Raw genomic sequence first — 242587 nt, 5'->3', positions numbered from 1 at the left:
ACACACACACACACACACACACACACACACACACACACACACACACAAATGGAATACTACTCAGCCATAAAAAAGAACAAAATTTTGCCATTTGCAGCAACACGAATGGATGTGGAGGGCATTATGCTAAGTGAAATAACCTAGACAGAGAAAGACAAATACTGTATGATATCACTTATATGTGGAATCTAAAAAATATAACAAACTAATGAATATAACAAAAAAGAAGCAGACTCACAGATATAGAGAACGAACTAGTGGTTACCAGTGCAGGGGGCGGGGAAGGGGCAATATAGGGGTGGGGTAGTGAGAGGTACAAACTCCTGGATGTAAGATAGTCTCAAGGATGTATTGTACAACACAGGGAATATAGCCAATATTTTGTAATAACTGTAAATGGAAAGTAACCTTTAAAAATTGTGTAAAAAAATAATAAAATATATATATATATCAAAAAATTTTTTAAAAGGACACCAAAGAGATCAGACAATTAAATGAATATGGTTGAATATCAGACAATATATTTGTATTGATATCAAATTTCTTGAGTGTGATAATGTTACTGCGATTATTGGGAGAACATCCTTATATTTAAGAGATCCACGCTGAAGTATTTAGGAGTGAAGTATCATGATATCTGCAACCTACTTTCAAATGATCAATGGTTCAGGAAAAAAAAAACACACATATGTGTACATATGTATATATGGAAAGAGAGACAAAAGTGGCAAAATATTAACAATTAATAAATCTAGATGAGAGGTATACAGGAATTCATTATACCATTATTTAAACTTTTCTGTGTTGGAATTTTTTTCAAAATAAAAAGTTGCATGAGGGGAGGATGAGTGAAACTTAGGCAGAAAAGAACAAGGTCAATCTTGAAAGAGGCAGTATAAGAGATACAAAAGTAGTAATTTAAAGACCAAAAAGAATTAAGAAATAGAGGTGTTAAATATATAGGATATAATTATAAGTGGTGTAAGAATTAGAAATCAGCAGAGATTTCAAGAAAAAAATGGCATTCTAACAAGGTATTAAAGGCACAGCAGAGTCTTCGGTGGGCAGAACTAAGTGTCTTTTAGGAAAAGGAACATGAACAGAAGTGTGCCAGCCACGGTATGTTTATACAGAAACACTTATACACATGTAAATATAGACATATAGACATACAGACATACACATATTTCATATATGAAGTTATGAGACTGCCCTTTTGGACAAAAGGTACAAATATGGGTTAGAGCCAGAATATGAAGAGCTCTGCAGACTCTGGAAGGGTCTGGATTCCATACAGGAGATAAAGGGAACTCTTGGAAGTTTTTTTGTATTTTCCCCCTAAATAATAAAGGGCTTCCCTGGTGGCACACTGGTTAAGAATCTACCTGCCAATGCAGGGGACACGAGTTCGAGCCCTGGTCTGGGAAGATCCCACATTCTGTGGAGCAACTAAGACCATGCACTGCAACTACTGAGCCTGTGCTCGAGAGTCCCCGAGCCACAACTACTGAGCCCGCGTGCCACAGCTACTGAAGCCCTTGCTCCTACAGCTCATGCTCTGCAACAAGAGAAGCCACCGCAATGAGAAGCCTGAGCACCGCAACAAAGAGTAGCCCCCGCTCTCTGCAACTAGAGAAAAGCCCACATGCAGCAACAAAGACCCAAAGTAGCCAAAAATAAATTAAATTAAATTAAATTAAATTTTTTTAATTAAAAAAGAATAATAAAGTAATGCCTGCTTGCTTTGGGGGAAGACTATTGCCCTGTGTTTGTGGTGCTTGCATTCACTTGGGATTCCAAATGACCCGGGGAGAGAAAAGGAGCATCGCCTAACTTCTCTGCAGTTCACACTTAAGGCTTTGGGGTCCTTTATTTGGCAGGGAGAATTGGTAAAGTGAGTAATACACTATTTTTGGAAGATAAGGCTGGACAGTTTGAAAATGTTAAGTTTGGACACAATGTTTAACCCTGGAACTGCACCTTAAAAACCAGTACAGTAATAGAATGTTCTTTTGGCCAGGTGCCCACTGAAATTTATAAGGGATTCCAAAAGATACTTGTGTGTGGGCAGGTCTGTGAAGACAGTATAGTCTTTTGACCTGCGAGGCCCAGAGGCCCTTTCAGTGTGCCTATGAGGTGAAAACCCATCATAATGACACTAACATATTACTTGGCCTTTTTTACCACTCTCAAGTGGATTTTCTAACTACATAACAATGAATTGAAAGCAGATGCCCATGAGAACATAGGTGTCTTATTAAAGAGATCCATGTCAGTTTCTAATGTATTCATAAATGATAATAAAGATGACTATATATAAAAAAGTAATGCCTGCTTAATTTAGAAAATATAGAAAAGTAATAAGATAAATATAAAAATCATCCTATCTTTATTAGTAATATTTTAGTGTATTTCCTACCAACTTTTTTTTTTTTTGGCTGCATTGGGTCTTCGTTGTTGCACGCAGGCTTTCTCTAGTTGCAGTAAGCGGTGGCTTCTCTTGTTGCGGAGCACGGGCTCCAGGTGCACGGGCTTCAGTAGTTGTGGCACGTGGCTCAGTAGTTGTAGCTCACGGGCTCTAGGGCGCAGGCTCAGTAGTTGTGGTGCACGGGCTTAGTTGCTCCGCGGCATGTGGGATCTTCCCAGACCAGGGATGCAACCCGTGTCCCCTGCATTGACAGGCGGATTCCCAACCACTGCACCACTAGGGAAGTCCCTCTACTATCTTTTTATGTAGTTTTAGAATCACAGCTGAGCCCATGTTGCTTTTTTTTACTTAAAATAATCATTTCCCTATGTTATTAAAAACCTTACATTACTCTAAATGGTTGCATCAAATGTACATATCCAGATTTGCTTCACCATTCCTAAATACTAGATTTTTAGATTGTTTATAAATTTTTTATATTTAAAAAAAATATTTAGGGCTTCCCTGGTGGCGCAGTGGTTGAGAGTCCGCCTGCTGATGCAGGGGACACGGGTTCGTGCCCCGGTCCGGGAAGATCCCACATGCCGCGGAGCAGCTGGGCCTGTGAGCCATGGCCGCTGAGCCTGCGCGTCCGGAGCCTGTGCTCCGCAACAGGAGAGGCCACAACAGTGAGAGGCCCGCGTACCTCAAAAAAAAAAAAAAATTTAGCTCCTCAAAGAATTGAAAATAGAATAACCATATGATCCAGCAATTCTACTTCTGGGTATATACTCAAAAGAACTGAAAGCAGGGACTTGAACAGATATTCATTATGGTAAGAATGCTTAATATGAGATCTACCCTCTTAAAATTTTAAGTGTACAATACAGTATTGTTAACTATGGATACAATGTTGTATAGCAGACATCTGGAACTCATTCATCTTACTTTTATCATTTTTTTCTATCCCGGCTATTTTGATAGGTAAAAAGACAACGTATTAGTCTGCTTGAGCTACTATAACAAAATACCATAGAGAATTGCAAAAACCGACATTTATTTCTCACAGTTCCGGAGGCTGGGATGTCCACGATCAAGGTGCTGGCAGAGAGCCAGCAGTTCCTGGTGAGAGCCCTCTTCCTGTGTCTTCACATGGCAGAGAGAGGGTAATCTCTGTCTCCTTCTTCCTCTAACCCCGTCATGAGGGCCCTACCCTCATGACCTCATCTAACCCTAATTACCTCCCAAAGGCTCCATCTCCAAATACCATCATACTGGGGACTTCAACATATGATTGGGGGTGCAGGGGTGACAGTTCAGTCCACGGAAGATGATATCGTACTATTTTGATTACAGGAGGTTTCTAATAAACTAGTAAGATGAAAATTATGTTTAAGGAAGATCAACTTAGTAGAAGCATACTTGATGAAATAGACAAAATAAGGGAAGCAATCTTGGAAGTTTTACAATAATCAAGATGAAGAGATTGATTCATTCATTCAGTGAAAATGCATTTATGGAGCACCTAAGACACAGAAGGCACTGAATGAGGCACAAATAAAAGCAACTAAGGGCTGCAGTAGTAGAAGCTGGAATGGAAAGAAAACAAAAAGTGTAAGAGGTATTTTCAAAAAATGTCAATTAAATTTGGTAACAAGATACAGGGGGCAAAGAGAGTATAAAGTTCCTATGTATTACAAGTTACTTGAGAACAGGAAAAATATCTAAGTCATCTTTGCGTCCCACACAGTTCTTTTAAATTATGATACTGAATAAATGCTTAAGGATTAAAAGTGAGTCAAAGAAAACATTCTAAAGATGGAAAAAGACAAAATCTTGGGGAATGCTCAATTAGAAATGGAAGGAAGAAATCAGGAATCTAAAAGGAAAAGGAAGGAGTCAGAGAAACAGGAAGCGAAACAAGACTGTGCTGAAGAGCTAACCTGAATGTGAAAAGCAGCAAAGGAGTCAAGGAAGTGAGGAAGGATGACAACCAAGATGTGGATTTGACAATAAAAGGAGTCACTGGTCATGACAGTTTGAAGCCAGACTGCAGAGGATTAAAGATGAAGCCAGGGGCAAGGAAAAGGAAGTAACTACCTGTTCCTTAGGAAATCTTGTAGTAAAAGGATAAAGGAAAACTAGACAGGTAAACGATTCCTGAACACGCATAACTCTGCCAGAAATGCCTACATTGGCCTCTGCACATGCAGTGAGGCTAAGGAAGCTTTAAGGAAGTATTTACAACATTCGCCCTAGCTGGGAGCCTCAAACAACCAGGCGGGTTGAATAATACAGGAAAGATTCTATCTGTACCACGTATGAAGAGGCAGCAAGTCTTCACAGTTGCTACTAACAGCTGGTTTGGTAAGTGGCCTTAAGAGGTCAGAGAAAGTAATACCTGGAGTGAGAACTTGGTTTGTTGGATTTTAGCTAACGTGTGCTCAACCAGCTTACGTCAATTAACATTCTTTTTTCTGTTTGTTTAGTCTCACTATGAGACTGTTAGAGGCTCTCCTCAAACACCCGTAGATGTTTGGCTGTCCATTCATATTTGAGAGGGTTATGCTTAAATGCTGGCAAAGGTTCTGTGTCAATTGATGAGCTTCACTGCAGAGTAACCATGCCAAAACTTCTGTATATTTTTAAATATCAAGGAACTGAGTAATAATAAATTTATTTGACTGCCTAATATGCATGGGACTATTTAAGAACACTACTGTTTGTAAGAAAGCAAACATCAATTTCACTTCCTAAAATGCTTAGTTTTCTTGGGAAGTTAGTTACAAGGAATAGAGGTAAAATCCACTGTCATTATTTTATCTCATTTGAAAACACACTTTAGGAAAGATGCCTAAATGACAGCTAACTTATAAATAAATATAAAGTTTCTGTATACGTTCAGAAAAAGAAAGAAAATCACATATTTTTATCTATCTGAGATAAATGATGTATAACAGGTATATAATTTCATAGGAATATAATCAAAGAAATACCTGATCTCATCAAAGTTAAAAAGTCTTTTTATTGTAGCAAATGTATAAGGTAGTCTGGAAACTACTGAGCTTCAAGCATGTGTGGTTCCAGTACATTCCTTTTACTCTTTTGTCCCCTTTTAATAATTATTACTGGTTTTACAGTGATTATTTCTTTTTTTTTTTTTAACTGGGGTATAGTTGGTTTACAATGTTGTGTTAGTTTCTGCTGTACAGCAAAGTGAATCAGCTATATGTATACATATATCCCCTCCTTTTTGGATTTCCTTCCCACTTAGGTCACCACAGAGCACTGAGCAGGATTCCCTGTCCTTTATAGGATGATTTCTATAGATAAAAGGAAGCATCAGTTTCCAGAAACTCAATGTCCCCAAGTGAGAGGTATCTCGGGATTACTTTATGCTAAAAGTACAAATGTAGGTGAAACTCAACTACTTCACCAATCTTTTATTTAATAAGGGCAATCAAGTAAGTATCAAACAGCTTCATTCCAGGCAGTCCAGATACAAATCTAAACTGGATTTTGTCAAATGCTAACATGTTTTGAACACAAATGCAACACAAAAACCTAAATTCCTTTTTTTCAAATACAATATTAATTTTGCTAAGCTGTTGTACATGCACACGTGCACTCACACACATGTACGCATAAACACACACACCTTATGGATTTTAAAATGCTATTCGTTTTTCATTCCAAACATGAAGGATTCCAGTGAGGAGGATAAAATGGCACAAATGACAGCATGGTTGCACTATGACAAAATATTCCATATTTCCTAGGGAAAAAAAGGATAAGTTTCACCTAACTACACTGAATTTCACTTAAATACCTAAATCAGTAGTTCAAGTTACAAAATTTACACTTTTTTTTTTTTTGCGGTACGCAGGCCTCTCACTGTTGTGCCCTCCCCAGTTGCGGAGCACAGGCTGAGCACGCGCAGGCTCAGCGGCCATGGCTCACGGGCCCAGCCGCTCCGCGGCATGTGGGATCTTCCTGGACCGGGCCACGAACCCGCGTCCCCTGCATAGGCAGGCGGACTCTCAACCACTGTGCCACCAGGGAAGCCCCAAAATTTACACTTTTAATAAAATTTTAATGGATTTCATTTTTCCCCAAACATTACAAAACACGTGCTTAAAAAAACAACCTGATGGGATTAACATATGTATAAAATAGATAATCAGGACTTCCCTGCTGGCACAGTGGTTAAGAATCTGCCTGCCAATGCAGGGGACACAGGTTCAATCCCTGGTCCGGGAGGATCCCACATGCCGTGGAGCAACTGAGCCCATGTGCCACAACTACTGAGCCCGCGCTCTAGAACCCATGTACCGCAACTACTGAGCCTGTGTGCTGCAACTACTGAGCCCACACGCCTAGAGCCCATGCTCCACAACAAAAGAGGTCATCAATGAGAAGCCCGCACACCGCAATGAAGAGTAGCTCCCGCTCACCACAACTAGAGAAAGCCCACGCGCAGCAACTAAGACCCAACGCAGCCAAAATTAAATAAAATTAAAAAAAAAAAAGAATTAACAAGGACCTACTATATAGCACAGGGAACTAATAACCTATAAGGGAAAAGAATCTGAAAAAGAATATAACTGAATCACTGTGCTGTACACCCGAAACTTACACAATATTGTAAATCAACTACACTTCAATAAAAAATTTTTTTAAAAAAACTTGAAGCAACAGAAAAACATACTTCCTCCCCTAAAACCCACCATCAAGGGGTAGTCATTTTCAATTAATATTTTAGTAAATGTTCTTCTAGCCTTTGCAGGTAAATGTATGTACACAGGAACAAGGAAGTAAAAATTTTAAAGAAAAAAGTTAGCAGATGGCCCACACGATATGATGGTAATAGTAATTTACCCAATTGATTTGCTTGCAGAAGAATCTCACCCCCACCCCAAACAATCTCATGCCCCTAAAGTATAACCACTGGAGCAAGAAAAATCTCTCTGCTCGGTAATCAACTCCATAGAAACCAAATTATTCCTGCCATGCCTTAAATCAAGGTGGTACACTAGTGACTAAAGGAAACAAATCTTGAAGGAGATGAGAGAGCATGTTGTCTCATTCTAGCTGTTTTTAATGTTACCTCTAAAAACCTGCTCAAATATTTCCATCTCTTGCATGTTTCTCAGTACTGCCTAAGCCCCAAATGCCATTCTGCAGAGGCTCCAAGTTGAGTCAGCACATTGTTTTTATGATTGCAGATGGGCAAATGGAAAAACTGAGGCTTTGCACACTCCCATAAAGATCAGATGATGCCCTCAGTCTGTCTTTGCTAGCATGGGAAAACATTCTCTCTCTCAGATTACCAGCCCCCCCCCCACCCCCCCACGCCCCCAAAAAAAAAAAAAAAAAAAAAAAAAAGAGCATAGAGTTTCATTTTGTCTCTTCTGGTTACCTGGTACCCCAAAACCTCAAGAATCATACTGACAATGACAGTATGAAATGCAGAGTGACTAAAAGTCAGGGTTTTTCCTAGCCTCTGTAAAAACGACCCAAAGAAAAACCCTTGGTAAAATGGGGCCTGGAGAAGAAAGGCACTACAGAACCACTTAGATACTAAGCAAATGCAGCCTTTTCTGTGCTCATCTTCTAGCCCAAATCCCAAGTCTGATACAAAACCACTCTAAACATTAGACAGAAACAAATTAACTTTTAAACTCCCAAGCTCCAGCCAGCTATATTTTTGGTCTCTTTGACACATTTCATACAGCCTATTTCTTTTTTTGTATATCTAATCTGAATCTGAAATAGAAATGTTACTCTTTCCTAACAAATTTCCCAAAGAATGACAATGTCAGTTGTCAATAGAGCTTCACTCTATACATATGTAAGTGTTAAGTAAAAATGCCTAACTTTTTTTAAGGAAAAAATAAAGTCCACTACAATCAAATGAAACATAAGGTAACCCCCCCAAAATTCACATATTTTTGAAAAGCACTTTCCTATTTTAAGAACCATGTGTTACCTAATAAATGAGTTCAGCAAGGTTGCAGGCTACAAGATCAATATACAAAGATAGATTATATTTCTATATACTACCTATGAACAATCTACAAATAAAAGTAATAAAACAATTCCATTTACAATAGCATCAAAAAAATTTTTATTCCAAGTATTTTATTTAACAAAAAGATTGCAAATACACTGAAAAATACAAAACATTGTTGAAGGAAATTAAAGAAGACCTAAATAAATGGAAAGATATCCCATATTCATGGATGAAAGATTTAATATTGTTAACACTGCAATACTCCTCAAATTGATCTACAGATTCAATGCAATCTCTATCAAAATTCCAACTGCCTTTGCAGAAATGGACAAGAAGATCCATGAAAAATTCATACAGAAATGCAAGCAATCCTGACAATCAAAATCATCATGAAAAAGAAGAACAAAGTTGGAGAATTTATACTTCCCAATTTCAAAACTTAGTTTAAGTTTTGGTATAAGGGACTTCCCTGGTGGCGCAGTGGTTGAGAATCTGCCTGCCAATGCCGGGAACATGGGTTCGATCCTTGGTCCAAGAGGATCCCACATGCCACGGAGCAACTGAGCCCATGCGCCACAACTACTGAGCCCGCATGCTGCAACTGCTGAGGCCCGCACACCTGGAGCCCATGCTCCACAACAGGAGAGGCCACTGCAATGAGAGGCCAGTGCACTGCAGGAAGAGCGGCCCCTGCTCGCAACAACTAGAGAAAGCCCGTGCGCAGCAACGAAGACCCAACGCAGCCAAAAATAAATAAGTAAATACATTTAAAAAATTATTTAAAAAATAAAATTAAAAAATAAATGAATTTATTTATTAAAAAAAAACTTAGTACAAAGCTACAAGAACCAAAAGAGTGTGGCAATGACATATGAAGACATAGATCAGTGGAAAAGAATTTAGAGTCCAGAAATAAACCCTCACATTTACGGTCAATTGACTTGTGACAAGGATGCCAAGATAATTCAATGGGGAAAGAGTAGTTTTTTCAACAGATGGTGCTGGAACAACATGATATTCACATGCAAAAGGATGAAGTTAGACCCTTATTTCACAGCACATACAAAACTTAACTCAAAATGGATTAAAGGCCTAAATGTAAAAGATAACCTATGAAAGTCTTAGACGATAACACAGGCATAAAACTTTGTGACCTGAGACTGGACAATGGTTTCTTAGATATGACAATAAAAACAAAGCAACAGAAGAAAAAAAAAAGAAAGAAATTGGACTTCATCAAAATTAAAACTTTTCTGCTTCAAAGGTTACTACCAAGAAAGTGAAAAGACAACCCACAGAATATGAGAAAATATTTGCAAATTATATACCTGGTAAGAAACTAGTATGTAGAATACATAAAGAACTATTACAATTCAATAATAAAAAGATACAATTAAAAATGGGCAAAATATCTGAAGAGACTTTTCTCCAAAGAAGATAAACAAATGGCCAATAAGCACATGAAGTGATGCTCAACATCATTAGCCATTAGGAAAATACAAATCAAAACCACAATGAGATGGGACTTCCCTGGTGGTCAAGTGGCTAAAGACTCTGCGCTCCCAATGCAGGGGGCCTGGGTTCAATCCCTGGTCAGGGAACTAGATCCCACATGCATGCCGTAACTAAAGATCCCATGTGCCGCAACTAAGACCCAGCCCAGCCAAAAAAAAAAAAAAAAAAAACACAATGAGATACCACTTCACACTTACTAGGATGGCTATAATTAAACAAACAAACAAACAAATCACAATAACAAGAGTTGGCAAGGATATGGAGAAATTGGAACTCTCATACCTTATTGGTGGGAATGTAAAATGGTGCAGCCACTTTGGAAAACAGTTTGGCAGCTTCTCAAAGAGTTAAAAATAGAGTTACCATATGACCCAGCCATCCTACCTCTAGTTATCCACCCAAGAGAACTGAAAACTTATGTCCACACAAAAACACGTATACCAGCAGTCACAGCAGCATTATTTATAATGACCAAAAACTAGGCTGAAACAGCCTAAATGTCCATCTACTGATAGGTGGATAAACAAAAAGTGGTATATCCATAAAATAGAATATTATTTGACCATAAAAAATGAATGAATGAAATACTGATACATGCTACATGTATGTACTTGGATGTACTGATACATGCCATATGGATGTACATGGATGAACCCTGAAAACGCTACACGAAGTAAAAGAAGCCAGACAGAAAAGGCCACATTGTGTATGCTTTCATTTATATGAAATGTCCAGAACAGGCAAATCCACAGAGACAGAAAGCGGATTAACAGGGACTGTGGGGAGAGGAGAATGGAGAGTGACTACTGATGGGTTTCTTTCTGGAGTAGAAAATGTTCTGGAAGTAGACAGTAGTGATGGCTGTACACCTTGTGAATACACTAAAAGCCACCAAGTTGTACACTTTAAAAGGGTGAATTTTGTGGTATGTGAATTATATTTCAATTTTTTTAAATTTTAAAGTAACCATTTGTTTCAGCAGTAAAATGTTCCTAAGGAGAAATGGAATGAGTTCTCTGTTAGTAAAGGTTAGTTTTCCCTAAGACCAGGACTCATAATGTTCTCAGCAGATTTGAATATTTTCCAGGTATGTTATTCTACAAAGTTAACAAAGGGATTTTTGCAAAGACTGGCTATGATTACCCTATCCTAACACATCAACTATTAACACTTCTTCCATGTTTCCTTTCAGTCTGTATACATGTATATTTTTACATATCGATAATCTATGCAAAATAATCAGCAAAAATTTTCCCGTACTGCTACATGGCTTTCAAAATGATCATTAAATGGTTGTGATTAGTTGACACCTACAATTTTCTTAACTCCTTCCCCTCCATGTCCATCTTGAAGTGTTAGATATATTTATCTCAAATTTTTCACTATTTCTAGATATTTTTTGCAATATATATACAACATGAAAAGCCAACGTAACTCTTTTCTTCTCCTGAATTATATCACTGAATTAACATTTCCAGGGGAAATTACTAAACCCTTTGTAGGACATTTTTATGACTCCTGGTTGCCTTCTAAAAGTATTAAAAAGTTACATTGCTATAAGCAACAAAAACTTGCTATATTAGACATTGCCATTTTTTATGCTTTTGATGTAATCAATGTTAAAAGATTTTATCTGAGTAATCTGAGATCTTCCTTTAGTCTTCAAACTCTAGTTCTTCAAAGGTTTACAAAATCCATGAGCACTTGTTCTATTTCTTTTAAACTTTGTGGTTTTTTTCAGTCACTTACAGTTAAGGAGAACGAAGAATTTTTTTAAATTCAGCATTCTTACTCTAAGGAGGGTAGAACACGTAATCAATTGCCTTGTTTTCCTTAAAAATATATACACATGTGGCCATCTCATAAGTAACAGCAACCGCTAAAAAAAGCCTAGAATTCAATCACAATAAAAAGAAAAACCTAACAATTAGCCACTTTCAAGATTTCAACATCCAGGGTAACTCCCTGGCGGTCCAGCGGTTAGGACTCGGCGCTTTCACTGCCGTGGCCCGTGTTCAATCCCTGGTTGGGGAACTAGTATCCCGCCAACCGCAGCGGCCAAAAAAAAAAGATTTCAACATTCATAACAACTGTCAGCACACATGGCCCAAGGCGTCTCTCTTGACTTGCAATCTTTAGTCTAGAGAAAGACCAAGAACAACGTGGAAGAGTCTACAGAGCCATTACATAAAGATAACGGTGGACTGAGCACTAAGCGCCAAGTACTACTAGAAGCATTTTCATGTTCATTATCACATGAGTCCTTACTGAGCACCTTATGAGTTACAAAATATCCCATTTTACTATGGAAAAAACTGAGGCTTAAAGAGGTTAAGTTACTTGTCCAAAGTAGATCCAGGAAGAGCACATTTTTCTTAACCTTTATGCTAGCAGGTGAATTTTAAAATTCACGGGATGTGAATTTAAAAAAAAAAAAAATCCCACCTAGGTCTGACAGCAAGGGGGGGTTGAGTATGAAGAAATGAGGATCTCACCATCATTACAGCAATATTTATGATCAACGGTTGCACAGATGTAAAAGTGGGGGAGGGTCAGCACCCCCATTATCTTCATCAAGCCCTAAGCCAGTCTAATAAACATCATCTACAGAAGACGCTTGTTCTTAGTCCCCTTTCTTCCCCTTCCACAGCCTGCCACCCCTAACATCTCTCTATGTAGACATTCTGGAGGTGCCAGTGATGTGATTTGAAAGAAAGAATGCTTCTTATTGTCTCTCCTTTGCAGTGTTGGTAGGATTTGGGGTTTCGCATTTGTGTTCTGAGAAAAAGATGATGAAAAGACAATACTAAAATTGTATTCAATCCCAGTCATCCATTTCCATGTATTTAGTTTAATAAATGTTCTTTATACGCCAAGCAAATCTTACTGGAATTGATGCTGACTACCAATTAAAATACATGCATTTAGAGAAAAGGGCCCTTTAGAAAGAAACATACTACTTTATATGTAACTAAAGTTTTGTAAACATCTAATTCGAGTCCAGAGGTTTGTTCTTAAAAGTTTAAGTAGTTCAAAAGCAAATAAAACCATAAAATATTATGTTGGCTCAGTCTATTTTGTGCATTTTCCTGGTTAAAAATATTTTAAACTTGTTTAGGTTTGCTAATAATTAAAATTCACGGGTACGTTACAGTAGTTTGGAATGTTTCAGAATTTAAATAATTCTGAGGCCCTTTTGAGGGGAAGGGGCAGGCGCTACGTAATCCCCATAAAAACCACGAGAAAAAGCAAAACAAGATCCTTTCCTGTTTTGTCCAGATCATACTAAGTCAGAGCTGATATTCAACTATGGTGTCTACTGACCTAAAAGGCTTCGGTGATTCTAACACAAATAACCCCCAAGTCAGACTGCATCATCTGAAAGAATTTAGCTCACATTATAAAAAACCTGAAAAAAGGGGCCCATAGATGTATGAATGGAACACATGCTTCAAATGCTTTGATGACTATTTCAATGGAAACTTCACAGACCTGTACCTTGAACAAAAATTAAAAGCGCCAAAGAAGTTTCACCCCATAGTCCCAAATCCAATCTTCATTACTCTCACAGAAGAAATAACAACAACAACAACAAAATCATTCGAGGATATCTAAAACAAGTTAACTCAAAGTAAAAAGAAATAGCTTACACTGAACTACCTGAGGCTTCAATCTAGATATCAAGACCCATTTCTTAAAACACACTCGTAGTCTAACCTTAGGAGAGTAAAAAAACTCAAAGTAAACTAAAATAAAATGAGGTCACACATTCAGACTTATTTTCCATGTAACAAAATGCCTGTCAAAGATGGTTTGAATGCTGCATATCAAAAATATTGACATCAAAATCACAAGGCAAATAAAACCAATGGCAAACCTATACATTTGCTTTTTCAGTGATGCGGCTGCCTTTAACTCTAACAAGAGTTTAAAGGTATCTTGAACTTGGAACCAGAAGTCCTGCTTGTTGGAATGGAGAGAACTCCATGCTAGAACTCCATGCTAGAGTCAGGGACATAGGTTCTAGTCCTGTTGATGCTACTAGCTAGGTGGGTAGCCCTAAGCAAGTCACTTAGCTTTCTCTCCTCAGGGTTTACTTTCCTTAGTTAAGAGGTTGACTAGACCAATGTTTCCTAAACTCACCTAATCACAAGAATTACCTCAGGGTAACTATTAACAGTATGGATTCCAAACCCCCTTCCCTAAGAGATTCTGGTTGAGGACGTCTCTGAGTGAGGCTTAGGAACTAGTTCTTAATAAGTGATCCAAGTAAGTTTTATCATCTGGTAACCTTCACAAACACTGGACTGGATGAGCCATGAGCTGCCTGCCTTCCAGCTCTGATTCTATACTATCCGGATGTTTCAAAATGATGTTCTAAAAATATGCAAAATTATAACAGTATCACATGTGTTATTGCAAAAAGTTAATAAACATACAAGATCAAAGAAACAAATACATCCATCCCTTCACCATCAACACCATTCGTACTTTTAAACATCAGTGAAGACATCCTCCTAGATTCTAGGCAAGTGGAACACTTTATTTGGTGAGGAAAGAAGTTTTAAATATTAAACTTTCAGCACATTAATATGGAAAGACTTGTGTTATAGGAAGAGAGAATTGTACCCCAAATGTTTTAAGTGAAAACTACACATTGCGTTCTTCCCTTAAAGAACATTATCTGATGAGCTTACCTGTTCCTAGTTTTAAAAAAGCTAAAAAACAACCTGTCTCTAGCAGCTATGAAACAGCGAGCTCTGCAATACTGGAATGCAATTGTTACAAAGCTAAAAGAAACAAAACAAAGCAAAACAAACAACCAACTGGGTGGCTCAGAGACCACTACCTTTTGTTAGGAAGGTTTTGTCAGGTATAGGGAGAGCGTCCAGGGCACTTTCTGCACACAAAGGTAGCAACCTTATTTAACTCTTCCTTCCTCTACACTACGTTGCTTTAGACAGTTTTTCCAAAATTCTCATAATCCACTAGTGGGATTTACTTTTACTCTCTGTTTTAGATTTATAAATAACTATAAAACTCACAAAAGAAAAAGACTGATGGCGTGGACCACAGCGGGGCAGGGCTGTGCAGGATGCTCACTGGCAACCATTTGTCACATAAGTGGCTACAGAAGATGTAAATAAAATCAAGACTGAAACACAAAACTGTGTTTGGGTCAGCCTTGCAACACAAACAGATATGAGACTAAGAGTGAAACATGACTACATACTTTAGCTATTAGTCAAACACCAGTGTTAGCATAAAACACTGTCAAAGTGAATCTTGACGCTTGACCTGCAAATAGTGGAAATGGAATTGTTTAGATTTAGGGTCATACAGGCCAAAAATTGATTTAACAGTGAAAGTGGGGACACCAACCGTTAGGTACAACATCACAGAAGCACTGGGTTTAAGGCCATATATATGTCTAAATACCTTTCTGTGTTTGTTGCTCTCAACAAGCCCTGAGGCAATGCGTTGACCAAACCTCACATTCAATTAAAACAGAAATGTAAAATCAGGATCAAGGGGATCAGCATAATAGAATGGTTAGGAGGGCAGGTTTGGCTGTGACACAGACCAAGTTAAAACCCCAAATCAACAAACTACTGAATGACCTTGAACACATCATTTCACGTATGCCTCAATTTCCTCATTTGTAAGATGGAGATGATGCTTTGCTCAGCTATCAGATTTAAACAAGGTGATTCATGTAAAGCACTAAGCCCTGTACCTGGTAGAGAGTAAATAAACAGGCAATAATAATAGTAAGCTAACTGTAAAAATTAGCATAATTACTGTCTTCCAACCTCAAGTAAAGGTGTAAGTTTCCTGGCAGCCAGGCAAAAACTTCTAATCATTAGAAAGAAGACATTTACATACACTACATAAAGGTAGCTTTTCATTTCTTTCCACACTACAGAAAATTTCCCCCTCCTTAGTAAAGAATAATTCAGACTAATGATGTAGAGCTCTATCCAGGAAAGGCTTCAGTGCAGACATGTTTAATTAGAAAGGATAATTTTCAATGAGATCTGGATTAAGGATCTAACCAGTTTGGTAGAGTTACAGTTGGTGTTGTTAGAAGAAAGAGGAAAAAGAAGAAAAAGCCTTCAAACCATCCCACACACCATTACTCAACAGAGAAAAACAACAGCAGGTTGACTGTTCACATAACTTCATAATTGAATTAGAAAATGAAAAAGAAAAAATAATCAGGTGAAATATTTTAACTAACACAAAAGAAAGAAATAACAGTTATTAGTAAGGTGAAAGTGACCAAACTCATCAAAAAAAGATCAATGAAGGGAAGGTGAAAAATTAGTTATTCCTACAGTTTCAGTAACAAGCACCCACTCTATCCTTTTAAGATCATGGCTTAAATTTCCCATTTGCAACCAACTTTCTTTGCCCACTCTCCCTAATATGCTACTAGCTTGAATGTACCTTTAATCTGTACTATCTTCTTAACTGAATACATCATTCTGGTTACAGACAAAAATAACATCTTGTGCATTTTTTTTTAATATAATTCAGGGGAGGGCTTCCCTGGTGGTGCAGTGGTTAAGAATCCACCTCCCAATGCAGGGGACACAGGTTTGAGCCCTGGTCTGGGGAGATCCCACATGCCACGGAGCAACTGAGCCCGTGTGCCTCAACTACTGAGCCTGTGCTCTAGAGCCCGCGAGCCACAACTACTGAGCCCGTGCGCCACAACTACTGAAGCCTGTGCACCTAGAGCCCATGCTCCACAACAGAGAGAAGCCACTGCAATGAGAAGCCTTGCGCACCACAACGAAGAGTAGCCCCCACTCGCTGCAACTAGAGAAAGCCCGCATGCAGCAACGAAGATGCAACGCAGCCAAGAATAAAATCATTTTTTTTAATTCATGGGAAAATATTAGCAATTCAATCTTTAAAGGATCCATTTCAAAGAAAATACTGTGAGAAGTAATTTGGGGAGAGGAAAAAGTTCCTAGTAAAAATAAATCAGTCATAGGAAAACTGTTCAAGGACAATCAAAAACAAATTTCAAAATAATGCAAATTTTGAAATTTTGAGTTAGGGGAAGGATTAATGAGTTGCAAGGTGCAGAACTAAATTCTCAAAGTGAAAAAAGATACAGAAGTGAAGAAAAGACTTCAGCAGGGAGTACACACCAGTGCTACCAATCCATCAGTAGATATGCAAAAATTCTGAATAATAATAAAAAAACATAGACTATATTATCTGTATCAATATTGGGAAATTTAGCAACAGAAAGAAAATAAAGTATTTCAAAGCCATTTTCAAGCATTTCAAGATATTTTTCTATATTACAGATACTGCAGCAAAATGAAAGAAGAGACTGGTTAGATGCTCTAATTAACAATTTAGTAGTGAAAGAATAATGACGTCCCAAAAGAAGCTTTGTCACCTAGAGATAATGGACATTTTCTTTTTACTGTTTAAGAATCCAGAAGAATCTCCTTATGCTTTTAAATGCAAATTACCAATCTCTGAAGCACATTCTGCTCTATTCCTTTATCTGAAAATTACCGCAATGTGATTCTGTTCCAGAGAGGACACCATTCAGGCAAGAAAATGGAATTAGGACAACTACACACTCTATGTTCAAATCATCACATCCAGTGAGCTGTCACCACTTACACATGACCTTTTTCAGTGGACAGACCACTATCAGTGATCAAAATCCTATTTGAAAAAGGAAGAGTTAGCTTTGAGGACTATCAGTTCATTAAAGGTCACACACACATTCTAACATAATATATGAACATGCACCAGCATCATAACAATTTAAAAACTCAGTATCCCTTGGCTTTCAAATAACAAAACTAGCTATTTACTGGAAACGTTTTTAAAGCTAGAATTTCAGTGATAATAGTATGAGTTGCTATTTACCTGTTCATTACATGGTAAAACAAACCAAAAATACCACGATGCAAGAAAGGTGAGCACACCACACTCTGCACTTCTCTTCCCTGGCAAAACTCCCTGCAACAGTGAACAGTGACTTGGAGACATGCTTCAATTTAATGCACCAGGTGATCAAGGTTAAAAAGAACGCTTTTAAACCAGAAAGTCTCAAGAAATAAATAAACCATAATAGAGGAATTCATCCCATTGTTAAAGGTCCAAGCTTTCTGCCAAAACCACACTTGGTTTGGGAAATTTTATTTGTTGTCAGATAAACATAAACAAATAGTGAAGAAAGCTAGGTAAGATAGAACCTCATAAAAGGTTAACTTACCTCTAGTCTTTCCAAGTTATATATTAACGAATAGCTTTAGTTTTTAAAAAACCCTCTTTTCTAGCTAAGGCAAGTCATCCAAATGAGTGAATTTTTTTGGTGATACCTGGCTTATCCCACACCATATTCTCCAAAGCGGACCCTAATCTCTCCCACAGGTCACCAGACAACCAGGAACAGAAACTACTGAAAATGCACTTCCAATCTCTGAAACGTCAGTGATTGTATAGGGTTTAGAAAAGCTGTTTAAACGTTTTCCAAATGCCTGCAATTAGTACAGGTCAACCAAATGGCATAGCACGGCATGAGCGGGTCCCTACTTTCATCTACCCACTCAGAATCCGGGCAATGAATGCAGCAGACCTCTCAAGACCAGACTGCAGGGGGGAAGAGTACCATGCACAGAAAATAGGAACCCTGCTTTTTGATATGGGAAAAAGCAAGTGATGGCAGTCTTGTGCTTTTAAAGAACCTAGAAGCGCTTACTAGTTCAATCCATCCCCAAATCCATGCCATCCTTTCAACTTTGCAATTAAAAGAGAAGAGAAATTCCGGTCAATTCGCCTTGGGGGGTTGTTCTGAGGGTAGAGGACTCAAGTAGGGAGGAGGATGGAGAGAGAAAGAGCAAGCCAATGAAAGACAGCAAAATTTCCCACCTTTCTTAAATTCTTCCAGCATAGCGTCCAACTTGGTGTCATTGAAAACAAAGTGCAAGGGGTGGTTATAAAATTTAGTGATGGTTTTCAGGGGAGTACAGTCATCTGGATCCACGAAGGCCAAGTCTTTGACAAAGAGGAGGTCCACGATGTTGGAGCGCTCCCCCTCAAATACTGGAATCCGAGTGTAGCCGCTCTCCATGATCTCCGACATGGTGTTGAAGTCCAGAATGGCTTCGCCGGTGATCATGAAACAGTCCCGGAGGGGAGTCATCACGTCCTCCACGGTCTTCGTGCGGAGCTCCAGCGCCCCTTGGATGATGTTCAGCTCCTCCTTTACGAGGTCGTTGTAGGGGTCTGTGACCCGGAGCATCTCCAGCAGTTTTTCCCGGTTATAGACGGTGCCTATCTCCTGGCCCAGGACGCAGTCCAGCAGCTTGCTTACGGGGTAAGAGGCGGGGAAGGTCATCATCATGAAAAACTTGGTGAGGAAGATGGTGTTGGCCCCCACAGCCAGGCCGTGCCGGGAGCAGATGGCCTGGGGCACGATCTCCCCGAAGATGACGATGCCGATGGTGGAGACCACCACCGCCACGAGGCCTGAGCCAGCTATGTCGTCGAGCAGGATGGTGAGCGTGGTGTTGACCAGCACGTTGCCCAGCAGCAGCGAGCACAGCAGGTAGTTGCCCTGCCTGCGCACGGGCTCGATGCGCTTGGCGTAATTCTTCTCCTTCTCCGTGCCGCAGTTCTGCACGATGCGCAGCTCCATCGGGTCCAGGGCCATGAGTCCCAGGTTGAGGCCGCTGAACATGCCCGATAGGCACAGAAGCAGCGAAATGAAGATCACCTGCAGCCAGAAAGGCAGCAGGAACTTCTTCTCCTCCCCCACGATCATCTTGGTGTCCTCGCCGTCGTGATAAATCCAGGTGGTCTCGGCCCACGGGGGCGGCGGGAGCCCGGCCACCCCGGAGCCGCCCTTGCCCCCGACGGCGCCACCCGCAGACCCCGGGCCGCCGGCGCCCAGGGCTGGCGTGGAGAGCGACGTGCACAGGTAATAGGACTTGCTCTTCTCCATCTTGCGCAGCGGTTTGATCTCGATCTCAATGATGCCTGATGTACGGCGATTGAGAATGATATGGGGCAAGATGATGATATCTGATGTGCGGATGCCGCAGCGCTGGGGGCCGCTGTCCGGCTCCGGCGGCGCAGGGCCCCCCAGCCCGCGCTCACCCGGGCTGTGGCGCCGCCGCTCATGCTCTGTGAAAGCAATGCGGGACCATGTCTCGTTGTTGATGTTCTGCCCGTACACCCGCAGCTTGACCCGGGTCCGCTCGCTCACCCGCAGCGCCCCCCCTTCCATGAACGACACGTCGTTCGTGTCCTCCAGCCGCAACCCGATGATCACAGTCTCCTCGTTCTCGCCCGCCGCTGCGCAGCCGCCCGCGCCGCAGCAGCAGCTCAGCAGAAGCAGCGGCAACAGCCGTCCAGCCGCCGCCTGCAGGACCCCCCGGCCGCGAGAGCTGAGGCTGCGGCGTGCCGCCATCTTCCAAGTGGGCAGTGCGGCAGCTGCCTGCCCGCCCGCCATCTTTACTTCGGGTTCACAAGTGCCCCAGCCAATCATAGGGTGGCTGCTCCAGCTGCGGCTTCATCCTTCCCACCCGGCGGCGCGAGCGCAGGCACCGGCCCCTGGGCGAGACTGCAACGCAGTGTTCGCACCCACTGCTCAGCAGTCCGCCTCCCTGACTGACACTGACTCGGCCTGGGCCAGCTCAGGAACCTCGAGGCTGGCGGGAGGCGGGAGAGGGGGGAGAAGTACCAGCCGCTCCTGCGAGAGGCAGGCAGACCAGCTAGCTAATCACGAGCGGGCGTCCGCCCTCCCAGCCAGGGGGCTGGAATGGGGGCGTGGCCGTGAGCGGCGCCGCGAACCAATGGCAAGATAAATGGGTGGGGAGACGAGGGCCAGCGTCCTCCTCAGCACGCCAAGTTTCCAGCTGAAAGGCGCGTGACTCTTGTGTATGTGCGAGGGGAGGAGGTGTGGCCAGCCGGTGCCCGAGAGCCAGTCACAGATGAGAGCTGTACGAAAGGGGGCGGGGCCCTACCTCCGGCTGCCAATGAAAAGGGGCCATTCGCGAGTCCGACAGCCCGGAGGGACCTCGGTAGTACATCCCGGCCCTTGGGTTGCCCCGCTGGACTAATGTCCCGAGGCGGCCCGAGGCGGCTGGTTGTCGCTGCGCCACGCTGCCGGCTTCCGCGTGCTCAATGCCCGTGCAGAGAGGCTGCGCCTTCCTGCCCCAGGAGCCCAAGAAGCCGACTAGGGAGGCTTAAGATGCACAGTACCCTAAAATGAAGCCGAGCCACAGGCCGTGCTCCCCTTATTTATTCGTGCGCGCCTCTCCACTCGGGATAAGCGGTGGCCGGTGGGCCCCAGCACCGCACAGACCCGGTCTGCTGGAGCCTCTCGCCCATCCCTAAGAGACAAGCGCCCTCTGCAGTTCACGGTCAGGTGGCGCCACCTGCCGGTATCACGGGCGCCCTGCAACGCTTTCCAGGTCCGTCGCAAACCCCACACGGTGAGCGGGAGGTGCGGAAATTAAAGTAGTTCCCCATCTTCCAAGTCCTAAGAATCCCTTCATTTTCTTACTAAAAGTCCCTGGCCCCATTCCATATTTACTGAATGGGTAGGACCCAGGAATCTGTATTTCCAACTGGGACTCGGGCGAATTTGGGAAATGGGAAGGGGCAGACATACTAAGCAGATCCATAAAGGCTCATTCTTGAACACACTGACCAAACCCAGCTAGGTTCATCGGTCACTCAGGAGAAAAATACCCTGAAGACCTAGGACTCCCAAGCCCATTCTGTATCTGGAGGAGATGCAGTAGCAAAGTTGTTGCCAAAGTGGGTTTTTTTCTTGCAACTTAAACATCTGAAAAAGAATTGTTTCCTTTTTTTTTTTTTTTTGTATTCTGCAAGCACATTTTCTTCCCTTTATGTAAACCAATCAAACATTTTTTATTAATTTCTAGTAGAGATGATTGCAGTGGCCTCCTCACTGGTCTCTGCTCTTCTACACCTGCCCCCTTCCCTTATCAACCCAGCAGCCAGAGTGGTCTTGTTAAATAAGACGCTGTCCCTTCCTTGTTTGAAACCCTACTCTGGCTTCCCAACTCATCACAGTAAAAGCCACTGGTAGCTACAATATCTGACAAGGCTCTAAAAGAGCTACTGCCCACCCACTTTCTTCTATAACCTCATCACCTGCTGCTCCAGCCAGATTTCTTCTGGCTGTTGTTCCTTCTCTCCAGGGATGCTCCTTCAGGGAGCCTGTGCACTTGCAGCTGTTTCCTGTGCCTGTGACTCTCTTCCCCCAGATGTCAGCATAGAACGTTAGTCCACCTCCTTCAAGATTGTTCAAAGGCCACCTTTAATATTTATCTATTTATTCATTCATTTACCTATTTATTTTGGCTGTGCTGGGTCTTAGTTGCAGCATGCAGGATCTTCATTGCGGCATGTTTAGTTGCGGCATGTGGACTCTTATTTGTGGCATGCAGACTCTTAGTTGTAGCACGCAGACTTCTTAGTTGCAACATGCATGTGGGACCTAGCTTCCCTACCAGGGATCGAACCTGGGCCCCCTGCATTGGGAGCACAGACTCTTACCCACAGGACCACCAGGGAAGTCCCAAAGGCCACCTTTATAAACTTGTGAACAAGCACTCCCTATACTCCATCTCTACTGTATTTTCCTTAATTTAGTTTACATCTGTCTCCTTCTACTAGAACTTAAGCTTCCTGAGGGCAAGGATTTTGTCTGTTTTGTTCACTGCTGTATCATCAGGGCCTAGAACAATGGTAGATGCTTGAAGCAGTACTTGTAGAATGTTAAAGAAGTGAAAGAATTTTTATTCTGATTATTTCAAATAATGCCCCCAATCTAGTTTCCAGCCCTTCAGCTTCTCATGCTGCTTCTCCCACCCACAATTCTCATACTGCTATATCTGAGAAACAAGTTTATATTTTAAAAACCCTGATTCACACACTCGGCATGCATTTATAAAAATAACATTATCAAAGTTTGGAAGAAAAGTTGAGCTTTTTAGGGGTATGTGACAAAGGATAGATACAGTCCTTTTCTAAGTCAACTGATTGAAAATAAAACTGTTTTAACTTCATAAAAAGTGTGAGTACAAGTGTGTGTAAGGGAGCTAAGAGGGAAGATGATTAAAGGCTCTTAAATGCTGAATGTACACTTTCGGAATAAGAGTGTGGAGATGGGGGTGGGGAGAAGCTTGCCAAACCTACAGACATTTCCTGTGCATTTCAGAAAAAGCTAAAACAGTCAGGAAAGTGTGGCATTCAGCAATTTAGAAGCAAGTTAGAAGTTCCTAGCAAAATGTCAGAAAGCACCCATCAAGACAATTTACAATATAAAACCAGCCAAGTTCACATTCACACACAAGCTCAGCAGTCCCCTGTGTGAATTTGACGTTCATCCTGAGTGGCAGTGGTGGTAGGAAGGGGGGCATCATAGTCTCCATGTAGGGAATTTCCTGGGCGTCCCGTGATTAGGAGGTTTCACCTCCAGAAAGGGCTACAGAAACCTCAAGACTGCTAACTGGTTGCTGTGGATGTCTAATCCTAGGTAGGTTCTGACTTTGACCTTCAGCACATCATTTAGGTAAAGCAGAACCTCCTAGCAAATACCTTCCCTAACCAACCCTCTCTTGCTAGAATCCTTTACTGGATCCTCAAGGGGAAGGGTACCTGTTCAGTTTTCTCATCTGCATGGAATATGCTCCCATGTCTGCAGGTTCAGAGATTTGGGAAGGCGCTGCATCCAGACCTAAAAGACTTTTAGAGTTTGACTTTAAAGATAGCAAGTAACAACCAGTGGCTCTCTACGCATCTGGTTTCTCAACATAAAGCTCTAATTTTATACAGAAAGCTTTTCCCCCCGGAAAAAAAATGCCTAGTTGTAGAAAAATATTCAAAGTTATTGCTTCAACAGTGACATTTTAATCTCACCAAAGCACCGGATCTTTTGAGGAAAAACAGGAACTGGGTGATGCTCCAGTTGCCCAAACTTTCCCTCCAACCAAACCTGCTCCCCCTGAAACAACACTGTCCACTTGTTTAAAGACATAGAACTCTTTTAGCTCAAATGAGAACTTTTCACAACAGAGGGCAAACAAAACAAAATAAAGTCAGCAATGCAGTTTGCCTTCTCTTTTTCAGGCTTTTTGTTTTGGGTTTTCCTATTTCCCTCCTTTGCTAGATATTTTCTGGACATAGTCACTGTGGAGAAAGAGAAGGGAAAACATGGCTTTTTTACAGAGTTGTGACAAAAGCTTCCTCCTTTGAGAAGGGTGCAAGCTCCTTGACAGCGAATCCCTGCCGATGGTGGGTGGCCCCCTGCCACTTCCCATTCTGCCAGCTCTTCCCTCCCTCTCCGCCCTCCATCCTGGTCCCTCCCCCCTCCCTTCACGGTGCACTGGACAGCACCCCACACCCACTATCCTCCCAGGGAGCCGGCTCCTCCTAAACCTCCATGGGGCAGCCCCAAGAAGTATCCTTCTGCTGCTCCAAGTCCACTGTTTGCCCTGCTCCAGGCCCCCTATCCTCCTGACTGCCAGGCCCTGCGACTGCGGGACTTCCTAGGATCTTTTAGGGTGTTCTTTCTGACTGCTGTGCCACCCCAGTTGCAGTCTCCAGCTCACTCTTGGACAAAGAAATGTTCTGAGCTCCATTATCCTTATCATTGCGACTAAAACACTCAACCCAGGTTGCGATTTTAGGTTTTAAAATGTTGATCCATGTGAATATTGCCCATCCAACAATCTAAATTTAAAAACTACATTTGGGGAGTGAGGAAGAGGTGGGAGATAAGGCAGACTCTGACAGGAGGATGGTAACTAGGGATGAGACTGCAGGGAAAAGAACAGATCCTAAATGTCCAATTCTGAGCCCTGGGTCTGATACCAGAGCTCTAATTTGTGATTATGGCTCTAGTCATAAAATGCCAGTTTTCCCATATCAGCTGAATTCATTCCTATGGTCTTTTTTCCAAATTGTTTGGAGCTGGAGCAAAACTTCTACTATAATAATTAGTCAGATCTCCATGTATAGACAAATAACATGCCAGACCTCAGTGGGAAAGAATTCTTCTCCTATTTTTAGTACCTCTGAGATACCTATTTGTTTTATTTGAAACACCACTACACTGAAGATTTAACTTATTGCTTCCCACTTATTAATACCACATCTCAATTCTCTGCTTCCTCTTTATTTTTTTTTAATCTTTATTTTATTTATTTATTTGGCTGCATCGGGTCTTAGTTGTGGCACGCTGGCTCCAGAGCACGTGGGCTCTGTAGTTTGCTGCATGCGGGCTTTCTAGTTGAGGTGCGTGGGCTCAGGAGTTGCACCGTGTGGGCTCAGTAGTTGCGGCACGCGGGCTTAGTTGCCCTGCGACATGTGGGATCTTAGTTCCCTGATCAGAGATCGAACCCAAGTCCCCTGCAATGGAAGGCAGATTCTTAACCATTGGACCACCAGGGAAGCCCCTCTGCTTCCTCTTTAAACTTTAAGTTTGTGTCTTATTTCTCACCCCATTTCTTTTTTTCTTTTTCATTCATTTGTTCCCTCATTCAACTTATATAGATTGTGTATCTAATAAGCTCCAGGCGCTGTACTAGGCATTGTGGAGCTATAATATTGAATCAGAGGTTACCTCAAAAACTTACTAGTAAGGAGGTCAGCAAACATGTACTAAATAACTACATAGTGCAGGATAGAACATCGAATGTCTTAAAAAGAAATACAAAATAAAATGCAGGAATCGAGGGAAGCTCCATGGTCTTTGAGTTGGTCTTTGAGATATTTAAAATAAACAAATAGGTATCCCAGAGGAACTAAAAATAGGTTAGAATAGAGACATTTGTAGATATGCAGATGAAAAAGCTACTCAAAGAACCAGTGTTTTAGTCTGCTCTATCCTAACAAAATACCATAGACTGGGTGGCTTAAACAACAGAAATTTATTTTCTCACAGTTCTGGAGTCTGAAGTCCCAGATCAAGGTCCTGTGAGGTCGGTTGTTGGTGAGAGCTCTCTTCCTGACTTGCAGATGACCCCTTTGTCCTCAAGCAGCCTTTCCTCTGAGTGCATACATGGAGAGAGAGCAAGAGCTCACTGGTATCTCTTATAAGGACACTAATCCTGTTGGATCAGGGCCCCATCCTTATGGCCTCATGTAACTTAATTACTTCCTTAGAGGCTTCATCTCCAAATACAAGCACTCTGGGGGTTAGGGCTTCGATATATGAATGCAAGGAGGAGGGACAAATATTCAGTCCAAGAAAAAGGGATTGAGAGAGAAGAAAGAGGAAAAAGGCATTCTACTGGAGAGAAAAGTGTGAGATGAGGTTGGAAAGGGAGCAGCATTTTTAGAACACCATATGCTTGAATTTGGTTCTATGGCCCTTGAAGAGGAACAGCAAGAATAATGTTGGAAAGTTGGTTGGGGTGGGTTGAATGCCAAGTTTAGGAGTTTAGATTTCATTCTTCAGGAGCTATAGAATGTTCTAAGTAGAGGAGCTGTATTACAAGAAGATTAACTGACAGGTGCCAGTGCAGCGATGCTGAGGCTCTGCCTGCCAATTGGATTTAGGGAACTCCTACCACTCCATGTAGAAAAAAATCTTCACAGTTTACAAAGCACTTTCTCACATATTATCTTGACTGACTTTCACAACTATGACTAAGGGATACACCACTTCTCCAGCAACATATAGGACAAACAAACAGAGACGACTATCTCATGCCACAGAAGCCCCCAGAAAACCAAGATGGAACACCACAACCCCCAACTCTGGAAGTCCACACCTGAATCGCAGCTGTGGCCACGGTGGTCTGTGCAGTAATCATGATTCTTAGAGCAAACACAAGGTTTCCCAGGTGGGCCTTGGCCCCCTGAACATAGGTCAGATTTCTGGATATATATTTTTTAACTTTAAAAAAGTTTTTGACATATAATAAACATATATAAAGGTTCATAAAGCATAAATGTATAGTAGCTGACCACATAATTTATCATTTAAAACAGAACCTGTTTGAGAGTGGAAAAAAAGGTACTATCAGTAATTAACCTAGTTTGAAGCTAACTAGGACAGTCCCAGGCAAAGATTATGTTCACTTTGTTGTTGTTGTTTTTTAATTTATTTATTTTTGGCTGCATTGGGTCTTCGCTGCTGTGCGCTGGCTTCCTCTAGTTGCAGCGAGCGGGGGCTACTCTTTGTTGCAGTGCATGGGATTCTCACTGCAGTGGCTTCTCTTGTTGCGGAGCACAGGCTCTAGATGCGCAGGCTTCAGTAGTTGTGGCACGTAGGCTCAGTAGTTGTGGCTCGTGGGCTCTAGAGCTCAGGCTCAGTAGTTGTGGTGCATGGGCTTAGTTGCTCCACAGCATGTGGGATCTTCCCGGACCAGGGCTCGAACCTGTGTCCCCTGCATTGGTAGGCGGATTCCCAACCACTGTGCCACCAGGGAAGCCCCTTATGTTCACTTTGTAATTGTTTATAATGGTAACGGGAGCCACCCCCTAGTTGAGAAAACCCCTATATAGCCCTTCCAGATCACACACATGTTCTCTACCCTAGATGTAACCATTATCTTTACTTTTATAGTAATTATTTCCCTTTTTAATTCTATATTTTAAAATTTGGGAATCCCCGAAAGGAGAGCAAGGACAAACCCTCTGATGCAGGGGTACGCCAGGAGTCAGAAGAGCTAGGTGTAGTCTTGGTTCTAACCCGTCTTAGACTGTACTCCCACCGTGCAAGTCATTTAAAATCAGCCTCAGTGTTCTCCTCTGAAAAATCAGCATTATGAGGGAGGCATAGGGGAGCTCTCTTCAGAAAAGAAACAACTGGGGATATTTGGCATGGTTTATAAATAGCACACGAAGCAATGAATTTTCCTCTTTACCATGAGAAATCACCATTTGTAAAGGGTTGCCTCATGGGCTCCTGTTACATGATTGAAAAGCAAAAATAAAAACACCTCCTTCACAACATTTCCCTAGTTAGGTCCCTTGAAAGGAATAAGGTTAATAAGAAAAAGAAAATAAGGACAGTTAATACAAGATTAACTACTAAGCCTAGAAGCCATACCAATCCTTCTGCGCTTGCTGTGCAAACCTTCCTCCCGAGCAACTTGACATTTTGAGGCTCTGCTTTCCTGAGGATGCTCATTTCCTATTCACAAAGAAAGGGAGGTGATGGAAGCTTGTTAACTCAGAACAGAGAATAAACCGTCCAGGACGCCTCACCTAACACAAACAGGCTCTGAGTTATATGTCAAATTACCATAAGCAGCTCCAGTGCTCTTTGGTTCCCTCCTGTGAGCATCCCTGCCAAGCTCCACGTGCCCTTCTTGGCTTCTGCTTGTAATGAATTAAACATGTAAGTCAGAGTCATAGATTAAGCCATAGGCCTGCCATCATTTGAACTATAATGGGGAAAATACCCTCACTTTTAATTTTGATGACACTGTGCTAATTCTAGTCCTAAAATGGGGCCACAAACTCAAAAAGCCTACAGGGGTCGGCAACATTGACTGGGTAGGGACGGTGCCTAAAGGGACACGCCCTGTGTAACAGGGGAGCCAATACTCACTGGGGCCATGGCAGCTGTGCAAAATGCAGGGCTCATGTTGCCAATTTTTCAAGAGAAGCCAGAAATTCATATGTTATGGAAAACCTTCTGGTTTATAAATGTGGGCAACTAGTTCAAACAATTTTTTTAAATTCTGTAACCTCTCCAGAATCTAGACCTGTAAGTCTGTGTCTGAGTTGGAAGGGAACTTAGAGTATGCCAAGTTCAAAACCTCATTTTACAGCTGGAGAAAGCGAACCCCAAAGTGGACAAATGATTTTCCGAGAGGCAAGTAGCTAATTCAGCAGTAGAGTCAGATCTAGAAAGAACACCTGCTTTCTGTCTCCTGCATCACTTTTCCTTCCATGAATGAGAAGAAGGTTAACGGCTTTCAGCCTAGTTTGCAAAGTCAGAGGACACAAGTCTGGCTTACAGAGCACCCAGAACATCATCAATTCACCATTCTACTTTTTTACTCTCTCTGGCTTCTGGACAGTATATAGGAGGCACTCTGCTATTATATGAGACAACGGACAGAACACTTCTGTCCTCAATTGATTTTCCCTTCACCTGGAGCCTGTCACTGCTGTACGGCTCTGCTACATGAAAGGAGGGACTAGTGTGGCCTGTTGGGGAAGGGGATCGGGACGACGGTCAACCATCCAAGACAAGCAAGGCTCACTCGGCAGAAGATGAAGTACAAAACTTACATTCGCAGAACACTCCCATTAACCTCAGTGGGAGCTGTGCTTACGGGAACTGCAGGATCAGCAGTTGAACAGAGACTGGAATGAAGCAGTAAAGCTCAAGTCATGGGTTATTATTAGGATTGTCTACTTCCAGCTTCATATTTACAAAAGAGTTCATTCTGACTATCTAGTGAGACCTCCCTCTGCTGACTCTTAGGGCAGGGTCTACAAAAGAAACCCTGTTTAGATCCAAATTGTGGCATGTGTACAATTGAAGAAACTTGGCAAAGCACAGAAGTGAGGACAGGTACCAACAAAGTTCAGAAAATATGCCTGGCTGTTTTTATCCTGTTGGCCCCCGGGGTGCATAATATTCCATTGTTAGCAATCCAGGCCTAGGATGGTGCCTGGTACACAGTAGGTACATAGTTAATATTTAGTGACTTAATGAAAATGTCGACTGAAAGAGAAATACACAACGTAAGAGTTGTGAGTTGAGTTTTATTCAGGGTCTTACTGAGGACTCTAGCCTGGGAATCAGCCTCTTGGTAGCTCTGGGGGGACTGCTCTAAAGAGCTAGGGGGAGAATCCAGTATAAAGATGATTTTGTCTGGGGAATATGTGTAATCAAGCATACATCTCAGTGAAAGGTTACTGCTAGTCACAAGGAACAGATATCTCAGTTAATCATTTTAGTGCTTTTCTATGTATGTAAAGATGTAAGAATCTGGGTTCATAAAAATTTTTCTTGAGCTATATCTAACTATCTAAGGGACCTGTTTTTCCAAAGCACAGAGTGGTTCATCCTGTTTTTCGTCCTGAATTCCTTTCAGGGTGTACTGTCATCAGTGGCAGCAGTAGCTAACAACTTAATCTTTGCAGAACCTGACAGCAAGCAACATTCTTTGTTTTACAAAGAAATGGATAGATAGGTTCATATTTCTTGCTGAACTCATGTAATAGGTCTCCCAACCTAATAAGGTTGGGAGCCATCAGAAGAAAGGCCAAGAATCAGTTAAGAGGAGAGGGTTCTGCTGCTGTCTTGGCATGACCTTTAAAGCCATGTGTGCCTTAAGGGGTGTGGGGGTAGGGGTCCTGTTTAGGCTACTGCTGTGCCTCCCCCAGCAGGTAAAAGCTGAAAAGCCTCTGCAGGCTTCCATGATTTTTAATAAATCCTCCCCCTGCGATAATGAAGCACTGAAAATACTGTATTTGATACAATAATCAATTAAGAGAAAATCTGCTCCTTAACTCTTTAAGTCCAATATCTTTTGAAAAAGGTTTGTGGCGAGGGAAGAATTAGGCCTCTGTTTCTATGGCACTGCTGTTAGTAAATATGTTAAAACGTATTAAATGATTGCAGAAGGTTGACAAGTATATAATCTAGGTGGTGGGTAAATGGGTCATCACTATAATTCTTTAAACTTTTCTGTATATTTGAAAATGGTTCTAATAAAATGTTGGAGGTAAAGCTGCCCGCTGTCAAAAGACCTACAGGCAGCTTCATAAACCACGTCCTGGCAGCAAAAGAAGCATTGGTCTTTAGTTGGTCCTGACATCACATGCTCGCAGCAACCATGTATCAGTAGATCTAAACTAATAATAATCTAAACCATGTGCCACGCGCTCTTTCAGAGAACTTCATACAGATGAAACGAAGGCACAGAGATGTTAAATTATTTTCTCAAGGCCAAAATGCTAAATGGCAGAGTTAAGAGGGAAAAAACGAAAATGTTTGGCATCAGCTTTTTGCTCTTAATCATCATTCCATACTGCCTCTCACTCTCATAAGGATCAAATATTCCTAGTTGTCTATTTCACCTATTTTTGAATATTTAAGTAACTGTTTATGGCATTTCTCTGGGTAAAACATATCTACTTTAATTTTATATTGTCTAATATATATCTTTTCTAGATTCCAGATCAAATACAATTCTTAAAATGTATATATATATTTTGTTGTTGTTGTTGTTTGTTTTTTGTTTTTTTGCGGTACACGGGCCTCTCACTGTTGTGGCCTCTCCCATTGCGGAGCACAGGCTCCGGACGCGCAGGCTCAGCGGCCATGGCTCACGGGCCCAGCCGCTCCGCGGCATGTGGGATCTTCCCGGACCGGGGCACGAACCTATGTCCCCTGCATTGGCAGGTGGACTCTCAACCACTGCGACACCAGAGAAGCCCAAAATGTATATTTTTAATAAATGAAAATAATGTATAAAGTATGTTATTCTTTTTTTTTAATTTTTATTTATTTTATTTATTTTTGACTGCATTGGGTCTTTGTTGCTGGGCACAGGCTTTCTCTAGCTGCGGCGAGTGGGGGCTACTCTTCATTGTGCTGCACGGGCTTCTCATTGTGCTGGCTTCTCTTGTTGTGCAGCACGGGCTCTAGGTACACCTGCTTCAGTAGTTGTGGCACACGGGCTCAGTAGTTGTGGCTTGTGGGCTGTAGAGCACAGACTCAGTAGTTATGGTGCATGGGCTTAGTTGCTCCGCGGCATGTGGGATCTTCCCGGACCAGGGCTCGAACGCGTGTCCCCTGCATTGGCAGGCGGATTCTTAACCACTGAGCCACCAGGGAAGCCCTAAAGTATGTTATTCTTAGGAAAAGAACAATGTGAATTTCTAGACCAATATCATCACTCAACATCTTTTGGGGGAACTGAGAAGTTCAGAATGACAAGCTAAGGCTAATACCTCTTCCTCATAAATTTTGAAAAGCCTAATAAACCAAATAACCAGAACACTCTTTCTTTTCACCTTTTCCCCTCTCAGGACCATCGAGCATTCATGAATAGTAAAGTATGCCTAATCCCAGCTGTACCATTCTAACTAATGCTGTCACTGAAGTAGGTTATGATTGGGTAGATATTGAACTCTAGAACCAAGAAAGCACTGTTTAGAATCAAGGTCACACAGATGAATCGGGCTTAAAAGATACCATCTGCCCTTTCCTCGCTTTGTAGTAATAAGTTAGGGTCTACAGCTGAACCCACTCAGAAATCTGAGAATTTCTCCATTTTGAACAGCTTTGTTAAAAGAGGGGTCTGTCCTGTAAAATTCATTCCAATGTTTTACAAGACCTCTTGTATTCCCATACCTCTAATGAAAAAATTTCTTGGGTCATGCCAATTTCCCCCTTTTTTTTTTTTTGGCTGTGCCATGTGGCACGTGGGATCTTAGTTCCCCAGCCAGGGGTGGAACCCACGCCCCCTGCATTGGAAGAGCGGAGTCTTAACCACTGGACCGCCAGGGAAGTCCCTCCCCTCTTATTCTTTTTGCACTGAGCTCTGAGCGACTAGTTGAGATTTTCTTATTAAAATTCTTCATTGCTTAAAGGCTGTTATTTAAAAACTGAACTATCAGCTCCCGATGACAAGGACCATGGCTTATATATGACTTACACTTTCTGTGCCCCTGACAAAGTCTTCAGGTACAACTGGTCTTCAATTTATTTACTCACTCTTGAACCTTCCCTTAATGCTCTTAATTTCTAATGATATAACCATCCTTGAAATATTCCTCAATTTTCTTCTTTAACTATGGAAACTAGAACTAAATTTAATACTTTCCTAAAAGTTTAACCAGGGCAGCTTATAAAGGAAAAGAAAACCTACCATTTTTACATCTCCTAGCTTGTCTTTTAAAAATTATCAAACTTGGGCTTCCCTTGGTGGCGCAGTGGTTGAGAGTCCGCCTGCTGATGCAGGGGACGCGGGTTCGTGCCCCGGTCCGGGAAGATCCCACATGCCGCGGAGCGTCTGGGCCCGTGAGCCATGGCCGCTGAGCCTGCGCGTCCGGAGCCTGTGCTCTGAGGCGGGAGAGGCCACAACGGTGAGAGGCCTGCGTACTGCAAAAAAAAAAAATTATCAAACTCTTTTCCTGATCCGGTTAAGATTTACTGCAGATGGTCATTATTTTGTCACACATTAGGGTAAACTGAGGTCAAAAAATGATTACCTGTTTGTTTTCTTCATTCAACTGCACATTAAAAAGAAGAAAAAAAATTGTTTGATTTAAAAGACCAATTACCTCAAGAGCACTCCTACCAAATTTGATTTGGCAATCTTTTGGCATGATTAGCATGAGTTCAGTAGGAGCTCTGTTTAATGAAAAAACATGGTGAAAAGTCCAAAAGGTGCTATGCAGGTCAGAAGGAAGATGTTCTCCCTGAGGCCCCTGGCCAACTGTTATTTCCGAAGCCTTTCTTGCCCATCAGCCAAGCTTTCAGACTGCTTCTCAGTTCCATTTCTTGCCACTAGGTGGCACCAGACTCGGTTAAGAGAAAAACTGCTTAACTAGTCTTTAGATGATTTTGCTGTGAACCTTTAATTAATACTTTGTAAAAATAATTCATTAATTTTAATCTAAAATACGGTGGAGTTTTGCCTTTTCTTGTGGTATGGGCTGTGGGGAAGAGCAGGTTAAGACGTGTAACTCATTCTTTCACCTCCTGCCCAGCTGTCTTCTGGTCAGCTGTTGTTTTAGCAGCACTTCTCTGTGCCTCAGCAGCCGCTGGCAGCTTCAGGGGGACTTCTGGACTTTGCATTGTCAGACCCTTCTGCAAGCTTGAATGGATCTTTTATTATATCCTGTCAAAAGACAAACCAAAGTGAAAGGACAAGTTAAAGGTGTTTCAACAGACCCAAACACAAACATTTCAGTTCGACTTAGGCTGATTTACCTAGAAGGAGGATAAAATTTTACAATTCTGTGAGGTCCTGGGAGTAGCATCAGTCACTAACTTATAAAGATAGCTGTCTTTTCCTGAAGTTTCTAATCAAGTTATCACTACTTTCAAGGTAAACTTCATTTACAGCTTTGGAAAGGTGTTCCCTTTGGGGCCAAGAGAGTTGATTCTGCTTTGTTTCGTTTTGTGGGATTCCCATTTGTTTGTGCCTTTTACCTTTTTGGAACTGAGCTACTGAAATGCTGAAACTTCTTCCCTTCTCTTACTTTAATTTCTAGAAATGTGTGCAAGAGAAGGAGGTAAGACCCAGATACCAGGACCCTCATTAGCAGTTGCTGATGCTCAGATGTTGAGATTGCCAACCACAACCATCAAGATTTCAGGGCAGAGTAAGTGGAATTTTCAAAAGATAAGACGGCACTCTTTATTTTTCCTCCTTTCATCTTCAAATGAGATACCTCCACCAGCAGTGCAAAGGGGGTCAGAGAAAAACCAGGCAAAAAGGTTGGAAGTCAAGAATATGAACAAGCCACCTTAAATAATGAAGGTGAACTCATTAAACATGAATTTACACTCATTATTTATTGGCGGTCACTGCAAATAGAAGGGTGTACAAGTGATATCAATATCACTTCCAAATGCATGCTTTCAGCCCCAGAAGCTCTCAAGACTTGAAAGAAATAAAAGGTGGGACACCTTGACAAGCAGTCCTTTCCAGCACCAACATCTTGTGCTTCTATGAACAGTATAGATACGGAGAGGTAGTGCAGCATACTGGTTAAGAATGTCAGCTCTAGGGGCTTCCCTGATGGCGCAGTGGTTAAGACTCCGCCTGCCAACGCAGGGGACATGGGTTTGAGCCCTGGTCCAGGAAGATCCCACATACTGTGGAGCGACTAAGCCCACATGCCACAACTACTGAGCCAAAAATAAATAAATAAGAAGAATGTCAGCTCTAGAATCAGATGTGGGTTCAGATTCACTGCTTTCTAGCTGCGTGACCTTGGATTAGCAAATTAATCTCTCTGAGCCTGTTTCTTCATCTGTAAAATGAAGATAAGGGGTATTGTGAAGAGTAAATGACGTGGTACCTTCAACATATTAACTGTTCGATAAAGGCTACGTCCTCTATACTATTACTACTGTTGTCATGTGATTACTACCACGACTGTTAACTGGAACAAGACAGTACATAGCACACCTCCTATTTGCATCATTTCAGATGCTGCAGTGTTTTAATAACATAATTCTTTTAAATAGCAAAAATACATTTTCCTTCTCAGGATTAAAAAAGGAGGAGGAGGAGAAGAAGAAAAAAAGGGCTCTCAAAAACAGTCATTATCGAGTCAACCCTCAGTAACAAGCAGTACTTTCATTCCTCTATTGCAGTAACTGATAGTAAAACAGAAATACAAGCAATTCCCTACATGCCGCCTGCTTACGGTACTCAGGAATCTATCATTAAGGTCCTCCATAAAAAAGATAAGAATGTCCTCCCCCGAGAGCACAAGGTTATATTTCTAGGACACACACTTGTTTCATTCTTTAAATCTTCCTTCAGTGTCAATTATTCCCATTTCAGAAACGTGGAGCTGATGGCAAGACAATGGCACAACCACAGGCTGAAAGAAATAAGCTAGGACAGACGGGAGATTGTTCTGATAAACCAGTTCAAACATGTAGAATGTTGCATTCCAGCCTAAGGTCAAGAACCCTCCTGCACATGAGGTGTTGCTAGCTAGGAGAGCTATGCTAGTAGAAAATCATCTCCTGCAGAAGCAAACTCATTTAACTACAGTTTCCCAGCCAGAGTGCAGTGGAAGTGCTTTGGCTGGGGAAAAGACTCCCTTTACTTGTAACTAATTTTCTGACATCTTTTAGAGCCAGGATTCAGGAAACCAGGTACAGGAGAATTAGAATGATGAAAATATTTCAAGATAAACATTGATTCTGACCAGCAAGATTTTGTTATCAGTGAAATACCAAGAATTTCAAAAGACCAATAACACATTCATGAAATGTAATGGACTGAAAAGTCAGAATTCAAGTTTTTTCTACTTTCCCCCCAAAAGTTACCTCCTTAGAAACACAGAAGAGTTGACAATAGCAGAGTGCTCAAGAACTGAATAAAGCAAAGAAAGAAAATCACTCTTTACCTCTAGAGGTGGCTTCTACACTTAGCTTGGACTTGATTCATGCTGGTAATAGTGGCCAAACAAGAACATACCAGGTTTTTTGGGCCCCAGGATTCTTGTCTCCAACTGAACTTCCTCAACCACAAATTTACCATTTTGGAGAGTGATCTGGCTTGCAGGATCTCAGTTCCCCAACCAGGGACTGAACCTGGGCCACGGCAATGAAAGCCTGGAATCCTAACCACTAGGCCACTAGGGAATTCCCAATAAGCTTTACTCTTAAAGTGAGAGAGTGGCATGGACATATATACACTACCAAACGTAAAATAGATAGCTAGTGGGAAGCAGCCGCATAGCATAGGGAGATCAGCTCGGTGCTTTGTGACCACCTAGAGGGGTGGGATGGGGGGGTGGGAGGGAGGGAGACGCAAGAGGGAAGAGATATGGGGATATATGTATATGTATAACTGATTCACTTTGTTATAAAGCAGAAACTAACACACCATTGTAAAGCAATTATACTCCAATAAAGATGTTTAAAAGAAAAAAAAGACTACTTGGGAATTCCCTGGAGGTCCACTGGTTAGGACTCGGCACTTTCACTGCCAGGGCCCCGGCTTCAGTCCCTGGTTGGGGAACTTAGGATCCCACAAGCCGCCCAGTGTGGCCAAAAAAAAAAAAAAAAGACTGCTTGTGAGGTAACAAAAGGGGAGGGAGGAAAAGGCACAAGAGTTACTTGTGTATCAATGTGTGTCCCATGTATCCAAAATTTCTATGAAATATAAACAACAGAAAGTAAAATTCATGGAGAAAAGATTACAGAAATTCTGAGCTCAGGAGAAAGGGTTTATGAGAGAATGATAAAAGAATCCTGCAAAGATGGTCAGAACTCAAATACGTAGAACACGGTTCCAAGGGACCAAGAATATTAACAAATACAAGTCCATAACCATAACCACCTCTATTTCTTAAGTATGTATTATTTGCCAGGCATTGGCCAACATTTACATGTATCATTCCATTTGATTCTCACAACCTGAGGAAAAAAGGGATTATTACCTCCCCATTACACATGAGGAAACTGAGGGTTTAGGGAGGTTAGGTAAGGTATCCGAGATCACACATAATTGGCAGAGCCAAGATCTGAACCTAGTCTATCTGACTCCAAGACCTGTGTACTTAAACCCCATGCTGTGCCACCACCCTGCCCCAGCAAGATCAGTAGCTTATTTCCCTGGGCTTCCAACATCCAGTGCCTTGAGGTGCATCACTGTAATGACTTTCGTGAATGTTAGAAGTTCTATCAGAGGAGCTTTCCTGGTGGTGCAGTGGTTAAGAATCCACTTGCCAATGCAGAGGACACGGATTCAAGCCCTGGTCCAGGAAGATCCCACATGCCACGGAGCAACTAAGCCCGTGTGCCACAACTACTGAGCCTGAGCTCTAGAGCCTGCGAGCCACAACTACTGAAGCCCACGTGCCTAGAGCCCACACTCCGCAACAAGAGAAGCCACCGCAATGAGAAGCCCACGCACCGCAATGAAGAATAGCCCCCACTCACTGCAACTAGAGAAAGCATGGGTGCAGCAACGAAGACCCAACAGAACCAAAAATAAATAAATAAAATAAATTTTTTTTAAAAAGGAAGTTCTATCAGACAAAAGAGACTTGAAATCCATCACTAAGCCTGTTCTAAATAATAAAATACTATAAAATAATGAATGGATTAATAAAATAATTATGATAGCATGAATGGGGAAAAGGTAAAAATAAATAAGAGGAAGAGAGATGCTAATATCTGTTAAAACTACCTATCTGCCCTCCTCACAGGGAAGTTGTGAGAGATGACCTGAGATAAATTGTGATAAAATGCTTTAAAAAATGCTACACCAGGGCTTCCCTGGTGGCGCAGTGGTTGAGAGTCCGCCTGCCAATGCAGGGGACATGGGTTTGTGCCCCGGTCCGGGAAGATCCCACATGCCGCGTAGTGGCTAGGCCCGTGAGCCATGGCCGCTGAGCCTGCGCTCCGCAACAGGAGAGGCCACAATAGTGAGAGGCCCGCGTACCGCAAAAAAAAAAAAAAAAAATTGCTACACCAGTATTTCAGTTACTAGAATAATTCTAAATATGAATCTAAGACATTTTAGAAAATATTCATTTTCGAATATGCTGGAATACTGGCTCAAATATACATTTAAGAAATTAGATATGATAGAAATTAGCATTCCAAAACAGCAGAGCAATGAATTAATAAACAGGAAAATTTGACTAGCTAATATTCAGAAAAATAGCGACACTCTACCTGAATATTTATGTTAAAATAAATTCTAAGGACTTCCCTGGTGGTCCAGTGGTAAAGAATCCACCTTCCAATGCAGGGGATACAGGTTCCATCCCTGGTCAGGGAACTAAGATTCCACATGCCGTGGGGCAACTAAGCCCGCATACCTCAACTAGAGAGCCTGCGTGCTGCAAACTACAGAGCCCACGTGCTCTGGAGCCTGTGCGCCACAACAAGAGAGAGAAAACCCACACGTCACAACTAGAGAGAAAAAACCCAAACGCCACAACTACAGAGGAGCCAGCACGCCATAACGAAGAGCCCAGGTGCCGCAAGGAATATCCCGCATGCAACAACTAAGACCTGAGACAGCCAAAAATAAAAAGTAAATGAATAAATTAATTTAAAAAGAGGAATTTAGCATTAAAAAAATAAATTCCAGATGGAGTAAAAATTTAAATGTGAAAAACAAACCATGGAAGTACTAGAAGAATCTTCATGACCTTGGATTAAGTAATAGATTCTTAGCGATGATACCCAAAGCACGAGCAAAGAAAAACTAACTGGACTTCATCAAAATAAAACCTTTTATGTATCAAAAGACACTATCAAGAGAATAAAAAGATAACACACAGAATGGGAGATGTTTTTGCAAATCATGTACGTGATAAGGGTCTAGTATCCAGAATATATAAAGAACGCTTACAACTCTGCAACAAAAAGACAAACTACCCAATTTAAAAACAGGCAAAGGACAAGACAGTTCTCTAGAGAAAATATACAAATGCTCAAGAAATTATACAGTTAACAAGCACATGAGAAGATGCTTAACATCATTAGTCATTAGGGAAATGCAAATCAAAACCACAGTGAGGTACCACTTCACACTAAGATGGCTACAATCAAAACAGAACAGAAAATAACAAGTGTTGGCAAGGATGTAGAGAAACTGGAACCCTTGTACACTGCTGGTAGGAATGTAAAATGGTGCAGCCACTGTAGAACACAGTTTGGTGGCTTTCCAAAAACTTAAATGGAGAATTGCCATATGACCCAACAATTCCACTCCTAGATATAGACCCAAAAGAATTGAAAATAACTACTCAAACAAGTACATGAAGCACATACACAGGCATGTTCACAGCAACACTACTCACAATAGCCAAAAAGTGGAAACAACCTAAATGTCTATCAACTGATGAATGGATTAAAAAAAAAAAAAAGAGGTCTAGCCTCATTTTTAGTCCCTAATACAAGGGACTACTGTTCAGCCATAAAAAGGAATGAAATACTGCTATATGGATAAACCTTTAAAATATTATATTAAGTAAAAGAAGCCAGACAAAAAAGGCCACGTAGTGTATGATTCCACTTACATGAAATGTCCAGAATAAGCAAATCCAGAGACAGAAAGCAGATTAGTTATTGCCAGGGGTGGGAGAGGGGGAGATTGGGGAATTACGGCTTAATGGGCATGGGATTTCTTTTGCAGGTGATGAAAGTTTTCTGGCACTAGATAGTGGTAATAGTTGCACAACCTTATAAATATACTAAAAGCTGCTAAATTGTACATGTTAAAATGGTTAAAATAATGAATTTTATGTTACATGAATTTTATTTCATTTTTAAAAAGTACTAAAAGAAAACATAAGTAAATTTATAATGTTCACATAGAGCATTGTGAACTTCCTATAATAATTCCTTTAACCATTTTCTATTAGAGTGATATTCATTTTTGATTGCTCTATAGGAGACTATTATATTTTGCAAATATTTTCTCTCATTTATCTTTTTATTTGCTTTTTTTTTCCTGAATAGATGTTTTCAATTTTTATGTAGTCGTTTCCTTTATGGTTTCTTTCTCCTTTCTTTTCTTTTAATTTATTAAAAGAAAAAAAAGTGAGCGGGGGCTACTCTTCGTTGTGGTGCTCGGGCTTCTCATTGCGGTGGCTTCTCTTGCTGTGGAGCATGGGCTCTAGGCGCACGGGCTTCAGTAGTTGTGGCTCGCGGGCTCTAGAGCACAGGCTCAGTAGTTGTGGCACACAGGCTTAGCTGCTCGGCGGCATGTGGGATCTCCCCGGACCAGGGCTCGAACCCGTGTCCCCTGCATTGGCAGGCGGATTCTTAACCACTGTGCCACCAGGGAAGTCCAGGAAAATGAAGTTATGAAGGTAAATCATTTTATAGGTACAAACATGCTAGAAATAAGTTATGATGGCCAACTAAAAGAACAATGCTCTGTTTTTTGCTTTAGCAGTCTGTGGTGACCATAACGATTTTTTAAATGGTTCTCTGTTTGAGGTTAGGGAATTGAAAGCCGAGCAAACCTTTGCTTCAAGAGCAGTATAGCCTCCACATGTCGTCAACTTCTCTCCAATTGGCCTGATCAGAAAATCTTGGGCAAATCGTGAATTCTTCAGGATAGCTGCTGTTTCTTCGTCCACTTCAACAGTTTCATCTTTCTGAAGGGTAGCATGAAAAACACATTCTTAGAGATGCCTCTTTTGTCTCAATAGAAGAAAAACACCCTGAAGTTCTACTAATGAGCAATATCTCAAAATAAGGAGACTACACCTTTTGACATAAGTATTTTCTCATGTTCAGACCCTGCTGCTAGCTTCAGGCTTATTTTCACATGGAACTGACCAGTGTCGTTATCAGTTTTCCTTTGGTGACAGTGCAAAAAAAAGGGCACTCGTGGCTCCAGTGTCTAGTCTCTGCTCAGAGGCAAATGTAGAAAACCACTGCTCTCTGAGTTTCACCTTATTCATTGCTAAAATGAGGGCTTTGGACTAGTGGCTTTTAAAGTGTATTTCCTTGCGTTCCAGGGTGCCTGGGAGGGGTGTAAAGGGTCTACGCCTTGGGAACCAGGAGCGAACACAGGAGATTCTGAGCTGTCCAATCCCTGCTCCTATCAGATAAACTCTGCTTGTATCCCTTCAGATACTGGGGTTATATAAAGCAATGACGGACACATAGTAAGTATTGGTCTTTTAACTAAAATTTTGCTGAAAGAAATAATTCTGGGGGGGTTGGAGAGTGGGCGAAATGGCTAAAGTGGATCAAAAGATACAAACTCTCAGTTATAAAATAAATAACTGATGAGGATATAATGTACAGCATAGTGACTTTAGTTAATAATAGTGTATTATATATTTGAAAGTTGCTGAGAAAGTGAACCTTAAAAGTTCTCATCACAAGAACAAACAATTTGTAAATATGTATGGTAATGGACATTAACTAGACTTACTGTGGTGATCATTTTACAATACATACAAGTATTAAATCATTATGTTGTATACCTGAAACTAATATAATGTTATATGTCAATTATATCTCAATAAAAAATAATTCTGCTATTAGAAATGTTTTGAAAGCCAGTAGACCAGAGTAATGATTTCAAAGGCCCTTCCCACTCTGATCCTGTGAACCTAATGAAGCAGGCAAGTGGCAGTGTATCAGTGAAAAAGCATTAACGGCTCTGCTGCACCAGGGCGTATTTTAGAAATTTGAAAATGCTATCTAGACAAAAAAATCAGATGAAGGAAACAGTAAAGTTCTTCCACCTTTGGAGCAAATAATGACTGTATCTTCTATTTACTGAGTTCCCAGTACCAATGTTTTGCTATATTATTGCTAATCTTTATAGAAATTCTGCCATGTAGGTATTATTATCCCTACTTTTACAGTGGAGCAAATTGTATCTCAAACAATTTTGGTGGCACATTCAAGTTTACCTGAGTAATAAATAAATAACAGAGCCAGAATTTGAAACCAGGTATCTAATTCCAAAGGCTGTACATCTCTGTTTTGAGAAAACAAAACCTACTCTAAAAAGAGTAGTAGAAATGTCAATGTCATCATTAAACACTAACAATCCTTAATTCCACAATACAATTAAACAACTGAAATACTGTTATGCAGTCCTCTCCTATTTTTCCATCCTTTCTCTATAATTCCATTAATCTGATGTCTGAATGACGTTTCTCATAGAAAAGTTTTTTAGATGTCACAATGGTATTTGGTTATGTAGGAGAATATTTTATTCTTAGGAGATGCATGCTGAACCCTTTAAAGGTAAAACGTCATGATATCTGCAACTTACTTTTCAATGGTTCAGCAAATATGTATATACATATATGTATATGTGTGTGTATATATATAGACAAACGCACGTACACCAAGACCAGAAAAGTGAGAAGCAATGGAAGGTTAAGAAAAGGTTCCTGGAGCAAAGGGAAGAATAGGAAGAATGCTGGAAGTCACGGAAATCTTTATTTACCTTAAATGTGAAATTTGCATCAAATATTAGTTCTTTTTCGTGTCCTGTGATTCCTCCATTGTAAACAACCTGGCATCTTTTGGTTGGTCCTGTCTTAGGGAGTTTGAAAAGGCGAAATGTAGCAGAAACAAAACGGCAGTCACCTAAAAACAGAATATACTCATGGTTCATCTCCAGCACTCCAACGGCTATTGGTTTGCTCAGCAGATGAAGGCTTAATATTATAAAGACGATTTCTTCTTTGCATGCCATCAATTATCTTTATGGGCCCATCAGTCTATTTACTGTATAACTTCAAAGTGCTTTATTAAATGCCAAACTTTGGGAGGTTGCCATTAAACAGGAGACAAGATGGAGATTTCCAGACGACAAAAGTCTCCTTCAGTGAGACTCACTCAGGAGACACTTGATAATCACCAAATTTGAACCATTCAGGGTGCAGTTATAACAATCCCTACTGCTGTTTCTTACAGATCATGTTTTCTAGTTCCTTGTTTTGAACTGTAATTAAATTGGCAGTGACCAAACGTGGAGGGCAGAACCCAATTTTTTGGGCAAGGATAGCAAGGTCCTTCCAGTACAAAGCACCACCCAGGCACTCACCTAAAAACAAGAAAAATCACAGATCAACCAATACAACTAGGTATTAAGGGAATTATTCTTCTGTATAATTGATTAGGCTATGGTATTACTTAAAGCATAGGTTCTAGAAAAATAGAAGAAGGACCTGAGGGTCCCCCAAGGTATAGAAAGTCATGGTTGAAACCAGATATGCTAGCTAATGGTCTCTGGGAACCATTGTTCAGGACAGTCACTAATATATTGGTTCTATCAATAATAATATTCATGTATGTATTAGGTCACATTCTGAAAAGCACTCTATGTAAAAAAACATACAAGAAAAATTCCAAAACTGCCTCTTAGTTCCAGATTAATCTCATAATGATCTGCTACTAGAACAGTAATTACTATTAATGTTCATAAGGCATTTTACAGTTTTTAAATTTATTACATCAACAAATTAGAAATAATCTAAATCATCACCAATAGAGAAATGGTCAAATAAGTTATGGTACAGCTGTACAATACAGTTGCATAATACAAACATTTAAATTTTTTTTAAGTTTTAGGTTTAGGAAATATGCTAAATAAAATTAGAATACTAAATTCTATATGCAGCATACTCCCAATATTATTATACACACCCACAGGAAAACAAAACCCTAAAAGTGTGTATACTAAGCTATTAAAAGAGGTTATTACTGGGTTATGTGCTTAGTAGTAACTTTTTTTGTGTATTTTCCAACTTTTTTTTTTTTTTTGGCTGCACCACACGGCTTTCGGGATCTTAGTTCCCCGACCAGAAATTGAACCCGGGCCCCCTGCGGAGTCCTAACCACTGGACCACCAGGGAATTCCCTATTTTCCAGCTTTTTAACAATATCCATTTCTTCTTGTATAATAAGAAAAAAGTTAACATAATTTATTTTAAAAGTTAAGAACTTTTGATTTCATAACCAGACTGACCAAACACATGCATTTATCTCCTCAACGTCCAGAGACTCCATGAAAATGACAGTAAAGGAATCGACAACACAATAATGATGAGAACATGAGAAATTAAGGAGGCAGCATCAACTCTGGAGCAGTTGCCGTCATTTCCACACTAGAGCTTTTAAGAATTTTTCACATTCATTATCACATTTTTTCACATTATTCACATTCATTTAATCTTCATAACAGCCCTCTAAGGCAGACTGAATTATTACCTATAGTTTACAGTACAGAACACACGACTCAAAGAGATTAATTAAATTGTCCAAGGTCATACCAGATTTGAGTGTCAGAGGAGGAACAGAACCTAAGCCTCCTGAACTAATCCCATGTTCCCACATCACAAAGCCTCATCCTGGATATTAGCAGGATGGAACTCTGTACTTGGACAAGTATCTGCCTCAAAACAAAATAAAACACAAAAACCTACCCCTTAAAACTTTGTGTGTCCTGACTTCTTCTGGCAATTCAAGGCTAGCATAGACGTCACTGAAATATAGCTCCCCACCGTGCTGAAACAGCAGAATTAATCCAAACAAGGTTAAAGATTACATTAGTCCCAGATAGCAAAGGAATGAGGGGCTAGAATCAAGTTTTAAAAAAACAACCGAAGTTCTTGAGCTGACCCTTTTTGGACAAATAACTACTAGCTGCCTCCCTAGTTATAATCATAGCCAACTGCCAAGATTTGTTTTCAGTGCCTCACTCAACAGGTAATAAAATAACTTTCCAAGCTTAACCAATCTGAAGCAAAAGCAACCCCAGGTTGTTACAGAACTAACAGAAGTAAACGGTATTCATAAACTCTTCTCCCTTAAAAATTATATAACTTTTGTAATGTTATTTATTTTTATAATAACACATTATCTTTTTAAAACATTGTCCTTAAAATCTGAGGCATATGAGTGATCAGGAATTTTAAGATTTTATTCAACTAATTTCAAGAGCATGGACATCTAGATTCTATAGTAATGTCTCTACCTTCTACACATACACCCTGGTGAAAACAGTGAGCTGGTCTATACAGTGGCCTACTCACTAAGACATTGTTAAATCATTTCTACATTGATATTCTTATTTGATCTCTAAAACAGCCCTATAAAACCAAGAATCTCATAATCTTCTATCTTCTGTCATGAAGAGATACATCTCATGATACATATAGAGGGTGTGGAGCTCCTGCAAGTTTTCCTTTAAGAGACTAGTTAATGGAAAAGATCCATCTTCCTTAACTTCCCAAAGATCTGGAGCCCTGATGGATACAAAATAAGGATCCCTGAGAAACACTGTCCATGCTAGGAACGTATATTCAAAATAACCTTAGTAGTCAGTCCAAAGGTCCCCGCAGCTCTGCAGATGCTATTCTAGGATTATGTACAGCAGCAAGCAGGAGGAAAAACAGCCAAGAAAGCAAATTTTAACATATTCAATCACAATCGTGACTCTCAGATTTATCACCTTTTGCAACCTAGAGGAAAACAAATTCATATCTAGGGTATTCCTGTCACTCCCACATTTTGCCACTCTTTCTAATTTAATGGAGAAATTGAGAGTTTGAGCTCTCAGCTCAAGGGGACAAGAACAGGACATATCCCATGTGCTCTCACTGATGTTCAAAGACCACTGGTCTCCCTCTTCCCCTCACCTTTAACACTCGATATACCTCCTGCAGCACTTGCTGTTTATCAGGTACAAGGTTAATGACACAATTGGATCTAAAAAAGAAGAGACAGAATGTCAAGCACATCTGCAGACTACTTAGACACCTTCAAATCCTTTGGAGATTACCTAAAGGTGGTTCCCACCATTTTCTCAAAGCTACACTATTCTTCCCACCTCCCTCCTCTCTTCCCCACACTCAACTTTGTCCCAAGATAAGGGAGATGGACAGAGTGTTTGAAATCTCAATAAACTGTTAGCAAGTCTGAGTGTGTAGAAAAAATTTTGAGGCATGCTTCTTATTTGTTTCTGCCCTGATGTTGACTGTGCAACACAATGACCTGGGACCAGATGCCTACTGCACAAGGCATTTCTTATGCCACATGTAAATAGGCTAAGTTCCTCAAAGACAGCTTTATTAAGGCATGATTTGACAACTCAGAGGAAAAACAGCAACACAGAATCCTATAATTTGCCATGAAAATAATACTGAAGATAACATATTGTATAAGCAGCCTCATTGGTCTTGCTGGTCTTTTGGGCTCATTCGTAAACCACGGTTAAGTTTAAAATACATTCTCGGGACTTCCCTGGTGGTGCAGTGGTTAAGAATCTGCCTGCCAATGCAGGGGACACAGGTTCGATTCCTGGTCTGGGAAGATCCCACATGCCATGGAGCAACTGTGTGCCACAACTACTGAGCCTGTGCTCTAGAGCCTATATGCCACAACTACTGAAGCCCGAGTCCCTAGAGCCCATGCTCTGCAACAAGCGAAGCCACCGCAGTGAGAAGCCAGCACACCACAATGAAGAGTAGCCTCTGCTCGACACAACTATAGAAAGCCCGTGCACAGCGACAAAGACCCAATGCACCCCCAAAAAAAAAATTAAAATACGTTCTCTCTCAGGCTAGTGTGTTCTGTGGCTGGTGGACCACAAGGGCCCCAGGCCATCTCCATCCCTTTATTAAGTTATGCTAAGTTTAGTTTAACCCCCCAAATAAGAATCCATTCAGCAAAAAGTGGTGACATTCATGTGTTCAATAGGAAATGGGCTATCTTCACAACAGTAAGGACATAGACCTACATAACAATATCATAACTCTCATTCTTGATTCCAGCTTCTCCTAACTTCTCTATGTAGCCATGAATAAAAGTCACATTGGGTGCCTGGAAGCCATATTTTTCCATGTGATATTCAATGTACTTGTTAGCCACTTCTACCTAAAGGAAGAAAAAAAAATAGATTTGATCATCAACATTTTTTAATGCACTAATTTTTTCCTAAAGTTTCCTATTACTAATGGAATGAACTGCCCCCAGAATGTTTTAGGTACGTAAACGAGGTTCATCTGCGCATGCAGGATATACTACAGAGTGGGACAACTCAATGGGGCATAAACCCCGTTTGATACATGGGTTTTATTTGAATAAACTCTTCACGCAATAAGAAAATCTTTCAGGATAGATGGCAGAAAGAAGGAAAAGATCAAACTCCATTCAGTCATCATGATATTCATAAATCAGATCAAACCTTTGACTCTGTTCTCCCAGAGAAGCCCCTAATAGTCAAAGTTCTCGGTTTCCAGGTCAGGAAGCAGTAATGGCACAAGCGAGCACTGCATTTAGCACCCTTCTTAAATTATCCTTGAAGAGTCACAAGGAAACAACTTTATCTCTAAAAGAATGCTTTTCAGAATTTTTTCCTCCTTATCCTTGAAATAATTGCCTCACCTGACCTTCTGTCATGTCTATTCCGGTAACATGTCCCTTCTCACCAACCAGCTGACTAAGTGCATAGCAGTCTCAGCCACTTCCACTCCCCAGGTCCAAAACCCAGCAGTTTTCCAGACACTCAGGGATGACCAGACCACAGCCATAATATCTGGGAAATAGAAAATATATACACATTTGTTCCCTTTAGAGACGAGAAGATGTGGAACCATTAAATCTTATAAATCCTTCCTCCTTCCCTTCCTCCTTTCCTTCCTTCCATCATTCATTCAATTTCTTTTTAGATGTTTAGTCTCCCTCACTACACCGGAAGCTCCATGAAGGCTGGGACTCTATCTGCTTTGTTTACCATTGAATTGATGGGCACTGCACCAGGTACTAAGACAAATAAACCAACTAAAATATTTGTTAGGCATTAACTGAGCATCTTATGCAGGTCCAGGACTTGCTAGTTATTGAAGAAGAAAGGTAAGACAAGAATTCTGTCCCTTAAGTGTATTTAACGAGGGAGATAAAACGCAAACACAGAAAACATTTTCCATGATTTATTTACAAACTGAGTGGCACAGGAAGTAAGTGTTATAGTGGTTTGGGAAAGTGGTGCCCAAGGATTAAAGAAGGCTTCACAAAGTAGGTAGGACATCAGTGAAGCGTTGGATAGGTAGGATTTGGAAGGTAGAAAGCGGGGGGGGGGGGCTTCCCTAGTGGCACAGTGGTTAAGAATCTGCCTGCCAATGCAGGGGACATGGGTTCAAGCCCTGGTCTGGGAAGATCCCACATGCCGCAGAGCAACTGAGCCCGTGTGCCACAGCTACTGAGGCTCGCACACCTAGAGCCCGTGCTCCGCAACAAGAGAAGCCACCGCAGTGAGAAACCCTCGCACTGCAACGAAGAGTAGCCCCCGCTGGCCACAACTAGAGAAAGCCGTCGCGTAGGGATGAAGACCCAATGCAGTCAAAAATAAATAAATAAATTATTTTTTAAAAAAGGAAGAAAGAAAGCAGGGGGAAGGCATTCCAGATTGATAACTTCATGCCGGGCAGGCAGAAATCATCTTGGCAGTGTGATGGCAGGAGGAAGGGAAAGGTCTGGCTACAGTAGTATAGTGCATCAGAGGGAGCCAAGGTTGGTTAGGAAGGGAGGGCCAACGTGGACAGGCTTGAATGTCAGCTCCAAGGAGTGTGAATGTATCCTGTGAGTAAAGGGGCATATGTGTGGGTCACTGGAAGTTCTTCAACAGAGCAGTAAGATGATCGATCAGTGCTGATCGATCAGTTTTATAATAGATAAGGCAAGCCCCATGGATTGGAGGAGACGGGTTAATTCCCTAGCGACCTGGCATCACTATATTTTGAGAAAGATGCTGTCTGGGGTCTTCGTGGAGGCAGCACAGGGCACTTTACCTCAAGGATACTTCCTCATTTACATTCTGCAGGGCTTCCCGGATGTGCTTAGGGACTGGCCTGGCTGCAGTGACACACGCATTGGTCTGGAGGTCTGCTGATTTCTTCAGCACCTGCCCGTAGTGGGTCTGACCCAGGGTCCAAGGGTGGGGTGAGGGGTGAGAAAAGAAGAGTTCGAGTTGGTGTCCTCAGGGTGGAGGCGCCCATACGCCCCACCAACCCCCCTCCAGCGCCCCCAGGCCTGGCCAGCCTTTGCTCGCTACAAAGCTCTAAGCCCGGACTTGGCCCTGCCCCACCCCAGGGATCCTGGCGGGCCAGGCCGGGCTTCCAAAGGCCTAAAGCTCCCACTCAGCTGAGGCTCCACCGCAGCCATAGGCCCTACTGCGAGCACCTACCTGCACGTCCTTCCGGATCTCAGCGTCACGGGTGGTGGCCACTGCCAGGAGGGAGAAAAGGCAGCTTAAAGGCGAGGGCGCTGAGCCCGCATGGGGGAGGGGAGCCCCGGGACTGAGGGGTGGTCTACGGGCGGGCGGCAGGCGGGAGCGCAGCGGGTGGTGATGGTGGGCGGTGGGGGTAGCAGGGTTAGGGGCAGAGAGCCTGCCCTGGGGGCGGGCGGGGAAGCGAGGGACCACACTCACTGTCTCCTCGGCCTCCAGACCTTGGAACTTGGGTCCCCAGCAGCCGGCTCTCGAGGCCCAGCGCTCCGTAGGCCCAGGGCTCCCGAGGCCCCGCGCTCCCGAGGCCCCGCCCCCGGGCAGGAACCCACCTGCGCAGTCGGACCACGAGTCCTCCCTCGCGCTACGGCCCTAGTGTGCCCAAAGTCAGCTTGGCTGTCTTTGGTCTTTCCAACCAGGAAGAGGCTCTTACTATTAAGGATCTGCCTTTATTGCTCCACTGTGCTTTTCATTTTATAATGCTCGTATGAACACCCACGTATATACTGATTTTTGCCCCCTTTGGGAATGAAATCACCTTTTCTCAGTCCACTTTTTAAAGTCAAGTGTATTGAGAGAGAATTTACATTCAGTAAAATTCACCTTTCTTTATAAAGTGTACAGTTCTGTGAATTCTAACAAGGTATATACATCACCGCAATCAAGGCTCTCACCCAAATGTTTCTTCCTGCCCCTTTGCATAGTAAATCTCCCCACGCTAGCTTCTAAACCACCATAGATCTGTTCTCCCTCCTTTCCCAGAATGTCATAGTGATGGAATCATATCAATGATTCCATACCAATCAATCTCAGTCTATTTTGAATTGTATTTAGGAAAGCAACTTTGCTAAGTTCATTTTTAACCTCTAGTATTTTTTTGGTCAATTCACTTGTTTTCTAAGTATTGTCATTTCATCTTGCAGAAAAAAAAAATTAATTTAATTAATTTCTACACTCCTACACTGGTATACTTTATTTCCTTTTGTGGTTATAACAAGAATTTCTATTCATTAGGATAGTAAGGCGATATGGGGTTCCAACTGAAAGGATATCTGAATGGAAGATTTACTAAAGTATACTCATTTTTCAGTCTCATCTGACAATAATAATCTTCCCAGATGTCAATTAGTTGTTGTTAAATGTTAAGAGGAAGGTGTTATATTTTTAACAAATTAAACCCATGGAAATGATCCTTTTTGGAATATTTTATAGGTTAGAATATCTCTATTAAGTGTGTAAAAATACGTTTTTATAGATATCTGGTTTTTGGCAATTGTTTAATGGTGAAAACACTCCAAAATATTAGTTTTCAAAACACTCTCTCCATAAAATTAGTTCCTTTAGAAAAGTTGTCACTTTCTCACTCATTGTTAAAATGGTAACTTTATCTTGAAAGGACAGATTAGTGGGAGGTTAAGGAAAAGGCTCTATCATTTTCCACTTGTTCACTTGTGCTTGTTTTATTGTATTATCTTCAATTTGTGGTTATTCACAAGAATCATTTGATAAGCCTTAAATCCACTTAACCACACACAGATAAACTGCAATAAAACAAACCACCATCAACTTACATTTAGTTATTCCCAGTTTTCCCTCAGGTATCTAGTGTGCAGGGCTGATTTTGGACCAGACTGCTTGTGACCATCATTCATTCTGATTGGTCAGTGCTTCAGCCACAGAATTTTTTGTTTTTAATATCACCCCTGCTAAATGATAGGTATGCTATGTAGGCCAAGTCAGATATCTCATATCAAGCCATATTTTAAATATTAGCAAAAAGCTAATTTTCTCTTTTTAAGATAAAAAATAAATATACACAGATATTTTCTTCCCTTACCTCAAAGGATGGCCTTGTGCATACCTCCACACATCCCACCTTGGAAGCTACTGGTCCGACAATTCCAGGATGGTCCAGAAAGGCAGATTTTTGGTTCAGTACACAAAACCATCTTTCAAGTACAGCTTTCCAAAATGGCCACCACCACTAAGTAAAGGATTCTCCAAACATTAGAAGTATTCAAGCAGAAGCTAGATGACCAACTGGTTACTTACCAGAGATGAAGTAGCAGGGGTAAATGGATTGGATTCAATTACTTCCTTTTCTTTTTTATGATGCTAAATACTAGAAATGACAGGAAGCACCCTTGTTTCTATTTATAAGAAAAGTAACAGATAATAGCAAGCTAGACTAGTAGTCAGAAGACCTACCATCAAGTTCAGTGACCTTGGGTAAGTCATTTAATCTCCCTGGCTATGTTTTTCATCTATAAAACATGAGGCTAGAATTTAATCACTTGTGAGGCCCCATACAGCTCTAATATTCTGGGGTTCTATTATTCTTTCTTCTAAAACATACTTTTAGAGAGTTTTTTTTTAAGTTTAATTAGAAATAGACATTGAACTTTTTCAGATGCCTTTTTGGTGTATATTACAGTGATGTACGATTTTATTGTTTTTTATTAATGTAATGTGTTCTGCAGCTGTTATATGAACTTTGTAACTCTAGAATTATGTTAGCAGTTCTTCCAAATATTTCTCTATTCAATTTTCTGAGATTTTATTAGGATTTTTGCATCTATGTTCATAAATAAGAATCTCCTAAATGTCTTTATATTATATTGCTTTTTACTTTTTTTAATGAAAATTACATTTACTTCAGCAAAGGAACTGGGTATCTTGCTATCATTTTCTATACTTTGGGAGTATATGGAAATGATTTGTTATTTGATACTTTGGAAAAGTCTCAGGACAGCCATCACAAGCAGATGACATTTTAATTGGTTATTTCTGACAATTTATGGATTATTTCTCATAACCAGTCTGGACATATTCTCTTTTAAATGTCAGTTTTATCATATTATATCATTATAAGGAGCCAGATATTTTGATACTAGTAATTAAATTTTTAGCATCAAGCTGACAGATCTCTCTTTTCAAATCTAATTGATTTATTTTATATATCTCCTATTCAATTATAAATGTACTAATTTGTACTTTTACGATTGAGCTGACATTTTACCAATTTAATCTGTAAGAACCAATTAATGGTTTCATATATTTTTCTAATTTTTGTCATTCATGCTTGGTTTTCTTATTCCACTTTGATTTCTTTTGTTCTCTTTCTAAATTCTAACCACAAACTCCTTAAAAAAAAGAAAAAGAAAACATTTACTTACGCCTTATCCCTAATACAGATATTTAAAGCATGATTTTTTTCTTTATAGTACTGCTTGGGTATCATCACATAAATTTGCTTGCATAGATTTGAATTTTCATTATTTTGAAATTATCCTCCAACATATCCTCTACAACACAGATGTTATTTTAGAGAAGTACCTTTTGTCTCCATATTAACCTATTTCTATAAGAAACAAACTATCGAAGTATGTATACATTTCTGCCTGCTCTCACATTTCTGTCTACTTTTCTTTCATGTATTTTGGCATTATGTTCTTTAAAATGACCAAATCAGTACTACTAGGTTTTCATTATTTAATGTAAATTTCATCTTTATTTACCATTCAAATTTTGATTGTGAAATTTATTTTATCAGATATAACATAAGCAGTCACTGCTTCTTTAATATTTGTTCCAGCATGAGGAAGAAAACATAGACTATAGTTTAATTGTTTTTCATCTTAAATATTTCTTTGCTTTGTGTATACTTGGATGGTTAAACTTTGTTTTGTTTTCTAAACTGGTGACTTTTTAAAAAAATCAGTCCTTGGATTTTCTAAGTAGATAATCCTACTGTATGATAACAATTTTGTCTCTTCCTTGCTAATAGTTACATTTAATTTTAATTTCTGCACCAGGTGTGGCTTCCAGCAAAATGTTGAATAGAAACTGTGATAGTAACATCAAATGTTTTACTACTAATATGACAATTGCTGTAAGTTTGCAAGCCTTCTTTTTAAGGTAAGTTGAACCTGTTTATATTTAATAATTGTAATAAACATTTATAGAATGAATGTATAAGTGAATTCCTTCATACTGTTTTTTTACTTTAAGTTAATGTATATATATATAAAATGAGGAATAAATGTAATCTGATATGATTAGTCAACTTGATGATATAGAATATGAATTAAATTGGACTCATATTTGCCTTTTTTCTTTCAGTAAAAACACCATTTTCTTATGTCAGCTTTCTCCCAGTACCTTAGTGAATTAAGAACTGAGCTAAAACAGGTTGGAAGTCCCATTTTAAATTCAAATAAAGCATAGACATTCAGACTTGACAACAGACAACGGTAATGACATTTAATGAGATAAATTCAATGAACATAGGTAAATGTCAATAAACGTAAGGTTTTCTACATGGCACAACCCTATACCGGAATCACAGTAACTCAACTGCATTCTCACTTGACAATAATGTCATACAAGTGAATTTGCTGATGACTAGCAAAATTACAAAATGAACCCAAGGCCACTTAATCAAGAGTCACAACAACAAAGAAACCCTAGGAATGAAGGTCAAGGCAGGAGGTTGCAGCTGGCCAGATATGATACCATTTGCCTAATTTTCATGTAGGAATTTGCTACAACAAATAAAATAACTATCTCCTCTTAGTTACTAGAAAAGAAAAGAAAACAACAGGTATTACTTAATCACCATTCTGTGACCATGAAATTAAAATATTTCCTGAATGTATGATTAAAAGAAAGAAGTCTTTAAAAACAGTATTAATCATTCTTATACATTCACAATAGAAGCTCTTAAGTCTGAATTTAAAACACTACTCAGTATTTGCTTAAGAAACACATTTAGACAATATGGCTTTTGACATATCAAAGTTCTATGAGAAAAACTAAGACATCTTTTAATTTTGCTTTAATATCAAATTAACAGAGCAACTTAAAAATTCAATAAGAGCATGGGTTGGTTTGATTCAATAAGTGCTTTCAAAATTCAATCACTTAGGGGCTTCCCTGGTGGCGCAGTGGTTGAGAGCCTGCCTGCCGATTCAGGGGACACGGGTTCGTGCCCCAGACCGGGAAGATCCCACATGCCGCGGAGCAGCTAGGCCCGTGAGCCATGGCCGCTCAGCCTGCGCGTCTGGAGCCTGTGCTCCACAACGGGAGAGGCCACAACAGTGAGAGGCCCGCGTACCGCCAAAAAAAAGAAAAAAAAAATTCAATCACTTAACTTCCTTTCAGGAGAAACTGTTCATCATCACGGATCTTACTCTAACTTAACTTTTGGAGAAGAAAATGGAAAATCAAACCCATAGCACAGTGGTTATGTAAGATATTTCCTCCTCAGTGTCAGGCAAAGTGCTTTTGCCCTCTCATAACACGTTCTACTTCAACAGATGATTTAACTGGTCCTGTAGATTTGATGACTGCTCAACACTACAAATTAGAATAGAGAAAAAGGTTTATCTAGAATGAGCATCTCGTTGTCATAGCAACCCTCTCTATGCAATAGTACTTTCTTTTGGCTTTAAATGTTGGGGCTATTGATGGGGTCACATCCATGGTTGGATGCAGAGATAGGGGTATTCCTCTACATTCTTTGTATGCAATGGTTTCCTGTCCCTGCAAGTCCAATTTCATATGTTCTCCCTAGAAAAAATGGAGGACTAGATACTGAAAAAAAAAAAAAAATGCGATCAATGTTAAAAAAAAAAGGACATCTCATTGTGCAAATGATTTGCACAAAGTATATTATATGCATAGTTCTGTTGAACTAAATCAAAATTTCTGTTGGTCCACTAGGGTCCCAGACATGTTTAAACTATGAAGAAAAGATCTGTAAAGCCAACTAGTAGTGTAAACAACATTGCAAGGGACAGATTTAATCCACTTAAAACAAAAACAAGGCTGTTCAATGACTTTAGCACATTTACTTTACTTAATGAATATTACCAATGTAAAAGGTTTCCTACCCTCAGAGTTGGTCTCTACACTCTATAACTTTTAGAAAGCCTTTGCTAGCAGTGAATTGACTTACTGCATGCCTTTGAAATATTCTTTATATTCCCAATGAGCTATCCTAGAACACATGGCAACTTAAGGGCCTCTGTGAACCAGAGTTTTGTACTGATCCTAGGCCCAGCAGCATAATTCCCCCCAGCCTGCTACAGTTAGTTGGCCCCCCACTCCTCTACCTTTGGGGTTACTTACTTCTTCTGAATAGCTTCTTGCCTAAATCAGAAAAGGAAAGAGGAAAATAAACATAAGAAAATGCAGCAAACTAGTAAAAGTTATTTTTGGTCAGATATGTATATATAGGCAGAACAAATTTCCAGCTTGTCACATTTTATATTTCTGTCCATCCTATCCTAAGATTGTGCTATTGAACAGAGGTTCAGTATCTGAGTGCAGAGTTGCTGAAAAGATGATTCTAAACCTAAAGATGTAATAATATTCTATCAGAGTGAGGGATGTGGTCTAACAAACTACAAGTATGGCTCAAATTCAGTCTGGGTATGTGGAGCCAAACGGCCACATACCTGACACGTACACACCCCCAAAAATGAGTATTTAGCTATTTAGATATCAAGAGTTAAATTCCCAGTCAGATATTTCTAATAGATACATAAGTATAATGTCAACTACATAAAATAAAAAGCAAAATGAAATAAGATGACAAGTTAATTAAATTATAATTTTGTCCAAAAGGGGTCTCTATATTTCAAAATCTCCTGGATGATTTATATGTAGTTAGGGTTGGGTTATATATGGGAATGTAAGATAAAGAACATAGTTATACTTGATTCTCCAGGGAAGGTGCAGATGCTCCAGGAAAGACCTCAGGCACAGACAGTGGACAGATACTGGTTAAGTGCCTACTGGGTGCCAAGCGCTGTGCATGTGTGTGGTCCTGGATGGGCCCTGCCCTTATGGGGTTTGCAGTCTCTCCTTCTGAGAAGCCCTCAAATTATCAGAGAGGTTCACAAAGGTGGTGCCCACTCTGATCACACTCCATACCCCAAATTCTTATGCAGTCTCAAGCATCTCTTCCAGAGGGAACACATCCTTGACTAACCCCTCCTTTACTCCCAGCTCCTGCCTCCACAGGAAAATGTGCTGAAACACAAAGGCCACAAGAAACAGCCTGCAGAAAACGATTGCTTAATAAGTACAGTAGGCACTGGAGAGGGAATACTCACTGGTATTGAAGATGTGTTGTTATTATTGCCATTTTTCTTAAACTCTGCATTAAAAAAAAAAAAAGAAGAACAGAGAAATAGAACATTCCACTTCCCTGAAGCCAAACAAACTGTGCATATAAAACCCAAATCATAATAGAAATTGTTTCTTACATCTTCTGAGTGTAAGATGGCATCTTCCTGTAGTACCATGTTTCGAGCAGCCTGACCTAGCAGCTGGAAGACAAAAATAAAATGGTAATAATCAAAACTTCCAAACTTCCTGTAATCTCTCTGCAGCTGTTATACCACCACCCTTTCTCCGTGCCCACCCCCCCACCCCATACAAATATAAACCCTCCAAATGTAAAGGAGGATAATTTCCCATTTGGTCATGTTGAAAATCCATTTCATTGTCACTACGGCAGTTCTGGCATGGGCTCGACATCTGTTCTGAAGGCCACAGCCTGAGAAATCAAGTCCTCCGTAACTGCTGAGTTTATTAATCAAGTGCTGAGAGGCAAAGTCTGCGAAAACAAACTCTGGCTCCACAAGCCCGGTGAGAACCTAACTTCTGATTCTTTAAAGGCAAACTTGAGATTTGGGGTGGTTTGAGAGGAGTGAGAGGGCAGGAGTTAGGATAGGGCTTTAAAGGACAGAAGGAAGGTAGCTGTTGAGAAATGGAATGAGAGACACAGAGGGGGTAAAAAGGCCTGGGGAGAAGCTTGGGCTTTCAAGTGGGAAACCACCGTGTAAAGGATGGCCAGATGGAGCTGGGGAAGAGAAAGAAAGAAGTGCGGCAGCAGACTTTGATGAGTTCCCTGATAGCTGGGCCCTGAGGCCAAGAGAGAAAGGCTGAGTGAGCTCTGTTTCAGCTGGGTGGCCTGTGCTCAGCAGATCTGCCTCCTCACAGAGAGGCAAGAAGAGATCAACAGAGGTTTCTGGCCTCCTGTGGCACCCTGTTCCTGGCAGACATGCAGTCCAACCATGTAAAGGGAGCTACTGTTATGTGTGTCCTACCAACCCTCCCTGTTCCCTTGGGTCAAAGAGATTCTGGTGAAAGGGGGACAGATGACTTCAAATTAACCAGGACACCAGCACTGTTCCAGCCTCCAGATTCCTTCCCTCACAGCAACTTTTATTTATTTTTCTTTTTAACTTTAAAAATTAACACAACTTGGGACTTCCCTGGTGGCGCAGTGGTTAAGAATCCACCTGACAGGGCTTCCCTAGTGGCGCAGTGGTTGAGAGTCCGCCTGCCAATGCAGGGGACACGGGTTCGTGCCCCGGTGCGGGAAGATCCCACATGCCGCGGAGCAGCCGGGCCCGTGAGCCATGGCCGCTGAGCCTGTGCTCCGCAATGGGAGAGGCCACAACAGTAAGAGGCCCGCGTACCGCAAAACAAAAAACAAAAAACGAAAATAAGAATCCACCTGACAATGCAGGGGACATGGGTTTGAGCCCTGGTCTGGGAAGATCCCACATGCTGTGGAGCAACTAAGCCCATGCACCACAACTACTGAGCCCTCATGCCACAACTACAGAAGCCCACGTGCCTAGAGCCCGTGCTCTGCAACAAGAGCAGCCACCACAAAGAGAAGCATGCACACCGCAACCAAGAGTAGCCCCCGCTCGCCACAAGTAGAGAAAGCCCGCGCAGGGCAACAAAGACCCAAAGCAGACAAAAATAAATAAATAAAAATAAATAAATGTACAAAATAAAAATAAAACTTTACATGCTTCTAAAGGCAAAACAATAAAATAAGACCTATCCAGCCTCTTCCCCTCCCCGGTATCTCTCCCCTATGCATAAATATTTTTTAAATTAATTTTTGGTTTATCTTTCCATTGTTCCTTTACAAACAATGGACATATGTATATATTCTGCCCCCTTTACATAAAATGTAACCTACCATATGCGCTCTTCTGCACCCTGCTCTTTTCACTTGATAATATCTACTGAGATGGATCTGCAGCAGTATATACTGAATCTCCACCTTGTTCTTCCAGGGCTGCTGAGCACTCCACTGAATAGATGTCTCATAAGGTTATTCAACCAGTCCTCCGCTATAGACTTTGGGGCTGTTTCCAGTCTTTTGCTATTGGAAGTAGTGCTACAAAAAATACCTCATAGTTCTTTGTATCTTTTTGCCATCATGTCTTTGGATAGACTCAGAATCTTGATTGTGACTGCTGGATCAGACAGTTTTAATTTTGCTACATATTGCCACCCACCCCCCATTAAGGTTATACCATTTTGCATTCCCACTCACCAGGTATGAGAGTTCCTGTTCCCTCCTTGTGGCCACTTTTAAGTGACAAACTCCAAACTCCTATGGATGGTGACTGACAAACCGATGGCAGAAAAGAAAGAGTTCTAACAGAATCTTCCTCATTCAGTCAACAAATAGTTACTAAGCGCTTATGAGCCAGTAAGAGACATAGCCCCCATCCTTACAGGGCTCACAGGCTGGGATGACAAAGAAGACAAAGGTACTACAATACCTTGTGGTAAGTGCTGAGGGGGAAGCACTGAATGCCCTGGGAGTTCGGGGGGCAGGAGTGATTAACCCATTACTGGCTAGGTGCTCAGGGAAGGCTTCCTAAAAGAAGTGACTTCTGAGACCTAACGGCTGCTGTTTAGAATTCCGAAGTAATATAATGTTACAAAAAAGTGGCATGATCAGATTTACTGTTTTAGAATGTGGTAAACAGGATGGACTAGACAGGGGACTAAAGGCAGAGAGACAGGTTAGGAGAACACTGCAGTATTCCAGGCGAGCAATGAGAGTGACCTGAACCACAGAAGTGGCAGTTAAAAAAGGGGGCACGGGGGGCTTGAGAGGTATTTAGAAGATAGGCTTGACGGGACCTGTGATGGCCTGGAATGCTGTTGGAATGTAGGGCCAAGGCCTTTTCTGTGATGACAGATGAAGTCATTGACATTGTGCATCATTTTCTTACATAAACCAACCACACACGTAACGTATCACCTAAGATTTCCAGTTTCAGTTTCCTTAAAGTGGAACATCTTAAATACACCTGTAAAACCACCTGAGTACAGAATCTTTTTAGATTTCAGTGAACTTCCTCCCAGGCTTGGACCACTGTCTTGCTCATAGTTAACTCAATACCAGTTTGTCTTGGTACTTCTCTTCAACAAGTATTGCTAATTTTCAACTTAGTTTTCATAGCAACAGCAACCCTCTTTTTTTCTGCACTCATATTTCATCATTTCCCACATCATCCCATGAAACAATGTAGTTGCAATAGCAAGCACAAGTGCCTTACACAGGCTTAGGAAAAAACCACAACGAACCCTTACCAAGCACACAATTCACCTGGAGGAGCAGAAGCGCAGGTGTGCACAAGAGGAGCGTATTAGGCACAAGCATTCTTTGTGCCATGGACATAAGTTGGTATGATTTCCTCACTTTGTGCTCCAGTCACACCAGCCTCCCTGCATTCCTTACGTACATTCCCATCTCAAGGCCTCTGCATTTGCCACGTCCTCGACGTGGAACTGCCTCCAGATGTCCATATGGTTTGCTCCCTCACTTCATTCAAGCATCTGCTCGAATGCTACCTCCTCAGAGAGCCCTTCCCTGACCACCCTATTTAGGTAAAACCCTTTCAGCACTCTCTATTCCCAGCTTTATTTTTCTTCATAGCATTTACTACCACCTTTTTTGTGTTTCATTTTTTTGTCTGTCTCTTCACTAAAATGGAAGTTTTCTAAGTACAGGGACTTACTTAGACGTTGGTTTTGTGTACCAACGTCTCCCTTGTACCTAGAATAGTTCCTGGCACATTTGTGTACCAACGTCTCCCTTGTACCTAGAACAGTTCCTGGCACATAGCAGACACTCTGTAAATATGTGTTAAGTGGATGCTGTGAAATGAGTGTTTTACACATGGAAATTGTCAGTTTCTCAAACAAAATAGCTATCTGGAGACTGCTGAAGAGAGAAGCAATGCTCTGTGGGCTCAGAAGGATTGAAAATCAGTAAGACACTCCCATAACCTCAGAGCCTAGTAAAGGAAATGGCAAAAATACATAACTACAGAAAAATACAATATGGTATGTGGTAAGTGTCATGTAAGAGATCCAGTAAAAAAGAAAAAGTTTAGACTTGAGATATGTGTCAACTCTGTCCCAGAAAGTTGGACTGGCTTCAGCTTAACTCAATCCACACCGCTTACTGAGCACCCTGTCTAAATCGACTACAGAAGAAGCCCTCATGAAAAATACACGAGGAGCAGGAGCGGGAAGCAGCAAGCCATATCAGGGCAGTCAATGGTGGCACTGTGGCTTTTTGGCCACTTCATCCAGCTAGCGGCCGTGAGAAGTGACGTCATAGAGTATGGGCTTAGAACCTGTCTGCCTAGGTTTGAATCCTAGCTCTACCCCTTCCTAGCTACTGTGGGACCCTGGACAAGTGAAATTCCTCTCTGTAAGAAAAGTACCTCCTTTATTAGTGATTGTAAAGACTTAATGAATTAAGCGACATAAAACACACACATTTTTTTTTTGAAAAGCTGAAATAGAATCTAAAAATCATGAAAAGGAGAAGGAAGCAGGTATGTCTACCACTAAAACTGACAAAGCAACTTCTGTGCAACCAAGGCAAAAAGTGAAACACAATAAGTTGCGTAATTCTTATTTGCTAAAAGGCAACACAACAATTCTTCAAAAAAGATAAACTTTCCTCTGATACTGAATCCTAAAATGAGTATACCATGTGGACCTCATACAAAGCATATCTGGGATCATCAGATCAGTGACTTCAACAATAGTATTATGGTAAACGCAAACACTTTTTGTTTTTTTTTAATTAATTAATTTATTTATTTTTGGCTGCGTTGGGTCTTTGTTGCTGCGCACGGGCTTTCTCTCGTTGCAGCGAGCGGGGGCTACTCTTCGTTGTGGTGTGTGGGCTTCTCATTGTGGTGGCTTCTCTTGTTGCGGAGCATGGGCTCTAGGCACACAGGCTTCAGTAGTTGTGGCATGTGGGCCCAGTAATTGTGGCTCGCAGGCTCTAGAGCACAGGCTCAGTAGTTGTGGCACACGGGCTTAGTTGCTCCGTGGCATGTGGGATCTTCCCGGACCAGGGCTCAAACCCGTGTCCCCTGCATTGGCAGGCAGATTCTTACCCACTGCGCCACCAGGGAAGTCCCGCAAACACTTTTTTCATTCAGCTGTTTCTTGCAGCCACTATCAATAGAAGCTAAGGACATAACATGAAAGCTAATTTTGTAAGGATAATTCTACTGGACCTTAAACTAATATAAATAAAGCTGCTTTGAACATTCATATACAAATGTGAAGGCTTGCAAACATATTATGTTTGCTAATGCAACTACATAACAATGAAATAATAAGTGATGAAACATGAGTAAAAAAAGAGTGGGAGAGAAAGAGGTGCTACTGTTATGAAAACTAACTTGAAAATCAAAAATACTTCTTGAAAATAAGTAGCTAAGATACACTGCTACTGAGTTAATTATGAGCAAGACAATGGCCTACAGGAGAAAGTCATAGAAATCTAAAGACTCTGTCCCCAGATTGTTTTACAAGTGTATTCAAGATGTTTTCCACTTTAAAGACTCCAAACCTGGACATCTTAGATGACACATTATGTGCATGGCTGGTTTATGTAACAAAATGATGTATATGTTTTCTTTTCTCCTGGTTAAAACCTAGAAGTTGAAAGCCTGGGTCATTAGACCCATTTTGTTTGTCCAATCACCTGCCTCGTGGGCATTTGGATTGTCTCCAGTTTGGTGCTATTATGGATAAATGTGCTATGAACATGTTCAAATCTTTGTGTGGACATATATTTTCATTTCACTTGGGTGAATACCTCAGGATACAATGGATAGGTCCTTTTTTGGAGAGAGACAGTGTACACATATAAAGCTTGCTGGTGTGACAAGCTATCAAATAATCCCATACACGGAATCAGCCAGAGGATGATGAGGGGAAAATCACGGCAAACGAGAAAGCTAATCTAAGAAACAGAAAACCAAGAATGTGGCCAGAAAGACAAGTCAGAAAAGAATAAATCTGTGGACAGACGATGCATAAAAGTGTGGAATCTGGAATGTTGAGGGCAAAACCACGCGGAATTTAGGGGCCGAAAGAGACAGATCTTCACTAGAGACAACTCTGAGAAACAAATGAGGAACTCGTTAGGACCACTATCTCATCCGTCGTCTGCGGCGATCTCTGCTTTGAAGCACCGATTCCCATCATTTCGTTTCTTCCCCCACCGCCTCCATTGCCCCCCGGCTCACAGGACCGCTAATCCTACCCAGAGACTACACACCCCAGGATGCAACACGCGCCCTCCGGAACGAGGTCTTCTCCCTTCGCCACTAGTTCACGGACTACAATTCCCAGGATGCAACACGACCCTCTTCCCACGGCTATGGAAGTCGAGTCTCCCGGTATTAAGCCCGGAGAGTCCACTCCCAGCTCACCTCGGAGCTCCGGGAGCCCTTCAGCACCTGCTTGGTGAGCGCGATCACGTCAGTACCACAGGTGTTCACCTTCTCCGTGAGAAGCCCCTTCACAGACTGACCGAATCGCGCTTGCGAATCCGGGGCCCCAGTCGCCATCACTTCAACCAGTGAACGCCTCCCCACGGGCGATGGCGAGTCGCAGGGGCCAAAAGATGAGCAAAGCGAAAGGAGGCGGGGTCTTTTTTTTCCTACCATGGGAAAAGGAAGGGACGCATGCGCGTAGCGGAGGGTGAGCTTTGCTAACTTTAAATTCATTTAAAATACTCAGTTGATATCCTGAAGAAGACAGGGCCCAGGCAAACATCAATGGAGGGGATGGAATACAATTTCAATAAACCCATGGTTTAAAATCAGAAGGCCTGGATTACAGTCCCAATTATGCCGTTTAGTTGTGACTGCAAATTATTCAGCCTCTGCAGCATCTTGTGTTCCTCATCTGTAAAACAGAAGTAATAAAGTTAAATTCTCCAAAGTGTATGAGAATGAATTAAGATCAATTCAATTTTAGCAAACATTTCATGAACGAAATACCAAACACTGCTGGGCTGAGGTAAAGAGAAGAGATGCAGTCCTTGTCTCCAGTGAGCTCCCAGGCTGAGGAGGCATGTAAACAAACAGAAGAACCGGGAAGAACAAGCTAATAGAAAAATTGGCAAAGTTCACAAACAGGCAGTTAAAAAAGTAAATAAGATAGTCAACAGGTATGACAAATGTTTTACATCTCTAGTAATTTTTAGTGATAAATGACCCCTTTGTTGTGTTTAAAGCAAACTGATTAACACCTTGAAAAGAATTAGTATCTGAAGTGTTTCATGTAGCTCTATTTTTTTTTTTTAGCTAATGCACGAGAGAGATGACAATGGTAAATTGGCGAATTATGTTTAAAATCACCTATACTCAGTATCAACATTACTTTCTCTTCCAAGTGTCTAGTTTCATGTCTCTGATTCTTTCATTTAATTCTTATTCTTAATCAAATTTATTGAGGTATAATTTATGTTCAATAACTACATTCTTCTAAAGCATACAATTTGATGAGTGTGATGGATGTGTACACCTGTGAATTACCACCACTATTAAGATACAGAACATTTTCATCACCCCCACAAGTTTCCAAGTGCCCCTTTGTAGACCATCTATCCCTCACTCCAGGCAACAACGGATCTGCTTTGTAGCACTATAGATTAATTTGGGTTTCTAGAATTTTATATAAATGGAATCATACAGGAAGTACATTTTTTGGTCTGGCTTCTTTCTCTCAGCATAACATCCTGAGAGTCATTCACTTAGTTGTGTATATCACTAACACGTTCCTTTTTTATTGCTGAGAAATAGTCCATTGTATGGATATACCTCATTTTGTCAATCCACTCACCTTTTGATGAACATTTGGGTTGTTTCCATTTGGGGGTTTTATGAATAAAGCTGCTATGAACATTCATATACAAGTCTTTATGTGAGTTTGTTTACATTTATCTTGAGTAATATCTGGCAGTGGAATGGCTGGGTCATATGGTAAGTCTTTAACTTTTCAAGAAGCTGCCAAACCATTTCTCAAAGTTTACCACTGCATTCCGAACAGCAGTGTAAGAGACTCCAGTTGCTGTACACCCATAAACTTAGGAAAAGGTTGAGCCATGGTAGAGCCATGGTAACAAGTAGCCACCTGTAGTAGACAGACTGGCCACTGACAGCTGGCTTCCATGATTCCTATCTCCTGGTGTTCACGCCCTTGTGTATTCCACCTCTCTTACTTGTAGGTGGGACATGTGACTTGCTTCTAACCAATAGTATATGCGTAGGTGATGGGAGATATGTGATTATATGTAAGTGATTATGTAATTACATTACATAAGACTGTAAGGCTCATCTTGCTGGAGTCTCTCCCTTTCTAGCTGTGAGGGAGCAAGTGGCCATATTGGACGACTCCATGTGGCAAGGAACTACAAGTGTCATCTAGTCACTGAGGGCTGAGCTCCAGCTGACAGCCAGCAAAAAAATGAGGCTCTCAGCCAAACAACCAAAAGGAACTGATTGCTACTAACAACCAGGCAAGTGGAGAAGCAGATCCTTCCCCTATCGAGCCTCCAGATGAGAAGCTGGCCCACACCTTGATTGCAGCCCTCTGAGACTCTAAGTACATGGCTCAGAAAAGCTGTTCTTGGATTCTTGACCACAGAAATAATAAGATAATAAATATGTGTTGTTTTAAACCACTACATTTGTGGTAATATTGTTACACACAATAGAAAACTAATATACCACCAGAACTTGTTTGAAATACGTTCAGTCAATGACAACTCACCTCAGTGAATCCCTTTTGCAAACCAAGCAATCAGGGTCTATCCATTGTCCTATCTTCAAGTTCACTGAGTCTTTTGTCTGCTTAAATCTCCTTTGAATCTCTCTAATAAATTTTTCATTTCAATTATACTTTCCAGCTCCAGAATTTCTTTTTGGTTCTTTATAAGTTTTCTCTTTATTGATATTTCCATTTTGTTTACACATTGTTTTCTTGACTTTCTCCATATCTCCCTTTAGTCTTTTGGGCATCTTTAAGACAGTTACTTTGAAATCTTTGTCTAGTTATCAGACATTAGGTTTTTTTCAGGGACAGTTTCTACTGATTTGTTTTATTCCTTTGAGTGGGCCATACTTTGCTGTTCCTTTGTATGCCTTGTGATTTTTTTTTTAAGAACACTGGACTTTTGAATTTAATAATGTGATAACTCTGGAAACCAGATTTTCCCCTTTCTCAGGGTTTGCTTGTCTTCCTTATTGTTTGTTTTTGTTTTTAACTGTGGTACGCAGTCTCTTTGCTGAGGATCAGCCAAAGTGTAAACTGAAGGTCTTCCCAGTCTTTTCTGAGCCTTTCCCTGAGCACACACAGTCACTTTCTAATTTTCTCCATACATGCAGTTGTTTTTGAATGTCCCAGTCCTTAATGTCTGGCCCCAGAAAGTGGGAAATGTAAAAACTGACCGGGGGTGGGAATTCCCTATCAGTCCAGTGGTTACGACTCCACTCTTTCACTGCTGAGGATGCAGGTTCAATCCCTGGTCAGGGAACTAAAATCCCACAAGCTGCATGGCGTGGCCAAAAAAAAAAAAAAAGAAAAACGACCAGGGGGTGGAAGGGAGGGGAGGAGAAGGGGTCTGGCCTTTTAATCCCCCTGGAAGTCATTTCAGCCAGAGGGAAGGGGCTGCAATAGGGTCAGGGAGGCACAGTGACAGTGGCCGCCCACCTTCTTGTCTGCGCTCCGTGATCAGAAGCAGCACTCAGAGCAGAGATGCCAATATTTGGAGGACAGGGTCCTTTTTGCCCACCCTAGCTCCCACAAGCTGTGGGCAGTGGTTCCAGGAAAACATGCACAGTTGTCTGCCAAGGGGTTGGGGATGGAGGATGGGTAGTTCCTACTGTGCTAAGAGCCCAAATTGACTGACGTTCACCACAATTTACCATCTAAGTCTTCCCGTGGAAGTTGCAAGCCTTCAAAGTTCCAGAATGGTTGGATGAGACAGATTCTACCAATGCAGTTGTTGTCTAGGTGGGAGATAGATTCCTGGTGCTTCATACTGCGGCATCTTCCCAGAATCCCCTCCCCCATTTAGTTTTATGAATATTCCCTCGTCAGATTTTGACTGGATGTTTCCTTTTTGCCTAACCATAATGGACATAATGAAGGCTTAGAAACATGCAGAAGATGCCACCCCTGGCTCTGGTTAAGAGCACTGTCTTGTTAAGGCTAAGCTGTTGCTGCCTAACAACAACTCCCCCTCCCGGCCCTCCAAATTTAGTGGCTTGAAACAACCACCATTTCATTGGCCGTGATGCGGAAGTTCAGGAATTTATCATGGGGGGTGATCTCTGCTCCAGTGATGTTTGCTGGGCTCACTCAGGGGGCTGCGTTCACTTGGTGGCTGGAAGGTCTGAGGTGGCCTCACTCACGTGTCTGCGGCCTCATGCCGGCTGTCACCCGGAGTGCCACGGTTCTCATCCTCGGGGCCTTCTCTCCGCATGGCCTTCTCTCTGGCAGGATAGGCTGAGCTTCTTTACATGGCACCTGGTTTCCCAGGCAGCGGGAGCTGTCAGGCCTCTTAGGGCCCAGGCCCAGAACTGGCACCGCAGTCACTTCTGATGATTCTGCTGATCAAGTCACAGGGCAGCTCAGCTTCAGGTAGAGAGGAAGTAAGAGTCTACCTCCTGACAGGAAGAGTAGTCCTATGTCTGCAGGTTTAGGAGGAGTTGTTGGTACCCATCTTTGCAGAAGATCTCCGACAGGAGTCTAGACAGTCACTTGACTCGATATAGACTCAAAACAACTAAATTGTAATGAAGTTCAAATTGAGTGTGAGATTTCCAGGGCACCCCACTTCTCCCCTATTAGAATGTATGCTCCAGGCGCAGGGAGTTTTATCTGTTTGGTCCATTGCTTCGTTTCCAGCCTGAGAGCAGTGCCTGGCTTGTGATAGAGGCTCAGTGAGTATCTGTTGCCGGAAGGACTGCTTGATGGTGATGGTAGTAGCAGAAGGGTTGGTGTAGAACAGGTCCATCAGAGAAGGCTGCAGAGACAACGTGAATCTGCCGCCAAGTTTGCGAAAAGCGTGATGGACGTGAATCAGTGTCTCAGAGGTGGGGACACAATGCTTATTCACTGTTCCGCAACATTGAGGCCCGCCCGTGCCAGATGTGAGGGGGAAGTAAGAGACCTTCCCTTGAGGAAGGGGATCCCAACATCGCAGTGTATGACATGTGCTAAATCATAGAAAAGAGAGGGGTCTTCTTGGGATGACAGTGGGAGGCTTCAGTGTGGGCGTGTTCGGATGGGACTGAGTAAGGTGAGTGTGACTGAAACTGACCTGAAGACACCATTAAAAATGATGGTTATGGGGTATGCATGTGACTGAAAAATTTCCAGAGGCTTGAAAACAGTCACCTGTAGGATGTATTTATGAGATAAATGATAAGGATCTCCCCCTCTAAGTCCTTAAACATGTGAGTTATGTGATGAAAACTAGATTTGAGACAGCTTCTGATTATTTCAGGCAAAATTTTTGCATCAGTGATAAGGAGAGTGTTGAGGAAGGCCATTCATTTTCAGGATTGGTGACGTAATTCACAGTGATGTTTCACCTTACTGTAGTTTTATGTTTTAGACGTTTACAAAGATCATTGCCATATGTATGTGCCTGGATGAAAAGCAAAAATATATGTAGTAGGATGTAGTAGTATCTTCCTTCTCTCCCGCCTTCTGCCCGGGGAAGTGATCTCAGCCCTTGCTTGCAGTGAGTAAACCAGGAGAGGAGATGGATAAAGGAGTGAGATAAGTGTTTTCCTCTAGGAGAACAAAAGCTGACAGAGAGAGGATAAGGCAGGTTAGTTGGAGTGGAATTGGGGCAAGAAATCCATGGCTCTATCCTTGAGCGGCAGGACCTCAGGTGATGGTGATGTATGAAGGGCATTTCTAGGTACTGGTGCCCTCAGTTGTTATACTTGCATAAGAAACCTCCTAGAAGAAAGTGCTAGGGTTGTTTGTTATTTAACTTTTGTTTGTTTGTTTTGCAGGGACAAGGTGTTGACAGTGTTAATTGGTGTGCTGAAACTGACATCAAGATGGCCCAGTCCAATAGGAACATTAGCTTCTTTGGTTCAACACTGGTTCAACTCCGAACAATTATATGAATGTTTGGTGCCAGTATTATCATTATTTTCCATAAATTAGAAGACACTAAGGCTCCAGAGAGACTAAGACAGGAGCCAAAGATCAGAGTCCATAGGCTTCTCTGTGAGGCCTCAATGTGAAGGCCTGAACTATCGCTGGAGATAATTTTAGAGACCTGTTGTTAGGAACCCACCGTGTGTACTAGATAACTTGATTTTGAAAATTGGAAAGTGTTGTACAAACAGGCCGCCAAACCCTTACTGTAGTCAGTGGGTATTAATACCTTTGGATGGAAACTTGTGGACGTTCACAGGCGCAAATGGAAGTTAATGACACACGTTCATTGAAAGTGTTTTCATTCGACCACAAAGGAGCCTCTAGGTCTGCAGCTCTTTAAAAAGTTTTGTTTACATGTCCTTCTGAGAATTCTATCAAAAGTATGGCCCTTTTCCCCAGAAGAATGCACATATGCATACACACAACCCAGCATACAACTGTAGGGAGGATCTAGGTTCTGCAGCCCACCTACAGCATCCAGTGAATTCAGCTCATTCTTTGCTGACTTCACCAAGGTTGCTTGAATGAACTGAAATTATCTTCCATCATAAAATTCTCCACATCTTTCGGGCAGCTTTAAGCTATACCTAAAAATAGCATGAAGAAAAGTAATAATTCCGTCCATAATTAGAGACAAGATTCTTGAGTCCAGCATGGAAACCACGATGGTACTTTGATCAATGAGATTGTTCTCCAGGGAGGGAGGTTTTAATAACTTTTGTGACTGACTTACTTTTTCTCCTCAGTTGCTCCAGGAGTCATCTGTGAATAAGTCCTTTCGAAGGGGATGATTTTGACTCCTACAAATTTAAGCAGATCAGAGGTCCTGGGTAGACGATTTAGAATAAGAAATAGCATATAGTAACCCTGGTTGTCAAATTACATTGGCTTTACACTAAGATTCTGCTCATTTGGTGTAGTTCAACTCTTTTCTTGTTCCCTTGGTTTTTTCATATACTAGACAGGCCCAATTTTAATTCTGAACATTGAGTTCTATTAGGTAAACAGGAGTAATTTTAAAGTTCCCCTCCCCTGAGTCACTTCTGTCCATGGAGACAAGCAAACCACTGTCACCAAAGCCCTGGCAACATGTCGGGATGAGCAGGGGAAACTTCCATTATCTTTTCAATCAACTTGGACAGCTCCTGAAGAAAATTTCTCTTCCTTCAGTGAGTAACTTTTGTCTTACCTAAAAACTTAGCTGTGGTCTTCTTTCTTCTTCCCTTTTTTCCCTGAGGCTACTTCAGCAAAAAATGTTCTGTTTTGTTTTGTTTTTTTAATTGAGGCTTGCCTGTTAGGCCAGGGAAGAAAAAATAATTTGTTTTATGTGTGTTCTTATTTGAAGTGAGTCGTGACTAACTACACTAAGAAGATGAAACATTAAAAACACTTTGGGGTTTTTTTAGTGTCCTCTTCACTCATTTGTTGAACTCTAGGGTTCCTGGTTCATTGAAGGTAATTAGTGTTGGTAGGAACAGTGTCATTTATAATAACAGTCATCACAGCCCCTTACATTTCATATCCATTGAGCTTTCAAGTAGACGGGGCACAAGGCCAGTGAGGGGCGTGAGCAGAGAACACGCCCAATTCCTAATCTAGAACACTCCTTACTGAAACTTCATACTGGGTTTTATAATGCAGAAGAGCAATCATTAGTGTAATCTTGGACCCCTTCCCCCTTTTTGATTTGTAAGGTATGAGGGGAGTGTCTTAGTCCCCTCCTTAATGGGCAGTGCCTTGAATGGTTACTTGAGGGTGTGGAACTTTAAAGATCACAGAAATGTACCTTCTCATTTCTTTTATCCCGTCCTCCAACCAAATGGAGAATCTGCATTATTGTGGGAGATTAAGACGAGATCTCTCCCTTCAAGACTGAGCCCTTGTCAGGAAGGAGGAAAACTCTCTTCTATCCTTCTAGGTTCTTCTTGCTGCTCTAAGTATTAAGTCGACATGAGACAGATAAACAGGAGAAAATCAAACTTAACTTTGTATGGGAATCCACACACAAAAGAGGGTCAAAGGCCCCACATACACAAGAGGTTCAGAGACAGAAAGGTAAAATGAGGTATATACACCATCATGAGCTAAGGAATGGGGCAGGGGTCTGGGTCTTCCAAGGACAGGAGGGTCATTCACAGGACATTAAGGAGAGCAGATGCTTGATAATTAGATGTTTGTTCTGCCATGTAGATGGGGCCCCTAAGATAAATTTTATCTCTGGTAATTACCTTTTCTAGGCAAAATCCCCAATTTAAATTCTTCTAGGTAGTTAAGAGAGCGGCAGTGAGTTTCTCCTGGACCCGCAGGGTCTTGATTGCATTTAGTTCAAAATAAGCCTCATGCAAAAGTAGCCCATTTGGGGGAGGCTGGTTCTGAACCCCTACAGATCCAATTTTTATATTTTCTACTGTGGTCCTAGGAAATTCATAATTTTTAAAGAGTGTTTCCCTTTTCTTCACTTTGTCTCCCTCATGAAATCCTTCTAGCTAAAACAGGATGGAAATAATTAATGGAAAAAAATAAGACATTGATTAAAATGGATATTTGTTTTTATTATTTATTTTGGATTACTTCCTCACTTCCATTTTAAATTGCAGTATATGATCTTAGAATTTGAGCTGTGACAACTAATTTTCTTCATTACACTGATCTCTCACCTTTTCATAACTGGTTTGCTTAGCTCTTAGAATTTTCATTACTTTATTTCTTCATGTGTAATAAAGCCATACTAGCTTGGAATATTTCAGGAAGTAGAGGGAATTCCAGTTTAAATTAGCTTAAAATCTTAGATACAGTATTTTTGAAGGAATGTTATATTATCATTTGTGTGTGTGTGTGTTTATATTTATTTATTTATTTATTTACATATATATATATAACTTAAATCATGTGTTACCTAGCATGCTCCTTAAGGAATTTGCAATTACCTGAGCCTTGGTTTTGCATGTAAATGGATACTTCTAAGTGCTTAAGCCTACTTTGAAAGATTCCTTAATAGTTTAACCAATAATCCTTAAAGTCTAGGTTGTACTCATATTTAGTAAACATTTTTTTTTCTCATAGCTAGGATGAAAGTACATTTAGCTCAGCTCTATGAGGTATTACATTATTAATAAGTAGAGTGGCACTACTAGGACTTTTTTTCTAGAGAATCTACAGTGCTCTCCATATACACGTGCATTTACATGACTATTACATCTACTACACACAGTGATGTGTATGTGCACATGTATTACAATCCCTGAGCACACCACACATTTGTGGACAAATTGAGGAAATGATCTTTGCGTATAAACTAGACTAAGTTTTCTGAGGGCAGGAATCGTGTCCCTTGGCATTCTTCTTCCAAAGTAAACATATCTGCCAAAGACTTTGTTCTGGTACCCACCTCAGTTGGGGTCATCCATTATGAGGAGCAGCTCCAATTCCTTTCTGCCTTTCTGTTTGGGTGCTAATGAATGGGAGGGGGGAGTATGTGTCAGGGGAAGGCTGGGAGGTTGAGCTGTGCACTGTCTACATACTTGTGAGTGGGAGTGTGATTCCTTGCCCGTTCCTGATTCTCTTGCCTGCCACATCATAATCACAGTAGTTAATAGCACAGGCCCTGAATTTGAACCTTGGCACTCTCATTTTCCAGCTGTGGAATCTACTTTGAACAGTTCTAATTAATCTCTCTAAGCTTCAGTTCCCTGATCTAGAAAATGGGGGTCATAAACATCCTCACCAGGTACGTGCACTCTAGGAGGGATTTTTTTTTTAGATTTTTTTTTTTTTAATGTGGACCATTTTTAAAGTCTTTATTGAATTTGTTACAATATTGCTTCTGCTTTATGGTTTGGTTTTTTGGCCTCGAGGCACGTGGGATCTTAGCTCCCTGACCAGGAATTGAACCTGCACCCCCCGCACTGGAAGGTGAAGTCTTAACCACTGGACCACCAGGGAAGTCCCCAAGAGGGATTTTTTTTTTTTTTTCTAAGAGGGATTTTTGATAGTGGCAAATACTATGCCACTTTATATAAGGGACTTGAGTATCCACAAATTTTGGTATCCATGGGGGTCTTAGAACCAATACCCCGTGGATATGGATAGACTACGGTTTGGGGGGATTTTTGTTTTAATTTTGAAACGGCAGCTTTATTTTTTACAAGTTAATTAAAATGTAAATGTTTCAATAAACTAAGATTTTTCAACAATCAGATGATAGAGGTATCATAGATATCGAAGGATGAAAAGTAAAATGTACAGCCAGACCACATTGTGACTAGGGCTATTAAATCAGCGTCTGAAACCACTGCCCGCATGGTTCATGACGGTGCAGGGTCAAGTTCTCAAAAAGAATGTCATTAGCTTACCTCAGTCTGAGAACTGATTCCCCTTCTGCCGTATGCTGCTATTCCAATCAGAGTCACAAGACACAAAGGCACAAACTGTGGGTGAAGTCACGTGAGTATAGGAGGCAATGATTGACATCTCTAGTACAGGAGCCATCCATTTCTAAACTCTATGAGGGTCAAGAACAGTATCTATTTGTTAAATGTTGAACATTAGTAAAAAAAAATGACCATAAAAAAAGATTGAATCGGTGATAGATTAAACCTTGAGAATGGTGAAATCATCCAGGGAGAATGTAGATGGAGAAGGGCCAAGGACAGGCGACTAGGGAACCTTGACATCCATGAGAGGACAGAGGGAACAAGAAGAGGAACAAAAGAATTACCAAGAATCCAGAGCTATGTGATATTCCATATGAGAGGGTTTAAAGAAATGAAAAAATCCTTTAAAAAGCAGCTACAGGTAAAAGGACGAAAGCAGTTACATGTAAAAGGACGAAATTAGAACATTTTCTAATACCATATAAAAAAAAACTCAAAATGGATTAAATACCTAAATGTAAGACTGGAAACCATAAAATTCCTAGAAGAAAACATAGGCTGAACACTCTTTCAGTAGCAATATATTTTTGGATCTGTCTCCTAAGGCAAAGGAAACAAAAGCAAAAATAAACAAATGGGGCTTAATTAAACTTAAAAGCTTTTGCACAGCCAAGGAAACGATCAACAAAACAGAAAGACAGCCTACTGAATGGGAGAAAATATTTGCAAATGATATGACCAATAAGGCATTAATATCCAAAATATATAAACAGCTCATACAACTCAACATCAAAAAAACAACCCAATTAAAAATTGGGCAGAAGACCTGAATAGACATTTTTTCCAAAGAAGACATAAAGATGGCCAACTGGCACATGAAAAGATGCTCAACACTGTTAACCATCAGGGAACTGAAAATTAAAACCACAATGAGGTATCACCTCACACCTGTCAGAATGGGTATCACCAAAAAGATCACAAATAACAAATGTTGGCAAGGATGTGGATAAAAGGGAACCCTTGTGCACTGTTGGTGGGAATGTAAATTGGTGCAGTCACTGTGAAAAAGAGTATGGAGGTTTCTCTCAAAAAACTAAAAATTGGGACTTCCCTGGTGGCACAGTGGTTAAGAATCTGCCTGCCAATGCAGGGGACACGGGTTCGAGCCCTGGTCTGGGAAGATCCCACATGCCACGGAGCAACTAAGCCCATGTGCCACAACTACTGAGGCCATGTGCTGCAACTACTGAAGCCCATGCGCCTAGAGCCCGTGCTCCACAACAAGAGAAGCCACCGCAATGAGAAGCCCACGTACTGCAAGGAAGACTAGCCCCCACTCACCGCAACTAAAGAAAGCCTGCATGCAGCAATGAAAACCCAAAGCAGCCAAAAAAAAAACCAACTAAAAATAGAACTACCATATGACACAGCAATTCCAATCCTGGGTATATATCTGAAAAAAAAGGAAAACACTAATTCAAAAAGGTACATGCACCCCAATGTTCACAGCAGCATTATTTACAATAGTCAAGATATGGAAGCAACCCATGTGCCCATCAACGGATGAATACACACACACACAATGGAATACTATTAAGTCAAAAAAAAGAACAAAAAAAAGAATGAAAATTTTGCCATTTGCAGCAACATGGATGGACTTGGAGGGTATTATGCTAAGTGAAATAAGTCAGACAGAGAAGAACAAATGCTGTATGATATCACTTATATGTGGAATCTAAAAAATAAAACAAACTAGTGAATATAACAAAAAAGAAACAGATTTGCAGGTATAGAAAACAAACTATTGGGGCTTCCCTTGTGGCGCAGTGGTTGAGAGTCCGCCTGCCAATGCAGGGGACACGGGTTCGTGCCCTGGTCCAGGAAGATCCCACATGTCGCGGAGTGGCTGGGCCCATAAGCCATGGCCGCTGAGCCTGCGTGTCCGGAGCCTGTGCTCCGCAACAGGAGAGGCCACAACAGTGAGAGGCCCGCATAGCACAAAAAAAAAAAAGAAAACAAACTAGTGGTTACCAGTGTGGAGAAGGAAGCAGGGAGGGGCAAGATAGGGGTAAGAGATTAAGAAGTACAAACTACTACGTATAAAAGAAGCTACAAGGATATGTTGTACAGCACAGAGAATATAGCCAATATTCTATAATAACTGTAAACGGAGTATAACCTTTAAAAAATTTGTATCACATTATAAGACTGAAACTAATATAATATCAACTATATCTCAGTAATAAATAAATAAAAGAAGGTCTGAAAGACATCCAATGGATTTCTCAGTGTGGTGGGGTCAGAGGTCAAACTACAATGAGTGTACAAGGAATGTGGAATAAGATAGAGACACAAGTGTTCATCATATTATTCTACCAAGAAGTCTGAACACGGAAGGAGAGAAATTAAAGGAAAATTAGAAGGGAACAGGGAACACAGCATCAGTGGAGGATTTTAAAATTTTGTATGGGATAAAAGTCTTGAGCGTATTTGTCAGCTGAGGAGAAGAAGCCAACAGAGAGGGTGAGTTGAAGATGCAGGAGGAAGATGATGAATGAAACAAGTATCTGTGAGAGGTCTGAGGAAACAGTGTTGAGAGTGTAGGTGGAGGCCTCGATTTTTTTAAAAATAAATTAACAGTCATTAATACAGTTTCTATTTCTAGTCTTCTCTTCCTTTTTTCTTTTTTTTTTTAGAGTTTAACTCAACTTTGAAATGCGTAATGCATTCACATGATTAAATGCTTTAAAAGATCCAAAAACCTCTTCCCACCACCACCACCCTAGCGGCAGCTTCTTAGTTCTTTCCATTAACAACCAAATTCATGACTGTCTTTTTTTTTTTTAATGAATTTATTTATTTATTTATTTATGGCTGCATTGGGGTTTTTTTCCAACATATTTATTGGAGTATAATTGCTTTACAATGTTGTGTTAGTTTCTGCTATATAACAAAGTGAATCAACTATACGTATACCTATACCCCCATATCTCCTCCCTCTTGCGTCTCCCTCCCACCCTCCCTAACCCACCCCTCTAGGTGGTCACAAAGCACCGAGCTGATCTCCCTGTGCTGTGCAGCTGCTTCACACTAGCTATCTATTTTACATTTGGTAGTATATATATGTCCATGCCACTCTCTCACTTCATCCCAGCTTACCCTTCGTTGCTGCACGCAGGCTTTCTCTAGTTGCGGCGACTGGGGGCTACTCTTCACTGCGGTGCGCGGGCTTCTCATTGCGGTGGCTTCTTTTGTTGGAGAGCACGGGCTGTAGGCACACGGGCTTCAGCAGTTGTGGCTCTCGGGCTCTAGAGCGCAGGCTCAGTAGCTGTGGCGCACGGGCTTAGTTGCTCCGTGGCATCTTCCCTGACCAGGGATGGAACCTGTGTCCCCTGTGTTGGCAGGCGGATTCTTAACCACTGTGCCACCTGGGAAGTTCCTCATGAGCTTCTTGTGTGTCCTTCCAGAGATACTTTATGCATATACGAGCAATACGAGCAAAAAAAAAATACATACATTCTCCTTTTTTTACACAAATGGGGGCATTCAATACACATCATTCTTATTTTTGTTTTTTAAACCTAACAATATATTTGGGAAATATTTCTATAATAAGCATATAAAGTGTTTCCTCCTTTTTCGAACTGCATTTTATTCCAGTCTCCTATTGATGGGAGATGTACTGCTAGCAATTGTAAACATTGAAGAAATGATTTGTTTTTGTACACTGAACTGTGAGACATCTGCAGAATAAATTCTTAGAACTGGAATAATTGGTTCAAAAGGTATGTACACAGAAAATTTCAATCTATATCATGAGAAGCAGAATAGCATTGCAGTTAAGGGCTAAGAGCTCTAGATTGCTTTAATTCCAGCTTCATTGCTGACTAGTTTTACAGCCTTGGGCAAGTCCTTGTGTCTGTTTCCTCATCTGTAAAATGGAGATGTTGATAATAATAGCACCTACCTTAATAAGGATTAAATAAAATAGTACATGTTATACATAGCAAATGCTCAATAAAGTTATTATTATTTTGCCAAATTGTTAGATTGATTAGAATGAGGAGTACCAATTCTTTAAGGTGGAGGGAAAGGAAGTGATAAAGTGGAAATTAAGAGAGATACAACTTAATGGTCTCAGAGTCCATTAAGGGTGTAATTCAATTACAGGAGTAATTGAAATGGAAGTAAGGGTGACAATCTTTGGATTTGAGGTGAAGGAACTGCAAGTCTTGGGATGTTGGATGATCATCCCCCAAGGACTATAACGTCATGCACGATGACGGCAAGAAGAGAGGAAAGTTGTAAGCTTCGTGCCCAAAATCTTAAAATGAATCTTCAGTGAAAGTGAGCAACATGAGGTCAGTAAGGAATTGCAATAATAGAGGTTAGAAACTGCAAAAGAGAGATTTTATTTAACTCTCTCTGCTTGCACACCTCATCACCTGTGCACTCGAGAAAGAAGATGTCTTGTGCTGAGTATTCTTTTCATGTGCCAAGTCTAGAGGAGCTTGTTGGAGTTCTGCGGAAGGGGCTAACGGATAACTTTGCTGATGTCCAGGTCTCTGTAGTTGATTGCCCTAATTTGACCAAGGAGCCATTTACCTTTCCTGTAAAAGGTATCTGTGGGAAAACTAGAATTGCAGAAGTAGGAGGTGTGCCTTACTTATTGCCTCTTATAAATAAAAAAAAAAGTTTATGATCTAAATAAAATCACAAAAGAAATCCAGCTTCCTGGAGCTTTTGTTCTTGGAGCAGGAGCAGGCCCATTTCCGACTCTTGGATTCAATTCTGAGTTTATGCCAGTTGTTCAAACAGAAAGTGAACACAAACCTCCTGTGAATGGAAGTTACTTTGCTCACGTTAACTCTGCAGATGGAGGGTGCCTACTGGAGAAATACAGTGAGAAATATCATGATTTGGGGTTTGCATTACTGGCTAATCTTTTTGCCAGTGAAGGCCAACCTTGAAAAGTCATTGAGGTGAAATCCAAAAGAAGACCTGGAAAACTTAACTTTGTGACTTGTATGAGACAGACTCTTGAAAAACATTATGGAGGGGCTTCCCTGGTGGTACAGTGGTTGAGAGTCCACCTGCCGATGCAGGGGACACGGATTCGTGCCCCAGTCCGGGAGGATCCCACATGCCGCGGAGCAGCTGGGCCCGTGAGCCATGGCCTCTGAGCCTGCGCGTCCGGGGCCTGTGCTCCGCAGCGGGAGAGGCCACAACAGTGAGAGGCCCGCGTACCGGAAAAAAAAACAAAAAACAAAAAACATTATGGAGACAAGCCTGTAGGAATGGGAGGTACTTTCGTGATTCAGAAGGGAAAAGTAAAGACTCATATATTATGCTGGCAGAATTTTCTTCCTGCCCATTGAACTCTGATGAAGACGTGAATAAATGGTTACGTTTTTATGAGATGAAGGCTCCTTTGGTTTGCCTGCCAGTTTTTATCTCCAGAGACCCACGGTTTGATTTGCGGTTGGAGCACACTCATTGTTTTAGTCATCATGGAGAAGGGGGACACTACCATTATGACACCACCCCAGATATAGTGGAGTATCTTGGATACTTCTTACCTGCAGAGTTTCTCTATCGCATTGATCAACCAACAGAGACCCATTCATTTGGGCAAGATTAAATCAACTGATACTCGTTTGACTGATTAATTCATTAATTGATACTAATATAAAGCCTAATAGAAATGATCTCACTACTTAATAAGCCCTATTTTTTTTGGCCTTTGAAATGAAAGGTATGTCGACACTGTACTCTGTATTACTTCAGCTCTATCTGAAAGGGATTATTGGGAACAAAGACACGTGATGGAGATGTTCTTCATTCTTTTTATTCTAAAAAATCAGTCTTATGATTATAATGAAATATAAACAGGATTAAGAATCAAGTGATGATTCCTACTAGCTAATGGCAATAATTTACATCTGTATATTCAGTTTTTCAAGCTAGTCTTACAACTGCTAAGTGGCTGTTTCTGGGTATTAGAAAAATCAGTGCTGGAAATGTTGATAGTTGTTAAATCTTTCTACTGAATTTTTGAAATCCACTTTAGAAGTCAAAGTACACTTTTTTCATGGAATAAGGTGGTCAGAGGGAGCAACTTTACTCCTTCTGGTGATGTTGAACCATACTCCGAAGTTTGCAGTTTGCCTTTAACAAATATTAGCAACCAGACGGTTAGCCATGATTCCTCCTTTGTTTGGACTGTCAATTGGAAGCAGTTTTTGCCTTGTTGGTTATTTGCGAGAAGTGAAAAGAAACAGCATCAAAATACAATCTCGAAGTGAGTATACTTCAATTTATAAATGAGGCTATTGCCAAATATGACTACTATCCTTCATGAAATGTAAAATTATACTTTTACCAATTGTAATGATTGAAATTTTCCTCAGTGTTTTTCTATAACAATCATGAGCCAAAAACAACTCTCTAATCTTGTAATGCCAACACTGATTTAGGAGCTTTTTAGTACTAAACATATAATAAATTGTCAATAAATATTTTTTGTCTTTGGATGTTAACTATAACATGTCCTGTGAGTATAAATTCCTAAATATTTTTTTTAATAAACACTAGTTTGTACCAAAAGAAATGAATAAAAATTTTACATTCATAAAAAAAAAAAGAAACTGCAAAGGAGCAAGAATTCAAAGGTGGAGGAGTGGTAGTCTGGAGGCTGTGGGGAATGAAGAGAATGTCGATTCCATTGCCTTACAAGGACATCAGGTGTCTTCATTCAAAAGGACAGCAGAGGTATCAACTCACACCTGTTAGAATGGCTGTTATCAAAAAGACAACAAATAACAAATGTTAGTGGAGAAAAGGAAACCCTCGTGAACTGTTAGTGGGAATGTAAACTGGTGCAGCCACTATGGAAAACAGTATGGAGGTTCCTCAAAAAATTAAATATAGAACTATCATATGCAATTTCACTCCTGGGAATTTATCTGAAGAAAACAAAAGCACTAATTAGAAAAGATATATGCACCCCTATGTTCATTGCAGCATTATTTACAATAGCCAAGATATGGAAGCAACCTAAGTGCCCATCAATAGATGAATGGACAAAGAAGATGTGGTATATATATACAAGGAATACTACTAAGCCATGAAAAAAGAATAAAATCTTGCCATTTGCAACAAAATGGATGGACCAAGTGGGTATTATGCCAAGGGAAGTAATCAGACAGAGAAAGACAAATACGGTACTACACCACTTATACATGTGCCTAAAAAATGAAACAAATGAACAAACATAACAAAACAGAAACAGTCATAGATACAGAGAACAAACAGGTGGTTGCCAGAGGGGAGGGAGATAGGAGGAAGAAAGAAATAGATGGGGGAGATTAAGAGGTATAAACTTCCAGTTGCAAAATACATGAGTCACAGGTATGAAATGTACAGTGGGGGGAATTTAGGCAATAATTATGTAATATCTTTGTATGGTGATAGGCTTACCATAATTAGACTTACCGTGGTGATCATTTTGAAATGTCTAGAAATATCCAATCACTATATTGTGTAACAGGAACTAACATAGTGTTGTAGATCAATTATACTTCAAAACAAACAAACTCATAGAAAAAGAGATCAAATTTGAGGTCACCAGAGGAAAGGGTAGAAGGAGGGGGAATTAGATGAAGGTAGTTAAAAAGTACAAGTTCCAGTTATAAGATAAATAAATATTGGGTCGCGGACTTTCCTGGTGGCACGGTGGTTAAGAATCCACCTGACGCCAAGGAGAAACTAAGCCCGTGCGCCACTACTGAGCCTGTGCTCTAGAGCCCACGAGCCATAACTACTGGGCCCGTGTGCCATAACTACTGAAGCCCGGGTGCCTAGAGCCTGTGCTCCGCAACAAGAGAAGCCACCGCAATGAGAAGCCCGCGCACCTCACCAAAGAGTAGCCCAAGCTCACTGCAATTAGAGAAGGCCCACGCACAGCAATGAAGACCCAACGTAGCCAAAAGTAAAAAATAAATAAATAAATTTATTTTTAAAAAATAGTGCTTGATGAGGACTTATAGACCAAAAAAAATAAAAAAGAATCCGCCTGTCAGTGCAGGGGACATGGGTTCGATCCCTGGTCCGGGAAGATCCCACATGCTGTGGAGCCGCTAAGCCCGAGTGCCACAGCTACTGAGTCTGCGCTCTAGAGCCTGCAAGCCACAACTACTGAGCCCTCGTGTCACAACTACTGAAGCCCGTGCGCTAGAGCCTGTGCTCCACAACAAGAGAAGCCACCGCAATGAGAAGCCTGCACACTGCATCGAAGAGTAGCCCCCACTCGCCACAACTAGAGAAAGCCTGCACACAGCAACGAAGACCCAATGCAGCCAAAAATAAATATAAATAAATAAATACATAAATAAATAAATATTGGGTTGGCCAAAAAATTTCATTCAGGTTTTTCTGTAAGCTGTTACGGAAAAATCCAAACGAACTTTTTGGCCAACCCAATATTAGGATGTAATGTACAACATGACACATATAATTAACACTACTGTAAGTTATATATAAAAGTTGTTTAAAAAAAGAAAGTTGTTAAGAGAGTAAATCCTAAGAGTTCTCATCACAAGGAAAACATATTTTTTCTATTTCTTTAGTTTGTATCTACGTGAGGTGATGGATGTTCACGAAACTTATTGTGATAATAATTTCATGACATATGAAGCCAAACCGGTACACCTTAAACTTATACAGTACTGTATGTCAATTATATCTCAATAAAATTGGAAGAAAACGAAAGGACAAATGGGGGAAATGCTGTCCGAAGAAGAGTCCAGTTTAGGTAAGGCAGGAAGTAGAGAGAACATTCTATAGCCAGATAAGGAAAATAAGGAAGTATGCTTGGACTTCCCTGGTGGTCCAGTGGCTAAGACTCTGCGCTCCCAGTGCAGGGGGCCTGGGTTCGATCCCTGGTCAGAGTACTAGATCCTACATGCTGCAACTAAGAGTGTACGCGCTGCAACTAAAGATCCCGCATGCTGCAATGAAGATCCCTCATGCCACAACTAAGACCCAGCGCAGCCAAATAAATAAATAAATAAATTTAAAAATAGCATCTATTTGTTAAAAAAAGGAAGTATGCTTGTTCTAGAAACAGAGAATACCAGAGGGGTCAGGGGAAAGGTTTTGGAGAGAAGGAGAAAAGCAATTGGATGCGTGGAGCAGAAGAATAACAAAGAAAGATGGGGATGGGAATAAGTGAGGATACAGGGAACCTTGAGTCAACGGTGAAGTCACTGTTGTGAGAAGCTGATGCAAGCTATGGATCCTCTCTCCAGAAAAAAATATATTTATACGTACATGCAAATGTTGCATGCAATCTCAGGTAGGTCACAAACTTCATGGACACCCAACATTTTTAATTTTTAAAAATATTTATTTATTTTGGCTGTGCCGGGTCTTAGTTGCAGCACGTGAGATCTTTGTTACAGCATGTTTTTTAGTGCCGGCATGTGGACTTCTTAGTTGCGGCATGCAGACTCTTAGTTGCGGCATGCATGCGGGATCTAGTTCCGCCACCAGGGTTCGACCAGGGATTGAACTCCGCACTGGGAGTGCAGAGTCTTACCCCCTGGACCACCAGGGGAGTCCCCCCAACTTTTTAAGGTAAATTTTTTTCTTCATGTGTATTTTACATTTTTTAATTTTTATTTTATATTGGGGTATAGTTGATTTACAACGTTGTTTTTTTTTTTTTTTTTTGCGGTACGCGGGCCTCTCACTGCCGTGGCCTCTCCCGCTGCGGAGCACAAGCTCCGGACGCGCAGGCCCAGCGTCCATGGCTCACGGCCGCTCCGCGGCATGCGGGATCCTCCCAAACCGGGCACGAACCCGCGTCCCCCGCATCTGCAGGCGGACCCTCAACCACTGCGCCACCAGGGAAGCCCTACAACGTTGTTTTTAAAGTAAACTTTTTATTGAAGTATAATATACATGCAAATAATTGGTTTCCCACTGAAAGTGAACTTCCCTATGTTACCAAAAACCAGATCAAGAAGCAGAACATCACCTGCTCCTCAGAATCCCCACCCTGAGTCCTCTTTCAGTCACTAACCATCCCGCAAGGGTAACCGATATCCTGACATCTATAACCATAGACTAGTTTGATCTGTTTTTGAATTTTATATAAATAAAATCATAATGATGCATTCTTATAAGTCTGGTTTCTTTACTCAATATTATGTTTGGGTGGTTCATCCATGTTGGTGCATGGAGTTGCAGTTCATTCATTCTCATGTCTGTATCATATCCCACTGTATGATGTATGACAATTTATCCATTCTACAATCCATAAATATCTGGGTTTGGGACTGTTACAAATAGTGCTGTTGTAAGTACTCTTGCACATGCCTTTTGGTGAACATATGTACACATTCTGTTGGTTATACACCTAAGAATAGAGTTCCCAGGTCATAGGTTCAGCTCTAGTAGATAATGGGTCTTATGTTTTGACAAGGAACAAGGAAAACAGGGATGCAGGGGAAGTGGAATTCATACAAGCTTTCAGCCCGAATTCTAGTATAAAGTTATACAAGATGTTTTGCAATGATCATTTATCAATACTGAGAATGAAATAAAACCACAACAATCAAAGACTGGATGAATAAACCCAAGGGGAGATTCGCTGAAAAGATTAATAAAACTTCTGACAAGTCAAGAAAAAAACAGAAAACATAAAATTTTAAGAAATATTAATTGCCAAAACGGACTCAGGAAGACTCAGAAGAGTTGAGGAGACTAATAATTATTGAAGAAACCGGAAAATTACGTTAGAGAATTCTCTCTCCAAAAAAAGCACTAGGACCTGACACTTCTCATGGTCACCTTTCTTTAGTGCTTCAAAGAATAGATAATTCCCATGCTATTTAATCTGGTTTAGGACATAGAAAAAGATGGGAAGTTTCTCCAATAACTTTACATAACTAACAAAATCATAATACCAAAACTTAACAAGGCATAAATAAGAAAACTTCAACCCATTTTTTCATATGATTAAAGATGCAAAAGAAAGAAAATCCTAAGTAAATTGCAAAGAGAATCCAATTCTGTATTAAAAGAAGACACTCTGGATAAGTTAGTATTATTCTAGGAATGGTGGGATACCAAGAAATCTACCAATATAATGCATCTCATAAATAATTCAGTATTTGTCAGAAATCTTTAAAATATGTATACAAAGCCTTTGACCAACAACTCCACTTTTAGGATTCTATCCTAAGAAAATATAACAGTTATGCACAAAGCTTTCACCACAAGGCTATTCCTTAGTGTTGTTTATATCAACAACAAAGACAAAAACAGAAAGAACACAATACAGGGTCAGCTAACCTATCCTCTACATACATATAAAATAACCTATGACAATGAAATAATATGAAGCCATTAAAAATAATGTTGTAGGGCTTCCCTGGTGGCGCAGTGGTTGAGAGTCTGCCTGCCGATGCAGGGGACACAGGTTCGTGCCCCGGTCCGGGAGGATCCCACATGCCGCGGAGCGGCTGGGCCCGTGAGCCATGGCTGCTGAGCCTGCACGTCCGGAGCCTATGCGCCGCAAGAGTGAGAGGCCCACGTACCACAAAAAAAAAATAAATAAATAATAATAATGTTGTAGAAAAGTATTTTAATAACATAGAAAAATATCCATGCCAAAAAACTGCAATATGGCCTCATGTAGGTTAAAAAATACGTTTCAAATTTTTAGTTTTAGCTATCTGCATTCTCCAGATTTTTTGCAATTATCATGTATAACTTCTCCAATATAGTGATAAGAATGTGAAGCGACCACTTTTTTAAATTCCTGTTTCTTGTTTGTGACTGGGGGTGAAATGTCAGAGAATCACCTTGGCATTCACTTTAGGAACAGAAAGTACTCATTCGTATTTCTCTACCAGCTGGTTGACCCCACTTAGGGCCCAGCCTGGATCACAGGCCTCCCCACTTCTCACCCAGCTGTCAAACTTTACACAAGATCTCATCCAGTCTACCCCAGCACTGATGCCAGATTCACCCTCCTCAAATACCACTGTACCTGTCACTTCCCTGCCGCAGAACTTTCAATAGCTCCCCACCCTCCCTAGCTTTCCAATTCAGGGCTCCAGAGCCTGATTCAATGTACCTGTCAGATCTTACTTCTCAGGGACGCCCCACAGTACACCCCCTTCACGTCTGTAGCAGGACCATCACCATCCCACACACATCGTGCCCCTTCGGCCTCCACATACTTGACTCTGCTGCTCTCCCTTCCAGCCGTGCCCCTCCTCCCCCCACCCCATGCCGCTGCCTAATAAATAGTCCCAACTCTCCTTCAAGGCTTAGCTCAAATCCCCTTTCTTTCATGAAGACTACCCCAGCTCATACCTCTGACCGCAAATGGGCCTACAAGTCTGTACAACATTTGAACTGTTGAAGTAGCGGGCGAAGTCTGGTTTACAAGGCCTTGAGGATTCATCTTCATCATGAGGTCCCCGCCCTGCTGCCTTCCTGCCTAATCCCAGCAGCCCTCACGCCAGTCCATTCTCCTCAAAGTACAGACATTGGCAGATCACCCCCCCGAGAGGGGCAGAAATTCCATCTCTCACCTTTGTGAGTCTCACTCAGTGAGTCCTGGTTGCCTGCCTGAGGACCCACCTCCTCTACGATGACTGACACCAGAAGTCACGCTGGTGATGACTGACACTGTCTTGGGACTGTGACCTTACCTGGTATTATCAAATCATTGATTAATACTAACAGCCACTGAAGGTTTGCAGCAGAAAATGAGGATTTTGTCTGTTAGGAAGATCCACTAATAAGAGTTCAGAAAAAGTAGGAAGGCCATTTTGGTATCACAATGTTAAGAGTAAATATTGAATGAGTACTTACTCCGTGCCAGGCAGCACTTTTACATGCATTATCTCACTGAGTCACAACAGCCTTAAGAAGTATATTCCAGGGCTTCTCTGGTGGCTCAGTGGTTGAGAGTCCGCCTGCTGATGCAGGGGACACGGGTTCGTGCCCCAGTCCGGGAAGATCCCACATGCCGCAGAGCGGCTGGGCCCGTGAGCCATGGCCGCTAAGTCTGCGAGTCCGGAGCCTGTGCTCCGCAGCGGGAGAGGCCACGACAGTGAGAGGCCCGTGTACTGCAAAAAAAAAAAAAAAAAAAAAAAAAAAAAGTACATTCCATTCTTATCCCCATTATAGAGGAGGAAACTGAAACTTTGAACAGCTAAGTAACCATAAAATTACTATATGACCCAGCAATTCCACTCCTAGGTATATACCCCCCAAAATTGAAAACAGGGACCCAAACAGATACTTGTACACCAGAGGTCCCCAACCTTTTTGGCAGCAGGAACTGCTTTCGTGGGAGACAATTTTTCCACAGACGGCGGGGTGGTGAGGGGATGGGTCAGGCAGTAATGTGAGCGATGGGGAGCGATGGGGAGCGGCAGATGAAGCTTTGCTCACTTGCCCGCCACTCACCTCCTGCTGTGCGGCCCGGTTCCTAACAGGGGGTTGAGGACCCCTGTTGTACACCCATGTCCATAGCAGCATTATTCACAGTAGCCAAAGGTGGAAACAACCAAAGTGTCCATGACTAATGGACCAACAAAATGTGGTATAGCCATATAATAGAATATTATTCAGTCATAAAAAAGAATGAAGTTCTGATATATGCTACAAAGCACATGAACCTCGAACACATTATGCTAAGTGAAATAAGCCAGTCACAAAAGACCAAATGTTACATGATTCCACTTATGTGCAATAGGCATAATTCATAGAGACAAGTTAGATTAGAGGTTACCAGGGGCTGAGGGGAGGGGGAAAAGGGGAGTTATTGCTTCATTGGTACACCTTCTGTTTGGGGTGATGAAAACAGTTTTAGAAGTAGATAGTGGTGATGGCTGTACAACATTGTGAGTATATTCAATGCTACGAAATTGTACACTTAAAATGGTAAATTTTATGTTATGTACATTTTAACATAATAAAACTTTTTTTTTTTAAGTCGTATAGCTAGAAAGTGGTCAAGCTAGAATTTGAGCCCAAACCTTTCTGACTCTAGGGCCCATGCTCTCAATCCAAGAGTTTTACTCCCCCTAGAAAAAGCAGCCAACCGGGAGCCAGGAGGGCTGGATTCTTGTCATCACCATCTGTGTGACCTTATACAAGCCTGATCTTCCAAGGCCTCACTTTGCCCAGCTGTTAAATGATAAGATTGAATAGCTTTGACAATCCCTGCTGGTCATAACAGTCCTGACAGTGTCAGCTATGCATTGATTGTGATTTTACAGCATGGAAAATCCCAAGCCTTGACTCCTGACCTAGATATCATTTGCTTCTGGCGCACTCTGGAGACACTGATGGACAGGGAGCGAGGGAGAGGGACCGGCTGTCCACCCCTTACCTAGCCCCTCCCCTAGGGGTTTGCCCTGGAGTCGAGCCAGCTCTTGAAGAAGGCCTCCACTCCTCTCCCCATTCTAGGAGAGGGATCGGGCCTGGCTGTGCTCCAGGATAAACTTCCACAAGGCGAGCAATAACATAAAGTCAAGGTGAAGATCAGGGCAGCCCTTAAAAAGGCCTCCTTGCACCCTAAAGTGGCTGACGCCACTCCACAGCTGTTTGTCCTGCCTGCCGCCACCCGGCCACCATGTGGGTGCTCTTGGCTCTCTTGCTGCTCACCCTCGCCTATTTATTTTGGCCCAAGACCACGGGCTCCGGTGCCAAGTACCCCAAGAGCCTCCCATCCCTGCCCCTGGTGGGCAGCCTGCCGTTCCTCCCCAGACGTGGCCACCAGCACGTGAACTTCTTCAAGCTGCAGGAAAAATATGGCCCCATCTATTCCTTTCGTCTGGGTTCCAAGACTACTGTGATGATCGGCCACTACCAGCTGGCCAGGGAGGTGCTTCTCAAGAAGGGCAAGGAATTCTCCGGGCGGTCCAAAGTGGTAAGCAGTACCTATCATCCCTCTTCTCTCACCACTCCCTGGGGATGTTCAGTTCTCCAGGCAAGGCCATGCCTGGAATGACACTTCCAGCTCCAACAACCTGTGATTCTTCCAAAAACAGACTGCCGGGGCTGTGGGTGGGAAGTGACCCCTTGGACCCCATCCAGTCTCTAAACTAGGCAGGAAGAATTAAAGGAAGATTTCATTTTCTGAGCTTCCCAGGAGGTGGGGTGGGGTGGGAGTGGTGGTCTGAGGGCGTCAGGGAGCCCTTAAAACAGTCATCTCGCCCGTGAACTGGATGATGATCTGAGCTTAGACTTCCATAATGAACTGAGAGTGCGCATATAAAGCACTTAGCCCAGTGCCCAGTGCAGGAAGTGCTCAATAAACAGCCTTGATGAATGCTGTTCTTCACACGGAAAAGGGGGGGAGCGATTGCTGTCCTCCGTGCAAAGTTGTGAGGGAGAAAAACCCTGGCTCTTGGAGGGCTGGGATTGCTGTATTCCTGGAGCTTTCTCCAGCTGCTCCAGCCGCAGGGAACTGACCCATGGGAGCACTTTGAGGGAGGATGCTGATGAGCCAGCCTATTGAGCTTTCTGTTTTGCTCCTGGGGGGCAGAGGGGAGTGGGAGTTAACCATCCAGCAACACTGCCAGCCCCCCACTGCAGCACCCGGCTGCTGAGAACTCCCTTGAACATCCCAGGCAAGGCCCCCTGGCTGCTCATCTTTGATCAGACCAAGGGTTGACTCTTTTTACCTTGGACCAGTCAGCCAGGTCTGCGGGCCAACTATCCCCCTTCCAACTCTGCTGAGCTCTTCTCTCCAGAGCAAAGAGGAAGGAGGAGGCTAGTCAGATGGGGTTTGCAGGTCAGGGGATAGAAGAGGGGAGGTTTAGGAGCTTTATGGTTTGGGGGGTGCCTCTGAGAAGAGGCAGCTTGGCCCAAGTCCAGACTGGGTGGACAAGAAATCTGCACTCTCCAGATGCGGCCCTGGGGTGGGCACACAGCCTGGCAATGGAAGGGTAAACTAAGGGCGCTGAGCTGCTGTGCCTTCAGCAGCCTCCGCCCCCAGAGAGCCCAGGGAAAGGCAGGGGTTTGGGCTGTCCTCGGTCTCTGCTCCTGTTCCCGGGACAGGCACAATTTAGAGAGTTCATCCCATCCACAGCTGCCTTCCCCTGGTCAGAAACTGATGAGAAAAAGAGGCTCAGAGGTCACCTGTCACTGACCTGAACCCCAGGACCGCTGCATTCTAATTCAGTGTTCTTTTTCTCCTCGCTCTGTCTCTCTGATGGAGTTGGGAGTGTGAGGTCATAGGTTCTGTCCTACCAAGGCCTTACAGTCATGACGGAGTGGAGCAGGGAGGTCCCACACGGAGGCGGAACGGCAGGTACCTGCCTTCTTCCCCAGGGCTAGGACCGGTGGATGGTGTCTGATTCCTATGTCCTTTCCTGCTTTCCAAAGTTGACTCTAGACATCCTGTCAGACAACCAAAAGGGCATCGCCTTCGCCGACCATGGTGCCGTCTGGCAGCTGCATCGGAAGTTGGCACAGAACGCCTTTGCCCTGTTCAAGGATGGCAACCTGAAGCTAGAGAAGATCAGTGAGTGCCCAGCCAGCCCTGGGCTGCTGGAGGGAGAAGAGGTTTGGGAGGGGAGAGGGTTCTGGATGATTCCATCTAGCATTTTCTTGGCTACCGCTGCCATCTACTGGACATCTGCTCTCTGTCCTTGACTAAGATGGAACTGGTAGAGAGGGGGTGAGGGGCGGCTCAATTCCCCACCCTCATGCCCCTCTCTCCCCTCAGTTAATCGGGAAGTCAGTTTACTCTGCGACTCCCTGGCCACCCGGCATGGAGAGTCCATAAATTTGTCGGAGCATCTCTCTCTGGCGGTGACCAACATAATCAGCTTTATCTGCTTCAACTTCTCCTTCAAGAATGAGGATCCTGCCCTGAAGGCCATATACAAGTTCAATGATGGCATCCTGGAGGCTCAGGGCAAGGAGATTTTGTCAGACATATTCCCTGGGTTTAAGGTGAGGATGGGGCCGGGCCCCACTGTCAGATCTCAGCAGACCCTGACAGCACCCCCAGTTCTTCTTTCCTCTTTCAGTTCAGCTCCAGACCCACCTTTTTTTTCTGACCACCTCAGCCACAGTGACCTCTACCTCCTCTGACTCTTAAAACCTTGCTGCTCCTCTACAGAAATCGGTTTAGCTTTTAAATTATGCATTTGAATACTCATGATAATGGCTCTCGTTTATTCACCAATTGCCATGTGCCAGTACCAGCACTCCATAAGCATTAATCATGCATTTCCCTTGGAAGTGGGTTTTATTATCCCCATACAGTTGAGAATACAGGCTTCAAGAAGTTAAGGAACTTAACCAAGGCTTGAGACTCAAGTCTATCTTACTACTGGGTAAACCCTCAATCAGTGCTGGATGTTTGATTGAATGGGGAAGGGAACGTGGAGGTGACTCCTTTCTCCCTTGTTTGGAATTGTCCTAGTTGTCACTGATGGTCCCATTCTGGGTCCGTATACTGCCTTCCATTCTGGCTGAAGTTTGGGGTTAGAGTGGGAACTCTCCAGAGTCAGAAAGATAGGATTTGACATTTCTACTTTGCAGATTTTCCCCAGCAAAGCCCTGGAAAAGATAAAGAGTTGTGTTCGAATGCGAAACGAATTGCTGAGTGAAATCCTTGAAAAAAGTAAGGTAGGTGATGGAGCAGAAGAGATGATGAGTTAGGTGGAAAGCATCATGAGAGCAGGGTTGGGTCCATTTTGGACACTGTAGGATCTCCTGCACCTAGCAGAGAGCCTGGCATATAGTAAGTGCTCAGTAAAAACTGACTCAACTAATGAATAGGCGTGGAGAAGTGAGGAATTGAAGAGGATCCTAGAAGGGACTTGTCTACCCCCCAAATTTAAAGAGGGCCTAGCGCTTCCTCCTACTTCCACAAGCTCATGGGTCCTGACTAGCCTCACTCCACTCCCTCACTTCCAAGGGGGAGAAGCCTTTGTATCTACAGTCTGGGGTGAGAGTATGGCAGGGGTTGCAGATGGGGTTCCTTCCTCATCACTCTCCCAATCTCACCCAACCAGGAGAACTTCACCAGTGACTCCATCACTAACTTGCTGGACATACTGATCCAAGCCAAGATGAACGCAGACAATAACAATGCTGGACCAGACCAGGATTCAAAGCTGCTTTCAGACAGACACATGCTCACCACCATAGGGGACATCTTCGGGGCCGGCGTGGAAACCACCACCTCTGTGATAAAGTGGATTGTGGCCTTCCTGCTACATTATCCTCCAGTGAGCTTCTCCCTACCCCAGCCTTCCCAACCACTCTTGACCCCAGCCAGACTCACCTCTGCTCCAGAGAGGGAGGAAGAGACTATACCCTCAGGACTTCTTTGCAGGATGAATGGGCTGCCGCACCCCTTACCCAAGCAGTGGTTGGCTCTGGCCCTTGGGTGGAACTGCCCCGTCTTCTGGAAACAAAGCCTGGGCTCGCAGAGCCATCACTGGGAAGGGTCTGGGCCAGTTCTTCTGGATGTGACAGTAGGATTCTTCTAAGCCCTTGCTTCTCCTGGGCTTAAACACCCTGGTAACATCCACCCTGTTCTGGCCCTCAGTTGAAGAAGAGGATCCAGGATGATGTCGACCAGAATATAGGTTTCAATCGCACACCAACTATCAGTGACCGGAACCGCCTTGTCCTGCTGGAGGCCACCATCCGAGAGGTGCTTCGAATCCGGCCTGTGTCCCCCACGCTCATCCCCCACAAGGCTATCGTTGACTCCAGGTGTGCCTTCCCTCCCAGTAACATCCAGCCCACCTGGTCCCTCCTCCATCACCCCACACCCCCAGCTGGGTACAGTCAACCACTGACTACCACTCATCCTACCCATGACCCTATTGACCAATGTGTCTACCACCAACTGACACCCAGTGACTAATCCACAGATCTACCTGACCTCCCTCAGAAGCTGCCTGCTGCCACGTGGAGACATGTGGTGTGGGATGCTCCTACCCAATCCAATAGCCGCAACACACATACATACTCACAGGCACCAGCTCAACATGCATACCCGTGGGCCCTGACAGGCCCACAAGTGTTGATACATAAGTGCTTGTCAGGAGGAGAGGGCTGGATTCATAGTCCACCTGGTAGAAGCTGAGGAAAAGATGAGGGAGTGGACATGAGGGAGTAAAGGGCTCTTTTCCCCAAAGTGGGGGACCACAGAGGCTTGGGGCTGAGCAGGTGGGGAAGGGCAATATTCCAGACCCTCTTTTCCTCTCCCTCCCTGGGGCAGCATTGGTGACCTTACCATTGACAAGGGCACAGATGTTGTGGTCAATTTGTGGGCACTGCATCACAGTGAGAAGGAGTGGCACCGGCCCGACCTGTTCATGCCCGGTGAGTCCCTGTTCTGTCCTGCTCCCTGGCCACACAGCCACCTCTGTGCCCACCTTTCCAGCACCACTTCCCCTCTGTTGAGCTTGCCACTAGCAAACTCCTGACTCCAACTACGTGGACCTGTTGACACCCCCATCCTACGCTAGACTTAGCCAGATTCTTCACAGCTGGGTTCCCACCTTCTCCTTCCACCAACTGCAAATCTCCTCCTCTAAGAAGCCCTCTAGGCATATGTCTCCCATGAAGTCAGCCCCCTCTCCCCTAGGATGGTGGCATTTGCATCTGTTAATACGCCTTCTTTCCATCTGTCCTGAATATTCCATCCCCTCTGTGTGATTAAGGGTTACCAGAGAGCAGGGCTGTATCTCTCCTCAGACTGGGCCCCCCCTCCCCCAAGTAAGGTGGTCCATCTTCTCAGGGTGGGGTCCCCTGGGCAGGACCATGTTGCCCCCCCTCCTCTGCTTACTCCTGCCCTGGGCCCTGACTGACACCTCCCCATGTCCACAGAGCGCTTCTTGGACCCCACGGGGACCAAGCTCATCTCGCCATCGTTAAGCTACTTGCCCTTCGGAGCAGGACCCCGCTCCTGCATAGGTGAGATGCTAGCCCGCCAGGAGCTCTTCCTCTTCATGACCTGGTTGCTGCAGAGGTTCGACCTGGAGATCCCGGATGATGGGAAGCTACCCTCTCTGGAGGGCAACCCCGGTTTAGTCTTACAGATCGATCCTTTCAAAGTGAAGATCAAGGTGCGCCAGGCCTGGAAGGAAGCCCAGGCCGAGGGTAGCACCTCGTGACTCCGCCCTGTGTGACCCCACAGCACGGAATTAGAGGAGCTCCCCCACCTTCCCCAACCATTCCTCCCTCCTCCCCACCCACTCTGCCTTCTTTTCCAGCCTGCAGCCCTGGCAGTGCTGTGCATAAACAGTTGTGGTTTTTTTTCAGAAGGTCCCTGAGCAGCTCGTTCATTTGTTTGTTCACTCATTCTTTCAAAGAGTATTTTATTGAGCACCTACTATGTACCACTCACTCACTGTCCCTGGACCCTCAGGCTCCCTGGTCTTACATGAAGCTTACATTCTAGTGAGGGCTGACAAATGAGCATTTCAGAGACTCATAAGTACTTTGGAGTCAATTATACTAGGTGCTGGTGATATGAGGGGAATGGCAGAGGTGGGGGGCAGCCACTGTGAATGACTGACTGGGGAAGGCGTGAAGATGGCGAGGGGAAGGTGTCCCATGCTGAGGGAGCAGCAGGTGAGCAGTTCTCAAGGTAGGAGAGGTCATTCAGTCTAGAGCAGAGCCAATGAAGGGAAGAGTGCTCCCTGATGAGGTCAGACTGCAGGCAGGGTCAGGTCCCATGGAGTCTTTCTAAGTAGCAGGAAGGAGTTTGGGTTTCTATTCCAAGTATGAGAGGAAGTCACAGGAGGGTTTACACATTCAAGTGGAAAGGTCTGGTTAATATTTTTAAAAGATCATTCGAGTTGCTGAGTAGACACTGGTCTGCAGAGGGATGAAAGTGGGGGCCCTGGGGAGGAGGTTGTGCTGGTCCCGGACAGAAGGATGCTGGTGGCTTAGACCCTGGTGACAGCAGTGGAGATGGCAAGAAGTGTTGGGATTGAGTTTACATTTTGAAAGCAAAGCAGATCATGTTTGCTTTGATCCACTCATCGCTGCATGTATCTCAAAGCTTTGGCTTTGGGGAAGTGTCTATAATCCATAAACTCAACCCACAACTACCCATTCCTCTCATCTTGGTCCCCAAAGACTGGTAGGTCTCCTTTTCCTCATTCTGTACTGGGGTAAACACCGCCAGGAAAGGGCTTTCACAGCAGCCTCCCGCTCAAGTGCTCAGGCTCTGCCCCTGCCCCCCACCTCCAAACCCCAGGAAGTCTGTAAATGCCTCACTAGAAAATGGAGCCCCGACTTCTTCAAACCTTAAAACCGACATCTTTAAACCTTGGCCGCTGGCCAGTCCGCAAATGAAAGGTGTCCTGAGACGCCCTGGGAGAAACTGACCCTTGCCCTTTAGAATAGAGAGAGGCCTCAACCCCAGCTCCCTGGCGCCAGCCAGACCAGGGTCAGATCATCAGCGACCTGGTCCTTCCCTTCTGACTGGAGGAGGGCTCTGGACGGGCCGACAGGGCAAGCCTGAGACTCCGCCTGGCCAAGTTCCAGGGAGAAGAAATCAAGGGAGCCCCCGCAAGGAGGGAGGGCCAGAGCTTTCCACCACGGCAGCCTCTTCTTTCTTCAAAGAGCTTTGCTAATCCAGGGGTAGTCGACCATTCCCCACTGCCCCCCAACTCAGTGCTGGCCTTCACTGGCCCGTGACCCTAAGGCCTTGCTAAAGAGCCCAGTGGAGTCGGTGGGCAGCTGTGGCTGAGCCCAGCCTCCATCATGGGGAGCCTAGAGAGATGCTGCCACCACAGTGAGCTGATGAGAAAGGGGTTAAACTGGAGGTGGCTCCCTCCTTCTCCCGGGTTCCTCTGTCCCCACCAGCTGCTCGCTGGTCTAGAGCCAAGCTACCCTCAGCTCAGAGCAGAGGGGAGCTGACCGGCTGGAGGAGAGTTACTTTCTCCAAATTTGCTCAGAATCTGAAAGGCATTTTGCGGACTAGTGGGGAAGAGATAAACAACATCCCCTGTAGAAGCAGTGCATGAGTGTAACTGGGAAGGAAACATCCACTCTCCTTGATTCAGACCATTGAATGGCAGGGAAATGAGAGGCTAACCCTTCATTTTGAAGATGAGAAACCTGAGGGCCACTGGGGGCAGGTGTGTGTGGGGTGACTTGCCCTAAGTCACCCAGCGGCCTAGCAGCAGGGCTGGGACCAGAACCCGGGATTTCAGGGATGCAGGATGAGGAGCCAGCGTGCTCTCTCACAGGTCTTCCGCGTCTGTGCAGAAGGGCCCGAGTGTCTGGCTGGGGAGAGTACAAAGCTGAGCATCCTTTCAGGAAATGACCTCGTGAACTCTGACGCCTGCCCAAACTGCCCTTCCCCTGCCTGGAAGGCCTTTTCCCACCGACCTAAATCCTTTTAGCCCTCAGCTTCTGTTCATTGGTGTGGAATCGCACATGCGCCTGAGCACCTGCCTGGGCTGCAAATGGGTGTGGTGACCCCCAGGGATGCTGCCACCCCTGCATCTCTGGAATTCAAGACTGAGCCCTCTTGTGTTCTTTTGGCTGCACATCAACCTGACAAGTAGGTTACACACACAAGAGGAGTGAGTCACATGCTCTAAATCACTTGGCTAATTGGTCCAGTGGTAAAAGAACTCTAACTCCTTATGCAGAAGGAATTCCAGATCTTTGGCAAAGCTGAAAGGTCTTCATCAAGACCCCACAGTCACCTTTTGAGCCTCAGACTGCCCTCAACCAGGGCAATGGTGTAATGGTAAATAAATATTGAACCAGTTCTCTGGTGCTGGTGGTAGGGAACAGCCTTGATTTTTAGTGTTTGCTGATCACTGTGGTGTAAACACTCCCACCATGAATGTTCTGGTTGGCCTCTGGTGGCCACAAAGCCTGCAGCAAATGAGGAGCCCTCTCTCCAGTCATGCTCAGAGGGATAAACACCCATCTCAGGACAGGAACCCAATCACAGAGGCTAGAGGCGGGTGGGGAGAGGCCTGCAGGAGGAGGCCCCAGGTTCTGGGCCCCAGGCTCCCCAGTTTCCTAGCTCTGGATCTTAAGCTCACTGCTAGCTTCTCATTTGTAAAGTGGGGTAACTTACCACCTGTGCTGCCATCATCTGAGGTTCTGGTGAGGATGAAAAGTAGAAAGGGCTGTGTGAGCAGGAGAGTTCCACACTGTTGGGAGTTACAGAAGATGAGAGGTCAGGCTGCGGGAGCAAGTTTTCTTTCTTTCTGTCATTTACAGACGGAGTGAGTGTAGGCAACTTACTTAGCCTTCTCAAACCTCGGTTTTCTCATCTGTAATATGGGTGGCTGAGATGTGTGTAGAAACAGCACCACCAACCCAGAGCATCGCTGAGAACAAAATACGGACCTACATCTTGTGTTTAGTGCCTTGATAAATACTGGCTTTATTATCATTGCCTATATCCAGACCCACAAAATAAGTCCCTCTATAAGGGTTTTACACAAACCTCCCAAAGGCCACCAGCTTGGTCAGGAAGGAGAGCAGATATATCCGGATGGGTCCATCTGCAGGACAGTACCACCAGGGATGCCCCTCTTGCAGCTCCAGATGGCCCTGCCGGTTGTCCCCTCTTTCTCTCCGGAGCCAGGGCAGGCTGGCAGCTGGGAAGTGGGTGGAGACCCCAAAGACAAATTTTTCAGGGTTCCAACACCAGGGTGCTTTGTAACATTTTCCAGTGGGATTGGGTTTCTTGAGACTTCTTGGTGAGAAGACATGCAGTGGAAAGTTAAACTGTGGTGAGGAGCAGGCTATACAGTGAGGAGAAACTTCAGATCAAGCAAAAATCCTCTTCTCCCCCTCACAAGCCACAAAAGCTCTTTTTTAAAAAGTCTCCTCTGAGGAAGAGCAAAACACTCTTGCAAGGAAAAGACACAAAGAAGGTCCAAATAACTCATTATTTTACAATGTTTCCAAGGGGTTACACCTCGCTGTGGAGGTTAGCACTGATCTGAAGCAGGTACCACCTCCCATTTCAGCACTGAGGGGCTCTGGTAGGTAACAGCTGGCGGGGTGCAGGGCCTCTGGGGGCTCATGACGAGGCAAGGGGAGAGGGGTGAAGAGGGGATACAGCTCCTGAGAAAACAGTGTCTGCTTTACCTGCCACCACGTTACCCCCCTGGCTCAGCGTACCCTTCTCTGGTTCCCTCTCACCTTTGAAAAGAAATGAAAAGTTCTTCACGGGGCTTGTGAGCACCAACAGTACAACTCTTCACTAGTCTGGCCAGCTAGTTAATTGCATGGGCTTTGGAGTCAACAGATGTGGGTTTTAATCCTTGGCTCTACCACAGCTCCACCAGCTGTGTGACCTTGGACTAGTTAATTAACTCCTCTGAATGCTTCATCCCCATTAATAAAGCGGGAATAATTACAGTCCATACTTCAGAGGGCTGCTTTGAGGCTAAAATGAGAAAACGTAGGTAAGATGCTTATACGAGACCTGGTGTTATATAAACAGTCAATAAATAAAATAAGGACAAATTAAAATCTTTTTATTACCAGCTTACCTCTCCAGCTTCATCTCCTGTCACCTCCCAGAACGCAGTCACCTAGAGGGATTAAACTGCTCACAGACTTAGACATGACACCGCACTCTCCCGTTTTAGGCATCCTACGCTTTTTTGTGCTTCTCACACAGTAGGCACTCAATAATCTGCCAATCAAACGTTTGCCTGGAATTCCCTTTACACCTTTCTCCACCTGGCAAGCTCAGTTTAGCAGTCCCTGCTCCAGGAAGGCTGCCCTGAACCCCCAGGTGGGCTACATTCTCTTCCACAGCATCCTGTACACACATGCTTCATGGTATTTACCATGTGCTACTAAAACTGTTCATTCTTCCTCACTAGAGCATTATTAGCTCTTCTAAAGAGGGGCCAGGTCTAAGGCATATTTGCAACCCCAACACTTGGCACACAGTAGGTGCCCCATAAATGCTCAGCTCTTAAGTAAGGCCAGCCTCCTGTCCCAGATGGAAACTGCATCCCAAACACCTCCCAAGACCCACTACCCTTCCCAGCAACTTCAGGTTTCCAGAAGGTTCAGTCAACAGTCAGCCAAACCCACTTCCTGCTCCTTCTCCTGAGTTAAACCTTGGTTTTTGCCCCCTGGCTGAAAATAGAGGAAACTGGAGGAGGGGGAGTTTCTTGAAATTCCTGTTCATCAAAGCTACTGTTCGTGCTTCAAGGCATTGGTACTGTCTCCACCTCCTGGTCACCTAGGGCAGTAGAGACAGCAAATGCTGTACCTTGTTAGAGAAATCAGGAACTCAGTGACTCAGGAGCTTGAGGTGGGCCCTCAGACCTAGGCAGTAAACGCACACATACAGCCTCTGGTATGCAGCTTGTAAGAGTTGTACCATCTTGTTTTTGTGCCACTCAGACATTAGCTTAAAGAAGGTAAGAATGAGGTACTCTACCAGTTCTTTCCTGTGGCTTTAGAACAGAACTGTCCTTTAGAACTGTCTTTCTAGATGCTAATATGGCTCCCCTGGGGTTGCCTAGAGGAGCCCAACAGTTTAGAAGGAACTAGGCAGAAACCATCCCACTGGAGTCACTGAAGGGCTGCGGCTGTGTCCTCTGGCCCCGGGTCAGATGGGGGTGGGCGCACGCCTGGCTTACACTGGACTCTCAGACACCACAGGGCTGACTGCTGGGCAAAGCCGAGGGCTAGAGAAGACAATGCTTTCTGCCAGCGTCCCCTGGCCCATCAGTGAGCACTCCACCTGGGGAGGCAAGAACTCCTCACGGAAGGGTTCTGAGGATGCTCATCATTCTGCTTTGCCCACCTGCACGTGGCCCAAAGAGAAGTCTTGCTGGGTGGGGGTTCCGCTTCCTGGGTAGAGGCAGAAGGCTGTTCCTTCCCACAGCCTTGGAGCGGGGACCTAACACCTGACTCAAAGTGCTAAGAGAACAGTCTTAAGCAGAGGCTAAAATGACAATGAGTCTTAGGAAAGGCTCACGGGCCCACGATGGCAGATGTTGGCACACCGTTGGCTCCCACATCACCTAAAAATCAGTTTTGAGGCGCCTGCCTAGAATGCAAGCCCTACACTGCCACCCCCGACTCCTCAAGCTTCTCTGAAACAGTACTGCTCACTTCGTCTCAACCTGCCTCACACTGCCGGTTAGCTATTTCACATGAGTTTGTTTTGTCCTCTCCACTATAATTTAACTTCTAGAGGGCAGGGGCCTTGTCTTACACATTTCTTCCACATTCTCCTCAGCATCCAGCACAGTACTGGGCACAAAGAGGGGACTCCAAAACAAGTACTTCGTGTGTTAAGTTCCAAGGCCAAGTGCCCATCCACAATTCTATCTTATCAATAAGAGATCTCCAGGAGGGCTTGCTTCCTTTAAAATGTCATGTCTTAGCTTTGGAGTCTCTGACAAAACTTGTTTCTGTTTTGGGGGCTCTGATTTTAACCTGTCTGTGGGACTTTACAAAGTACTCAGAAATATCCTCTTGGGAGAGAGAGTGTTTGGGTGGAAATGCCTCAGGACAGAGAGTGCCCTCGGCAGCCATTACCCAGCTTGCCCTCAGCCCAGGAGCCTGTCCTCAACTTCTCTCAGCCTCTGTGGGAAGAAGGGAAGAGCACTTGCAGTGAGGAATCTCGAGGTGTGACTCCCTGAAGTCTGAGGAGGAGGAAAAAGGAACAAGCGCTGCAAGGAAAAAGAGCAGTCGAGTTTCGGGGATCGATTTTATTTGGGCTTCTCACAGTGGTTAGAGCCACTCCGTCTTCAGAACAATCACAGCACAGGAAATGCGTCACCGAGACTGCCCAGAAAAGTCTGACCAGCTGAATCTTATTGCTTAAAATACACATATTCACAATAACTGACAAAAGGTGATGTGCCTCACAGGGGAATGTGTTAGCATTTGCAAATCTTCCGACTGTAGCACCAAACCCTCGACCAACCCCTTTCTTCTCGTTCACCTGGAACACCAGACCCCCTCACATCTCCCCGGCCCCCTCCCGAGTCCTTCAGCTCCCTACTTCCGCCTTTCGTCACGCAGGGCAGCCTCGTGTAGCAGGGGCCAGACTGTGACGCTGGACTCAAGCCCAGCTCCACCCGTTGCGTTTTCTTCTTCTCGTGCCTTTTGGGTTGGATGCTGCAGTGAACCCAGCAGTAAACACGTGGACCAGTTCCCCACTCTGACTGGAGAAGGAATCCTGAGAGGGCCAGAATCCATCCCTTCGACCAGTTAACTCAAGCAGGGTTCATTTTGGTAAAACTTGATCTCCTTTGAGACACTTCAGTGAGTTGTTTGAGACAAAAACAAAAAACAAAAACCAAAAGGTGGCAGGAAAGGCATCTGAGGGCTGTGGCACACTTCTGCCCACTCTCGCCACACATCGGCCACGTGCTGGACCTCAGCACAGGGAGGTAAGCCCTACGGCACTGTGGTGGCCGCCAAACCCTCCTGGCAATTCTGGGCAGGGCTGACGTCTGGGCCACAGCCAGTCCGAGCTTGACACTGAAGATCCAGTCCAGCTTCTGTCTGAGGTTCCACCCTGGCCTTCTGTCCCGATTGGTTGTGGACACCCCCGGGGGCTGAGGCCGAGGGCCAGGAGCAGCCGAGGGAGGCAGACAGGCTCAGAGCACGTTTCCGTTTACAGGGAGCAGAACACAGGCCTCTGAGTGTCCACGGAGCAATGTGCAAATTGCAGTGATGGGTAGAGTAAAACCTCTACTTGGAGCACAGTATCTCTGGCAAACGTGGGGACTGCCGCCGACAGCGCTGCTGAGTACACCCAAGTGCACAGTCAGACATTTGCTCAGTAAACAGTAAATGCGTAAAATAAATTACCTTGAGAGGGCTGCGCCTGCTCCAAACGTGTGGGTAACGTGAGCAGAGTGGCTGCCGTTCAAAGTGTATTCACAGGAAAACAGGGCTGGGGGCTCACACACGACGGACAGACACACACAGGTTATCCAAAAAGTCACTGTATACGGACTGCACTTTGTTCAACATGGATTTTGGTTTTGTGGACTCCAAACTCAGACACTCGTTCACCTCACAGCCTTGGGTTTGTCTATTTCGTGTGTGTGTGTGTGTGTATATACACATATATACACACACATACACATATATACGTGTGTATTCATATATATACATATATATACCTTCCTTTCTTACCATAACATCAATGCCTAGTCTGAATGTCATCGTTCAAGAGTGGGGGAAGAACCAAACTCTTCATATGAACAGGGCTGGACAGGGAATGTTAGTTTCAGCAGTTTGCTTTCTCCATTCAGATTATTCCTATCAAAGCTCAACTGGTTTTTGAAGCCAAACTACAATAATAAGGATCCTGTGGTCCTTCAGGATGGCTGCCTTCGCCCTCCACCTGGGCCACTTAGACACTTGACATAGGCTACAAAAATTAGTTACCCCACTCAAGGCGGGGTGGAGCAGGGAAAGGGCACGAAAACCACAGATAACCAAGGCATTTTTTCCAAATGGTCAGTTTGAAAAAACAAACAAATAAACAAAACAACTTACTCAGAATCAAGAGAAAATACTGTGTGAGAGTCAGGCTGCGGGACCGCCCTTTCTCAGGTCCCACAGCCTCCTCATTTGTTCATAGAGAACAGTGAGACGTGAAGGCCAGCAGACGTGTACTTGGGATGGGGGAGGGTACTGATCACCTGTGGGCACAGATCAAAAGGGCAGAGATGCGGAAAGCTGCACCTCTATCCACTGCCACAGCGCAGGGCCTTCTGCTCACCCGCAGAAGTTCCAGAGATAGCCCCCACCCAAGCCTGCACACAAAACATCTCCTTCTGGCTCAACTGCAGCCAGGACTCTTTGAAGGCCAAGTTGGGAAAAAGCCACAAATTTTCCTTTTCCAAAACAGAATTCTTGCCTGCCCACTGGTCAAGTTCTTATTTTCAGCTCACTTCTGTTGTTTTTTTTTTTTTAAAGAAAAAAAACCAAAGAGAAGGCAGGTATAATCTTCCACACTAGAACCAGTCTGCGGCCAGCCAGGACCTGCTGGGAAGGGGCCCCTCCAGGATGCATCGTGCCACCTCGATCTCGTCACCTGGAATTTGAGAGCACAAGCCCTTTACCAACCCGCCACGCAACCGCCGGTCAGCTCTCATCTTCCCACAGGAGGAGCCCAATTCCGGCTCCGGAGACACTGGCAGCGAGGGGCGACAATCCCGACCACTGGGGCTTCATCCAGGGCTGAGACCTGCCACCTCTCTCAGACTGAGACGCAGCAAGGTTCTCATCAACTCACACCAGAACATGAATCCACTCCATCACCAAGAGTCACCTCAGGGCACAGTCTCATCCCCTCCTCGGGGGCTTCTGAAACGCACATCTCTCTGACCCAAGCAGGTAGTGACACGTGACTTGAAAAGAGGTAAAGGGGGACGGGGTGGGGTATGAGGAATGAGTCACAGGACAACTTCTCAGCCCTCCGTGACACTGTATCTATGGGAGGCGAGGCACCCACACCCCAAACTGTACCTGGAGATGCAGGAAAACGCAGGAGCAGAGGGAAAAAAAAAAGGAACACAGTCACTTAATGCTTCTCTCATGGTTCTCCCCTACCCTGGTTGCGTCGCCAAGTTCTCGGGCGCAGGCAGGGCCTGCTCTAGCTTGGGGAGCTGCTGCTCTGGGAGTTTGGGGAGTCCTGCTCGTTGATGGTGTTCAGCAGCAGGCAGGCAGGCAGCCGCGGCAGGTGAGGGTGCCCGGGCTCCCGGGCCTGCTCCTCGGAGGGCTGGCAGAGCCCTTCCTCCTCGTCGCCAGGGGGCCGCACGTGGCAGCTGTCGCAGAAGTCCAGGGGCCCGTCCAGAGCATCGTCGATGAGCGCGTTGAACTCTTTGAGGTCGTCATCATGGTGGCCCCGGTTGCACACACACACCTCGATGCCCGAGTCACCTGTGAAGCGGCGACGTCTGCCGGGCGTCTTGTCTTTGCTGTCAGGGAGGGCGCCGCCCTGCTCGGAGCTGTACTCTTTCAGCAGCTCCTCCTTACATTCGGAATCCTTGTCCAGGAAGGCCCCAGGGTCCACCTCCCCCAGGCCGGCCACAGAGCCGCTGGGCTCCATCCCGGGGGCTTTGGTGGCTGCTGGGTCTGCTGGCACGTCGGAGGGCTCAGGGTCAGCGATGCTCGGGGGTCGCGTGCTGCTTCTGCTGGGCCCGGACAAGGGGCTGCTCTGAGCCCCCTGGGAGCCCCTGGTGGGGTCGGCGCTCGGGGGGCTGCCGCCTGTAGGGCCACACTGTGCAGGCAGCTGCTGCTGGAGCTGGAAGGCACTGTATGGTGGGGGAGGAGTTGGAGGTCGGTTCACCACTTCCTCATAAGGAGGTAGTAAATAGTTTGGCAAAAACCCTAAAATGGGGAGGTAGGGAGGAGAAATTACTGCACTGGCAATTGTTCTAGGACAGACTGCAGGCTCACACTAAGCATATGTCTCGTCCCACCCCCAGCATACCCACCGAGGGACAGCTACAGCTCTCAGGTACAGGTGGGGCACAGGGCTGTGAACAACTGTGCAGAGAAAGGGGGGCAGATTGGGAGTGACAGATTGTAGCTTCTGGAAATCTGAGAGCCCCTAAAGCTGCTTCACAGGCAAGGACTTCTGCTTGTCTGGAGTTAAGGCAGAGGGTTCAGCAAATGTGGTGAATGGCCAAGAGAGTTCTGTCTGGAAGCGACCTGTTTTCCACATGCACCCAAGTCTCATGTTTCTAGCTCAGACTGTGTCCTCCATCTGCATCCCATAGGCCTCAGGGTCAGGGACCCTAAGTTAAGACTTTCCAGATGTATATCATGAAGAGAGCCTTTTTCTGGGAGGCTGGAAAACTGTGTTGCCTCTCACCCTAGTGTGGCAGGAGGTGGTCTGGAAACACACACCAAACCTCATCCTGATTCGCATCGAAAGCGGGTGGCTTACCAGTAAAGGGTGAGGGGCCTCTCATCAAGGCTTGTTAAGAACATGCCAGGGGAGTTATCTTTTGCTTTGAGGCACAGATGACCTAATTATAACAGTAATTGCTAGCATTTATTGAGCACTTACTATATGCCAGGCACTGTGCTAAGCACTTAACTCTTCTAGGTGTGGAAATCAAAATTCATGACTGCTTTAGTCTGTAGAACACACAGCAGAATGGCTTTGGACAGGCTGTACTTCTGGGCCTCCACCGACCACTCGAGAGATCAGTGTAAGGAACCCCAGGGAGGGGCTTCCCTGGCGGTCCAGTGGTTAGGACTTGGCGGTCTCACTGACAAGGGCCCGGGTTCAATCTCTGATCAGGGAACTAAGATCCCACAGCATGGCAAAAAAAAAAAAAAAAAAAGGAACCCCAGGGAAGTCAGGTGAGTGTGCCCTTCAGTGGGTCACTGAGTTTTTTGGTTCTCAGGAAGTCCCAATGCTACCCCCCACCGCTGCCCCTTTTGTAGCAGCCTCTGCTAAGGCATATCACATGACAGGAAGCAAAATGGGGGGGATTTCAGGCCACTGACCTCTAAATCTCAATTCATTCACATCATACACCATACAACCACCTGCCTAAAAAAATCTGCCTAAACTAAAGGAGCAGAGATGTAGTCAGAACCCGGCTGGCGTGGATTGGAACGGCCCAGTGGCTGCCAGGGGCTGCATCCACAGCACTGGCTCCTTGGCGCTAAAGGTGCGCACCCCCTTGTTCCCACACTTGTGAGACCCTGCTCTGTGCGGGACAAGGAGGCCAACCCCCTGTGCCCACAGTCTATGTGTCCTGGGCCCCAAGGGTGGGGTTTGGTGTACGTACTGAAATAAAATGGCAGCGCTGAGTAATTGTGGGCTTCCCGGTAGGCGATCAGGTTGATTTCATGTTGCCGCTGTTGGGCCTGAAGGCGGTGCTTGGCTCGGCGGTGGTGGCACACGCAGCAGCAACTCAGGATAATGATGATGGTCCACACGAGCCAGAACCCTGGGGGCAGGGAGGCGAGACAGAGAGGAGTGGGCACACCATGAATGCCAGCTGGAGGGGCTGCTCTCGGCACAAGGAGGCCCGTGGACATTGAGCACCTGGTCGAAGCTGGCACTGTTGGCCCTTGCCTGGTGAAGTTACATTTAGAACCTGTGATCAATTTTCATGTTTGTACCAGAGTGAAAGACACGTGGGGCGGAAGAGGGCAGAAATGTAAGAATGGTGACCGAAAAAGAGGTCACCCACTCCGGGGCGCCTCCAGGGCTCCTGGGGGAAGGGCAGAATGCCAAGGCATCTGTGCAGCACTGCTGGTCCTCCCATATTTTAGGTTTGGGGGGCATTAAGTATGCTTACCTTTTAGGACAACGTGCCCTTCCTATCTTAAGAGATCTCTGAGAAAATGCTTCAGCCTCTCTTGGTGCCCACCTCCCCACTCCAGCCCTGCTCAGGCCCACAAGGACAGCTCCCAGGCTCCCCACGAAGAGCGAAGAGCCCCTCAGAATCCCCACATCTCAGCAGATGAGTGATTGCCGGGGGCCTTGGAGGGGCTACCTGATAAAATTTTTTTCTCTACCATGTCGCCTCCGTCATACAAGAGTCACTGAAGTTAGAGGTGGAAAAATTCTAATTTCCTCAGGCCCATTTCTTCCCTGGAGAGTGTAAACAACTTCCTCTGCTCTTGCCATAATCCGGTACAATTCCATCTCCCACCATCACAAACAATCCACTCCCACCTTGCTTTGGCCTGCAGCTGCAGTAGACTCGGGACCATCAGCGGCCTCCCCTTCTTCCTCCTGGCTCCAGAGAGGGGTAAAGGAGCAGGGGAGAAGCCTACTGCCCTCTTCCCCAGGCAGATTGTTTCCTCTCATTTCCCACTGTGTTCTCTTGGATCATACTCAGAGAACCCTGGCAAACTGCAGTATAAGACCTCCTCTCCAATCTTCACATGTATACAGAAAAGGCTTCTAATTTTTTTTTTTAATGAATGAGCAATTTTGCTTTAAAAAATATAGAGAGAGATAGAGAGAGAAAAAAAGACTGGAAGGAAAAAATAGTGACATTTTAAGTCGTGGGATTATGAGAAGAAATTTTAATTTTCTTCTCCCAATTATTTTTCTTCTTTCAAATTATAAAACTGGAAACAAAGTAAGTTAAAACTTAAAAATATCTGTGACTAATTTTATGTTTGCTGGCTTTAAAAAAATTAACATATTTCTGAATAGGTTTTTAAATTCCTCTGGGAATGTCTTCATACAATGAAATGATATGAATCATTAAAAAATTATTCACAGAATACTATATTTGACACATAAAGATGTTTCTAATATTAAATGAAAATAAAAGATTACGAAACAGCATAAAATATGACCCCAATTTTTGCTTAAGAAAAAAGTATATATAAATGTCCAGAGGGATGATCAGGAAGTTAGTCATGAGGTTATTCCTGGACAATAGGACAGAAGATTTTCTGGTACCAGCTCTTGTTCTTTGTTTATTGCCGATAAGATGAGCATGTACTTCTTTGAAATAAAAAAGAATATTTTTTCTCAATAAAAAAATAATCTGGGGCTTCCCTGGTGGCACAGTCGTTGAGAGTCCGCCTGCCGATGCAGGGGACACGGGTTCGTGCCCCAGTCCAGGAAGATCCCACATGCCGCGGAGCGGCTAGGCCCGTGAGCCGTGGCCGCTGAGCCTGAGCATCCGGAGCCTGTGCTCCGCAACGGGAGAGGCGGCAACAGTGAGAGGCCCGCGTACCGCAAAAAAAAAAAAAAAAAAATCTGAGGAATAATTTTAAGGTGAGTTTTTATTAAATGAGAATTGATTATATTATTTTTCATTTGTTCGTTGTTCCTGAAGAACTTCAAGTTTTTCCCACTACAAACGTTATGTATATTTTTTATTGTCTGCTTTGTAATTATAAATTTGTGTTTAGAATGTGTTAAGTATTTCTACATCTCTTGTCAGAATGAGTTAATTTCATTAAAAAAAAAAAAAAAAGGCTTCCCTCTCCCAGCAAACAGATTTGTAAATGAATAAACCCCTGATTTTTTTTCCTGTTTGTACCAGAACACAATATTCTGAAAGATCCCACTGACATTTAGGGTGTGGCCTCTAGCAACACCCAGTGTGTTTCCTTTTGTCCTCCAGGGGTGTCCGGGCTGAATCTCCCCACAGAGCCACCCCTATGGGGTAAGGCAGGATAGCAGTACAGCCTTCCAGCCCTGGCAGGTTGGCAACACCACTGTGTAACCCCTTTGCGTTTTCAGCACGTGTCGGTGTTCAACTGAAACTTCTGCTGAGGTCTAGCAACGGGACAGCAGGTGGAGGACAATGGGCAGAGAATCTCTTCCCCATTTCCCATCAGCAGACAGAAAAACCCCATTCCTAACCAGAGTTCATAAATGTAAGTTGAAGTCAGAAGTCTCCCTTGTGGTCCTTCCCAGAGTCGCTGCTGACATTTGCTTAACTTAACTTGCACTTCTCTCCTTCCAATGCTCGCCAACTGGAGACTGGACACTGTAAGAGGAGCCCTCAGGGAACGGTTTTGAGGCCAGAAAGGAGCTCTGGGAGTGAACTGGCTTCCCGCTGCAGTCCTGTAACGTCTCCTCCAGCCCCTACGATCTGTTCAGCTCCCAGCCTCCCGGGGTGGGGTCACACCCGAAGGAAGCGGCACAAATAAGCACAATGCATTCTGCTGAAGAGCCTGGCTCCAAGTGTATTTTAGAGTCAAGTCAAAAGAATCTCGGCTAACCACTTTTTTATACTACCCAGCATCATCTCACAATCCTTTATACTTCGGTGTTACTTTATAATTTTCAAAGTACATTCTCCCATGAGATAATCAGCACCAAACTCTACAATTTTTTACCTCCCAAGTCATTTTTTCAATTGTTTCTTACCTAAAGGTAAATTAACTTTTAACCTTAATGCTGCAATATATATATGATATAAGGCAAAACTTCTCAGCTATATTATGACGGCCTTTTAAAAAAAAATAAAGTTAGTTATTTATTTTTTGCTGCATTGGGTCTTTGTTGCTGCGTGTGGGCTTTCTTTTTAGTTGCAGCAAGCAGGGGCTACTCTTCCCTGCGGTGCGCGGGCTTCTCATTGCGGTGGCTTCTCTTGTTGCGGGGCACAGTCTCTAGGCGTGCAGGCTTCAGTAGCTGTGGCACATGGGCTCAGTAGTTGTGGCTCGTGGGCTCTAGAGCGCAGGCTCAGTAGCTGTGGCGCTCGGGCTTAGCTGCTCTGCAGCATGTGGGATCTTCCCAGACCAGGGCTCGAACCCATGTTCCCTGCATTGGCAGGTGGATTCTCAACCACTGCACCACCAGGGAAGCCCTATAATAGGCTTTTAATAAGAAAAATCTCAGGCACTGGTTTTTATGTTGGCCAAATATTTCTGTTTCTCCCCCATCCTGGCATGTGGGTAAGCTTGAACTTCCTGGTGCCCTTATGATTGTGACACTTTGGGGCAGCTTCTAACTAATAAATTGAGATTGGAAGTGACAGGTGTCACTTGGAGGCCAGAATATTTCTTGCTGATGTGAGACCGAGACCCTCTGTTAGTCTCCCTTCTGCCATGGCAAGCCGTAACATTCCAGATAGTGACTTCAGGGTCAGTCTGGCCCCCGGGGATAAAGAAGTAGGAACAAAGTTCTCATCCAACCTGTGATGGACATATAGTGTGAGTAATAAACCTGTTGTTTTAGGGCCACTAGGAGTTTGGACTTGTTTATTACTGAGCATAACCTCTCGCCTATCCTGACTGATGCAGTATCTTTGTAGGTTTTTCTGGGGGAAAGGATTTAAAATGTTCATCAGATTCTTAAGAGAATCCTTATTCCAGAAAAAGCCTGAGTTCTATTGAACTAGAAATATAATAGAAAAAATAGGTCTTTTTTTTTTTTTAAGGAAAAATGAGGCAGGGTAGAAAGAGGCTGGGGGAAGAAATGAGACAAGAGGAAGGCGTGCCCTTGGCAGAGTTACCCCAGTTATATTGAACAGCACCAGAAAACTCACATGTTTACTGAAATTCCATCAGCTGCTTCTGTTCATGCGGTATCATGGGCAGAAAAACTCTCCCTACCACGTACCACTTATATGACGTGATATAAAATCTCGAACTGAGTTCTGCATTTCTAACATAGTATCACAAAGTGATAGTGTGGATCAAAACTAGGAGAAAACTAACTTGGGAGCAGAAGGGGCCTAGTGGGGTAATGAGGCATTAGCACAGGTCCAGAAAAGGCCCCTAAGGACTGGTCCAACTTGATGGAGTTAATGTGGGAGGACAGAAGGCATTCTTGGTTTGACCCTCACAAAACGGATGCTATTGGCAGCTATTCTAGTCAAAGCCGTGTCCCATCAGCTTTAAAAGGGGGACCGTCCAGACTAGTACCTATGGAGTTGTACAAACTTTTGATCTTTTCACTAGATTTCACAAACAAGGAGGAAAGTTTTAAAAAGGAAAACCTACTGAAAGAGCCAAACAGAGAAAGACAGAAGCATGCCCTCCTCCCCAACACACACCTACCACAGATTATATTCCCCACTGACCTTTGAAAGCTGTGACCTCATGGTGGGACGCGTTTGTCATGCTAAGCAAAGTGGAAAACATGTTTTTAAAAACAATCACTGAGTCACGTGCCCCAGAGCTCACTATAAACTTGGGAAAACACCACTCCCCAACTGGCAGGAAATTCCTCATTAGGAAGCCAAAGTATACTGTCAACTAGCTCTCCTTCTACCCCACAGGATGGTGGGTGACCTCCCTGGCCCCTGATAGCTCTTAGCAGGAGCTCCTGACACTGCCGCCGTGGAAAAAGGACTGAATTTGGGAAATGAAGACTTTAGGGGACTTGCAACTTCATCGGAAAGACTGGACAAGTTTCATTTCCTAGCTTTGTGACCTTGATCATTTTGTCTTTACTTCCCTCATCTGTAAAATGGAGAGAATAATGGTTTCTACCTTGTGAGGATTACCGAGTTAGTATCTGTATGCAGAGTACTCAAGCGTGCACATTCGAGACCTTTCACGACCTGGGCCCACCACCCTTCCAGCCTGGCACTGAAGAGTTCAGGAAGGGGGTAGCTTTGTGTGAGGCACGCTGACCTCACTACTCAGCTGCGACCAACTGACTGGCTACTTAACGCCACTGGTCCTGAGAAACGGGATATGTGTACCTGGCAGGGTTGTATTTGGGGCGGGCTGAGCTGACGTGTGTGAAGACCTTAATGAGTACCAGGCACACAGCAGAGTTCTATGCACGTCAGCACCCTCATCTCCCCTGGTCGAGCCCCACAGCCCAGCCCCATGGCCACAGGGGAAAGGTTAATGAGATGCATGCTCTCTTCTTTCCCATGAGGCCTTGACCTATGGTGTTTGGTATTCTTCGGCCTGGGAAGTCCTTCTGCCCTTCTCCATGTGCTTAAATCCTATCCACCCTTTAAGGCCTACCTCAAATGCCACCTCCTCCATGCAGCCTGCCTGAATCCTGTCCAGCTAAAGCAAACTCTCCTGGCACATACATCGCAGTCCTTGCACGTACACTCCACTCTCTACTTTGCATTACTAGTGAGGCACGCTGTCTTATCTCCTCTCTCTGCTCAGAGACTCCCTTCTTGATGGCAAGGATTCTGTCTCCCCACACGCTCTAACACAGAAGAGGCCACAGCATCCAGTAGGAACTTGTTAGAATTGCAAATTCTCAGGTCCACCTCAGACCTATTGAATCAAAAACTCTGGGACTGGGGCCCAGAAATCCGTGCTTTAATAAGCCCTCCAGGAAATGCAGATGCTTGCCAAAGTCTGAAACCACTGGAATAAGAGTTTGCTGAATAGATGATTGAATGATGACTGAAAGTACAAGTGCCATGAAAATGCATGGGATGATAATAATAATAATGGCCAGGTTCTTATAGCCTCAGCCACGGCAGTGGTAAACAGGACCCTCACTTCCGGACTGATGCAGACCCAGGAATGACCCCTGGCTTAACGTTACAAGAGACTGAAAAGACACGGGAGTAAGGGCGCTGGCTGAAGCTTAAGGTCTGTGTGTGCTTGTGTGTCTGTGTAAAGTGGGCTCTGTGTGTGTATGTGTGTGTGTGAGACAGTCCTCAGCACACAGGAAAATTCAGCTAAGTAGTGGTATGAGGGTTGGCAGAAATGGCATTTGTTTTTCCGTGAGGCCTTCCCCGTAGGCAACTATGGTTAAAGAGGTACTTTGACAAAAACCCTGCCAAGGATTTCCTGGCTGAGATTTTTTTCCTTCCAAAGGAAAGAGACAAAAAGAATAATGCAAAGCCCATTACTTTCACATTTCAGGCAAAGTTCAGAGGCAATTAGAGGGAACAGGGTTCAAAGCGCAAAAAGCACAGTTCTGATGAGAACTGAAAGGGCTCATTCCTACGCTCAACCTCCCTCCTCTACACATCAGGCCGAGGCCAGGCCCCTAAGAAGGAGGAAAACCAAAGAATTCCGAGAGGGGCGGAACACTCACTGGGCATCTTCTGACCAAAAAGCCATTTCTGGGCACAGACAAGAGGAAGTTCGGCTTTTACAGTCTCCGTCCCCCCAGAGCTTGGAAAGCATGGGCCAACTTGTACAGGGGTGAGTCTTTCCTCCCTGTCCAGACTCTGGTCTCCATCTGACCTTCTCCTTTCCCCGGCTGACCACAACTGGAGAGGTGATGAGCCACTGTGTAGCTCTTCCCCTGGCTTTCTTCAGGCCCTCGGGACGAAGTGCCTGGTTCCCAGACTGCCTGCCACCCTGCCACCAGGGCCTCCCTGTCCCAGCCGCCCCACCCCCAGCCCTGGCTTTGGTGACCCAATTCTGGTGGCTACTGAGTCTGCTCTGCCAACAGCCCAGGAGGCTCTGTCAATCTGAGACGGGGGCCATCAGCAACTCCATTCTTTCCGCAACTGATGCCGCCTGGGCCGGGCCCCAGAAAAACAAGCTGCAGCTCTGTGGCTTTTTTGGCAGCCCAGCTTCAACTTTTGTTTTAACAAGGGGTGGGAGGGAGAATTTGAGCCCTGCGGTTATCTGCATTTTGAAACATTTAAACACAGACTGTCCACCTGCCTGGCACTTTGTGTTTCTCTAGTGAGTCCCTCAGCCCCACCCCTTCTAAAATAGCACCAACAACTCCAGGCCTGCCTTTGCTGCTGCTTATATAATGCTTGCAGGACTGGTGGGGACATCTTGAACCCTGTTCTCTCCTTGGGGAGGAGTCTGCCCTTAACCACCCCTGAGCCCGTCCTCAAAAGGAAAGGACAAGAGCGAGGAGAGGTCCTGTTTGTAGGACCCACTCCGACTGGCTACAAGATCCATTTGCATTTAGAGGGAGAGGCTTCCCAGCCAATAGTCTAATTTCCTTTGCATTTCAAACAATAGCCCTTCTAGCTGCTTTCTGACCATATCACTGATGTGGGGGGAATGGGGAGATCAGAAAGGAGAAGGGGAAAAAGGGAAGAGATGGTGGTGATGGTAAGGGCATGGTTGACCAGCAAGCACAAAGTTTGTTTCCAAATGGAGGGAGTGATGGGGGCTTAGAATTCTCTGGGCAAACAGTTAGCGTTTCCTCTAGCAACAGACAGTTATGAGAACCACTGCATGCTGGTCACCTGGCAACTCTCTGCCCTTAGGACCCTCCCATTCTCCCCTTCTTTGTCCAGCATCCTAGTGTCTCGTCTGAGTTCCAAGAAGATTAGAGTACAAAGGGCTTTAGTGACCTCTCCAAGCCTGGGTCACTCCCTGAAGACCACAGCAATGTCACCACCCTTGTGCAACTCTGGAAGGTGCAAGCAGTCCTGACTGCCACCAAGCAGTGGCAAGACGAGGATTGTCTCCACATGGCACTGAGCTGACAGTAACAGGTTAGGTAGACTGGAGAAGCCTCTAGAAACTTCAGTTTGTGATCTGGGGAAGGAAGAAAAGGGGCTGAACCTATAGACTCCCTCTCTCCAGGAGGGCTCTGTCGGCAAGGACCTAGGAAAAGATTATCCCTTTGAGAGGGACCCTCAGAAACAGAGGCAGCTCCTTGATGATCTCTGGGGAATTCTGGAAGCCCTGGTGCTTCTTACAAGAAAATGGCATTACAGCCATCCACAGAGAGCAGCCCAGCATTCACAGCAGCTTGGCTGCTGCAAACCTCTCTTTGCAAAGATGACGAGCCTGGGCACCTGGGCTGGCCCATGAGAGGATGTAAGTTGTCACTGCTCGGCACACCCAGGAGAGGGCATCAAAGAGAACCCCATTCAGGAGATTCTGCAGCAGACCTGCTAACCACGGCTTCTTAAGAAGGCTCAGGACCATGTTATCCGGTCGTTAGCGCATGGTGTCAGAAGAGCACCAGAGCTCTCCTCCTCTGCAGAGAGATCGCTTCTAGAACCTGGAAGCAGATTCTGCTCACCAACACTGCCACCAAGAGAATAAGAAAAGGGCTGACCGGCCTATGGTTTCCCAATGAGCAGAGGCAGTAACCGAGACCCTGGGATGCCAAGACATCCCCAGGCAAGGACTTACACCAGAGTTCATAGTAGTAGTTGCAGCACTGAGACTGTCCACAGCAGTGTCCTGTGTCACAGATGTAGCTTTGATTGTTGGTACCCACGCAGGTTTCCTTATCCTAAAAGAAATAAAAAAACACTGTAGCATATTAAATTATAGCTTTTAAACACTACTTTTCTTCTCATCCTCCTCTTACTGATTGCCTGCCCACCTTCCACCAAAACGGTTTGTACAAGTGTTTATTGAAAGAAAAGAAAGAGAGAGAGAGAGAAAGAAACAGAGAGAGAAAGGAAGGGAGGGAGGGAGAGAGAGAGAAAGAAAGAAAGAACCACACAACAACAGCAGATTTAAGAAAAATAATATGGTTTATTAAAGGGGGAAGAGGATTCAGTACACAAAGCCGACTGGTAAAGAGCAGAGTTCTCCTCCTTGCTTTCTTTATATCTAAGCAGAAACACTCCACGTTCTGGTCCTAAACTCAGCCAGTAAGAAGGTGGTGATTCTCCTGTAATAGGCTGTATATTTTAAATAAATCCGGTTTCTCTGTGAAAGTTCCCAGAATAATGAAGGCAGCACGTATTCTAGGATTGGCATCTGGTCAGTCAGTCCATCTTCCTTTCAAAACACATATCTCCAAGGTTAATTACAGTGTGATTCAAAAGAAGGCTAAAAATCTTGCTACTAAAATTCTTTCAATCTTAAGAAAAGGGGTGACTTGCTCAGGTGACCTAGTCCAATTTTAATTTGCTAGATCTTTTTTTGCTTACCAAATGATCTCTTAATAATCTTGACTGGATCTAGGATTCACACTGTCCCTTGTCAGGGACAGCTACAGAAAGGGCACCGCTGAGTAACCATCTAGCATTTTGCCAAATTCTATTCACAGCACTGGTGGATGGGGATGGAGGTGGAAAGGTTTTTTTATATTTCGTAGTTAAGATATGAAATACCCCACCGGCTGACCTAAACTTCAGCCTCAAATGTCCTCTGGGTCACAATGCATTTGATGAGACCTAGAAGATCTGGCTTTCAACATTTCTTTGTTCTAAAGAAGTAACACATGCAGTGACTGGACACAGTCTTTGTTTGTGCCAAGCACCGGGTTGCGTACGAGGGATACAACGATGAATAAGAAATTGTCCCTAACCTCAAGAGGCACAGAGCTAGGAAGGGAAAAAACCCTGCTCAGCAAAGAAACTAAAACCACAGTATTATATGTGCTGCTACTCAGGCTGACCCTGCCCAGAGTGTACATCCGGGCGGACGTCTGCCAGTGGAAACTCAAGTCACAGGGTCGGTTCCTGTTCTCTGGGTCTTGCTTTATACTACGCTGTCTGTTTGGCCAAGGGTACAAACAAAGCACTCCAGCGACTGTCCACAGGGCTAGAGGCTGGGCACCTGAAGCCACGAGGACAAAAGAAAGGGCATGGCTACAACCCAGATCCCTGGCTCAGTGTGTATTTCCACCACATCCTCAGGTGTTTCCTGGTCTTTAAGAGTCTTACACCCTGGTATAAAGGGGTTTAGGAAGAAGGAAACATGGGAAAGGCATTTGTCGACTCTGACAATGAGGGTTTCACAATAGTATTGCAAACAGAGTTCTTCCTATCTTTGCCTTCCTGTGTCCGCCATAAGTAAAATGGCACACCTAGAAGGTGGCTGTCCAGTGGGATGTCTCCTCTGAGGCCTGACGCACGTGGAGAAACCAGATCTGTGTTCGTTGCTTTTGCTAGAACACACCCTCTCCCTCTTGACTTCAGAGCAAAACACCGCTTTCCTAAGGACATCAAAAAGTTTCTCCCAAGTTTACCAGGCCCTGAAATGCCATTCTTCTGGCCTGGCTCACAAGAGCACAGTTCAAACTGTCCACATAGTTTCTAAAAGAGGCCGCGCTGCCTACACTCTGACACATGAAAGAATCCAGGGACACTTCTGCCTCAAGAAAATTCACCAGATGAGGTCCAGGCTCGGAACACAGGGCAGCCAACTGGTCCTCTGTGAGGCATGAAATGGAACGTGTCTGAAATCTAAACAAGTGGCATCCTCATGACCTACTGGTGTCAGCTTTTCTCTTGGCTCTCCCATCCCCCGAGGCAGGAAGCCCAGTGTAAACAGAACCCGACTCTTTTTCCCTGCTCTGCCTCCACTTTCCCAGGGACAGCAGACTGTGGCAGCATCACTTAACTCAGTTCCTCAAATACTTTTTTTTTTTTTTTTCTGTACGCGGGCCTCTCACTGCTGCGGCCTCTCCCGTTGCGGAGCACAGGCTCCAGACGCACAGGCTCAGTGGCCACGGCTCACGGGCCTAGCCACTCCGCAGCATGTAGGATCTTCCCAGACCAGGGCACGAACCCGTGACCCCTGCATCGGCAGGCGGACTCTAAACCACTGCGCCACCAGGGAATCCCCTCAAATACTTTTTATCCAGTGTATCTCATCCCTTGCTTTCCTCCCCGCAAGTAGAGTCCCCAAGTTGCCTGAGATGATCTTGGTTATGGGAACTGTCATTTTCTGCTGCAGAAGGAAGGAAAGCAGGTAAGCAGGTTAAGAAGACAAGGTGTGGGTTCATGGACCTTTAGCAAGGAAGACATGAAGGATTAAGAAGGTAGCGAGATGTGAGTGTCATGAGCTCCTCCAGAGAAAGAGACCTTCTGGTATGAAAGGAAAATCCAGAAGCCTTGTGTTTGGCCCTAGCTCTGCCATTACAGAGGAATGGCACTCTGGACAAGTTATTCAATGGCCCTAGAGCTGGTTAAGATGCTCACTCATGTCTCCTTAAACCCAAAGGGTTTATTAGCCTACCCACCTCCCATTCCCTTTGACAGCAGCCTCGAGCCAATGCAAGAGCTCCTGTAACCTATGCCTCCTCTCAGTCAAAGCAAAGAACAGAGGTGTGCAAATGTTGCTTGGTGCTCTTCCACACTTCCCTGTATGAGGAAGTCACCCAGAGGACTTTCAAGGATCTCCAGGCAGCTCAAGATACAAACGGTAAAGATTCAGTCAGATCTGGGTTCAAAGCCCAGTTCTCACACTATGCTTATTACAGTGTAACTTGGGTAAATGACTTAACTTCTCTGAGCGCTCAATATCAACGTTATTCTATGAGCCATTATTGTTGGGCATGAAAGACCATTCAATAAACAGCACTCTGCATTCACTTAGAACTATTTCTCAGAAGAGTAAAGTTCACTGGCAATGTGGGCTGCTTCAGACACATGAAGAATAGAAAAAGGTAGAGAGAATGCAATGACAAGTTCAAACATGAAAAATTCTCAGCACTCTTTATGAGTACCCTTTGCTTTTCTTCCAAGCATCTCCAAGCACTACGACATTATGTTGTTCAGGCCAAGTCTTGAAGAGTGGGAAGTTAATATCCCACCCCATCCCCCCCTTCTCAAGAGTGAACAAGAGTTATATCGTGCACTCCCTATGGGCAAGAGCTCTGTCTCCTTAATCCCCCTCCCCAACTCCAAGAATGAGCACAGTGCTTGGCACACAAAGGTTTGCTGAATGAAACAATGGCTATGCAGCCTCTGTGAAGGCAGAATGAGCTGGGGTGAATAATACGGCTAGTGTATACTGAGTACCTGCTATGTGCCAGGCACTGTTCTAAATGCCTTACAAGTCTTCCTTCATCTAAACTTGAAAGCACCACTATGAAGAGGGTAGTATAAGAGAACTGAGGTCAACAGAGGCTAAGTCACTTGCTGGAGGCCACACAGCTAGGAAGCAGTCCAATCTAATTCATCCAACTCCAGAGCCTGAGCTTTTAACTATTAAGCTACAGCCTCCTTGGTTTAAGTTATACTTCTTCACTTGCTTTTTACACTTCAGATGCTTAAATAAATCCACTTAAAAGCCCCAAACCAAACAAAATCAGTATTTCGTCTTTGAGGGAAAAGATAAGGGCCCTGCCCTTGTGGAGCTCTTTGACTTTGGGAACATCTTCTGCTTGGCAGTGAGGAGGGGCAACATGCTTGGGCTTCCTCTCTTCTTTGTTTGAAAGGTCATTATTTTCACATACTGATTTTCTGAAAAGCAGAATGGTGTTTGTCCCATTGGGGAACACAGGGCCTTCACTCCTTCCTTCAACATTTACTCAGTACCTACCCTGCACCAGCACTGAACTAGTGGTGGGGAACACAATGGAAACATAAAAGGCCAAAGCAGTCGTGCTCTTCACCCTCATGGAGCTTAAAGTCCAATGAAAGATGATAAAGTAATCATACAGATAAAACTGTAGGAAGGAAAAGTACGTGATTTGGTGAAAGCTTACAATAATTAAGAACTAGGAACTAGTCAAGGAGGTCCAGAGAGCTGTGAGGAGGGTAAGCTTGAACTGAGATTGCCAGGATGGTTAGAAAGTTAGTAACTAGGGAAGAGGGATGGGAAGAACATTCCAGGAAAAGGAAATGGTACGAGAAAAGCCCTTTAGCTAGGAAACGGCTGAACAAATAGGTAAGGAAGTTAGGTAAGCAGGGACAAGATGAGATCTGCATTTTAAAGATACTTTTTTCCCAGGCAATGTTTTCATTTGCACAAACTCCTGGCCCAAATATGCTAGAAACGTAGACCTGTCATAAAGAAACTTTGGGTGAATAACATATGCTCTTACGCTGAGGTCTTTCACCTCAGAATCACTGTGATGATGACCATCAAGATCCTCATTTGTTAAACGTGTGCCTTCAGCTCTGGTGCCGCGGTGACCAGCTCCAAGAAACGGGGCACGTATGGTCACCAAACAAAAAGCACAGGTGTGAAGAAGCAGGAAGCAAGACCAACACTGCCCTGGAAAGAACATTAGTTACAGTGGAAGAGGATGAATAGTATGCCTTTTGCACATATCCAAAAAGTTACCTCATCTCTTTGGCAGCAGCATAAACTATGGGACTAACATCACTTTCCTTAAGAGTTTCAATGTCTTAGAGTTGCTATTCTTACTGAGCCACTGTAAAGGTCAATTTGATCAGTGTAAGAACTTTCAAAGTGCCAGCATAAAAAGACACTGGGCAGTAATGGTTCCCCGGGCATGCTTTTAATTTGCCAATTTATGGGGCTGGAAAACCCTGCTAGCAACTGGCAACAGCACCTTCATGCCCTTAGGAAAGCGGTGAAGTTTTAAAGTTTAAAAGTGAAAAATAGGAAAATTGAAATCCTTCACAGGATGTTAAAGCACAGATGCTAAATCTCTTGGCTGCTGGATATGAATGAATTTGGAGCACCATCTCTGGCCTTCTCTACAGGGGAAAGGAATGGAAACATCCATTTCTACAAATCAAATAACAAATATGTATTGATACCCTTTCCCCACTTGCCAGGCACTGTGTTGGATGCTACGGCTACCACATTGAGCAAGAGATTCTAGAGGAAAAGATCCTGCTTCTAGCAATGTAGTTGGGTAGGTAACTTTAAAAATATGATAATATTCTTTTGGGACTCCCCTGGCGGTCCAGTGGTTAAGACTTCACCTTCTAATGCAGGGGGTGCGGATTCGATCCCTGGTCGGGGAGCTAAGATCCCACATGCCTCACGGCCAAAAAACCAAAACGTAAAACAGAAGCAATAGTATAACAAATTCAATAAAGAATTTATATATATAAATATATATATTATTTTAATTACACAGCTGAGCTTGCAATAAAGCAAGGAAGAGCCCTCGGACCAAAAATGTTGGGGGTGGGGAACTAGAAACTACAGTGTTAAATGAGATCTGGCCTTCCCAGCTGCCGTGGAAAGAAGGGCTGTTTGTTTTCTTGGGTCCACCTAAAACAGGGAATTGGAACTGAGTCCCAATATCAGGTGAAGACCCTTCAAAGAGACAGAGCAGACTAGAAAAAAATTAGCCCTTTGGCACACAGTGACAATAAGAAAGGTCTGAAGTGAGAGGGAAAAAGTATCTCTTCTAATAATCTGTAACCATCGGCTTTTCCGCAAGCTAATTTGAGATCTGAATTGTGCTACTACATAGTCTGAGAATCCCCAAGCCAAAATTTTAACACAAAAAGTAATCCCAGGACTTGCCTGGTGGTGCAGTGGTTCAGAATCCGCCTGCCAGTGCAGGAGACATGGGTTCAATCCCTGGTCCGGGAAGATTCCCACATGCCACAGAGCACCTAATCTGGTGCGCCGCAACTACTGAGCTTGCACTCTAGAGCCCATGAGCCACAACTACTGAGCCCTCATGCCACAACTACTGAAGGTCGTGTGCCTAGAGCCTGTGTTCCGCAACAACAGAAGCCACTGCAATGAGAAGCAAACTCACCACAACAGAGTAGCTGCGTAGCCCCCACTCGCCACAACTAGAGAAAGGCCATGAGCAGCAATGAAGACCCAATGCAGTCAAAAAAAAAAAAAAAAAAAGTAGTCCCAGAATGGGACATCTGGTAGAAGAAACATAAAACTCTAAAGAGACCTACCCTCAATCAGGGCATGAAAGATGCCCACAGATAAAGCTCTGTTGAAGATGAGCTCACACAAAATATAAAAACTTATGTAAAACTAATCCATCACAAACAAGATGTGGGAAATTCAACAAATAGGTGGATAAGACTCTCCAAAAAAACTTAATAGAATGATCAGATAAACTGTAATATATATACATGTTTCAAATAATTAAAGCCAAAAAGAAAAACATGAGAAAAGAACATACTAAAAAAGAGACAGTGACCAAATGGATTTCAGGAAAAAACAAAACTTGTAGAAAAAATAGTTATTAAACTTAAAAACTCAACAGGTGGGTTACACAGAGATTAGACCATGTTAAAGAGAGAATTAGTGAACTGGAAAGCAGATCTGAGAAAATCACCCAGCAACCAGCTTCTACCAATTAAGAGAAAACATAGAAATGGAAAATGAGAAATAAGAAGCTCAAGAAGGAAAGAGGAAAATGGAGGAGAGTCAATATTTAAAGAGATAACTGAAAAATTTCCAGAACTGATTAAAGATAGGGAATTTTCAGACAATAATAAACTCATACCTGGGCACATTGTTTGAAATTGGAGAACAACAAAGACAAAAAGATCTTAAATACATTCCAGTGGGTGAAGAATGAAAATTAACAAGTGAAATTAGAATTTAACGTAGTAATAAGCTTCACAAGGATAATAAAACAGTATAATAGGACAAAGTGTTTTACATGGGGCAGTCAGGAAAGGCCTCCCTGAGAGGGTGATGTCTGAGTTGTGCCCTGAATGATGAGAAGGAGACAGCAGACCTGTAGGAACAGTGTTCCAGGCAGAGGGAATGTCAAGTGTATGCAAAGACACCAATGCAGGAATGAACCTGGTGTGCTCTAGGAAAAGAAAGAAGGCTAGTGTGGCTGAGTACAGTGAATCTAAGAAAGAATAATGTGAAAGGAAGAACTGAGAATTCAGAAAGAGGCCATACCTCATAGGCCTTGTACAACAGGCAAGCAACTTTAACTCAGAATCAGCTATTTTTGTTCTATCCTAGACAGCATCTTTAAATTCTGAAAATGCAACACTTTCAGGTCCAGATCCTTAGAAAATGATTTGTAGGTGGTCATAAAATACACTCTTAAAAGTTTTGTGGATTTACCTCTATTTTTACAATAAGAAAGTTAAAGTCACTTTTCCCCTACTAACGGTTTTAAGGCTGTTTGAAGAGCTCCAGGAAGTAAGTATAATTGTTCAAGGGTACACATTTTTGGGGGGTGCACTGGGTGGTATGCGAGATCTAAGTTCCCCAACCAGGGATCGAATCCATACCCCCTGCAGTGGAAGCACGGAGTCTTGATCACTGGACTGCCATGGAAGTCCCAAGGGTACACATCTTGAAATGTGGGAGGCCATTACAGAAGAGTTGGGGATGAAGGAAAGTAAACTGAGGCAGAGGGATGATTCCACAGGAGTCCTGACCCATTGTTTCCTAGGTGTTATTCTAATCTCCCTTTCTTTGATGGTAGGGATCGTCACATTCTACTTTTGCATCCCTCCCAGTATATACTACACATGACAAATACTCCTTTAAGCTTTACTAGCTAAAGGAGCCCAGTTTCTTCCTTTCTGATAAAGGGCAAGCCCCTGCTAAGAAGTGAACCAAGATTCTGCTTTGTATGCAACCAGATACTAGGAAAGAATTTTTATGCTGTTTTGTTGCGTTCAATAATTTCCCGAAAGGACAAATAGCCTCGGCATGTTCCCCTAACCAAGCCAATAAATCCAGTCTGGTAAGATTCAGGCTCACCCCTCAGATTTGATAGTGTACTTTACCCCTTAAGGGCTCTAGGCTCCAGCTCCCTGGGCTCAGGAGCACCCAGTCTCCCATCCTCCAGCTGCAAAGTACTTTAAAGGGTAAAGCCAAAACCTGGAACTAGTGACACACTTGAGAAAAGCCTAGAACCAATGGGGGGAGCTGCTGCTTCAAGATTTGGCTGCAGTGTGTGCTGCTGAAGGGGAGTCCCTGGGACCCCTGCTATAGGAGGGACTTGGTCCCTTTACTTCAACCTGTGAGGGTCCCCTGGAATAATTCTCTCTGGGGACTCCAGAAGACTGACACTCTTTAAGAATCCGAGGAAGAGTAACACAGTGAATCAGAACAAATCAGGGCATCTCACAAATGAGTGAATTCGCCCTCAAGTGGCAATGAACACATTTAGACAACAAAGGCAACAAAATAGAGATGCATTTCCCAAAGTATGGTCCATAGGCCCCAAACCACCTGGGGTATTTGTTAAGAGTGTAGATTGAGGGCTTCCCTGGTGGCGCAGTGGTTGAGAGTCCGCCTGCCGATGCAGGTAACACAGGTTAGTGCCCCGGTCTGGGAAGATCCCACGTGCCGCGGAGCGGCTAGGCCCGTGAGCCATGGCCGCTGAGCCTGCGCGTCCGGAGCCTGTGCTCCGCAACAGGAGAGGCCACAACAGTGAGAGGCCCGCGTACCGCAAAAAAAAAAAAAAAAAAAAAAAAAAAAAGAATGTAGATTGAGAACCTCTGGGGGCAGAGACTGAAGAATTGCAATTTAATACATATTCCCCTGGTTATGCTCACATATATTCAAATTTGACAACAACTGCCCTAGATTTATAACAAACATACAATATAGGGAGGCTGGGAGGGAGATGCAAAAGGGAGGAGATATGGGGATACACGTATATGTATAGTTGATTCACTTTGTTATAAAGCAGAAACTAACATACCATTATAAAGCAATTATACTCCAATAAAGATGTTAAAAAAATACAATATACACAGTTCTTGCCCTCCAGAAGTGGAATAGTCTTATATTCTATTTCTATAACCTTGAACACATCCCAATAGTTACCCTCAAGAATTGCCACTTAGAATCAAGGCACATAAAATTATTTATACTCTCTCTGCCTCATTCCATAAAAAAATACAAATAACAGATCATAACTTAAATTTTTAAAAATGTGACACGTTAGTTATGTACGCTCCTATCCATACCAGTACTGCTACAGCCAAAGCTGCACTGCAACTGGATCCTCATTAAATAGCCCCCAAACAGAGCAGCCAGCAAAGAAATTAAAACCCATTTCCTGTGTTGCTATTAGGAACCTGAGTAACAAACTCAGAAAAAGCCACTTGATCGTGGTAGGAAAATCCCAGAGCAAAGATCGGAAGTTGCAACATATCCCATGGTTTTATTAAAGGCTACTTGTCGACGTCCCAGTGCATGCAGGCCTGCGGGACCTGGCCAGCTGCAGCAGCTCAGGACATTGGGTTAAACTGCCACTCTTTCACCCCTGGACACTTACAAGGAAAAACAGTTCTACCTTGAGGTATCGCGGCAATCCCTCATCACTGACGTCTGCCACAGAATAAATGCACTGAGAAGTATGGCATCTTCAGCAAGGGATGGTGCAGGGAGCCAAGGGATAAAATAGCAGTAGCATGCAACAGAGCAGGTGGCACTCGAGCAGAGCAGGTCGGCAATTCTGCTATTTTGTGTCCACAGTTGGTCATGAGGGCAAGTCCCTCCCTTCGCATTAGCTTTATCACTGCTCCTCCTGCTTGAGAGCAGGGATTGCAAACTGCTGGCCCGTGGGCCACAGTGGGCCCACTAATGAGTTCTATGCCCACACGGTACCTTTTTAAAATTTTTTTTACAACTTTTTAAAAAAATGGAATTAACTGTCAACATCGTAAAATGAGAAGGATTCATAGAGAAATTCAGATTTCCAGCTTCTGGAAATCCAGGGCCCACATTCCCTCGGGGCCCTATTAGGCAGGGCCACAGACGTGTATGTGCTCTGGCTCCACCCCAGCCTCCCTGAATTCCCTCCTGGCCAGTAACCCCATCTGCTTGACTCAGGTGTGTCACTGCCTGGCCCCTGTGGACATCTGATTAGCTCCTCCTGCTCTCAAGTTCAGTAATACTCCGTTCATCCCCTCACCCTGAGGTTAAGGCCTACTGCAGAGGGCCAAATATAAATGGCAGACATCTGAACTCTCTACACTGAGGCTCCAGCAACATCTTACACACGCCATATGAAATAGGTACCTAGACAAAAAGGAGGGCCCCTCTTCACTGGATGAGGAGAATACCTCTAGCGAATCAGGAAAACCTACGGCCACAACACTCAGGAGATGCGACAGAGAACCAAGTTCTGCCCAGTACCTGTGTTTATCGAGCATTTAGCTAGGCATTTTTACCCATGTTATGTATTCCTCTCTTTTTACAGGAAACCAGGAAACTGAGGTTCAGAGTGATTACCCAGCTAGAACATCTTTTCTGGATCTAAAGCCGGAATTTTAGTGGAAAGAACAGGATGCTTAGGGGTTATCCTAACTTTCATGATAGATGCTGACAGGCACAAAAATGACAGATAAGATACGGACTTTGCCTTTGAGGAACTCTGTAATTACTAAACTGTTAGGTTAAAAAAAAAAGTTTATGTCTCAGTTCTGGTTGCAGAAAACCTTCCTGAAATATTCAGGTTCCTTCTGTGCCTTAATTAATAAGTATAGTCTAATCAACAGAATTCATTCTTTTTTTTTTTTTTAACAATTTATAATGTGGCAAAGCCTCATGGTCATAATTTGGAGCAATGATGGTATATACACAACACACACATGTATCTAATCAGTTTATATAATACACATTTATATAGGACTCTCAAGCTTTTCAAACTTCAACAGCCAGCCTCACATTTGAGCCTGCCAGCCAGCACCCTACAAGAGATCAGAAGTGCTACCACCCTCATCTTACAGATAAGAAACTGACACTTAGCCTAAGGCTGCTGATTGACAGAATCAGGACTGTCAAAACCCTGGTCTTCTGACTTTTGGTTCAGTATTCTTTCTATGACTGGGTTCCAGCTCATCAAAGTCTTTGTTATATCCTGAAAATGGCTCTTGATCAAATAAAATAATCACTTCTTTGCCTAGAAAGAGGTACAGTTTTCAAAAGGATCTGAAATACTGAAGGTACAGGTTAAGTTGCTGCTGTCTGTTGTGCTTTAAAAGAGATTCACCACAGTTTCACTGGACGGTGAAGAACACGTGGGGTGTCTCAGAGACCTTCCTCACTTTAAGCAAAGTTCTAAATTGAACCTCGTTTTTTTCCTCAGCAGTTCCATCCCACTGCAGCAGGCTTTTGTTGGGAGCAAAAGAAATAATAACAGGTCTTGTCCTGTGTGCTTGCCTGTCTAGAGACTACTACCAGAGATTTATTGCCAGTAAAAAGTTCCACGCTGTTCAAGGAAACCATTTGCTTTTACCTCAACAAAGGGTTACATTAAAAATGGTCTCCCCGAGAAGAGAAACAAGATTTAAAAACATCTTCGGATCCAGACGCTCTCTCCAAAAGACTTGAATAACTTTAAAGAACTTTCTGTATTTTAAGACCTTACACCTTAGAATTAAAAGAGACGCCACATGATTTAGAAGAGGGGGAATTTAGTATCCTCCTTTTCTATATGTTATCGGAAATAGATTACAATAAACACAGGCCACAGCAACAGGGACCGGGCTTGGAATATGGCCTGTTATTAAAATAACTGTAGCCTAATTGTTCTTTAAGTTGTATAAAGTTATTTGAGCACTTCTGAGATCCTACCTTCTGGGGGGTGGTTATCCAGATTTTTAAGAGCAAGAGATAAAATGTCAGTTCCAGAAGGGCTTGATCTTATCTACTGGCCATAAAAAATTATCTTTATACCTGTCCTTGACAAGGCATAGTTCCTGCTGATTAGGGGCAACCAAGATGTCAAGATTCTAAATCTCTGGACAAAAAGTACCTATTGCTTAGAAAGCAGCAGGGAAAAGTACGCCCATTTCCCCTTTATTAAAACATGTCAGTCCACCCTTCCTGAGGCCTGTGGCTTGTGACTGCCTCCTGAGCGGAGTGCCATGCACTAGGCAGCAGTAGTTTTCAGCCCAGAGTGTCTCCACCCAGGCACGACAGTCGGCCCTTGGTATCCACAGAGTCAATCCCAGGCCAGCTGAATCACAGATGCGGAACCCACAGATGCAGGAGGGCCAAGTGGACTTAGTCATTTTACATAAGAGACTTGAACATCCTCGGATTTTGCTATCCGTGGAGCTTGTGGAACCAAACCCCTGTGAATACTGAGGGACAACTGTATTGACATTTGGAGCCAGATAATTCTTTGTCATGGGGACTGTCCTGTGCTTTACAGGATGTTTAGCAGCATCCCTGGCCTCTACTCACTAGATGCCAGTAGCAACACCCACCCAACCCCCTAGATGTGACAACCAACAATGTCCAAACATTGTCAAATGTCCCTTGGGGAGGGAGGCAAAATTGCCTCCAGTTTCAAACCACCATTCCAGCCAAACTGAACCACACAACTTAGCACAGAATTGTGTTCCACCCAGTCTTGTCACCTGATTGTCCCCTGGGCTCCCCAACCACTCTGTAAATTCCCTGAGACAAGGATGAAGTCAATCTCATAAATGAACCTACCCTAGCAAAGGATCAGACATGCAAAAACCTTCAGAAAGTACTAATCCTGGTGACTGACGGTCAGGTAACCCCAAAGGCTAGTCCTCCTGCACGTGACTCTTCAGTACACCCTACAAGCAGCAACATGAAGGGATCCTCCAAGAGTTAGGTCAGGGCTGTGGCGATGTGATTTCACATGATGACTGAGGGACCTACCAAAGGCTCTCTGGCCATGATAGGTTTACAGTAACCCAGCACAATCCGAGCCTGGCCCATCAACCCGAAACTTTACTCCTGAGGCAGGAGAGTGACTGCACATTCTATTTTCGTTGGCAGCCGGTCCCAGCCTATCCTGGGCCTCCGCACCACACTCCAGAGCCACACCCCGAGGAGTGGGAGGTCACAGGTATTCACACCACTGCCTGGGGGTAACCAGGGATTTCTAAATCCTTGAAGAAAACCACAGGATAGGCTGGGCAGTATTTGAAACCAAGAATGAGACCATGAAGAAATGGACAAATTCTTAGAAATGCACAACCTTCCGAGACTGAACCAAGAACAAATAGAAAATATAAACAGACCAATCACAAGCACTGAAATTAAAACTGTGATTAAAAGTCTTCCAGGGGCTTCCCTGGTGGCGCAGTGGTTGAGAGTCTGCCTGCCAATGCAGGGGACACGGGTTCGAGCCCTGGTCTGGGAAGATCCCACATGCCGCAGAGCAACTAGGCCCGTGAGCCACAATTACTGAGCCTGCGCGTCTGGAGCCTGTGCTCCGCAACAAGAGAGGCCACGATAGTGAGAGGCCCGCACACTGCGATGAAGAGTGGCCCCCACTTGATGCAACTAGAGAAAGCCCTCGCACAGAAACGAAGACCCAGCACAGCCATAAATAAATAAATTAATTAATTAAAGAAAAAAAAGTCTTCCAACAAACAAAAGCCCAGGACCAGATGGCTTCACAGGTGAATTCTATCAAACATGTAGAGAAGAGCTAACACCTATCCTTCTCAAACTCCTCCAAAATATAGCAGAGGGAGGAACACTCCCAAACTCATTCTACTAGGCCACCATCACCCTGATACCAAAACGAGACAAGGATATCACAAAGAAAGAAAACTACAGGCCAATATCACTAATGAACATAGATGCAAAAATCCTCAACAAAATACTAGCAAACAGAATCCAACAGCACATTAAAAGGATCATACACCATGATCAAGTGGGGTTTATCCCAGGAATGCAAGGATTCTTCAATATATGCAAATCAATCAATGTGATAACACCATATTAACAAACTGAAGGAGAAAAACCATATGATCATCTCAATAGATGCAGCGACAGCTTTCGACAAAATTCAACACCCATTTATGATAAAAACCCTCCAAAAAGTAGGCATAGAGGGAACTTACCTCAACATAATAAAGGCCATACATGACAAACCCACAGCCAACATCATCCTCAATGGTGAAAAACTGAAACCATTTCCACTAAGATCAGGAACAAGACAAGGCTGCCCACTCTCACCACAATTACTCAACATAGTTTTGGAAGTTTTAGCCACAGCAATCAGAGAAGAAAAAGAAATAAAAGGAATCCAAATCGGAAAAGAAGAAGTAAAGCTGTCACTGTTTGCAGATGACATGATACTATACATAGAGAATCCTAAAGATGTTACCAGAAAACTACTAGAGCTAATCAATGAATTTGGTAAAGTAGCAGGATACAAAATTAATGTGCAGAAACCTCTTGCATTCCTATACACTAATGATGAAAAATCTGAAAATGAAATTAAGAAAACACTCCGATTTACCATTGCAACAAAAAGAATAAAATACCTAGGAATAAACCTACGTAAGGAGACAAACGACCTGTATGCAGAAAATTATAAGACACTGATGAAAGAAATTAAAGATGATACAAACAGATAGAGAGATATACCATGTTCTTGGATTGGAAGAATCAACATTGTGAAAATGACTAAACTACCCAAAGCAACCTACAGATTCAATGCAATCCCTATCAAACTACCACTGGCATATTTCACAGAACTAGAACAAAAAATTTCACAATTTGTATGGAAACACAAAAGACCCCGAACAGCCAAAGCAATCTTGAGAAAGAAAAACGGAGCTGGAAGGAATCAGGCTCCTGGACTTCAGACTATACTACAAAGCTACAGTAATCAAGACAGTATGGTACTGGCACAATAACGGAAATATAGATCAATGGAACAGGATAGAAAGCCCAGAGATAAACACGCATATGGTCACCTTATCTTTGATCAAGGAGGCAAGAATATACAATGGAGAAAAGACTGCCTCTTCAATAAGTGGTGTTGGGAAAACTGGACAGCTACATGTAAAAGAATGAAATTAGAACACTCCCTAACACCATACAACAAAAATAAACTCAAAATGGATTAAAGACCTAAATGTAAGGCCAGACACTATCAAACTTTTAGAGGAAAATATAGGCAGAACACTCTATGACATAAATCACAGCAAGATGCTTTTTGACCCACCTCCTAGAGAAATGGAAATAAAAACAAAAATAAACAAATGGGACCTAATGAAATTTAAAAGCTTTTGCACAGCAAAGGAAACCATAAACAAGACGAAAAAGCAACCCTAAGAATGGGAGAAAATATTTGTAAATGAAGCAAGTGACAAAGGATTAATCTCCAAAATTTGCAAGCAGCTCATGCAGCTCAATAACAAAAAAACAAACAACCCAATCCAAAAATGGGCAGAAGACCTAAATAGACATTTCTCCAAAGAAGATATACAGATTGCCAACAAACACATGAAAGAATGCTCAACATCATTAATCATTAGAGAAATGCAAATCAAAACTACAATGAGATATCATCTCACACTGGTCAGAATAGCCATCATCAAAAAATCTACAAACAATAAATGCTGGAGAGGGTGTGGAGAAAACGGAACCCTCTTGCACTGTTGGTGCGAATGTAAACTGATACAGCCACTATGGAGAACAGTATGGAGGTTCCTTAAAAAACTAAAAACAGAACTACTATACGACCTAGCAATCCCACTACTGGGCATATACCCTGAGAAAACCATAATTCAAAAAGAGTCATGTACCACAATGTTCATGGCAGCTCTATTTACAATAGCCAGGACATGGAAGCAACCTAAGTGTCCATCAACAGATGAATGGATAAAGAAGATGTGGCACATATATACAATGGAATATTACTCAGCCATAAAAAGAAACCAAATTGAGTTATTTGTAGTGAGGTGGATGGACCTAGAGTCTGTCATACAGAGTGAAGTAAGTCAGAAAGAGAAAAACAAATACCATATGCTAACACATATATATGGAATCTAAAAAACAACAGAAAAAAAATGGTCATGAAGAACTTAGGGGCAAGACGGGAATAAAGACGCAGACTTACTAGAGAATGGACTTGAGCTACGGGGAGGGGGAAGGGTAAGCTGGGACAAAGTGAGAGAGTGGCATGGACATATATACACTACCAAACGTAAAACAGATAGCTAGTGGGAAGCAGCCGCATAGCACGGGGAGATCAGCTCGGAGCTTTGTGACCACCTAGAGGGGGGGGATAGGGAGGGGGGGAGGGAGGGAGATGCAAGAGGGAAGAGATATGGGGACATATGTATGTGTATATCTGATTCACTGTTATAAAGCAGAAACTAACACACCATTGTAAAGCAATTATACTCCAATAAAGATATTAAAAAAAAAGAATGAGACCATGTGTCACAGTTCAGTGGAAGCTCCTGAGAGCATGTATGTTAAGCAAGAGAACCAAACAATAAAGAATATTCTGTCCCCCTTCATGCAATGCCCAAGGGAACCAATGTCTTCTGTGAGACACAGTCCCAGCAAAATATACGCCACTTGCAGGAAAATAAGTCACTGTGTCACACTCCGGCCAGCCGTTCTCAAAGCCTGTCTCCCTCTCTACCGAGATGTATACAGCTTTCTGCCACTGCCCCTCCTCTCTCGTTCAGTTAAAAGAACAAGACAGGTCAAGCAAGTCACCTAGGACTGAATCACCATTTTTAGCAACAGATGCCTCTTGTGAGGTCCACGTTCAAGTCCAGTTGAGCCCTGCCCACAGCAGCAATGGCTACAGAGGGGGCACAAAATGGCTAAACCAGGTCAAATGCAGGGCTGTTTCAACTCACTGTTGCTACAAATTAGCAACAAATAGAGTCAAGAAGTGCCAGGGAGGAACTGGTATCCAGCTGCTGGGGAGCCAGGGCAGGGGAAGGAATTTTATAGCACAGTTTTTGGGGTTTTTTTCCTCCAAGTAGTCCCAAATTATTGTTTTCCTGGACTAAAATTTACCTCTTCAAGGAAAAGGGGTGGGAGGGGGTGGATCAAACTCATGGGATATTACTGGAGGAAGTGAATGTTTTCTTTGGCTCCATCCTGGATAAAAGTTTCAAAATCAGCAGATACAGTCTTCTTTTCCACCAAGTTACTGTCCAGTCCACTGGCTTCTCTTTGCTTTGATAACAAGAATGTGATGAAAAACAAGCACATTCCTCTTAAAAAAGCAGCTTCTTGCAACAGAGATGGTTGCGGGGGGGCGGTGTTTAAAAAGTCACCTGAAAGGGCTTGGACGGGAACCATCCTTTCTGTTAGGTGACTATAGGGAACTGAGGTGTTCTACAGAGCTGTCGCTTGTAGTTTTCACTGATTTTTACAAATCAGTTCCAAATCAGTACACCTCTGGTAGTACAAACAAGTGTTACTTGGTGTTTGCTGCATTTATATACAGCCAGTTCCCTTCCAGCAGGGTCTTGCTTACTTTGTCCTGAACCTGGTAGAGAGGCTAATTAAAATCAGCACACATAGGAGGGTAATGGTGACTGGGACACTCAGTCCCATGCAGAGAACAGGGCCACAGGGAGAAGGTCTGGCAGCAGGTTTGGTGCGGGAACCCTACCAGCGATGTGCAACAGCAGGACAGCACTGAGGAGAAGTGGCCTCCAGAGCTACCGCTGCCACACGTTAGCTCTGTGATCTCGAATAGATAATTTCTTGACTTTCCGCTGCCTCACAGGTGAAAGGAGATAAGACCTCCTACCTGATGGGTGGCTGTCGTGACATTAATCAAAGTATCATGTCAACGTTGGCTGATATTCAGCAGTGTAGGGGTTAAATTGGAAGTTGGAAAATTCCATCTGCCCTCTCCCTGGGCACGGCTCCCGCGCTTGCAGCTCCAGGCTGCCTTCCCTGTGTCCAGGGAGTAACTGGGGTTCAACACTCTGGCTGCCCTGTCACATTCAGCACCAGGCCAAGCAGGGGCCTTTTCAAGAATACAAACAGCCCCCTGTGCCTCTACCCGTACATTCCAAGCTGGGCAAGGGCACACTGCCTGAGCGGGCCCCAGACCCACCCCACTTTCACTGGAGGCTACTCATTTCAGTATCAGGGATCATCTCACTTCATCAGTGAGGGCAATTTGGGGGATAATTTTCCCACAGAGAAAGGCAACATTCGAGGTACAGGATATAAATTCCTGTCTTGACGGATCTAGCCTGCATCCCAGCAACTAGAACTTGCCATCAACTGGTCCTTCCACATACCTACAGTGCAACAACTGAGACCACTGGACTGTGGAAGGGACCACCTGCAAAAGCCTCCTTTCCACACCTCTGAACTGTACCACTCCATTCCTAATGTCACTCGCCCACCGCCACCTGCCTAACGTTCCATCACCTGCGTGCTTGTTCTACACCACCTGCCTGACTGTGAGGGCATGGATAGCTTCTATAGATACCTCTTTGTATCCACAACGTGCTTTGAGTAGAACAGGTGCTCAATACTTTTCAGATACAGATGTTAGTCATAAGAATCCTTCAGCATTGTAAAATCAATACCTTCTGAATTAAACATGAAATAGAATTCATTCAAATCAGCAGACCAAGAACATTCTGTTGCAATCTTGTTCTCTGAAAATCAGTGATCCATCTGTTAGGTATACAGGATGGATTCCCTCTTAACCAGAAAACTCATTTCTAATCTTGCCAGATAATGAAGGGATGGCACGCTCAACTGCGTGTTGTATCTAAAATCTGGCACGTGGTGCCGTAGCCCAGAAGTTCAGTAGCTGACTCTCTTCCAAACTTCAGCCCCATTAAGCACAAGACTGTTCTCTAGACAACACTGTAGCTTCCAGGGGGCTGTCTTAACTGTCCCTTGACTGGAAGAACTAATACAGCCTTGAGGCCTATCTGCCCTTCACAGACACTGAATTCATGCCACACTCATTATTAGATTGAAGGTCCCTCATGCCTCCCTCTTTCTCAGTGTCATAAAGGACACCAATACTCGATGAACCGAGGTCTTTGTTTTGTCTCAGGCATACTTAATACCAAGACTCACAGATGAGTTTCCCTTCTCATCTGCAGGAGAAAACAAAAACAACACTCCCAACCTGATCTGTCTGGAATGCTCATTCCCCAGCTCATATGTCTGGTAAACTCCTACTCATCCTTTGAGACTCAGATCAGATATCACCTTCTCAGGAAAGCCTTCCGTGCCCACCCCCCTCCCCAAGCCTGATTTAGATGCTTTCCCACCCTCTGCTGTCCTAGTCCCTGGGGATCCTCTGTTTCGGGCTTTAGCACATTGTCATGTAATTATTTCCCAGCTACTAAAGTGCAGGTGGGGGTGGGGTTTGCTCAGAGTGGGGCCAGACACCGCCTGGGTCCGGGCCACCTGGGGAACACAACAGAAATGCAGATTCCTGGGCCCTGGGCCCACACCTACTGAATCTACATTTTAATAAGCCCCACTCCCAGGTGATTTTTATGCATTTTGAGAACTACTGCATTAGAGTATGAGCTCCTTGGAAGTAAGGATTGTGCTTTATTTGTCCTTTGTGCCGGGTTCACATTCATTAAGTGCAGAGGCATTATTCAGTAGATGCTGCATGCATGAGAATCTTCCACAGGGTAAAATGTAAAAGGGCACTCAGAGACAGATGTCTCATCTGGTACCTGGGCCACCTAGAAACAACCTTCCGAAAACATGCCCCAACTGGAACAAGGCATTAATCCAACTCCACTTTCACAGACACTGATAGGTAGTGAGAAAAACACCAGGCTTTGGAATTAAAAAACCTGGGTTTAAAACAAACAAACAGAACTTCGATGACCATTTCCCTAGCTAGCTGAGCAACTCTGGACAAGTAGCTTACCTACTGTACGCCTCAGGATGCACTTCTGTAGAAACAGAATCACACTACCACGTAAGACAGGGGTGTTATGTGGATTAAGAGGGAAATAATATATGAAAGCACATATATATATTGTGTATGATAAAGACTAACAGCATATATGTTTTGTGCCATTTTCTTAAAAACAGAATTATCACCAAGTAATCTTTAGAAGGCTGGCTTTTACATAGCTCCAATAAAAAACAGTTACACTGTCAGACACAGAAATGCTAGAAATATACAAAATTATGTTACCAAAAATACTCAGGGTTTTTACAGGCAAAGTTTGAATCACAGAAGCCTAAGGCAGAAAGGGCCTCAAGAGGTCCTCTAGTTCGGCCCTCTATCAGGAACCCGTTCAGAAACAAGAACAAAGATTCACCTGCTGTGGATCCTCTGAGATGCTCCCCACAACCAAACCAGTTCTTCACTCCACCTACCTCTGCATCCTTTCACTTAACTGAGCAGAGGTTACTGGACACGAGCAAGACTGATAGCAAATTACACTGGTACAGTAAGTAGCGGCCTCCCAAGTCTCAGTCAACGCACAATGACCAAATCCCAGGGCAAGAGCTCCTGCCTACTATATCCTTCATCTCTGTAAAGGAACCAGTCCTCTAGCTTCTTGTTTCCTTACGTTTTTTGCTAAATGCCTATTCTCAGGCAGCCAAGGTGCTAGTGCTTTAAATATTCTTTTGTGAAATCTTCCCAATGACTCTTCCAGTAGGTTTTATTGTTTCCATTTCAAAGATGAGGTTCAGAGCAGTTAAGCAGTCTCTGAGACCCAGGTGGGGAGCCAGGATATAGACTTGGGTCTTTCTGGTTCCCCAGCCCTGCTCTTTCCACTGTATCAGGCAGTTTCCAGCCGCTATCCCCTGCCTGCTGACATAACATGGGATGCTTCATCCATCCTATTTCCAACGCTGCTCAAAATCCTTGCCAGGGCTTACTCTGCCCATGGGTTAAAAGGACAGTCTTTCTTGAGGGGCAGAGGAGGTGCTCAAAAAGGGCCCCCAACGCTCTGCCTATCAGCTGCATCAAAGGAACTCTGAAGATTAACAAGGGCAGTAATGGAACGTGCGGAGCTTTTCAGAAAAGCTTACTTTTAAAAGAATTTCAGGCAATCCAAGGGAGACTAGCACTTTTCTAAGAGTGAGGTTAAACCAGCAGTCCCTAGCAGTGACTTTCTTTGCTAAGGCTTCTGGTTTGATCACATCTGTGGCTTTTCCTCCCCCAGGAACAGGCAGTAGAGGGTGTGTGTCTGTCCCCACCCCCTCTTACAGCCGCCACTGGTTACAGTTACACATTCCGATACAGACGTGCCTCTCAGACCAAAGAGGGGGCAGGGGTGGCCAGCTCTCAGAAGCCCTGGAACAAATAGTTGGCAACAGCTGTGTTCTCAGAAGACCGCAGTTGGTCGCTCGCTACTGTTTTCTCATTCCACACCAGGTTATCGGCTATAATTCAGTGCCCCTACTTCAAACAGCCGCGCGCAAAGCAATCGAGTTTCTGCCACAGGGGTCTGCTGGCTTTGAAAAATCGGTCAGGAAGGCCAAAATGTGGTCAGTGCCACCCCCACCCCTCTGAGGCATTCAGGCTGTCCCTCAGTCACACAGCCCTGACCACACGCTGAGGAGGAGAAAGCCTCCGGGCGCCCTACCCTGTAAAAGAAGGCCCCGACCCCAACTCAGAATCTCTTCAGAACCAGGGAACTGTGAAGAAATCTCTGCTAACTAGCCAAATCAAAATGGAGACGGAATAAAAGGGGTTTTGATCAAGAATCCCGCTCTGCCTCTCCCCCTCCCCAGCCTCACTCAACTGTTTCCTCCCTAAGGCTTTGGTAACGGTTTTATGGTGCTAATGGAAAATCAGAACGGAGGGCCCCAGAGAGACCTCGGTGAGGTAGGGGGTTAAGACACGGTGGCTCTGGGAATAAGGAGCAACTAGCAGGCAGGAAAGGAAGCCTGGAAAATTCTGTGGGAGCTGGCCTGTTTTAACTGCAAGACATTTTCTAAAAGGTTCCCTCCGCCCAAAGCAGCAGGATGATAAACTCCCACCCTTCTTCCCTTCCCGAACCCGATCCACGGACCACCCGTTCCATTACCTGTCTAAGACCCAAAAGGAAAGGCATCCTGCAAGAGCATCGTCCACACTAACGTTGGGAAAAAAGGGCTTTTTAAAAGTTAAGGTCTTGGAATGAGCATTTTCCCTGGTGGGCCTGGTACTCAGCAGTCCCGGTTAACCGGCCTTCCTTAGCAAAGAAGAGAAAGTAAACAGACTCCTGGGACCAAGCAGGCACTCTGCCTCCTGCTCTCCTCACTGCTCCCCCCTACCAGCCTCCCACCCCCCCGCCTGGCTCCGACCCACCCCCACTTTCTCGTGACATATCTCAGACGCAGCAAAGCTGAAGCTGTCTGCCAAGGGGGAAATGACATCAGTTCAGGCACGGCAGAAAAAACTCCAGACAGCTGCTGCTGTGGAATACTGAGAAGGATGTGCTGCAAACCTACGAAGGCCTGCCCTGGACCCACGTACGGCTGGAGCCCACAGCAGGAGGAGGATGGGGGCTGCTGCCCGCTGCCCGCTCCCATCGGCTCTGAGCAGGCTGGGCTGTACATAAATCAAGGCTCTAGGCTGAACAGAGCTACACTTCTCTGAATAACGACTGGATTCTAATAGCTCCCAAGGTCTTGTTTCTCCTCCTTGGGAAAGAAAAGGAGGCCAGGGGCTGTCAGTTTCACAGAAACTTTTCCTCCCCCCACCCCTGCCAGAGCTGGTGCTCAATAAAAGTGCACTCTGGCCTGGTTGTTTCAACTTTCTCTAGGGATGGATGCAATTCAGAGACAGGTTGGAGAGGCACCCCTCCCCCAGCGAAGGCAGGACCTGCTACCTTGGGCGCTGACCTCTCAAGCCCTCGCTTCGACAGGAGAGTTTATATTTCATAAACAAACTGTGTGTACAGGTGCCAACATCTTTCCTCACTTGTCTTACAAAAGGTACAACAAGTCCCACGGCTGCCTCCAAGTTGCCAGTGAAGCAGATCATCTATATTTAAACCAACTCTTGCTTCTGAAAAGTTCACCACCTTAGGTTTGTCAGGCTTTCTTCTCTAAGCTCAGTTTATGGAGAAAACGGCTCTTTATAAGGTTGGCGTCCTCATCTGACTTCTCCCAGTCAGTGGTATAAGCCAGCTCTCGTCTGGCCACTGTTCCCTCAACAGCAGGTCACAGTCGCTCCCTCCAGTCCTGAATCCTCCACCAAGGACAACACTAGCTAAGGTCCATGTTTGGATTTGGACTTGCAGAAATGACTCTCAAGGAGAACAATCTTCAGAGGAACTTTATGAACCCAAAGTTACTTTCTAATAATTATATTTCTGTCACTCAAAGCAAGTATATCTCCTTTCTTTTTACTTTCTGCAACAATTTTCTTTCAGTGATACTTATCAAAGGCCCCCATGGGACTGGCACTGTGCTGAGCAGACCCAGGTAAGTCAAAAATGATTCTTGCAAATTAGTTATCTTTCACCTCCACCTAGGACAATAAATTAGCAGTACGTAACACTTACAGCAAGGTGAGTTGCCAAAAGTACTTAGTGAATCCAGCCAGACACAAAATGTGCTTGCTGCAGGTCTACTGACGGTCAAGGTCACATCGACTTTCCTGACAAGGAAACGAATGAGCCAAGCCAGCTGGGCCATATCCTGGAGGCTCACAGAAAAATGACTCACAGCCTCACTGCTTTGCAGAAGGGAAGAGGGGTGAAGTGGCTTCTGCTGCTGCAGGTGTCTGGGGACTAGGGAGCCATTCTTCAGCAAATATGTATTCTCAAGACACGGTCATCCAGTCTATCCCATGCCTTGCTGCTACCCTCACATACAGGCCGAACTGCCAGACAGGCAGGCCTGGACATCGAGGCACAAGAAAGAAGAGGCTGCTTCCAACGCCCTCCTTTCATTTCCTCAGTTCCCTGGCAACCGCCGACCATCCCAAAACACATGCAGCATTATTAACTTTGACAATCAAACTGGAGGAAGGGGCATCCTCAGCCCCTCCTGGGCAACTCTGGTCTGAACCTACCTAACAAGAGAGGGTTAGGTGACACCTGCAGCTCTACAGAAAGAGTACATGGCATAAGTGTACTTATTCATTCATTCATTCCACACCTATTGAATGCCCACAGCGTGCCAGGGCACTGGTCTAGGTGCTGGAGGTACCGCCATGAGCAAAACAGTCAAGAACCCTTGCTCTAATGGGCAAAGGAAACATTCCACATTTCCAAATAATATTTATCAGCAGTCATCTCTGAATAAGTGGAACTGCAACAAAATTATTAGAAATCCAAAAATAATCTTGTGAAAGTTCAAGCTAAATTATCAAAATTGCAACATAGGCTGCCCAATCTCCTCCCAACCTAATGAATCATCCTTTTATGGACGCTACTCAAGACAGTGTTTCTAATCAGCATCTGCCTACTTTTATCTTCTTATAAGATTGTAAGTTCCTTGTGCAAGGCAGCATTAAATCCAAAACATTACACCGAGCACAACATCATATACTCTAACAAAGTGATCACTGAGAATGGCTTCTTTCTCACTGATCTACTTTTCCTTGCCCCTAGTCCCTGACCAACCCTCACTGAGCGCTAAGATTTGGGGGATGAGGAGAAAAAGAAGCTGAATTGGCAAATGCAGGCATTCCCAGGAAGGCGAGTTCACTTTTCTCCATGCTCCACAAATATTATAACCCAGGGACACAGCAGTCAATTTGGGGATTTAAGAGGCAAGAGGATAATCAGCAATTTCTGCTAGTCTGAGAAAAAAGGGTTCTTTTATGTAAGTGATCCAGGTTCATACATGGTGGACCAAAGCTAAGTCAAATCCTTCTTCAAACGTTTTGGTCATCTGCCTGACAATGCAGAATTTAATTCAACGCTGAATTCACCAATTTAAAAAAAAAAAAAAAAAGGAAGAGTCACACTAAACTGGGATGGAGCAGGATCATGTTGTCAAAATGTTGCAATTTAATCCCACTACTGGGCATATACCCAGAGAAAACCATAATTCAAAAAAGACACATGCACACCAATGTTCACTGCAGCACTATTTACAATAGCCGGGTCATGGAAGCAACCTAAATGTCCATCGACAGATGAATGGATAAAGAAGATGTGGTACATATATACAATGGAATATTACTCAGCCATAAAAAGGAACAAAATTGGGTCATTTGTAGACATGTGGATGGGCCTAGAGACTGTCATACAGAGTGAAGTAAGTCAGAAAGAGAAAAACAAATATCGTATATTAACACATATATGTGGAATCTAGAAAAATGGAACAGATAAACCTGTTTGCAAGGCAGGAATACAGACACAAATGTAGAGAACAAACGTATGGACACCAAGAGGGATGAACTGGGGCGGGGGAACTGGGGGGGAACTGGGAGATTGGGATTGACATGTATACACTAATATGTACAAAATAGATAATAAGAACCTGCTGTATAAAAATATAAAATAAAATTCAAAAAAAAAAAGTTTCAGTTTAACAACTGTTTATGGCCCCAAGCAATGTCTGAGACATCCTTCCACTGACCCAGAGCTCTCTTTCCCAGTTCAGAGAACTCACAAAGATAGTAATGCTGGAAATCCTTTGGATTAACTTATTATTTAAGAAGACAGTGTTCGGGGCTTCCCTGGTGGCGCAGTGGTTAAGAATCCTCCTGCCAATGCAGGGCACACAGGTTCGAGCCCTGGTCCGGGAAGATCCCACATGCTGCAGAGCAACTAAGCCCGCGAGCCACAACTACTGAGCCTGAGCTCTAGAGCCCGCAAGCCACAACTACTGAGCCCACGTGCCACAACTACTGAAGCCCGCGCACCTAGAGCCTGTGCTCCGCAACAAGAGAAGCCACCACAATGAGAAGCCCGCACACCGCAACGAAGAGTAGCCCCCACTCACCGCGACTAGAGAAAGCCCACGCACAGCAACAAAGACCCAACGCAGCCAAAAATAAATAAATTAATACCAAAAAAAAAAAAAAGAAGACATACTGCAAAGCATATATGTTCATAGCTAGTAGAATTCATTCCTTCACTGTACTTCAAGAATCCTTTGGCAACGTTTTCTAAGCAGCCTATGCATTTATAATCTTTAAATTCTGGGAAGGAGGCAGGGAGAGACAGTTATTTGTTTATTACTGACAATAAACCAGCCTCTGTGCTAGGACTTCATTTAACCAACATCTCACTTAATGTGACAACAATCCCATGATGTAGGTATTATTATCTTTACTGTTCAGTTGCAGAAACTGAAGCATATGGAGACCTTGCCCAAGGAAGAGCAGAGGAAGTAGGCAGAGGAAGAGCAAGGATTTGAATGAAGTCTCTGGTTCTAAAGACTCTTTCCTTTACAATAATACAGGAGTCATGATATTAAACCAGAAGTTACCAATAAGGCAAAAACCAGAATTGAGGGTCAGTCGAACGCTGAGCAGACATGTATGTCCCTGGTCTGTGCTCCGGAATCCTGTCTATAAGACTGTCATTTATACCGGATCTGACAGTGGTGTTCCCAAGGGTGGAGTCAGGGCGCTGGGGCCCCAGGACTCCCATTCTGACCCACTTTGGGGCTGAGCTCTGTGAAGTAAATGACTGGGGAAGTCCTGAAGTTCTCATATGTTCCCAACACACAATGGGTCCCCACACAAGGAGCAAGCTGGCATGGAAGGTCTTCCATGCCTTGGATCTCAACTAACCTGGTGAAGTGCTTGTCATCTGGCCAGTGGAGGCTAAAGGAGACTAGGGTTGAGGGCCCCCGAGTTTCTCATTTCGCAATCAAGGAATCTGAAGAAAGAGGGTTTTGTCAGAACAGGACAACTGCCAGGCTTCTAGGGCAGGAGATAATCTCCAGACCTAAAGCCTTTTTATTTCCAGGAGTTTTGAGTAGAGGCTGCTAGGTCGACACAGAACATCTAAGATAAAAATAAAAGACCTTTCTTATCTTTCTCGGGTTGTGCACAAGCACATTTAATTGCCCTAGAGTTCTGACTCAAAAAACACAGAAATGAATACTAACCCAAACCCCAAACCAATGGGAGCGCCACAATCAAAGTCAAACCAAGATATCGTCACGTCATGAATGCCAGGCTTGGCATCAATAAAAGGATCCTGAAGTAATTATTTTGGGGAATGCCATAGGAAGAATTCCAAGCCCAGAACAAAGATTTGCAGAACCTTGCCAAGTAGAAATGTTAAGGACTGCTCGGCTGCCAGAAACCAAGAACACTAGGTGATCTGTGTCCTGGGGCTGGACAAAGGCAGACATGTAGCAAGCCTGCCGAGGCAAGAAAACACACCTCTCCTGGGCTCCGAGCAGGACAAGGAGTTCTACAAGTCACAGGGCTTGTTTCTTCTACAAGGCATCCATGAAAACCTGTGGATGCTCTCTTGCTATTGTACTGAGTCTTCCCAGAAGTTGTCTGGGCAAACAGCCCTCAATTGCAATCACTTGCTAAACATCAAATGATACATTTCAGAGAGGGAGGATCTTAACCTACGCTGATATCTCATATTTTACAGATGAAAAACATGAGCTTCAGTGACGTTAGGTAATCATTCAAGGACACTCAGCTAGTAAGCAGTGGAGCCAGCATTACAACCAGGTCTGTGTGGCTCCAGAATGGCTTGAACACGCATGGAGACAGTATTTTGATATTATACCCGTCACTTCCCCCTCTTCTGTGACATGACAGTCACAGTCGCATCCAGCCACCCAGGATATACCATGGAGATGAGAAGGATGCAACACTGGATGAACTGGTCTGGCCCTGGAGGACTGATTTATTCGATTACACAGTTAGAGAGAAAAGACAGCAGACACAGAGACAAACGTAGGCACCCTACAACAAATGGGAGGGGAGGAGTAGAGGCAGTAAATGCACGAAGGGCTTGAAGAAAGGAAGCTATTGAGGGATAAAATGGCCAAAGAAAGTTTTACCAAGAGATGGCTAACTAAAAATCATGTAGGGTTTGCGGGGAGAAGGTGAACACATTAAGCAGGGCCAAGCATGACTGAAAGCATGGAAACAAGGGCACACGGGGCATCTGAGAAAGGCAGACGATGGGCAAAGATCAGCTGGAGGTACAATGCATACATGTGTGTATTTACTGAGTACCTGTAACCAGCATACCTTTTCTTTCTGATGACTACTACTAAAATATGATAAATCTTGAAGTGGACTTTGTGGGGGGGATGTGGGAGGTGGAGAGAAGACATCCATGGCAATGGTACAGCCTTAGCCCTTTAAAAAGAGAGAAAAATCCTGGTGGCGCAGTGGTTAAGAATCCGCCTGCCAATGCAGGGAACACGGGTTCGAGCCCTGGTCCGGAAGATCTCACATGCCGCTGAGCAACTAAGCCCGTGTGCCACAACTACTAAGCCTGCGCTCTGGAGCCCGCGAGCCACAACTAGGTGCCCACGCACTGCAACTACTGAAGCTCACGTGCCTAGAGCCCGTGCTCCACAACAAGAGAAGCCACCACAGTGAGAAGCCCTCGCACTGCAGCAAAGAGTAGCCCCCGCTCGCTGCAACTAGAGAAAGCCCGTGCGCAGCAATGAAGACCCAACACAGCCAAAAATAAATAAAATAAAATATATATATAGAAATAGCTCATAAACAATCACAACAAATAAACTTTAAAAAAACTTTTTAAAATAAAAAGAGAGAAAAATCAAAGTAGCGGAAGCTGAAACCAGTTTACAACAGCTTCCTAAGGCTTCTGCCTCTTGCTTCTCTGCCCCCTAACAAGAAAATCCTTTCCCGCTGACAATCAATCACCCCTCTGATATTTATCACCTTCGTGGATAAACATTTACTGCCCTCTCTGGAGAGTCCAGGGGTCTCCGAAACTCACCACTGACAGGGGGCTGTCACTGATGGTTAGTGTGCTGTTGCTGGATCGGCAACTTCAGCTTTACCAAGTACAACAGCAGCCTTGTTTGTTTTTATACCAAAATGCTAGGTTCATTTTTCCTGCCCTGAAAACAGTTCACCAAACTGTCAAGTAGCCAAGAATTACACGAAAATCAGCAAGCTACAACTCAGGGCTGTCCCCAGAAACATTTCATGTCTCCTCACAAATTGCTCTCTAAACCAAAGATCGGAATAAGAAAAAAAGGGGGGGGGGACCTAGGTCACACCAACTACATGATACACTCTCACATGTAACTTGGAAAGAGAATTCCATTTAGGAAAATTAGTCTTCAAGGTCCCCACTAAATCTGATTTCATCTTTCACTTATATTTAAATTTAGGGCAGGGTAGAGAGAGACTCCACTTTTGGTGCAATGGTGGTAGGCCCAAGGAAAGGGCTAACATCATGGTCATTTTATTAAAGGTACCTCAACTCTAAGTCCCTGGAAGCAGCTCCGGGCCCCCTGGATGCAAAGCCATAAGAGCAAGTGTGCACACTCTCCAGCGAGAGATCATCTTGGTTGTGATTTTATAGGAAAATCCACTCTTTTTTTTTTAACATCTTTATTGGAGTATAATTGCTTTACAATGGTTAGTTTCTGCTTTATAACGAAGTGAATCAGCTATACATATACATATATCCCCATATCTCCTCCCTCTTGCATCTCCCTCCCACCCTCCCTATCCCACCCCTCTAGGTGGTCACAAAACAGGGAGCTGATCTCCCTGTGCTATGCGGCTGCTTCCCACTAGCTATCTATTTTACATTTGGTAGTACCACTCCCTTTTTCACGTGCTCATAAATTCAGCAAAGTTATTTAATCTCAGGCCTATCTCCTCTTCTATAGTATAAGCAACTTAAGGGCAAGATGGGTAACTTTCATTTCTGGGTCCCTCACAATACCAAGTAATGCCTCACACAAAGCAGGCCCTCAAGAAAAACTGGTTACATGGATGAAGAGAATTGATGACTAAAGAGAAGATGGTAAAAATGAAGCTAATGCACCTAAATCCCCAAACATTTGGGCAGGTGACTTTTTCTGGTCACAGAAACCTGAAAAACAGCTAAGAGATAAGGAGTGCACCTGGATGGTACTATGAGCTCAGGAGGCTTGATGAAGGGATTGCGAAACCCTCTGGCTATCTAATTTCTCAGCTGAGGAATTTAAAGCACTTAAGCCATCTCAAAAGCAAAACTGCCTTCCTCCAGGCAGAGCTGGGACGTGATCTAACGCCCCCATGACAGTTTTTCCTTTATGGGGAATGGGATGAAGCGGCTTCTGGTTTTGCCTCCCGTTCACCAGAAACTCCATTAGCAACACCTGGAAGTTGCCTTTTTTGCTTAAAGGATTGTGAAACTTAATAAGCCCCTAGTTGGGGGCTTCCCTGGTGGCAGAGAGGTTGAGAGTCCGCCTGCCGATGCAGGGGACACGGGTTCGTGCCCCGGTCCGGGAAGATCCCACATGCCGCGGAGCGGCTGGGCCCATGAGCCATGGCCACTGAGCCTGCGTGTCCGGAGCCTGTGCTCTGCAATGCGAGAGGCCACAACAGTTGAGAGGCCCGCAAAAAAAAAAAAAAAAAAAAAAAAAAGGCCTAGTTGGAAACACAGCTCCTGGCACTAGGCCTTCCCTCAGTTCCTGGATCTTATGTATATCAAATACTACCTCCTCCTTCCTTAGGCTGTTCGGTAACCAAATCTACTCCAGGTCTAAGATTTCATGGTCAAAAATACCAGCGGAAAACTTTATGAAAACTTATCCCTCCCATAAGCTGTAGGGAGTGGGGAAACTTCTGGAACATGCACGTCCACACCCCAAGTAAAATGATGACTGAAGGTGGTGAAACTGGAGAGGGAATCACACCAGATGCAGGGATGCTGGACCTTCCGTCACATTACACCCAACCACGGGCCACACCTGAACCCTGGATTCCCAGGCCGCAGAGAGTGAGGCAACACAGGATGACAGCACTTGCAAAAACACGTTGACCCGGAGTCCAAATCGTGAAGAAAGCACTACAGCAACGCAGAAGTGGACAGGAAGACCCTACTCTATAAGTAGAAAACTTAGGGGGAAAACGCTGGAAGGCCTTTGAGAAAGCATCCCCCATCACAGCAAGAAGTCAGCACAAGTCACTCTCCCTCCCTGAAAAGAAGTAGCAGGTGCCAATATCTGATATTTTATATCCAACATTCCAAAGTCCTTCACTTTTCTCAAGATGCACCTTCTTGGCAAGATGTGCTATTATTGAGAATTACATTTTTTTTTTCGGCCACACCATGCAGCTTGTGGGATCTTAGTTCCCCGACCAGGGACTGAACCCAGGCCCTCCAAAGTAGGAGCACAGGGTCCTAACCACTGGACTACCAGGGAATTCCCAGTGTTATAGAAAAGGTGGCACTAACCAATGAGAGACACAATAAAGCATCATCCTTGCAGAGATCTCAGGTTTATAAACTACTTTCATATCCCTTTTCATTGTTCCTTATATCAGCTGGTGATAGGGCCAGGCAGTTACCATCCCCACTTGCCGGGCAGTACACTGGTCTGGAGTATGAGTTGACCTAGGACTAGACCTAGGGTTTCTGACTGAAGAGGCAGAGGTCTTCCCATGGAACCCCAGTAATTGACTGCCTAGGGGCAGATTTTCCTTTAAGCTAGACTCTGTCAGGGCTCTGGCACTCTACCATGCTACCACCTATTCTCATGACCCCGGGCCAATTACTTCACCTCTCTGAGCCTTCAGTACTTTTATCAGCATCACCCAGAGACTGCTCCGAGGCAGCCATTTCTGCGATAAGAGGCTCACATGGTTAAAGAAGTTTACCGACCCTTTTGGAGATTCACGATGCCTGTGTTTTACGGTTAAGCCTCTGAAGGGTCCCACAATTAAGAAGCCTGTTCAACCCTAAATCTCCTACATTTCGAACAGCACGGCCTCTCTTACCAAACATCTGTTCATAGCATCATTATCCCTACAGTGTCTTTCTTTGCCTCCAAATTCTATGTTCCACCTCTCCCTCAGCAGCATTGCTCATTAGCCATGAGACACCCCCCCACCCCCACCCCCCGCCAATACTGTACCTTGAGGGTGGGCATGGTCAGCCAGACACGGGATGGGGACACCCAGCCTAGGCCCTGGAGAGCTGAAAGAGAAGATACGCAAACAGGGTCTCCTCATTTTCCTAGGTTTCTCTGAACATTTGTGCAATCTCAGATAAGAACAGGATTTTTCCAAAAATTCTCCCTACACTAGAAATTGAGGGCAAAAGTCATAAGTTAATCTTTCACTTTATATACTGGGAAGAGGTTGGAAATGGATATGTGTCCAAAAAAAAAAAAGTTTTGAGAGGGAAAAAGGGGGGAGCGGGCTGCTATGATTAAAGCTTCACCACTAGATCTGTTCAAGTAAAAAAGAAAAAGCTGTGGTTGGAAGAGCACTTTTGATACTCATAGGATTGAAGCGTGTCACTGGGGAGTAACTTTTTTAAAGTAGTGTGACACAGGGTTAATTACTCACGAAAACTGAAGAACTATCATAATTAGCTGAATTTTCTAATAGTATTTTTACCCCTAGATCCAAATTAAATTCTCACACACAAGATCCTCTCCTGTAACATTAAGGAATTATTGTCAATTTTTTTTTTTTTTTTTTTTTTTGCGGTACGCGGGTCTCTCACTGTTGTGGCCTCTCCCGTTGCGGAGCACAGGTCCGGATGTCCAGGCTCAGCGGCCATGGCTCACGGGCCCAGCCTCTCCACGCCATGTGGGATCTTCCCAGACCAGGGCACGAACCCATATCCCCTGCATCGGCAGGCAGACTCTCAACCACTGTGCCACCAGGGAAGCCCTATTGTCAATTTTTTAGGGTGTGATATGGGAGAGTGGTTATGTTCGGGAACATAGTCCTTTTATCTTTTAGAGATTCAAACAGAACTATTTATGGTTGAGATGATATGAAGTCTGAAATCTGCTTCAAAATAATTTCACTAGGGATAAATGGAAGTGAAAGTGGATACAGTATAGATAAAACAAGACTGGCCAAGACACTAAATCGCTGAGGTTGGGAGATGGGTACATGCTGGTTCATTATACCATTCTCTTTTTTTTGGTAAATGTTTAAAATACTCCATAATAAAAAAAAAATTAAAGGATTCTATTCTGAATAAAGTCCATTTTTGACCCTAAATAATATTAAGTTTTACAGAGCCCTTAAAACAAATAGGGAACACCAAAAGCTCAAGCAACAAAAGAAAAACACAGATAAACTGGAATTCATCAAAATTAAAAACAGTTGTACTTCAAAGGACACCATCAAGAAAGTGAAAAAAAAGACAGATTGGGAGGAAATATTTGCAAATCATTTATCTGATAAGGGATTCATATACGTCTCTTAACTGTGAGACTCTTCCGAGGCTTAACCGTAAAGCATGTGCATCATGAATCTCCACGAGAAATGGTAGACTTCTGGGACCACGAGGGCCTCTTCCTCTTACAGCAGAAAGGCTGCCTCGGACCCGTCTCTGGGAGATGCTGATAGAAGTAATGAAGGCTCAGAGAGGTAAAGTAATTGGTCCAGGGTCATGAGAAGAGATGTTAGCATGGCTAGGTCTAGAGTGCCAGAGCTCTGACAAAGTCTAGTTTAAAGGAAAACCTCCCCTTGGACAGTCACTCACTGGGATTCCGTGGGAAGACCACTGTCCTGTCAGTCAGATAAGGGCCTTTAAAACAAACAAAGGATTGAATAGGCATTTCTCCAAAGAATATATACAAATGGCCAGTAAGAACACAAAAAGGGGACTCCCCTGGCAGTCCAGTGGTTAAGACTCTGAGCTTCCAATGCAGGGGGCAGGGGTTCAATCCCTGGTCGGGGAACTAAGATCCTACGTGCCGCATGGCATGGCCAATAAAACCAAAAAACAAACAAACAAACCAAAAAAAAAAAAAAAACCCACCAAAAAACAAACAAAAAAAGAACACAAAAAGATGTTCAACATTACTAGTTATTAGAGAAATACAAATCAAAACCACAGTGGGATACTACTTCACACCCACTAGGATGGTTATGATTTTTAAAAAGACAGTATTGACGAGGATGTGGAGAAACTGAAACCCTCATACATTGCTAGCGGAGATATATAATGGTGCAGCCACTATGGAAAACAGTCTGGCAGTTCCTCAAAAGTTAAACATAGAGTGACGATATGACCCAGCAATTCTACTTCTAAGCGTATACTCATGAGAATGAAAACATATGTCCACTCAAAAACTGTATATTCATGTTCAAAGCAGCATTATTCATAATAGCCCCAAAGTGAAAAAAGCCCAAATATCCATCAATTGAGGACTAAATGTGTTACAACCAGACAGAGGAATATTTATCGGCCATAAAAAGGAATGACATAGTGATACATGTTACAACATGGATGAACCTTGAAAATACTATGCTAAGTGAAAGAAGGCACTCACAAAATAGCACATGGTATATGATTCCATTTACATGAAATGTCCATAATGGACAGAGACAGAAAGCAGATTATTGGTTGCCAGCGACTTGGGGGATGGGGCAGGGAGAGGGGGAATGACTGCTGATACGGCATTTCTTTTGGGGGTGATGAAAACATTCTGAAATTACCTAGTGGTGAGGTGGTCCAAACTTGTGAATACACTAAAACCCACTAAATTGTATACTCTAAAAGAGTGAATTTTATGGTATGTGAATTATATCTCAATAAAGCTGTATTACAAAAAAGAAAAAAAAAAGCCTCAGAAACCATCCTCACCTCAGAACAGGAAGTACCAAATGGAGGTTGGGGACAGGTGTCAAGAAGCCCGAGGGAGTCCCTCAGCTCGGTACAGTCCACTGTGTGCTGAGAGCAGACAGATCTGCGTGTGGCAGCACTGTGGTCAGAATGAACGACTAACCACAACCCCCCACTCTTTTCCTCACTCAAGAGGCTGCAGTGGTGCGTGTATCAGAAAAATAGCATATATCCTAACTTACCTGCTCTAAGAATAAATAATTTCATATCTTATTATTAGAAAATAGTTGTTGAAAAAACACCTCTCATCTGATCACCAAGGCTGATGATATGGAAAGTGATTCACGTGCATTTTGGACAAGGAGTGAACCAAAATATATTCTTAAATTCCTCCACTGAAAACAAACCTTGGGTCAGTAAGGGAAGAGGGAAGTCTTAAAGTTCCCCAGAGCTAAAATAATTAATAACAACAACAACAACAAAGGCTAACATTTGCCAAGTAATTACTATGTGGCAGGCACTGCTCTAAGTGCTTTACAAGTATTAATTCAGTTAACCCTCACAATAACCCTACAGGCTAGGCGCTATTAACCCATTTTACAGATGAGGATACTGAGTTAACTAACTAGTCCAAGGTTATATGGAGGCAGTCTGGCTCCAGAGTCTGCACTCTCAGCAATGCCACTTCCAGGCGTCTCTTCTGGGATGGCCACCACGGAGGGGTGGTAAGGTCGGGCATGAAATTAGACTTGTGTACCACACAGCAATTGGCCAACAGCTCCAGGCCACCTGCTTGACATCTTCCAGGGACCACAAACCACTTCCTTCAGCACATGGGCAGGCATTTCTACCCTCCTCTGGCTAGAGGCTCACTGCCCTTGTGTGAATCCTACTCCACAGCAAAGGGAGCAACCAGTTTGCAGACAGGGAGACTGGAAGCTAAGCCAATTAGAGACCTATAGGCTTTTGAGAAAGTAAACTGAAATGTTCCCCAGGTGCCCATGTTAAGAGTCAGAAGGCACATCTCCAAGGATATACAGAGGGTGCAGGTGAAGAAATGATGTTCACATGTGTGTGGGGAAGTGAGGCCTTGCATGCGCTACTGATGGGAATGTGAACTGATAAAGCCGTTTTGGGGAGCAATTTGGCACTATTGGCCCCAAATTCCAAATGTACATACCCTATAATCCCATAGTCCCCAGTTCCACTTCTAGGAACCTAGCAAACTGCAGAAAGAAATAAGTGCAACAATGTTCACTGCTGCACAGCTTGAAATGGCAATACCTTGGACACAATGTACGTTCATTTATGGAGGGGTAGTCAAATAAATCATGGTCTAAAGTAATTACAGGCATTAAAAAAAAATCAGAGGCATATATGCGATATGAAAAGAAGTCTACAATATATTAAGGTTTTAAAAAAGGTGCATGTTGTTAAAGTACTACATATAAATTATCCCATTTTTGCTTTAAAAACAAATAAAATAAAGAACCCTACCCATACCAACAACTTTATGTATTTTATATGTGTGTGGATGTAAGTTTATACATAGGAGTTATATTACTATATCTATAAATTTGCAGCATAAGCAGAAAAACCAAAAATACACAACAAACCACAAACTTTCACTTTTTCCTCTAAGTATTTTTGTATTTCTCTATTATTTACCATTGTTATGAGCGTGTGTTATTTTTGTGTAATTAAAAACTGATGTGAAAAGGTAAAAGGTACCTCAAAGCCCAAAGAAAGGCAGCAATCGGGTCTAAGAAAGGGATTGGAGAGACAGCCAGATTGGTCCTTATGAGAAATCAGGCCGGTGCAGGTGTTCCACTCCCAGCTCCCACCCACAGCAACAGCAGCAAGGGGATTTGCATAATTAAAGACAAGGGACTCAAGAAAAAAAGAAAGACGTACACAGGATGAACTTCTCACACTGTTCGACTCTATATTCAAGTCCCAAAGAGCTACCGTGCTCCAACATCCTAGTGTAGAAAGACAAATATTAACTTTCTCTCCCAAATAAACCACAAAAGTGTAAATCTGATCAATAAACTAAGCTATGGTGTTTTTCATTGTGTCTGTGTTTGGTTGGGTTTTGATACGATTGGAGTGAAACTGCCAGGTGGAATTTTAGATGAGGAAGATTAATTTTTAAACGGCGAACAAAAAGCAGTATGTACAATTTTGAAAAATATGATTATTTTCTCCACGCACCGCATTTTCTCCATGCACCGCGCGTGTCTCTGATCTGCAAGAATGTGTAACAAAACAGTGTTACAATGTAAGATCTGTCTTGCTCCATATTTAAAAATCAAAACAGAAATGTTTTGATAACTTCACTCTAGGATCCACCTTTCCAAACCACAAATATTCTTGTAACGTCTTACATTCACTCTCATCTCTTCCAAAACAAGTTTAAATTCTTTAAAACACCTAAGATGGTGAATCAAAACTGAGCCGTGGCTCTATGAGGGTGATGACGGCACCAGGAACAGAAGATACACAGCTCACCTGCTTTCCCACAGAAAAAAGTATGGAAAGATGAAAACCAAAAGTAAATAAATCCAGCTATGGGAATGTAGCTGAGTAAGCGAAAGTATCCCCCAAACCCCAAAAACCCCATCCAGGCAAGACTGACAAGTCTGAGAGGATGACCTATTTTAATTCCCACACTGGGAAAGCCCAGAATTGTATCAACAAGCTGCAGAATTCAATAGAATGAGACTTGTTTCCCTTTTCTTTACCTCCCATGTTGCAATGTTCTGGATTTATTTGTATTTCTTTGTTTGTGGTTTCCACATTTGCATGTGGGTTTTTGGCCAGACTTTGCTCCACCTAGTGGAACTTCAAAGGATGGGCCAAAAGGGAGGTGCCCACTGGCAGACCTCAGCCTGTTGTATGCAGCTGAGTGGACAGGTCACCAAGACCCGCTGTCACCGTTCCCTGTCACCCAGTGGCTGCTCTGTCTGTGTGGTTATAGTGGGGTCGGTGGCCCCAGCAGGGCCCACAGTTGGGGTGGTAGGGCAAGGAATGAACCCACCTGGTCATTGCTCCACCTGGTCCTGATGGTCCCTCAAACGTCAGTCCAGCAACTTAAGGCAAGAAAGAAAGAGGCCCTCAGGTGTACGGATGGCCAGGCATTCAAAAGGCTGTTGGAATTCTGAATCCAAAGCCATCTAACTTACCCACAGCACCCACAGAGTAGCCAGCTTGTGCCCAGCACCCAGAGATGAGGGACATCCTGGACCTGGAAGAGAGGGCTCTCCTCCAGACACAGCTCTGGTAAAGTCCAGGACCATCAGCTTCCCTCGTGGCGACCTGGGAACATCTAACGGTTTCTGCAGGCTGAGCGTGCGTGAGAACAAACTAACATTCGTGAGGCCGAAAATGAGAGGAGAGCCAAGATCTGGAATGAGGAAAGGAAAAAGTTCTAAGAACATGACTCAGTTCAGATTGGTGGTGGGACCATGGAGGACACAGAAAAGAAAGTGACTGGCCCTCAGGCTTCCACTGGGATGAAGACAAACGTTCTTAAAGTGAAACCACAAAGGCAGACCAAAGTGAGAGGAAAGAAGGTTTAAGATGGGGTGACTTAGGGAGGCTCACCTGCTTACTGAACCACAGACTAAAAAAATGTGCTTTTGTCAAAACAGTTGATGTTGGCTGACGATGATGAGCTGACTGGTAACACATGTCAGCAAATCTGAGAGACATCAGGATTCAGGACACTAAAGCTTTAAACTGTCCCACCTGAAATTTGTCATCAGAGCTTATTTCACACACATCTTTTCATAGGAAGGCTGACCTCAAATCCCACGATACTGGTCAGGAGCTGGTAAGGGGATAGCAAGTACCACACAAGGGTTTCTCCACCTTGGCGCTACTGACATTTTGGGGAGGACAATTCTTTGTTGTGGGGGACTACCCTGAGGACATTTAGCAGCACCCCTGGCCTTCATACAACAGATGCCAGTAGTGCTCCTGAGTTACGACAATCAAAAATGTTTCCAGACACTGACAAATGTCCTCAGGCAGGGGCAAAATTGTCTCCAATTGAGAACCACTATTCTACATAGGTTCACCATGAAGAGTTACCTACATAGGTAAAGGATCACAGGGACAAACCTAAACTCAGATATAGAACAGCATCAAGGAAGTCACTTCCAAACTCCCCAAATCTCAGTTTCTGAACCTAGTTTGAGAGTTGACACTAACTTACCAACCACAATGCACTCTTGCGGATCACCAATAAGAATAGCAGTGATAAGTATTATTATATTTAATAACCATGAAGTATATTCCAAAAGCTTTACATATATATCTTTCAGGTCCCAACAAACCTATAAAGTACGTGCTACTTTTATTTATTTATTTATTTACTTATTTATTTAGGCTGCGTTGGGTCTTCATTGCTGCGTTCAGGCTTTCTCTAGTTGCGGCAAGTGGGGGCTACTCTTTGTTGTGGCGCATCAGGCTTCTCTAGGCGGTGGCTTCTCTTGCTGCGGAGCATGGGTTCTAGGTGTGCGGGCTTCAGTATTTGTGGCATGTGGGCTCTGTAGTTGTGGCTCGTGGGCTCTAGAGCACTGGCTCAGTAGTTGCGGTGCACAGGCTCAGTTGCTCCGCGGCATGTGGGATCTTCCCAGACCAGGGCTCGAATCCATGTCCCCTGCATTGGCAGGTGGATTCTTAACAACTGCACCACCAGGGAAGTCCCTAAAGTATGTGCTATTATTATTCCCATTTTATAGATGAGGAAACTGAGGCACAAAGAGGTTAAAGTAACTTGCTCAAGGATAGTAAGTGGAAGAATCAAGTTTGGAACTCAGGTAATCTGCCCCCAGAGCCCATGACCTCACCACTACATTAGACTATATTCCACCTCCACACTGGAAAACTGTTAGATCTACATTGTCTAACAGGTAGTCAGTAGTCACATGTAGCTATTTACTTTAAACTAAAAACTGAATATCATACCACTTTGGAAAACAGTCTGGCAGTTCCTCAAAAGGTTACACATAGAGTTATCATATGACCCAGCAATTCCACCATTAGGTATATATCCAAGAGAAATGAAAACATATATGTGTACACAAAAACTTGTACACACATGTCCATAGCAGCATTATTCACAATAGCCCAAAAGGGAACACAGCTCAAATGTCCATCAACTGATGAATGGATAAATAAAATGTGGTACATTCATGCAACTGAATATTAACCGGCCATAAAAAGGAATGAAATACTGATACATGTGATGATACACAAATACATCAACATGGAAGAATCTTGAAAACATTATGCTAAGTGAAAGAAGCCAGTTACAAAGGACCACATGGTGTATGATTCCATTTATACAGAATGTCCAGAATGGGCAAATCCAAAGAGACAGAAAGTAAATTAGTGATTGCAGGGGCTGGGGGAGGAGGGGGTGTAATGGGGAAGGGCTGCTAATGGCTATGGGGTTTCTTTGTGGGGTGATGAAAATGTTCTAAAATCAGATAGTGGTGATGGTCACACAACCCTCTGACTCACTAAAAAAACATTTTCTGTACACTTTAAGAGGATGAATCTTTTGGCATGTGAATTATAACTCAATAAAGGTGATACAAAAAATTAAATGCCATTAAAAATTCAGTTCCAGGACTTCCCTGGTGATCCAGTGGTTAAGAATCCGCCTTCCAATGCAGGGGACGTGGGTTCAATCCCTGGTCGGGGAACTAAGATCCCACATGCCAAGGGGCTACTACTGAGCCCACACACCACAACTAGAGAGAAGCCCACGTGCAGCAAGGAAGAGCCCAGCACCGCAACAAACGATCCTGCATGTTGCAATAAGACCTGACGCAGCCAAAAATTAATTAATTAAAAATTCGGTTCCTTAGTTATCCTAGCCACATTTCAAGGACTCAATAGCCACATGTGGCTACGTGGCTACAAAATGGACAGCACAGATATAGATGATTTCCAACATCACAGGAAGTTCTACTGTCAGCAGAATTTCGACAAATGGATAAAAGCCCTCCTTATCGTCTAATTGCAGCTCACCTTTCAAGTCTCAAGCTATTCCCACAGTCCTCTGCACACCCACAGGCAAAGCTTCCACCACAGACTATGTGCCACTTCTAAAAGCTCCATTTTCACTCTTTCATGCCGGAATAAACTTTCCCCCTTCCTAGTCCACAGACATCCTACCTATCCTTATCAACCTTGAAAGCCCTGTCCAAATGCCTCTCCCTCTATGAAACCTTCCCTAAATCCCCACCTTCCCCCAGCCCTAGCCATTGTTCCCACCATCCTTTGCTTGCACTTCCATTACAGCGCTGATCCCTCCAGATTACATATCAGTGGATATTATCTGTCTTTCCCACAGGATTATTAGCTCCTTGAGGACAGGGATTCTGCTACTTATTTGAGGGTTCCCAGTGCCTAGGAATAATAATAGCCTGCTGCAAAGAATGAACATTTTGGTAAACGTTTGTTGGATTCTACTCAAAGGATTTACAGCAACTCATGGTGTTAACTTTAGACAATTGCTCACTTTGGTGTATAAAACAGACTAAGAAAGTGAAAGAAAGAGGGTAAGAATCTGAAAGTCTCATATCCCACTATTCTACAAGGAATAAGGGTGGTCACACTGAAATGCCATATTTAGGAAAGAAGAGTGGAGCAGGGCTTCTGGACTGAAAACTGGGGCAATGGAGGAGAGTAAAGGTGGGGCGGAAGGGGTATACTATTGGAGGGTGTGAGGGGAAGAAAAAATATCATGAACCAGGGCCCCCTTCCAACTCAAAGTTTTAAGCATGGAAGAGGAAGGGCAAGGACTGCATCTCTACAGATCTGTGCCCAGCCCATCGGCTGGATCACTTTATTGAAAAAGACATTTCTCCTAAAACTTTACTTTAAATACTACAGTCAGATTTTTCTGTTGAATCTAACCAACAAGAGAAAGAAAGAAACTCCGCATATCCCATCATAATTTAACTGGAAGAGACAAATGCCAAGGCCTTACTGTTTGGAGACTCTATTGCTTTTTTATTCTCTATGGATTCAAGGAATCACATCTGAGTTGCAATGACCCATAGGAGAATTAAGTCTAAGTTCCTAATCACAGAATGGAGTTAAACTGATGAAATTATTTGGGTCAGGATGGCAAGAAAACTGTTCTAGTGCAGAGCTGGAACCAGGGAAAGCAAGCTGCCTAATATCATATATTTGATATTAAATGCATGTGTAAAAAAAAGATTGTATTATGAAAAAGAATATATGTATATACATACATATATACATATATATAAAACTGAATCACTTTGCTGTACACCAGAAATTAACACACTGTAAATTAACTATACTTTAATTAAAAAAAAAAAAGACTGGGCTTCCCTGGTGGCGCAGTGGTTGAGAGTCCGCCTGCCGATGCAGGGGACACGGGTTCGTGCCCAGGTCCGGGAAGATCCCACATGCCGCGGAGCGGATGGGTCCGTGAGCCATGGCCGCTGAGCCTGCGCATCCAGAGCCTGTGCTTTGCAACGGGAGAGGCCACAACAGTGAGAGGCCCGTGTACCACAAAAAAAAAAAAAAAAAGACTGTACTTGATAGAGACATTTCAAGGGAAAAAAATGCAGTGAGGTACCCATACAATTTTCAATACAGACGGAGTACAGAGAGTCCTCCTCAATTCGGAGCTAGCTAGAAGCCACTTGTTGAAATACGGACAGTGAGTACCTGAAGTACATCCTAAGCCAGAATGGTCTCTAAATTTTTTTTCCTTCACTGATTTCTGCAAGCCAAAAATCAACAAAAACAAAAACAAAACAAAATCTAAATTGACTAAATTGTGGCGGATTCAGAGTTAATAATTATAGAGTAACTTCCATTCCAAAGGTTAAAATTCAAAACACAATTCTCACTATAGATACTGAGACTCGGCTAGAGAAAGAGACAGGCTATGAGATGGGGTTAGGAGTGTTAGGGGGAAGGGGGTTAGAAGGAGAGAGCCTACTCATTTTAAAAACTTTCCCTTCTCTGCAGGAACTGTAACCACATAATAGCTGCTGGCCAGTGCTAGCATCCATTCAAATGGACCAAAGTACAAAAGCCACCCTGTCCCCCAAGTAAGTATCGGAAGTGCCAGAGAAATGATAACAAAACGGTCTGTGATCCACAAGCTGCAATTAGGGCATGACACTGAAGATCCCCACCCAAACCTTCTCTCCACGTCCCAGGCTTCCATGACCTGGAAAGGAACCTCCACTTTCCATCCTTCCTGCTAAAGAAATGGATCTGGTTCCCACCACTGCTCTCCAATGGGGAGATGTAGTCCACAGGCCCAGGGCACCCACCTCAAAAGGCTCCAAAGCCTGCACCATTCCTAAATCAACCCCCTAGCAATGTTAATTACTGGTTATTGGAAACAGCCTTTAAAGATACTTACAGAAAGGCGCAGGTGCAAAGGAAAAGCAACAGTTTGTTCTATATTTTATTCTCTCAACATCTATATCTTAGCTTTGTAACTTTTCTAATAAAGGAAATTTATTTCTCTTGCCACTTCATGATTTTAACTGAGAAAACAAAGAACCTCAACAAAGCCTAAAACAGAAGAGCCCCAGCCCTAGAAAAAGGAATGTACTGGGACAGAAAATGAGCTCTATTCCTTTCACATGTTATTTCCAATAAACATAAATATATTCTTTGGGAAAAGCAGATGATACGTCCACAGATAAATGAATAAACAAATTATGGAACACAACGGAGTATTATTCAGCCATAAAAAGGAATGAATTACATGCTACAACATGGATAAACCTTGAGAACATTATGCTAAGGGAGAGACACCAGATACAAAAGGTTAAAAAACAAAAAAAAAAGCCAGATACAAAAGGTATTGTAAGATTCCATTTATATGAAATATCCTCAACAGATAAATCCATAGACATGTAAAGCAGACTGGTGGTTGCCAAGGGCTGGGGGAAGGGGGAACAGGGAGGAACTGCTTGTACAGGGTTTTCTCCCCAGGTGATAAAATGTTTTGGAACTAGACAGAGGCAGTGGTTGCTCAATATTGCGAATGCACTAAACACCACTGAATTGTTCACTTTAAAATGGTTAAACGGCTTTAAACAGTTTATATAAAGTTCATCTCACCTGAAAAATTAATGTTTTAAATAGAGGATACTAATGGGCATAACATGATGCTCATAAACTCCTAGGAAAAAAGATAAGGCTTTTTGCTGGCATTCTGCTTCTACTTTTGACCACAACACAAAGTTCAAGTGCTAAGCTGTATAGAGTCTGCCATCTTGCTCTGTGTGTGTCTGTATAGGCCCTTCTGAAAAGACACTGAAGGGAACAGAAACTGAAGAAAATAGAATGGTAAAGCCTTGCCAAATGCAAGGAAGGGAAGGAGGGGTGATTCCCCCCTACTGCACCCCACCCAACCTGGCGCCAGGAGTAACGCTCCCATTTGGGTTTCGAAATGCCAGCGGCGCTAAAATCAGCACAAGCCACTTAGCAAGAAAAGCTGGGGTGCTCCATTTGTTGCCCGTATTGGCATCAGCACGACCCTTTGCTCAAAACCCGCAGCTGGCCCAGATCAGCATCAGTGACCGGCTCCCCAGGCCAGCCAACCTGATAGTAAGAGCTTGTTACAGCTCAAGTGTGCCCTGCTGCTGAGCGGTCCCAGTCTACTTCATCTCACTTGCCTTCCAAGAGTCCTGCCTCCAACACCAGTAAAAATGGGGCCAAGAGGCCCCTACAACTTTCCCAGGTCCAGCTTGAAATAGATATCCTCTCAGCCAGCCCCTCCTCCCTCTCAAGCCCGCTCAATAACCCACGTACCCCTACCCGCACAGACATACACGCGGCATCGCTGCTTTGGAGACCTGCTCCACTGGAGGACACGAATGCACCCCACATGACCCCGCTTGCGCCACTATCCAGTCACAGTCATGCCAGCCCACCTGACCTAACTGCCGTCTCAAAGGCCCCTCACTCTCTTGGCACCATGCCTCTGCCACCTCCGTGATACCAAAACCGTCACAGGTGTCCCTCAGCTAAACACCGACGCCCCCTTAGACCCTGTCCACTCCAGGCATGGGTGCCCCTCTCGGGACCCCGCAACTCTTGGCAACAACATTCCTTCAGCCCCCTCCAGCCAGGCCTCGACGCCCCCCAGGCCCCAGCCTGGCCCGGACACCCCCTCCCCCTTACCTGCGGGGGTTCAGCCCTGGCTGACAGGGGGCTGGGCAGCGCCTGGAGGAGCAGGAGCGCCATGCCACCCAGGAGCCTTCTCCTCTCCATCCCCCTCCTGCTCCTGCTCCTCCGCCACGGCGCCGCCACCTCCCTCCTCCTCCTCCCTCTCCTCCTCTTCCCTCTTCTTCCTTCTTCCCTTCTTTTCCTGTTTCACTCTCCCCTCCCGCTTCCGGCTCCGCTCCACCCCGCCCCAGCCCAAACGCCCTCCCAGACACTTGGATGGTTCTCCAATTCCAGCGCGTCATTGGCCCTTGCCCTTCGTCCATTGGTCAAGAAAGATGTCGATCAAATAGAAGTCCCGCCCCCTCGCGAAGACGGAAAACTGGAGAAATCCAGCCAATGGAAAGTAGGAGGAACCCGGGCCATCTTGAGTGCTACGAGGCGGCGTAAATGCGTCCCGCTGCGCAGAGAGTGGCGGAAGCAGCTCTGATCAGGGGCGGGGCCATCCAAGACGTGTGTTGAAAAGTCTAATTCTGGTGCCACCATCTTGAATGTGGCGGAAGTACTAGATTTCCACAGTTTAGCAAAGAAAAGGAAAGGGGTATGGTAATTCCAAAGGGTGTTGGAAAATAAGTTACTTTTGTAAAGTAACCTGGCACTCTTAAAAAAGACAACTGCAGAGACTTCCCTGGTGGTCCAGTGGTTAAGACTCCACGCTGCCAATGCAGGGGCCCCGGTTTGATCCCTGGTCAGGGACCCAGGATCCCACGTCCTGTGTGGGTGGCACTGCCAAAAAGTAAAAAGTAAAAACAGGGCTTCCCTGGTGGCGCAGTGGTTGAGAGTCCACCTGCCGATGCAGGGGACACGGGTTCATGCCCCGGTCCGGGAAGATCCCACATGCCGCGGAGCGGCTAGGCCCATAAGCCATGGCCGCTGAGCCAGCACGTCCGGAGCCTGTGCTCCGCAACGAGAGAGGCCACGACAGTGAGAGGCCCACATAACGCAAAAAAAAAAAAAAAAAAAAAAAAAAAGTAAAAACAAAAAAGACAACTGCAATCTAAAAAGCTTTTGATGTCTTTTGTCTTTAAGCACAGCCCCAGTACCAGAGTCCCTCTCAAACTGCTCAGGCAGTATCTTCGGTCACTTTGAATTCCTATGAGATAGTATCTTTACCTGAAGCACAGTGCTTTGTCACCCCAAGTTCGAGGGATGAAATTCTACTGACTCTTCCTCAGAAATAGCTCTGAAATCCACCCCCACTGCTTCAATCCATGTTCTCATTTTCTGGCTAAATACAAACGGTCTCCCTGCTGTCCTGCCAGTTGCTAATTCTTCCCTCTTGAATTTCTCTCACATGTCACAGCAGGGGTGTTCTACCACCTAAAACCAAATATTATCGTCTCAGGGCTTCCCCTCTCAAAATACTTCAACTACCTACAGGATTTATTGTCCAAACTTATCAATATGGTGGTCCTTTCTGCGTCCTCGTCCCTGCGTATTTTTTTTTCACACCTGCATACTTCTTTATCTCACCTACTGCCACTACATTTCCCACACATTCTGCTCACACCCAACAGTTAAGAGATCCCCAATGAACTGTGCTATACAATACATTTAACTTCGTTTACACATTACACATACAGTTTCCCGTTTAAAATTCCTAGTTCTCATCCCCTGGTTTCTTCTTCTGAATTCACATAACACTTATCACACAGTGTATCTAATCTACAATTTCTGCCTGCCTGACCCCTCCGACTAAATTTTTAGCTTTTTGTATGGCACACCAGGTCTTATTCATTTTTTAAACAAATCCCTACACCCTGTACATGGCCCAACCGTGAGCTCAATCAATATTGGGAAAATAAACGAACAGATGAAGAACTGCTGCAGAAAAGCCAGCTGCCTGTAGCTGCCAATTTCCCCTCAAAAACCCGCCAAAGCATTTTAGAGCCGAGCCCAGTCTAGCCCATAGCTGAACCCAAAGGAAGTTTGTTCTTGGCTTAAATGGTGGCAAAGTGGGAACCAGGTAAGAGTGAAAAAAATCGGTTCTGTCTCTGTCTTGATCCTGCTTTCCCAAGTGCTGCACAGGGTGACAAGTACTTTTGCCAGTCTTAAATGTCTTAGAATTTCATCCATTCCACAATCAAGCTCCCTAGGGGAGAATAAAAGATTGAGTATTAGGCAGGGGCCACATTATTTTCTTAGCACAGGGTCTCAATCCCGGCCTCAAGGAGTTGTAAGTCCTCTATATAAAAGCCAGGTATCACAGATAGCCAAAAAGCACATGAAAAGATGCTCAACATCATTAATTATTAGAGAAATGCAAATCAAAACTACAATGAGGGATCACCTCAGACCGGTCAGAATGGCCATCATCAAAAAAATCTACAAACTAGGGCTTCCCTGGTGTCGCAGTGGTTGAGAGTCCGCCTGCCGATACAGGGGACACGGGTTCGTGCCCCGGTCCGGGAAGATCCCACATGCCACGGAGCGGCTGGGCCCGTGAGCCATGGCCGCTGAGCCTGCGCGTCCGGAGCCTGTGCTCCGCAACGGGAGAGGCCACGACAGTGAGAGGCCTGCGTACCGAAAAAAAAAAAAAATCTACAAACTATAAATGCTGAAGAGGGTGTGGAGAAAAGGGAACCCTCCTAGACTGTTGGTGGGAATGTAATTTGGTACAGTCACTATGGAGAACAGTACCAAGGTTCCTTAGAAAACTAAAAATAGAACTACCATATGACCCAGCAATCCCACTACTGGGCACATACCCAAAGAAAACCATAATTTGAAAAGATACATGCACCCCAGTGTTCACTGCAGCACTATTTACAATAGCCAGGACATGGAAGCAACCTAAATGTCCATCAACAGAGGAATGCATAAAGAAGACGTGATATATATATATATATATCTATATATCTATATATATATAATGGAATATTACTCAGCCATGAAAAAGAACAAAACAATGCCATTTGCAGAAACATGGATGGACCTAGAGATTGTCATACTGAGTGAAGTCAGATATGGAAAGACAAATACCATATGACATAAAAATTTAATACCCATTAATGGAAGGCAACATAATCCAAATAGCCTTCAAGTTAACATACATAATGTCAAGCAGACAGTAAAAAATTACTAGATATGTACAGAAGCAGGAAAATATTATAATCAGGAAAAATTAGTTAACATAACTGACACCAAGATGATTTAGATAAATAAATAGCTACGAATAACTTTGTCAGCTATTGAAAGTATGTATGAATCTTGAAGGACAAGATAGATATAATAAGAAAACATCTGAGGAATCTCAGCAGAGAAAGGAAAACTAAAACAACCAAAAAAATCATTAGAAGTTCTGGAACTGAAAGTACAATAGCTGATATAAAAGAAAAAAAAAGTTCTGATGGGTTTAACACAAGAATGAAGATAAGAAAAAAAAAAGTTAATGAATTTGAAGGTAGATTATTTAAATTGATTTACTTTGAAGAACAGAAAGAAAAAATAAAAAGATTGAAGAACTTTACTATACCTCAGTGACTTTTGGGACAAAAACTAGGAAAAGAGCCCTCACCAGAAACCAGATTTGCTAGAACCTTGATTATGGACTTATAGCACATGAGAAAATACATGTCTCTTGTTCAAGCCACTCAAAAAAAAAAAAATACCATATGACATCGCTTATATGTGGAATCTAAAAAAAAAGAGTACAAATGAACAGAAGGGTACAAAACAGAAGTCAAGTCACAGATGTAGAAAACAAACTTATGGTTACCAGGGGATAAGGGGTGGGGAGGGATAAATTGGGAGCTTGGGATTGACGTGTACACACTACTATATATAAAATAGATAACTAATAAGAACCTACTGTATAGCACGGGGAACTCTACTCAATACTCTGTAATGGCCTATATGGGAAAAGAACCTAAAAAAAGAGTGGATATATGTATATCTAAAACTGATTCACTTTGCTGTACACCTGAAACTAATGCAACACTGTAAATCAACTATACTCCAAAAAAAAAAAAAAAAAGCCAGGTATCATCATCACTAGGAAACACCAATGGTTTCAATTTGGAAAACAGAAGGGAATTTTGTTCTGACTTCCTTTACTCCCTTTACCCAAGGGCTTGAACTGAGCTACTGGACAGGACAAACACTACACCCTGCTCAGTCTGGATTAGCACTTCTCACACCAAGGCATTTTAGTCACCCTCATCACTTCTTTCCACATCCCGCAGGAGCCAAATCAAAGAAAGCAGAGAGGTCTTACAAGATAGAGCTGAGATGCGGTTTGAGTGAACTATTTTTAATCTGCCTCTGGACTGCAATCACTATCTACTCCAGACTTTTCCAAAAGGGTAATTGTCTATAAAGAGAGGAGGAATGCCAGGAGGTTTAAGGAGCTGGGAAAGAAAGGAGAAGATTGTGGATTCTTGAGAGAATATCAGTTCAGAATTGCTTCCAAGCTCCGGCTAGCTCTGGTAATGTTTTTCCTATTTGCCTTTGGAAATGAGCAAAGCTTAAGGCAGATCTCCTGTCCTAAGGAAGCCAGCTCCGAGACACAGACTTTTCTGCTCAGACATCAGCCAAAATTAAATTGTACACGTTACAGAATAGATGAACTTTGAAAATATTATGCTAAGTGAAAAAAAGTCAGACATAGAAGGCCACATACTGTGTGATTCCATCTACATGAAATGTCCAGAATAGGTAAATGCATAGAGACAGAAGATAAATTAGGGGCTGCAAGGGGCTGGGGGATGAGGGTAATGTGCTAATGAGTACAGAGTTTCTTTCAGGGGTAATGAAAATATTCTGGAATTAGGGAGTAATGACAGCTGCACAACATCGTGAGCATGCTAAGAAACACTGAACTGTACGCTTTAAAAGGATGAATTTTATGTCACGTGAATTATATTTTAATTTTTTTAAATGGGGGGAAAATCAAATTGCAGCCGGTACCCTGACCTCAGGGAGGAGGCCCTTTCCCTTTAGAGCAGTGGTCCTTCAAAGGGGTCCCCAGACTGACAGAATCAGCATCACTGGGAAACTGCCAGAAATACAAATTCAGCGGCTCCAACCCAGACCCACATAATTAGAAATTCTAGGAATGAGGCCCTATAATCCATGTTTTGAGAAGCCCTCCAGGCGAACCTCATGCATGTTCTTAAGGACCATTACTCCAGAGCAGGGGAAACTCTTTGTGTAAAGGGCCAGACAGTAAATATTTCAGGCTCTGCATGCCACATACACAGGGTCTCACATATTCTTTTTCTTTTTCACAACTTCTAAAAAATGTAAAGGCCATTCTTAGTTCCCAAACACACAAAAACAGATACCAGGCAGATTTGGACCCTTGAGCTGTGGTTTGCCAACTCCCTGCCCCCCCTCCCCTGGAGCAACACACTCCCACATTGGGAGATCTCTGGAGCCTCAAGTAAAGACAGGTGGATTTTTCCTCCATAATAAGGGAGATGCACAGTGGCCTCGGGGCACCAGACAGGTTCCCCTTATAGTTGTGATACCCTCCTCCACGCCAAGGCCAAAGTAAAACCAGATCCTGCTTTCCATCCAGGCTTTATTAACTCAGTGTGCAGACAGTTCGCTGTGTTCTTTCAAGAAATGCATTCGATTCACAGTGATCTCCTTTGATCGGTCAGTAAATTCTACTACACAAAACTCATACAGACATGGCCCCAGGTCAGCCACAACAGCCCCCTCTCCCCCAAGGGCCTGAGAAATCACCTAGAGCAGCCAGGCTGGGAAGGGCGAGCGGCTGCGCTTTGCTGTGTGTCCTTTAAGGCTCTTTGGTCCTGGTTGATTTCCTCTCAGAGGCATCCAAATAAAACTTCCCTTTCCTATTCAGTACACACCAGTCTTTCTTTGGTGTTTAACCCAACGGGCTGAGGAAGGGAGGTAGCCAGGAAATTATACCCACTAACATGTGCAGTTAATGCCTACCTACATCCTTTTTACTCGGTCAGTGGATTTATCTTTTAGACCCAGAGAAATAGAATCGGATATGATTTTAGGGGCAGGAGAACAAAGCCAGTGTCAACAGGTAGGGCTTGAAGCACCACAAAACTCTGCTGCCTCACACAATGTCCTTTTTTTTTTTTTGCACTAAAACTCCTGGGTGCCTGATAAACCCAAGTTTAGCAAGACTCCCAGAGAACCTTTCTGACCAGGGGGCCCTGGGGAGGAGAGTGGGGAAGAGCAAAGAGGAGCCCCAAGGTGACCCGGCCTCTTCCCTCCCACTTCCCAAAGGAGCCAGAACTACACAGGTGAAAGGTTCCCTTGCCTGAGAGCCGATGAGGAGGAAGAGAAGAGGGGCCCTTCCTCAATCCTGGCTGGAACCAGAATCCTAAAGGTTTCCTAACTTTTGCAAACGGTTTGCTTGAGTGTCACCCCCAGGGCTCAGCACCTTCTCCCTGAGGGGGTCTCAGCTCCTGGTCTCCAGGGGACAGGGGTTAGGGGAGAGCAGATAGAAGACTTGGCCTCTCTCCCCTTGTTCATGTTTATCCCCTGGAGTCCAATAAACCCAGGTGCCTGGGTAGAAGCATGAGGCATCCTCCCACCCCCACCCTCGTCCCCCCAAATCCACCCTGGCCTACAGGCCCTGCTGGCAAAGAGGAATGAGGCACGGGAATCCACAGTGGCTAAGGAGGAGCTGGTAAATATGGGTATGGACTGGTCCTTGCTGGGGTGGGGCATTTAGAGACCCTTATTGAAGTAGACATAAGGCACAGGTTCTCCATACTTGGCCTTGATAGTGTCTTGGAGCTCTGGTTCCAGATAGGAAACTGGCAATTCACTGAGAAGAGAGAAGGGGCTTATAAGTGTGCCACCTGGACGAGCAGCAAATTACCCTCAGATAAAATCCAACTCAGATGCCGCCTCTAAGAAGCCCTTGCCCATTTTCCATCAGAATTATTAATGACCTCCGTCCACTACAGTATGTTGTTTTTACTTCTATTGAGCCCTGACTTCATCTCCCTGGTGCTAAACTTCCGTCTTCTTCGAGATTACAAGCTCGGTGCTCAGAACACAGGAGATGTGTAGCAGGTGACTACGGAGCTGAGAGTACTAGGGAAAGGGAAACGGGCATCTTCTCCGTATCTATTCAAGCTATGCCTGGTCTCCTGGAGCTAGTACTCCGCCTCACCCCCACCACCCCAGTCTGATGCTTACCTTCCCTTTGCCGTCATCTCTCCTCACCCACCTCCTCTGCTCTCTGCACCCACCCCCCAGGACACGCAAGGGAAGCGGAGAGGTCGAAGCCATCCACACTCTGGCAAACATCAGCCAGAGTGAGTACCTACCCTCTTGTTCAATTTCAAAGACCAGATCCAGCCAGGGAGATGGATCTAGTAACTCAACCAGCAGGGACAGAAAGTCTCTTATTGTTCCCCCACCTTCTCTCCAAGGCAGCCTTTGCTCCACTGGAAGTGAGCAACTCATCCCTCTGCCCCTTGGAGCTCTGTTTCAGTTTACCATTCACCTGGGGTCAAGAGGCCCAGCGTTTAGACTGACAGGTACTTGTCCTTGGACAGATGCCTCCCTGCCTGCCCCTCCCTCTCTCCCTCGGGACACCAGGCAGGTCAGGGAGACCAGGGACAGGGTGCTCAGTAAAACCAAGTGAGGAATGAACAGCTGATACCATTTCTGCGGGAACAGCCCACATGCCACTGGCACCATGAAGATGAGGCTGGAAGAAAGGAGAAACCAAAGCATTAGGGGGTGTCTGGCATCTCACAGAGCCACCCACACCCCATCACTGAGCCCCTCAAAGGAAGGGGGAGCCGGCACCAAAGCTCCTCTCCCTCCAACCCTTCTCCTGGTCTCTTGGTGCCTGGAGACTCACTCTAGCACAGGACAGAATCAGCCCCCCCCTACACTCCCCCTCACACCCCACCCACCCATCACTCAAGCAGATGAAGAAGGTAATGGAGTCACCAGGGAGTGTGGGCAGCAGCCCTAATGACCACAGGCAATCCCTGACGTATAGGGAAAGCAGCGAGGGGCGTGAACGCAGGGTCCTGCTCCTGTACTCACTGAATGCCCGAGCTGTTGGAGAACAGTGAGGGCAGAGCTTCTCAAACTTCACTGGGCATGCAAGGAACTCGAGGAGCTTGTTCAAATGTGACGCTAATTCAGTAGGTCTGGGAAAGGGCTTGAGAGTCTTTATTTCTCACAAGTTCTCAGAGGATGCGGATCCAGGACCATGTTTTACAGGATTTGGGAATCTAACAGACCTAGGTTCGTGTCCCAGCTCTGCCACTTCCTAGCTGTGCAATCTTGGGCAAGTTCCCTCTGAGACGGCAGAGGGGTACTTACTCTGCACGGTTACCGTGAGGATTAAATGAGATAACATGTGTGACACATCCAGCCCATGGTAACTGCGCCCTCAGTGGGAAATCGGTTAGCAGAAGACAGCCTGGCATAATGTTAGACCTGCTAAGGATCCAACTGCAGCTCCAGCAATTACCAGCTAGAGACGCGTGGGCAAGTTTCTTCATCTGGGAAAGGAGATGATGACAGTATGTACACCTCGAGGGCCGAGGGAATAGGCGGAAATATAGACGTGAAACATCAACACAGTGGCGGCACACAGAAAACATCCAATGCATGTTAGCTTTGGTTGCTGTCATTAGCCTCATGGCCTCACAAAGCATGAGTAATGCTGGGACATGTCCAGTCAAGGGCAGGCACCTAAGAACGCTGCCAGGACTTATGGTGCTTCCCTCCCGTGCGAGGCTGGGACACTTGACGGGCCCAGGCTCTGCTGTCATTTTCGATGGCTCATCTTTTTGGATGTATTGAGATACAACTGACATGTAACACTGTGTAAGTTTACCACCGGCGTGAGCTAACCCCTCTATCACATCACATAATTCATTTCGTTTTTGTGGTGGGATGATCTCATCATTTTTGTCTCTTCTCTAAAACTACTGAAGACCTAAGGTCAGAGGGGAGACCCTGGGACAGAAGGACCCCCAAGGGTTCTACTTTCCACTCCAGTGTGTGCACAGTGCCAGCCTGGCGCCCTCAGAAAGAAGCAGTGAGAGCGCACCAGAGGGGCCACAGGCGTGAAAGTCCGGGCGCTTTTGAAGTCAGGTAAAGGAGTACATGTTTTCCAACATGGGTGACACAAGAAGACAGATCTTGGGCACCCCACCACAGAACCCCAAACCGAGAAAATATGGTAACTCACAAACACCCGGACAGCAGAACCTGCAATGGGGCGTGCAGCACCCGGATTCTCTGCACAGAAACAGACAAAAGAGAGACCCACGTGGGACTTACATACTTCGAGGTGAAACCCACGCTGGTCACCCAGCTAGAAACCTGCAGGCGGGAAACCCTGGCTCTGCAGGGTGGGGAGGGGGCTCTCCTTGCTCTCGGCAGACAAGGCCGAGAACTGGGCAGCCAGCGGGCACCGGGATGGGCCCTACTTGAATGAGGTGCAGGGTGGGAGCAAGAGGGAAGGGTAAGACGGTCAGGAGCCCCCAGCACATATGTGTTCTGGGCAGGGAAGATGCAAAGGAGAATCCGCTCACCTTCATGCAGCGCAGTTTCTCCAGCCTTTCCATGACGACCGGCAGCAGGACTGGAAGAAACCAGGGGAAAGGCTGTGAGACTGCCCCCCAGATCCCTTTCCGAAGTCGGATCACAGACTGATTCTCCCTCCTTCCCAAGAAGTTCCAGAAAATACTTTTCATTTGTGAGAAGAATGGAAGACTGTAGGCATGGCCACGCCCCACCCCTCCCCCAAGTCCTGACAGAAGGTGCTTCCCAAACTCCTCAACCTGCACACCTATAACAACAGGAGGACAAGTACCGCAGGCCCAGAGCACCCTTCTCAAAACTATCTTTGAAGCAAGTTTTGTATCCTGCTCTGTAACATGCACCTGCTGACAGCAAAACCAGGGCAGGGGACTTATTTTTCTCTACCATTGTCTCCCCAGCACCCCACACTGTGTCCAGCACATTGAAGGAACTTAAGGAATATTTGTTAAATGAAAATAACTTTCTCCACCAAATCTCTGATTAACTGACATTCCAGGAATTACAGTGTGGCTCTCCCGTGGCTCTTGGCACTCAAGCAAACCAGTTTGAGAAGCATGTCTATAGAGGCTGAGGTCCCACCCCCCACCCGAAGTGTGGATGAGGTCTCCATCCCTTGTTCCAGGGTCCCCCAGGATGGGAGGGCTTCCCCATCTTACTCATGCCAGGGGCTGCCATGGTGATCCGAGAAATAACCACTTGGGTGATGCCTATGGCCGCAGCTCTCTGAGGGCAGAAAAGAGTAAGTTGTCAGGAATGAGCTTATCCAGTATCCACAGGCTGCACCAGAGGGCTGGGTCAGGGTCAGGGTCAGGGTCAGGGTCAAGGCCAAGTCTGAGCTGGTAAAGAGGAAGGGATGGACCTGTCAGGGGTTGAGTGACCTCACTTGACCCTCTCCCATCCAGCCACATTTTTATGGCTTCAGGACCAGAAACGATGGAGAAAAGACATGAACAGAGATATGGAGGGAAAATCGATGGGGAAGGAGGATGGAGTCAAGGAGAAGTTTTCTCAACCCTATAGTAGAGCCCAGGCCTGCTCTGACCACGAAGAACAGGACAGGGTCTGAGAGGGAACTCCCTCCTCCCACTCCAAAGGCAGGCCTCTGCTCACCCGGGAATGACCAATCTCATTGTGGTTCCTGTCCTTCACGCAGATGCCCTGGATGAGTTCCCTAAACACAGACAGGAGGTGCTGGATATGGGAAAGGGGTGCTGGAAGCCTGCCAGCGATGTGACACACCAGGGGACCAAGGCCAGGGCACTCAAGCTCTAGAAAGCCACCTCCTGCAGCTGGCCCTTGGAGCACCCTTCCCCACTCCAGAGAGTGGTATCCAGCCGTGACCTAGGGCAGAGGCTCAGAGAGCTAGCACTGGGCCCCAACGGCCTAGGCTGAATCCGGAAACTGCAGAGCAAGTGTATGAACTTGAGCAAGTTCCCTAATCCCTCTAAAGACACAGTTATCCGCATCTGCAAAATGGGGATAATCATGGCACCCACTTCATGGGACCTGGTGAGGATTAAACAAGATAATGCCTGCAAAGTGCTAAGTCCAGTGCCTGACACAGTGACTGCTCCCAAACAGGAGCTGTTGGTCTCAGGCCAGTGCTTGACAGCACTGTATCCAAGACCAGGTGGCTGGTGGGGACTCATTCATTCGTTGCAAGGAGCAACTGGATGGGGGGGGGGCGGGAAAGAGGAGGCGAGCAGTGTGCATGCAGGACTACTCTGTGGTGTGCTCTTTCTGCAAGGGCAGTTGTGATCACTTTCCATTTGCTACTAATCCCAAGAAAATGTGCCTTATAGATACTGGTGATGACGAGGAAGGCACTGATGGAAACAGGGGCAGCAGTAGCTAACGCTTAATGCAGCATTTTCTTACAGTCCAGGCGCTATTTGGGGCGCTTTACCTCTACTACATCATTAAATTTTATAACAGAGGAACACCTATACTTTCTCTAGTCAAGAAACAAGAGCTGTGAGACACAGCTGGTTTCTCCTTTCACCTTTCCTGCTGTGACGCTTACAGCCTGGTGCCTGGAAAACATCTATCTGCCCCTCTGGCTTCCTCAAAGCTTCTTGGTTCTGTTATATCTTTGGACACCTCGCTCTGCTGCGTTTCATTCTGTAAGACATCCCCAGGGCTTTAGAAGTAGGCCGAGTCCACAACTTAAAGACAGTTGCAGTTGAAAGGACATGAGCTGGTGCCAAACCCCACAGGTCCTCGCTAATGCCCCACCCCTGCTCCCCATCACCCACAACACACATCACAGATGAAACCTAAGTCACCCTCCACTCCTGCAGCCATCACTGTTGGAGCCGCCAGTCCTCAGGGAACTTTCAGAAGCGCAGTTCGGCTGCCCTCCCCACACCCACCTCAGCCCCAACGAGCCCCCTCACTGCCTTGGTTTCTTGCCTTTCCCCTGCTAGCCTCACGGTCTGTAGGGAGGAAAAGGGATCCCTGTACTCACTGCTGTCGCATCATTGGGATGTTGACACAGTTAGCCGCAGCCACAGCGGCAAAAGGCACCCAGCGGCCCACCAGGGGCGGGGCTCTCTGTGGGAGAAGAGAACAATGAGAGTAGGTCAGGCTCCCTGGAGATGGGGGTGGAAGGGGCTTCAGGAAGATAGAGCAAGAAATCAGCCCTCGCTACTGCCACGCATCCTGACACTCAGTCGGGGAACCCAAACTCCCTCAAAGGCCCGAGAAAGACCAAATGGGCGCAGCCCTGCTGAATTTCCCACTACTTGGCTGGGCTCTGGCCAAACCCAACTCATCCAGACCGGAAACGGCCCCTGCCTGGTAAAAAAAAGTTTTCCCTAGGACTTTGCTGCCGCCTAGTGGCCACCATGCCCACAGCAACCCCAGACGGTACCTTTGTCAACGTGTTCATGCCCACAGCAGTGGCCACCGCAGCGGTTGTGGCAGTGACGTAGGAAACGGCCATCTGCCTAGTGGAAGAGAGAAGATGTTTGGGAGCGGGGACCCTAGCTGGCTGAGGGCAGGACGATGGCTTGAGTGATAAAGGCTAGAAATGTGGCTTCATGCCTGAGAAGCTCATGTGATCTGTCCCCAGCATCACCTTGTGATCTCCCCCCAACTCACTCAGCTGCTCCAGTCCCCTTGGCCTCCTTTCAGTACTTTAAACACACCAAATGCCTTCCTGCTCAGAACCTTTGCATGTTGCCGCTCCCTATCCCGGGAATTCTTCCCTGGGCTCTTGCATGGCTAAATCCTTCTTTCAAAACTCAGCTGAAATGCCAGCTCTGCGGAAAGGACTTCCCTGAACAGCCTATCCACACAGATGCCCCTCTGCTGTTCTCTGTCTTGTTATCTATTTATTTCCTTAATGGCAGCAATCACAGTCTGACATTATTACGCTTGTTTTCCTTTTTTTTTTTTTTTGGCTGCGCCATGCGGCATGTGGGATTCGGGATCTTAGTTCCCTGACCAGGGATCAAACCCGTGCCCCCTGCATTGGGAGCATGGAGTCTTAACCACTGGACCACTACGGAAGTCCCTATGCTTGTTTTCTTAAAAGACCTTCAACTCTAGGGCTTCCCTGGTGGCACAGTGGTTGAGAGTCCGCCTGCCAATGCAGGGGACACAGGTTCGTGCCCCAGTCTGGGAAGATCCCACATGCCGTGGAGCGGCTAGGGCCGTGAGCCACGGCCGCTGAGCCTGCGTGTCCCACAGCAGGAGAGGCCACAACAGTGAGAGGCCCACGTACCGCAAAAAAAAAAAAAGAGAGACCTTCAACTCTAGAGAGCACACACGTCTAACTCAAATGTATCCCTGGCACCTAGAACCATGCCCAGCACCTAATACACACTCAAGAAATATTTGTAGAATGAATGAATGAATGAGTGAATGAATGAATGTTGAATTGGTCTAGGAAGAAGATACTCTCCTAGTCAGCCTAATACTTCCAAACCCTGAAAAGGGAGACCTGGTCACTTGCCCAGGGCAGGTCCCACCCAGGGAGGACTGACGGCCCTGGAACCTTTTAGAAGGGCTGTTACCCTGGAGGCAAGAGGACAGCCACCTGCTCCAGGCCCACATGGATGGCCTGGGGTTCAGGTCTCCTACCTGACCGACGTGGGGGAAGCTGCATTCCTGTTGGTGTAGTTGACTAAGGCATTGAAGGACTGGTTCACCCACTGCCAGAAGATCACTGCCGGTATCGTCCTACCAGGAGCGGGGCCCAGAGAGGCAGAGAGGAGGATAGAAAGAGGGTTTGGGGCACACCAGTCAAACCACGTTACCTGCCGCTCCCCAAGCTGTTCCCATGCTGTTTCCTGCAGCTGGGCTCTTTTGCACAGGCTGTCCCTCTGACTGGAGCATCCGCACCCCCTAACCTTTCCATACATGGCTGAATCCTGCTCTGTTGAGAGATCTCTTCTTCCTTGGAACCTTCCCAACCCTTCCCCTGCCCTTCCTGAGACACAGTTAGTCATTCTATGCTCTCTGCTCCCACCGCCCCATATTCTACCCCTAACCTACCACTTGGCAAGCTGGATGATAACTATCCACTTCTTGGTCTCAACAAAATTGGGCCCCCCTTGAAGGGAGGGACTAGTCTTTATACTCCCCACACCTGGCCCAAGGCCTGGCTCAACAACTGGGTAACTGAATGCGTGGGGGAGAGAGGGGGGAGAGGGAAGAGAGAAAGGGGGAACAACAGAGAAAGTTTCTCTCCCCAACTGGGCTGAAAGGGTATCCCAATATTTTTACTTGGATGTTACATTATAAAAATACATTAAATTCATTGTTGAATAAGTACTTTTTAAAGAGGGAATTAGAATAGCTCATCCGTTGAGCACTCTTGAGAGGCCTGCCTCAGTTTACACAGCCAGGCACCACTACTTCCTGGCTGTGTGAACTTGGTCATATAACCTCTCCAGAACCTCAGTTCTTCATCTATAAAATGGAGATGAAAATAGTACCTCTCTGTAGGGTTGTTGAGATTAAATGAGGTGATAACATGCAAAGAATTTAACACAGTGCCTGGTAGCTGGTCAGGGATCCATAAAGACGGCTATTACTATCACCCTACTGTGGCTCCCTGCCTAACAGGTCCATGCGGCTGCACCTGGCGCTGCCTTGCTCCCGGGTCGCACCTGTAGAACTGGAGCATGAAGCCCGTGATGATCATGCCGCCAGGGACCTGGAAGGACATCCGCCCAATGACGTTCATTTTGTCCCCGGTGTCAGGGTGGAAGGCCGAGTCGTACAGCTTCTTGGCATAGAGCAGCTGCTCCACTCGCGTGCCTGGGGGCACAGTCCCCATCCTGCCACCAAGGACCACAGGCGGTGTTACCTCCTGACCCCTGGCCCCTCGTCTTCCGTTTCCACCTCATCCCTAGGGCACCCACCAACGTCGCCCCAGTGCCCCCAGCCCACTCCCCTAACCGCTCACCTGCTCTTCTCCACCATCACTTTGGCCCAGTCCAGCTCCCACTCTGGTACCAGGACGGTGCGGGGGTCCGTGACATTGAAGAAATGCTTCACCCGCCCTAGGAAAGTGCACTGGTCCCAACGGGGGGCATCGATATTAAAGCCAGACAGGTCAGCCTCCATCCTGCTCACACATAAAACTGTGGACTTCAGGAACAGAGGAAAAATGAAGATTGCCCTCAAAGCCTGCCCTGGAGGCCCTTAGCATCTCCCGCTATGGTAGACTGACGGCTCTCACCAGCCGCTAGCGTCATCTGACTCAGCTCAGGAAGGGTCCAGTGAATGGTCACCAGTCTGAGCAACTGGGCACCAACATGTGTTTCCTGAGTGCCTGCTGGTGGCCAGCCTCGCGCTTGATCATGCTGTGGGCGAGGCTGGGGAAAGGGACAGTACAGTGCCTGTCCTTGGGGAGCTGAATCTGACTGGGGAGCAAGAGCCCACCTGTGGAACAACAGATAATACATACAGCAACAATAAGCACGGGAGATGAGAGGGAGCTGAGAAGGGGGGACACAAAAATCAAGGGGGGCTTCCCAGAAGAGGTGGAATGTGAGTGAAGCCCCAGAAGGTAGGACAGATCTATCTGAAGGAGGAAGAGGCATGGGATCACACTGAAAGTAGAAACAATCTCTGATAAAGATGGAGAGGACAATGGCATGATCACCTTCAATTCAGTGGGGGGGGGGGGGGGGGGGGGAGGGTGCATGCCGGCCCTATGAGAGATCCCGGGCCATGGTTGTCGCCCTCAAGGCGTTGCAGAACAGGAGAGAGACAAGTCAGTCAACAAGGACAGTAGTGTGACAATGCTGCTGATGGACACGGGGAGCAGCAGAAAGCCAGAGAAGAGGTACTAAAACCGAGGTGACTCTGCATCTCCTGGTTTGCCGGGGCTTGTTGTCCTGTGGTAATTATTAAAAGCACCCCCTCGACCTCAAAAGTGTCCCAGTCTGGATGATAAATTATAAGATCACCTTATCTAAAATGGATGAGGGATTCTGAACATGCTTTGTGAGAACAAGAAATAAACAATGTTTTGAAGGATGCATGAAAGTCAGATGGATGGAGGAGAGGTACCCCAGACAAGAAGAGGCAGTGTTTAAAGCACACAGTGCACATGGGGACCTGATGATGACGGTGACAACACTAACACTTACTGAGCTCCTACTTGATGCTACACACTCTGCTTGGTGCCTGACGTGCATTTTCTGAATTCATCTTCACCGTAACCCTATAAGATAGAGATACTCTTACGTTTAATGCCATTTTATAGATGAGAAAACCAAGGCACAGGTAAGTAACTTTGCCAAGTCACAAAAGCACTTGCCAATAACAGAGCCAGGATTTTAATTCAGCCTGACTAACTTCAGAACCCCTGCCTATAATGAGGTTCTGGAATCCATGACTTGAAAAACTAAGGCGGGTCCGACACGTGAGGAGCTTGGAAATGGTCACTCCTGTCCTCACAACAAAAAGAAGCTGAACAAACTGAAAACCCACAGCTCTTCTTAGAACCATCAGGGAATTGAGGTCACAGGGCAAACAACTGCCCCTGAACGTGGAGAGACAGGCAGAGAATCACAGCTTAGTGGGAACAGAAGCCCACCCCTTGGGGCAAGTACCATAGGAAACTTAAACTGTGATTGACAAATTGCTGGAAGTTCAGTGTGGACAAGCTTAAGAGTTAAAAATTCCAGGGGGATTCAATCTTTGGTGGCGGTGTGGGGAGATACACTTTTGTGCGTTTTACCTCCAGGAGCCCACCAGGTTCTCAGGCTGAAGATCAGAGAAAAATTCCTTAGTGCTTCGGGCAGGGAGATGGGAAAAGTGGCCATTCTGAAGTAGACCCAGAGGCCTCTGCGATTTTTAACAAGGCCTGCCCTCAAAGGAGCCTAGCCTGTTTCACCAGAGCCTAACTACCTTGGGTCTCACCAGAACCTAACTGACTTGGGGGAAGAGAAACACCCAACTCCACCCCTTCTAGCTTTCCTGTCTCACCTAAAGGGAGTAAGGGGAACCTGAGAAGGACTTGTGAAGGTCCAGGGGCACCTAATCACAGGACTATAGAACACTCCCCCTCCCCTCACACTGTCGGTGGTATAGGGCTCCCGTATAATAACAGGGAGAACTAACAACAGAACGAACCTCGAGTCTCAGACCTTATTTAAGAAGAGGTGTCTAGAAACCCAAAGACAACAGGGGAGACAAAAACAAGGACACCAGAGGAAATTTAACTTTTGACCCCTACAGCTTTAGCAAACAGTAATCACAACCTAACTCCTTGCCAGAAAAAAGTAAAACCTCACACACATCTGGCTTTCAACAAAAAAGGACAAGGCATCCTAAAAGGCAAAACAAAACAAAACAAAACAAACATCAAAACCCCACCGTTTGAAGAGACAGAGCAAGCAAGCATCAGAACCAGATGACAGAGACTTTGGAATTATCAAACCAGGAATTTTAAATAACTATAATTAATCTGCTAAGGACTCCAATGGGAAAGTGGGCAACATGAATGAACAGACAGATGATGGAAGCAGAGAGATGGACACTCTAAGAAAGAACCAAAAGGAAATGTTAGAAACTAAAAATACTGTAACAGAAATGAAAGTGCCTTTGATGGGCTCATCAGTAGGCTTGACATGGCCAGGGAAAGAATCAGTGAGCCTGAATATGTGTCAACAGAAAATTCCCAAGACTTCCCTGGTGGCACAGTCGATAGAGCTCTGCGCTCCCAATGCAGGGGGCCCAGGTTCGATCCCTGGTCAGGGAACTAGATCCCACATGCATGCCACAACTAGGGAGCCCGTAAGCCGCAATTAAGGAGCCCACGAGCCACAACTAAGACCTAGCGCAACCAAATAAATAAATACATACATAAATATTAAAAAAAAGAAAAGAAAATTCCCAAACTGAAAAGTAAAGAGAAAAAAAGAATTTATAAAAAAACAGAATAGAATATCCAAGAACCTTGGGACAATTACATAAGTTGCAACATACATATAAGAGGAATACCAGAAGGAGAGGAGGAAAAGGAACAGAAAAAATATTTGAAGTGATAATGACTGAGAATTTTCCAAAATTAATGACAGAAACGAAACTAGAGACCCAGGAGGCTCAGAGAACAACAAGCAGGACAACTATCAGAAAATCTGCACCCAGGCATATTATATTCAAACTGCAGAAAATCAGGAAAGAAGCCAGGGCTTCCCTGGTGGTGCAGTGGTTGAGAGTCTGCCTGCCGATGCAGGGGACACAGGTTTGTGCCCCGGTCCGGGAAGATCCCACATGCCGTGGAGTGGCTGGGCCCATGAGCCATGGCCGCTGAGCCTGCGCATCCGGAGCCTGCGCGTCCGGAGCCTGTGCTCCGCAACGGGAGAGGCCACAACAGTGAGAGGCCCGCGTACCCAAAAAAAAAAAAAAAGCTATGGCTTTTGAACTTTTGCCTGAAAATTTCAGGAAGCCATTAAAAGATTTCAATAAGAGTGACAAGGTGAGATGTGTAGTTTAGAAAGAACAATCTGGGGACTTCCCTGGTGGTGCAGTGGTTAAGAATCCACCTGCCAATGCAGGGGACATGGGTTCAAGCCCTGGTCCGGGAAGAACCCACATGCCGCGGAGCAGCTAAGCCCGTGTGCCACAACTACTGAGCCTGCGCTCTAGAGCCCACAAGCCACAAGTGCTGAGCCTGTGTGCCACAACTACTGAAGCCCACGCGCCTAGAGCCTGTGCTCCTCAACAAGAGAAGCCACAGCAATGAGAAGCCCGCGCACCACAGCAAAGAGTAGCCCCCGTTCGCCACAACTAGAGAAAGCCCGCGCACAGCAATGAAGACCCAATGAAGCCAAAAATAAATAAATAAATTTACTAAAAAAAAAGAAAGAACAATCTGGGAAATCATATGAAAGTAAATAGGGTATGGCAGGACCTCACAGGATGCAGATACCAGCTGGAAGCGAACCCCTAACAATCTACGCAAGAAGTGGGGCTCAAATGAACCCAGATGCACCAGAACTAGGAGGAGGATCAAAAGAAGAGAAGCTTTTAAAGCAGCAGAATCTGAAGATTTGCTAAGTGATAGGGTATAGGAGGAATATTCTATCAGTCAGGGCTCAACCACAGAAACAGAACCAATAGGAGATTTTCTACCTATCCATCTACCCATCAATCTATCTACCCACCTACCTCCCTCCTGGAATCTCTAACCTCAGGGTGGCGGGGGCCCAGCCCTTTTTTTTTTTTTTTTTTTTTTTTGCGGTACGCGGGCCTGTCACCGCTGTGGCCTCTCCCATTGTGGAGCACAGGCTCCGGACGCGCAGGCTCAGCGGCCATGGCTCACGGGCCCAGCCGCTCTGTGGCATGTGGGACCTTCCCAGACCGGGGCACAAACCCGTGTCCCCTGCATCGGCAGGCGAACTCTCAACCACTGCGCCACCAGGGAAGCCCCCCAGACCTTTTTTAAAGGGATTCCATCTGATTAGGTCAGGCCACGCAGGATAATCTCCCTTTAGATTAACTCAAAGCCAACCGCTTAGGGATTTTAATTACATTTGCAAAATCCCTTCACCACGGTACCTAAATCAGTGTTTGGTCTAATAACTAAAAGAAAGTATGTGTTTGTTACAAATTGGCTGATTCTCCCTCAGAGGCCCATCCAACTGGAAATATAGCAGAGAGGGGGTCCTGGGGAGTTTCTCTGGTCTAGCCCAGTTGACCCATCACAAATACCTAGAGTGATACCAGGGTTTCTGACTGGGGCAATAACGTGCTGAGACAGAATATAGAAAAATAGGCTTTAAGGGAGAAAACAGTGAGTTTGACTTTCCTTGTGTTGAGTTTCAAGTGCTATGAGACTTTCTCAAACACAAGAGGCTGCCATCTGTCTCAGTCCCTTTGTAAATACTAGTCCAGGGTGCTATTCCTTCCCCTCCTCACTAAATAACACTTGCTCATCCTTTTTTTTTTTTTTTAAGGAATAATTTTCAGATTTACTGCTATATCTTCTACTACTATGTCATTTGTCTTTTTTTTCTTGAAAAAAAAAATCACCTGAGGATTTTCCACATATATTGAATTACAAGTTCGCAGGCACAGCTTGGGCAAGATTTAAAAAGCTACGCTCTCAAAGTTTGCTGCCCACTGAAGGGCTGGGAGGCAGGAAACTGGATGTGCTGGAATGCTGAGTTGGAGGACTGACGAAATTCACCGGGAAGCCACTGAGATTCTGGGAAGCTGCTCACAGGGATGCTGAGGGAACTCAATGGGAAGACACCCACACGGGTGCTGCTGAAACTCACTGGGAAGCTGCCTGGTGGGGTGCTGTTGAAACTTGGTAATAGGCAAGCACCCAGACACCTGGAAGACTACTCCTTCCTCATCAGTGTTCCTCTGGCGCCCTCTACTGGTAGAGCTTAAAATCATCTCAGAGGGCAAAGGAAAAATATTTACACCACCAAGCATCATAAAACAGGGCAAAGAAGGGTAGATTTGGAGCTAAGGACCAATAACCTATCTGGCACAGATACACAACTTACTTTTTTCGTTTAACATCTTAGAGAATTCTCCATTTGAGATATACAACTCTATCATTCTTTTTAGTGATTATATAATATTCCATGTGCCTTAATTTCATTATTTGATAGACATTTGGGTTATTTTCAGTTTTTCACTGCTATGGTGAGCACCCTTACACACATCACTTTGTGTATATGGCAACTGTATCTTTTTTTTAATGCTGTCTTTTTAAATAAAATTTATTTTGGGTTGTGTTGGGTCTTCGTTGCTGTGCGAGGGCTTTCTCCAGTTGCAGCAAGCAGGGGCTACTCTTCATTGTGGTGCACGGGCTTCTCATTGCAGTGGCTTCTCTTGTTGCGGAGCACGGGCTCTAGGCACGCAGGCTTCAGTAGCTGCAGCACTTGGGCTGGGTACCTGCGGCACACAGGCCCTAGAGCACAGGCTCAGTAGTTGTGGCGCACGGGCTTGGTTGCCCCGTGGCATGTAAGATCTTCCCGGACCAAGGCTCGAACCCATGTCCCCTGCATTGGCAGGCGGATTCTTAACCACTGAGCCACCAGGGAAGTCCCCATGGCAACTATATCTTTAGGATTGACTTCTAGAAGTGGAATTGCTGGATCAAAGGATATACATGTTTTAAATGAAGTCTTTATAATACAAACTGATTTTTCACGAGTTGTGTATGATAATGCTGCTTTAGTCAAACTTTCACCAAAATGGGTATTATAAATCTTTTCTTTGTTTGCCAATTTGATGGGGAGAAACAATATTGTTGTTTTAATTTGTATTTTCTTTTTTTAATTAAAAAAAAATTCTTTTTTTTTTTGGCTGCGCCATGCAGCATAATGGATCTCAGTTCCCCAACCAGGGATCAAACCTGTGCCCCCTGCAGTAGGAGTGTGGAGTCTTAACCACTGGACTGCCAGAAGTCCCTAATTTGTATTTTCTTGATTCTTAATGAGATTAAGCATCTTTTCATACGTTTTTGGCCATTTGTTTTTCTCATTCTGAAAACATTGTCTTTTTAAATTACAGAAGGAACTTTTGTAATAGTTCAGTGCCAAAGTATATAAAGTGAAAATGACAGTGGTTAACATGTTAAAAAAAAACAGCTATCTTCTTGAGTTATACAATCATCTAAATCCAAAAGCACTCACAGACTTGAGCAAACAAAGCCAGTGTTTCATATTAGGGAAAGGAAACATATCGCTGATGGAAGCTGCAGACCTAGTAAAAAATAAATGTTTTATACTAAGTAGTAGAATGAAAGGACACTTCCACCCAAGACCACTACCTCAATAAAGACCCATGGGTTATTACGGCTGCAAAGGAAGTTCACCTCAGAATAAACGGCAGCCTTAAAAGCAGGTGCATTAGCAAATAATTTCAAGGGCTCCCCCCACCCCCAAAAATAGTAGCCTTTTGCTCTGCAGAGACAGTCTGAGTGACCTGCAAGGAAGCACCTACCTGTCCTTCATATCTTCGCTCACACCTCCTTTCCTCAGAGTATCCTCTGAAGGACCCCCTTCCTCCCTCCCATGCAACTAGATCCGCTGCTCTGCTATAAGCCCTCTTGGCTCCATACTTTTCCCCCAGAGCCATGCCAGTCTGTCATGATACTCTGTGGTTTTACATTAATGCCCACCTTCCCCCACTAGGCCATAAGCTCCCTGAACCCAGGAGTTGCATCCATTTTGCTCACCACCGTTGCCTCAACGCCTAGCACAAGAGTTCGAGTATTTGCTAAAAAAGAGGTCCAGTTGGCCAGCAATTGGATATTTAGGCTTAAAACCCAGCATGGAGATCTGGGTTAGGAGTAAAACAGTGAGGGAGCAGCACGGGGGTGGCGGATAGTTTAAGATAAAGTTTTCCAAGGAGAATGCACAGACTGGGAAGAGCAGCGATCCAAGGACATACCCTGAAAAACCACTATATTTAAGAGGTAACCCAACAAAAAGATGAGAAAGAACAACCAGAGAGGTGTGGCAGGCAGGAGAAGCCAACAGATGAGGCAGAGCGAGAGAGGCGATCAAGTTTTAGATCGTCTGTTAGGGTGGGAGAGGCTTCGGCAAGCTGATGGCTCAGGGTGAGCCACTTCCCCAGGAGGGAGGAGAGGCCCACTGCGGTGGTTCCGCAGCACCCCTGGGGGGCCCTGGCTCCGTGACTCAGTGGCAACCTCTCGGGGCAAGTCAGACGGCCCACAGCAAGAGCCCACTGCCAGGACTCTGGCTTCCCCCTCTCCCACCCCCCCACAGAGCCCACGAGAAAGCTCCGGGCTCTGCCCTTTGGGGACAGACTGACTCGGCTCCTGCAGGCTGGTCCAAAGACCAAAGACATTTCACCCAGTCCCAACTGAAGCCAGGGGTGGGAGGAGGGGAAAGAGTTCACCTCCCTTCACTCTACAGAAAGGAAAAGGAGTTGGCCTTGGCTTACAGAGACCCACACTCCCACCGGATACAGACAGTCCCAAATGCTATGCCTCCCCCTCAACACACACACACACACACACACACACACACACACACACACACACACACTTCTCAGCCAACCCTCTCCACCCTCAACCCAACAATCCAACATTGGAAAGTCCTCTGACTTTCACAATGGAAGCATTTCTACCATGAGGGGGTAATCATTTGCTAAATCATGCAAGAACCTTTGCCTTCATTACCAAGGTCAGGATAGGAACTGCCCAGTCCTGTCTTATGTAAAACATACAGGGAAAAAAATCTAAATTCTATGTCTCAACTTTTCCCCCCACGCAATGGCCCCCAATGGGGGCAGTTCCGTAACTCCTTCAGGGCAAACTCAAGCCCTTCTGTCACATACTCCCATAGCATCCTGTCCTCCTTTGAAGCAAGCTGGGTTTTTGTAATTGTCACTTTCTTGTTATTTACAGTTATCAGCGTAAAATTTGCCTCCCCTAACAGACTATAAGGTTCACGCTATGGCCCTCATCTGCCCTCTGAAAGCACTTACTGCCTGCCTGAAATACATTCCAACTTATTCTTGGGTTCTCTGGGCAACAAGGATGTCCCCCCTTTTTTTTTTTGTCAAACTAAGAACCTGCCTTGGTTACAGAAGCTTTCTTTCACGAAGCTGCAAATTGTCTACCCCTCTTATACTGAGTCCTACTGGTCTTAAGTTTTCTTCAACAGTTATGATCCCTCTTCCTACACGAACCATATCTAATACTTCCTAAAAAGGTGACTATTACATCCAGGGTTCTGCTACAGGGAACAGGGGGGGTGGAAATCAAACAGGTGACTAACCAATACCTCCCTTTCCTTCCAGGATTAGAGAACGTCACGGCTCACAGACATTAGGGATCTCAGCTTACAGATGAGGAAACTGATGCCTAGGAAGGTTCACATGGATTGAGCCAGCATGGTGAGCATTTGTGGCACATGTGGTCCTACACTGTGGCAGATATAAATGTGAATAGATCCAGTCCTGTTTATCCAAAGATTGACAACAGCTAGGGCCATATTTTCCCAAGGTTACAAGGCTTAGACAGGAATTCCCTAGAGGTCCAGTGGTTAGGACTCTGCCCTTCACTGCTGAGGGTGCGGTGCGAAAAAAAAAAAAAAAGACCACAGGTTACAAGGCTTAGGGTCACCTAGATAGGTCCTCTATCCACTACAGGGTGCTTGTCTCGAGAAAGAGAAAGGAAGAGAGGGAGGGGGGCTTCCCCGGTGGTGCAGTGGTTGAGAGTCCGCCTGCCGATGCAGGGGACACGGGTTCATGCCCCGGTCCGGGAAGATCCCACATGCCGCGGAGCGGCTGGGCCCGTAAGCCATGGCCGCTGAGCCTGTGCGTCCGGAGCCTGTGCGTCCGGAGCCTGTGCTCCGCAACGGGAGAGGCCACAACAGTGAGAGGCCCGCGTACCGCAAAAAAAAAAAGAGAGGGAGGGAAGAAGGGAAAAGATTTAAAAAAATGATATAACCTACTTACCTCTCCTGAAGTAATGCTTGTTCTTCCAGGGAGAGCTGATTTTCTCTGGCAGACAGTATCAGAGTCTGGAAAACAAGCTTCCGAACCTCTTCTGTTGTATCCTTTTGCAAGTGCGGGGGAAGTACCCAAGATCTTCCCATTTGAAACCCCAAGTAGGGAGAAAAACAAAATGTCATCGCTTGTACTCCCATCAGAGGAAGATGGGAGTCAAAGACTCAAGAAGTTCAGACACAGGGCTTCCCTGGTGGAGCAGTGATTAAGAATCCGCCTGCCAATGTAGGGGACACGGGTTCGAGCCCTGGTCCAGGAAGATCCCACATGCCGTGGAGCAGCTAAGCCCGTGCACCACAACTACCGAGCCTGCGCTCTAGAGCCTGCGAGCCACAACTACTGAGCCCACGTGCCACATCTACTGAAGCCCGAGCACCTAGAGCCCGTGCTCCGTAACAAGGGAAGCCACTGCAATGAGAAGCCTGCGCACTGCAATGAGAGTAGCCCCCACTCGCCACAACTAGAGAAAGCCCACGTGCAGCAACAAAGACCCAATGCAGCCCAAAAAAATAAATAAAAGAAGTTCAGACACAAAGACCACTGAGATGGCGAGGGCTGGTGTCAAGGCTGCCTAGAGCAAGTTGGAGAATGAGACTAATAATTAAACCAGCAGACCCTGGTAGTATATACTTTTGTACAATCATGTGACTCCGAGGCAACCATGATGTTAGACACCAGGCAACTTAGAAAGAGAGGTCTGCTTTGCCTCTTTCACAAAAGAACCAACAGGCTAGAGATGGGTGGATTGAAAAGAGTACATACTCTGAATTAACCATTCACCTTGCACCTCCTTAGTCAAGGTTCTGAACTGAGTTTTCTCTCCAAGCATCTGATGCAGGTATGCAGGTAGCAGATGTTTTTAAAAATACTTTACTTGAATGCATAAAAAGCTAAGGACCATTCAGGGAAAATCTGCCTTCATTCCAATGATCTTAACTAGGCTGAAAAAGCTGCTGTTCATAAAAGCAGCAAAGCCCAAAACCTGGATGAAGCTATTAACAACAGCTAAGCCATGGGACCTCCCTGGCGGTCCAGTGGTTAAGACTCCCTGCTTCCACTGCAGGGATCCCTGGTTCGATCCCTAGTCAGGGAACTAAGATCCCGTATGACGTTCCTCGCGGCCAAAAAATAAAATAATAAAAACTAAGCCCCATATAGCACTTTCTAAGTGCCAGGCAATGTTCTATGTACTTGACATATAATAATCCTCACAAGAACCCAATGAGGTAGGTAAGAGGCACATACACACACACATCTGTAAACCTCCAGGTGTATCATCCATGTCCACACTTCATCTGCTCTTAAAAACTTCTGGATTTACATCTCAGGTATAAACCACTCTGTTCCTCCAACATGGACAATACAATACGGTGTTTAATAATTCCTCAAGAGTCAGAAAGTACTAGGTTCAAGTCCCCACTCTTATCGCTTAAAATAACCAATTTCTAGGGCTGTGAGAATGAAATGGAATCTTGTATGAAAAGCATTTCACTAGGAAGGATGTAATTTCCATGGGGGCAGATTTAACCCCCTGCTGTGTCTCCAGGGTCTGGAATAGGACCTGGCACAAATGTTATAACTCTTCTTTCTGTCCTCTGCACGGGGAAGGGGTGGGAGGTAGCACCCAGAATCCCTCCCACTGTTTCTTGCCTGTAAGTGCAGGCCCCTTTTTGCCTCCTCCGGGGCTGCAGACGGCGCACCGACCGGTCCAACGTAGATCAACGAAACTATCCTTCCCAAAACGTCTTTCATCCCCGCTATCAGCTCACCCCAGCCCTCAGGGCCAGTCCTCAAGCAGCTTCTTGCCTTCCGACAGGCAGCATCCCACCACCAGGAGTCCTCCAGCCCGGATTCTAACACAGGTGTGTGGAGATGGGTGCGCAACCCATGACTCCCCCGCCCCTCAGCCTGGCACACGAAGGTGCTGGGGGCCGTAAAGGAGAGGTCCACAGGTAGACCCTTCTCTTGCCACGTGGCTTCGGCAGGTGGAAGCCCAGCCCGCGCTGCAGCCCCTCCTGGGCAGAGTCAGGACAGAAATGCAAGCTCCCTCCGGGATGTGGGGACTGGAGGTATATGTGGCAGGCGGACTCCTCCCAAGATCCCTTACCTGGTCCCGGGAGGAACGCACTGAGACAACTGCTACCAGATGCACCCCGCGTTGGCAGCTTGGCCAGGGTGCACTTCTGGCCTCGACCCGGGAACCGCCCCTCGCCCCGCCCCCACGCCTCTCCTTCTGGACCAATCACAGGCCGGGTGGCCCCCGCCAGCCACGTGGGCGAGTTTTCACCATTCCCTGGGTCTTCACCAGCCTGCCGCAGCCTCCAGCCGCTCCAGCAGCCCGCCTGCGCAGTGGGAGGGCACATTGGCGCGCTTGCGCACATTGGGAAAAGAGGAGCTGGACCCCGCCCCGTCCTGCTGCTTTGCTCCTCCGCTGTGCGTACAGGGGACGTCGGGGGCGGTGCCGCAGGAGTTGCCCCTGGTAACGGGGGAGGCAGGAGGAGGAGGAGGAGGAGGGACTCGGCGGGAGGATGGTGAGTGTGGGGCCTGGGTCCCTCCGGAGCTGGTCGGTCACCCGCCTCCCTTCCCCAGGCCCAAGGCAGGGCACTGCGCTTAAAGACAGGAGGGGATGGATTGACGCTCAGCCTGCTGTCTGGGTCCTGGATTGGTTTCGGGGGGCGGCGGAGAGCCCCGAGTGTGGGCCCTGGAGGGAGATCTGGGCCTGGGGAGGAAGGCGGGGCTTGCAACCGGTCCGAAACTAGGGGAAGGGGCTGGAAGGGGCTGTGGAAGGGTGCGTGGTTGTCCCGGTACGGAGCCAGGGCTCCATCATTACTCTGGGGATGAGATGAGGGCGGATCCGAGGAGCTACGGAGAGCAGCCTCTGCACGCAGGCTTAGATCTTCCCGGGGAATCGGCCTCCCCGTGCCGCAGTAAAGTGGGGCTCGCCAGTGCCCGGCCAGAAGCGGGGAGAGGGCCAGCGCTACTGTCTTTGAGGTCGCGCCGGCGGTACCAGGGGAGATGGTAGCCTAGCTCTCCTCTTCCTCGGGATGTGCGGGCCTCTGGGGGGGAGGGTGCAAATCCCAGGACACAAAGAGATGCCGCTTGGAAAGGATGCCTAGTGGATTTTACGCCGTCTTGGTGTCTGCGTGGCGGGCGCGCTTCTGCAGTCCCGAGTTATTTATTTGCTGACGGTTCTGCAAGGTCTGGTTGTTGGTGATGACCAGTTTCCCGTTCAATACTTAATCCATGTCGGTGTAGGCAGATTTGCTGCCCGGTCCTTAGTATTTCCTTCGGACCTGTTGCAACCTTCCTTGGCATCTGACCACACCAGGACCAAAGGCCTTAATGTCAGTTTGGAGCAGATTAAAACTGGAGGGTGGCCATTCACTTGGGGCAAGACTTTTCTCTGTCGAACCAGATTAAATCTTTCCCAAATTGTAAATTATGATACGTGACATATTTGATTCTTGACACTCTGTTCCTTGTTGATTTCTCTGCAGTTAGTTGGAGGGTGTTAAAATGGAATTGAGTGGTTTTAGAACTAGTCAAAGAAAAAATTGATTTTGGAGCGTTTAGAGCAGGTTGGTTGGCTTACCAGCTGCAAAGAGCTAACACTCAAGCTTATAGTTACTTCCCTGCCCCAACTCCAGACGCTTTTTGACTTCTAGAAATGTTGAACCACTTCTGTTGACTTATGAAGTAAGAAGAAGCTAGATGTTCACAAGGAAAACATACATGTACATTTGGTTAGATAATCCAATGAGTACATTTTGATAGGAAAAAAATTTTGCAATTGATTTAACGTTGTCAGATCGCTAAAGAAGTAGAATTATTTGATCTGAAGTTGCCAATCATATTTCAACACTTGCTACATTGCAGTTTTGTTAACCTTAGGCTAAACAGATCTTTACATGTTTGCTTTTTATTAATCGTTTATACATGAGCTGTCCATTTAAAGGCTAACTTTTTCTCAACAAATGAGTACAAACATAAATATTTACACAGAAAATAACTAGAATTGAAATGAAAAAGGCATGCTAAACCAAGAGAGAAAGAGATTGCATCATAAATGAGAAACAGTTGGCTAACTTTTCCCAGTTTGTTTATCAATGTAGTGGACTGTGTAATTTTTATGATTGTTTAATTTATAATTACAAGTCACAATAAATTAACCACTGTCCTGTTTCCAGGTGCAGATTGACACCGTATACAACAAATTGACAGTGTATACAACACTGTTGTATACGACTGTTGTATTCAGTGATCAAGAGAGATTTTATTTTTTATTTTTCTCCTACCATGAACAATAAGAAATTAGGACAAATTATTCAGGATTCTTTATCTGATTTCCAAAATGCATTTTTTTTTCCATCTCCAAAAGTGTGAGCTATTCTTAGAACTGTAAGTGGAACATGGAATTTAAACGGTCAGTGGTGTGATTAAGTGTGTCACATCTGGTATCCCATGAGCCCCCGTGGTAACTGTGCTAGTAAAGAGTGAGTCCCGGGTTTATTTATTTTTGTAGTCCTTTAGCTATGACTAATACATATTTATTCTTTTTTTAATTTGGAGAACTGCAACAAAAACCCATTATTGGTTTCTCTGAACCCCTAGAGGTTCAGTTGTCTTACCCCTGCCTTAGGATACCAAGTCCTTGGTGAAATACTAAGATGACAGTAATTTTTGTGCATAACTAATCACTGTTATTTAATAGATGAGTCCTCCATTTAGGAATTATTTATGGAGTAATTTCTGTATATATGAACCTAGTGGTAGTTATCTAGCATGTTTAACATTTGAAGATTGTTCCCAAGATTATGTTTTCCAGTCAAAAATTGTCAGTGAAAAATATAAACACAACTACTGTTTTGAGTGCCCCCCATGTGCATGCTTTACATACATCATCTCACTTAATCTTCATAGCATTTTTCTTGAGATATAAATACTGTTCCCATTTTCTAGATGGAACTGTGCCGGAGGTTACACATAGGGAAGTTGAATAAAAGTCTATGAAACTCTAAAGCCCATAATGTTCTTTTCATTAGGACTCTGATGAAGTGTGAACCCACTCTTCCTGAGGAGGTGCCCGTATTTTGTTCCTCAGGAAACATTGTATCTATTTAGTAGAGATATAAGGAGAAAGAAGACAAAATTTGGGTGAGGTTCTCCTTATCAAAGCTATACGAGGGGCTTCCCTGGTGGCGCAGTGGTTGAGAGTCCGCCTGCCGATGCAGAGGACACGGGTTCGTGCCCCGGTCTGGGAAGATCCCATATACCACGGAGCAGCTGGGCCCGTGAGCCATGGCCGCTGAGCCTGCGCGTCCGGAACCTGTGCTCCGCAGCGGGAGAGGCCACAACAGTGAGAGGCCCGCGCACCACAAAAAAAAAAAGCTATACAAATATGCAGGTAAAAAAAAAAGAAGAAAGAATTAACCTGAAATACTGTATTTTTCTCCTGCTGATTCCAAGGAGAGACAACTCAAGTTTTCTAAATCATAAGAAAAACCAAGCTATAAATATGATATTCTGAGCCAGAGATAAAAAAGCAGTTTTTAGCACCCCCTCCTCAGGTCATATGACCAAGATTTAAATCAATCAGCTGCCGCTCGTTTTTAAATCACATGACCCAACTTTAAATCAATCAGCTGCTTCCCTGTACCTCACATGACTTGGCTTTGACTAGTAAGAAATGCAGAGGTATAAAAATGATGTTCTGAACAATAAATGGAAAAACAACATCTTAGAAAGTTTTTTTCTTTTCGAATGGACCATTCATTGCATACAGAATAAAGGATTCTCTTGTGGATTTCTTGAACTGTAAACATACACACACACACACACACACACACACACACACACACACACACAGCTATACGAATTCCTGGAAATTCATAACATCTCACTGGGCAGCACCAGGTTTTTTTGGTGAGGTAAAAGTAAATTGAAGTCAGTTCCATTTAAGCTAGGTATGGGGAGTGCATGTACCTGACAGCTGGTTTACTAATTTTAATACTTAATTTTCTTTTATTTTTGCGGTACGCGGGCCTCTCACTGTTGTGGCCTCTCCCGTTGCGGAGCACAGGCTCCGGACGCGCAGGCTCAGTGGCCATGGCTCACGGGCCCAGCCGCTCCGCGGCATGTGGGATCTTCCCGGACCGGGGCACGAACCCGTGTCCCCTGCATCGGCAGACGGACTCTCAACCACTGCGCCACCAGGGAAGCCCTTTAATACTTAAATTTTAGCTGCTCCTCCCAGTCACATATATTTTCCATATACCAACATATTCCTCTCTCCCTCTCCAACACCCTAGTTTCTTTGAATGACCTAGTTTGTATCATTTTAGGTCAGTGCACCGTGCTTCTGCCGGTAGTTGAGTTTAAGCTGATTTTGAGGCAGATAAAATGTCCATAGTCAACAGCATGTCTAGTCATGATTTGCCTATAGAAAAGTTTGTTTAAATGTTTTGTGGCTGAGTCAGACCACTTCTGTCCACCAGGGTGCAGATAACTTGTGTGCATGCATGCTGATAACGCACGATGCACAATTAACTAAAGTTCTTGTTTCTTAACTTGCCTCTATTTAATGTCATAGGAGTACACATCCTACACAGAGATCATATCTGTTTTGCTCACCATTGTACTTGGAGCATATTATGGGTGTTTAATATAAATGAATGAATGAATGGATGTGTTGACCAAAAATACACTAAAAAATCATTTCCTTGTATTTATACTGCAAAACTCAGCCCCATAATAAAATTAACTTCTAATGGCTGTCTCCCTTCGTTTGACATTAACTATAGACATATATGGATAGAAGCATAGAGTAGACTTATTCTGCTCTTTTGTCCAGCCTGTTAAATCAGCTTACTTTGTACCTTTCAGGCAGAACCCTGATATCTATAAATATCCTCTTCCCTATTTAGCAAACGCTAATAATCCTGTGATCCCCTCTCCTCAGGAGTTGGGTTAATGTGATGCTGTACTGTATTTGCATTTGTCTTGCCTAGACCATGCTTGAGATGGCATTTGTTATTTCTCTGGAAGAAAATATTAGCTGAACTTTCCATTTCTCTGTAATTTCATTTAAAGGTGCAACATGTGAAGTTATTGTTTCCTGATGAGGAAAATTGCTCATTGGAAATGTAGAAGTATTATTTTTTTATACTATTAGGTTTATAAAGTTTAGTTGTAGTTAGAATGTTTTCTTTCTCATCTGTGTTTTGCTTTTCTCCTTTTAAGACGAATAGAAATTATGTTTTTTAAATCATTCAATTTCAAATATAATGAGTGTGTAGAAGCTGTCAGCCTGCAGAAAGCAGTATTTATATATACTGATTTTTTTTGAAAGAGACACATGAGGAAAAACCTAAAACATTTATTTTGAACCTTGAAAATATTTTATAGAAAACAGATTCTTTCACAATGTCTACACTAGTAAATGATGCATGAGAAGAACTTTCTTAACCTGTACCATTGTTTAATGTACAAATGTGATAAATTCCAGTTGTTTTAGAATTTTATTGGAAAGGATAATGAGGACATCTAATCAGGAACCCAGGAGGAGTAGTACAATGTGTTTTGCCTGTTCTTAGCCTTTTTATATCACCAGTCCCCTAAGGAGCTCAGAATTCTAATTTTAACTGTTCTGAAAGGTGGTATTATAAATGAGTGATTGCAATGTAGCTAATAGAAGCCAGGGAGATTGCTCATAAACAGAGTTTTAAAAAGGAATGGTGTCAAATAATTCAAGGCTGGAGAAGATAAAAAACAAAAGAAAAAATATGCCATAAAAAAAAAGACTTGCTTAATCTTTTTTTGTTTGTTTGTTTCAAATCTATTCATTCTCTCTTCTCCAAATCTTTTGGAATAGAATTTGTCTGTCTTAAACTAAATGTTACATTTTATTGCTGACAGAAATTGAGGCATAGAGAGGTTAAAGTGGTCAGTGTGAATACAGTACTAAAAGGGGTAAACAGAGGGCCTCTGAAGCAGAAGGGAATTCTTATAATTGTGCATATTTGCATATCATTGTCTCAACTCTTGAAAATTATTTCACAGAATTATCATTTGATCTTAGTGAACAGACTGGTTTGAGTTATTTCCTGGTGCGATACGGATAAAAAAACATAACCATTTTATATAATTCTAAGACTCAGTTTGAAGGAATTTCCACTTGGGCTGGGAGATTAGATTATATGCCCTTTAAACTCTGGGATTCTTTGATTCTTGATGTAACTATGCCTCATTGGAAAATGATTGTCAGCCACAAGACAGAACAAATAACTATCTTGTAAGATTTTTCTTATGTTCTTAGCTAAAAAGCAGCATGGCTTATTTCCATCCATTAAAAGAATAATAACAACAAGAAACGGAAATATTAGATTACTAGTCAAAAATACCCTGGTTAAACTTTAATGTTTTTTTGCTTCCAGAATGACCTTTCAATTCCCTAATTTCTCTGTTGTATTAGATTCTTCATCTGAAAAACATAGATAATCTATACCGTGCAGCTATACTGTAAGGGTCATGTGAAAGTTAGAAGATGATAGAGTATTTTGAATGATGGAGTCTTAAACAAGAACTAAAATAAAGTCTTAAAAAGAGAGCCCAAGTACAATTTTCTACAACCTTTTGAAAAGTACCTTAGTACCTTAAAATCTTACATTAACTCGGGTGGGTAATTCTGTTTATTTCAACAGCTATCATATAGTGTCTAATAAGCGCCAGGCATTGTGGGAGATGGAAGCTATCTATAGTCCTTACACACAAGAAACTTCACTCTAGTATAAAGGAGAAAAATACAAAAATCAGTTCCCTACAGTCAGATATGATGGGTGCTCTGGTAGGATGCTCTGGTATATATATATATATATATATATATATATATAAAGGGCTTCAGGAATGGGAGTTGGTTAGTAGTACATACTTCCAGGAGATTTGGGGTGACTGTTAAGCTGGATTAATAGAAGGAGCAGGAATAAGCCAGGCTATTTATTAAGTTGCTGAATTTACTAAAGTATTTCTGCCAAAACTTATAAGCAACTGGAATAAATGACATTAAAGTGGAAAATAGTACTATAAGCTCTCCACAACCAAGAACTTTTTTCAAGGAGGAGAAGGCATTCTGATACCCAGTAATATCAAAGTCAGTGCCTCCAAAGTAATCTCTGTTCTTCATGGTTGTTCAAGGGCTTACTCTCAATTTTGCGCAAATTGAAAAGTGCACCAGACCAGGAGGTGAGAATCCTTCTCCTGGGCTTGGATAATGCTGGTAAGACCACTCTTCTGAAGCAGCTGGCATCTGAAGACATCAGCCACATCACACCTACACAGGTGAGCACTGCCTTGCCCCCGATGCTTGTGTGACACGTGGAAGATGGTAATAGCAATATGAAAGACAAATGGGAGATAGAGTTTTGTCCATTTGTAACTTTTGTTACTGAGAAAAGTCTATACAATTTTAAAATAACCTCAGATTTCAAAATATATCAAGAGATTCCATTTATGTGAGATACTTAGAGTTGTCAAATTCATAGAGACAGGAGAGAGAACAGTGGTTACCCAGGGGCTGGATGGATGGTGGTGATGGTTGCACAAGAGTGAATGTACTTAATGCCACTGAGCTGCACACTTAAAAATGGTTAAAAAGGTAAATTTTATGTTATGTATATTTTACAATAATTTTTAAAAAGAAATAATATAAATTTATATGTCTATACATAGCAAGATACAATCACTTCCCTCTGATCTAAGTAATTCCTTTTTAGAAATAGCTTTATCTTCTCTGATTTTGAAATTAATACATGTAGAAAAATACAGAGAGAGCATAAAGGAAAAAAAAACAGTACTGTGAGAAAAACCACTTTTAGTGTGTATTTTTCAGACTTAATAAATACAAATATATGTCTCTTTTTTTTTTTTTTTTTGGCCACACCATGTGGCTTGCAGGATCTCAGTTCCCTGACCAGGGATTGAACTGGGGCCATAGCAGTGAAAATCCAGAATCCTAACCACTAGGCCACCAGGGGACTCCCTCAACTTTTTAGATTTTTTTGGGTGGGGACTGATGGGGGTTGGGGGCCCTCGCCACACGGCATGCATGCGGGATCTCAGTTCCCCAACCAGGGATGGAACCTGTGCCCCCTGCAGTGGAAGGGTGGAGTCCTAACCACTGGACTGCCAGGGAAGTCCCTCAATTTTTTAAATAAAAAAACAATTACCTGTATTTTTTTTTTTTTTTTTTGCGGTACGCGGGCCTCTCACTGTTGTGGCCTCTCCCGTTGCGGAGCACAGGCTCCAGACGCGCAGGCTCAGCGGCCATGGCTCACAGGCCCAGCTGCTCCGTGGCATGTGGGATCTTCCCTGGCTCGGGCACGAACCCATGTCCCCTGCATCGGCAAGCGGACTCTCAACCACTGCGCCACCAGGGAAGCCTAATTATCTGTACCTGTATTTTTATTTATTTTTTAAAAAATTTATTTATTTTTGGCTGCATTGGGTCTTTGTTGCTGCGCGCAGGCTTTCTCTAGTTGCAGCGAGCGGGGGCTACTCTTCGTTGAGGTGCACAGGCTTCTCATTGCTGTGTCTTCTCTTGTTGTGGAGCACGGGCTCTAGGCGCATAGGCTTCAGTAGTTGTGGCACACAGGTTCAGTAGTTGTGGCTTGTGGACTCTAGAGCGCAGGCTCAGTAGTTGTGGCGCACAGGCTTAGTTGCTCCGCGGCATGTGGGATCTTCCTGGACCAGGGCTTCAACCCATGTCCCCTGCATTGGCAGGCGGATTCTTAACCACTGCACCACCAGGGAAGCCCTACCTGTATTTTTAAATCCAGCCTCATCAACCCTCCTCTTTCGTAGGGCTAAGCAAGCAACAAAGCACAAGGACGGTGGTGCTCCCAGCATGGATGTTGGAGACAAGTCCTGCCTGGAAGAACTCTAGTGGGTTTCTTTAGGCCTCCTTCCCTGCAGGAAATCCTGAGAGAGCTTGACCTTTGGCCAGGCCTTTGGGTTTCCTAACTAGGGGCAGCCCTGTTGGTCTTACTTTTTAAGTGTTTGAGCGTTAGAGGTTTTAGCAAAACCAGAGTTACTTACCATTTTCTGTCACTGTCCCGTGATAAGAACTTGGTGTCGGGTTTGAATGGCTGTGCTGGTGTGTGTACTTCACGGCCAGCGAGTCTTACTGATTCGCAGCTCTTTGCAGAAAAGTCATTTCAACTGCTACCAAATGAGCAATTTTACAGCTTCTGAACAAATTTAATGTATGGCCTGAGGAGGAGCAAATTACAGTAGTCTAGCCTAGAAGGGCTGAAAACACATATTAGTGTGTCAGGATTTCTGCCAGAAAAAGAAGGGCTAGGGGATTTTTTTCGCATTAGTGAGAGGCTGTCTCTCTCAAGAGCACCACTAAAATGAGGACGTCCACACTGTGAGCAGGGAAATGAAATCCTAGTTATGGACCCAAAGCTCCAATTCTAACTTTCAGGCTCTGTTTGTTATGTTATAGGTGACTCTGTTATTATGTCAAGGTTTCGTATTTAGTCTTTAAAAACACACTTTTATTGTGTTTTTGTTTTATATTAGAAAAAGTGATAGATGCTCATTGTAGTAAACTTAGAACATATAAATAAGTAAAATTGAGAAACTAGAAATCACCTATAATGCCCAGTCAGACATAACCACTGTTAACATTTGAGAATGTATCCTTTCAAGTTTTTTTCTTTGCCCATATATGGTGGGTATATTTAAAATAGAAAGTAAAAATGGCTCATACAGAGTATACTGTTTTGTATCATCTTTTCCACTTAATAACGTATCTTGAACATATTTCTACGTTGTTCTGTATGTAAATACTTATACAGTACACATCTCTAAATGTTTGCACCCATTCATTATTATTTCCGTAGAATAATTTCTTAGTAGATTTGTTGGGTCTGGTGACTTACAGAATTTTAAGGCAGCTGACACATATGGTCAAATTCTAGGATTTACACTTATTTATTCCCTCATCCCAGAAAGGATTTGTTGTTGCTGGGTCTGACATTTACTACTGTAGTTAAGCGTAGAATTTTTAAACGCATAAAAGGGGTTTTGTGAATGAGTCAGAATGAAGTGCGCTTTTACAATAAGCTTAAGCCACTTCCCTTAGGAGTTCTAAAACTTCTAATTTATTCAGTCATTGGCATTTTAGAGGAGCAGTAGTAAGCATCATCCCCTGTTGTCCTCTAGTGACTGTCCTCAGTGGAAATTGGGTGGCAGTGTTCCCGTACTGTTGCCCTGTGCCTTCTCCTTCTGCGTGAGGCAGTAGTGCTGGGGAGCTGCCAGAGGAAGCAAATGTTCATGGAGGCATCCCCAGACCCACTTAACTCCAGCGATTCTGGATGAAATGTCACTTCTGTGGGAGCAGGCTGTTGATGGGATTTTTCAAATCCTTATTTCATTGTGTCATTCTTGCAAGAAGATTTTTTTTAATCTTGCTCATAAAATGCCTTCTCTTCGAGCCCCAAAGGTCTTGTTAATTTGTTTCTCTGCACATGAACTCCCAGCTCACCCTTCTTCCTGCCCCTGATTGGCTTACCTTCCCCAAAGTTCCACCTTGAGTCACTGTCCTGAAAATGAACACTTTCTTTTCAAGTTCATCAGAGATACCTGTTAAAGAACAGTTTCAAATGCCCACTTGTTTGTTTTCATCACCACCTGTATGAGGGGTGCTACTCCAGTTTCAAACCAGCCTCCCGCTTCGTGTCCTGAGTTCAGGTCCTTCCTTTTCTTGATCAATGCATATGAGGCAATTTCTTTCATTTTGAGCTGCTCTTAAAGAATCCAGTCTTCCAGATTGTAGCTCTTGCCTCTTTTTTTTTTGCCTGCATTGGGTCTTCGTTGCTGCACGAGGGCCTTCTCTAGTTGCGGCGAGCGGGGCCTACTCTTTGTTGTGGTGCGTGGGCTTCTCATTGCAGTGGCTTCCCTTGTTGCGGAGCACAGGCTCAAGGCACGTGGGCTTCAGTAGTTGTGACTCTGGGCTCTAGAGCACAGGCTCAGTAGTTGTGGCGAATGGGCTTAGTTGCTCTGCGGCATGTGGGATCTTCCCGGACCAGGGCTCGAACCCGTGTCCCCTGCATTGGCAGGCAGATTCTTAACCACTGCGCCACCAGGGAAGCCCCTTGCCTCTTTTTAAACTTAACATTTGTTCTGTTGTGTTGAGTCTGCAGATTCAGCTTTGTTTTCTTGTTAGTTACATGTAATGTCCTGTTAAATTTCACCATGCTGAGGACTCATGGGATGGGTGGGGGTCTGTGTTGATTACCAGAGCTGTTCTCATAACAAATCATCCTCAGCAGTTCCATGTATGTGTGCACTCAGCATGACATCATCAACACTGACCCCAACCTGAGTGACAGAAGCACGTGTAAATACATTTTTGTTCCCCATCAGAGCAAACTGTTTTCAGTATCATCTGTGTCACGTCTGGCAGAGTACCTCAGAATTAATAAAAAACATAGCTGGTAAATGTAACTTTGTCAGAAATTGATCTCAAAGCCTAGTAAAACTTGATATTTTTTGTTTCAGGGTTTTAACATCAAAAGTGTACAATCACAAGGTTTTAAACTGAATGTATGGGACATTGGTGGACAGAGGAAAATCAGACCATACTGGAGGAATTATTTTGAAAACACTGATATTCTCGTAAGTACTCCTTCTGATGCATCAATTCATAATCTCTTCTCCCCTGTCTTACTAACATTTACACTATAATTGTCTTTCTTGTCAATAATTCCATTGCCGTAACATTGCTCTTCATCACTATGAATTTAGAGCTAGCAGACAGATTGTGGAGCTTTGTGTAATTTATATAAGATGTTTTTCTGTTGCTCAGTAACAATGTTGTGCCCACACCCACCTTGGCAAATAAAGTATTTATTAATTACCATAGTGATTTGAACAGCAGAAGAGAAGTCAGAAGATTGTGCCATTGACTCCATCAACCCAAGGAAATCAACGAATCAGGTATATCCCAAAGAGAGCGACCAAGATAGTGAAGGTCCTGGAAACCATGATGTATGAGGAATGGTTGAAAGACCTGACGATGTCCTTCCTGAAAGAGAAAATGCTTGGAACTGTCTCTAGTTGCTTCAGGACCTATCTTAAGTCTGAGAGATTGGCTTCATTGTGAATAGTTCTAGAGGACCAGGCAAGGAGCAGTTTGGGGAGTATTAGGGTTTAACTCAGAATAAGGAAGAAGTTTCCTATAATCGTAACTGTCCAGAAGTAGAAGAAGCCGCCTTAGGCTTCTGGGATTCCTTCTGCACTGGGATTCCTGGCTCAGGCAGCATTCGCGCAGGCAGAGGCTGAGACCTGAGCTCCCAGCTCACTGCCGAGTTCCCTAGGACTACTGTTTTAGGATTCTTGGAGATTTTACTCTCCAGGTGCATGATTTCTCCAATCCCTCAGCCTCTCAGCTCCTTCACCTCCCCTCCAGCGAGCTTGCCATCCGCCCCGCCTCAGCCACTCACTCATGGTCGTACCGTAAAACCAGGACCTTTCATGAACTTGGATAGGAAAAAATGTTGCATAATATCTCCGTTAACCTCTAACTGAAAGTTTGAATTTACTTTAACTATGACCATAGACAGTAAGCTGCAAAAACACGTCGATATCTTCATTGCCAGTAGAACTCACCTTGCATCTCAGACAGCTTCCCTCTCTGCTGCTGCTTCCTAGGTGTCTCTTTCTACCTGCTCATTCCTATCAGCATGCACACGTCCTGTAGTTGCTCTTGTTTAAAACAAAGAACTCTTGGCTTCCTGTACATCCTCCTCTAGATACTGTCCCATTCCTCAGCCTCTCTTTACAACTCCTTAAAAGAATTTTCTGTGTTCTCTGTCTTCACTTCCTCTCCCCGCAGGCACTCGGAACCCTCCATTCAGTCTCACCGAGAATCCACAGTGCCGAGTCCCATGTTCAGGTTTCATTACTCATCTCACTTGACCTGTCAGCACATTTAACAGAGTTGGTCGTCGTGCTGTCCTTGAAACATTGTCTTTCCTTGGCTTCCAGAATTCCATTCTATCTTGGTTTTCCTCCTGTCTCACTGGCTACTCCTCCTCAATCTCCATTGCTATTTTTTCTTATCTCCCAACCTCCAAATGTTGGAGTGCCCCAGAGTTCAGGCCTGTGCTTTTCTTCTCTAAGTCGCTGCTTAGATGACCTCATCCAATTTCAAGGCGTTAATCACCACCTACATGCCGGTGAATCCCAAACTGTTATCTCCAACCTGGAACTCAGTTTCATATACAGCCAGCTGCCTATTTGACACCTGAACACCAGTGGCTAGTAAGTCCCCTCAACCTCAACATGTCCAAAACCGAATTCCTATCTTCATCCACCCCTGCCCAAATCTTCTTCTCCAGTCTTCTCAGTAAATGACAGTCCCATTCATCCAGAAGCACTGGACTCATCCTGGGCTCCTTTTCACTCCCCACATCTTCTCCATCAGCCAATCCCGTCAATTCTACTTTCAAAATATTTCTAGAATCTGCCCACTTCTCTCCATCGCCACTGCTACCGTGCACTGATTTTTTTTAATTTATTTATTGTTTTTATTTATTTATTTGGCTGCATTGGGTCTTCATTGCTGCGCATGGGCTTTCTCTAGTTGCAGCGAGCGGGGGCTACACGGGCTTCTCATTGCGGTGGCTTCTCTTGTTGCAGAGCACAGACTCTAGGCGCACGGGCTTCAGTAGTTGTGGCATGCAGGCTCAGTGGTTGTGGTTTGCAGGCTCTAGAGCGCAGGCTCAGCAGTTGTGGCACACAGGCTTAGTTGCTCCACGGCATGTGGGATCTTCCCGGACCAGGGCTTGAACCCGTGTCCCCTGCATTGGCAAGTGGATTCTTAACCACTGCACCACGAGGGAAGCCCCCCATGCATTGATTATGGCAGTATCATTCTAACTAGCCTCCTAACTTCTGCCTTGCCTCCCTCAAGTCTCTCCTCAACACTATAGCTATATTGATCCTGTTAAAACATAAGCTTCCCAGCTCAGAGTTAAAGCCAAGGTTCTTACAGTGGTCCACGAAGCCCCCTACCTGCTGACTCCTCTTCCAAGCTCTTCTCACCTGGTGCCAGCTACACTGGCCTCCTTGCCATTCCTGGAACACAGGCATGCTCCCACCTCCGGGCCTTTGTCATCACTATTTACAATGCTGGAATTCTTTTTTCTTAGATATTCTCATGGTGTAGTCCCTCACCTCAGACATACTTTTATTTATTACCTTTCTCCTCCACTGTAATGTAAGCTACATGAATACAGGAACTTTGCTTTTCTTTTTTTTTTTTTTTAACTGTTGTATCCCCAGTGCTTACAAAAGTACCAAATAAATGAAATGGATAATTGTTATAGATGGATTCCAACATTAGGTAGAATGTGGAGTTCTATAACTTCTAAATTTCCTTCCAACTCTAAGGTTCTATGATTCTGTATCATTGTGGTCAAGTCCAGAGGCTTATTAATTCTATGAACTGGGTGGAACATCTACTTCACAGAGGGTTGATGAGAAGTAGTGAATTTATTTATCATGATTCTTAAATGGGGAATAATACCAAAATATAAAATTGTACTATCATCAAATCAATAAACACATGTGAGATACCAAGATGGCCGTCACAAGGGCTCATAATGTTTCTGGCCCATGGTGAAGGTAAGTTCCCGTATGTTCCTTGTGCCAGGTTGAAGGTTTAAATGGATGAGAACAAAAAGATGAGACACATCCATCCATCCATTTATCCATCTATTCAACCAGTTATTCTTCCAAAATGTATTATATACCTTCTAGGAGAACAGAAGAGAAATGTTGGGAAAAAAGAAAAATTTTCCCTTTAATACAGAAATTTCTTCTATAATCTCAAATAATGTGTCTGGTTTTGAAATATAATTTTAGAAATTTTCACATTTATGTAGAGGTCAAAAAAATAGTGTAATGAAACCCTAGTTACCTACCCATCATCTGGCTTCCTTAATTTCAGCTTTAGCAATCTTGTTTCATCTCCCCTACCACTACTTTTTTTTTTTTTTTTAAGTATTTTAAAGCAAATCCAAGCCATCATATTGTTTCACTCACGAATCCTTGAAATGTAGAGATGAGTCTCTAAATTGTATGAAACTACATGTTAGAAAAACTGAACATTGAAAGTCTTTCAAGGGCTTCCCTGGTGGCGCAGTGGTTGAGGGTCCGCCTGCCTATGTAGGGGACACGGGTTCATGCCCCGGTCCGGGAAGATCCCACATGCTGCGGAGCGGCTAGGCCCGTGAGCCATGGCCGCTGAGCCTGCGCGTCCGGAGCCTGTGCACCGCAACGGGAGAGGCCACAGCAGTGAGAGGCCCGTGTACCGCAAAAAAAAAAAAAAGTCTTTCAAATCCCAAAAATCAACAAGGAAAGTCCTGGAACTAATAAGTGATTACAGCAAATTTGCAGGCTATAAGGCTAATATACAAAACCTATAGAGTCAAGCCAAATCATTATGCTATATACCTTAAACAGTGCTGTATGTCAATTATATCACAATAAAACTGGGGGAAGAAAAGGCTATAGATTCTCCTTTACTTTTTGAGGCAAGAGTTGGGAAAAAGCAGGCAATTGAGAGAAATCACAGTTCTATCTGTTCATCTACTGGATTAGGTACTTTGAAAGAAATGTCCAAATAAGGGCTATATAGGGACTTCCCTGGTGGTCCAGTGGGTAAGACTCCACACTTCCAATGCAGGGGGCCTAGGTTCAATCCCTGGTCGGTGAACTAGATCCCACATGCGTGCTGCAGCTAAGAGTTCGCATGCCACAACTAAGAAGTCCATATGCCGCAACTAAAAAAGATCCCGCATGCCACAATGAAGATCCCGAGTGCCACAACTAAGACCCAGCACAGCCACAATAAATAAATAAATAAATTCCTTTAAAAAGAGCTGTATATAAGGACATTAATGCCTTAAGGCTCCATGAGGAGGTCTCAGAAACTTTCTGGTCTACAGATCAGGGTAATTTTAAAACATAAGCTCTAACATCTTGAGGGTAGACTGCAAGGTAGTTGTAATATGACCCTGGATTCCACACTTCCCATTAGCTGAGAGCACCTAGGAATTATTGGACAATCCAGCAAAACTAAGTTCACAGTAACCCTAGAGGAGCTTTCTCCAGCTATATTATGCTGCCAGTATCAGACGATATTTTGGATTGAGTCAAACCTTTTGTCATTTTCCAATGCTATTTGAGATTAAACGAGTCTTGAGGAGCAGCTGAGTCCCCAGGGTTAGATTCTAAGGGCTTGGGGCTTTTAGCCCTATCTGCCCGTTTTGTAGCAGCTTGGAGTGACAGTGGTGGATGGGTTACATTAGTTTGTCTGTACTTAATAGTCTTCCACTGTTGGTTGAAAAGACCTATTACACTAGACTCCACACTGCCTAGAAGAGCAGGGTTGAGGCTTGATGCATCTCGTTGCCTGGCTAATTCTTTTCAGTTCTCTCCAGAGTGCCAAAATACAGTCTTGTTTTAGAGCAGGTGTCGACAAACTGATCCAGCCTGCCTCCTGTTATTGTGTCTCGTGAGCTAAGAATGGTTTTGACATTTTTAAATGGTTGAACAAAAAATCAAAAGAAGAATAAGATTTCATGACACATGAAAATTATATGAAATTCAAATTTCAGTGTCCGTAAATAAAGTTCTGTTGGAACACAGCCACGTCCATTTGTTTATGTATTTTTTTATGGTTGCTTTTGCACTACAGCAGCAAAGTTCAATAGCTGTGAAAGAGATTGTATGGGCCACAAAACCTAAAATATTTACTACCTGACCCCTTACAGAAAAAGAGTACCAACCCCCACTTTAAATTATATGTTTCTCTAGAGGTTTGAAAGAATCAGAGCAACTCCTAAAAGTGCAGTTATTCTCAGGGATGATGACACTGAGAACATGACTTCAGCTTTATTAATTTGGGGGAAGTGACTAAGAAATTAATCCTGAGATAAGATAGAAGGGAGGGGATAGGATGTCTTCCATTTCTCTTGTGCCAGGAAATAACAGCCTTTTGATAGACAAAAACACATCATTTTTTTCAAGGTATATATTAATATTAATACCAAGCTCCACTTACTTTATCATTATTAGTTTTGTGTCTAAACACAACATAATTTAAGGTAATTTGCCATCATTTCCATATCCAAAGGACATCAAGTGAGATAGAGCTCAACCAACCATCTCTTATATTATCTCCATAATATCACTCACACTTGAGCATCAGTACTACTAGAGCACAAATAACTGAAAACAGGTCATCCAGAAAACTTATTTGTCAGTTTCACCCTCCTCTTAAGACTTTTGCTCAAGCTATCAATAAAACGCCACACTTTTTAGTGTCATCTCTTCTGTCTCCGTCTACCCCTCTGGTGGAGAAATACTTAAGAGCAATAAAATGGCCAAAAGGTGGCAGCAGGAGGGAGGAGGACCAGAAGCAAGAGGAGAAACAAAGAGCCTTCATTCACATGGTGGATAATCAGTCTCCGGATAATCCAAAGTTGGCTGAACTTCCATCCAGAAAAAATCTTTTTCTCTAGGTCTTCCTCCCACAACCAAATAAAAATTTCCAAGCAGTTGCCAATGAAGGTGTGAATTGGCTCTGCTTAAAGCATCATTCTCATTCTGAGTGCCATGGATTATAAGTTTATTTTAGAATAGGTTTATGAAACTTAATTTTTGAAGATCCATAGTGTTTTAAGACCAGTCAAAAGCACTATATTTAACTTTCTTTAATACTTTCTGAGTATTTTTTATTTGATAATCTGTTTTCGGATTCTTTTTTTTTGCTCAGTATTACGTAGCAACCTAAATGGGAAAAGAATTTGAAAACGAATCGATACATGTATATGTATAACTGAATCACTTTGCTGTACACCTGAAACTAACACAACATTGTTAATCAACTATACTCCAATATAAAAGAAAAAGTTACACCAAGGGGGGAAGGGGTGGGGGTAGGATGAATTGGGAGATTGGGATTGACATATATACACTATTGATACTATGTATAAAATAGATACCTAATGAGAACCTACTCTGTAGCTCAGGGAACTCAGTGCTCTGTGGTGACCTAAATGGGAAGGAAATCCAAAAACAGAGGGGATATATGTATACGTATAGCTGATTCACTTTCCTGTACAGTAGAAACTAACAGAACATTGTAAAGCAACTGTACTCCAATAAAAATTAATTTAAAAAAATTAAAGTTAAAAAAATGGTTTTTGCATGACTAGATTAACACTTACGTTATTAACAAGAAAAAGAAAGGAAGAAAAAGAGGCTATCCTTATCCTTAGCTATTGACCGCAAGCAAACAGATACTTGCAGGAAGAAACTGGGCAGCGCTGGGGAGGGGGTAACCAGGAGAATCGTGTGCCACTATAGAAAAACAGATTTGTGGGATCACCAGAGACTGGTTTGTGCTTAGGACTTCTTCACTTGGCCCTTTTAATAAATGGGGCAGTTGTTTTATAGCCTTCCTCCTGGAATTATTTTACAATAATTTTCAAATTCTATAAAAGTTATGTGAGAAAAATACTAAATGATAGGAAGAATTTATGTACAGTTTAGGAAAAGCCCCCTTTTGACTCTTTTAATGAAAACGTTCCTTGTGAAATTTAATGTCAAAGCAATAAGTAGCAAGTAATTAAAGTAAAAGTTAAAACTTTCTTATTGACTTTCAGCCTCTGGATTCTTTGGTATTTCAATCATCATCTTTCTTGTCTACTATTAAAACTATCTTTCCATTCCTAATTATTCTCTCCCAACTGTTTATTTTTCATCATATCAAACACCAATTTCTTAACTGTATCTTTTTCTTTTCTTTTTATTTTTGGCTGCGCCACGCAGCTTATGGGATCCTAGTTCCCCGACCAGGGATTGAACCCGGGACCCGGCAGTGAAAGTGCCGAGTCCTAACCATTGGACTGCCAGGCAATTCCCATTAACTTTACCTTTAATTGTATTCTCAGCCTTGTCTCAGCCTCTTCTACATTTACCTTCTCACTCATACCCTTTGTTCTCAAGCACATTTTTTCCTGCTTTGTAATCTGAGCCCAGAATACCCTCCCAGGGATCACCTGACCCTTCTCCCCTCCCTCACATCATCTCCCAGTCTTGCCTGAGTGAAGATCATCTTAATCCACTATAGACTACCAAATAGTTCTAATCCCGTCCTTTGTATTCAGGTTCACTCTTCCATTGCATTCCTTCTTTCTACATCTGTGTTTATACTATGCCTGCTACTATATAATGTGAGACCCACCAGTGGAAAACTAAGCCACCACCATGTTCTGACTTATCAGACAGTATCGAATTTTGTGTCTCTGTGGTGTGCATTGAGTCAGAGTAATATTAACAATAACAATAATAAAGCCACAAAAAAATACTGAGACCAAACACATCCATCCTTTCTCCTATGATTCTCCTTGAAGGAAACACAGGTGAGGTGGTCCCTGGTATCATATTTAGCACTAGTGACTCTAAATTTATTTATTTATTTATTTATTTATTTATTTTTGGCCGTGCTGCATGGCATGCGGTATCTTAGTTCCTGACCAGGGATCGAACCCGTGCCCCCTGCCCCCTGCCCCAGGCCGAGGAAGCGCCGAGTCTTAACCACTGGACCTCCAGGGAAGTCCCAGCACTAGTGACTCTAAATGAGAGTGCATTAACTTAAGCAAAGGAATTTTAATTGTTGGGGTTTTTTTCCTTTCAAAAGAGAGCAAGTTTTCAGAGTAGAACAGAATTTTAAGGCACGTAAAGGTGGGAATTCAAGATTGTTTTTCACTGTTGTTTTTCAATGATATGTTCTTTTAAAAGAGCGTTTCCATTATACCATTAGTTTAGTAACAATTCTAATTTCTTTAAAGAAAGTTTGAAATTTTGATAATTGTTAAGATTAGCAACTGGGAGAACATTTAATACACTGATGATTTTTTTTTAATGACTACAAAATGATATCTCTGGTTTTCTTTTTTTTTTTTTTAGATTTTTTTTTTTTTTTTTTTTTTTTTTTGCAGTACATGGGCCTCTCACCGTTGCGGCCTCTCCCGCCGCGGAGCACAGGCTCCGGACACGCAGGCCCAGCGGCCATGGCTCACCGGCCCAGCCGCTCCACGGCATGCGGGATCCTCCCAGACCCGGGCACGAACCCGCGTCCCCCGCATCGGCAGGTGGACTCCCAACCACTGCGCCACCAGGGAAGCCCTCTGGTTTTCTTTTTTTTTTTTAATTTACTTATTTATTTTTGGCTGCATTTGGTATTCATTGCTCTACATGGGCTTTCTCTGGTTGCAGCGAGCTGGGGCCGCTCTCCGTTGCGGTGCGTGGGCCTCTCATTGCGGTGGCTTCTCTTGTTGTGGAGCACAGGCTCTAGGCTCGCAGGCTTCAGTAGTTGTGGCACGTGGGCTCTAGAGCACAGGCTCAGTAGTTGTGGCGCACGGGCTTAGTTGCTCTGTAGCATGTGGGACCTTCCCAGACCAGGGCTCAAACCCATGTCCCCCGCACTGGCAGGCGGATTCTTAACCACTGTGCCACCAGGGAAGTCCTCAGATTTTCTTTTTAAATTAACATATGAAGAAGAATTAGAAGGGAACTTTCATAGGAAATGAAAATAATTAATGTGCTTGGGTTCTGGAACTATAGGCGATTATTCTTTCTTCTTTGGTCTTATCTAATTTCCCTTATCATTGTTATAGGGTGTTATTTATACAATAAATAAAATTCAGTGATGGGAAAGAAAGCTTGGGATTTGTAATTTACGGTAAATCTCAAAACTTCTCTTACTCTGGCAAAGCCTATGCCCCTGCTATTTCCAGTACTTGATCTTAACCTCCCAGCACCTGAAGACAGCATACAGTTAATACTGAAAATGGTACTTTCAGAATGATGATGTTCGAGGTCTATAGGATTTGTAAATGCCTCAAAACACTATCCCTTCCTGACAATTTGGGACACAGTATAGCAGAGTGCTTAAGAGCAACTAGGGACTTTACTGTCAGGTAGGCCCGAGTTTGAATCCCCATTTTGTCATGTACCAAACGTAACTTGGGTAAATTACTTAACTTCTTCGGGCTTATGTTTATTTATGTATAAAATGGAATAAAAATGAAATCTAACTCACGGAGTGATAACGAGGATTAATAGGGTAAATCTAGTAAGAATGTTCAGTGAATGCCTGTTAACTATATTTTTATCCTGCTTGGCTCTCCTGACTTCCTACTTTGGAGCTTTTCTGGAGGTATTTTCTGGGCCTCTCCATTTAATTAATTAATAGTTTATTTTGCATCCATAGATAAGAATTACCACCTCAGTTTCAGGATGCTGTGCTAATGTGAAAATCTGCTGATTGGGAATCATCTGCTCCTTCCCTAGAAGTTGCCCTGTCTTTTTCCATATTTGCTTATTGATGTAGCCTTCTTCTTTTACTTTACAGATATATGTAATTGACAGCGCAGACAGAAAAAGATTTGAAGAGACGGGTCAGGTAAAAAATTGTTCTGTTGAGATACTTCCCAAATAATTGGGTATTCATTAATCTACTTTGTAAATGTATAAGAGTGGGGGAAGTATTTTTGTTTAACCTGTGCAGTTTAAACAAAACAGTCATTCTGGCAAGCAGGCAAAATACCACTTGTCTAAAAAGAAATTAGTTGAGAATTCTTTAAACAATTTTTCGTTTAAAGCCTTTTAGTTTTAATCAAATTAAATAAATAAGGTATAAGCAAATGGAACTTACCACCATGCCCAAAAGCTCTTCCCAGGCCACAAAGAAATGAACCTGAGGAACAATTCACTTATCATTTCTGTGTACATTTTTCAATACCAACTTAATTGATCCAAGGGTAACTTGGACAAATTAGAAGGTATGGGAAGAAATGTGCAAGCCAAGACTAAGCTGCTCTTCTTGCCAAGCGAAGAGATAGGTATACTTTGAACCCAAATATGACTTCAAATGCAGAGTGCATGTCAACATGATTACACAATGCAATCTGTGTATGCAATTTTAAATAGAGAAGCAGTGGGCATAGACCATTTTACCCAGACTGAGTGCACTGATAAGAAGTGAGTAGTATCGTGGACCTCTTTGGAGAAGCACCTTTACATTTTATTGCAGAGTCCTTGGCCTGTGTCCTAAACTACTGCACGTGGCCTTCCAAAGGTAGCAGTCCCCATGTTTAAGTTCCTTTTCCCTGGAAATTAGTTTGAGAACTCTCCAGACTCCTGGAGACAGCCCCTCTCCCTTCTATACCTTGATGATTTCTAGACTTCACTCAAGTGAAGCAATGTTAAACATGAGTTTGGAAGTGAAGGGTGTCAGATGGAGATCTGCCTCTTGAACCATCCAGTTCTCTTTGACAGCCCAAGTGTCTTAAGTAGCTAAAATGTGGGTTGAGTGGGGAAGAGGTGGATCCTGGCATTTAGCTAAGTATATACCTTCTCCTGTACTTATCGCAGGCAGAATCAACATACAGTTTAGATCCCAACCAATAACCTAAAAATTAGAGACCTTGCCAGATGGACTAATGCAGTTACTTTAGGATGTGGGTTTAATGAAGTGTAATGCACATGCATGCATGTTTTGGAGACAGAGATTGATGAAACAGAATTATAGTCTCTAAAGCAATTGTCATTTTTAGTTCAAATTTTAAAATATATATGTATATGTACATATACATACATATATATGTATGCGTATCTATGCATTGAAAGTTACTTGCAGATAGTAACGTTTGGGTAAGTTTAAAATGTCTAACCACAATTTGTGTTCTCCCTCGAACAGTATTTCTCAAAGTACGACTTATGAATCCCCTATAAAAGAACCACCTGGGGAACTTGTTAAAAATGCAAATCCCTGGACCCTGGCTTAGACTTTCCAAAGTCAGCATCTCTGGGGCAGGCCCAGGAATTTGCCAGGGGATTCTTCCACAAGCTTAAGTTTGAGAACCACTGCCCTTGAAAGTTGCTAGTTGATCAGCTTAACTTACTTATTTCTGATTAGAAATGCATGGTTAAATATCATAGATTTCATCCTCCCCTCCCCATATATTCCCACAATGATCCAGGAACTAGCTGAATTACTGGAAGAAGAAAAGCTAAGTTGTGTGCCCGTGCTCATCTTTGCTAATAAGCAGGATCTACTCACAGCAGCCCCTGCCTCTGAAATTGCAGAAGGACTGAACCTGCACACCATCCGCGACCGAGTATGGCAGATCCAGTCTTGCTCAGCTCTCACGGGAGAGGGCGTTCAGGTGAGGTTACTGGAGGGCTCGGTCACCTGGCAACACGGCAGCCAGCCGAGGTAGCCTGTCTCATTGGTTGGGCGGATCTAGATAGAAAAAGATATGAAACAAATAGCCTTTGATGGGCAGATGAACCATTCCAGGATGTGAAAGGCCTGGAGGAGTTTGATTCTTTTCTACTTAGCAACCAATCCGATATCATTAACTGTTCCAAGAAAGCCACAGATAAACCACCCCCACCCCCCCCCAACGAGTGACAAGCTACCGCACTGGGGAGGAGGTTCGGAATGGAAGAATTCAAAAATGCTTTCCGACTCTAGGGTTCTTTGGTGATTGGGTTGGGGGTTTTGTGTTGTGTCTTGTATTACGGATGCTAAATACTTGCACTCCCAAGGTAACAGAGCCATCAACAACACACTAGCTATCCTAGAAGTGTTTTGTCTTTTCTGTTGGCTGTCTCCACTGCTGTCAGGGTTGGGGCCTGTTTCATGCTACTTCAGGTTTGTTTCCCATGGAGAAGCTTCTGCCGACTGAAAGCCTTAGGCTTTAACACTGAGGAACTGTGTACTGAAGAGCAGCTCCCCCTCATTTGATCTTAATTTAGGGCAGAAAACGATTGTAATCCAGACACCTGAAAGGCTCAAAGAATGATCAACAGTTTCAGCTCTGATGTTTCCTACCAAGCAGCCTCAAACCTGTTGACCCTTGGGGTCAGCCCCCTAGGACCACTTCTTGATTCTGAAGCCCCCAGCGTGCTCTACACGCCTCATTTTCAACATCTGGTGTACCTGCCAGGGAGGTGACCCAGTGCTGTGAGAACCAGAGAGCACTGCTCTAGGATGCTTTGGGGGATCAACAGCATCTAGAAAAATGGCATCTCCCCTCATTGCCGTAGGACACGTGTCTCTGGTGGCACGACCAGTTTGCTTTTCTGTGAACTTGGTGTGTTGGGGGATGAGCCCGAGATTTGATTCTCCATCATTGTCCGGCAGCCTCTTTCCGTTTCCCTTCTAATACTCTTCTCCCCCTCTCTCAGACATTTGATACTGATTTGTCTTAAAACTGCCTGACCACTTTTATCTCAAGCAAATAATCACTTCCTAGAATTATCTCACCTGTTCCAACTGTTTGCTGCCTGGTTTTTCCCTCTTTGTCACACAAAGAGCCAGGGCCCCTTCTGTGCTTGGCCTCTGATCTGAGGGCAGACCAGTCAGCACGGAACAAGCGCCCCTGCTCCAGACTCCTTGACACCTGCCCCTCAGAAGCTCTTGGTGCACGTGTGTGTGTCGTGCAGGCTCCCAAGTAGCCATAGATTACCTCGGCTGTGTCCCCAGAAGGGAAGCTGGGGCCCTGCGAGTCTCTGTGAGGTGTAGGTCTACGGAGGGGGCAGGTGTTAAGTCTCATCTGTTTCCTTTTTTCTTTCCTAGAATGTGGTTATAAAGCAATATATTCTCATTTTAATCATATCAAAATAATACATAAAATTAAAAAGTTCTTTCATTTCCTCTAATCCCACTCAAGAAAGAAACTAACTACCATTAGTAGTTTTATTCTTCTCAGGTCTCCTCTATAAAATTGCAATCACTTATGTGATTATGTATATCTTATCAGGTTTTGAATTAACTGGGCGATTTTCAGCTGGTCCAACAAGTATGTTACAACCCAGAATGTTTTTGAGTAGGTAAACTCTGATCATTTTATTTAGCTTCTCACTTTTAAACAAAAATCAAGTTCTGCCTAAGGTATTTCCCTCAGTCGTGCCAAAGATGGTAGTCATGAGGCCTCAGGTTATTTTGGTGAGGCTGAGGCCCAGGAAAAGAGAGTAGCTTTCTTGTGTTTGTACAACCCACTTCAGCAAGAGGACTCTGCCTCTCTAAATGGTTTAGAACCCAAATATAGAAAATAGAGAACATCTTGAGTTTGGGGACTCTAAAGATGGGGCCTTAAGAAAATAAATGCAGGGACTTCCCTGGCGGTCCAGTGGTTGGGACTCTGCGCTTCCAGTGCAAGGGGTGCTGGTTCAATCCCTGGTCAGGGAACTAGGGTCCCACATGCCACGTGGCACAGCCAAAAGATTAAAAAAAAAAAAGCAAATTAAATCATTAAAGAAATAAAATAAAATAAATGCATTCTGTATGTATACTCCTAAGAAAGTAGGAATTGACAGCTCTATTATCTTTTTTCACTCGTGGCCAGAGTGTCAAAAAGAAGAAAAAGCAAAGCTGGAATTAACAGTGAGGCTCTTGTTTCTTCAGCCAGCCTTAGGGATATAAAAAGGAGGGACTAGGGTCATCTCTTTAGAGGAATGGCATTCAAGTCAAGGGTGCTTCCTCAGAGGAGCGTGGAGTTGGGAGGGAGCTCTGGTCATTGTCTTTCCAGTCCCCACCCTTCCCGCTCGGCCAGGCAGAGATGACAAGGACAGACTCCTTGTTGCCAGCTGTTGAGCTGCCATAGAAATGAAGTTCCCTTTATATCACAGGATCTTTGGGCCAAAAAAGAGGCTGTGAGCTACCAGACAGACAGAGGGTGGGGGCAGGCAGGAATCAAGTGAGACAGTCCTGTATGGTTTGATCTTGTTAGAAAGTTCTTCCCAGATCAGGGACCTCAGCAACCAGGTTCACAGAAAATGATATCATGAGAGATCCAGTAAAGAAATGTGAACAAGAAAAATCATGGTTTTGTATGGAGAAGAAATAGTTTGAAGGTCACTTAATTAGTTTAGTAGATAGTACCATGGTGTATAGAATTGGGTAGTTAAGACTGGGATTTCAAGGTTAATGAGATTAGATTATGGTTAATAGAATGATATAAATTTAGAGAATTTAGCCATTATTTGAAACGGGTTATTTAATAAAAATGTTAATTAAGAAGGGAGTCTGCTGTCTGTTGTCCTTTAATGGTAACCTTTGAGGACTGGAGAAAGGTCGTGGAAACACTTTTCATTGTGAGGCACTGATTGACCATGTCCCTCTCAGGTAATACCTTTGACCTAAGCTCTTGCCCACTCAGCCAGTTTCTTGGTTTTCATTTTAAAAAGAGTCACTTAGGTGGAATTCTTTCCCTGCATTGCTTAGTTCAGGAGCAGGCCTTTTAAAGATTCTTGTTAATTAAGGCTTTAACTATTCTTAAAAATGAAAGACTTCACTAGAAAAATGTCACTTTCAGAGATTCTGTGTAAAAATTTCCTGAAATTCCCTAAATTCCTATTTCATCCTCCCATTCCACCCTCCCCACCCACTACCCGCTGAAAGCTGGTCAGTAATGGGCAGAGCTGCTAAAATGATCAGATGTGAAGTGGGTCAGGTATCTGGCACCACAGCCCTAATGACCCTGAAAGAAAACGTACAAAGGTTAAAAAAAAAGACCTGGAATTTCTGTTACTGTTTCAGATGTTTACAAACAGTGTCTCTATTTACATTGTGTTTAATCAAAATGCATTTGAGAGACATGTCCTCTACTGATAAATAACCATCCAGTGGGTGAGTCAAGGGAACAGATCCACTAGGTGGGGAGCTATGCCCTCTGGGGTAGTCGGGCAGGGAGATCACTTCTCCTTAGCCAAGTAGCTTAAACATATGATTTGACATTATGGAAGTTAGTGATTCCTGGGGTGGATTTCACATTCTTGTTCTACCTGATATTCTGATGGCAAATACATGCAGTCTTTACAAGGACAGGCAATCCCTTGCTCTGGGTGTGGAAATCGGCTTTTGAGGGCTTCAAAAGAGTTTGGAACAGGTCTTTCTTTGCCTGACTAATGGCGATGAGGAGGCAGCCCATCATGTTATTAAAGCAAGTTTTCATGGGAAACTATCAAGAGCAGAGCATAGGTAAACGGCACTAAAAGCTGAAGGAGAACATCAATCTTGGAAACTCTGGGCTATGGAGAGCCCCATAGTCCAGGGGAGTGATCAGAGGAGACCCAGTTATGTCAAGCAGATGAAGGCAGAAAGAGGAGAAACTGAACAATGTTTGGGAGGGAAAACCTGCAGCCCCTGCAGGCAGACTGCCTTGCAGACATGGAGCGGCCTCCCTCTGCACCCTGGGGCTGGGCCAGGGTTGCTAGGGCCTCTCCTAGTGCACAACATCTAGCCTGGGACTCTTCTTTTCCCTGGGTGTCTGGAAAATAGTGAACAAAGATCTGGCTTAGAGCCAGAGAAAGATATAGAGAAATCAATCCCTCTTCCACCTGCAGACCTGAATGTGAACCCCAAACCACAGCTTTCCTTGGCTGTTGTAGTTTCAGGTGCTTGAAGACATTTCCTCCCTAGAACATTTTGTGTGTGTGTGTGTGTGTGTGTGTGTGTGTGTGTGTGTGTGTTTAATTAAAATTATACTGCATTGGAATTTCCTTTCAAAGCAGAGATCAGCAGTTTCAACCTGGTCTCTAACCTTAGTCATAACAGAGACATGCCTACACCAGTAGCTTTGAGCTAGCAGAAGATTCTCCTGGGTATTGCTCTCCATGCCCCTACCTCATGCTCATCCCTTCTTTTCACATCGCTTCCACATTCCTTGTCTTCCTTCACCAAGCAGGAGCCATGATCCGGCTCACAGAGGTCTCACCTACACAGAAGGGGCCTCTAGCAGTCTGAGCCCTGACGTGTGAGCTGTCCTTCAGAGCGCCTTGCAGGTGAACAGTAAACATTCACTAGCCCAGGTTCTTGTTTTTGTTTCTTTTTCCTTGATCCAGGGGACCTTCCCCTTAATATGCCAACAGAATTTCAATATATTTTTTAAATAACATTTACAACTTCTTTCTAGGCCTGAATCAGTCATTTTCAACTCCCAGTGTGTATGGGACTGCTTATCTGCAAGTCAGACCTCAGGTTTATTTTTAAATTTTCAGATGTCTCTGTAGACTAAGGAAGCAAGCTTGGGACATGCGATTCTGCTGCCTCTCTGGTGCAGTGCCCTTTGTCACCAGAAAAAGTATTAATAGCAAGCAATATTTTATGTATGCTGCTTCCAGCTGCTCCTTGACCCTGGGGGCCCAGTGGCACAATGGGATAGGCTGCATTGCTCAGCAAGGGTCTGAGCTCCGTCGTCTTAAAGCAATTACTGATGTGACCGTGTAGTCCTCATGGCATTAAAAACCAGGCCCACCCAACCATGGCTGCCACTGCTCAGTTCCAACCATCAAGCAGTGATGGATGCATTGCAAAGAGATCAAATTAAGAGAAGTGCAGTGAGCTGGATGGACCTAGAGTCTGTCATACAGAGTGAAGTAAGTCAGAAAGAGAAAAACAAATACCGTATGCTAACATATATATATGGAATCTAAAACAAAAAAAAATTGTTCTGAAGGACCTAGGGGCAGGACAGGAATAAAGACACAGATGTAGAGAATGGACTTGAGGACGCGGGGAGAGATAAGGGTAAGCTGGGACGAAGTGAGAGAGTGGCATTGACATATATACACTACCAAATGTAAAATACATAGCTACTGGGAAGCAGCCACATAGCACAGGGAGATCAGCTCGTGCTTTGTGACCACCTAGAGGGGTGGGATAGGGAGAGAGGGAGGGAGTCGCAAGAGGGAGGACATATGGGGATATATGTATACATATAGCTGATTCACTTTGTTATAAAGCAGAAACTGGCACACCACTGTAAAGCAATTATACTCCAGTAAAGATGTTAAAAAAAAAAGAGGAGTGCAGTCGGAGACCACTCTTCCCATAGAAAGGGCATCATGCCTTTAATCCCGAAACGGAGAGATCTGTGATCAGTAGGTTTTCACCCATATGGTTAGGGGCCATCTTAAATCTTTCCCAGCAGTTAGTAGGGAATAATATCATGACATGGTAAAATGTATTTCCTCTCCCGAAGGCCAAACAAAGCTCAGTATTTGAGGTTCAGTGTCTCTCCTTAGTCTCTGGTATTGAATTGAAGCTAATCAATTCAAATTCAGTTTCAGCAAGGTTGGCCAGGGGAGGTGCGGTGGAGGACGAAAGGGAGGACTACTTATGCCATAAGGTTGTCAGCACAACCTGACAACCTTATGGCATAAGTAGTGAGGAAGCGTGAGGAAGATCCAGTACGCAGAAATTTGGTCAAACCAGTTTTTGACAATAAAGTTTCAACCATTAAACGAACCTATGAGTTCATTTCCTTCTTTGGAGGCAGAGCAGTAACCTACTTCAAGTAAATGATCACCTTTTCTCAGTCATCTGTTTTTTGGGGGGTTTTTAATTCATTTATTTTTGGCTGCGTCGGGTCTTCGTTGCTGTGCGCGGGCTTTCTCTAGTTGCGGCGAGCGGGGTCTACTCTTGGTTGTGGTGCGCAGGCTTCTCACTGCAGTGGCTTCTCTTGTTGCGGAGCACAGGCTCTAGGTGTGCGGGCTTCAGTAGTTGTGACTCGTGGGCTCTAGAGCACAGGCTCAGTAGTTGTGGCGAATGGGCTTAGTTGCTCTGCGGCATGTGGGATCTTCCCGGACCAGGGCTCGAACCCGTGTCCCCTACATTGGCAGGCGGATTCTTAACCACTGCGCCACCACGGAAGCCCCAGTCATCTGTTTTTAAAAAATCAAAGCCTTTTCAGATTAAGGCCAGAGGCCCGTGGCTGCTGATTTAAGCATGAGAAGCAGAAGGGTCCTCCTCTTGCAATGATGTCGTCTCTAAAGAGAGAGATCCTGCTGGAGGTGGCAGGCTTGCGGAGAGTTAATACATGGGGAGCGAGGTAAACGCGTAGGATTCCACACGCGCTGATACCTGGCAGCCCGGGAATCCTGAGAGCTGAGTGGCCAGAAACAGCCTCTGGCACCTTCAGAGCTGCAGCAAAGCCACGCAGGGTGCTTGGGTAGGGCTGTTCTGTCTCATGCCCCTGTATTCAGCTGGAAGTCATAACGAAGAAAAAACTGGAATTGCTCCCTCTGCCAACTTGAGCCCCAGCTTCTCTCTAAGCCTGAGGCAGAGCTCCTCCCCGAGCAGTTGCCCGCGGTCATTGAGAAAGGGTCATCGAGAGCAGATGCCGGGGCTAGATTGCCTGGGTTCACAGCCTGCCTCTGCCACGCACTCTTCTGTGCCCCCATTTCCTCATCCATGAGTACCTACTTCACAGTGTTGTTACAAGGATTAATTTAAAAGATATAAATTAAGTGTGTGGCCACCACCATGCTAAGTTCTGTAAACACCACCTCAAGCCAGCCTGGCGTGGACCCTTCCCTCAGGAGTCTTTCCTTGCCAGTGGGCACCCTGGCACAGCTTGTGCCTGATTTTTATTGAAGAGCTATCATCGTCATTGACTGTTGCCTCCCCAACACCGCCACCTCCAGCTCAGGTTCTCCTCTAGGTAATGACAGGAAAGGCACAATCCCCAGCCTCCAGACACCAGATCAGGGTGGCCTTCCCGAGCCAGAGCAGCTTAAGTCTCCTAGGCTTCCCACACTCCGGGTTGCAGGCGCAGCTGCAAAGCCCCGGGGCCATCGGGTCAGCTGGTGGGGCCCGACCTCTGAGCGCCCTCTGCTGGCAGGACTGTGGCTGGAAGGGTTTTGTCACCGCGGGCCCTCACATACATCTGGAGGACACTGCCCCTCGGCAGGGCTCCCCCATTTAAATTCCCTCTGCCTCCATAACAGATACCCAGGAGAAAACTGCCCCTCACCCTCCATGTTCTGCTTTGGGTTCCTGCAGCTGAGTAAATATTTTTCCTATCTCTTTGAGTGCGTTCATGTTGAGTTACATGCAGTAAAAGAAACCCACCCCCCTCTATAATCAGCTGTAAAACAAGAGGGAAAATGGTATTCGTATAGTGTGGGAACACTGTTCTTGATTTCTCTGAGAAGATGATTTGATAAAACGTTGCAAGTCTCTACAGAGGAGGAAATATTGAGGTACGCACCTTTGATGGTGTTTGTGCGGATTCCTGAAAATGGAAAGTGCTACGTAAGTGCTGAGCTATTCAGCTTCGAATGCAAAGGGAAGATGCTTATCTTATTCATCCCTCTTTTATTTGTAAAATCTTTTTTGTCTCCTGGCAGGTGATCTTTTTTTTTTTTCCTGGAAACCAATTAGCTCCTAAAATTAAACATGCTTCTCTTTAAATTATTCCTTTTCATAAAATGGTCTTAAAATTGGCCTCAGCTTTTCAGAGTAAGTAGCTGACCCAGTTGTAATCGGAGATGCATTCGGAGTCCACCTTCTCCCACCTCGGCGTTCCCCCACCCTCATCCCCACTGCTGCCAGGTGCTGTCCACCTTTGTGCCTTCAGCTGTGGCCAGCCTCTTCTTGGCACATGCCCTAAGGTATGCTCTGGGACAGCCATCAGATTATCTGATTCTCCCACCCAATGCTCTGATGGCAACTGGCGGAGTTTTAATCACTGTAAATTCAGGTTATGGTCAGATTAGCCAGGAGATAGGATGCCTGCTGGTTGTTTTGAAGTGATGTATTGTTTATGGGATTAATGCTCCTAATGGCCAAGGGTGTCAGCTGATGTTTATTACTTTAAGCTGTCTCAGCTGTTCAGGTTCAACAGCTAGCTCCCTGGTCATAGGAAATGCAGGGCTCTGAATGTCATGTATGCCCTGAGATGTGCACGTGTGACACATGCAGGGGAAAGGGGTGCGGTGCGTTGCAGAAGCCTCGTTTGATTTTGTTCTGGGCTTCTGAGACCTCTGCACACCCCTGGGGGTCAGAGAGACTCTGGGGAAAGGGTGAGCATTCAGGGATGGCTGCAAAGGGCGTTGAGAAATAGGTCATCTCTGGCGGGCCTGGCATCCACGAGATATCATGCCACCTGCCAAGTGGCTGTAGGTATTGTGTGGTTTTTACCTCTGTCCTCCAGCCTTCTAAGAGAGGACACTTTCAAGGTCGCTGTGCATTTAAGGGAACCTTCTCCCCAGTCCCTCTGCTTGGTAGCGCTTAAAGCCGCAAGAACCAGGCCAGGCCCCTTTAAACCTTCCCTGGTGCTGCGCGAAGAGAAATAAATGCACATTGCCCCAGTGTGTGTCTAGTAACATGCACTGCAGTTGGTTTGTTTTTCCAAAAAGAAATTTAATTTAGCGCAAGTGTACACTGCCACACTGTAAACACACCGGGCACCAGAAAGGTGGCTTATTGAATTTAATGCCCTAGCAAAGGTCAGCTTTTAGAAAAAGCCAAAAATGGCTGGAATCTGTCCTGATAGCTCCTCAATCAGGCCTTGGATCCAGGCAGATGTGTTTATTTTTTCAGAGGGAGTTCCTGAGGACCCATCTCAAGTTCGGGCTCTGGACATTCCCCCTCCCTTCTCCCTCCTGTGCTCTCAGAGGCCTCCCTCCTCCTCCCCAGGAGTTCACTGTCCCTGGTCACCCAGGTGGGCCCCTGGGGAAGGCAAGCTCCATTGAGCTGGTGGTTGAGGAGGGAGGACCCAGGACCCTCGCCCTCTCCCCTCTGGGGCTAGAGTGTGTGGTGCCTTTCTTACAACTAACGCTGCCTCTCTCTGACCATTTCCCTCAAAGGACGGCATGAACTGGGTCTGCAAAAACGTCAATGCAAAGAAGAAATAAAATCTTGACGCATGGAGACGCAGGAGCTGCGGGAGCTGAATTCTGTCCTGAAAAACACTAATTTGCTGCTTTCTGACCAAATGTTTTTCCATCTGTGTACAGCTACAGCTGTGTGAAGAGAGGGAACAACACAGTTTAAAAAGAATCCCCATTCCAGCAGTAGTTTTAACATGATCTCTGAGGTTCAGTATCATTTTTCAAATAAAGGAATTATATTATTTCCTCTGCATAATTGAAATAGTATTAAATGTCTCAAAGCACATGATTAGAAAATGAGATCTTTTAAATGAGCAAGAGATTGCATTGCAGTTTAGGCAATTCCAGTGGGCTTTTTTCTTTCAAAAAAAAGGGGGGGGCTGCTGGGGAGAGGAAGAGGAAGAAGCAACTTAGGCTGCGGTCATTCATTTCCTGACCTGTCTTTACATTCCCCCATGGTGTTGAAACCAAGACAGTGTTTGATGGTGCTGGTCAGTGATTTTTACCATCATCCACTGAGCCAGGGTTGCAGCCTGTCTGGGTGGGGAGCTGCTGGGCTTGGGGGGGTGAAGCGTGAATAGCAGATGATTAAACCATCTTGTCATGCAGGTAGGAGACTGTATGTAATCCTCACCCTTTGGAAAGGAAAAAAAAGCCTTTCTTGCAAACAACACACCACAGAAACATACCCCGTCCCCAGCCCCCAACCAGCTACACAGGGAATCAGAGTCTTACGACTTTTGACTGTAATGACATCTGGAATGTAAGGAGAGGTGGGAGGTTTAATTCCAGAAAAATTACAAGGTCCTTAAAAAGCCCTCACATGGAGGGCTCAGGCTAGCGTAAACAGGCTTTCTCCAGTTCAGTGGAGCAGTGAGCAGCCGACTCTGAAATTAGCTGGCTTCTCCACGGCTGTCCTATAGAAGGGATTTCTAAAGCTCAAAGAATTCTGTGTTTAAATGATCACAATAGGCTGCTGCTATCAGATTTTAAAAATAAATGCAGCTTTACCGAGAACCTGCTCCACTGAGAAAAGCCAGGCAGATCGATTTTTAGAAGCGATCAATTTTTACAGTGCTGGCAACTTGGTGGTGTGGGCTGCTCGAGGGGGACAGGGCTTGTTGCTGGGAAGAGCGTGGGTGTGTATGGTCGCAGGGGCCGTGCCCGGGGAAGCCAGAGTCACCCCAGCTTCTGGTCACCTCTGCCTCTCTCCAGCAAAATGTGTCCTCTGGTGACTGATTGGAGAGGAACGGTGGGAGACTTCTCCTGCCCCGTGTTGCAAAAAGAGCTTGCTTCCCTGAGCCTTAAGAGATCCCCGGCTTCAAGCAAGGGAAAGCAGGCCAGCGCATCCCTGGCTCCTGAACTGAACTATGTCCTGATGCCTGAGCAGTGGGGTTCTCAGAGACTGAATAAGAGACTGTCAAGTGGCTGGTGGGTCCCAGGAGGGCAGCTACTTTTACCTCCCAGGAGGTGGCCCTTCCCGAACCCACCAAGGCATGTGAGCAAACTGAAGGGGTCACTCCAGCCCCTGGCCCTCAGTACCCAGCCTTTCTGGACCAAGTTGTGCGGGTGAGGCTGAAGCATGGTCCGCTTCAAAGGTGGTCTGGGGTGAAAGTCATTAACAAGGCCAGACATGAAAAGGTGCCCTGGGTTGCAAGTACTTATAGGGACAGACCTGTAAGTACTTGCAAAACAAAAGGTGAGGGTTTTTAAACCACTGTGAGCTAGTTGCCCCCTGCAGCCTCCCCCGGCTTGTCTGTCTTACCCAGACGCCTCTCGCCCTTTGAACAGAGGCAAAACAGAAGTATAAGAAACCAGAAATCCCCCTTCTATCCGGCTGGAAATGTGGCTCTAGCACTTGCAAATATTTTTTCCCCTCCAAATAGTGCATCAGGGATGTTATCTGAGGGGCAGAATGCCTGCCTTGAGGTCTGTGATTGGGGAACACTGAGATGTGGAACTTGGACTCTGGCAGTGGATGGTCTGTGAAATATCTTTGTTCTTTTACTACCAACTTAGGGAACTGTTTGAAAGGGCCCCCCAGGGCCTCAGCCAGCAGGCAGAAGCCACTGCCTTCCTCTGATAACAGCCTCTGTGAATGTTCAGATTTGCTTTTCAGCTAAAGACACAGAGACATTGTGGATGTCACACGCTTTCATCTTCCCTTTCAGCCCTACTGAACCCTCCCGGGGCTCGCAGGGTAGATGAGAGGAGCCTGAAAAATGCAGAGTTTGAAAGCTCCCATTTGTAAAAACAAAATGCTTCTAAAGACTCCTTTCCTCTCCCCAGCCACCGCCCCCCCGCACTTGGAGGACAGAATTGGAAGCTAGAAAGAGGACTCCCGGTCTCCCATCCTCCCACTCCCAGTGAGTCTTAGTGGTGAGACTTGCTCTGGGCACGACTGCATCTGAATGTGCCGGGAAGAGGGTTGGGGGCCAGAGGGCGGGCAAGGCCTGGGACAGGGGCCCCAGGGTGTGTGCTCAGACCAGTTGTGGGAAAAACTCCTTCCCGTCCCCTCCTCCCGACTTCCCCCGTGCGGCTCCTTCTGGCTGGCTTCCCCGTGCCCAGGGCAGCACACCCTTTCCCCTTCACTCTCCCTTGGTTACTATGGAAACAAGGGTGTCATTGATGTGGGCTGAGCTGGGGAACATGTCGGCGCACAGCTGAGAGTCAGCGATTATGCCGGCGGGTAGAAATGTACCAGGGTTAAGGTCCGCAGCTCCCAAACTGCGGGAAGGACGCCGTCCTGCCCCCTCCCTCCCTCCCTCTCGCTTCTCCCTCTCCTGGCTTTTGACGAATTCCTTTATTCCCTTCCGGGCTAAAGCAATGGCTATTTTTGCGCCACTCTATGCCCCACCCTCGCTGTCGGCCGCGCCTTATCCGGCCTGGCCTGGAGGGTGACACCATGTCACCCTCGCCAGGACTCGTCCCTTGATTCCCGTCAGAGTTTGCTTTGATTTCTCTTTCCTTCTCAGGGGCCAGTTCTTACTTCCTTTTATTTTTAGCTCTGCACTCCATGTGGTTTCAGGGTTCAGTCTGCTCATCGAAAAGTACTTTTTTTTATAGTCTCTTTTGAAAATGATAGTCAAAGGAAGGGACGTGGTATTTGGTCATGTGGAAAATTCAATGTATAATTTAGACGTCTGTCAAAAATCCGACAAATAAAATTTAACTGAAACCAAGGCAGCCTGGAAAGTGTCGTGTCCTTTGCTGGAGAGGGGAGAGGGCCTGCGGTGTGCTTGTCCTTTCAGAGGTTAGCATCCCTCAAGGTGCTTTCTTCAGAAGGATGTAACATTAACACCGCGACCAGCGATAAAAATAACCCTTTATTAAGCCCCTCCTACATACCAGACCTCTCATCTACATCATGGGGCAGTATTAGTCCCACCTCACAGTTAAGCAAACTGAGGCACGGGCCTGGGTTAAGGAATTCACCCACTATCACAGAGCCCTTAGTGCCAGCAGGGCAGGACCCTGGGTCTGAAGGCCGCGGCAAGTTGCCTCCTCTGGAGGGCAAAGACAATAACGACCCGTTTCTCAGGCATCTCAGTCCCCGGCCTTCCGAGCCCACACCAGGGGTCTCCTCTGATCAATGCCGCTCCTCAGGGAGGCGCGGGGGGGGGGGGGGGGGGGGAGGGGTCTCTGTCCCAAGCATTGGGTGTCCTCTGTCCTCACGGCGGCACAGCTGAAGATTTTGTACCATGCTTTGCACAGACAGAAAAAAGGGAGAAGTCAGGAAAACTGCGGTTGGCAAGGATGCTGGCAATTACCTAGTACCTAATACTGAATTTTCCTTTTAGAGAGGGTGCAGAGAGGGGAGTAGACTTGCCCAAAGCCACACAGTAGGAGGCAGAGTGGGCTCCAGTCCAGGGCTCTTCTCTCAGGAGAAGAGCTTGTCTTCCCCTCTGGCAGCCTCACTTCAGTGGCCTTAGAGACATACCAGCCTGGCTGGCCCCAAGGGCCAAGCTGTTGGCAGAATAGAGGGGAGCTGGAGGCAGGAAGAGAGAGAAAGTCCAGTGCTGCCAGGTAAATGGCAGGACACACACCTGAACTGCAAACAAACAATCATTTTTAATGTAAGTATGTCCCATGCAATATTTGAGACATAGGGACTTCCCTGGTGACGCAGTGGTTAAGAATCCGCCTGCCAACGCAGGGGACACGGGTTCGAGCCCTGATCCGGGAAGATCCCACATGCTGCAGAGCAACTAAGCCCGTGAGCCACAACTACTGAGCCTACGTGCTGCAACTACTGAAGCCTGCGCACCTAGAGCCGGTTCTCCGCAACAAGAGAAGCCACCGCAATGAGAAGACTGCGCACCGCAATGAAGAGTAGCCCCCGCTCACCGCAACTAGAGAAAGCCCACACGCAGCAACGAAGACCCAACGCAGACAAAAATAAATTAAAAAAAAAATTTGAGACATAATACTCATAAAAAGTCATTGTTCTCTTTCCCTGCCGCCGCGGAGCCGCGCGGAGGCGGAGGCGCGGGTGCATTCAAGATTTGGCTCCACCCGTAACCCACCGCCCTGGCCGAGGAAGGCATTGCTGCTGGAGGTGTAATGGACGTTAATACTGCTCTGCAAGAGGTGCTGAAGACCGCCCTCACCCACGATGGCCTAGCACGTGGAATTCGCGAAGCTGCCAAAGCCTTAGACAAGCGCCAAGCCCATCTCTGCGTGCTTGCGTCCAACTGTGATGAGCCTATGTGTGTCAAGTTAGTGGAGGCCCTTTGTGCTGAGCGCCAAACCAACCTGATGAAGGTTGATGACAGCAAGAAGCCAGGCGAATGGGTAGGCCTCTGTAAAATTGACAGAGAGGGAAAATCCCGTAAGGTGGTTGGCTGCAGCTGTTTGGTGGTTAAGGACTATGGCAAAGAGTCTCAGGCCAAGGATGTCATCGAGGAGTACTTCAAATGCAAGAAATGATCAAATAAAAAAACTAGGCTCTTGTTCCTCAAAAAAAAAAATGTCATTGTTTATCTGAAATTCAAATTTAACTGGCCATCCCAGTTTTTGTTTTTGTTGTTTTGCTAAATCTGGCAACTCTACTCAGAATGCTGTGCTGAATAAAGGCACAGTGAGATACAATCAAACTGTGTTCTCCGGAGTCAGACCCAGAGATCTATCTTTGCCCATCCATAAATCAGCTCTGTGATCTTGGGCAAGTTGCTTCCTTTCTTGGAGTCTCCCTGCCTCTTCATCTGTGAAATGGGACTAAAGCCGTAGGGAGATTTAAAAGAGCTATAATGTCGGGCTTCCCTGGTGGCGCAGTGGTTGAGAGTCCTCCTGCCCATGCAGGGGACACGGGTTCGTGCCCCGGTCCGGGAAGAACCCACATGCCGCGGAGCAGCCGGGCCCGTGAGCCATGGCCGTTGAACCTGCGCATCTGGAGCCTGTGCTCCGCAACGGGAGAGGCCACAACAGTGAGAGGCCCACATACCGCAAAAAATAAAAAGAGATATAATGTCGATAAAGGTAGATGTAGGGCCATGGCTAGCACATAGTAGGGACACTGCACCTCAGTTTCTTGCCCGTAAAATGAGGTAATCACTTACCCTGTGGCGTTTTGCAGAGGATTAGATGAAGTTATGGATGTCCAGTGCAGAGTAGGTGCTAAATCATTTGTAGCTATTATAATAACTGGCAGACATTCTGGAGTCCAGGCCTTCCCAGGCCCCAAGACCTCTGTCCTCCCACCTCCCCTCCCACATGTTGCAAGGGCCAGCAGCCTTCCTGGCGGTGCTGGCAGCCCCCTCCTCTCTCTGGGGGCTCCCAGGGCCGCTGCAGCCACACCTCCTGCAATTAGATTTGTAAGTGGGAACAGGCTCTTGTCAGAGGCTCCTGATTGGCTCCAGGCAAAAACACAGTTTAGCACTCAGTCAAGCTGCATTTCAGGGCCTCTGTCTCTCTCCCCTCCACCTCCCCCTTTAATTGCAATCTGTTCGGTAATTTCCTTTTCCAACACTGCAGAACTCAGAGAAACTGCGGCGCAGGAGCCGGGCAGGGAGGAGGGAAAGAGAGCTGCTGCTCCCTGCGGTGAAACCGCTGGTCCAGCACTGTGTCGTGTGTGTGTGTGTGTGTGTGTGTGTGTGTGTGTGTGTGTGTGTGTGTCTAGAACCAGACACACATGGGTATGTGGGGATACAGCCAACAACCAGGCCCCTGCAGGGTCAGACCAGGGCACCCAGTTGTACCAGTCACTTGGCAGTTACCATTTATTTAATCCTTGTAACAACATGGATAACTGTAGGCATTACCACTCAGTTTGAGGACAGGGCTCACAGAATCTGAATCACTTGCTCAGGATCACACCAGAAGAATGGGGCAGAGCCATAATTTTCACCTGGGCCAGTTTGACTGCTGGGCCCCAAGCTCATACCATGATACCTTTTCCCCTTCTGGCTTCTGAGCTCAGAAAAGGAGCTAAGGAATCCTCCTGCACACAGGAGCAGGGAGAGGTTTCTTTTCCCAGAGTGAGTAGCGGTATCCCAGGGACAAAAAGCCTTCGCTAAAGAAGTGAAGTCCTAATGACAGAAATGCAGAGCAAGCTGAGTCAAGGAGGGGCAAGTCTTGTGAGATAACTTGTGTGGATACCTGCAGCTGAGAGCTGCAAGGGTCCGGGGCAGAACTACCACTTAGCTCAGGGAACTGCTACTCCTGTTGCTCATTCACTGATTGGATCCCTTCAGCAGTCCTACAAGTTAACCATTTCTACCCCTTTCCCAGTTGAGGAAACCAGGGCTCTCAAAGGTTAAGTCACTGGCCTAGAATCACACAGCTAGGAAATGGCTTAGCTCGGGTTCCCATCAACTAGAAAGACCATCTTTCCCCAGGGCACCATCTTGACTAAACACAGGGCCGCGAACAGCAGGGAGCAGTGGGGAGCGGGGCTCCCGGAGACCAGGCCAGAGGCCTACCTCTCCCTCTCACTTTGCCACCCGCCTCTTCACGATCCACCAGACCCTTCTGCAGAGCCCAGAGGTGGCTGCTGCTCTGGAGGCCACCAGCAGGGGGCGCAGGTGGTGGCTGGCTCCACCCTGGCAACAAAGGAAAGAGGCCGGGGAAGCGGTCGCCCTTTGGGCCTCCCTTCTCCCCCAGGGCTCTGCAGCCCCCACCAGTGCCCTGGCCCAAAAGGAGGAGAGGGAGGGCTGCAGCGAAGGGGCAGCAGCCCTGGGAGCCCACTTACACCGCTGGAGGGGCGAAAGAAAGGAAGGGTCAGCTGCTGAGTCACACACCGACAATGTCCGCCCTGTCTTTCTTTGCCTTGTTAACGAAATGCGTGTTCCTAAGACTGGACAAGCCTGCCACCCGGGCCACTGCTGACCCATATGGGAAAGGATGCCCTGCACCGGGGTACAAGCCGTGGCACTAGCCGAGGGCCTCTCAGCCTGGTGCCTTTGTGTTGCGCACAAGCTGTCCAGCCATACTGGGTGGCCCTGCCTATTACATCAGCCAGACCTCTCCCTGGGCCGGGCTCTCAACACTCACATCCCCAACCCAGTCCCCAGTCCCTCCTGCACGACCTACTCTGGAGAGCTGGTGCCCATCAGCCTCCTTTCTTCAGCTTCCCTTGCCGCCGACAAGGCAGGATCCTGTGCCATGGCGCTGACACATCACTCCCAAGCCCCTCAGATTCTGTCTGGGGGCACAGGGCTCTCCAGTATGAATGGGGGCTTCCCTGGAGCCTCCGGATGACAGGGCCGAAGCACTTTTCCTGCCTGGATGCTACAGATGGCCTTTGGAGAGAGAGGGATAAGGAGCTTTGGCTTATAAGCAGCAGCCCATCCCGGGGCCAGCGGATGCCATACAGCCCAACCTTCCCCTCGACTCCCCCAGCTCTGGTGTGGGTTCAGCCTGGATTTCATCCTGACTCACTCCCTAGGCCCCTTTCCTACCCTGAGACCTCCAGATCTGCCAGAGCAGCAGGTTGGGAGGAAGGAAAAGAGGGAGGAAGGGGCATCCAGGGGCTGGGATGCTGATCCAGGCCCGGGGGGAGGTGTCTGCACAGCTGCAAGCAGCCCCCCTACCCCCGGTCTGTGAATGGGCACATCACCCCCTCCCACCCGCCTGCCACCGCTCCTGAAACAGTTGGTCCTAATGAGCGCAAAGCAGGCAGGGCAGCTGTGTGCATTATCCATATGCATGGGGAGGTGTATATTTATCCTCACGTCCCACCCCACCCTGCAGCTGCTGCCAACCCCTATGCCAGGAGGGTGAGTGGGCACGAGCGCCCAGGCTGCTCAGGGCCCTGGGCCTCCTCTCCTCCCAGCCCTCCCTCCCCAGCCCACGCCCACAGCCTTCACTTGACCCATTTTGGAGGCAGAAGTTTGTGTGTGTGTTTGAGAGAGAGAGAGAGAGAAGAGAGTGCACACATCATTTCCCCAGTTGATGCTTTTGATTTCCTCTGAAGTATCTTGATTGCGGACGTACAATGGCATCTTGCTGCCAGTGCTCCCTCAGCAGCTTCTGGCTCTGCGCCGCCTCCTCCCCAGGGCCAGGGTTTTCTGCTGACTCCGGGGCCCGCGGCTGGCTGGCAGGGAAGGAGCAGGCCTGATCCCGGCTTCCATCCCTCGGCCTGAGCAGCAGGACCTGGAAGCCTAGCCACGGTCCTTCCTGCTCCTGGGGCTGGGGCCAACCTGCACCCTGAGGCCCCCACTCCACCTCCTCTTTCACTTGGACCTCCCATTGCCTCCTAGCTGGTCCCCTTGCCCTCCACTGCCTGGCCACTCAGGCCCTTAATGCTCAGAGCCATTGTTCTAAAACTCAATTCCCCTGCTCAGATGCCTGCAGAGGCACCGCTGCTGTGGGACACGAAAGGTCAAACTGTTTATCCTGTCATTGAAGGCCACTCTGGTCTAACCTCAAATCTTTTTTGTGGACCTGTCAATCATGGGCTCTCACACATACCCTGAGCTCCAGATGAGCTACCCTCGCTGTCCCGCTACAAGTCCCCCACAATTTTATCTCCGCACCTGCCCTCACAGCGACCTCCTCCCTGGGGTGTCTACCCTCCCTCCTGTGCTTTGCGTACCCCTCCTTTAGGGCATGATTCAAGTCCTGCCTCCCCAGGAAGAGAGCCCGGTAGCCTCTAGCCCACAGGGCTCCCCTGTAAAACTCAGAGCCCCTGACAACCCAGGCATTTGGCATTCATTCATCCATCCATCATTCATTCCTTCGGCAGATATCTCTTGAGCAGAGGCAGAGCATCTACAGTGCCTCATGTCCTGGCCTGTTCACTCATGCCTTTCTGACCTCACCACTCCCTGCTCTGCCCCTCACCCACCTTTCCAGCCACTCGCCCGCTGCTCTTCCTGAAACAAGCGTCTTCTGGCTCCAGCCTTCGTGGTTGTTCCCTCTACCTGGAACACTCTTGCTCCAAATATCCCCAGATCTTGCCTCCTCACATTCTCGAGGTCTCCACTCAATGTCACCTTCTCAGCAAAGCCCTCCCCGACCACCTCCATTTATAAAAACTGCCATGCCCCCTCACCCCTACCGACAAGCCCTATCCCCTTCACCCTGCTTTACTTCCCTTCATAGTACTTATCATCAGCTGACATTTATTGATTTCTTGTTTGTCAGCTGTCTCTTCCCCACTAAGTTATTAGCTCCAAGAGGGCGGAGTTTGTCTGTTTTGTTCACCAGTGTATCACCAGCATTGGAACAGAGGCCAGCATTAGAAGGACATCAATAATTATTAGTTGAATGAATGAATGCGTGAATGAATGAAACAGGTAACGTCTTACGCTCTGAAAAATAAAAAATGACTAATATTTCATGTCCTCCAGGGGCACACAGGCTACTTGGGCCTGCAGCCTGTAACCTGACACAATTAGTTAAAATACCAAGTGAGAGTGTTAAGTGCATGGGAGTGAGGTTGGCCCAAAGGAACACGAATATCGTGATAGCTGTCAGTGCCTGAAAGCGGCCTATGCCATCACCATCCTGGCATCTCACATGCATCATTCATTACTCTTCATACCCCCTCTGGAGAGGGTGGGGAAGAATGCACAGAGGAAGTGAGACTCTGAGGTTCAGTAGGCAATCCAGGCAGAGGGATCAGCAGAGCCACTGGGGCATGGAACCACATGGGCTGCTGGGCGACTGACTCTAAGCCTATGATCTGATGGGTGGAGCCCGGGGAGCTGCAGCTGGTAGAGGTGGCATTTGGTGTGGCTGGAGAGTCCCTATCCATTAGGCTATGAGCGGCCCATTTGCTCAGTGCCCTGCAGCAGGCACACATATGGAGCGTGTCCGATGACAACATCCGATTCACAACCAGGCAGCCAGGGCACCCACGTGTCAAGTGACTCACTGCCATTTTTTCCAGGTGGGCTAGAAGTCCACACCACCCTTAATGCTTAGTTCTTGGAAGCCTGCTCCCTCCTTCCACTTCTTACCTGCAATTCTGAGATGTTGCCCATACCACCTCTAGACCCCATTCTACAAACTGTTGAAAACTATGCCACACCCTACCCCCCACGTCACCCTCTTCTTGCCTCAATGTAAATAGTGAGAAATAACCTATGGCACTGAGCCGATGGATTCTCTCTCAAGAAAGACCCAATTGTTGAAGATCTAGTGCAAGGAGAAGTCATAAATATCCCAGTTTGCTGCAGTTGAGAGGAATTTACCACACAGCAATTAAGGAAAACTGGTTGCCTGTGGAGGAAACATTCAGACTCCCAGTGCAGAATTCTGGGGTAAGTCCACTGCCAAGTCCCTGAATCATAAATGCCAGGGACAGGGGATTTTAGGGAAGAAGCCCTGGGCTCGTAAAGGCCTCCCTCACTCAGGGGATGTGATTTCTCATACACAGGAGAATATGGTAGAGGCCAAAGCTCTACCCACCAGATTTCTGTTGGTTCTTTGTAAGAGCTTTCATTGTGGAAGTGTGTCTCGAGGTTGTACGTCACTGGAGGAATTCAAGCAGAGAGTGAAATCATCCTTCCTTGGAAGGGAAGCAAGCCTTTGGGGTGCAGATGGACAGGGTAGAGTATTGGGGGGGAGAAAGAGAGACGCCGAAGGAAGAAGCTGATGTTCTTAAGGCCAGGTCCCCTCCTGACCCAGGTCTATAAACCTCCCACCAGGAGCCCCCAACCCCAGCTGTCTCTGCCCTCACACTGATCTGTTTCCCATTCCCTGCAGCTTCCAGTGAAGTTTCTAGAATCTTAGCCCTGAATCCCAGGCTCTTGCCCCAGCATTTTGGCAGAGTATAGGGAAGAGGCAATCCAAGGGTGCCCTCTATTTCCTTCCTTGCCCCTTTAAATGTAAGAAACTGGACTCAGAGGGTACTAGAACCAGTACCAGGATCCTAGGTTCCAGAGCCCACTGTTTCTAAAGCACCTCCAAGGAAGAGATTTCCAACATCCAGCAGGGAGAGCCTCACCTCGGAAGAGGGCTAGAGTGTGGTGGGGTATGTCCAGGGATACCCAGGAATAATTTTTTTCCTCCCCTTATCCCACAGCCCCCGTTTCTTTGTAGGTCTAGAGCACTTAGGATGGGGAAGGACCAAGCACTTAGGTTGGGGAAGGTCCTAGACCGTCCCCCAAACACACACCTAATTTACATAAGGCAGAGGTGGGATGGGGTAGGAAATCCCCCAGTGGGCTAGTCTGGTCCTGAAAGTGTTCATGGCCTCTCCCCACCCACCCTCATATGGGAGCAAATGAAGGTGTCTGAGGAAAGGGCATGGTGACAACCACAGGGTCCGAGTGGGTGGATGTGAACGGGGCCTGAAAGAATCCAGAAATTAGGTTAGAACGCGGGGGCTCGACCTCCAGAGAGGGCCCTGGGACGCTGACACAGCGGCCTCCCGGTTCAGGGTGTTCCCGGCTGCCCCATCTGCCTCCCCCGCCCCCAGGGTGCCTTTTGAAGCCGGGAGGGGACTTTGATCTGGGGTCTGCCCGACTCTCAGCTGGCCGGCCAGGTGCGCTGGGGGAGGGGCGGAGGGGCCGACCATCCCCCCGGGGCTCCCCCTCCCCCGGCCCCCTGCACCCCGCCCCCTCCCCCCACCCCCGGGCAAGGAGACTGTTTCCGGCTGTTGCAGGAGGGCACCCGAGCACCCCGACTCCACGCCTTGCAGCTGTTCCCCAGCTGCCCGGCCCCACCCCAAAGACAGCTGGGAGAGAGGCTGGGGGCGGGGAACGGGGCGCAGCTGCTCGGCTCCGGGGCTGGGACCGGGGAGGGCGGCGACATGAAAGAGCCTGGACCCGCCGGGGTGGCGGGCGAAGGAAGCCCCCAGGCGGTTGCCTCCCTGAGGGCTCCGCACATCTGGCCCACAGGAGCCGTCAGTGGGGAGGGGGAGACGCGCTCCGCTCCTGACCACCCAGCCCTGCCTGGAATGGGGAGGAGCGATCACCTCCCCGGAGGGCGGGGACGGGAGGGCACGGCCGGGCGGGGGCTGTGAGAGCAATATCTCGGAGTCTGAGCGGTTAGCCGAGGGAGGCACAGGGCGCTCCTGTGGCTGTGAGAGGTGTCTTGAGCGTGCAGGGTGAGGAAGGCCCCCACGCCTTCTCCAGCTGGCCCTGCTCCTGGGGCACCTCCAGCTTTCCTGGCCTCCTCTGCCCCTGACCCTTTTGGGAGGTGGGTGACAGCTGCTCCTGCAAAGCCAGGGACAGCTGGGTAGCTGGGGACAGCTGGATGGGGTGAGCGTCTCCCGGCTTCCCTGGCTGCCCAGGCACTCCAGGCCATACTACACAGTTAGCTGCTTGGCCTACAGCCTATGTGCCTGGGTGTCTATTTGCTAGGGTGGGCTTTCAGAGCTGGAACCTGGTGGGGTTCAAGCTCATCGCGCTACCACCAGTCTCCCCTCCATATCCCAGTTTCATTGATGTACCTGGAGAAAGAACCTCTTCCATCAGCTAAAACAAAACTAGGCCAAGTGGGAAAGAAATTGGGCAGCTTTCTGTCTTGGCTCCCAACTCCTGGCACAGAAGATGTCCCAGGGTTCCTGACAACCAGAGAAAGCGACAGTGAGTCAGGAGCAGATGTGAGTGGACTTAAATGTCTATCTGTCCACCAGCACCTGGCCCCAGGCATCCTTCCACCCTGGGTTGGAAGGGCACTGTGCTCCAGCCATCTGCCTCCCCTCAATAGCCCCAAACAGGTGCAGGGGAAGAGAAAGGGGCAGGCCAGCTGTTGTCATCGTGCTCCTGGCTCTGGCTCCTTCCCAAAGTGGGGAAGGGGGAGAAGTGAAGCAAGGGTCCACCCACCCCCACACTGAGTCATTTTCTACTCCCACAGGATGGGAAGATGGAGGCACTAGACCAACACTTTTGTCTGGCCAGCCCGACTGGCGGGGGGACATGGACTGACCATGCCCTCCAACTTGGGTGCTTATTTTTCTGAGAAGAGGGGTAACTAAGAGTCAGTGAGGGTTGGACCCCTGGTGCAGGACTTACCCATAGTTCCCTGTCTTGCTCTAGGCTTTCTGGGGCGGGAGGCATTCAGGCTCAGATTCTACCCAGACAAGGGGAAAGAGAATTAGGCACCCAGGAAAGGTTGACCCTCCTACTTTACACATAAGCAGATCCATGCAAAGTGTTGGGCAACAAATCAGAGATCCAGCAACCCCCTCACACCACTCCTGCTCCAACAGAGGAGGGCTTGGTGTGCCCCAGCCCCTCCTTCCAGCCCATGGGTCCCTGAGACAAGCAGGTCCCTGGCCAGTCCCTCATGGCAGCACTTCTCAAACCCCAGGATGTGTCAGAATTAGCAGAGGGTTAAAAATGCAGATTACTGGGAATTCCCTGGTGGTCCAGTGGTTAGGACTCTGTGCTTCCACTGCAGGACTGCAGGGAGCATGGGTTCGATCCCTGGTTGGGGAACTAAGATCCTGCATGCCGTGTGGCGTGGCAAAAAAACAAACAGGTTCCTGGGCCCTCAGTGATTCCAAGTCCAAGTAGGGCCCCAGGATTCAGCTCTTTTAACAAGCTCCCAAGCATGCTACTCTTTGAGCTCTGCCAAAGGGGATGAGGGTAGGATGTCTTTTTCACCTTGTTACCCTAGCACTGTGCCTCCCAGAGCACGGGGGATTTTCCTGCCTGCCCTCCCTCCATGCTCAGGGGCAGGGGCTAGAGCCCAAGTTACCAAAGGAAGCGTGGAGCTGAGTGACCCTCCCCGCTCCCCTCCCCCAATGGGGGCCAAGGCTCAGTTAGACTAAATTCCAAGATAAGGTCTGCTCTACTTCTGTGCCCTTGGCCCTACACAGTGCCTGACGCTTAGCATGTGCTTAATAAATATTTGTGGACTGAAGGAGGTAAACTCTGCAAGACTCATAGAAAGGTATTTCTTCCTTTGTCTGTCCTTGCTAAGAGCATGTTGGCAGAAACTCAAAGAGATGCCGGGGCCCATGCGGCCGGGGGCTGGGCCTAGGAGGCCCTCAGCAAATATTTGCCAAATGAACCCAAGGCTGAGACCAGACGCAGTTAGTACCTGACGAACTGACGTTCACAGGCCTGGAACAGGCTAAACCCCGGAGAGAATCAAGGCAAGGAGGGCAGGGGCTTCCATCCCTAGAGGGGCCCCTCCCCACACCAACGCCTGAAGACCCCAGGCCTGGGGGAGTTAGGGGTAAGAGGCGAGGCAGGGAGTGGGACTGCGCCATTATGTTTATTAGAAGGTTGGATTTCGGTGTGTGCTCTAGACAGATTACAGAATAAATACCTGCGCCTTGAGAACAGGAAGTCCACGATTCATACAAAGTGCTCACTACAGGAAGTCGCTGTGTCAAAATCCAGGCAAGGACCCAACTCCGGGCAGCCCCTCCTCTCCCGCTGACCTCAACAAGGGCTGTGCTATGGTTTTTTATTTTATTATTTCTTTTATTTCTCTTTATTATTATTAATATTATTATTATTTGCTTTTGCTGTGGTCACTATCATTGGCAAGGTTCCTCTCCCCTTTCCTGGACATGGGGGTTCCTGTCTTTAAGATTCCATTCTGAGGCTGAAGGTGCCAAACGCTGCTTGAGAAGTGGCCTTTGAACTCCGTCTGGGAGGATGGTGAGAAGGAAGCAGGAGAAATCATTCTTGGTTTTAAAAAAAATTAAAAAAAAAAAAAAAGCCCCACAATCTACAGGTCTTTCCTTATTTAGTCAGTGATCAAACTGCCCAAAAGAAAAACAAGAGGAGAAGCAGGCCAGTGGACACTGGTCCCTCCTCCCAGGGCTGGCTGAGGAAAGTTGGAAACTGCCCCTACCCCCAAGGCTTTAGGGGAAGCTGAGGCTCCTTCCAGCCACGGGGGTGGGTAGGGGAAGGAGTGGAAGAAAAAAGGAGAGACAGAGAGAGAGAGAGAGCTCAGCGCCTTGAGGTAGACGCTTTCCCAACTCCAGAGCCACCTGCAGCCCCGGCCCAGGCCAGCTCCCACTGTCACCTCCGAGTCCAGGAGATTCGTGATTAAAAAAAAATCAAAACAAGCCCCAAACAAAACAAAATCCAAAAGGAAAAGACTTGGGGAAATGAAGGAGGAAGGGAGGGAGGACAGGAAGGTAGAAGGGCAGGTCTCTGGATGCGTCATTCCCGAGCCACTGGGGGCTGAGGCGGGGAGATTCCCCAGCGCCCCACCGCCCGCGTAGCGTTAGCTCGTCACGTAGTGTTTGGTGGACGGCTGCCCATACACCCTGTAGAAATCCTGGTGGCCAGGCTGCTGGGAGGCGTCGAGCCAGTCTCTGACCGCCAGGCTGGGAAGGGACTGGGGGACGGAAGGTGTGGGCGGGAGCGCATGTGAGTACTCCTGTGAGGGCACTGTCCAGGGGAAGTGGCCGGAGCGGGGGTAGGGCTGGTGGCCGCCATGGTTGGCCACGGAAGAACAGTAACAGTTGTCCACAGAACAGACGAGAATCTTGCGGCCCCCATACTGGGGGAGCATGGGCTGCTGGGCGGCGGAGCCATTGGGATACTGCGATGGGGGGAACACAGGACTTGAGTGCACTGGTTGGGCGCCGCCCGGCAGGGCCACCAAGTGCTGCGTGGAGCTGCAGGGGCCCAGGGGCTGCCCTGACTGGCCCTCGCCGCTGGCTGTGCTCGCTGCCCCATACTGGCTGCCCACGGGGCCCGACGACGTCTCTAGGAAACTGGCCTCAGGGAAGGCCGTCGAGTGCTTGCGCTTTTCCGCCCCAGAGCTGCTCACACCACAAGGGTACAGGGGGACGCTCTGCAGGAAGGGCACCGGTGTGCTGAAGGGGCCTGTGGAGAGTTTGGGCAAAAGTCGCTAAAGCCCCTGTCCCAGGCAACCCAGGCCTCCTCTCCCCCGGGGACATTTTCCATCTGTAGGACCAAGCACAATACATCATGCACCATCTTGATGCTCACTACTCCGTTAGCAGGCAGATACTATTATCTTTCCCATCTTACAGCTGAAGAAGCTGAGGCTCAGGGAGGTACTACGGCTTGCCCAAGGTCCCACAGCTAGAAGTAGCAAAGCAGGGATATGAGGAAAGGGCTATCTGACTAGGCCAGGCTGCCTGTCAGAAGGAAGGTTCTGGCATTTACCCCTGCCCAAAGGGTTCTCTCCCTTTGATTGAGGATCCCACCCTCACCTTCTAGCATCTTCCGTAGCTGCTTCTCCTTCTTGGCCACCTCGTTCAGGAAGAGCTTGGAGTTCAAGTGGCCGATCTTAGGGGGAGAAAGGCTGCTGCCTGTACAGGTCTGGGTCCTGGGGGCAGTGGACGGGGCATCTGCTGTGAGGAGGTATCACCGGTAAGCCCGCCCTACCTCCCCGCAGTGGGCCTCGCCCTTCCTGCCCTCCCCCACATGTGTTCCCCTGAGGGCTGGTGGCCATCTGCTCACCTGTCCATTAGGATTTTCACAGACTTGGTGTTCTAGAGGGAGAGAAAAGGGTTAGTCAGTGGGAAAGGCAGCATGAGAGAGGGGAAGATGGAAGCTGCCCCATCCTCTCTCTCCCCAGGCAGGGCTGACCTTCTGATTCTGGCCAGAGTGTGGCGGGGCAGGGGGTGGGGTGTCTCCATTCTCAGAAGATTGAGCGCTTGCTATGTGACAGACAACACTGTAAGTGCTTTCTATACATCTATCACCTTATCTAAACGACTACCCTAGGAGGAAGGTTCTGCAAGCACTCAATCTTTTACCCCAAAAAATCTTTGGGGCAAGATGTCTTTTGGAATTTGGAATTTTTTGGACTTTAGAAGGGAAATATGATGCCCGTATCATAATATGTGATTACAGCGTAGGACACTGTAATCTAACACATCAATGTTTCTGCAGCAATATGTTTTGTTGTTTTTTTTTTGGCCACGCCTCGTGGCATGTGGCATCTTAGTTCCCTGACCAGGGATCGAATCCCTCCCCTGCACTGGAAGAGTGGAGTCTTAACCGCTGGACTGCCAGGGAAGTCCCAGCAATATGTTTCAATATTTGTACCAAGTAAAGATCAATAAAGGCCATAAATTGTCAGCATCAGTTCAGGTCAGTTTTTGCTGTTAAATGAGCTGCTGGAACTTTTTTCTTTCAGTTTTCAGAGATTTCTAAAACTTTGGCATTGCGGGTAACAGATAATAGATCTGTATTATCAACCCCATTTTATAAGTGAGGGAGCTGAGGCCTAGGGAACATATATGACTTGCCCAAGGTCACAAAGCTAGAAGGAACAGGGTGGGAGGGTTTTGAATCCATGAAGGCTGGCTCCAAAGCCCTGTGAGCATACTGGTGGGGGGAACCAGTTGGGGAGCAAAGCATCACAGACTCCAATTTAGAAATGACCCTTGGGGCTTCCCTGATGATGCAGTGGTTAAGAATCTGCCTGCCAATGCAGGGGACACGGGTTCGAGCCCTGGCCCGGGAAGATCCCACATGCCGCAGAGCAACTAAGCCCGTGCACCACATCTACTAAGCCTGAGCTCTAGAGCCCGTAAGCCGCAACTACTGAAGCCCGCACACCTAGAGCTCATGCTCCACAACAAGAGAAGCCACCGCAATGAGAAGCCCACGCACCTCAATGAAGAGCAGCCCCCACTCGCCACAATTAGAGAAAGCCCGCGCACAGCAACGAAGACCCAAGGCACACACACACACACACAAAAATCTTAAAAATGCCCGTTGGGTCCCACCAGCCGGTCCCAGGCCCAGCCCACCTTCATGAAGCTGACGTCCTCCGTCTTGTCGAAGAGCAGCTGCAGGGAGCCCAGCAGCTTCTTGGCCTCCTGCATGCGCTCCCCGAGATGCAGCGCCTGCGCTGCGTTCTCGCTGCAGAACTTGGCCTGGGCCTTGTCCAGGACCTCCACCGTCTGCCGCAGATCCTCATCCAGCAGCTGGTGCAGCTTCTCGTATTGCAGCCGCACTTCCTCCTTCAGTTGGCTCACCTTCTCCTGCGGGCACCGGGGCAAGAGTGGGTGGGCAGGTAAGTACTGGGGACTTCAGGCTGCTGCTCCTGCCTGTCTCACATCCTGGATGGGGGAGTCTGGGACCCCAAAGCCCCAGGCTGCCCAGGGCTCCCAAAGGCAAAGTCTGACCTGCCAATCCCCCACTGGTAGCACAGGGCTCTGGACAGGTACCCTGGCACCAGTGGGGGGCTCATCCACTGACGGTTCATTGAATGACTGACCAAGGGATTCCGGCATAGAGCCGACCACACAACAGATCCTAGCCCAAGGCCCAGTACCCAAGCCGCCCCCCACCTCATACCATGGGCTTGGGCTTAGCTACCTCCACCAGGCGCTTGTCTGACTCGAGTTTGTACAGCTGGTCCTCAATGTCCTGCTCTCGCTCCTCCAGCCGGTCCTGCTGCTTCATCAGCATCTTCTGCAGAGACAGTTGGGGTAGGGGCATCAGAGGAATGGGTGAGCACCATCCTTACCTCTACAGAACAGACTCATCCTCTGGATCCTTATTCCCAGACAACCTAAAATTTCTGCCCCCCCAACCCCTTCTGGCTCCCATGCAATCCCAGGGGCCTGGTGACAACTGTCTGGCCAGCCTGTCCCCAGGACGAAAAAGCCTGGAATGCTTCCCACACATATCTAAACCATAAACTTTCTGAGGGCAGGGTCAGGCCTGCCTCTTTTGTAAGCACTTTTCCTGTATAGACTTACCTGATCATTCTAGTAATGCTATGAGATACATACTATTATTATCCTCATTTCAGAGAAGAGGAAACCAGAAAGGTTAAGTAATTCACCCAAAGTCACACAGCTAGTATCAGAGCTGGAATACAAACCTAAATGACCAGGTAGTAGGGTCTGTTCTTATCCAAGTCATGCTGCCTCTCTCTGGGGAGCACCATCTCAGAAATGATGCAGAGGGTCACACAACCTTCCCGGGTCTCACAGGCCCTCTGGCCCGGTCCAGAGATCTCACCTGACGTTTGCCTTACACTTGGGGGGCATAAAGCCAGCCAGCTGCCCCCTTGCTTGCTCTTGATGCTGAGAGCTAGGCCTCTGAAGTCCTTGCTAACTCCCTCAGCCCCTCAGTTGGACCTGGGTGGAAAGGAAACTCTGGCTTTCCTAAGACCCAAGGTCAGTCTGCTGGAAGGTTCAGAACAATGCTGCTCTTCTCAGCCCTTAATCTTCTGTCTCTACAAGCCCTCTCTTCCCAGACCTGCCTATCCCAGCTGTTTCAGCCGCCCTGTCATCCTCCCTTGCCAGATACACCTCTTCAAACAGGGTCTCTCTCCTGCCCAAGATCCCTCGATGACCCCTCCTTCCAAACTCTGTAGGCTTTCTTACCTACAACCTGACTCTCCCAGCCAGGTGGGCTGGTATCCTGTCCCTGACACTGCAAATCTGAACTCCACGCACCCAGCTGGTGTTTTTCTGCAGCCCACAGTGCCTTCTCCCCATCCCTTGTCTATCCTTCAAAGCCCAGCTTAAGGTCCTGCTCCTCTAGGAAACTTTCCATGGCCCCTGCTCGGAGTCTGTGCAGGACCCTCCCTGTCTTGGCCATACAAGGGGCTGTCACATTCTGCTCTCCCTCTGTAGCTGTGCTGTCCAATACAGTAGCCACTAGTCACATGTGGCTATTTCATTTTAAGTTAGTTAAAAATAAATTAAATTGAACATTAGTTCTTCTGTTGTACCAGCCTCATTTCAAGTGCTCAATAGCTACATGCAGCTAGTGGCTAATGTACTGGACACCACAAACACAAAACGTGACCATCTCACAGAAAGAGCTATAGGAAAACACTATTCTATAGTCTGACCAACTGTGGTCTAATCTCCAAACAAAACTCAAGACCTCTTGAAAACAGGGCTTTGCTGCTGCATTTTTCCACTTCCCTTCCTAGCCGGGACCCACAAAGGCCCCAGCACCCTACAGATGCATAATGTGTTTCCTGAATAAACCCATGGGTTTTGCACACAAAACAAGGTTTGCAGAGCAGATTGCACAGAACCTACCTCACAGCAAGTGTCCACTCAACAAGAAGTGGTTCTTTTTCTTCCTCTGTGTGGACCTCAAAGTGACCCTCAAGTTTGACCCATGACCCCCACTCCTGTCCACACTCAGCTGGCTTCCAAAAGACAAGCCACCACCAATCCCTTATTCCCCCAAACCCCTTTACATATGGGGAAACCAAGGCCAGCCAGGAGGGTTCAGCGACCCTGTTTTTTGTTGGTGGCTGCCCTAGAACCAGGGCCCTGGGGACAGGAGGACGCAGGGGGTGAGGCTCTCAGATTCTGAGCTGGGAAAGCCTGGGGCACCCCGCCCCCCGCAACAATTTGACCTTTCAGTGACCCAGGACAGTACCTTAAGAGACAGGAGATGTTGCCCTGCCCCCCACCCCCAGCCCAACATGCACATGGATCTGCTGCCAGCCTGAGAGTCAGAGCCTGTAGAGAAACACAGCTGGCTGGGCGCAGGAGCAGAGGTAGTCACACACCCTCCCTTCCTGTGAAACTGCCCCCAGTCACGTGAAAAGGGCAGGCGGCACCCCACAGTATGGCCCACCCACATGCATACAACTGCACGCACACACACAAGCACACGCCACCACCTGGGCCCTGAGATCCCCTCGGGCACACTGTCACACACACACAGCCCTGCACAGTGAAGGCTGGCCCTCCTGAAGGCCCCCGATGACTGAGGGAGGCCTGCCTGAAGGCAAGGTGGCCAGGGTACCACCAAAGGATATGAGACCTTTTCACCTCCCCTGTTACAACTGACCCTCCATTTTTTGCCTGCTGGCTGCCTCGTCCCCACACTCGGGAAGCAGTCCCTCCAACTTGGATGTATCTCAGGCTCCAGGCCACTCCTGCCTTCCCAGTGCCCAGGATATCCGAGAGCCCAGGCCCCAGCCACACACACACATCTGTGCACCACGGTCTCCTGGCCCAACTACTTTTCATGACCAAACCCACTGGTATCAGAGTAGAGGTGCACCTGTAGCTAAGTCCCAGACGAGGGGCAGAAGAGAGGCAGCCCCAGAAAGGATCTCAGCCCCACTTCCCTCAGAGGCCTGGAATGGGGCTGTTCACTCCCACCCTCTAGGCCCGTGGGAGGCCTCTGTCCCACTCCCCTGCAACCCGTTCAGGGAGTTCATGGCTGACCCCTCAGGGCACAGCCAAGGGAGGCACTTCTTGTCTTGTCCTGGGGAGTGGGGCTCAGCCCCTTGCGCCATCTAGGCTTTTCTCAGATCCTTTCCTGGCAGCACGGCCACGCTGGGACCCTGAGGTGTCTTCCCTTGGCTTCCAGGTCCAGGTCCTGGTTCCTGCCTGCCCAGAGCCCTCTGGGGTGGAGCCCAGTCCAGGTCTAGCAAAGGCAGTGGCCACACTGCCTAGCAGGTGGCTGGGTTTCATTGGCTCTCCCCCAGCTCAGAGGCCATCGGGCTTCTGTCTCCACTACAGAGGGAAGGGAAGGGCCAGGAATAGGAAGAAAACTGGCCAGGGAATGCCAGCCAGGGAGGGCTGGGCGGGGGGCCCACCATGGCCAGCTCACCCTTGCAGGAACGGTGATCCCTCGGGGCTAGGTGCTCTTAATCCTGCCACAGCCAACACCGGGGGGAAGCAGGGGGCGGGGGGACACTGCTACCTCAGGCACTGGAAAATCGGGGTGGTGGGGAGGAAGGGAAATATCCACTTGCTGCCCCTTTAGTACCCCTCACCTCGATTCCACCAATGAATGAATCAGGTTGCTGAGAAGCTGGGAGATGGGGAAGAGAGGAAGCAAAGACCCCTCCCCACTACCAGCAGCCTCCTTTCCATCCCAACCTCCCAGAACTACTGTGAGCTGAGGCTCCACTGCCCACCTGGGAAAAACCCACAGCTGAGAGATTTCCCAGCTTGATTCAGGGCAAGGCCTCTCGGTGTGGGGGAGGGCACCTTACAAACTGCTCCCAGCCCAGAGTGGGTCATCTGGATTGTGGCACACCTCAGGTGTGCAGGGACAGAGGGGAGACTAGAATGGTCTAGACTAGGAGCACTTGAGGGACCAGGCCTCCAGCAGGGGCAGGGGCAATTGGAGGCCCAGCCCCACGCTACACCTGCTGGCCCAGGTGGGACCTGCTTACTGCTGTCCCTGTCCTTCCCTAAGGACCTAAGGCCTTCCACGGTCTGCTCCTGGGTCTGTGAGGGCAAAAGCATCAGGAAGACTTGGGGGCACACCATTCCCACCCCTCCAGGACCCTCATATCTGTCGCCTAATGTTCTAGACTCTGCCTTGAGCTGCTCCTCCAAAGCCCCTCCCAGCCTGGGGAGGGGGGCAATCATGAGCCCCTCACATTCCTGCCCTGGGAAAGCCTCACTCACAGCCCTCTGGAGACTGACTGGCCAGGCCCAGCTGGCATTTTTGATGCCAGACTGGACTGGGCAGACGGGTAAGGCCATTGGGACTCTAGGCTGTATAAAAGTTAATAAATGATAATAAAAAAACCCTCAAGTCAACCTTGAAGAGAAGCAAAGTCAGGAGGAAGCAGGGCCCCAGGATCTGGGCCAGAGGCAGACCTCAAGTTTGTAGATGGGACCAGAGCTGGGACCAGCCGCCCCTGTGATGGGGTGGAGGCGGGAAGAGGGCGCTGGGCTGCTGGAGTACCTCTGCCTGCTGGGATCCCTGCCCAGATGACTCTCATGCCAGCTCCAGCTCTGGATGAAGCCCCCGCTCAGAGCTACCCCCTCCTAACCTCCTCCCCAGCTGCCAAAGCCGCCCCCCACTCTCCCACATAAGCCCTTGTCCCAGGAATACGTCAGCCTCCCCTCTCCCTGGGCCACAGCACTCCCTCCTGGTCTCAGCCTTAGTTGTCCCTTCCCATGCCTCAGCCCCTACCTGGGGCTACCATGTGGACCCCCAGGCTGCGGGCAATCACAGACCCAGAGAGAAGAGGCTACAGAGCAGGAACCAGGGACAAGGAGAAAGGCAGCACCTCGGAGGCAAGCCCCGGCAGACCCCAGAGAGGGTTTCCCAGCTGCAGAGTGGAATTAGCTTTTGCCATGCAGAGTGCACTGCTCTGGGGCAGCAGAACAAAGAGGCGAGAGAGAAAGCCCCCCTTTGTCTGTGTTTGAATGCCAGGCCAGCCGGGAAGGAAGGCTTTCCCAGAGCCAGGGATGAGGCCAGCCAAGCCTGCCTGCTCGGTCCAGGGCTGGGGCCCAAGCCGGGCTCCCCTTCTTCCTATGACCACCCCAAATGCCCACAACACAGCATCGCAGGATCCATCCAGGCTTCCACCTCCAAAGCCCACTACAGGCAACGAGCTCACCGAAGGTGAGTCTCCTCCCCTCCCCAACACCTCCACCAGGTGAGAAAGTCACACAAGACTCACACCCACCAACCAACCACCATCAGGCAGGAACACACTAGCGCTGTCAACGACAGATACGTGTGCACACTCAACTTCAACTCGCAGGTGAACGGCAAGCAGGGCACCCTCCTCTCGCTCACACACACACACACGTGCACGTCTTCCCGACCCCACAGCCACATACAAGACAACTCCGTAATTAAGTCAGTCACTCACATTGCACCTTCTCAGAGATACACACGTTGAGATACAAAAAAGTAGTCCCATGTGAGATGCACAACCAGACGCACTGGTTACACACGCGCACACACACACCTGCAGACAGACCTGGATGCACAGGCACCCGGAGCTGCAACACGCAGAGTCATCAGCAGGGCGTGCATGACAGGCGTCTGGTCTGCCTGTGTCAGCAGGATCCTGGGGTGGAGGTGGGGGGCTGGGCCTCCGCCTCAGGCTCCTCTGCCCAGGGCCAGGGAGGAAGGCCAAGTCAGGCCCCCTCTTCCTGATCCTTCAAGATGGTCAAGGAAGGAGCAGCCACTTGACCCTCCCACCTCCCACCCCACCTGAGACCTCAGGATTATGGTCGGGGGCAGCGGAGAGCAGTGGGGTCCGTACCGCCTGAGCCAGGCTGCAGCCACAGCCCGGCTATAGCTGGGCCAGGGCGGCCCTCACTCCCAGAGCCCACCCGGAGACAGACACGTGGGGTGGAGACCTAGGATCCCCTCCAGGGTCCCAGGGCAGCCCCTCCGGCCATGGACAATGTGAGCAGGATGACCTCACCCCCAGCAGCTGCAAACCCCAAACTGGCCCAAGAAGTGGGATCCTGTCCCCAGAGAACATCTCCTCTCAACTCTAAACCTTCGAGAATGCAAGGAACAGGGTCCTGCGCACATTTCCAACCTGAATGCAAGGAACAGGGTCCTGCGCACATTTCCAACCTGTCTGGGGTACTAGGAATGACACAGAGGCACAACTATGACCTGAACGAACACACACACACACACACACACACA

The 242587-nt window shown here is 45.3% G+C and overlaps 9 protein-coding genes and 1 pseudogene across 29 annotated transcripts in view; 4 read left to right on the top strand and 6 right to left on the bottom strand.

The window, feature by feature from the left end:
- Positions 1–20971, bottom strand: part of CNNM2 (cyclin and CBS domain divalent metal cation transport mediator 2) — a 140124-nt gene extending 119153 nt beyond the window's left edge. For both annotated transcript variants that reach the window (XM_027112476.1, XM_027112477.1), the window contains exon 1: positions 18846–20971. In XM_027112476.1, the coding sequence (XP_026968277.1) occupies positions 18846–20466 (1621 nt within the window). In that variant the 5' untranslated portion in view covers positions 20467–20971. The remainder of the gene's footprint in view (positions 1–18845) is intronic.
- A 12239-nt stretch (positions 20972–33210) lies between these two features.
- Positions 33211–54380, bottom strand: AS3MT (arsenite methyltransferase). Its single transcript, XM_027112475.1, is given in 11 exon segments — positions 33211–33778; positions 40620–40754; positions 42575–42717; positions 43046–43177; positions 44559–44640; positions 45774–45843; positions 46874–47010; positions 47521–47671; positions 48924–49051; positions 49319–49359; positions 49562–54380. Coding segments are annotated over 11 exon segments (1128 nt in total). The 5' UTR covers positions 49563–54380; the 3' UTR covers positions 33211–33670.
- Positions 54381–54403: 23 nt separating this feature from the next.
- BORCS7 (BLOC-1 related complex subunit 7) lies at positions 54404–63152 on the bottom strand. The gene is made up of 5 exons (XM_027112473.1): positions 62941–63152; positions 56632–56694; positions 56479–56522; positions 55490–55510; positions 54404–54715 (listed from the first exon to the last, which is right to left on the bottom strand). Exons 1-5 carry the CDS (start codon positions 63076–63078, stop codon positions 54664–54666), a joined length of 318 nt encoding a protein of 105 aa, XP_026968274.1. The 5' UTR covers positions 63079–63152; the 3' UTR covers positions 54404–54663.
- A 14375-nt stretch (positions 63153–77527) lies between these two features.
- LOC113623651 (ester hydrolase C11orf54 homolog) lies at positions 77528–78875 on the top strand. The gene is given in 4 exon segments (XM_027113119.1): positions 77528–77758; positions 77760–78123; positions 78349–78416; positions 78419–78875. Coding segments are annotated over 4 exon segments (948 nt in total). The 5' UTR covers positions 77528–77539; the 3' UTR covers positions 78716–78875.
- An 8677-nt stretch (positions 78876–87552) lies between these two features.
- CYP17A1 (cytochrome P450 family 17 subfamily A member 1) lies at positions 87553–93406 on the top strand. The gene is made up of 8 exons (XM_027113118.1): positions 87553–88033; positions 89494–89632; positions 89837–90066; positions 90661–90747; positions 91137–91352; positions 91676–91845; positions 92357–92460; positions 92968–93406. The coding sequence occupies exons 1-8, from the start codon at positions 87737–87739 to the stop codon at positions 93252–93254; spliced, it is 1530 nt and encodes a 509-aa protein (XP_026968919.1). The 5' UTR covers positions 87553–87736; the 3' UTR covers positions 93255–93406.
- Positions 93407–99794: 6388 nt separating this feature from the next.
- Positions 99795–167836, bottom strand: WBP1L (WW domain binding protein 1 like). 18 transcript variants are annotated; one of them, XM_027112467.1, is made up of 10 exons: positions 158598–158760; positions 151432–151483; positions 150606–150639; positions 147306–147350; positions 145714–145775; positions 140414–140501; positions 113563–113665; positions 109596–109636; positions 104877–105038; positions 99795–103458 (listed from the first exon to the last, which is right to left on the bottom strand). In XM_027112467.1, exons 8-10 carry the CDS (start codon positions 109633–109635, stop codon positions 102722–102724), a joined length of 939 nt encoding a protein of 312 aa, XP_026968268.1. In that variant the 5' UTR covers position 109636; positions 113563–113665; positions 140414–140501; positions 145714–145775; positions 147306–147350; positions 150606–150639; positions 151432–151483; positions 158598–158760; the 3' UTR covers positions 99795–102721. The 18 variants fall into 18 exon arrangements, with proteins under 18 accessions (XP_026968268.1, XP_026968263.1, XP_026968254.1 ...); XM_027112462.1 differs by lacking the exons at positions 109596–109636; positions 140414–140501 and having other exon boundaries at positions 158598–158759; XM_027112453.1 differs by lacking the exons at positions 109596–109636; positions 140414–140501; positions 145714–145775; positions 147306–147350 and adding an exon at positions 151577–151797.
- Positions 164147–185355, bottom strand: SFXN2 (sideroflexin 2). The gene is made up of 13 exons (XM_027112452.1): positions 185233–185355; positions 183075–183151; positions 173572–173756; positions 173273–173443; positions 172242–172340; positions 171028–171103; positions 170623–170708; positions 169266–169326; positions 168812–168878; positions 168146–168195; positions 167800–167849; positions 166246–166293; positions 164147–165399 (listed from the first exon to the last, which is right to left on the bottom strand). The coding sequence occupies exons 3-13, from the start codon at positions 173730–173732 to the stop codon at positions 165300–165302; spliced, it is 969 nt and encodes a 322-aa protein (XP_026968253.1). The 5' UTR covers positions 173733–173756; positions 183075–183151; positions 185233–185355; the 3' UTR covers positions 164147–165299.
- Positions 185356–185503: 148 nt separating this feature from the next.
- ARL3 (ARF like GTPase 3) lies at positions 185504–218145 on the top strand. The gene is made up of 6 exons (XM_027112472.1): positions 185504–185656; positions 192315–192458; positions 196686–196802; positions 206617–206667; positions 208247–208432; positions 217866–218145. The coding sequence occupies exons 1-6, from the start codon at positions 185654–185656 to the stop codon at positions 217911–217913; spliced, it is 549 nt and encodes a 182-aa protein (XP_026968273.1). The 5' UTR covers positions 185504–185653; the 3' UTR covers positions 217914–218145.
- A 4194-nt stretch (positions 218146–222339) lies between these two features.
- LOC113623361 (40S ribosomal protein S12 pseudogene) lies at positions 222340–222859 on the top strand (annotated as a pseudogene). Its single transcript, XR_003433903.1, has one exon. The product of XR_003433903.1 is annotated as a 40S ribosomal protein S12 pseudogene (transcript).
- A 9627-nt stretch (positions 222860–232486) lies between these two features.
- TRIM8 (tripartite motif containing 8) overlaps positions 232487–242587 on the bottom strand; it is a 16366-nt gene continuing 6265 nt past the window's right edge. For both annotated transcript variants that reach the window (XM_027112449.1, XM_027112450.1), the window contains 5 exons: positions 236555–236650; positions 235984–236217; positions 234683–234714; positions 234433–234548; positions 232487–234079 (listed from right to left, as the gene is read on the bottom strand). In XM_027112449.1, the coding sequence (XP_026968250.1) occupies positions 233472–234079; positions 234433–234548; positions 234683–234714; positions 235984–236217; positions 236555–236650 (1086 nt within the window). In that variant the 3' untranslated portion in view covers positions 232487–233471. The remainder of the gene's footprint in view (positions 234080–234432; positions 234549–234682; positions 234715–235983; positions 236218–236554; positions 236651–242587) is intronic.

The sequence above is a fragment of the Aethalodelphis obliquidens genome, unplaced genomic scaffold, assembly GCF_003676395.1.
Source record: "Aethalodelphis obliquidens isolate GAN/ISIS:26980383/991018 unplaced genomic scaffold, ASM367639v1 scaffold11, whole genome shotgun sequence".
NCBI lineage: Eukaryota > Metazoa > Chordata > Mammalia > Artiodactyla > Delphinidae > Aethalodelphis > Aethalodelphis obliquidens.
The sequence above is the reverse complement of the archived record's forward strand: the minus strand, read 5'-3'. Positions and strand labels throughout refer to the sequence as shown.

Excerpts from the sequence above, each read along its gene's own strand:
- CYP17A1 (XM_027113118.1), top strand. The coding sequence starts at position 87,737 with ATGTGGGTGCTCTTGGCTCTCTTGCTGCTCACCCTCGCCTATTTATTT. Across the intron at positions 89,633-89,836 it reads CCTGAAGCTAGAGAAGATCA|TTAATCGGGAAGTCAGTTTA; the intron begins GTGAGTGCCCAG and ends CTCTCCCCTCAG. Across the intron at positions 90,067-90,660 it reads ACATATTCCCTGGGTTTAAG|ATTTTCCCCAGCAAAGCCCT; the intron begins GTGAGGATGGGG and ends TCTACTTTGCAG.
- BORCS7 (XM_027112473.1), bottom strand. The coding sequence starts at position 63,078 with ATGGCGACTGGGGCCCCGGATTCGCAAGCGCGATTCGGTCAGTCTGTG. Across the intron at positions 56,695-62,940 it reads AGGGCTCCCGGAGCTCCGAG|CTGCTAGGTCAGGCTGCTCG; the intron begins GTGAGCTGGGAG and ends TTTGTCTTCCAG. Across the intron at positions 54,716-55,489 it reads CAAGAAGCTATTCAGAAGAA|TGTTGAGCAGTCATCAAATC; the intron begins GTAAGTAACCCC and ends TCTAATTTGTAG.
- WBP1L (XM_027112453.1), bottom strand. The coding sequence starts at position 151,631 with ATGTCCCTCATCTCTGGGTGCTGGGCACAAGCTGGCTACTCTGTGGGT. Across the intron at positions 105,039-113,562 it reads CTACTACTATGAACTCTGGT|GGTTCTGGCTCGTGTGGACC; the intron begins GTAAGTCCTTGC and ends CCCTGCCCCCAG. Across the intron at positions 103,459-104,876 it reads AGCGCTGCCATTTTATTTCA|GGTTTTTGCCAAACTATTTA; the intron begins GTACGTACACCA and ends TCCCCATTTTAG.
- SFXN2 (XM_027112452.1), bottom strand. The coding sequence starts at position 173,732 with ATGGAGGCTGACCTGTCTGGCTTTAATATCGATGCCCCCCGTTGGGAC. Across the intron at positions 170,709-171,027 it reads GCATGAACACGTTGACAAAG|AGAGCCCCGCCCCTGGTGGG; the intron begins GTACCGTCTGGG and ends CTTCTCCCACAG. Across the intron at positions 169,327-170,622 it reads ATCCCAATGATGCGACAGCA|GGAACTCATCCAGGGCATCT; the intron begins GTGAGTACAGGG and ends GTCTGTGTTTAG.
- ARL3 (XM_027112472.1), top strand. Across the intron at positions 192,459-196,685 it reads GCCACATCACACCTACACAG|GGTTTTAACATCAAAAGTGT; the intron begins GTGAGCACTGCC and ends TTTTTGTTTCAG. Across the intron at positions 196,803-206,616 it reads TTGAAAACACTGATATTCTC|ATATATGTAATTGACAGCGC; the intron begins GTAAGTACTCCT and ends TTTACTTTACAG.